The sequence below is a fragment of the Bos taurus genome, chromosome 17 (genome assembly GCF_002263795.3).
Source record: "Bos taurus isolate L1 Dominette 01449 registration number 42190680 breed Hereford chromosome 17, ARS-UCD2.0, whole genome shotgun sequence".
Classification (NCBI taxonomy): domain Eukaryota; kingdom Metazoa; phylum Chordata; class Mammalia; order Artiodactyla; family Bovidae; genus Bos; species Bos taurus.
Window position 1 is genome coordinate 63530304 of NC_037344.1, and position 283455 is coordinate 63813758.

General features: G+C 49.5%; 5 protein-coding genes and 1 long non-coding RNA gene across 18 annotated transcripts; 2 read left to right on the forward strand and 4 right to left on the reverse strand.

Annotated features, from left to right (window-relative positions):
* Positions 1 to 44644: 44644 nt before the first annotated feature.
* On the reverse strand, positions 44645 to 57032 carry LOC132342634 (uncharacterized). Its single transcript, XR_009491099.1, has 5 exons — positions 56266 to 57032; positions 53620 to 55022; positions 50570 to 52743; positions 46050 to 46212; positions 44645 to 45234 (listed from the first exon to the last, which is right to left on the reverse strand). It is a non-coding gene; the product is annotated as an uncharacterized lncRNA (long non-coding RNA).
* Positions 57033 to 79301: 22269 nt separating this feature from the next.
* MVK (mevalonate kinase) lies at positions 79302 to 98221 on the reverse strand. Of its 3 annotated transcripts, none has more exon segments than NM_001015528.1 (11): positions 79302 to 80029; positions 81032 to 81185; positions 84590 to 84706; positions 85070 to 85160; positions 89084 to 89129; positions 89730 to 89833; positions 92836 to 92991; positions 94004 to 94148; positions 95503 to 95650; positions 96925 to 97016; positions 98160 to 98221. In NM_001015528.1, coding segments are annotated over 10 exon segments (1191 nt in total). In that variant the 5' UTR covers positions 97003 to 97016; positions 98160 to 98221; the 3' UTR covers positions 79302 to 79877.
* Positions 98222 to 98474: 253 nt separating this feature from the next.
* On the forward strand, positions 98475 to 109036 carry MMAB (metabolism of cobalamin associated B). The gene is given in 9 exon segments (NM_001079632.1): positions 98475 to 98647; positions 100144 to 100205; positions 100842 to 100935; positions 102658 to 102715; positions 105168 to 105240; positions 105476 to 105573; positions 106137 to 106201; positions 107980 to 108039; positions 108653 to 109036. Coding segments are annotated over 9 exon segments (726 nt in total). The 5' UTR covers positions 98475 to 98531; the 3' UTR covers positions 108753 to 109036.
* Positions 109037 to 119930: 10894 nt separating this feature from the next.
* Positions 119931 to 166383, reverse strand: UBE3B (ubiquitin protein ligase E3B). Of its 9 annotated transcripts, none has more exons than XM_015475464.3 (29): positions 166248 to 166383; positions 164738 to 164881; positions 162238 to 162414; positions 160840 to 161021; positions 160205 to 160325; positions 158391 to 158450; positions 157506 to 157610; positions 155890 to 155986; positions 154180 to 154265; positions 153227 to 153309; positions 151963 to 152068; positions 151568 to 151688; positions 150408 to 150585; positions 149806 to 149969; positions 148504 to 148671; positions 143536 to 143707; positions 141868 to 141986; positions 140964 to 141078; positions 140082 to 140181; positions 138077 to 138196; positions 133897 to 134073; positions 133678 to 133788; positions 131730 to 131867; positions 131310 to 131375; positions 128100 to 128158; positions 125108 to 125290; positions 124510 to 124621; positions 122837 to 122929; positions 119931 to 122000 (listed from the first exon to the last, which is right to left on the reverse strand). In XM_015475464.3, the coding sequence occupies exons 4-29, from the start codon at positions 160998 to 161000 to the stop codon at positions 121809 to 121811; spliced, it is 3207 nt and encodes a 1068-aa protein (XP_015330950.1). In that variant the 5' UTR covers positions 161001 to 161021; positions 162238 to 162414; positions 164738 to 164881; positions 166248 to 166383; the 3' UTR covers positions 119931 to 121808. The 9 variants fall into 9 exon arrangements, with proteins under 9 accessions (XP_015330950.1, XP_005217866.1, XP_059731948.1 ...); XM_005217809.5 differs by having other exon boundaries at positions 166237 to 166383; XM_059875965.1 differs by having other exon boundaries at positions 166233 to 166383.
* Positions 166384 to 166722: 339 nt separating this feature from the next.
* KCTD10 (potassium channel tetramerization domain containing 10) lies at positions 166723 to 196072 on the forward strand. 3 transcript variants are annotated; one of them, XM_005217910.5, is made up of 8 exons: positions 166723 to 166763; positions 167672 to 167780; positions 178705 to 178918; positions 185198 to 185367; positions 188395 to 188484; positions 188810 to 188862; positions 190152 to 190347; positions 193316 to 196072. In XM_005217910.5, the coding sequence occupies exons 3-8, from the start codon at positions 178711 to 178713 to the stop codon at positions 193538 to 193540; spliced, it is 942 nt and encodes a 313-aa protein (XP_005217967.1). In that variant the 5' UTR covers positions 166723 to 166763; positions 167672 to 167780; positions 178705 to 178710; the 3' UTR covers positions 193541 to 196072.
* MYO1H (myosin IH) lies at positions 195677 to 237828 on the reverse strand. Its single transcript, XM_059876209.1, has 31 exons — positions 237808 to 237828; positions 236902 to 237063; positions 236011 to 236126; positions 233562 to 233760; positions 231584 to 231664; positions 229147 to 229326; positions 228011 to 228109; positions 226979 to 227092; positions 226582 to 226653; positions 225444 to 225563; positions 224379 to 224446; positions 223925 to 224030; positions 223555 to 223635; positions 222226 to 222317; positions 218375 to 218469; positions 214407 to 214453; positions 213907 to 213987; positions 213054 to 213159; positions 211556 to 211673; positions 209180 to 209293; positions 206054 to 206130; positions 205510 to 205578; positions 204183 to 204267; positions 203336 to 203495; positions 202461 to 202544; positions 201557 to 201650; positions 201291 to 201346; positions 200393 to 200528; positions 199772 to 199842; positions 199312 to 199409; positions 195677 to 198117 (listed from the first exon to the last, which is right to left on the reverse strand). Exons 1-31 carry the CDS (start codon positions 237826 to 237828, stop codon positions 197985 to 197987), a joined length of 3135 nt encoding a protein of 1044 aa, XP_059732192.1. The 3' UTR covers positions 195677 to 197984.
* Positions 237829 to 283455: the final 45627 nt, after the last annotated feature.

Consider the following 283455-nt stretch of genomic DNA (forward strand, 5'->3'; position numbering starts at 1 on the left):
AAAGCATTTAGACCAGTGCTAATGCTAAGGCTAATCCATAGCTAACACTCGGTGAGTGCTAACCTTTGCTATTAGTGATCTGATGGATTGAGTCTATGAAGACAGTGATAGTGTAATAGGTGAATACTGACCTAGTGCTAGTGGAGGGCTTGTAGATGCTCTAAACCCAGTCTGTGCCTGTATGCCAACTCTGGCTTCCCCACGGGAAATGCCTGGAGTACAGGCTTGGATTAGTTTTGCTACCCCATCCAGGTTCGACAAAAACCGTGCTGAGATTGATTAGCAATGCCTGCCTTGGGCATAGGAGGGAAGAGCTGTAGGAAGCATGCCATCTATTAACCATTCCCGGTGCTGGCCCAAGCCCTCCCCTTGCGCACATGGAAAAATGAAGACTCAGAGAGGGAAACAAGACGTACTCAGGGCCACACAGGCAGTCGCAGTCCGGGCTCTTGCTCCTGCCTCCCTGATGCCTCACTGAGCCCTGGTCTATGTCATTTCATCCCGTGGAGAAAAGTCATTATTTCTCCATTACATTTCCCAGCCTGTTTTCTGGAAGGGAGTTAATTGATTTAAACTTTTCCAGGATGATTCGCCCTCCTCCTCTGCTCCCCTGGGCCCCCGATTCTATTACGGCTCTGCCTCTCGGAAATGAGTCGGTGGCATCTGCCAGGACAGACACGGGAGTCTCTAGGAGGGGGCTGTCTGAGCAGGTGTGGAGAGTGCAGACCATGCCTGGGGCTGGCTCTTCCAGAGATCTCCACGTTTCATGACAGCGACGTCCCAAGACTCAAGTGTATTGTATCTCTTATCCTCACAGCGCCTGGGCTTCCCTGGTGGCTCAGGTAGTAACGCATCCATCTCCCATGCAGGAGACCCGGGTTCGATCCCTGGGTTGGGAAGATCCCCAGGAGGAGGAAATGGCAACCCACTTCAGCATTCTTGCTTGGAGAATTCCGTGGACAGAGGAGACTGGTGGGCACAGGTCTTGGGGTCGCAAAGAGTTGAACCCGACTGAGCGACTAACACAGACATATATCCTCCCAGGGGCTACGTTTGCGCTATGTGCCGGGCGCAGCACCCAGAGCACCCACCGGCCCTTCAGGTTCACCCAACATACAGAAGGGGAAACTGAGGCAAAGGGCTGGTCCCAGAGCTGAGATTCCAACTCAAGACCACCAAGCCCTGAATTCTTTATTCTTTTCTGTTAATGTCACTCCTCCCTGGCTCTGTGACACCCAGTCACCCCAAATGCCCTTTCAGATTCTCCCTCCAGACCTTTGAACTTGGCTGATGGGTGATCACTGATACTTATCTGACGGATGAGGAAACTGAGGCCAAGACTGGGGAGAGTGATTGACCCTGAGTCCCACAGCAAGGGAGGCCACGGCTCTGTCCTTTGTCTCCTCCTACGGGGAAGAAGCAGGATGAGAGAGGCTCAGAGCGGGCCTGGCCACGGCGGTCCTCTTGGTCGATTCATCTTCCAAGCTGAAATATTTATTTACGCACCCCATTTAATCAGGATATGCCGTAATTAGCGGCAGATTTGTGCCTCCTGCCTGTGGCGTTATTTATTTCAGGTTCTGGGCGGCCACTTCCCTGGGCTGTGTGCGCACTGGGCTTGGATTTCAATCAGATGGGGCCCGGCAGAGCTGTCCCCAGGGAACTCACAGCAGCGATGCCCCCCTCGGAATGATAAATGAGCCCGCAGACAGCAGAAATGCTGCCCAGCTGCTCTGGGGGGTCGGCGTGCATGGGGTGGCGAAGGGGGTGTTCTCACCAATCCCAGGATCCAGTCACCGAGGAACTCCCCTTGCCCCCTGTGCCAGACAATAGCCTGGCATTTCCTAGCCCCCGGAAGAAGCATACATGGGAGATGGCACTGTGCGGGCCCGCTGCAGCCCTGCTTCTAGGATCCTAAGGCAGAAGGAACTTGGAAGGGTTATCTGCCCTTCTTGCTGTCTTGGGAAAGGTTTTTGAGTTATCTCAGCATCTCTCAGCCTTGACTATGGGCAACACATATTTTTCTGCTCACAGCCCGCGCGGCTGGGAAGTTCCTTCTGCTGTCTATAACTTTACTTTTTTATTTTTTAGTATTTATTTCTTTGGCTGCACCAGGTCTTAGTGGTGGCATGCGAGCTCTAGTTCCCTGACCAGGGATCGAACCCATACACCCTGCATTGGGAGTGGAGAGTCTTAGCCACTGGACCACCAGGGGAAGTCCCCTTTGCTGTCTAACTCTGCTGCTGCTGCTGCTGCTAAGTCACTTCAGTCGTGTCCGACTCTGTGTGACCCCATAGATGGCAGCTCACCAGGCTCCCCTGTCCCTGGGATTCTCCAGGCACGAACACTGGAGTGGGTTGCCATTTCCTTCTCCAATGCATGAAAGTGAAAAGTGAAAGTGAAGTTGCTCAGTCGTGTCCGAATCTTAGCGACCCCATGGATTGTAGCCTACCAGGCTCCTCCGTCCATGGGAGTGGGGTGCCATTGCCTTCTCCAGTCTAACTCTAGTCGAGGTAAAAAACATTTGCAACTCTGTCCCTTAGATGATCCCACAAAAGGCACCCTCTGTCACTGTCTAGAAGGAGGCGGAAGATACGGGAAGTGCAGGGAGCGTGGGCAGGTTCAATCCCTGGATCAGGAAGATCCCTTGGAGAAGATAATGACAACCCACTCCAGTATTCCTGCCTGGAGAATTCCATGGACAGAGGAGCCTGGCTACAGTCCATGGGGTCACAAAGACGGACACAACTGAGCAACGAACACTTTCACTTTTCACTGCTATTATTTGGTGGCTAATCCTCATGTGAACCTGGGAAGTCAGATCCCCAGCTGAGGACATGGAGGCCATTCCTTGCCCACAAGAGGGGCCTCATTACTCTCATTTTCTAGACGAGAGAACCGAGGCTTGGGACACCAGGGAGCCCTCCAGGGCTGCCCCCCGCATGGCGAGGGCTCTGTGGGTGGTGCTCTCAACCCCAAAACTTCCTCTGGAAAGTAGGAATGCAGGTACTGACCTCACCGGGCACTTCAGGAATTGAGTGATGGCATCTGTGGGAGGTGCCCAGCATGGGCTTGGCAGAGGGAGAGGCCCGGTCTGGTGTTTGAAGCCTGTCCTCCTGCCACAGAGGAGCTGGGTCCTGGGGTTGGCTCAGGGGCACTCGAGACCAGTGTTTCAGGAGTCATGAAATGATCACAGTGAAGCAGGCACAGCTCCCGGGGGTCTCTTGTCAACTAGGCCAGATGCCTGCAGGGGGTCCTGTTGTCCCTGGCCTAGTTGGGACAGGGTTTGTAGCTGAGCCTCCCCTAGGGACCACAGTTTCCAGGCCAGCTGCCCTACCCAGGTCAGTGGGAGACATGGCTCTAACAGGGTTAGGGGAGGCACTTCACTTGAGTCTTATTTTACAGACAAGGAAACTGAGATCCAGCAGGGAGAGGTGACTTGTTGAGGGTGCAGACTGTAAACCCTGGAGGTTCTGGGAGGGTGCCCTGTAAACATCTCCCTGGCCTACCAAGCTGGTCCAGATCCAAAGTGTCTGCTGTGTGACCGTCATTGAGTTACTCAACCTCTCTGAGCCTCCCTTGCCTCGGGTGCTGTGATGGGAATATCTAACTGGGGCTAAGGGTGAGGGGCACAGTGGATATGAGGATCACATGGTGCTGGACACACCCGCCCCTCCAAAGATTCTGATCTTGAAACAAAAGAGCATTGTGGATGGGCCCCTTCTGTGTCTACACTCTGCCTTCTCACCTTTCCCAGGCTGTCCCCTCTGCCTGAAAGGTCCTTCCTGACCCCCTTTTCCAGGCTGACGTCTACTCATACTTGCCTCCCAGCTCAACTGTCCACCTCCACCCCAAATCTCTCACTGACCCTCCTCCACACATAGGTTCCACTTCTGTGCTCCCAGCCCTGCCCTGATCACTTTGGACTGTTTCTGCCTCCTCAGCTAGGCAGGGCAGGGCCCCTGAGATTAGCTGGTATGTGCTGTAGCCCTGGCATCCAGCCTGGGCCCTGGCACATGGCAGGGACCAGTTCATGTCTGTTTAATGACTGAGTCATTCACTGAGTGATGGAACCAGTGAGTGAAATTCACTGGCATGCTGCTATGGCCTGAATGCACCTGTCCCCCCCAAATTCATATTAGTTGAAAACTAAATTCCAACCTTAGTTGAAAACTAATGCCCAAGATGATGGTATTTGGAGGTGGGGTCTTTGGGAGGTGATTAGGTCATGAGGGTGGAGCCCTCATGTATGGGATTAGTGCCCATATTTATTTAAAAAACTATTTATTTATTTATTTGGCTGTGCCAAGCCCTAGTTGCAGCATGCAGGATCTTTGATCTTGTGGCATGCGGAACCTTTAGTTGCAGCATGGAAACTCTTAGTTTTGGCATGTGGGATTTAGTTCCCTAAGCAGGGATCAAACCCTGGCTCCCTGCAATGGGAGTGCAGAGTCTTAGCCACTGGACCACCAGCGAAGTCCCAAGATTAGTGCCCTTATAAAAGAGGCCTCAGGAGATCCCTCACCCCATCAAGTGGCCCCTGAAAGCCACCTGAGAACACAGTGAGAGATCTGCAACTAGAAGAGGACCCTCACCTGACCTTGTGGGCACCCTGAGACTTCCAGCTTCCAGAACTGTGAGAAATAAATTTCTGTTATTATAAACTGCTTGGTCTCTAGTATCTTGTTACAGCAGCCCAAACAGACTAAGACATATGCCCGCCTCCCTCGGCTCCCCAGCCTTCCTCTCAGAGAATCCGGAAGCTGGCAGCTTGGGTGGCAGCAGCTGAATTTGAATCCCATGTAATAGGAGCTGCACAGATGTAAAACCAGGTTCTCAGTTCTGGGAGCTCATTTGCTTTGTCCGGACGAGGAGCTGGTCAGGTGGATGCTGCTGGGGTGCCTCCAGGAGCAATAGAAAAGGCTGACCTGGAACCAGCCAGGCCTGGGCTCCAGTCTTGGCACAATCTAGCTGGGTGACCATAGGCGAATGCCTTCAGCACCCTGGGCCATGGTCTTCTCATCCATGAAATGGACTTGCTGCCATCCTGAAGCTGCCATGAGCACTTAGGGGAGGCCCTTCGATGGGCCAGGGGGTTCATACAAACTGTGTACACCAGTGTGCTGGGTTTTAGGGACCCTCATCATCTGCCAATCCTGTCCCTCCTTCCCTCTGGGAATTTCCACTGTAAGAAGGGCCAAAAGCACCTACTGAGCCCTCACACCAAAACTAGAGAGAAGCCTGCGAGCCTTGCCACAGTGAAGATCCTGGGTGCCGCAACGAAGACCTGATGCAGCAAAAATAAATGAATATATGTTTTTAAAGTCTTAAAATAATAACTAATAATTATTATTAATCTGCCCAATTATTAATAATAATCACCCAGAGAGTTTTTACCAGTCTTTTGAGCTTTGACCACATGCCATGACCACAGAGGACTCTTAATGACTCTTCTAGAACGTGTTCAAAATGAATCCCCATTCGATAGATGAGGAAACTGAGGCTCAGAGAGGTGAGGTGATTTTTCTAGAAACTGCCCAACTTGGAAGCAGCAGTGCTGTGATTTGAAGCCCAGTAATGCCAATGCCTTGGCCAGGGGCCTTGCTCAGGGATAACATCAGGAAATATTTGTTGACTTACTGAAAGAATTAATGAGAGAAGAAACGATTTAATGAATGAAAGGCCCACTCTAGGATGCCTATGGGGGTTTCGGGGAGAGGGCTGGAGAGGAGGATGCCAAGTCCAGCCCAGCCCTCCAGGCCTGCCTCCTGACCTCCCACTGGGCCTTCAATCTTTGGTCTCATGGGGGATGGGGGTCATCCGGTGCAGCAGATTTGGGGTGGGGGGGCTGGACTCCCCCAGCCTCTGTCCTGCCCCTGAAAGCTCACACTCTTTGTGGCTTCTTGTTTAACTTTACAAGCCCCTTGGTTTTTATGAGGGTTATTTATAAAGGTTTTGCGCTTTGATCCACAGCATAAAAAAGCAAACTCCTGTGTCTGAAATGTCACCAAGGATTAGGGGAGCCTTTGAAGTTCCCCTCCCTGCAGGCAGCACCCGCCCAGCTTCCCTGGCAAAGGGCCTCCACGCCTGGGAGCCTTGGCCAGGCCCTGGGGGCCCTCCGCGGTGGAGGAGACCCCTGTCCAGATGACTGACAGGTAGGGGGCCCCCCTCCCCTTGGAGCACTCCATCCCGCCGGGCCCTCTTCCCAGTTGCAGGCAGGACCCAGCCTCCCTGGTCTCCAGATGTTGGCAACATCTGTCTCTCCTGTATACGGACAGCTAGAGGCAGCTATCTCACTACGAGCCCAGTAGTAGGGTTTTAAGAAATGGATTATTATTACTGGTTTGTCGGGAGGGAGCGGGGACAGGGAAGGGAACTAAGCAGGTAGGGGAGAAAGAAGAAGTCCTAGGGATGCAGGTGACTCTTCCTTTCCTCCTAGCCCTGGGGTCTAACCTTCCCCCCTGCCTGGTAGGGAGGGAACCCCTCCTGGGCTTCTTCCCTTTTATCAGCCAGCTGACAGCTAGAAGGGTTTAGGCTTAGCTCACAGGGGTGGTGGGAACAGGGACCTGGGAAGACGGTCCAGAGAAGCAGTGACTTTTCTGCTCCCCACATGCTCCCCCAGTGAAGAGAGGCCAGGCGGATGCAGAGGATGGCCTAGCCTGGCTCCTCTCAGACATTCACAGAGGGCTGACTGCTTCTAGGAAGGTTCTCTCTCTCCCTCTCTGGATCTTGCGGGACCTCCAAGCAACTCAGTAGCCAATAGGAGGTAAGGAGGTGAAATCCCAGTTTGCCCGGCCTCTGAGCTGTGTGATCTTGAGCAACCCTTGCCCTCTCTGGGCAGCTCTTTTCCTATTTCTGAAACAGGAAACCTCATACCTCACAAGGCTGTGTGGGGATTGAAGGAGGTCATTCCTGGGAGCCCGTGGGATGCTTGGTGGCCCTGGAAGGAACCAGTGGTCCCTTCTGCCTCCTTCTCCAGACTCAGCTTCCTTTCTTAAGGCTCAGAGGAGGCAAAGCTAGGGCCCTGGGGGAAAGGGGCCTTGGTCAAGGCTCCCCGGCCTGGCCCTCTTCCCAACTTTTTCCCAGATGAAAGGCTTGGCCTCAGCTGGTGGAGGAGACAGCCACTGTGACCATCCACAGTGCTGGAGTTCACTGCCACTTCCTTAACCTGCACCTTTTAAGGTCCCAAGGGATGTGGCTTTTTGGAAGATGGCATCACAGACTCAATGGACGTGAGTTTGAGCAAAATCCGGGAGACAGGGAAGGACAGGGAAGCCCAGCGTGCTGCAGTGCATGGGGTTGCAGAGTCGGACATGACTTAGCAACTTAACAACAACAGAGTGGCAGGAAGGGTACGCAGGGCAGGGGGCTGGCGTGCAAGGGTGAAGGGGTGGGGCGGGGACAGCGGGGAAAAGGCCGGGTGGAGGAGGGCCGTGCGACCTGTGGTGCAGACAGCTAAGCCAGGGAGTGACAAGGTGAGCGAATAAATAGATCTGGCCTGCTCACACCATGGAGTACTACTCAGCGATAGAAAGGAACGAACTCTCGGTACAAGCTACAACATATGTGAATCTCAAAACAAAACAAAATTTATACAGTTGCACCTGCTCTGCCATCTGTCTGGAAAGCTGCTTCTTTGCTGCCTCCCCCTGCCCCTTTATCTGGCTAAACTCCCCCCATCCTTCAGAGCCAAACTCAGAAGACTGCGGCACCGTGTGATTTCATGTGTGTGAAATTTTAGAAGAGGCCACACTAGAGTGGCAGAGAGCAGATTGGTGGTGGCTGGGGGCCAACGTGTGGGGGGTGGGGACTGGCCACAAAGGGATTCAGAGGGAGACGGGGGCAGAGTGGTGGTGAGGGAGATGGTTTATAGCTGAATCGGGTGTCATTTATCTGATTGCATGTATTTTTTAAAAAAACAAATTGCATGCATTTGAAATCAGAGTATTGACACCACAGAAATTGGCAAGTGGTACAAATACAAGGTTTAACTTATTGTGCTGTTGATTATTGAAACTGAAAGTAATGGAGAAAACGTTAATAACACAGATCAGACTTGAAAGTGTGTTGTGTTTATAGCCCTTAAATGTGACTAGCACACAGAATTGAGGAAATCTTCTTCCAGTATGCAAAGAGCCATCGTGCAATTCACATCACTGACAAATGAGTGAAGTTCTGACATTGAATCCCATTGTTCCACGCTCAGTTTACCCATTACCACTTAAATGAAAATATCAACCAGCATTCATGCCTGAACTACCCTTGTTCATCAAGTCCAACCGTAGGCTGGCTATGGGTACCAGAGCTTGGCAAATTTCAGTGAAAGCATTTTAGGAGAATTAATTGGCTCTATGGAATTTACGAGAAAGACTACTGTATGTTTCACTATTATTTTTGAGTGCTGCACATCAGTATCAATACAATATATATCATAAAGGTTATAATTATCCACAAAGGCACATGTAACACATACACTCCCCCTCCCACCGCCCAAGAGGGCTGGGACTAAGCCAGTGATTGGGCGGGTTGGATGGAGTGGAAGGGACAGGGTACCTGAGGGGCTAAGGTTGGAGATGAGGCCCAGTTCAGATAGCCCAGGAGCCTGAACGTCAGGCTCAGAGAGCGAGATGACCTGTTCTAAGCCAGGAAGTGGCAGAGCTGAGTCAAGCAGGGGCTGGTGGGGGGCCTGCCCTTCTGTCCTGGCTCCTCTCCTCCCCTCTCCTCCCCAAGGCTCCCGCTCACAGATCTTAGGGGCAAACCTGGGGTCATTCGGGTCTGGGAAGTTAACCCAGCCCAGCCCCTGAGTCCCATGAGCAGAGGCATTTATCATCTCTGAGTGCCAATTAGGGGAGCGCCGCCCTGATTAATCACTGTGGCATGGCAGATTTGGGAGAATTAATCAGACAGAAGGTAGTGGCAGGAAGAGGGCAGAGGAGAAGGTTGGAGAGAGAAGGGAGCCTGGGTGTTGAGCCCTGAGGACCCGAGTGATCAGTCCTTACGAGTGGCCATCAGGTCACCTGGGGTGGAGCAGCCATTGCTCCTGGCAAATGCTGTTGATTGGGGAGAAGACATTCTTGCCCTTCCCTAAGAAGACACTTGTTATTATTATTGTTGTGTAGTTGCTAAGTTGTGTTTGCCTCTTTGCAACCCCGTGGACTTGTAGCCCTTCAGGCTCCTCTGTCCATGGGATTTCCCCAGGCGGGAATACTGGAGTGGATTGCCATTTTCTTCTCCAGGGGAACTTCCTGACCCAGAGATCGAACCTGTGTCTCTTGCCTTGGCAGGTGGATTCTTTACCACTGAGTCACCAGGGAAGCCCAAAGACAGTACCAGCTTTTAAAGGTGGCTCAGGAAATGACCACAGACGGGGTCCTGACCCCCAGGCCTGAATTTCGGAGGTTAGAGGGGGGTGGGAGGAGGGTCTAGGTGGGATGGGAGGGGGTGCTCTAGGACAACTGAGCAGGGTGGATGGTCCCATCCCCCTTCCTTGTCGCCTGCTTGCCTGGGGAAAATGTTAGAAACTGTCTCCCACCTGCTGAGGCTGGCTGGATCTCCCGGGCAGGGAGCCCCCGTGGGAGCCCCGGCTCCAGGGCCATCTTAGAAGCTGGGCAGTGTTCCCCCGCTCCAGAGGGTGCACTTGCCTTTTAAACTGTGTTTCTGCTGCTGTTACAGGGAGCCCATCTGGGGGCTTTGTTGAAATTAGAGGAAAGTATCCCCTTCTGGGCAGACCCACGAGGAAAAAGCACCATTCTGGGTGCAATCATGACCAAAAAAAGGCTGCACTTTCTCCAGCCTATTGAAGGCTCTTGGCATAGCCCCAGCTAGCGGAACTCTGACTGAATTTCGGATGCATTTCACCCCCAACCCCACTCCCTGGGCGAGGTGCAACCTGAAAACCTGTATCCCGCAGCCCTGTTCCCATCTTCAGACCCCCAGGGCCTGCCTTGCTTCCCCAGTCACACCATGGAAAGAGCACGGGCTCCAGATTCAGTGAGCACTGGATCCAAATCCCACTACCTCTAGCTCTGTGTGTGCCCTCCCCTTCCCTCTCCAGGTCTCAGTTTTCTCATCTCTAAAATGGGGGTGATGGGAATTCCCTGGGACTCCATTGGTTAGGATTCTGAGAAATCACTGCCAAGGGCACAGGGCTCAATCCCCGGTTGGGAAACTTAAGATTCCACCAGCTGCAAGCTGGGGCCAAAAGTAATATAAAATAAAACAGGGATGATAGCAGCCCTTTCAACCCAGGGCTCAGGGATGACAGAAGGAAATGACGCATGCAGCTATGTGTGGCCCCCTCCTACGTGCTCAATACACGCTGGGGCCTTGATACCCTGGCACCAGCCCAGGTCCCCGACTGCTCCCTCCTAAGAACCTTCCTTCTCCCTTCCCCCAGCAGGGGAAGAAGCCAGCTGGGGTTCAATGACTAGCAAGGCTGGCAGAAGACCTGGGGACTGGGTCTGAGATCTGGAGCTGGGGGGCACATGCCAGGAAACACGATCCAGCTCTCAGAGCAGCGGTCCTTGGTTTTTAGGGGTCATGAGCCCCTTTGGGCATTTGATAGAAACTATGGCCTCTCTTCTGCGTGCAGGCTTAGCTCCTCAGTCGTGTCTGACTCTTTGCGACCCCATGGACTGTAGCCCACCAGGCTCCTCTGTTCACGGGATCCTCCAGGCAAGAATACTGGAATGGGTGGCCATTTCCTTCTCCAGGGGATCCTTCCTGACCCAGGGATTGAACCCAAGTCTCTTACGTCTCCCGCATTGCAGGAGGATTCTTTACCATCTGAGCTAGCAGGGAAGCCCTTGGTGGCGCTAGCGGTAAAGAATCTGCCTGCCAATGCAGGAGACTCGGGTTCAGTCCTTGGTCTGGGTGAATTCCACATGCCGTGGGGCAATTAAGCCCATGTGCCACAACTTCTAAGCCTGCGCTCTGGAGCCCACAGGCTACAACTGCTGAAACCCACGTGCCTAGAGCCCGTGCTCCACACCAAGAGAAGCCACGGCAATGAGAATCCAGCACACTGCAACTACAGAGTATCCTCAACTTGCTGCAACTAGAAAAAGCCTGTGTGCAGCCACCAAGACTCAGCACAACCAAAAATAAATTGAAAAGAAGAAACTAAGAGACTTGCTCCAGATCACACAGCTAGTGACAGAGCCGGGACTCGAGTCTTTGTCGTCTGACTTCAAAGCTGTGCTAGACGAGGCTGAGACCTCTTACTGGAGGGCACGCGTTCTGGTTGCACTTTTGTGGGGAGAAAAGAGGACGTCAAAGGCCTGATTTTTCTGGCCTGACCCTGAGTGCTAGGGAAAGTCAACTGCCCTGTGCCCTTCTCCTCCCACCCTCCTGTTGCTCCCATGGATGCCAGAGTCCTATTTGCTGCTGCGGCCACAAAACATTCAGCCTCCACCCTTTAGGTTATCCAGGCTGTGTCCCTGAATCAAGTCAGATCAAATTAACCTTTTCCTGGGAGGACCATCCACCTGGGGTCACGAAGCGATGGAGCTCTTGGCAGTTGCTAAGGGTTTATGGGAAAAAGAATCACGTGTGGAGTGTCTCTGTGCAAAACCACTGTCAAGAAGCTGATCCATAATGTTGTCCACAGTTGTTCTGATCATAATGTTGTCCATGGTTGTTCTATGTCATATGGATTCTAGAATGGCCCAAGGGACACATCCCTCTCAGGATTCAGACCTAAGAGAAGCCTCTCTCTCTCTGGGAAAACTCAGAGTTTCACTTCTCTTAACCTTGACTTTTGGTAGACAACGAGAACTAGGAAGACAAACTTGTTTGCCTTTTTGCCATGGCTGCTAGGAAGCTCAGGACCAAGCTTAGATTTTGATTGCTATTATTTACCTTACCTTGGTTTTCTGATATACTCTATCTCCTCACATATTACCAGAGAAAAAAATACAGTCTCAAAAAAAAAAAAAAAGGATCCTTTTAAACAATAAAGGAATATGCTGACCTGTTAATTGTCTTGGACGACTGTGGAAAGCAGGGAGACGGTAGTCAGAGAACGGAGCCTTTTTTGTGCATCTCCCTTGCACTCCCATCCAATGGCACAGGCCTCCCCCCACCAGCTCATTCCCTCTAATATTAGAGCCTGGCTACCTCTCTGTTCCCAACTCTCTTCATACTTGGCTGTTGTATTTTATTTCTAGTTTTAATTGTATAATTTTAACTAGGCAAGGTTTTTTAAAACATGTCAACTATCTATATAACTTTTTGGAAGTGACACAGGTAGCTGTATAAACATTGTCCGTGGAATTCTCCAGGCAAGAATACTGGAGTGAGTAGCCACTCCTTTCTCCAGGGGAATCTTCCCAACCCAGGGATTGAACCCAGGTCACCCGCACTGTAGGCAGATTTTTTACCATCTGAGCCCAAGGGAAGCCCTATACAAAACACAACCTGTCTTTAAATGCATATATACACATACCCACAAATGCACACAGACACACACACACACACATCTGGTCTGAATGCCTCTCTACTTTTTGCTTCCTGGGACTCTGGTTGCCTATGCTCTGCCCTCTCTCACCTGGAGCATTCTGGAGCTTGGCGCTGATAAAAAGATTTCTGCAGTGTTAGTTCTGTCTTCCTCAGGTCCCGGAAGATCTCTCTTTTTCCCACTGGCCTGGTGGGGCCCAGGAAAGGGAAACAGAGAGGTCTATGGGCCTGGAAGCTCAGGGCCATCATGGGAAACTCAAGGATTAGAGACACTTAGATCTTAGCTCCGATTCCAGCTCCATCCTTTTTTCCTGTTAGAGGACTTTGTCCAAGTTTCTGGACTTCTCTGATCTTCAGTTTCTTTCTTTGAAAAATGAGGAGAAATAATCGCACAGAATGTTATAAGGATGAAAGAGCATGTAAAATGCCTGGCATACAGTCAGGGCATAATAAATGAGTATTACTTTTGCTGCCTTCTGTCAGTCATGAGCAATTATCTCAAGCCCTAAGTCTGGAAGTTTGTGGGTGACTCAGAGATGAGGAGTACTTTTGATCTTAACAAAGGGAACTATTGAGACCGGAAATCAACACCTACCAGTTTGTTTACTTCCTAGCCTGTCCATCCGTCCACCCATCCATCCATCCATCTACCAGCTAAAACAGCTATTCATTTATCCATCCACCCAACTACCAACCCACCCATTCACTCATCCACCTACCACTCTTCTCATCCATCTCCGCCCAACTACCAAGCTGCCTATTATCCATCCGTCTCCCAACCACAAGTCCTTCTGTCTGTCTGTCTATCCATGTATCCATCTCACCCACCCATCCGTCCATCTGTCCATTCTTTCATCATTCCTCCTTTCATCTATCCCATTTTCCTTAACACCGTCGCAGAGCTAAGTTCTAGAGGTTAAAAAGAAGAATAAAGCATAATTTTTGCTCTTAAGAACTTCTGGCCTCCAGGGGAATATAAGATATATAATTTAGATTATTTTCGCACATGTATCTTACCCACCCCACCCTAGGGTACAGGGAAAGAAATGTGGGAAATGTCACCTATTATATCCCCCACTGGGTGGTTCACTCGTCACACTACAAGCACATGCAAATACCTGACAAGTGCTCTAGTCAAGATCTCTTTTCAGTCACTGTTACCCCAAATGACTTGCTTCTGGAACCTATTTTAAGAGGATTGCCTGTTAAAATCCCATGGCATGAGATTGTCTCAGAATAGATTTGGGGAAATGCTGATAAACCAAGGAAGAAAGAACCAAGTGTCATTGTAAAAGCACTGAGTAGTATTGGATTATAACCCAAAGAATAAAATGAATACCCATGAGTCCGTACCGACATAAATAAATGGCTGAATCAAGAAACAAAAGAGAGAATATGCCTATCTCCTGTGCAGAATGGCAAATAATTTTTCTAGGTACTGTGTCATCAAGAAGGGGCACCATGGGGCTTCCTCAGTGGCCCAGTGGTTGAGAGTCCACCTGCCAATGCCGGGGACACAGGGACAACCCCTGTCCCGAGAAGATTCCACTAAGCCTGTGCGCCAAAACCACTGACATCCAGGTGCTCTAGGGCCCCCAAGCCCCAACTACTGAGCCCACGTTCCTAGAAGCCACCGCAATAAGCCCAAGCATCGTAATGAAGAGTAGCTTCTGCTCGCAGCAACTAGGGAAAGCCCACACAGCAAAGCAAGACTCTGCTGCTGCTGCTGCTAAATCACTTCAGTCACGTCCGACTCTTAGTGACCCCGTGGACTGCAGCCACCAGGCTCCTCCGTCCATGGGATTTTCCAGGCAAGAGTACTGGAGTGGGGTGCCATTGCCTTCTCCGAAAGGAAGACTCAGCGCAGCCCTAAATAAATAAATAGTAACTGAGTGTCGATCATACAAATAAAACAAAACAAAATGTGGAGCCTACCTTAAGTGGGGGTTACACACAATGCCTTCCTTCTAAAGAGGACAATCTGGAAAGGAGGGAAGAAGTAACTTGACAGTGAAGAAGCCTAACAAATGTTACCCCAGCCACGTGACCAAGGTTAAGCTCAAGAGTGATATGTCAGATTCAGAGTATGTAAACCTGATGGGATGTGATGAGAGCCTTCCTCCCCCAAACACATAACCTCAGTCTAGTTATGGGAAAAATATATCAGACAAATCCCAAGTGAAGTACATTCGACAAAACACCTGACCAGTGTTCCTCAAAATTCTCAAGGTTGTCATCAAATCAAGGAAAGTCTGCAGCCAAGAGGAACCCAAGGAGGAAGTGATGATTAAATAGAATGTGGTCTCTTGGGTGGGATCCTGGTACAATAGGTTAAAAAACAAAAGAAATCTGAACAAAGGATAGACTTTGTTTCATAACGTTGTTCAGTTGCTGAGTTCTGTCCGACTCTTTGCGACTTCATGGACTGCAGCACGCCAGGCTTCCCTGTCCTTCACCATCTCCAGGAGTTTGCCCAGACCTGTGTTCACTGAGTCGGTGATGCCATCCAACCATCTCATCCACTGTTGTCCCCTTCTCCTCCTGCCCTCAATCTTTAATGTGTTAATATTGTCACACTCATTAATTGTGACAAATGGACCATACAAATGTAGGATGTTAATAATAGGGGAAACTGGGTGCCAGGCATATGCGAACTCTCTGCACTACGTCATTTTTCTGTAAATCTAAAATGGTTCCAAGACCAATAATAATTATTATTATTGGTCACACTGCAAGGCATGTGAGATCTTAGTTCCCTGACTGGGAATCAAACTGGTGCCCCTGCAGTGGAAGCACAGAGTCTTAACCACTGGTCCACCAGGGAAGTCCCCTAAAAATTACTTTAAAAATAAATAGATAAATGAGTAAACAAGGCTTCAAACAAGCAACGTAAAAGGTTTGGGGGAACAGACTCGGAGGACATTGGCACCAAGGCTCGGAGAACTGGTAGGATATGTATGGGGGTGGGAGTGGGCCATCAGTTTTTCCCAAAGCAGAGAGGTCCTTCCTTCTATCCTTAACCCCAGTGCTTTGGGTCCAGAGCAGGGCTAAGCAGCCTGGGAGGAGATAGAGACTTCACTGTCAGATCCCTGGCTTCCCACTCCAGCTATCGCCCTGGCTTGCTCTCTGTCTGCCAGGGTCTCTGGGCTAAGTAATCACTAATTCCTCCCTGATGAAGCACCTGTATCTGTAAGCAAATGAGCTGGCAGGTGGCGCCCTGGATAAAATATGACCTGCTCAGCAGGGGATTTGCTTACCAGTCGAGAGGCAGCCCATCCTGCAGCCTGGAGGCCTCCCGGATAAAGCGTGAATTGCTGGTACCCACGGGGAGGGCAGGAAGCACCCAGAAGAGTGAAGGACCCTCTGCTTAGTCCCCAGCCTGCAGGTTTATGGACATTTTCTCAGTGGTTTGCAGAAAAGAACCAGGACTGGGAATCAGGAGACAAGGGGAGTTCATTCTATGCCTTACCACCAGACTTGCCGAGGGGCCTTGGGCAAATCACTTTCCCTCTCTGGGCCTTGGTTCTCAACGCTCTCAAACATGAATTGTTCTCTTCTCCCTATTGGTCTGCTACTAAGATCATAGGAGAAACTGTATGGAAAGACAATATTTATTATTGTCTTGATTATTACTGTGTTGTTACTGTGTTGCTCGCGTGGAAGGCCTAGTGAGCAAAGCTGGGGTGAGGGGTGGGCGTGGGGGGTGGAGTGCTGGTAACTTTCTGGTGGGCTGGTAGCTTCAGGAAGTACTTTCAAGGCTGTAGTATCAATACCTATTGGTATAAAACTGATCAAAGACTTCTCCGAGGAGGCAACATGATATTAAAAAGCACAGGGGGGACTTCCTTGGCAGTCCAGTGGCTGAGATTTTGCCTTCCAATGCAGGGAAATGCAAGCTCAATCCCTGGTTGGGGAGCTGAGACCCTACATGCCTCCTGTCCAAGAAAAACAAAACAAAACATAAAACAGAAGCAATATTGTAACAAATTCAAAAAAGGCTTTAAAAGAGGTCTACATCAAAAAAATTCTTTAAAAAAACACAGGTATTGGAGACATCAGAACTTGGTTCAAATACTACAACGGCCACACTCATTATCTGAAGGTACTTGGGCAAGTAACGTTTCCCCCTCTGAGCCTCAGTGACCTCATTTATAAAGCAGAGCAAAGGATATAGTCTTTGGGGTTGTGGTTATGAGGTTTAAATGAGATTACACTCCAGAGTATCTGGCTCATAAGTCGCTGCCTGACAAAGGTTAGTTCTTGGAGGCTGAATCAGGTTTACGAATGAGATTTCCTGACTTTCTACTCAGCTCTCTTCTGGGATCTCAGAAAGCCTTAGTGAGGAAGATCCCCCAGGCCTCTGTGAGCTGAATCACCGCCCCCCGCCCCCAATCCTCCTCCAGGAGGTTTCTGCGGCCTGGACCTGGATAAGACCCCTTGGGAAGTGCTCCAGCCCAGGGGCTGTGGGGACTGCATGATGAAGACAGAGCCGTTTGCTAATACCATGTGGCTGCCGTGACAGTCTGTTAATGCCATTTACAACGTGCTGTAATTATATCTCACACATGCTGGAGGCCCAGCCAGCAAGAACGTTCCCAGGGATGGGCTTCGGGAAGATTCCTTCAGCGGGTGGGAGACTGGGCTTTCTCAAGGGGCTGGGGACTAGGGGTTTCCAAGCCTTGTGAAGGAAGAAGAATTCTTTGCACAGCCCTGGACACCAAAGAGAGAGGTCACCCCTGCCTGGACCAGCGGTTCCCACTCTGAATTGCTGTGGAATTTGGGGCAAGTCATGGCTCCTTTCTGGGCCTCCGTGTGCCCTTCTGTAACTGAAGGATGTGGGGAGAGATGCGAGAAGTATACAAGAGCAGTAGGTTCTTAACATCTTCCCGAGCATCTCCCTAGAAAAATGCCCATACTCACAGCTAATGGCAATGCAGCTTGTATTTCAGGGAGTTCGTCAGCCACTAAAGTCCATCATAAAGCTCTAAGGGTCCTTATATTAGCCCAGAGGCACACAGCTGCAGCTTGAGAGAGTCGAGATTTGAACCCAAGTCAGTCCAAGTATGGCTGAGCCTGTTTCTTCACCTGGGTTCTGAGGTTGCTGTCTGCTGGGTGTTGCTCCCGCGTTGTTCGGGACACGGATGTTCATGACAGTTAGGTATTCACTCTGGATTGGGTTTCTTTTTTTTTTTTTTTACTTATTTATTTATTTGACTGCCTGGGTCTTAGTTGCAGCATGTGGAATCTTTGTTGCCCCACTCGGGCTTAATTGCCTCATGGCATGTGGGATCTTAGTTCTCCGACCAGGGATCTAACCAGTGTCCCCTGCATCACAAGGTGGATTTTTAACCACTGGACCACCAGGGAAGTTGCTGGACTGGGTTTCTTATCATAAAGTGCCCAGAGTTGTCTCTTAAGGCATTTTTGCCTTGAATTTAATGGGCCGGCTAATTTCTACAATGCTGCCCAAACTCTGACATTGTAGGATCCTTGCTAGTTGGGAAGGTTCATTCTCCTTGAGGTTTGATATTAAAAAAAAAAAAAAAGGTCTCAGCTTTGGAGTCAGACAGGTCTGAGTTAGAATCTATCCAAACTTCCCTGCTGGCAAACCACCAGCCTCCCTTGCAGCACTCCAGTGGTTTTGAGGGTTAAAAGGACCAGTGCCCCTCAGGTGCCTAGCAGGGAGCGAGCACCCGATACATGCTGGTTTTTCTGTGCCCCTCACCCCCCACCACACTGAACTCGGGGCCCCCTCTCCCTTTCCTGGAGGGAGCTGAGGAGTCCTGGGGGAAAGCTCTCTGGAATGGAGAAGCCTATTTCCAAGTCATTAGTCCCCCAGTGTCGGGCTGCAGGATGGATTTTGATCAAGAGCGGGGTGACATTTGGCAAAAGTTGCTGATGAGGGATTGAATGATTAATCGTCATGACAACCAGGCTGGAGTAATGACAGGGATGCGATGGTGCCCGAGTTAACACAAAGCGGCCCTGCGAGCCGGGGCGGTGAATTACTAGGCATGTCACTGCTGCGCTTTTGGAGAAAGCGGCCGTGCGTTCCTAATGAGAGGTTAACTGTGTCCCCAAAGTAATTACAGCCGATTGAAGAGGTGGCTGGTAATTAGAGGATTAGCAGTGATGAGGCTCACCTGCATGGTTGCCATGGTGATGGAGGGTGGGTGGGGTTAGCCAAGGAGGGTCCAGACTCCTCCTCCAGGCAGGTGCCAAAAGCCTCTCTAGCAGCCTTGATGCCCACTATGGATGGGACAGGCCCCAAGGCTCTGTCTCCGGTGGCTGGGCCTCAGTCTTCCCATCTGTAAAGTGAGGGCTTGAACCCATTTGGCACCCTGTGGACTGTAGCCTGCCAGGCTGCTCTGTCCATGGGGATTCTCAGGCAAGAATACTGGAGTGGGTTGCCATGCCCTCCTCCAGGGGAGTCTTCCCAACCCAGGGGTCGAATCTGGGTGTCCTGCATGGCGGGTATATTCTTTATCATCTGAGCCACCAGGGAAGTCCCATTTGAGAATACAGAATATTAAAACTGGAATTCTGGAACATGTCAAGTGATATTTCTTTAATAATTCAAATAGTCTTTAATTTGCCACTCTCCCCCCAAGCCTGGCATTGCCCAGACCCAGGAAATCAGACACAAATTCCAACTTCTTGACTGAGTGACTCAAGTCAGGGGGCTGACTGCAGTTCTCAGTTTCCTCACCTCTGAAACGAGAAGGGTAATAATGGCTTCTACCTCGGAGGGTTGTCTGGAGAATGAAGAGAAATCGTAACTCCAGAGCATCTGGAACAGGGCCTGGGCAGCAAGACAACAGTGCCCCTCTGTACGTTAGTGGTGGCAATCACCTGTCCAATCACCTCTCCCCTCCACTCACCTGGGGAAATTGGGGCAGGGGCCTCGACCTTTTGTTGGGGAATGGGCTGAACCCACCCACAAGTGACAGGTGACAGGAACTCCAGGGGAAGGAAGTAGGTGCCCACTTTCTGCTCACTTGCTGTGCATCACTGGTCAAGTCTTGTTGCCTCTCTGAGCCTCTGATTCCAGCCTGCCCAAGTCCTCTGTTGGGAAAAGCCATGAAATGCTGGATTTGTGGAGCATTTACTCTAAGCCAGACCCTCACGATGCACTTCACAACTCTGGTTTAATTTGATCTACCATGCAATCCATAACAATATTATTTTGCCCATTTTTGAGAGGAGAAATCTAAGGTTCAGAGAGGTGACGTGACTAGCCTAGAGACACACAGCAGGAGCATGAGAAAGTCAAGATTTGAGTGCAGATCAGTCCAAGATTCTCGGCGCCATAGGAAGAGGCCAGCCTGCCTCCCAAGAAGGAGCCAGGCCCGCTACCTCCATTTAAGAGGGTTGGGCAGCAATTCCCCCATGGCGGGGCTTCAAGAGAAATCTCCCTGGGATTGGCTAGGGCTGGTATGAGGGTGGGGCCATCGCTATTTAAATGTGGGCTTGCATTTGCCTTGATGCTGATGGAGTCTGCTCCTCCAGGGGTAGAGCTGAGGTGCTGCGGGGCGGGGGGAGGATCGCGGGGCGGGGGGAGACACGGAGACCGACAATGAACACCCCAAGCCAGTTCAGCTGCTGGTGACGCCTGGCATCAGGGCACAGGCCTTGGCGAGCCGCCGAGCACAGTGCCTTAATTATTCCATCCATAAATGATAAGCCTCGTTCATTTCCAGGCCTTCATGACAAATTTATGGCCTTAATGTGCTCGCTGCCTGACCTTCCCTGGGATCGCAGGGAAACCGGGGGCCCTTTCTGGAGGGCGCAGCGGGCGCGGCTTGCTGCTGTAGCCCCTGGGCCTGGCACCCCCTCCTATGGCTTCCAGGTGCTGTGCTCAGGTCAGCCCGCCTGTTGCAGCTTGCAAACCCATTGCTCTCTGCTTTGCTTCTGGGACATGCAGCAGTTTAAGCTAAGGGCCACGACTCTTGTGGCAGCAAAGACCCAGGTTCAAGTCCCATTTCTGCTACCTGTGCGACCTTAAGTATGTGTGGGTCTCTAACTTGGTTTCCTGGTTATGAGGGTGAAATGAGATAAAACAGATAGGAAATGTTTAGTGCATAGTAAATACTCAGGGTAGGGTAGTGGGTATTGCAGCTTTGGGGTTTTCGCATACAGTTATCTGTTCATGCTATGTCGCTTTAGTCATGTCCGACTCTCAGAGACACTACGGACTGTAGACCACCAGGCCCCTCTGTCCATGGGCTTCTCCAGGCAAGAATACTGGAATGGATTACCATGCCCTTCTCCAGGGGATCTTTCCCACCCAGGGATCGAACCTGCATCTCTTATGTCTCCTGCATTGGCAGGCAGGTTCTTTACCACCACGGCCACCCGGATTCAGAGCCTATTATGTCACAAGCACATAAACAATAACACCACCACAAATATGTATCTACTGCTTAAAGTACACCAAGCAAGTGACTTCCATTAACATAGTTAATCCTCACAATGACCCTGTGACATAGTAACATGATCATTCCCATTTTACATATGGGGAAACAGAAGCACAGAGAGGTAAAGTAAGCTGCTCAAGGTCACACAGCTGGTAAGTGGCAGAGCTGGGATTCACACCCAGGCCATCTGGGCCCATGGTTCATAGACCCCTCCCTCTCAAGGTGGGAGACCTTGCCAAGTTGCTGTGCCATTCCCAGCGTGATTAGACACATGAGAAAGTGTGTGTGTGTGTGTGTGTGTGTCTTAGCTCAGGCTGCCATAAAAATACTAAGGACTGGGTGACTTAAACAACAGAAATGCAGTTTCTCATAGTTCGGAGGGCAAGAAGTCCAAGTTCAAGCCTGTTCAGTTCCTGGCTGGTAGACAGTTACCTTTTTTCTGTGTGCTCACATGTCTTTCCTTGTTTCACGTGCGTGGAGAAAAAATTGATTTCTCTCTTTGGTGTCTCTTGTAATAAGGGCACCAATCCCATCATGAGGGCTCCACCCTCATGACCTCGTTTAACCCTAATTACTTCCCAGAGACATCATCTCCAAATACCATCATCACATGGAGTGTTAGAGCTTCAGCATATAAATTTAGGGGGCAGGGGGACTCAGACATTCAGTAGTAACAGTATGTATGCTGTACACTTGAGCACATGTACGTGCATGAGTGTGCCTGTACACACAAGTGTGTTAGCATGTCCATGCATGCATTTCATGTATATGCGTGTTTGTGTAAATTCCATGTATATGCCTATGGATATATAGGGATGTGTATGTATGCATATGTACAAGCGTGTGCATGTAAGCATGTACTGTGTGCATATGTATAGTACATCTGAGTGTGTACACTCAGGTAAGAGGCTGGGAAACCCCATCCCAGGTCAGCTCCTCTGCCACTCAGTCCAAGAGCCCTGTGAAAGTCAGGGTCACACAAAGTGAGCTACGGAGGGGCTTTGGGGAGCTAGGGCCTACTCCCTAGCCTGGGGGAGAGGACTCCCCAGCTGCTCGCGCCTGTCACCCTGGCCTCCAGGAGACATTAATAATAGATCAGCAAATTCCAAATGTAAATAGGGCAATCAGGCCCGAAAACACAGACATTCATCACCCAGATACAAATTATGCTGCCGGCCCTGATGTAATTACCGGAGTTCAGCTAGATGCGTGAGCCACCCCCACGCTGCCGTGCACACTGCTTTGTGCTGGTGTTCCGCCCTGAAAACGCCCCCCAACCCGACTCCACAGGGTCTCTCTGGCCACAGCCAAAGGTCCCCAGCTGTCTCAAGCAGCCGTGAAGACAGAAGCACATGAGATCCTTGTGCTTTGATGGCAGAGCCCCGAAGTTCACGGGAGCAGACACCAGACAACAAATCGGCCCCGGTTCTGGCTCCAGTTTTGAAATGACTTGCTGTGTGGCTCTGGGTAGGTCACTAACCCCTCTGAGTCTGTTTCCTCTTCTAGCCAAGGGAACTAACAGCACAGTGTGGTGTTAGAGCTGCAGGTTTATAGAAGGGCCTGGGTTTGAATCCCAACTTTATCCACTCTTGACTTTGGAAACCCTGGGCAAGTTTCTTCCCCACTCTGAGCCAACTCCTTCATCTGTAGATTTGGTATAATAATGCCTATCTTATGTGGTTATTTGGAGGAAAGAATGAATTAATATTTTTTCTTTTAATTGGTGAATCTAACTCATTCACATTTATTGTGATTATATTATCATATAGAGAATGTATCCCATTAATATATAAATAGATTTTTAAAATATATATCCGTATATAGTCATTATATAATTATGAGATTATATGGCTGGACTCGAGTTTTCCTGGTGGCTCAGTGGTAAAGAACCTGTCTGCAATGCAGGAGATATGGGTTTGATCCCTGGGTCAGGAAGATCCCTGGAGAAGGCAATGACAACCCACTCCAGTATTCTTCCCTGGGAAATCCCATGGACAGAGGAGCCTGGCGGGTTACAGACCATGTGGGTGCAAGAGAGTTGGACATAGGCTTCTCAGGTGGCGCTAGTGGTAAAGAGCCTGCCTGCCAATGCAGGAGATGTAAGAGATGCAGGTTTGATCCCTGGGTCGGGAAGGTCCCCTGGAGGAGGAAATGACAATCCACTCCAGTATTTTTGCCTGGAGAATCCAACGGACCGAGGAGCCTGGCAAGCGATAGTCCATAGGGTGGCAAAGAGTCAGACACGACTGAGGCAACTTAACACACACAGCACATGGCTGGACTCATTCTTGCTGTACTTGTTGTGTTTCCTGTTTATCAGTTTTCCTTTGGTTCTCTTCCTTCCCATGGCTGTTATATCAGTTATCTATTGGCTCAGAAGGTAAAGAATCTGCCTGCAATGTGGGAGACCCAGGTTCAGTCCCTGGGTTGGGAAGATGCCCTGGAGAAGGGCGTGGCAACCCACTCCAGGATTCTTGCCTGGAGAATTCCATGGACAGAGGAGCCTGGTGGGCTACAATCCATGGGGTCACAGAGAGTCGGACATGACTGAGTGACTAACACTCCAAAACTTGACGGCTTACCACAATAACCACTTTGTATCTCATAGTTTCTGTGGGTTCGGGAACTTGGGAGCTACTTAGCTGGGTGGTCCTGGCTCAGGGTCTCTCATGAGGTTGCAGCTCTCCCATCAGCAGGGGCTACACTCTCATTTGAAGGCATGTATGGACTGGAGGTTCCCATCCCCACAGTGGCTCCTCAGCTCCTCCCCGGATGGAGCTCCCCAAAGCTGCTTGAGTGTCCTCATGATACGGCTACCAGCCTTCCCCAGTGATTCAAGAGAGCAAGGCGGAGGCTACAGCGTCTTTAATGACAGAGCCTTGGAAGTCACAAGCTGTCACTTCTACAGTGTTGGTTCTGCAGGTCCATCTCTCCGTGTGGGAGAGGACTCCATAGCAAGGTAAATACCAGGAGGCAGGGCTCACTGAGGGCCCACTTGGAGCCTGGCTACCTCACCGGTCTTGTGTTAGGCTGAATGACAACGTGTGTAAAGCTCTTAATCCAGGCACTGGGAGAAATTCACTGATCCATGTCACCCCAATAACTGGCACAGACCGGGCCTCCACAGTAACAGGATGGCAAGAAAAGGACAGTAGCAGAAATGGGTCTCCTCTCCCCCAGAGCCATTTCCCAGAAACCAGTGGGCCTATAGCCCACTGTAAGCCCACATCCTCCTTCCTGGTCACTGGCCAATCCTTGGTTTGGGATGGGCTGAAACACGGAGGGCCAGGGCCTCCTGCTGTCTCTGAAAAGGAGAGAGTCTAGACCAAAGGCGGTTTCCAGGCCTGTCTCATCCCAACTTTACATTGATCAGTAATTAAACACAGCCTCCAATTACTATAACGTTTGGCGAGGCACCAAGCTTGTGTGAAACCTTGCAATAAACATCTGCTTTATAAATTGCTTCTCCGTGCAGCGCTGCACCAGCAGGGTTCTGGGGGGAGCTGGGGAGAGAGAAAATCAGAGAGCTGGGAAAGGAAGGAGAGGTGAGGGAGGGAGGGAGACAAAAGGAGAGATGAGAGGAGAGAGGGAGAGGCTGTCCTTTCAGGATGTGAAGAGCCCCGATTATTCCTGTGACCCTCACCACCCTCTGAGGTGGAGGCCCAGGATTTAATCGAGAGCACAGCAACACTTGTCTCTTGAGATTTTGTCACATATCTAATGCAAATTACTTTTCTGTTGCTTTTTATTTTACCAAATCCCACAACATGCCACTCGTCTGCCATTTATATTTAGAGGAAGAAACATAAAGATGTATTTGCTACACCTGCAGCAAATACAGGTGAGATATTCCCCAGGCTGCAGAGAAAGAGGCGGGTTGATAGTTTCCAAGCACTGGCCTGCAGCCCACTCCACACAATTACACACACTTCGCCCTGAGCAAGAAAAGGGCCTGTGTACCCACTCTGTCTATGCAAGGTCTTGCTCTAGGAGGCCACAGGGAATGGGGAACCCCAGGGTGAGAAATTAGATGGAACTGGGCTGAGTTTTGGCTCAGCTCACATGAAACTTTGGGCAGGTGACTTACCTCCCTGGGCCTCTACTTTCGCACCTGTTAAATGGGCATAAAACCACCCTTGGAGGTTTGGGGAGGATTATGGTGTTGCGGAGGCAAGCCTCCAGGCCCCATCTGAAAATGGGACAATTTGATCTTGGTCCCCAGCCTGCCTGTTTGTTCACTCAGCGCTGGAGAAAGTTGAGGACTTCCTGGTGGATGGGGACGGGCAGAAATGGGAGGGCTGTCTGAGGCCAAACTGCCTGCCTAGGGGACCCCACAGTCCCCAGGGGCGGCTGAGATGAAATGGGATAGCACACGTGTTGTATATTCAGCTGGTCACGCTTATACCACTGTTGTGGTATCTGCAACCCCGCCTGGGAGGTGTGGGGTGTGTCCCTCTCCCTTATTCTGTCCACCGGTCAAGTGAGATGCCAGACCACCTCCCCTCTCTATACCCAAGCACCTGAGTCCACCATTAGAAACCCATTCTTTAACCACTGACACCTGGTCCTCTTTAAAATGAAAACGGCCCCCAGAAGGCTGGCAGAGAAGTCCTCCTATCTGAGCAAGAAATCATTTATGAAATGACCTAATCTGAGAGTGAATGGGGATGCAGCCGAGTGCCTGGGTCACGGTGAATATTTGATGAAAGAATAAGTGAAGCCTTCCTTCCCATTCTTATTAAAGACACACTCACTGCATGGGAGCCCAGCCTCACTGTGAACCCTTTCCTGTTGCAGGGGGCTCATTGCCTGAAGGGCAGCCTGGTCCATCCTTAGACAATGCTGTGCACTGTGCCTCGGAGCTCAAGCTCACGTCCCTCAAACTCCTCTGGGAATCTCTCTGACCCTGGAGCCCAGCACTGAGGTCACTCTCCAGAAAATCCTAAGCCACAGATAAGCAGCTGCCAATAAGTTTTGTAAAAAGCCATCTCAGGGTGTTTGCCAATGAAACCAGCGTAGCAGCATAGTTTTATTCAGAGTTGTCAGTCTGAGGAAGGGTTTCCCAGGTGGCTTGGTGGTAAAGACCCTGCCTGCCAATGCAGAAGATGCAGGATCAATCCCTGGGTCGGGAAGATCCCCTGGAGACGGAAATGGCAATGCACCCCAGTATTCTTGCCTAGTAAATTCCATGGACAGAGGAGCCTGGCAGGCTACAGTCTGTGGGGTTGCAAAGAGTTGGACATGACAGAACACGAACGCGTGTCAGTCTGAGGCAGCACACAGGCACTCTGATGAGTGGGAATGTGGCAGAATCATCTTAATAATAAGGGCTCACCCAGACCAGGTGTCAGGCACTATTCAAATGCTTTCACGTGGAGCAACTCATCTAGTACTTCCAACCCTTCAGTGAGGCAGGTGCTAGGAAATGGAGACTTAGAGAGGTCAAGTGACTTGCCCCAGGTCCCACAGCTGCTGAGGATTAGGGCAGGGATTTGAATCCAGGCTGCCTTTCTTGTTTAAAATTTTTGTATTACATTTTTATGTTTACAGACATAGTACTTTGTTGTTGTAAAAACTCAAACCATGGAGAAGATTATCAAGGAAACAACTAAAATATGCCTCTGGAGCTGAACATTTTAAAAGCGTTAAAACTTTAAAAATATACAAGCCCTACTGCACATAGTAAAAAGTAAATTAAATGAGGGACCTCCCTGGTGGTCTGGTGGCTAAGACTCCATGCTCCCAATGCAGGGGTGTGGGTTTGATCCCTGGTCAGGAGACTAGGTCCCACATGCTGCAACTAAAGATCCTGTGTGCCACGACTGAGACCTGGCGCAGCCAAATCCATAAATGAACAAATGAGTAAATAAACGACGATTTTTTAAAAAGGAAATTAAACCAGCACAAAAGTGGATGAAATGAAAACCAAAAACTGTCCCCATCCTGGGTTCTTGGGTTTCACTTGCCAGAGAAAAAAACCATGAAGAGATTCGTGTGAGATTGTTTCCACATCCTTTTCATGTACGTCAGGCACATATATGCCTACATTTATGTAAATGAGAGCACATTATAAAATGCCCTATAGCCTGTTCTTTCCACTCAGTAACATCTCATATGCTTTCTTCTCTCTTAGTCCACACAGGATGAGCTCGTCCTTTTTCTTAGCTTCATAGTATTCCACTCAAAGGGCTGTATTATAATGTACACGGACCTGGTGCCCTGTTTTGGGATGCTTAGACTGTTTCCAGTTTTATGCTTTTCTTAAAGGTTGCCATGAGCATCTCTGTTCTTTTCTCTTGGCCCATTTGGGTGCACAGACTTGGCTTCCATGCTGTAACCACCTGCGCCATAGCCCTCGGCTCTGTGGCCACACGTCCCTGCCAGTTCTGCTTTGGGAACCTCTGCTAAGCCAGCCTTGACTGCTTATGGGGCGTGAAGGAGCCTCCCCTCCTGGCATCCCAGCCAGACTCTCCTCTCTGTCTCCTCTGAAGGAGAGACCCAGCTCGCAGCTCTCAGCGTCTCTGTGATGAGATAATTTACATTTTCTGTTCTTTTTCTTTTTCAGTGAAAAGGGGGCACTTAAAGTGAAATATCTCTTGCCACACTGTTAACAAGGATTCATAAAAGCGAACTGCTCACCTTGTCTGTCGGCAGGCAGTTACGACAAATCAATAGCGCACAGAGAAACCCTGCTCCTCGTGTCTGGCGCTGTCTGTTCGGTGGTGTGGGAGGGTGGAAGCACCTGCCCTCCCCAAACACACTACTGGAGCCTGGTGCATTTGCAAACATGGGACCCTGCAGCTGGGTGACATCCCAGATCAAAGGTCAATGCAGAGAGCTGTTATGCAGTGCCAAAAAAGCTGCCTGGCCCTACAACCCAGGCCAGTATGGGTTCTGTGACCAGCATGGGTCACAGGCCACATCTAGGAAACCTTTCCAGACAGATGCATTCACCTATTCACTCAACAAACACATATGGAAGCAGGTTCTGGGCACACGGAGATGACTCGACACAGTCCCCGCTTCCTATGATGGAGGAGAAACACGGTCAAATGGAGAGGGGTGAGGTCTGCTTCTGCAGGGAATACCTAGGCACTGCTGGGGACTGACAGGGACCCCTGACCCGTCTAAGGGGCAGCGTGCTCAGCGGGGCTCCCTGGAGGATCTGTGTCTCTGCTCAGAGCCTAGGAAGCACGGGGGTCAGCCAGCCAGAGGACAGGAGGAAGGCCATAAGCACAAGGAACAGCCCATGCAAGGGCCCAGAGGCGAGGGGAGGGAGGGCAGGTGGGTCTGGGGGCATTAGCGTTTTGGTCTGACTGGAGCACATGGTCAGAGAGAAGATGGGGTGGTTAGGTGGGCAGCAGCTGGCTATGGGGCCTTGCAGACCCCACTGAGGAAGGGGACCTACCAGGGGCTGACGCCTCCAGATGGTGGTATGTGGGGGTGAGTTTTCATTTGTCTTTGAAATTACCTCTAAAATTTCTTAATTTTTCTGTCATGAACATGCATTACCTTTGTTGTAATTTAAAAGTAACAATAACAATTATAGCAGAGGGGGAAAAGGAGGAAGGAGGAGGAGGAGTAATCGTGATCATGTTAGCAATAGTAAGAGTAGTATTGGTTAGCAGTGGTAACAGCAGCGATACTAGTAGTAATAGCAGATAGTGCTATCTACTATAGATAGGTAGTTACAGGAAGAGTAGTAACAGTGGAAGTAATAGTAGTAGCAACAGTAACGGAAGCAATATCGGGGATGGTGGCGGCACCAGTACCAGTGGCAGGAAGAGTAGTAACAGTGGAAGTAATAGTAGTAGCAACAGTAACGGAAGCAATATCGGGGATGGTGGCGGCACCAGTACCAGTGGCAGGAAGAGTAGTAACAGTGGAAGTAATAGTAGTAGCAACAGTAACGGAAGCAATAGTGGGGATGGTGGCGGCACCAGTACCAGTGGCAGGAAGAGTAGTAACAGTGGTGGTAGCGATCGTGGTCTAGTACTAGGAATAGCAGCCATAGCGGTGGCGATAGTAATAGTGCTGACGGGACTGATAACAGCGGTATTGGTGGCAGTACTAGCAACAGTAGCAACAGTGGTAATAGTGACGCTGTCCTTGCACACTTAGTGCCTCAGTTGTGTCCTGCTCTTTGGGACCCTAATGGACGGTAGCCCTCCAGGCTCCCCTGTCCATGGGATTTCCCAGGCAAGGATACTAGAGTGGGTAGCCATGCCCTTCTCCAGGGGATCTTCCCAACCCAGGGATTGAACCTGGGTCTCCTGAATTGCAGGCGGATTCTTCACCATCTGAGTCACCAGGGATTAGTGTAATATCACTAGCAATAGTGGTAGTAATAGTAGTGTTAATAGTGGGAATGGTGGCAGTGATAGTAACAGTAGTAATTGCTATGGAGCGACAGGCCTCTCACCACCACTTTCCGACCACCCAGAACCTTCATTGTCCTTATTCTCAGCTCTAAGTATCCTTAACAGTAAGAATTTTCTTCTTTTGTTTTCTCCATCTACTCACCCACCCACCCATCTATCCATCCACCTGTTGCTCCCTCATCTATCCATCCATACATTATCCTATTTTTGGTTTTGGTTGTAAATTTTTCCTCGATTAAAGTTCACCAAAATATTAATTTCTGGGTAGTGGAATTTAGAGTGTTTTTTTCCCCCTCTAATCTTTGTACTTTTCCATAGTGTTTGAATTTTTATGCCACACATTCATCATGAAAGTGAAAGTGTTTAGTGGCTCCGTCATGTCCAACTCTTTGTGAACCTGTGGACTGTAGCCTACCAGGTTCCTCTGTCCATGGGATTCTCCAGGCAAGAATACTGGAACAGGTAGACATTCCCTTCTCCAAGAGATGTTCCTGACCCAGGGATTGAACTCATGCCTCCTGCATTGCAGGCAGATTCTTTACCATCTGAACCACCAGAGAAGCCCATAATATATGTGTGTGTATAAAAATGATATATTCATAAAAACAAACAAGCATACCAAAATAAAAAACACACTCAAGATTTCACAGTGCTTTCTCCAGTAGAAGTCAGCTGCCATGAAAGACTCCTCACTACTCTGAGACCACCATGCTGTAAGGAAACCCAAGCTAACTGAGGGGAGGTTGCTGCTGAGTCACTTCAGTCGTGTCCGACTCTGTGCGATCCCATAGACAGCAGCCCACCAAAGAACACTGGAGTGGGTTGCCATTTCCTTCTCCAATGCATGAAAGTGAAAAGTGAAAGTGAAGTCACTCAGTCGTGTCCGACCCTCAGCGACCCCATGAACTGCAGCCTACGAGGCTCCTCCGTCCATGGGATTTTCCAGGCAAGAGTACTGGAGTGGGGTGCCATTGCCTTCTCCGAACTGAGGGGAAGAGCTGCATGCAAAGAAGGGAGATAATAAGGCAGCTCCAGCCGTTCCAGACATTGAGCCCGGGCATCAGATATGCGAGTGAAAGAGCCATGCTGGGCACGTCAGCCCCAGCACATGCAACTCGCTGAAGAACCCAGGAGTCCATTTGGCAGAACTGGGGCCCCAGATGTATTTCTAGTCTTTCAAACCACTCCAAATTAGAACCCAGTCATCTGCAAGCAAACAAACGCTATCCCTTTGGTGGCCTGCATAGGCCAACATATTAAAACAGTTTTTTTTTTTTTTTTAAATACACACACACACAATTAAGATCTGGGTTTGAATTCTGGCTCTGACATGGTTTGGGTAAGACCACTGGCAAGTGCCTTTATTTTTCTGGCCTCAGTTTCTCTATCAGTGGAACAGGAACTGGATGGGGGTAGGTGATCCCACTGCTGGTTTTTCCAGATCTCTTATTCATCATGTCAGTCAGCATCACAGGATGATACTAACTTGGACTTTGTGGTCAGAGTCCCAAGTTCAAGCTTCAGCTCTGGTATTTATGAACGTGTGACCTTGATTCTCCACACAAGGCTTAGCCTTTTTTTTTTTTTCCTGTTTGGCTTTTCCATCCTGATGAAAAATATGTGATGTTGGATGTTGTTGCCAACAGAACTGTAGCTAACGCTGCACTATTTATATTGCTGGTACTTTTGACAGTTCAAACATGCTTTGGCAATATTAGAAAGAAAGGTTCTCCCTGCAAAGTGGCTGAGGGGTGCAATTGCCTCCACCTCCCATACCTCAGGCCTGGATTCTCAAACTGAGTGTGCTGAGGTCAGGAGAACCTCTTAGGCAACCTGCTCCCCCCAAAATCAGCCCCAACCAGGCTGGGATGAAGATCTTGGCAGGGGTGTGAGTGTGCAGCCTGTGAGAGTGCAGGGCGCGCACACACACACACAGAGCCATGCACAGACCTGGCCTGATTAGAGTCAAAAGGGTGAAGAGCCAGATTAAATATATGTTGATTATGCGAGCTTGTGCTCCTGTTTATTTCTCATAAATAAGACATGAGCCCTGTGTACCATCCCCAACACACACACACACACACACACACACACACACACACACACACACACTGTTCCACAGGGGGTGTGTGTGTGTGTGATATTTATTGTATGCAAATCAGAAACTGAACTGGGAGGAGAAGTAATCACCTGTTTATCAGATGGCAAGTGGATCAGGCAGAAAATAATGACCCTGCCTAATGGTGCCCCATCAATTTGAAAACATGATATTGACCTGCGTCTGGACTTGCTGTGCCCTGAACCAGACAAGGGCTAGACCTGGAACCCACTGCCCCCAGACCTGCTCCGGTCAGCCAGGCCCCCTCTGCTCCGCCCAGTGGCTTTCCCACGTAATGGGGGTGGGGGCAGGGCAGCGCGGTATTCACAAAGCAGCAGGAGGAAGACAGCAGTTACCTGCCGCACCCTGCGCGAAACTGGGCAGCTGTTTGCAGGAAGGACGGCGCGGCAGGCAGACCAAGTTCAAGTGCAGGATCTGCTGCTGCTTGCTGTGTGACCATGAGCAAGTGGCTGCACTTGCTGGGCCCCCATTTCTCCACCTGGGAAATGAAGGTGATCCTGACTCCAGTCTCGTGGATGCTGGAAGCACGCGAAGACCCGGGTGTGTGTGGAGCAAGGCCCCCGGAGTGACCCTAGACCCCCCTTTTCCCTCGCCCCCCATTTCTGTTTCCTAATATTTCCTGCATATGAACACTGCCCAGCACCCTGTGAGTGTTCAGTCAGAGCTAAGGGTTCGCTGTCTCTTCCAGACTGACCACCCTGTGGGCTTCCCTCCCTCCCCTCTAATCCGTTCCTCAGCCTCCAGGTCAGAGAGGGAAGGCTCTTTCTCATATTAAAATCGCATCATCACACCGCTCCCCTGCTCAAGAGTCTGCTCTCACTCCTTGGTGACCTCAACATGAGAAATCCTCACTGCTCTCTGCACCCTGCCAGGACCCGTGGTCCCAGCCCAGCCAACCTCAGCAGGCTGGGTGGTGCCTCTTGGATCTTTTTTCAGATCCTTGAGTGGAGTCAGTTCTGTCCCAGGGCCCTTGCCCTAGTTGTGCCCTTTGCCTGGAATCTTCTGCCCCTGGCTCCTTTTCCATGAGGCTACTTAAATGTCACCTCCCCAGGGAGACCGCTCCATCTAAATTAGGTCCCCTGCCGGCTGTTTGCCAGCTCTGAAAACCTTGTCAGTTTCCTTCATGACAGCCCTCACAATTTGTCATTGTGTTATTTATTTGGGTTCACTGGAATGTGGCTGTCTCACCAGCTGACTGTGAGCTCCAGAGAGGAGGGACTGGGTCTGGTTTGTTTCACCACAGTGGCCCTGTGAGCCAGTGCCCAAGTAGCCACTTCAAATGAGCCAAATGGCCAGTGTGGATGCGACCACGGAGGCACGGGGTGGGGGAGGTGGGTAGCCAGGGAGGAGGGGTGCTCTGGGCCGGGGACCATGCTTCTTGTACCCCTCCCCGGCTCCCTGCCAACTCCAGGGCCCCCCAAGGGATGTTTTCTTGCCTCTCCCTAATGACCTGACATACAGGGTGCCTGTGATAAACCTCCCTCTGATAAAAGATGCAAAACTAACATCTGGCGGTTAATTAATAAAGAGCAGCGGTGTCTGGCTGGGGCACGCGGTGTGCTGATGCTGGCATTTTCTTCTCCCACCCCAAGAGATGCTGACACTGTGAGTGAAAACGAGGGGGAAAGATCGATTTCGAGCGGGCACTGCTGACGAGGCTCCCCAGGGGCAGGACACCCCCCCATCCCCTCTTTAGGGGACTGACGCTCACTCCTCCACTGAAGGGGCATGAGTGGTGGGTGGTGGGGCGTGGGGTGGTATCATTTATTGAGAACCTACTATGTGCCAGCACCTAGTCTCATGCATCCCTGCAGGAAGCCCTGAGAGGCCAATGTCTCTGTTCCTATTTTCGTACAAGGAGTCCGAGGCACCAATACTTTGGCTGCCTGATACGAAGAGCTGACTCATTGGAAAAGACCCCGATGCTGGGGAAGATTGAAGGCAAGAGGAGAAGTGGGTGACAGAGGATGAGATGGTTGGATGGCATCACCGACTCAATGGACATGCTGCTGCTACTGCTGCTAAGTCGCTTCAGTCATGTCCGACTCTGTGCAACCCCATAGACGGCAGCCCACCAGGCTCCCCTGTCCCTGGGACTCTTCAGGCAAGAACACTGGAGTGGGTTGCCATTTCCTTCTCCAGTGCTTGAAAGTGAAAAGTGAAAGTGAAGTCGCTCAGTCGTGTCCGACTCCTAGCGACCCCATAGACCGCAGCCTACCTTTAGTCCATGGGATTTTCCAGGCAAGAGTACTGGAGTGGGGTGCCATTGCCTTCTCCCAATGGACATGAGTTTGAGCGAACTTCGAGAGATGGTGAAGGACAGGGAAGCTTGGCGTGCAGCAATTCATGGGGTTGCAAAGAGTCAGACATGACTCAACAACAACAACAAATCCGAGGCTCAGCTGCTTGTCCGGGGGCCTAGGCTCCTCCTCACACACTAGGAAGCAGGGCCCCTGGGGAGTCACAGGGGGCAACTGTCACAAAGGCAGACTCCAGGGCCCCAGCACAAAGGCTCTACCGGTCCAGGAGGAGCCCAGGAGTCTTTACTTGTAATGAGTGTCCCATGGGATTCTGGAGCAGGCAGAATGTGCAGCTCAACCTGGAAAACACAGGTCTTGGGAATACTACCATTTACCAAGCACCTGTTATATGCCAGGCCCCAGGTTAATCCCAGTAACACTATAAGCAGGTAAGAGTGATGTCTCCATTTGACAGACATGGCCCAGGAGAGGAAGGGTCTTGATCAAGGCCATGCAGGAATGCAGGCAGGCTCCAATCCTCTGACTGTCCCCGGCCCCAAGGCTTCCCAGATATCTCCACCTGGCCTCTTGGGAAAAGACCCAGCTTCCCAGATACAGCAGTCGCCTGCCAGGACTGGCCACTGAAATAATAATTGGGCTAATGTTCCAGTGACTACTTGAGGCACTTTGGCAGTCCTGGCCCCTAACCTCCACTGAGTGTGACCACCACGGTGACCTTAAGCAAGCAGGTGGGGGGCCCTCTTGTTTCCCCAGGCTTCTGGGGTGGGTATGTGGCTGCTGGATGTTCCTATTTGAAGGGATAGAGGGAGGGTGGCAGCTGGGCTGCTCTCTGCATTGACCATGGAGGCCATGGAGGAAGAGGAGGGTGGAGAGAGGCCAGCAGGATGGGCCAGAACATGGGAGGGTTTGAGGCTCCCGAGAGGGACAGACAGAGGGCTGTGTGAGACTGAGAACAGAACAACCCCGTCTGGGGACTTCCCTGGTGGTCCAGTTGTTATGAATCCGCCTTCCAGTGCAGGGGACGCGGGTTCGATCCCTGGTCGGGAAGCTAAGATCCCACGTGCTTTGGGGCAACTAGGCCTGTGCACAACTTGAGGCCCTGGGTGCTGCAGTTACTGAGCCTGCACACTGCAACTAAAGAAGCCCGTGGATAACGAAGACCCAGCGCAGCCAAAATTAAAAAGCCCACATCTGAGTCCCAGTTCCTTCTCGAACTCTCCGTGGAGCTACGAAGAGTCTCACTTGAGAACAGCACCCAAGGGATCCCCCAGAGCCACGGTGAGGAGCCAAGTCAGGCGCTGGCTGTGGACTGAGCCTGGGGGTGCAGCTCAGAGATACTGAGAGGCTTGGGCTTCAGGCCGACATGTTCAAACCTTAGCCTCACAGCCTCTGAGCTGCGTGAACAAGTCACCTCACCTCTCCAGGCTTCAGCTCCCCCATCGTCTCTGCCCACAGGGTTCTAATGAGAGTTCAGTGATATAAAATGCTTAGCACAGGGCCTGGCACAGAATAAAAGCCGACACACTACTGCACGACAGGCGTGCAGTTGCCTTAACACCACCATTCAGAGCGTTACCCTGGGAGCATGCTGCTCACCTTTTGGGGTTTTCCTGTCCCAGCTGAGCCCAGCCAGTGCTCCTTGTGGTGCCCCTGCTCCAGGACCCTCACTTGGTTGCTCGTCTAGGAGGGGCGGCGTGGTCAGCCACCATGGTGGGGGGCGCCAGCCAGCCCTGAACCTCTCAGCATAATTGAATTGTTACCGACTTGTCCTTATGACTCTGGTCCACAGACATGATAACACTCCAGGGGACTGAGCTGGCTCCCACCTTGGAGACCTCCTGGCACCCGGGAGGGTGTCCAGATCGGGCTGGGTGTTGGGGGCTTGTGGAGATTATAAGATGTGTGTGTGCGTGGGGTCCCTGGCTCTGGGTCATCCTGGCAAAGCCCCTAACCCTTACCCACTCTGCGGCTCAGTCTCTACCTCTCAAGTCAGCTTTGACTAGGGTGGGAGACAAGAGAGCACTGGGGAGGAGAAAGGAGTCTGGCTTAGGGCTTGCTTGAGGCTTCGCCTCTAGCCCTAGTCCATTCCCCATTCTGACCCCTCTCCATTAATCATAGCAGCTAACATTCACTGCCTGCAAAGTACATCTTAGCATCAAACCCATTTTCCAGATGGGCAAACTGAGGCTCAGAGGAGTAACAAAGGAGACCCACAGTCACAGAGTATCAGATCCTGGCTTTGAACCCACGTCTTTCTTTCCACCCCGTGTTCCTTCCTTCCCTACCATCCTGCCATCCTTTCTACCCCACCTTCTGCTTGACCTGAACCAGAAGTTGGGGAGACTCCCCCCTCATTTCCTGCTTTTCCAGCCACCTCCTCTTCCTCCCCGCTGCCCCCCTCTCATTCCTGCCCTGGGCAATCAGTTTCTTCAGATATGATTTGGGATTCTAATGAACAGAATGATTTGGCATTTAAATAATTATCCACTCTCTAACTGTTAGCGGTGCTGAGTCGGGAGAAATTTCCGCGTCTTGTTTATGAATATGGCTTTTCTCTCTCGTGGGGGGAGGCTGCCCACCCCACCCCTTCCAGAGCCTCCTCCCTCAGATGCCTGTTCAGTGCACGCTTCCAGGGGAGCTCCCCTCACTGCACGAGTCCCTAAGTGCCTATTAACAACTTGCCTCTTCCGCCACCCCCCCTCCGTTCACGCCCCTTTTTATCTTTACATTTCAATATCATTACAAATCCTAGTGTTATTTAAATTACATCAATTATTCAATTTCTCCTCCCTGAGTAGAGGCAGCAGCTTCCGAGTGGTTGAGCAGGAAAAAGCAGAGGCCTTTCAAGGAGGGTTTGAAATTCATGGGGGATTGGGCTGTGTTCCATTAACCTGGGCTTTTTGGCTCCCACAAACCACAGAATTGATTAAAACACACACAGGCTGTTTCAGTTTGGTTTGGGGAGAAAGCCTGCTGCTCAGAAGCACTGAAGAGACAGTTTGGGAGGGGAAATGCTTTTGCTGCCCAATGATACTCATTCAGTGACCATTTATTGAGTCCCTGCTGTAAAAGTGGCCACCATTTATGGAGCACTTCTGTGTGCAAGACGCCACTTGAAGATCTTCATGGAAGATACAGCCGTTACCCAGCAAGGGCTGGCGGCCTGAGGCATGTAAGGAGCCAGTGACACTATGGCACTGGTGTTTGAGGAAAGAACGAATTTTGTTGCGGAGGTCGACCTGCAAGGAGACAGGAAGTGGGGGTTCCAATCTGTCTCCTCCATCCAGGGTTCTGGGTGAAATTTACAGGATTAGGGGAACTTCAAACCTGGAAGCTACCTGGCTAGGCTTGATCAGTCCAACTAGGCTACTACTGCTGGAAGTCAGAGTATCCTTATTGAAGGACTTCTGTAAAGGGTTCCAGTGGCAACATTTCTATTCTTGAGGTTCCACCGGCTGAAGGTTCCTGGTTCCAGGATCATCTTGGAGACGTGGGGGCAGGGGGGAGGCAGGGTGTGTGTGTGTGTGTGTGTGTGTGTGTGTGTGTGTGTGTGTGCCCATTTTGCACATGCGCAGTGCTGTCTGAAAAAATAACTGAAGGTTTTAAGGAAGCAAAACCAATTTAAGCTGGTCAGTGTTTTACACACTGTTTTGCCACCTCTAATGATCAAGAACCCGGAGTTAGTTATCATTATAACCTTCCATTTTACAGATGAGGAAACTGAGGCTGAGAGGGGCGGTCTCTAGCCCAAGGCTGCACAGTGGTAGAAATGGTGTTTTTCTTCAGGGTCAGGCCTTTTAACCAAGAGGTTTATAGGGTTTGGGTGACCCCCAGGAATAGCTAGGAAAAGAAGTGAGGGAGTGGAAAGGTAAGATAATTACTTCCTCCTGAAGGGCCTGTTTTTGAAGACTCACATGAGAAATTGCTCACATCTCATTACCAAGAAAAGTTCATTTTTTTCCCCTAAGCAAGTGGTAGTTTCTCAGCTTATGGACCCCAAGAGTCAAATAAGGCTCACATTTCTCTCTTTGCTTGGCTGCCAGGAAACTCTGATCCAGACATGCGGCCCACTGCTCAAAACCATATGAGACCTTACCCTACCATTCCATCATCCTGTTTTCTCATCTAGGTCTTTCCTACAATGGCACTGCGGTATATATTCGTAAGCTACTTCTAAGCCTTTTTTGAAATGAGCTATATATATCCGTCTGCAATATAGGAGACCTGGGTTCGATCCCTGGGTCAGGAAAATCCTCTGGAGAAGGGAATGGCTACCCACTCCAGTATTCTTGCCCTTAGAATTCCATGGACAGAGAAGCCTGACAGGCTACAGTCCTTGGGGTCATAAAGAGTCAGACACGACTGAGCAACTAACACTTAGCACTTTATAAGTGCCTTTAAAAAAGGACTTTCCAGCATCCATTATGAACCAGGCATTTTACACAAGTTCTCATTTTAGCTTTGGCAAAGGGTTCATTCTCACTTGATAGATGATGAAACTGGTGATCAGAGGGGATATGGGAGTTGCCCAAGGACATGCAGGAAGTGGCAGAACCAGGATGGAAACAGTCTGCAGGCCTCCTCTTGCCACGACGCAGGGGATACAAAGACCAGGGAGTGTGGTTCCCTCCTCAAGCTCTGACATCCCTGCTCTAGTCTGGCAGGAAGATGTTACAGAAAGAGCATTCAATCGTGAGTCAGCAGACATGTGGCCTTCCTCTCTCTAAGCCTTGGTTTCACTGTTGGGCTGTGCTCCAAGGCCCCACGAGGCTCTGACCTGACATCACTCCCTTTCTGCCAGTTTTACTGATGCATCTCCCAGCATCCGAGTCTGGCTGCACCTCTGAGTCACAGCCGCCACTCTCTGAGGCAGGCACACTCCCTGGGGAGTAGTGTCACCTAGTTCCCAGAGTTTCCCGATGCCACAGACAGGAGGAGGGAACAACCGTGGTGGTGATGGGGCTGTGACGCCGGCCTCCCACAGCAGCTGCCTGTGTGCTTTGTGACCCTGGGTCCCCAAGGCAGCCAGGCAGCACCTTCTGAGTAAGACAGGGCCTCCTGGGATGGGGACAAAGGAGGGGTGAGGGTGGCCAGGGGCTTCGATCTGGGTAGGACTCGGCCCCTTCCTGAATTTGAGGGTTCTAGGAAGGTCTGAGCTCCAAGTAGGCAGGTAGTGGCATAGAGACGGAGGAGGGAGGGGCACTGGAGATGGGGGGCAGGGGGGCAAAGAGGGACTGCTCAAGAGAAAGGGGCCTCATTTACTTAGCACCTACTCAGAGTGCCACCTTCCACCAGCGGCTGCACTCTGGCAGTCCACCGATCAAATCTGGGCCACAAACACAGTAGCTTTGACCCACCTTGTGTTCTTAAAAAACTTGAACTCATTTCTAACACTGACAAATAGGGACGACCTACATAAAATCAGGATTTAGGGGTCTCTTGAGAAGGAGGGCTACGTTGGGAAGTCCCCTTTACATTGTCTGCCTGGTCCCTGTGGGCATCCAAGTGTCTGACCCCCTTTGAAAGTCAAAAATGCCTTCTGGGTAACTGTGTTGTTGTTCAGGTTGCTAAGTCTAACTCTTCACGATCCCATGGACTCCTCTGTCCATCACTATCTCCTGGAGTTTGCTCAAATTCATGTCCATTGAGTCAGTGATGCTATCTAACCACCTCATCCTCTGCTGCCCCCTTCTCCTTTTGCCTTCAGTCTTTCCCAGCATCAGGGTAAGTGTTATTATCCCCTTCTTACAGATGAGAAAACAGTGCCTAAAGACATCCATCCCACCAAGTCTTACAACAGGTTAGCACTGGAGTCAGGATTTAACCCCACCTCTCCGTTCCCAAGGCCCTACTCTCCACACTCTCTCCCACCCACGGAGGCCAGAACACACAGCCCCTGCAGACTCCCTTTCTGGATCACTGTAAAGTTCTCTGTGCTCCTATTGTTCAATGAATGGCCTCTGACATCCTTTCCAGCTTTCATGTTGGGTGTGGCAAATTGAACGTGGTCTCCCTGGGGTTGGAACCAGGAAGCCAACCAATCACCATGCGTGCTCAGGCTTTGTGCTGGGAACTTGAAGCACACCATCTCATTTAACCCTCATAGCTTTGCAGAAGGTAGGCTCTACTATTATGCCCATTTAACAGATTAAGAAACTGAGGCTCAGGGCTGCCCTGGTGGTCCAGTGGCTAACACTCCTCGATCCCAAAGTGGAGGGGCCAGGATTCAACCCCTGGTCAGGGAACTAGATCCCACCTGCCACAACTAAAGATCCTACATGCTGCAACAAAGATTGAAGATCCTACGTGCCACAATTAATACCCAGTGCAGCCAAATAAGTAAATAAATATTAAAAAAAAGAAACTGAGGCTCTTCCATCGCTGTCTGCGGTCCAGCCCCTCTGGCTTCTTTTTAGCTCTTTGGTGGTGTCCTGCACCCTTCCTACCTCAGGGACTTTGCCCATGCCGTTCACCCTTCCGCATGCAAGCCTTCATCATCGTTCAGGTCTTCCCTGATTCTCTAAACAAAGTATGGCTCCCCCGTTATTGCCTCTGAGAGCTCCTGGCCCACTTTATAGTATAAATAATGACAACAACACGAACTAAGACTTACTGAGCACTTTCCACCAGCCAGACTCTGTTCTAAGCACTTTAATTACATCACAGGAATCCTCCCACAATCCTCTGAAGTGTTTATGATTATCACCCTCATTTTACAGATGAGCCCATCAAGGCACAGAGAGGCTGAGTAACTTGCCTAAGGTCACACAGCTAGTGTCGACATTTTTCCCTTAGGTTGTATGACTGGTTGACATCTTCAGGGATTATCTCATGAGGAACCTGTTCTTGATCACTAAATATCCTTTAAATGAGTGAACACACTGGGATTATGGCTCCAAATTTCATGTCCATAACCATGAGGATATATGACTGTCACTTTCTGTCCCTGTCAGTGTTTCACCACTGCAGCCATCCCCAGCTCCCATCTGACTCCAGGGTAGCACTGAGTTCCAAATACTGTCCCACCTCTGCCCACACTGTCCCCAGGGAGAAAGAGAAAGGGGCCAGTGTGGTTCAGGACCACGGACAGCACCACCTCCCTGCCTATACCCACTCCCCTCCAGGGCTGGGGCTGTATGTGAACTGGCCTCTGGGAAATTCCCAAGGAGACCCCGCCCCCAGCCCCCTTCCTCACTGCCCTCCCCCGCGCCAGTTTACTGCCAATGACATTCAGATAAATGGCTGCTGTCAGCCAGGCTGGTCCCACGGAAAGGCGTGTCGGGTGATGTATGACACCATCTTCTAAAACCACAGGACTCACTGCTCAGGAGCTCCGAGGGGGGCCGCTCCCCTACCCCCATCAGCCTCTGACCCTGGGCCACACCTGGGGTTTTTGGGTCCCCCTCCTTTCCAGCCCTGGGGATGAGTCTGCCGTCAGACACAATTACTAGAATCTTTAATCACACGCTGTTAAGACTCTGGCCCACTCTCCTACTCTCTCTGGGCTGCCGTGGTGGTTGTTTGGGTGATAAGTTGTGTCTGACTCTTTGCAACCTCATGGACTATAGTCTGCCAGGCTCTGTCCATGGGATTTCCTGGGGTAGTTTGCCCTTTCCTTCTCCCGGGGATCCTCCAGACTCAGCGATCAAACCCATGTCTCCTGCGTCTCCTGCACTGCATGTGGATTTACTGCTGAGCCACCAGGGAAGCCCCTCACTCTCTCTGGGCTGCTATGTGACCCCAAACCTAACCTCCATTCCTGTCTGCCCTAGGTATGCCCTCTTGGATTATTCAGGGGCTCAGGGTGCTGTGTGGGTGATGGTCATCAGGTTCTGAGCTTCTGGGTTCCAAGAGAGGAAACCCAGCTCAGACCAGCCACAGCACCAATAGGACAGCTAATACCACCCTGGTTTATGATCCCTTGACATGACTCAGATGATGTGGAGAGAACAGGTATAAAACTGCTGCCTCTGAGGACCCTTGCCCTTTGCCTTTGAAAAGGATGGAGGTATGAAGCCACCTTGGTCTCACATATTGGGGGGCGGGCACCAATCTGCCCTCTCCTGCCCTTGGCCTTCTGCCAGCTGCCAGCTTTGGCTCCAGGTCTGTCATCTTTAAAATGGGATTAGCAATAATAATAACTAACACACAGTACTGTTCAACTGTTTTCTAAGCCATAAAACCCCTGCCATAATATTTAAAAGTAGAAGCCAAAGTATTCAGCTGCATACAGTTCAAAGTCATGTGTGATGTTAACCAGATGACTGGAGCCAAACAACAGAAACATATTTTCTCACGGTTCCAGAAGCTGGAAGTCCAAGATCAAGGTGTTGGCAGGTTTGATTTCTCAGAGCCTCTCTCCTTGGTTTGTGGACGGCCATCTTCTCCTTCCTGGGTCTCCACGTGGCTTCCCCGCTGTGTGTGTCTGTGTCCTGATCACTTGTGATAAGGACACCAGTCTCACTGGGGTGGGTGTGGCCCAGATGACCTCACTTTACCTTAGCTCCCTGTGTCAAGGGCCCATCTCCAAATGCACTCACATTGTGAGGAACTGGGGGTTAGGACTTGAACATACAGATTTTGGGGGAGACGCAGTTCAGCCCAGAGCAGTGCCCCACCCTCTTACCACCTGGGCGCACCTTAGTCCTCTTCGTTTTTTTGGCCACATCATGTGGCATGAGGAACTTCCCCAACCAAGGATCAAACCTGTGCCCCCTGCAGGGGAAGTGCAGAGTCTTAACCACTGGACCACCAAGCAAGTTCCTTAGTCCTCTCCTTAAGCCCACTCACAGGTCTCTGTGAAGCAAGTACTATGCTGAGCCCCTTCTTACTGAAGGGAAAATGAGACTCAGAGAAGCTGAGCTACTTCCCTGCAGATGCAGAGCCAGGCTCTCAACCAACACTGTATCTATCGTGCTGTAAGGCTGTGACCTCTGTCCCAGCCGCACACAGGGGCAGGTGCCCCGGCTACCCTTGGTGCTCGCCCGGGCAGTGACAACTCCCCACCCAGGGCCCCCCCACGCAGCTGGGACCCGTTATCTGTTTTGTGCACGGCCTGTGCCCGTCAGGGTAATGGACTGTGCTTGTCCTAGCGGAGGTGGCCTCTGCCAGGGATGATGTATGAGGCGCTATTGTTTGATATGAATGCATTAGGCGACATTCCCGATAAAGACTTTACCAGCAGAGCCGCACTCGCTGGCAGCAGCCCCCGAGGAGGGAGAGGGCGGAGGCAGAAGCCTGAGTCCCCATCAAGCAGGGCTCCAGGGGACCAGCCACCTTCAGGGAGGCAGGGACCGGGTCACTCTTGCTTTCAAACTTCTGGTTCCTGAGCCACACGTCTCACCCCCTTCAAGCAGCAGAGTGTAGACCGTGGGTTTCACACTTCAGAAAGCATCAGAGTTGGCTCGGGAGCGGGCCGAAGATGCAGAGTCCTGGGTCCCAATTCAGATCCACTGAAGCAGAGTCTCCAGAGTGAAGCCTGGGATTCCCACTTTGCAAACCAGTTCCCTCGGTGAATCTAATAGTGCTGGTGTGTGTGCGTGTGTGCTCAGTCCCTCAGTCGTGTGCGACTCTTTGAGACCTCATGCACTGTAACCCACCAGGCTCCCCTGTCCATGGGATTTCCCAGGCAAGAATACTGGAGTGGGTTGCTGTTTCCTCCTCCAGGGGATCTTCCCGACCCAGGGATCAAACCTGCATCTCCTGCTTGGCAGGCAGATTCTTTACCACTGTGCCACCTGGGGGCCAGAGCCCAAATGTGGTCCAAATATGGCGGGATGAAGGGATTCCCCCGCTTTATCCCATCTAGCGGAGGGATAAAGGGAATGGGGTATAAAGTCAGAAAGCCTTGGATCTGAATCTGGGCTCCTCTGAGAAGCAGCAGGGAAATCTTGGGCAGGTCACTCAGGCTCTCAGTTGTGACCCTCCTCATCAAATAAGCCTCAGTTTCCCAATCTGTAACACGGGCACTGCAGTGATACCCCCTGTGTCTGCCCCAACCCCAAGGGCTCAAGGGGACAAGACCCCACCTGTGCTCTGTCTACACACTCATGAATCCCAGGGCCTGGCAACATAGACCCTCTACACCTTCCTGGGGTCAGTGGGTGGTGGTGGGGCTTCCTGAGGATACCACTCTATGTCCAGACTGATGCTCCAGGGCATTCCAGGCCCACTACAAGGACCAGGGAGCCCTCTGGGGGCTAGAAGGTCCTTCAAAGCCTGGACTCCATGAGTCCTTTATTTTGAGTGGGGTTGGAGCAGGGAGGGGCATTGGCCGTTTGCACATTCAGTATGAATAGAATCCAGATGCTGCCCCAGAGGATGCTTACCAGGGGGAGAGGTGTCCTCCCTGGGATGGAACCCCTGGGGACAATCTGGAGGGTCCCCACAGAGACAACATGATCCCATGAGCTGCGAGGCCCAAGGAGACAGAGGTCATTGTCAGGAGGCAGATTACGTGTGTTCCCTCCCTGGAGAGGACAATGCAGGAGACGTAAGAGATGCTAGTTTGAACCCTGGGTGGGGAAGATTCCCTGGCATAGGAAATGGCCACCCACTCCAGTGTTCTTGCCTGGAGAATCCCATGGACAGAGGCGCCTGGAAGGCTACAGTCCATGCAGTAGCAAAGAGTCAGGCGTCACTGAGCTACTAACACACACTTACTGGAGAAAGAAATGGCAGGGTCTGGGGAGGGTCTCACTCGAAATGGTCTGATCATTGTGTTTATGGAAAGAAGACCCTGCAGGGTGAGGGGAGGCACCCTGTCCCAGGGGCACTGAGGGATCACGGGAGGACTTTGGGCAGGGGATGAGCAGGGTCAGCTCTGAGTATAGAAAGACCCCTCTGAGGCCCAGTGGGGAATGACCTCATGTTTGAGTCTAAAGTGGAAGCTGGTGAGAGGATCTAGGAGAACAGAACTCAGGAGGGGAAGGTGCAAGGAGAATGCACCAGAGAAGGAGGCAGGCTTTAGGATTTGAAGCAAGAGTGGCTTCAGCCATACGGGGCGGGGGTGGGGGGGCTGTCCCACATCAAAGTCAAGTCTCTCCAACCCCATTTTTCATTCATTCAGTAAACATGGATTGAGCCCCTACTCTGTCAGGCAGTATTGGGTTCTGGGAGTACGAGGGTTATTTTCATGTGTCAACTTGCCTGGGACTGATGGTGTCCAGACGTTTTGGTTAAACATCATTCTGGGTGCATCTGTGAAGGTGTTTCTGGACGAGATGAACATTTGAATCGCGGTCTGAGGACAGCACACTGCCCTCCCCACTGTCTGTGCCCCAACCAATCCACTGAGGGCCCGAACAGAACAAAAAACTGAGTAAGACAGAATTTGCTCTCTCCCCACCGACTGTCCTTGAGCTGGGACATCCATCGTCTCCTGCCTTCCAACCCGGACTTGGACTGGAACTTACCCCATTGGTTCTCCTCAGCCTCCAACTTACTGACTGCAGGTCTTGGGACTTGCAGCCTCCATAACTGCATTAGTCAATATCGTCTATTGGGACTTCCCTGGTGGTCCAGTGGCTAAGACTCTGTGTCCCCCTGCTGGAGGCCTGGGTTCGATCCCTGGTCAGAGAGCAAGGTCCGGCATTCTGCAACTAAGACCCAGCACAGCCAAATAAATACTTTTTTTTGAGTTTCCATACTAAAAAGGAAAACAACCCCCTCCCCTGCCAAATAATAGCCCTGCAAATACATGAGTATCTATTTTGGAGATGAGAACGCAGAGGATCAGAAAGGTTAAGAAACCTGCCTAGGGCCTCCCTGGTGGCTCAGTGGTTAAGAATCCGCCTGCCAATGCAGGAGACACAGGTTCGATCTCTGATCCAGGAAGATCCCACATAGTGTGGAGCCACTAAGTCTGAGGGCCACAACTCCTGAGCCTGTGTCCTACAGCCCATTCTCCGCAACAAGAAAAGCCACCGCAATGAGAAGCCCACACACCAGACCTAGAGAGCAGCCCCCGATCTCTGCAACTAAAGGAAAGGCCGTGCAGCAACGAAGAACCAGCACAGCCAAACACAAATAAATAATACTGTTTCTTAAAAAAGAAAAGAAGCCTGCCTTCGACTCACCCAGCTAGAGCCTACGAGTGGGGGCCAGGTTTCCCTCACACCTGATTCTTGGGGACAGGTTTTTCCTTGTCAAGTTTTCCCCAAACCATTGTTCTTCCAACAGTCTCAGTGCTCCCCCTCCTCTGCACCTCAGGGTCATCAGCCAGGATGACCAGCCCCACCTGACTCTGCATGCTGAGAACCTGCCCATCTTTCAATCAATAGTCATTCAGCAAACAAATACAGGCTCAATCGCGTGTCTGGCATTGCGCTGGGAGCTGGGATTCAGCATGAACCAGACAGACATGGTCCCTGTACTCCGGGAGCAAATTCCCAAATGCCACCCTCTGGAAACTTACCTCCTTAATCTCTTAGGATGCCAACCACAGTCTGCTGCCAAGTTCAGCTGTTCCACGGCTGTTCTTCACTGGAGAGCGAGCACCTTAGGGTCAGGGGTGGTGTTCCACTCACATAGGGTCCCCAGTGTAAGGCCTGGCATGTGGTAGGTGCTCACGAAATGGCCTGTGAAATTGAATGAATGAGTAGGTGGGTGAGAGGCTGAGCCTGAAAGCGCTGGTCCTGTATACAGTAGGTGCTTAAGACTGGATGGTGACAATCATCATGCTGATTGGTTCAGGACGGGGAGAGAGGTTCTGGTTTCTGTACTTTGATCTTGGGTTTCAAGGAGAGACTGCCTCCCCCCAACATTCACACACACACACACGCTGACATTCATGTACACACATGTGCTTATGCCCTTACACACTCAAGCACACGCACATGCAACATGCTTTCTCCATCAGGTGCAGGGTGAGACAATGAAGATGAGGAAGAGTAGAAGTACGAGGTTTGGGTCCTGGTGTAGATGCCTCTTAAGGGTCACCTCAGCCTCTCAGTTTCTTCATCTGTAAAATGGGGATGAAACAAACAACCTTACAAGCACAGGGTCAAAGTTAGGTAAAGTGGAATCACCTAACTTATGTCAAGGTCTGGTCCATGGTGGCCTCTTGCTCCCCTCCCCTCCTCTGACTGGCTCTGGGACCCCCAAGGCAGGGTGGGGGAGGGAGGGAGGGAGGGAGCATGGAGAAGGCTGTGGAGCTGGCCCTGGAGCCTCATTGGCTCTTGCCTGTGCCCTGCCCCCGAATGCCCCCATAACCACTTGGTCCTGCCTCACTCTCCTTCATCCCCCAGAGATGTCCCATCCCTCCTCTTCCATCTTTCAAAGTTCTTCCTGTCTATGTCCACATGTCTCTCTTCTTTTGGCTGTGCCGTGCGGGATGTGGGACCTTCGGTCCTCCACTAAGGATTGAATCTGTGTCCCCTACAGTGGAAACTTGGGAGTCTTAACCACTGGACTTCCAGGGAGTCCCATACATCCCCATCTCTTAACACCCCCATTCCACCCTCTACAAAGAAACTCCCGGGTCCTGAGTGTCCTGGGCATGAACACGTTGCGACAGAAGCTTCTAAACACGATGATGCTAGCCGTGGGGGCCCCGCTAACGTTCTGGACCCGCTTTTGCCCTCCTGCCCATGCCAAGCCCACCCAGGGTTAGGTGGGAAACAGTCTGCAGCGTGGCGGCTGCAGATGTGATGGTTGGAGCTGATTTATGTTCCGTTTACACGGGCTCCAGATGTCGGGAGCTCCTCTGTGGGTTTATCCAAATGCCAGGGGAGAAGGGGAAGGGCTGGGGGCCGAGGCTGCAGCCCCTTCCCCCCAGCCTGCCTCCTCTCCTAGTCCAGCTCTGAGGACAGTATTCTAACATGTGGTCCCGGCACAGACCCACCCTGCTGAGCCCCCATCCCTGGCCCCCCAAGCTTCTGCCCCACGTTGTGGTCATAGACTCTAAACTTTGTGAGACCAGGAGCCCTGTATCTGGGCCAGCTCCTGGGCCCATGAAGAACTTATTAAATGCCTCTAGTAATGAGCTGACAGTGTGCCAATGGCTGTAGTGGGAAGAATGGTGTCCCTGCCCGCAAATATGTTGAGGCCCTAATGCCTAGTACCCGTGAATGTGACCCTATTTGGAAACTGGGTCTTTGCAAGTGTCATCAAGATAAGATGAGAGCTTTCATCAAGTTAAGATGAGAGTTCAGGGACTTCCTTGGTGGTCCAGTAGTTAAGAACCTGCCTGCCGATGCAGGCGACATGGGTTAGATCCCTGGTCTGGGAAGATTCCCTATGTTGTGGGTCGACTAAGCCCGTGCGCTGCAACTACTAAGCCCGTGAGCCTAAAGCCCATGCTCTGCAATAAGCGAAGCCACCGCAATGAGAAGCCTGCACACTGCAATGAAGAGTAGCCCCTGCTTGCGGCAACTAGAGAAAGCCTGCACGCAGCAACGAAGACCCAGTGCGGCCGCAAATAAATAAATAAAATCAGGTGTCTCTAGTGGTAAAGAATCTGCCCGCCAACACCGGAGACGCAGGTTCAGTCCCTGGGTTGGGAAGATGCCCTGGAGGAGGGCATGGCAACCCACTCCAGTTTTCTTGCCTGGAGAGTCCCATGGGTGGAGGATACTGAATCGGGGTGGGTCCTAAATCCAGTGACAGGTGTCGGAAGTTCTGCTATCAAATGTTTGCCTTTGGTTCCTCTTACCTTGTTGGTTTTTCTGTCTGTCCCTCCCTTTCTCCACTCTTTCTTATGCCCTTTAGGCATTTACTGAGTGCCACGCCTGGTCAAGGAACTGAAGGCACAGGGACAGAGGTGGCACCTGTGGCCTCTGTCTTGGAGAAGCTCCTTGTCCAGAGCTGAGCGGTGAGGCTGCACACGAAGCTGCCCACACAGCCTCGAGAGGACTCTGACGGGGGCACTCAGGGGGGGCTGAGGGCACAGCTGAGGCACCCAGCCGGCCTGACCTTGGTCCCCTGACCTGCAGGGCCATCTTATCTCCCGCCCTCCTCCACTGCTCAGACACCCACCTGGTCCATCCCCTTGGGCCAACGAAGGTGTCCAGGGGGGATGTGCACCCCCTCCCACGCCCGCGCATCTCCCACCCTCCCACTCCCTCTGAGCATTTCTCATTAAAGGCTGCAGATTGCCTGGCCTGTCTCTGGGCTTTGCGCTGAAAGGGCTAAATGATATGCTGACACCTTAATTACGGCCAATTGTCACGGAGCGCTGCGGAAATTGTCTGAGTGATCCCCGGAGAATGGGCGCTAACAGGCCCGTCAGAGCCTTTGATTCCTTGTGGCAGATTGGAAAATGACACGACCGGTGGCCGCTCCAACCGCAGCCTCTGGGTGACATGGTCAGACCACCCCCTCACACAGCTACCTGTGCAGTTGCCACAGGCAAGGGGTCAGGGGTCTCCCTATGGTCTCATTCCTACAATGCCTCCTGCCCCCCAGTTCAGTCCAATGCCTGACGATCGCTGTGTCAGGGTATTGCACGTGTAACCCCGACCGAGATCCTCCCTGTGGCCCAGCTGGGTGAGAACTCTTCTGCTCCCTCTTTACAGATGAGGAAGCGGAGATCCTGAGTGTTGAAATCACCTGCCCCAGCTCACTGGCTTTTGCAGAGCAGAGCAGAGCAGAGCATGTAGCCCAGCTCCCTGCCCAGGTCTCGGCCACTGCGAGACGCTGCCACTGTAGGGACGGTGGCTCCAGGCCCAGGGAGGTGGTGTTTGCCGAGTTCACTGGGACCACAGCAGACAGGGGCCAGGCCCCAGGCCCCTCAATCCCACCCCATGACTTTTTTCACCAAGGCAGCCATTTGCCAAGTGTATCCGGGGGAGTGATGTTGACAATAATAATAACAACACCATAACAGCACTGGCCTGTCACCGAGGTTGACAAAGTGCGGGCTCTGGGCCTGGCAGCCTTTGGGGAATTTCAGCTCTACAGTCAGCGGTGCTGCCTTTGTGAGCCGGTTCAGGGAAAGGCGGGGAGGCCTCGAGCTCACTCTAATACCCCTCTTCCTCACCAGACCACAGTCCACAGAGGGCAGGGGCCGATTCCTTGGGGGATCAGTGCTTGCGAATGGAGGTCTCTGACCACCCCCACCTCGGGAACACCCATCCCGCTGGGTTTCTGGGGTGAGCAAGAGGTAGGGCTGGGCATCTGATAATCTGGACTAAAATTCTGGCCGCTATGTTGGAATCACAGGGGAGAGGCCTCTTGACATCACTATCCATTATCCAGCGTGCTCAGTCATGTCTGACTCTGTGCGGCCCCATGGACTGTAGCCCCCCAGGCTCCTCTGACCACGGGATTTTTTCCAGGCAAGAATACTGGAGTGGGTTGCCATTTCCTCCTCCAGGGGATCTTTCCCACCCAGGGATCAAACCCATATCTACTGCGTCTCCTGAACTGGCAGGCAGGTTTTTTTACCTCTGAACCACCACTATCTGGCTCCATTAGCTGGAAAAGGAGCCAGGGCACCTCTGTGCAGAAGACACACTCATTTGACCCCTCCAGGACAGGCAGAAGTTGAGGCTGGGGCCCCACAAATGTGTGCAAGAGCTGACTGATGGTATACCCAGCCTGGGAGGAGGGATGGAGCAGCAGGAGCCAGGTGCCCTCACAAGCTCCAGGGTGGGACTAGCCATGGACTCTGTCATCCCATTCTCCTCCCAGAGGAGTGACCCCCAGGTGAGGGCTGCTCTCCCACCCACCCCCACAACACCACTGGGGGACGACAAAGAGGCGGGAATGCCATCTGAAAAGCTCAGCTCTGTGCCAAGTGCTTTCTCAAGCTCTGGGCGGGGCCGAGGGGGCCGTCAGATGTCATACCCATTTCAAAGATGGGGAAACTGAGTCTCCAAATCACACATCTTTTCAGCAAAATCGCCAAGTGCCCGCTTTGTGCCAAGGGCTGTTCTGGGCACTGGGGCCACATCGGGGGACAAGACAAACAATCCCAGCCATCCAGGGACTCACAGCCACAAATGGAGCCTGGTTTCTCGTTGCTTCTCATAGCCGCCAGGAGGAAGCAGAGCCAGGCTGGGAGCGGGCTGAGGAAAAGACGTCATCCGGAAGACTGCGGACTGGATCTGTGACCTCAGCAAGTGATTTTGATTCCTGAAGCCTCATCTGCAAAATGGGGGCTGTAATGACACCTTCCTCCCAGGGCAACATAATCAAATACCATCAAGTGTGGTTCTTCCACTACATTCCCTGCTGACAGGGACGGGGGTACTGGATAGTCAACTGAGCATCTCCAGGGCCCTTTCCACATCCGGCAAAGGAGGATGCTTCCTGTGAGCCTTCTTCCTGCAGCCTTGTCATTTCCCAGGGCCCGCACCAACTCTGGGAGGCGCCTTGGTTGTCCCCACTTGGCAGATAGGGAGGTCGAGGCTCAGAGACTTGCCAGATACCACAGCAGCTAACTAGAAACTGCTATGGTCCTCTCCACCTGGCACCCCCTCCCTCCCACCGTCTCTCAGCACAACCTCCCCTCGCCACCCAGGAGGCCAGCAGAAAGTTTCAGAGCTGCCAAAATGCCATCACGAAACCCAAGCGTATCCTCCTTCTCTACTTCTTTTTTTAAAAAATTTTGGCCACAACACGTAGCTTGCAGGATCTCAGTTCCCCGACCAGGGGTGGAACTCAGGTCATGGCAGTGAAAGCGCCAAGTCCTAACCACTGGACCGCCAGGGAACTCCGTCTCCTTCCCAGTTTCTACCCCCGAGAAATGAAAACACGTGTCCACACCAAGAACTTGTGCCTGGATGCACAAAGCGGCATTATTCATAACAGACAAAAGGCAGAAACAACTCAGATGTCCATCGGCTGAGGGAGGGACAAACAAAACACGGTCCGTCCAAATGGGGAACAGTATTCAGCCTTGAAAAAGGAACGACGCCCCAACACATGCTACAGTGTGGACGAACCTTGAAAACGTGACGCCGAGTGAAGGAGGCCGGTCACAGAGACCACGTGCTGTATGACCCCATTTACGTGGAACGCCCAGAAGAGGCAAATTCACGAGTCAGAAAGAGCAGCGGTCGCCAGGGGCGGTGTGTCTGTGTGCGTGTGTGTGCACATATGTGTGTGTCTGTTAACAATCGAGGAGTTCCCTTTTGGGGAAATGATGAAAATGTTCTAAAATGGTTGTACTGTTTGCAAAACTCTGTGCAGATACTGCTGCTGCTGCTGCTGCTAAGTCGCTTCAGTCGTGTCCGACTCTGTGCAACCCCATAGACGGCAGCCCACTAGGCTCCTCTGTCCCCGGGATTCTCCAGGCAAGAACACTGGAGTGGGTTGCCATTTCCTTCTCCAATGCATGAAAGTGAAAAGTGAAAGTGAAGTCGCTCAGTTATGCCCGACTCTTAGCGACTCCATGGACTGCAGCCCACCAGGCTCCTCTGTCCATGGGATTTTCCAGGCAAGAGTACTGGAGTGGGGTGCCATTGCCTTCTCCGTGTGCAGATACTGCAAACCATCAAATGATACACTTTGAATGTATGATTTATCTCTCACAGAAGCTGTTCCCCCAAAACCCTGGTGAGCGGACCCCTGCCCACGGTCTCTGTGATTCAGCCCCCGCACCTGGGCTGGAAGGAGGGCCCAGCTGGCGTACCCTCAGGCCTTCAGACCTCCCCCCAGAGCTGGGTAGGGCCATAAGGTCCAGCCCAGGAGGTAACACAAGGAGCCTCCAGTGGGGATGCTCTGGGCCCGTCCCCGAACCCATGCAGCCACTTAATCTTCATTCCACATTCCAGGCTCGGTGCTGGAGCTGGGGGCTTGGTGGAGAACAAGAAACTCTCCCTTCCTCCAGGAAGCTGATAGAGTGGGGCTGACAAGCACGCAGGAACAAAAGTCTGGTGTGACACTGCTACAACCCCAGCAAACACAGAGAGGAGGGCCCCTCCCCTAGCCTGGTACCGGGACCATCTCCCAAGGAGCGGACAGAGATGGGAAGAAACTCCAGGTGGAAAAGTATTCCAGTCAGAGGGAATAGCAGATGTGAAGGCCTAGAGGCTCAAGAGAGTGTGGCAAAGAAAAACAGGCCTTCCCTGGCAGTCCAGTGGTTAGGGCTCCAGATTTCCACTGCAGGGAGCGTGGGTTCAATCCCTGTTGGGGAACTAAGATTCCACATGGTGCGCAGAGTGCTGCCAAAAGAAAAAAAGGGAAAAAAAGAGAGAGAAAGAGCATGTATTCAGAAGAAGAAAGGGAGATGTGAGGGGGGACCCCTGCCTCTGTGAGGCCCTGCCTCTGTGAGGAGGGGGCTGGGAGGGTAGAGATGGAGCAGTCCACAGACCAGCCCTGAGAAGCCCCTTCCCAGAGGCAGAACGAGCTCCCAACCGCATCCCCTGCCTGTCGAACCTTCCGGGCTAGGGTGCTTGAGACCCCACGGGGGGAGGATATCAGGCCCGCATAGCTAGAATCCCCTAACCCCCTCCCCTCTCAACTTCTATGTCCCCGTCCCCAGCCGCCTCTCCCATGCCCTGAGTGTTAATTACAGCAGATGGAAAAGGCAAGACTAAATTTTAATGAGACAGCTCCAGGATGTCTTAAGTTGCATTTAAAAGCCCCAAAGTTTCCGTGACAGGGGAACCCATGTTTGGCAGGGTAAATATTTACAGCTCCACCTGAAAAGCTGGGCATGTTTTTCATGCAGGATTTTAACAATATAGATCACGCCAAGAGTGAGATGCATATAAAGGGGAATGAAACCATGGGTGGTCACAGCCCCAGGCCCTGAATTATGGATATGAACCTGTCCCCAACTTTTTGTTTTTAATTAAAAAACCCTTTTGGGTAATTCCAAAGAGGTGGCTGTGGCTCAAGAGTCTCTTGCTTGTTCTCTTTAAGTATGAAATGTCTTTTTGGCTCCTTCCTATTTCAGGGATCAGAGAACAGGAGATGGGACCATTGGGATTAAGGAGGGGACGGGTCAGAGCTGGTGGGGCACTGAGTCCTGAGTCTCCTCACTGCCATCTGCTTCTCCCCTGCCCTACCTCTCAGCCAGACTGGTGACTGCCCACCTGCTATGTGCTGGAAGCTTCCCTCTCCATCATCTCTTGTTCAGTAGCTCAGGACTGTAGCACACCTGGCTCCTCGGTCTTCCACTGTCTCCTGGAGTTTGCTCAAATTCATGTCCACTGAGTCGTTGATGCCATCCAACCATCTCATCCTCTGTTGCTCCCTTCTCCTCCTGCCCTCAATCTTTCCCAGCGTCAGAGTCTTTTTCAGTGAGTTCGCTCTTCGCATCAGGTGGCTGAGGTATTGGAGCTTCATCTTTGTCATCAGTCCTTCTAATGAATATTCAGGGTTGAGTTAATTTAGGACTGACTGGTTTGATCTCCTTGCAGTCCAAGGGACTCTCAAGAGTCTTCTCCAACACCACAGTTTGAAAGCATCAATTCTTCAGTGCTCAGCCTTCTTTATGGTCCAACTCTCACATCTGTACATAACTACTAAAAAAACCATAGGTTTGACAAGACGGACCTTTGTCAGCAAAGTGATATCTCTGCTTTTTAATAAGCTTAATAGGTTTGTCATAGCTTTCCTTCCAAGGAGCAAGCGTCTTTTAAGTTCATGGTTGCAGTCACCATCTGCAGTGAAAACAAAACGTGTCACTGTTTCCACTTTCTCCCCTTCTATTTGCCATGAACTGATAGGACCAGATGCCACTATCTTAGTTTTTGGTATGTTGAGTTTCAAGCCAGCCTTTCACTCTCCTTTTCACCTTCATCAAGAGGCTCTTTAGTTCCTATTCACTTTCTGCCATTGGAGTGGTGTCATCTGCATATCTGAGGTTATTGATATTTCTTCTGGCAATCTTGACTCCAGCTTGTGCTTCATCCAGCCCAGCATTTCGAATGATGTACTTTGAAGATAAGTTAAATAAGCAAAGTGATAAAATACTTTGTCATACTCTTTTCCCAATTTTGAGCCAGTCCATTGTTCCATGTCTGGTTCTAACTATTGCTTCTTGACCTGCATGCAGGTTTCTTAGGAGACAGGTAAGGTGGTCTGGTATTCCCACCTCTTTAAGAAGTTTCCACAGTTTGCTGTGATCCACACAGTCAAAGGTTATAGCATAGTCAATGAAGCAGAAATAGATGTTCTTCTGGAATTCTCTTGCTTTGTCTATGAGCCAACGAATGTTGGCAATTTGATCTCTGGTTCCTCTACCTTTTCTAAACTCAGCTTGTACATCTGGAAGTTCTAAGTTCACATACTGCTGAAGCCTAGCTTGAAGGATTTTGAGCATAATCTTACTAGCATGTGAAATGAGTGCAATTGTTCTATAGTTTGAGCATTCTTTGGCATTGCCCTTCTTTGGGATTGGAATGAAAACTGACCTTTTCCAGTCCTGGGGCCACTGTTGAGTGTTCCATCTCTCTTGCTGCCCACAATACCAGTGAGGTTGTGATCAGGATGCCTAGTGGACAAAGAAGAGGCTGAGTCTCAGAGACGGGAAGGGACAGGCCTAAAGTCACACAGCAAGCAGGAGGTAGAGCTGGAACTTGGACCAGGTCCAACTGACTCCAAGTTTCCTGCCTTGGTCACCTCCAGCAATGATGGAAAGGGGCTTGGAGTCTTCATCCCAGCCGCTGGAAGGGCCTGGTGAGAGATAGGACTCTCTGGGACCTTGATCAGCACAGACTCGAGATCCAGGGAGACAGGATCTCTGAGCATCTGTTCTTGGGGTGGGGGTGGGGAGGTGGGGGGAGAGCAGGCCAGGAGATGCAGGCTGGGAGATGCACATAGCTTGCCCTTGAGGAACACACAGCACCCTCCTCTCTGTTACTCTCACTTTCCCAGCCATCATCCCTCCTTCCATCTGCCATTCCTCCATGCACCTGCTACCTGGACCCTCATCTGATATTCACCCATCCATCCTTCCACTCATCTATTGTCTTCTTCATCCATCCATCTACCCATCTACCCTTCCATCCATCCACCTGTCCTTGCACTGATCTAATCTCCCATCCATTCATCCATCCATCTACTCATTCACCCTTCCATCCATCACCCATCCTCCATTCCTCCCATCCTTCCACTCATCTAAGCTCTTATCCATCCATCCACTCATCCACTGATCCATCCATGTATCCAGCCAGCCAGCCAGCCATCATCCCACTCATCAATCTCCCACCCATCTACCCACTCATCCACCGATCCATCTGTCTATCCATCCAGCCAGCCAGCCATCCTCCCACTCATCTAATCTCCCACCCATCTATCCATCCACCCACCCATCTATCTGTTCTTCCTTCTATCCATCCAGCCAGGCTTCCACTCATCTCCTCTCCATTCATTCATTCATCCATCCACCCCCTCACCCATCCTATCCACCCATCTTACTACCCACCAACCATCCATCCTTTCACCCATCATGAAAAGGAACTGACACATCTCAAGCCAGTACTATGTGTCATTCAGTATGCCTCCCTCATCTAATACTAACAGCATCTCTGCCGAGTGAAATCTATCCCCTTCATTTTACAGATGGAGAAACGTTGCTTGCCTAGAGGGAATGGAAAGCTACTAATACACTTTCAGGCAAGGTAAGAGCACATTGACGGTGGAGTGTTTAAGCCAGGAAAGAGAGACCTTCCAGCTCCTGCCATGTGTGTGGGCTGCCCACTCTCCTCTCCCACCACCACCATGTATGAGCTCACCAGTCTCTTGCCCCTTGCTCCTAGGCCAGGCGGTGGCTGCCAGGGCCATCTCTCATCCCCAGAGTGGTGCAGCGACAGGCAGGCCACTGAACACAGGGTGTCTATTGTGCCCCCAGGAGCACAGGCTTCTCATTGTCTGGAGGGAGCTGCAGGTGGGCTCCAGGCTGCTCCTGAAGCCCAGTGTCTGTCATCCGGCTTGGATTGTCACCATTGTGTGGCCACAGCAGTGCTTTGTCTCTGACAGCATTTCTCTCTTTGCCTCCCAGCCCTCCCCCACCCCACCATGGGGATTTGCACTCAGGAGGGTAGAGAGATTGAGGAGGGTGGGAGAGAGCACTGGCTTGGGAGTTCAGAGACCTCAAAATGTCACATCCTCTCTCTGAGCCTCAGTTTCCCCATCTGTAAAAGGGATAATCATGGGACTTCCTTGGTGACCCAGAGGGTAAGACTCCATGTTCCCGATGCAGGGGGCTTGGGTTTGATCCCTGGTCCACCAACCTAGACACCATATTAAAAAGCAGAGATATTACTTACCAACAAAGGTCCATCTAGTCAAAGCTGTGGTTTTTCCAGTAGTCGTGTATGGATGTGAGAGTTGGAATATAAAGAAAGCTGAGTGCCGAAGAATTGATGCCTTTGAACTGTGGTGTTGGAGAAGACTCTTGAGAGTCCCTTGGACTGCAAGGAGATCCAACCAGTCCATCCTAAAGGAAATAAGTCCTGAATATTCATTGGAAGGACTGATACTAAAGCTGAAACTCCAATACTTTGGCCACCTGATGCAAAGAACTGACTCATCAGAAAAGACCCTGATGTTGGGAAAGATTGAAGGCAGGAGGAGAAGGGGATGATAGAGGATGAGATGGTTGGATGCCATCACCGACTCAATGGTCATGAGTTTGAGCAAACTCCGGGAGTTGGGATGGACAAGGAAGCCTGGTGTGCTGCAGTCCATGGGGTCACAAAGAGTCAGACACAAGTGAGCAACTGAACTGAACTGAACCAGAAACCAGATCGCACATACCACAACTAAGAGTTCAGGTGTTGCGACTAAAGATCTCGCGTGCCGCAAGGATGATCAAAGACCCTGCATGCCGCTACTAAGACCCGGTGCAGCCAAATGAAGAAAATGAATAAATAACAAGATAAATACTAAAAAATAAAATAAAAGATACATTTTTTAAAAGGGATAATCATTCCTGCCATGATCCATCCATATTGGAGACAACGGTAGGCTTCACAGAGGTTTTTCTGAGTACAGATTTGGTCTAACTCAGATTTGGTCTTTGCTGTGTGGCTGTGAGCAAGTTACTTGCTCTCTCTGAATCTGTTTCTACATCTGCAAAGTCAAAAATAAAAGAGGGCCTGCCCTCGAGGAGACCCAGTACACTAGGAGCTTGGCCCCGGGCCTGCACTGAGACAGAATCTGACATCTCCATCAGTATGGAGGCGGCGGCAGCAGCCCTCTGAACACCATAGAGCTCTCTGCCACACAGGGCAGGCCACTGTTTCTGCTGCCCTTCCAAACCGTCAAGCCCTTTCTTAGGTCATCTCATGGCTCAGACCAGAGAAGTTAAGCAATCTACCTAGGGACACACAGCAAGGGGACAACGGGCAGGCTCATGGATCCTGTCCTGAGTTCCTTATCCTCCAACTCAGGAGGCTTCTGCTGTGCTGTGGGCACCGTGGGGGCAGAAGGTAGGCAGGGGCTCAGCATCTGAGGGTGCTCGAATGGGGGCGCTCCTGGCCTGGGCACATTTATTCATTGTGCTTGGTGAGGGCAGGCAATTGACTGAATCCCTAGTGTCGAACGGGCTTGGCTCATGGGAGCCAGATAAGTGGATGGGGGGAGTATCCTGTGGGGGTGCCACAGAGGGGCTGGCATGGAGGGCTCTGCCGCCGTTGCTGCTGAGGACACAGTTGCTGGTGAGAGGTGCCGCCTGGTATGGAGGGATGACAAGATGCCATGGGGTCAGCCCTGCCCAGTAGCAGGCACTCTGCTCGGTGTGGCCAAGGACCACAGCCTCTGTGATCACTTCCCCCACTCGGGGGCCCAGGCCTCAGAGTCCATGCCTGGCTGGGTAGGGGGGTGGAGTGGCCGGGGCTGCACCTATGGGTGCAGCAACCACCAGGCTCTGCCAGCACCCAGAGCCCAGCACGGGCTTTCAAGCCTGGGAATTACCCAGTTACAGTTCCTCATAGAGATGGCAGCACGCAGACACAACGAGGTCACCCGACAGAGTCATGAGCCATGGATAAATGGTGCCACACAAACAGCTTGGGTCATGTGGCCAGTGCAACAGGGCCAGTGTCACCACAGTCAAGGCAGTGCCCACAGCATCCACGGGCGTCTCCTACCAGGCACAGAATCACACTCGGCATGGGACACACCCCATCTGTCACACAGGGACTCGAGTGGGTGCAGTGTCTGCAGGGTGCCTGCGCATGGATGCCCCTCAGGGATCCCCTGGCCTGGGGTGGGAAGCAGTACAGAGGGGAGGAGCCTGGCCACCCATACTCACACCCCCACCCCTCTGTGATCAAGGCTGGCTGGGTGGCCGCACCACCTTGGACGGGGACACCTGTATCTTACAGGGCTGACCATGCCCTTTCCCACTGGGTGAAATCTCTACAGGCCCAGGAGACAAGCCCACCGGAGACTGTGCCTCTGCAGACCACACTCAGGAAGGAGGCATCATGAAATCCAAGCCTGGAGGGCCTCTCCCGAGGTCCATCTGAGGACCATCCTCCCAACACGATCCTGCCACCGATGTGAGCACCCCTAGGCCCGGGGGTGGTCAAGGGGAGGCTGTTTGAGCAGGCCATGTGGACCTGGGCAGGCTGGTGTCCCCCATGGAGGGAATGAGGCCCCTCCAGTTCCAGACATGGCCCATGATGGGAAGAGAAGCCTGAAGGGACTGGCGCTGGGCATCCGTATGTACCCAATCCAGACCCCTGCGAGCGTCACAGGCAGGCCTGGTGGGAGCTTCACCCAACCCTCAAACCACTCTGCTCCCAAAGACAGCAAGAAGCCTTCTTGTTGCAAGGAGCCTTCCCCTCCCCAACAACTGAGATTCTGGGTGTGGGACTCTGTAGCCCCCCATCCTATCAGGCTCACGGCACTCCAGCCCTGCCATGGGACCTGCCATATGACCAAGGGATTATAAACTGGAGCCCGGGAGCCTGCTTGTCGACCCAAACACGGGTGCATAGAGGATGCAAGTGTACAGTTCACCCAGCAGACCTGAGCAGACGATCCCACCCAGCCCAGGGCTCAAGCTGGTAGAATCCAGGTCACCAGGAACAGCTCAAGACTTAGACATTCCATCAGGCTTGGGTTTAAATCAGGGCTCCAGGTGGTGTCCGCTGTGTGACATCTGGAAAACAAACGAGCCTCTCTGAGTCTTAGTTTCCATTCTTTTGGAGACTGGAGATAAGACCTGCCTCCCAGGGATGCTGTCAGGATGAAAGGCAATCACAGCTTTGCATCCTCCCTGTACCCATCTATATAGATGTCCTTGACCAGTCCCAGTTGAACGTCTGTTGAACGGACGATTTTAAAAGACTATCTGAAAAGTGGGGCCCAGAGGAAGCTGAAGACCTCCGCCCAGCCCCCAGCTCCCAAATCCCTCCCTCTGTGCAGCTGCAGCCCCTTCCCGGGGCGGGGACCCCCGGCACCCCCGCTCCGGGCCCCTCCCCAAGCCACAGGAGGCTCAGACACATGTTGGAGGGGGCATTATCTGTGCTCAGTTGACTGTAAACGTTTAAGCGGAATTGACTGTGTACTCAGCCACTTTCAAACACAACTAATCTTCATCGAGGCGACGGGAAGTGAAATATGTTATTGTCGGCAGCAGTAAATTACCCGTGCCAGAGCTGGCTCGTGAGGCATTACGGGCCATGGCCGGCGCACTCCTTCACCCAGCCGCCACCCGCCCGCAATTCATTACCGCAAACGGCCCTGGTCACCTCCTCACCAACTCGAGGGACATGGAGCCAGTTGCCAGCTGCCTGGGCCTGGGCCCCCACCCACCTTGGGCAGCAGGGTGACTAGCAGGCTGGAGGAGGGATGGGAGCAGGGTGGGGAGGGTCTGACTTAGCATTGCTCTGCCTCACCTCCCTGAGGCTGGGGCAGGAGCCCTGGGAGGACTCTTGGCCTTGGATTCTTAGAGGATTTTTGGAGGTCGTTGACCAGATGGGGCGACAGAGGCCCAGACAGGGACAGAGATTTGGTCCAAGGCTTGGCTCCATTGCCTTCTGAGCCTCAGTTTCTGCATCTGTAAAATGGAATGGTTCGTTCATTGTTTCACAGTGTTGCAGATCCCTTTAACATCTAGCCAACCGAAACAGCTGGGTTCCTGCATGGGCCTCTGTGTTTCAGTGTCACGATGTTTGGCTTTGGTTGAGGCAGAGGAAGAACATCTGACCTGTCACAGGTGTGTGCTAGAAAAACGAGTATTCTAACAGCCATCTCAGATGATTATGGATATTCTTCTTTGATATTAAACCAAAAGCCCTTCTGTGACTGTTCGCTAAAGGTTAGCTGTAACATGACATCTGAAACGACATCCATTAATTCTCCAGTTCCATTCAGGGTGCTCAGGACTGGTGCACTGGGATGACCCAGAGCGATGGGATGGGGAGGGAGGTGGGAGGGGGGTTCAGGATGGGGAACACATGTACACCCATGGCAGATTCATGTCAATGTATGGCAAAACCACTACAATATTGTAAAGTAATTAGCCTCCAATTAAAATAAATAAATTTATATTAAAAATAAATAACACAAATTCTGAATATGAGAAAAAAAAAAACCCATTGGTTTATTCTGCACTTTGAATGGATCTTTTTACTTGCTTTGTAACATTCTGCATTGGTCATCAGGAATGTACTGGTTTACTAAATTATGTAGCTCTTCCAAATGTTGACATATTTCATTATACAATATCCAAAAAAAAAAAAAGTCACATTCACTATTACCACCCAGCTCTTCGAGAAGTCTTTTCCGTAGGAAGCTGTCAAACCCAGAGTGGCAGGTACAAGTTCTCCAAAATTCAGATTTTTTGCTTGAAAGTCAAATTTCATCATTGGCAACAAGTACTGTCAGCTGACAGGCAACTTTGTACATTTTCGAGAAAATGTCTGCCAAATCGTCGAGCCTGCAAGGCTATAGTTTGGTCCGTGAGTCATTATTTAGAGTGAAAATGATGTTCCATGAAACATGTGGCTAGTGCAGCTCACGACTCTGACAGTCACATGGCATTTTTCCGGGCCCTTCCTGGTGTGTTTCCTATTTTGTCACATGGAGTGTTCAAACAATGTGTACTCAAAAGTTGAGATTTTTAAAAATTAATAATTTTTATTTTTCATGAAGAATATTCGTAAGTGAAACTGGCTTTTGTATTTTTAGCAAAGGGAGTGTTCGGGATAAAGAATGTACTGTCGCTGTTCCACACTGGTGTCACTGCCATGCTTCTTCATGCTATGAAGCAGCGGGTTACCTGCCCAGCACGTTTACAATCAACACGGTGAAAAGGGGCAAGGAAGGATCTAGGATTATTATGAAAATGGTCTTGATCTCCCAGGCTCCCTGAAAGGTGTCCCAGGAGGTCTGTGGAGCACATTTTGAGAACCACTGATCTAGGATGATTATCCCAGGGCCACCAGGGCTGTTGGAAAATGCAGATGAAGTAGGGTGGGCAAATGGTCCTTAATGAGCAGCTATTCATCAATCAGGTACCACCATCCCTGCCTTCATCATCAGGGGCCACGTCTGCATTCAGGGCGGAAGGTGTCCCCCCTTAATCCCAAGTCTAAATGAAGCTGCTAAAGGAAACCTTTTGGGTCTTTCGAGACTTTGTTCAAAGTCAAGTTCTTCCTGAAACAAGCCCTCAGTGGGGATCATGTCTCCCTCCTCTGAACCTTCAGTCCTCTCAGCATCTCCCTTTCAGCCTCACCTCACTCTCAGCATCTGCACTGGACACAATAAGCTCTCAACAGAAAGAAGTTGATCCAAAGAAATGAGGAGATGGCAATGTGACCTGGCCAGTGGCTGGGGCTAATCAGTGATCCAGTTAAAAGCAGCCAGAGGACCCCAGGAAGCTCTGCTATGGATCCCAGAACACGGGTGTAACCCCAAGAGCTGAGCACCAGGGAGCAGAGCCCCCCTGCACCCTGGGGGAGAGTGGGATGGGTGGGGCTTGGAAGAGATGAAGGGGTTACAAGTTCTCTGATGGCTGAGACAGAGACAACTGAGACCTTACACTGAAACTTACACTTGGGGTCCTTCTCGCTATGTGACCTTTGGCGAATCACTTAACCTCTCTGGGCCACAGTGTCCTCATCTGTCAAATGAAGAGTATGGATCAGTCTCTAAGAGTCCTACAGCTCCCAAATTCTCTGAGTCCATGATGCTTCAGTGCTAACACTCCATGATGTTGATTGACACTCCAACTTCCCATGAGAGGTGAGTCAAGCTTTCTGGGCACTGACATTTGAACATAGCGTGGCAATGACATTCAAATGTTCTGTGACATCACCCAGTGAGATCGACATCAAACAGTCTATAATGCTAACACAGTAAAAGACAGTACTCTGACATTCACACAGGTGGTGGCTGACATTGAATGCTCTATGACATCAGTGTGAATTGAGTGCCAGCTGTGTGCTGGTCTCGCCAACAGCCTGAGGAAAGCTGTGAATCCATAAACTGTCACTTCTCAGAACTTTCCTTTCCAGGAATCTAGACCCTCAAGATGGCACCAGAGAATGGCTTCCAGAGATATTGGCTGTCCCCATCTCTCATGGTCCATCCACTTATACAAAGGATTGATTTATCTAAACATAACACAAAAGCTATGACAAACCAAGCAGCGTATTCAAAAGCAGAGACAAAGGCCATGTAGTCAAAGCTGTGGTTTTTCCAATAGTCATGTACGGAAGTGAGAGCTGGACCATAAAAAAGACTGAGCGCTGAAGAATTGATGCCTTCGAACTGTGGTGCCGGAGAAGACTCTTGAGAGTCCCTTGAACTGCAGGGAGATCAAACCAGTCAATCCAAAAGGATATCAACCCTGAATATTCATTGGAAGGACTGATGCTAAAGCTGAAGCTATGATACTTTGGCCACCTGATGCAGAGTCGACTCACTGGAAAAGATCGTGATGTCAGGAAAGATCGAAGGCAAAAGGAGAAGGGAGCAGCAGAAGATGAGATGGTTGGATGGCATCACTGACTCAATGGACATGAATGTGAGCAAACTCCAGGAGATAGTGAAGGACAGAGGCTCTTGGTATGCTGCAGTCAATGGGGTCACAAAGAGTGGGACACAATTTAGCAACTAAACAACAATGCAAAGCAACTTCCATACAAGTCCTATGGCCTCTTCCAACAAGATTCTGTTCCCCCCGGAACCTGGAGCCATCAGTGCTGTGGCCAAAATCCCCTAAGATTTCCCTGCTCCCTGATCTCTACCCAGGGCCTTGCCAGCTGGACCATGCTGGTGGGCATCGAGGAGAAACCAAGGTTCGGGGGGAGGGGACCCTCAAAGAGCTGTTCCAGGAGGAATGTTCCGGGGCAGTGGCTCAGCCCCTTCATCTCTCTGGCTGGAGTTGGGGCTCCTGGGGGGCCTCTAGGGGCAGAAAAGACAGTCACCACGGGGATGCCCGCCCCCTCACCCCAGGCCACTGCCCAAACAAAGATTCCAAGCCCTGATTGGCTTTGCCTCTCCTGCCTCTCTTATTTAAAAAAAAAAAAAAAGAAAGAAAGAAAAGAAATTCCTGCAAGTTGAACAATCCTTGTGTTGGATTTGGGAGATGTTATTCCTAGTGACAGACAAGGGCAATTATCTGCAATCCGCCAGCAGTTTTAGCCTAATTTCATTACTGCTGTGCAATTCTCCCTGAGCTGCTAGTCTATCAATGTCTTGCAGAACGGATTAGCGGGCACTTTCTTCATCTTCAAATGAATTTTAGCTGTCATGCCCTTGATGAATAGAGCAGGGACAGGCGGCTGACCTGGGCCTGGGAGTGGCCAGGGGGCGGCAGGCAGGCCGGCGGCCTCGGCTGGGGCCTGGCGGGAGGTGAGGTGGAGGGGAGACACCAGAGCCATCCAGCCTTCCAGGGCCCTCCAGGCACAGGATTTAGGGCTGTTTGGACCCACCAACTGGGGCTCTGCACATGAGCGACCCCCGGGCCCCAGGCTGAGGACCCGGGTGGCGGATGGGGGGTCGCCTAGAAGCATGTTGCCACCTGACCTCCGGTGCTCCGCCCCCCAGCCCTCTGGGGGCCCCCTGCCACAGCAGCTCAGACTTTAGAAACTCTGGCTTTGAGTCTGCTTCCTCGGGACGCCGTGGACCTCACGGGAGCTGAGTCCAGTGCTGCTCTGTCCCTACTGTGTCCCCAGAGTCCAGCTCGGAGGGCAAGTGTTCACCATGGGACAAATGGCTCTCGCTTCGCTGCAGCCTGGGCCGAGAGTCTGGCATAGGCCCAGCTCATGGCAGGAGTCCAGCTGCTCTCGATGAGTGGGTGAGGCCACGGCAGCTGATTAGGAAGAGGGTGCTGAGCGAAGGAAGGGGATGCTGTGGGGACCACCCGCTGTGTGTCAGGCGCTGTGCAAGGTGCTCTGGCTGATGCGGCCTCAGTTAATTTCAGGGAGATGGAGGCCCTACGCCCGGGGCACAAGCCCATGGGGAACTGGAGGACCCAGGGCTGTCCAGCCATCCTCTCTGACTCCCCAGGGAGCACTGATTGGGAGCACTGGTGCGAAGTGAGACTGATGGGCGAGATGAGGCTGAATGGGGAGAGGGGAGAACCCCTGGCAGAGGTCACGTGGAACTCATTGTTGGAAACATGGGTGAACACCATGCCTGCTTGTGGATCCCCTTGTCCCAACTCCCTTCCAAAACCTCCCCTCCCCACAATACTTATCCAAAGTCCTGGGAAGAGGGGCTGTGGTGTGGTGGTTTCTTTCCTTCTACCACCTGTCCATTCTCGACTTTCCTGGCCCAGCTCTGTGCCCTGGGAAGCTCCATGGGCTTCCCCACCCCCTGGCTTCCAGGAAGGATCAGAAGCTCGGGGTCGGGGGAGAGGGCGAATTCAGGGTACATCTGCCTCACTCTGCCTGCCTCGGGGCAGCATTCTGTGTCCCTTTGAGTCTGGGGCCTCGTTCCCTGGCTGGCTTGCACCTCTACGTACATAAATCCATGCACTGAACTCTCCTCATTGGTACACCCAAGTGAGATGGCAGGTCCCACCGCCGGATGCTGTGGGATGCTGCAGGATGCGGATGGGAATCCTGCCCACGGCTGCTCTGTGCTGACACTGGGCTGGGCCTTGGGCATCCCCTGGCCCATTGGAAACTCCCAATGGGCTCAGTGGGGTGTGTCATTTTCAGAGGGGAGTGCTGGGGCTTAGAGGGGTCAGGAGACTGGCTGGGGCACCCGGCAGGGAGGCGGGGGAGTAGGGACCTGAGCCATCCTTCAACCAACCTGTCACCTTCTCCCCAGGGCTGCACATACTCACCTTTTCACGTGACCAGAACCTGGGGCAGCAGAGGCCTCTTGGAGCCCTTTGCTGATGATTTCTCGGAAACACCAGATGTTCAACTTTGTTCTTAAAAGGCCATTTTGGGGAACGTTTTCTGTTTCCTTGGCCCCCGCGGGCCGCCACGTCAGCAGAGGGAACCTGAGGCCGTGAGAAGAGGGGTCCCTCCACAGCTGCTGCCTCACTAGCCTCTACACCGCTTTTCCCCGACACCTCCCAAAGCTTACAGGAGAAGAAGGAAAGTCCCTGACTGGGGGCAGCCCAGACCCCCATTTTACAGGTGGAGAAACTGAGGTTCAGAGAGGTAAAGGGACTTGCTCAAAGCCACCAGGAAGTCACACAGAGCTCGGCCCCCACCCAGGAAGTTGAGCAGCAAGCCCCACCCCTCCCAGGGCTGGAAAGCGAGGCTCAGACCTGGCCTTCCTCCCTGCTTTCAAGTTCTGGTTCTTCCTCCAGGCGCCCAGGAGTCAGCCCCAAGTGTATCGATTGCCAGGGCAGCCTCGAGTCAATGCAGTGCACTTCGCTAATTAATCTTTTCCAGATAATTGCAGGAAATTATTGGTCGGTGTGAAGTGGGGGTGGAGAGGCAGACTCTTTCCCCACCTGCCCAGAGTGGCCCCTGGGCAGAGGCCAGGATGCCCTCCTGGACCCTCTGCCCAGCCTCCCGGCCCTTGCCTGCTTCTCTCTGCCTCAGATTTGGGGCAAATGAATCCTGCTCCCTCCTGCCCAGACCCCTTCCGAATCCTCAGCCCCGCCTCCCTCCAGTCAGCTCTGCTAGCACTTACACCGCTCTGGGATGCCGCAGGAAACTCTGGAAGCAGTGATGGTCCCAGATTCAAATCCTGACTCTGGCAATTCCTAGCTGTGCAACTTCCGGTGAGTTGCTTAACCTCTCTGAGCCTCAGCTGAAAAGCAAAAGAGTACGATTTGCATCACAGGCTGCTCTCAAAGATGAAGCCAAAGAAGGCATTTTTATACTGATGGATTGTGACCTCTCTGAACAATAATAACTCCAACAACAACAGTCAATGCAAAGCAGGGGCTTTGCCATGTTCTGAGTGTCTGAGAGGTGCTATTATTATGCCCATTTTCTAGAACGGGAAACTGAGGTCTTGAACTAATATCACACTGACAGTGAGAGGCAGAATCCGGCCTGGGACGCCCCTCACTGCCCCACACGGTGTCACCAAACCCAGCAAGTTTCCCGCCACAGAGCAGTGTCACTGGGAGCAAGCCCTCCACATGCTCATCTCAGAAGCCGGGGACACCGGCCATGGGTGGTAGGGAGATGGGGTGGGATCCCAGGGGTGGCACAGGCCTTAGAGGCACCCATGGCTCCCCACTCCAAGTTCCTTGCCCTAAAACTCTAGCCCACCTCAAGGAGCCTGAGAGATCCATCGGAGCCCCCCACAACCCAGGGGCCTTCCCCAGGCCCCACAGTAATTAATCATAACTGGACACTTCAGAATAAAACTTCCCATCTCTTTGGGGTCTCTTTCTCCCAGATATCATTTAATACATCATCTCGCCAGGCTGTATATACCTGCTCCTAATAAACCTCTAAGACTTTAATGAACTAAATAGCAAATTACTTTTTTATTCAAGAATGAAATTTCATCATATTCATAATTCATATTTTATTTCAGACATCTGCTGCTGATTACATTACATTTAACTAAAATTAGATGATGCTCAGAATGCAATTAAGGCTCTGCCAAATTCTTCGGCCCACCGATGCCGGCGCAGCACAGCGGGGGCCGCTAGGAACCTAATATGTAATTAGGAGCTATTTTCTAGCTGTTTTTAAAGTCTGAAAATTAGCTGCCTTTATTAATCACACAGACAAATATAAAGTGGAACCAACGCTCGCTGAAATTTCTAAAAGGGATTTTTTGTTTAATTATACACCGCAGAGGGCCGCCACTCGTTCTGCATGTTGATTTGTTGTGCGCTGACATTTTGACAACTGGTTTTCAATTTGTCTGTCGTAGTTAGGCAACAACAAAGCTGACGGTAATACTTTAACTTTCAAAACCTTCCGTGTGCCAGGGAGAGGGAGAATGGCGTGCCTCGCTGCGGGGCCTGCGGCTCGGGCTCTCGAAGCCACGGGAGACGGAGACGCAGGGAGAAGGATGGGCGGGGACCTGAGGGCTGAGTGGAGTCGTGGCGGAGCACTGAATGGGAGTCCAGTGGCCAAGGCGCAAGCCCTGCTCTGGAGACCAGCTATACGAGGAAACCCTTTCCTCTCTGGGCTTCTGATTCTTCTTCGTGGAGGGGTTGACAGCCTGAGATCCTTTAAGAAGCTCTTAGGTGCAAGATTTCCCTAGTGGTCCAGTGGCTAAGGGGCTTCCCAGGTGGACGAGTGGTAAAGACCTGCTTGCCAATGCAAGAGTCCTAAGAGACGCTAGTTCAATCTCTGGGTGGGGAAGATCCCCTGGAGAAGGGCACGGCAACCCAATTCAGTATTCTTGCCTGGAGAATCCCAGGGACAGAGGAGCCTGGCAGGCTACAGTCCGTGGGGTCACAAAGAGTTGGACACGACTAAAGTGACTTAGCAGCACCAGTGGCTAAGACTCCATGCTCCCAATGCAGGGGGCCTGGGTCCAATCCCTGGTGAGGAGACTAAGATCCCTCATGCCACAACTAAGACCCAAAGCAGTCAGATCAGTAAATTAAAATAAATATTAAAAAAATGAAGCCTGTAGGTTATAAAATTCTGTCTTCTTTTCACTGTGTGCCAGACCCTGTGTTAAGTGTACTCCGTGAGCGTTATTTAGCCCCTGGACCTCACGAGGGAGACCTTTTATTATCTCATCCTACAGAGGATGAAATGTAGACTCAGTGACATTCGGCAACTTTTGCTGGCCAGCAGGTGGCCACCAGAAACTCATGCACTCCAGGACGTGTTTTAACTGGAGCACCCACCTGCCTCACCGGGTGGTCCTGAGCAGGGGTGGCTGTCCAGCCCTTGTTCCCCATCTGTGAGGCTGGACTTGGGGAAGCAGCCTTTTAAGGTCTCAGGCTGATGCTGTGGGCAGCTGACCTTGCCCTTTCCCACCAGGTAACTGACAGCCCTGCCTGGAGCCCTGCTGGGGGTCAGGAAAGGGGAGCGCAGAGGAGCCATGGCATGGAGGAGAACAGGACCCCTTGATCGGACCCTCAGCCTCTGAGTTCACTCTGTGGCCTGAGCTCACCTCGCCATGTGGCCAATGCCTCCCAGCGACGTCAAGAAAGTCCTGGGGGCAGAGTGGCTGCTGATGGGCCCATTCCACCCTACGCAAACAACAACCATGGTAATAGCAGCCAGCTTTCCCAGCGTGCAGGCATCATGACACTTTTGACGCCTGCACCGTCCCACTGACCCGAAGAGGAGGTCCACAGTCAGGCTTGGCACCTCAGCCTGGGTTCAGACGCAGCCTCCAACACGTCCCAGCCGTGGAGGCACGGCCAGGCTTCCCCCCTCTGAGTCTCAGGCCCACACCATGACGGTGAGGCTCCTGACGGCACCAGATGACGCCTCGGACGTTGAGGCCGCATGTTACTACCCCATTGGACAGACGGGGCTGTTGAGCCTTTGCAGGGTGAAGGACTTGCCCTCAAGCGCAAGGCTGGGCTGAGAACCACATCCCAGTGGGCTTGATTGCATAGCCTGGCCCATCGGGTAGGACTGGAGGAGGGCGCAAGGACCTGCCATGGGGTCTGGGCTACCCATTTGGCCACTGTGGCTATTTCCAGGGGCCCTCAGGGTGCCTCCCTCTCCTTCCCTCTGGCCGCCTAGATGAGGGATGCCATGCAGGCCTGAAGCCCAGGCAAGGCAGATCACACAACAGAAATCTGCCACTGCTGTCCCCAGCCCAGCGGAACCAGCGCCCACTGCCTGACAAAACCAGTTTTGGGGAACCAGCCCTGACTCCCCTTCTGCCCCCAGGCTCTGCTGATGAAAACGCAACCAGAGAAAAGGAGGTTTTTCTTTTTTTTTTTTTTTGGATGACAATGAAACTGTCAATAAAATCTCAAACGCAAAGCTAAGCGACGACTGTTTCACTTCCTCTGACAGCTGAGACTGCTGGGGAGGGAACGGTGATAGGCATCTGCTGACATCGACAGGGCTTCCCGGGAGAGGCCGTCCCCGGAGATCTGCCCGGCCCGGGGGGCCGTTCAGCCTGGGGTGGCTGCGGTTGCCAGAGGAGCCGGGGTCAACCACGGAGGAGAGGCTGGACGTCCGGACTCCGTCCGCTCTTGTGTTCACCCCACGACTCCCCTGCAAGCTACGACGTAACATCAGGCTCTGTGCCAGGGACCACAGACGCAGAAGGAAACCAGGAAGACTGCTGCCCTGAAGCATATCATGAGTTCATGCATCCCCCCCACCACCAGATAGATGAAGTCCTGACCCCTGGTACCTCTGAAGATGAGACCTTATTTGCAAATGGGGTTTTTGCAGGTGTCATCAAGTAAGAGGAGGTCATGAGGGTGGGCCCGAATCCAGTGTGACTGGTGCCTTTATGAGAAGAGGAAACGTTGTGTGCTTTGCAGAGTGATTTTTGGGGTTTTGTGGCCACACTGCACGGCATGTGGGGGTCTCAGTTCCCCAACCAGGGACTGAGCCCATGCTCCCTGCACTGGAAAGCAGAGTCTTAACCAGCGCACCACCAGGGAAGTCCCTGGAAATGTCTGAGAAGACAGAGACACACAGAGAGGAGACGGCCAAGGGAATGACAGAGGCAGAGATCCGAGGCAGGCGGCTGTGATCACGCCCAGGAATGCCAAGGACTGCTGGCCACCACCAGAAGCTGGAAGAGGCGAGGAGTCTCTACCTAGAGTCTCAGAGGGAGCGTGGCCCTGCTGACACTTTTTTCTGACTGTGCCGGGGCTTAGCTGTGGCACATAGATCTCTGATCTTCCTTGTAACACGTGGGATTTTCAGTTGCAGGATGTGGGATCTAGCTCCCTGACCAGGGATCAAACCTGGGCCCGCTGGTAGGGAGTGTGAAGTCTTAGCCACCAGACCACCAGGGAAGTCCCCATTCATTCACCCTTCGCTCCTATCAGGTACCGTGCTAACTTGGGGAGGAGGTGGCAGCTGAGAAGACAGCTAAGGTGACTGCCCTTGGAGAGCTGGCAATTGCCTGGGGAGATGGCAATCGACTCAGGTGATGTCACGGCAAGTGATAGCAGTTTGGAGAGAAAACAAAGGGAGACATGGTGAGGGGGGCGTCGTTCCAGGCAGAGGACACAGCAGAAGCAGAGGCAGAGGCAGAGGCCCTACAGCGGGACTCACTCCATCACCATCACATCCCATTCTCCTTCTCACCTGTCTGGTCCTCCCATGTCACACTGGGGGGGAATCCTCGTTTATTTGGCTTCCTGAAGGCAGGCCCAGGGCCTTATGTCCTCAGTGATACAGACCAGCACCTGGCACAGAGCTGTCCGTCCCTCCATCATATTTGTTGGGACTTCTCTGGCAGTCCAGTGGTTAAGACTCTGCGCCTCTACCACAGGGGGCACAGGTTGGATCCCTGGTTGAGAAACTAAGATCCTGTAGCCAAAAAAAAAAAAAAATAGTCGTATTTGTTGAGTGATACGCCAAGGGAGGTGGGCTTCCCAGGTGGCTCACAATGGTAAAGAATCCGCCTGCAATTGCAGGAGGTAAAGGAGACATGGGTTCAATCCCTGGGTTGGGAAGATCCCCTGGAGTAGGAAACAGCAACCCACTCCATATCTTTGCCGGGATAATCCCATGAACGGTGGAGCCTAGTGTGCTAGCCCACGGGGTCACTGAGTCAGACATGACTGAGCATGACTGAGCATGCACGCATGCATGCCAAGGGAATGCACAGGTACTGGGTTAAATGGCCCACACCTGTCCCCGCAGTTCATCCCTCCTCCCCACCTTCATGAAGACGATGGAGTCGCTTGTCTCCCATTTGCCAGATGACTAAACTGAGGCTTGCACGTGGCAGAGCTGGATTTAAACTCAGTTCTCCCTGGGCCCTTTTGCTCCCCTGCGCAGGCCCGGCGAGGGCGTGAGAGGGGCATGGGGAGTGTGGCAGGGTAGCAGGCCCCTATCCCCCCCTCCCCACCGCCCCCGTCCACCCCCCCCCCACCCCACCGTCCCCGCAAAGGCAGCAGGTCATGAAGAACAGTGCTGCAGGCTCCATAAATAACCCGGGTCCCTGGGCCCTGCCTGTGGTTTAGCCGCGGAGAGTGTGTGTGTGTGTATTACAAACAGCTCTAATCCCCTGTCAGTTAAACTGGATATCAGAGGAGACAAGCTTCCGAGCGGGGAGGCCTAATTGAATCGAATTGAAAAGGCGGAATGGGCGGCCGCGATGCTGGGAGGGAGCGGCGCGCGCAGCTGCCGGGGGCCTCCCCTGCCCGGGCCGGGCGGCACCGCAGCCCCCGCCGTAGGGAGCGGGGCTTGGAGGGCATCGCGGTGGCGGGGGCGGGGGGGCCGCGCCCCAGCCGCGGTACCCCGCCCCCTCCGGCCTCCCCTTTATCTGCTGGCTCTGCCATTTTCTCTCCATCGCTGACCCTTTTTCTGTTCCCTCTGTTATCTCGAATAATGTCACTGCCTCTTTAGAATCTATTCATCAGAGCAGAAAGAAGCCAATGCTGACACTGATAAAAAAAAAAAAAAAATACCATCTGTGCCTGATGGGGAAGCGCTCTCAGCCCAACCTCTGGCGCCCGCGCCCGCCCCCGCCACCCGCCCGACTGCCATTCGAGGGGGCGCCCGGGGTAATCAGATTCCGCGGGGGCGGGGTGCCCGCCCACAGGTGGGCCCCCTGCTCCCCAGCTCACTCTCCGGAGCTCAGCCGAGCTGGGGAGACGGGCTCTGAAAGAGGTCTCAACCCCGGCAGTTTTCCAGCTGCAAAAGAGTCGGATTTGACCCTTGGGGGTTTTAAAAATTGATTTGCAGTCTTTATTATTTTATTATTATACCCTCCAAAATTTCCAGATTTCTGAATTCTCTTTAAAAACTAAATAGAAAGGTTGGGTGACTGTGGACCGGCCACCCCGCAGGGCAACAACTGTCTGGAGCTTTGGGGGGGGGGTGCTGCCCCCTCCCCGGGGCCTGGCTGGTTGGTGTCGCCTGGCTGGCCCCTGGAGGCTGTGAACTTGAGACCCCTGGGTGGGTAGGGTCCCTCAGAGTGGGGCTGAGGGGCACATGGAAGACCCCAGGGCACTTTTCATGGGACTGAAAACAATATCCTTAGAAATACTCAACCAAAGCCCAGAGAGGGAAAGCCACAGGGTTAAGTCACACAGCATTTCAGAAATCTCCCAGGTCGCGGGTAGCACTCTTCTCAACCACATGAGGCAGCTGGGGAGATGGAGGGTCTTGATTCTGCCCCCCATCCTTCCCTGTCCCTGCTCCCCAGCAAAGCAGTAAAGACGCCTGCATCTGTGTGCTGTCCCATCACCCCTCCTGGGAGCAGGCTCTGCTCCAAGCCCCCTAAGGCATCAGAGGATGTACCAGCATCCAGTCTTCTCTCTCCTGGAGCAGGACGTCCCGTCGGCAAAACCCAGCCACGCCAGGCAAGGAAAGTGGAAGAAACCCCAGGCTTTGGAGTCAGATGCTTCCGGGCCCCAGTCCCAGCTTGGCCACCTCAGAGCTGTCCCGTCACCTCTCTGAGCCTCAGTTTCCCCACCTCTAATAACAACAAGAGCTGATGCATCTTGGATGCTCACTCCAGGTACTAGGCTCCAGGCCAAGTGTTTGATGTACACTGTGACCTAGCATCCCCACTTTACAGACGAGGAATCGGATGCCCAGACAGGTGACGTGGCCACTGCAAGCCCCACAGCTGGAGGTGATCCAGCCACAGAACAAGGCCAGACCTGTCTGAGCTCAGAGACCACAAAACGGTAATCACTGGGAAGATGAAACCAGGGCATGAGGGCAAGCTCCTGGCAGAGTGAACGAGCCCTGTGATTTCTATGGATGGAAAAACTCAGGCCCAGAGAAGGCAAGAAACTGCCTCAGTTCACACCGTAAGCTGCCTTTTGGTTTTCTCTTCACAGCCAGAACATCTTAGGAAGATCACAGTCCTTGGTGTCTAGAGACCCATCTCAAGGCCTAGCTTCTGCACTTGTTGACTTCATGGCCTGGAGCAGGGACTCCCTCTGGGGGCCTCAGTTTCTTCATCTGTAAAGTGGGGCTCACCCTACTTTCCTCATAGGCTTCTTATGCCTCACGGATACAGGTGGAGAGAATGAACGTGAAAGTATCCAGAACCACAGACCAGCGAGCCGACAAGAGGAGGAGCAGCCCGTATCGATCACCCAGCTTCCCCAGGCTCTCTGCCCAGTTCCTGGCATATATATACACATGTGTACGTGTGTGCGTGCTCAGTCGTGTCTGAATCTTTTGAGACCCCATGGACTGTAGCTGTCCATGGGATTCTCCAGGTAAGAACGCTGGAGTGGGCTGCCATTTCCTTCTCCAGGGGATCTTCCCGACCCGGGGATCAATCCCGTGTCTCCTGCCTTGGCAGACAGGTTCTTTCCACTGAGCCACCTGGGAGCCCCCTTGGCATGTGTAGGTGCATATTTGATATCTGCTGGATGAACAGCGTCCAGGAGCTCAGGGGCCAGAATTCGCCGACAGCCCTGGGCAGCCATGGGGAGGAGGGCAGCCCCATTCTCTCTGGGCAGGGAGGATGCCCTCATCCCAGGAAAGCATCTGCGGCGGGGGACACCTCCTCAGCCAATGCATTATGCAAATGCGTCGAAATGGATGTTTTCCCTATCAGATTTAAAACATTGTGCGAGAACAGACCCAGTTAATCTCCTGTGCCAGGGGGGTTTGGCAGAGCAGCCTGCCAAAGAGGCCCAGTTCCCATCTCTTCCCATGTGTGTGTGATTAGGCAGCCTCCCGCTCGGTGAGCTCAAGAGGGTGGGTGAATGCATGCGTTCAGGCCTCCCCATCCCTTTCTGCTGCTTGGAGGGAGGTGGGGGTGGCCCAGGAGCCGGTGTTGGCAGGACCACGGGTGGGGGGTGGGGGGGTGGGGGGCCCAAGGTGTGTGGGCAGCACCGAGGGCCAAGGGGGCTGGCGGGGTGGGCTGAGCCGGCGTTTCTGGGGCAAGTGTGACAACAGCAGAGCAGGGGCTGGAGGGGGACTTGGGGGGGTCACCTCCCGGAGAAACAGTCCGCCACAGCAGCTAAGAGCAGGGCCCGGGGGTCACGCAGACCTGAGTTCAACTTCCACTCTGCCACTTGCTTGCCTCGGAGCCTCAGGCAACTCACTTCCCTCTGCTGGGCCTCAGTTTACTCATCAATGGATGGGAACCTCCCTGTCTCACCTCCCCGAGGGGATTCACAGGGAGAAGTCACCTCAAGTGCTAGGCTCCGTGCTAGGCATGGAGCAGGTGCTTGGGACAGCTGCTTTTGGCCTCTTGGGAGCTGACAGAGCCACGGGGAGGGGTGTAACTCGCAATGACCAGTGCAGAAGATGGGACGTTCCGCAGGATGGCCGGCCAGGTAAGGCACGTGATGAAGAGAAAAGGGGTGTGTGTGTGTGTGTGTGTGTGTGTGTGTGTGTGTGTGTGTGTGTGCAGGACAGCAGTGCTAGCTTAAGAGAGAATTCAGGGCTGTAACAGTCAGATGCATGGTCCTGGACAGGATTCTGGACATTTAGGAGACAATTAGGAGGAAATGTGCCTATGCTCTGGGCATTGGAGATGAAAATGTATTGTAAGCATGTTGCTATGCCCCTCTGGGCCTCACCTTCCTCACCTAAGCTGATGATTGAGCTTGGCACAGAGTAGGTGCTAAGAGACAGCCCAGGAGTGGTCCAAAATGAGCTGGAAAGGCAGGCAGCACTGCAGAAGGGGCTGTGTGCTAGCTTTCTTTTTTTAAAAAAGAAAAAGCTTTGGCCAGAGAACAAGGATGAAAAGAGGGACCTTGAGAGGCAAAGGGGCGGGGCCGAGACCACTCAGACGGGCAGCGTGGCGGCCAGTGGTCCGCAGGAGCCAGTCTCAGAGAGAAGACATCCTCACTGACAGGAAGAACCAGGGTGCAACCGCAGCAGCTGCTCTGTCAGCAGGGATCACAGTGTCTGCTGCCCGTCTCCCACGGTGAGACCTCTGGCAGAGTGGAGAAATTTCCTGTGAACTTCAGGCTGTGAGGGTGGGTGTGAAATCGGCTGCAGAGGCTGGGAGCTGCTCCAGATGCTGACTTGAGAAATTGCTGTCCTCGGGCTGGTGGACAGGGCACGGGGCTGTGCCACCGCATCTTTGAGGAGGAAGCCAGGAGGCTGGAAAGCCAGTTGGCATTCTCTAGGGTTTCCCGAACAGCAATCCTGGGTCTCCACCTAGGGGGTTTGAATCAACAGGACTGGGCGCTTCTTATTAGCTCTGTGCACCATTCTGAAACTTCTGGACCCTGAGAGACACCCTTGTTTCTCAGTTCAGGACAGTTATAATAAGGTGCGTTGGACTTCCTGGGGGTCCGGTGGTTAAGACTCCTAGCTTCTACTGTGGGAGGTGCAGGTTTGATCCCTGGTTGGGGAAGTTCTGTGTGCCACGTGGTGCAGCCAACAATTATACTAATCATAATAGTGAGTGTTTTCTGAGTGCTTACAATGTGCTAGGCACCGTGCCAAGGGTGTACGTGCGTTTTCTCATTCAATCTTCATGGAACTCTATAAGGTGGGCGTTACTGTGATTTCCATCTTCCCGATGGGGAGCCCGCAGCCCCGAGAGTAGAGGTCAAGTGGCGAGTGGCTGACAGAGCGAAATGGGGACCCAGGTAGAGGTGAGCTCTTGGCAGCCTTAGGCAACATCTAGTTCAGTGACGTCAGTCCTGGCTGCACATTAAAATCACCTGGGAACTTGTGAAGACCACTCACGATTGAGCCCTTCTAGATGTGTTAAATCAGAAGAGCTGGGGGTGGGGGGAGGCATTTGGGGGTGGTTTCTAGGCGTGGCTGGGAGTGAGAATGCCATACCAGGCAAAACGAGAAGGGCAAGGCTACAAATGCAAATCGCCTGCAAATGTGACATCAAAGACAGGTGGCCAGGAGTGGGGGCCCCCAGGCCCATATGGTGGCCAGTGATGGTGGTGGCTGGGGTGAGGCTGCAGGCCAAGGCGTGCCAGGTGGCAGCTTCAGTGGGGCAAGGGTAACGGGTTGGCTCATGCTCCAGGAGAGACACCTGGTCCCCAGGGAGGAAGAGGGAGGGTCTCAAGGAGCAGATAGGTTCTGGGGCCTCGGCCTCTGGACACCCTCCTCACAGGCCCACGTCCCGCAGTGCGGGGATGCTGTCAACCAGCATCAGCCCTGAGAACGCATCGTGTAGCCCTGACTGCTCACTCAAATCGTGTGGGGAGCTTGTGGAAAACACCCAGGCCCAGGTCCACTCTGACCAAGTACATCAGCGTTCACAGGAAATCAGGAGCCCGAGCGTGGAAAACAGCAAGAATCACAACAAACCTGTGTTCAGGCAGAAGCACAGAGGGGCAGAGGGCTGGTGTTGGAGTCAGACCGTCTGACGTGGAATCCTGCTTTGGATGCTGCTTAGCTGTGTGGCCTTGGACGAGTTTCTCGACCTCTCTGAGCTTCAGTTTCCCGATCTGTAAAATGGGACTAGCAATTAATTATTCTCCAAGATTGGGAGTAGATAAAAAGAGATGACTGAGGAACAGTACTTAGGACAGTGCCCCACACGTAGTAAAACCCGGTACTGATATCATTTTATGTATTGTTTTGAAGGCCGGAGACAGGTCAGTGATGCCGGGGTCATTTTCACACGTTAAGCTGAGGCAGACGTTCTTCCCAGTGCCGATTCCTGGCAGTGACCCCAGGCAGAACCTAGAGAGACAGAACCCTGATATGTGTGGGAGGGTAGAGAGACTGCTCTAAGACCGCTCTTACCCACCCTCCCCTGAAAGTCAAAGTGATGTCCCTCAGTCGTGTCCGACTCTTTGCGATCCCATGGACTGTAGTCTACCAGGCTTCTCTGTCCATGGGATTTTCCAGGCAAGTGTATTGGAGTGGGTTGCCATTTCCTTCTCCAGGGGATCTTCCTGACCCTCCCCTGAAGACACTGGGAAAGAAGCCAGCTGCCCCCTAGTGGCCAAGGGCAGAAGCGCAGAGCCATTTAAACCAAATCTGCACTTTGCCCCAGCACCCCCACCTTCTTGTCGACTAGGGGCTCCCAGAGCTGCGGGTGGCAATGTGCTGGCTACTAGAGGTTTTGGGTGGATTCTGACATTTCATAAAGAGCCTTGACTTGCAATATAAAGTTCCAATAGGGCTCGGTGGGTGCCAGACACTGGCTACCGGCACTCAAGTCTCTTTTCCCCACCCAGTCAATTTTAGACAGGAAGGAATATTCCACAACCCAAAGCCAGCAGGTTTTGTTTCCATTTCTTTTTTTTTCTTTCTTAATTTAACCATTAGTTTATTTATTTTTTTCAATATAAATTTTTTTAATTGGAGGCTACTTTACAATATTGTAGTGGTTTTGCCCTACATTGACATGAATCCGCCACGGGTGTACATGTGTTCCCCATCCTGAACCCCCCTCCCACCTCCCTCCCCATGTTTCCATTTCTTACAAAAGTCTGCGAATTAGTGTGTGCTCATGATTTGAGAAGTTAGGAAGTTTATTTTTTTATTTTTTACTTTTTCAGTTCAGTTCAGTCGCTTAGTCATGTCCGACTTTTTGTGACCCCATGGACTGCAGCATACCAGGCTTCCCTGTCCATCACCAACTCCTGGAGCCTATTCAAACTCATGTCCATCACATCGGTGAAGCCATCCAACCATCTCATCCTCTGTCGTCCCCTTCTCCTCCCACCTTCAATCTTTCCCAGCATCAGGGTCTTTTCAAATAAGTCAGTTCTTCGCATCAGGTGGCCAAAGTATTGGAGTTTCAGCTTCAGCATCAGTCCTTCCAATGAATATTCAGGACTGATCTCCTTTAGGATGAACTGGTTGGATCTCCTTGCAGTCCAAAGGACTCTCAAGAGTCTTCTCCAACACCACAGTTCAAAAGCATCAATTCTTTGGTGCTCAGTTTTCTTTATACTCCAACTCTCACAAACATACATGACTACTGGAAAAACCACAGCTTTGACTAGATGGACCTTTGTTGGTAAAGTAATGTCTCTGCTTTTTAATTGGAGTATAATTGCTTTACCATGTTGTTAGTTTCTGCCATACAACAACATGAATCAGCTGTAAGTATATATGAGTTAGGAAGTTCCTCCTGAGCTAGGAAGTTTAAAATCCCCCTTTCTGGAAAAGCGGGCTGAAGCTGTGCTGACGGGCTGAGTTTGATGTTCGGACATCCATCCTGTCCACTAGGGCCATCTGGAGAAACCCTGCCCTATCCCATGGACACAGACAACCAAATGACCCAAAGTCCTTTCCACTAAGAAAGTGGCTGAAGAAGGGACAGGAGAGAGGGGGCAGGTATGGGCAATGGAGACTACCAGACCCTCCCATCTTTCTAGACATGGAAAGAAGTGAGTGAAGCACTGTTTACTCAAGATCTTTTTATTTCCCCTTTGCCATCTTTTCTGCAACCCCTTCAGACACAGACCAGAAGGTATTGCACATCGACCCTGCCTTCGGCCAACCCTCAGGCCAGATGGAAGGCAGAAGGCAAAGACCATCACTGGAACACCCCAGGAAGGCTTCCTGGGGGAGGTGGGACAGACAGGCAGGAGTACAGAAGTGGAGGGAAGGAGAAGGTCCACTGCTCTGGGAACCAGACCCCTGCATGTGGCATCCAAGCAGCTCGGCCAGGGAGTCTATGGGTCCGTGGAAGCTTCCGGGAGGGCGGGAAAGAGGCCCTCTTGTCTCAGACAACCACACACACTCCACTGATGGCCTGGCTCAAGAGAATGTTGTAGAACACAGACCATGGCTTCCGGGCAGCCTGGCTCACGGTGCAGAACGTGGGGCACGGCCAGCAGGAGGGGTGTCACAGAGGGGCTGGGGGCCTCCCGTCAGCGTCAGGTGCTGGGTGCCCACTGGCCAGCACAGAAGCCAACTCCAGCGCCTGGAATAATCTGGGAGAGGGCTTCGTGGTGGGGCTACAGCTGCATGGGCTCCTCTCAGAGGCTGTCCAGGCCTTGCTGGACAGAGGCATCCAGGGAGGCGGCCGTGTGGACAGAGACACCGGGGGCACCAACGCTGGTTTCCCAGCAGTCAAAGCCACAGCCGCTCAGCGCCCGCTTCGTGGCCTCTACCGCCGGCCGCTCCACATCTGCAGGGAGAAAGGGCAGCAGGTCACTCCAACCATCGGCTCTCTTGAGGAACATTCTCCCTTGGAGAGCGTTCAGCCCTGCTTGTGGCACAGGCAGGGGACCAGTCTTCCTGTTGGAACGCCAAGCCTGGCATCCTCCATGGGAAGGTTATGGACCCCCGAGTCATGTGGAACCTGGCCATGGGTCCTCAAATGATGTCCCCTCTCTGAGCCTCATCTCCTCACCTGGGGGTAGGGCTGACAATGAGACCTGTCCCTCAAGGCTTATGGAGAGGCTGACACAGGCTATTATAGCTGGAGGGCCTGGCCCAGTGCACCGCACACTCTCCAGGAATGTTCTCCCGCCAACGTCACTGCCCCAAACTAGGCCCCCACAGTGGTGGTTGGCCAAAGTTGGGATGCAGCAACTCCTTGAGGCCTGGGAGTCCTACCGAGGGTAAGGGGACCGCTGTGGGCTTACAGCAAAGGAAGGGGGAGAGCAGGACGAGAAAAGAAAGGAGGAGATGGAGAGGAAGCCGACCGAAAGCAGCGGTGATTCAACGCCCCAGCACAGGGCATGCTGCTGTAAGCCCGCTCCTCGGCCCTGCTCTTTCCCCAAAGACCAAAGAGGGGAGAGACACATTTCTCTTGTAGCAAGGTCAGTCCCGGTCCTGGCCACATCAGGAGGTGACAGCAGGGATGCAAGGCTGGTAGTGGTGGCGGTGATGGTAGATGGTGACAATGCCTTGGTTATTTCTCAAGCTTGTGCTTAGCTTGGCAGGTAAGGAGATGGGAGGAACAAGCCCTGTGCCAGGCTCTCTGCATACGTTTCGCCTCCTTGAATCTAGGCAACAGTTTTACATAAACTAGATGTTATGTAGGCCCAGAGCAGTTAATTCCCTTGACTGAGGCCACACAGCAGAGGTGAGACTGTTCACAGGCTTCTTCCTCCTCCCCCAGGAACTGCCTGTGTGGACGCTTTGTGTGAGCCCAGGCTGGCAACCCTGCCCGCCCCCTGGGTACCTGGCCTGAGGAGCGTGATGCCACAGCCCCCGCCGCCCGCGCCAGTGAGCTTGCTGTGCAGTCCGTGGGCTGTGGTCACCTGGCACAGCTGGTCCAGCGAGGCATGGCCCACACCGAGGGCATTCAGATGGTGCTGGTTCATGTCGATGAGCTCCTGGGGAGAAAGTTCTCTGTTCCAGCTTGGCCTGCCTGAGGCTGAGGTCCTGGGCTCGCCCCATCCATCTGACAACCGCTGGTTTGGGACCTCAAAAGGCTTTGACTGCCCAGCACACTGTCCTTCTCCACTGATAAAAGAGACCCTCTCCTTCCTGCAGGACTCCCAGTGGGGCTGGGATGGAGCTGGTGGTGAGCACACGTCAGGTCTGGCCACAGAAGGCTCTGGCCATGGGAACTGGACAGACAATGAGAGCCCTCCCAGGGTTTACTCTGCCTCTTTCCACTGGAGCTGCTAAAACTGGCCAACCTCAGAGAAATGCCATTGGAGTTATGTTCCCTGCATATGTTCTCAGAGATTACACTGAAGACAGAGAGACATTTCAAACTAGGTTGTCTTGGCCCCTGGATCCAGCTATGCCTGAAGCTGTCTCCTCTGGTCGTCTCATTTAGAAGCCAATAAATTCCTTTGCTGAGAAAGCCTGGTTGAGATGGATTTGGGGCATTTGTGGAAGAAGTCTCAAGTAATATGCTATCCTACTGCTTCCTGGAACCGACTTTCAGAAGAAGAATGGGTGTGTGTAGTTCTAACTAGGTCACGAGTTGGGGGAATTGCTAAGTTTGTTCATATTTCTCTGATTATGGATAATAAAATTCCTGCTCTCCTGCAGATCAAACAAGAGGCAGGTTGATGGAATAAAAAAGCTTACAGTCTCCACTGCCCAGGCATTCCCTATTTATATTTCACTTACTCCAGTGGTGTCAGCAAATCCCATCAAAATGCCAGGCAACTTGCTAGATGCTGGGGCTCTAAGAATGAGCTCCAGTCCCTGCTGTCGGGCAGTTATGAACATGGGATCTGAAAGCAGGCGAGCCTGGGTTTGAATTCTGGCTAGGACACTTCTTGATTGCGTGTCTTGGAATGAGGTCTTTCAGCCGAGCTTCAGTTTGTGTGCTGAGTGCTGAGTCGTATCTGACTCCTTGCGACCCCGTGGATTGCAGCCCTCCAGGCTCCTCTCTCCATGGGATTCCCCAGGCAAGAATACTGGAGCGGACTGCCATTTCCTCCTCTAGGGGATCTTCCTGGGATCGAACCTGAGTTTCTTTGAGTCTCCTGCATTGGCATGTGGATTCTTTATCACTGTGCTACCTGGAAAGCCCCCAGGCTCCCCCTTGAAAAACAGGGATTCTAAGAGTATCTGCCTTGTTGCCAGGAGGATGGAATTAGGCGTCTTTCCCATGAAGCCTGGCAAAAGGTAAGTGCTCAGCAAACGTCAGCTGCTATTAGTACTTTTATGCTGCATTTCCAGTATCCCCATTTTTCAAAGGGGAAAACTGAGGCTCAGAGGGGAGAGGGATGTGCTTAAGGCTGCTGAGCTTGTTAGGGCTGAGCCAGCACCAGAAGCTGGCTCTGCCTGATGTGAAGCGCATCTCTCGCCTCTGAGAGCACCCCTGGCCCTCTCCTTGCTCTGTGCAGCTGTACAACGCGCAGCTCTACCCCAGGGTCCCGGGAGAACCTGTGTGCCGGGAGGATGCCCGTCACAGGGCTGTGTGCCGAGGCCCACCTGGTTCTCCTGCCCGGGGCCGCCGGGCAGGGTTGTGTCTGCCTCTCCCCGGCAGCCTGCCTCCCACACCCCAGCACTTGTGACAAACAAGCAGACATGCGTGATGGCCCTGTGGCAGCCCTGGGTGTCTTTCACCGGTCCTGGGGGCTGGAGGGGAGGGGAAACTTCTGGGGCCTCTCGGTGCCTGAGCACCAGGTGTCATGTTGCGAAGGCAGGTTCCAGACACCTGTCACATTCTGATCCAAAATCTGTCAAGGATCGGATGACAGGCTGTGACACAGGAGAACAGCTCACTGGTGTGAGTGCAGAGCTGTCCGGGAGGCGAGCTGCACATTTCAGCGGCTGCCGCAGCCAAAAATATACACACTGTATAATCGACGTGCTGTTCTGAGGCATTCTCCAGGGGCTCAACGGGGTGTATTTTAGGCAGCACTCCATCATTATTAATTTCCTCCTCGGGAGGACTGTGTTCCCTTCCTTTCTACGTGAAACAAATCGAGAACCAGCGGGAAAAGGCTGGAGGGATGGAAGGAGATGGCTGGGGGATCGAGGGCAAAAGCCTGGAAATGAATTAGATGGAGTCCGTGCACCGAGCCTGGAGTACACACTTCTTAAAAAATTTTTGGGGGGGATTCCCTGGTGGTCCCATGGTTAGGACTTGGTGCTTTCAGTGCCCTGGACGAGGTTCAATCCCTGGTCAGGGAACTAAGATCCTGCAAGCTGTGCAGTGAGACCAAAAAAAAAAAAAAAAGAAAAGTTGACTAAAGGAATAAACAAGTCAGTGACTCCCAGCTCAGCCACTCACTTGATGAAACACCTCAGAGAAAGTCACTTTCTTTAGGTCTTGGTGTTTATATCTGTAACAGGGTGGCAACGTACCCACTTCACAGGTAGGTTGCTGGAGGATTAAGTGAGGGATCATCTGTGAAGAGGCTTGCAGGGTACCAGCGCCCACTCACGACAGGGGCTGCAGACTCAAGCGCCTACAGCAGGACGGGAGGCCCTAGGCCCAGGGCACGGCGGCTGTGGGCGGTGATCAGGCAGTGGCGGGGAATGCGGAGAAACGGAGACCCCAGGGCCTCACTTGAGGTGCTCCCTGGGCACCTCCGGCTGACCCACTGCTGCACAGCCATGTTGGCTGGGCCTGCCGGATCCTCTGGTTCTTCCATGGAAGCCAGGTGGCTTTCTAATGCTAGTGCACACTCACTGGGCCAGATGGGCCAGTTCTGGGAATGAGCCCATGCCCTCTGGCTAAGCTGGTGGCTCATCAGGCACTGTGCTCCGTGTCGCCCATGGGATCTCACTTCATTCTTAAGACACTCCAGTGAGGCCAGGATTCAGACGTGGGCCTGATGAAATCCCAAGCGTGAGGTCTCAACTGCTAAGCTAGAATTAGGCAAAGGGTGGGGGCTGGAGGATTGATGAAAGATTTCAGCCCATGTCTGATCCACGGCACACGAGTGAGAGATAGCTCCTGTGTGAACTTGATGTATTTAGTACTAACTGATGGATTAGCAAACAGAGCAGGAAAGAAGTGGCCAGGGGAGAAATCGCTCCTGGAATTATGGAGGACTGTGTCTTTACACGCACGACCCAAACCTGGCCCACTGCACTTATCACACACTAGACACCACGCTCAGGGCTGTCTGTGTTCCCTTGATTGCTCCCAATCACTTGGGAAGAGGCTTCAAGAGAAGACCCACTTGTTCATGGGTGCGCACACAGGCTCCAGGCCCAGCCTCTGTGCTTTAGCTCCCGGGGATTCCGAGCGCAGATGGGGAGGCCCTGCCCAGGACAGCGCTGTGGGTGGGGGACCCCGAGCCTGCAGGTAGGCTCTTACCTCCAGCGTGAGGTAGTGCTCTGGAGTGGGGGCCGCCGCCATCTCCCCCAGCACCCGCTCGCACTCCAGGGAGATGGCGTCTATGGAGGTCAGGAGAGGGGCCACGATCTCAGGGAACTGCAGGGAAAGGAAGTGAGGGCCCGTGAGGCCTAGGGGTCAGCAGACACCTGGTGGAGGGGAAAGGTGTCCCCATGGCCCACACCCATCCTCTGAGTGAACCCCTCTCCTTTGGGCCTGGTCCCTGCCTTGCCCGGCCACTACGGACCCAAGCAGAGAGGAGGTTCTCACTGCAAAGGCAGCGTGTTTAAGGATTCCTGTTCTGCCTCCTTGCTGGGCTGTGGATGCACAGAGCCTCCCCAAGTCCCTGCTCCCCCCGCCTCCTCCCCCCACTAACCCAGGAGGCAGAGGGAGGGCTCTGACACCCAAACAGGAGTGTTGTGGCCCCGCCGGGAACACTCCTGGGAGTGGAACCAGCAGCACCTTCAGTAGCCGGCTCCTGACATTGGCCACCAGGACCTTGGTGCTGCGAGGCACTTTGGTGTTGATCAGCAGGATCTTCAGAACCGGTGGCCTGCGGGGCAAAGAGGGGCCAAGGTGAGCCCAGGACGGTGCAGCTGGGCCAGGGCTGGGGGCCCACCTGGACTCCACCCCACGCTGACTCAGGGCAGGAAGCAGAGGCCTGGGGAAGTGAGCTGGAGACAGGTCTGGGAAGCAAGGTTCTTGATGCCCAGTTGCGGGTGCCCACAGCCGCATCCCTGCTTTGGCCCCTGGGCAGACAATTGTTTTCCTTTGGCTTGTGACTCACTCCTCCATTCAGTTGTTTCAACCTCGAGTGAATGTGCAGACAAAGGGCCCGGCACGCGCGGAGTTAGTTCAAAGGCGCCACCACCAAGGGTACAAGAAGGGGCTGAGGCTCTGTCCTATGGGCTGCCCCAGGGGGCTGGAGGGGAGGGTGCTAGAGAATCAAAAAGCCCCGGGACCAGGGGTGAGTCACGGATGGGGAGAGTCAGGTCCCAGTGTTCTGAGCCCGTTCGTGCCCTGCCTCATTGGTGCCCAGACCTGGCAGGACCCCAGATGTGGTCAGAGGGAGTCAGTCATGCCCAGGTAGGAGAGCGGATGCCCCAGGGCAGCCACGCCCAGCTGGCCCGCCAGCACCCCCACGTGGTCCTCACCTGCCCTCTGGGCTCTATGAAAGTGAAAGTGAAGTCACTCAGTTGTGTCCTGACTCTTTGCGACCCCACAGACGGTAGCCTACCAGGTTCCGCCGTCCATGGGATTTTCCAGGCAAGAATACTGGAGTGGGCTGCCATTTCCTTCTCCAGCGGACCTTCCCAACCCAAGGATCGAACCCGGGTCTCCTGCATTGCAGACGGATGCTTTACCATCTGAGCCACCATCCCTCCTAAAACCACAGCCCCAGTGGTCCTTATGGTTGGCTGTCTTTGGGGACTTAAGCCACTGTTTCTTGTCATCTCGTCTGCCTTTCAGAGCACTGCCCCAAGGCTGGGGACAGGGGTGGAGGACCTGAATGAGCTTTGGCCGGAGACATCTGCAGACAGACAGGCCCCGATACCTTTATTTGCTTTTCTTTTCACTGATCGAGACTGTAAAATCCAGCAGGGCTGGGAAAGGCTGCCAGAAACCTACTTGATCTCACCGCCCATAAGCCCATGAAATTAATATCGATTCTCAGCCTTGGAGGCTGGCTTTTTTTTTTTTTTCCACTTTACTAAAGATGAACATTCTATTTGGCTTTTCTCTTCCCTTTAAAGAGAAGCCGTTCCTCAAAAGGGCAGCGCTCTGGGAGGCTGCGTCTTGATCCACTTGGCAAACAATGCATTTTTTTTTCTTAATTGTGAAGCACCATGCGTGGTTTGGGGGTAAAGGGCTTCTCCTTAAGCCACGGGCGGGATTAATGTGGAGTCTGGCCTCCCGGCTTCTCAGAGAACCTGCCATCTGCTCACCGCAGCGCCCTGAAGCCAGCGACGAAGGTTGATCACTGGCTCTGTGTCCCCATCTATCGGGGTAGGAGGAGTCTGGGTATCATGTCTTCATCTCTCTCAAATAAAGTCCTTTGTAAACGGGCCTGCTGCCAGCCCTGCCAGCCCCACAAAACTCAGGACTCCTGTGACATCCAGTGACCACCTCCCAGGGCCACATCCTCTAAGTGCTGTGTGATCTCGGCCGGGTGACATCACCAAGCTCATCTCATCTCCCCCCTCCCTGGAGCTCACTCCACTCAGCCACCCTGGCTCCTGGCTGCTGTTCAACACTTCAGCCCCCACTCCTGCCTCAGGGCCCTTGCACATGCATCTCTGCTGCCAGGGACCTGCCCCCCAGCCTTGGCACTCTGCTCAAATGCCATCCAGGCAGAGGGCTCCAGTTCCCTCCTTCACATCCCAGCCCTCATTCTCCTTTCGTGTACTAAGGCCGTGGGGATGGCCTGCCGTGCCCTTACAGAGACGAATGTCCAGGGATCGTCTCCTCCCACAAAGTAGGGGCTCTGTGAAGGTGGGACTTTGGGTTCCCTGCTGAGACCCCAGCACCCGGTGGTTGTTCAGAGATACTTATGGACTGGATGGATGAACTCCGTCAGCAAAGAATAAAAAGCACTTGGCAGATACCGTTTCTGCCATGGATTCCCATGTCTAGGAGTCCCATTCTATAAATGAGAAGACAGAGGCCCCAGGGGAAATGACTCGCCTAAGGGCCCACAGCAGGCAAATGGCAGAGCCAGGCTCCAAGTGGACCCTGGGACCCCAGAGCACCCGCTGCCCCCTGCCCCCTGCAACTGCACACACTTTTGGGCCTCTCCCCTACCTCCCGTGCCTGGGAGACCCTCCATTGCTCACTCTTAATCACCTGCCCAGCCACATCTGCACTGGCCTTCTGTGCCCAGGGCCCAGCTCAGGGCTTAGGATACAACAGGCTCACAGGAAAGAGACCTGCCCCTGCCCCGTGAAGGACTCCCCAGATCTGCAGCCCGATGGTGACCTCCCTGCTGTCAGCTCCAACAACTTAGAGCCCTAAGAACACCTTTGTTTCAGATCGACATCATGACTGTCTCCTCTGAGAGACCGTGGGCTGCAGGTGGACCGGGCCCAGACACTCAGCCTCCCACCCTTGCTCCTGATCTCACTATATGCGGGTTCAGGCCACCCGGCAGAGCCACCGACCCCTGGGGGCCAGACTTCCCATTTCCTCCCCGCCATCGCTTCCATAAGCAGCCAGAAGAAGCTACTCCACCCTCCTGAATGGCCCTGCTCCCTCCTCTCTGTGGTGCAGGGGTTGTCACTTGGGGGGCTTGCCCTCCAGGGGCCGTGTGACAACATCTGGAGCTATCTTTGATTGTTGCACTGGAGATGGGGAGGGGCTACAGGCCTCTCGTGGGCAGAGCCCAGGGAAGCTACTAAACATCCCACGCTGCCCAGGACCGGTCCACCCACAAGGAATTTTCCAGCCCCAAATGTCCACAGTGCTGAGGCTAAAGGAATGCTGACCTGGAGCCCTCAGAAAGGCAGATCTGGCTTCTGGAAGCCGACAGAGCAGGCGTGAGAAGAAGCTACAGGTGTAGAGAGAAGGGGTCCACACCACGGCCTGCCAGGCCCCTGAGCCCCGAATGCAGCACCCTGACTGGAGGCAGCAGAGGTCTGGGACCTGCTGTCTGGCCGCCAAGAAGGCCACCCTGGCTGCAGAAGGAGAGAGCAGGCCCCGGGACCCTCAGAGTGCGGAAAGGCCCCTGCAAGGCAGCAGAGGGCCCTGGGACAACCATCATTCCCCCGCCTCCATTCGATGGGGGAGGGCTCAGGGGACAGCCAGGAGGCACCTGCGCCCCTGGCCGCAGGCCCACGCCTTACCCCTGACGGTCCCACACTGCAAGCCAACAGAACAGAGGATACTGGAATTGAATACACACATCTGTAATTCCAGTGCGTCTGGAAGGAGGAAGGAAGGAAACCTACAACAGGCTGAAAGTTGCCAAACGTCCCTCCGCTCGGCCTGCCATGAGCCTCCTGTGGGCTCCAGTCCTGCTCAGACGTGGTGCCATCACTGTGGCAACCGCCACGGAGTCTTTTGGTGGCTCACGTGTGCACGTCTGTCTCTAACCACCCAGAACTATGTCTGAAATCCATGTTTATACCAAGGGTCCGAGGGGAGGGTCAGCTGGAACACAAGAAGGGATCACTCCTTGTTTACTAAATAGATTGGCAGATGAGCTGGTAACTGAAGGCGGGTCTGGGGGACAGCCGCATTCTGGAAGGGGGGTGGCCCAGCCTCACCTGACCACCCGCTCTGATCTCTCGCCAACTTCAGAGCTAAAGTGGAGAGGAAAGAGCAGGCTTCCTCATGCCCATGGCCTGTGGGGCCACATGCGGGAGGGGAATGCCCAGGGGCACCTGCCCCGGGTTCCTTTACAAAGAAATGGGGCTCCCCCTTTTCACAAAGAAATGCATCCCCCACCAGATGCAGAAGCTGCAGCTCCCCCAGAATTACCTCTTTAAAGATGAAATCTTCCCTTGCTGGTATCGGAGTGCTCCTCCTAAAAAGAAGAACCCTGGGTGGGTTAGTCACAGGAAAAGCTCTGTATCTGGGCCTCCTGGGAAAGGGGTGGGATTGGGGTGGGGCAGAGTGTCACCATAACAGACTCAGCCCCGTAACGAGGCATCTCAGCTTCAAGGACCAAAGGTCCAGGAGGGTGTGGAGGTGCTCCGTGCCCAGGGCCGGGGGTCCCTTCCTTCCATCCAGGCTTCCCTGGACAGGCCGCAGGGTGATGCGGTGGAGGTGGGGCCAGAGGGCATCCAGCTGCAGTGAGCAGGCGTCCTCCCCAGAGGGGAGCCTGACTCGTGTGGTCTGCAGCCCCCATGGCAGTGGTTCCGCAGCTGCACCCTCTGGATCCAAGGGGGTGGGGGTCTCACTGAAACCACAGCTTCCCAGGCCCTGGCCCACCCCCAGAGATTTGGATCGGGAAGGTGGGAAACCCTGAGGTTCCCCCTGTCCCCCTCCTATCAGGAAAATTCTATCTTCCTCAGAACGCATGGACTCTATGTTCATCCCAAAACCACAGTCTGGGCAGCTACGCCTGTCACGAGAATTCCTAAACGAATAAAAGCTGAGCACGTGGGCCCTAGGCAGCACCTACCCCAGGTGCTGACGGCGTTGTCCACTCCGGACGGGTTCCCGTGAATCACCCTCTCCCCCTGGAAGGCCCACTTGTTAATTAACTCCAAGTTCTCCTCGGTCCACCTGAAGGAGACACAGAGATTCGTCTTTACCGTCCACGGTGGTGAATGGGGAGCTGGGGGTCACTGAGGGCAGCAGAGGGCCGGGGTCACAGGCGGGGCTCGCTGGAGACCAAAAGGCGAAGTGGTTTGGGCCCCCAAACTCAGAAAGAAGACAGATAGACAGCTCTGAGCCTCCCTGGCTACAGAGCAGGTCCTGCAGAGCGCTCCTGCCCAGTGCAGCAGGAGACCCGAGGCTTGGAGTTCACGGGGCTCTGCTTTGTCTCTCATGAGCTGAAGGACTCTGGGCCCCTTGCCTGCCCTCTCTGAGCCCCACTCTCCCACTCTGGAGGAACGTAACTCCTGCCTCCGCACAGGCTCAGCAGGCATGTGGGCCCGTTGGAATCCAGCCCTCTCTGGATTCCTCCCCAGAAGGGGTGTGGACTCACTATGACAGTGAGTGAGTATCACTTGAAAGCCTGTGAGGACCACACGAGGACACGTGCTCAGCCCCACCGCCCCACCCTCTCTCTCAGCTCGTTTCCCTTCTGTCTAGTCCCTGCCCCGAGACCCAACAGAAGCTGCTGGGGGTTGAGCCATGGACTAAGCAGGGAGCTGGTCTGAACCCATTCTGCCGCCGACTCACTGGGCATCCCTGAGCAGCCGCATCACCTCTGACCCTCAGTGTCCTCCTTCAGCAAACAGGGATAAAGGTGTCAAATCACAGAGGACGTTGTGGGATGGAAAAGCACACCAGTGCTCTGCAAAACGCCCAGGGAACGGTGTGTATTCCACCTGGGGTCTCTGTCCTGAAGTCACCCCAAGCCCGGTCCACCCACTCCTTTGCTGTGGCGCCTTGGGCAAGTCAGTCACTCTCTCTGAGCCCCTTTCCTCAAGGGTCAGAGGAGGATCTTATGGACCTGAAACTCACCCAGTGGTTGTGAAGCTATGATTAATAGTCAACACTGTTCAGAGCTACTAATTACCCAGGGCCAAGCACTGTGCTGCAGGCTTCCCCTAATCCCCACAATAACCTCTCAGGGAGGGTACCACAGTCACCACTCCCTTTCTTACAGAAGAGGACACTGAGGCTCTGACGGGTGAAACAGTATCCCCAAGACCATGGTGCCACTCACGGTGACGTCAGAACCACATACGCTCACTGGAGCCTGAGCTCATAACTGCTGACCTTTGGGGTGCCAACGAGACTCACTCACTCACTTGTTCAGTATACACTGAGCATCTACTATGCGCCTGTGACTAAGAGCACAGACGTGGTCCCTGACTGCTTGCAGCCTTGGAGTCTAATGCAGAATGGATGTCAGGAAGTCACCAATATTTAACTATAGCCTCCAAGAAGTACAATGCCGACTGGACAAAGTGTACCCCATTCTGAAAGGGGTGGGCGGTCTGAGGGACAAGGTGGGGTGGTCAGGGAGGCAGGAGGTGGGGGCAAAGAAGTCCAGCCTGAGGCTGTGCAGCCTGTGCCGTGACTGGGACTGGACAAGAGCTGGCCCTTTCCAGGGCCACAGATGAGCCAGAGTGGGGTGCGGAAGGGGCACCTGAATGCGGCCCAGGGTCCAGTCCGCTCAGCAAAATTGACTCTTTCTTCTGATTGGGAGACGCTGGGGGCATGGTGGGTGGGGGCCAGGTCTGCTCTCCCTACAGGTTCTCAGCAGTGATGGGTCTTCACAGGAGGTGGGGGAACCAGGTGGAAAAAAGCAGGACAGGAAAGACCACACGCATACCTGGACACCCACAGGCGTGCACATGCGCGCACATACCCACACCACCTTTATCTTTTGAAAGGTGGAGCCGGTCCGCCGGTTCGTGGGCAGATGTCTGTTTGGGGGGCCCAGGCCACCTGGCCTTCACTGCTCTGCGCTACAATCAGTGATCAGCATGTGGTACTGAGCGGAGGTCCTGTCGCCTCTGTCCTGCATCACCCTCTTACCCTGAAGTCAGCACATCAAGGCTGGAAGCTCCCCCACCCCAGAGTTCATCAGGTGTAGCCACTCCTTTTCAGATGAAGAAACAGAGCCCCAGAGAGAAGCGAGTTAACAGGCGAACGTGACTGCGATTCCTGAAAAACGGCCCCCCTGCAGCTGCAATCGCTCATTACCTGTCAGATGCTTCCCAAGGCTGTCTCCGCCGGCCCCCATCCCCCGACATGTGAGCCCTTCAGAGCAGCCTTGGAGAATTCAGACTGGGAATCCTATCAACAGCCCCCGGACCCACTGTGGCCACAGGGACCAAACTGAGCTTTGGGCCTTGGCAAGCAGCATACCCTCCCTGACACAGCACAGCTGGGCCCACACGGCTGGACTGGAAGCCCCCCAGCAAGAGGGCTCCCTGAAGCCATGAGGACAGGCCTCAGCAAGAAGCTGCCAGGCTGGATGCTGCGGCCTCATTCCCGACTCCCAGGACAAACTGCATTATCCATGCTTGGGCCAGTTTCTCAAGTTTCCCCAAGTAACAGAAACGGCCCGCCCACAGCCCTGTCAGGATAAGCCTCAGTGACTCACAGTGAGAACCGCAGAGGAGATGCTACGACCTTGTGGGCATGAAGATCAACAGGAAGGGAGACGTCCTGACCAGACAGACGCTCCTGTGTTTCCTTCTCAGCACGCTGTTTGTCATAACCATTTGGTACGACCTGGCAATGTCCCCCTGGGTATGAGTGAGGCTCCCAGTGGGGGGAGTGGGCTGGTCAGGGTCCCACAGTGAGCTGATGACAAGCATGATGGCTCATCTGATCCACTGCCCTACATGTGGGCTCAGGTTCCTTCTAAAAAACCACAGCATCTGAACTTAAAGGAGGCAAGGTCGGGATGAGGTGGCGGGGGGCAGTGGTAAAGAGCTCAAGTTCTAGATTCAGACCACCAGGTCCAGATCCCACTCTACCACCACAAGCTGTGTGGCCACCCTGTGCCTCAGCATGCCCAGCTGTAAGGGGCCCATGGGACAGATCTCAGCTTGGGGTGTGGTGCCCAGGAGGGACAAGGAGCAGGGGGAGGGCCTGATTACCTGCCGGCAGCCTCCCCATCCTTCAGCGGGTTTGGGATCTCCTCGCACGCGGTCAGGAGGGCAGCTGCCAAACACACGGAGTAGGCGGCACTGGAGCCCAGCCCGGCCCCAGTGGGCAGCTCCGACCATACAGTGATGTCCAGGCTGGGCAGGGCTCTGAAACACACCAGGCGGCAGAGCTCTGACTTTCCACAGGACCCCTTGGAGGTAGGTGAGGTCACCACCCCCATTTTACAGATGAGGAAACTGAGGCTCGGGAAGGCTAAGAACCTCATACAAGCTAGAAAGTGACACGGGGTTTGAACCCACACTGTCTGACCCTTAGCCACATGCAGCCTGTGCCCTGTATCACCCCGTGACACCACCTCAACCAGGAATGTCCCCTCTAGGAGCTGGCTTCCCCAAGGGCAGACAACCCAGATCTTATCAAAACACAGGCTTCACTCTGCTAATCACAGAGCTCCCTTGGAGCCCGTGAGACATGGCACAAGCATGCTTCCCTGGCCATGGCACAGAGAAGCCACCCAGCAGATCCGAGAATGGACTCTGGCTTTGGTTCGGCTGAACTGAAAGGCCAAAGGAGGCAGCATGAGTTAAAAAGGCAGGTGTTGAACTGAAGAGAACGGAATTGATTTCCCAGCTCTCAACACTTACTAACTAGCTATGTGGCCCAGAGAGTCTCTAACTCTCTGGGTCCCAGTTTCTCCCTGTGCAAAATGGAGAGGGTGTCCTCATGAGGTTGCTGTGAATATGAAAGCAGACCATATATGTATACACACACACATATAGGGTCTAGTATGGTGGACTTCCCTTGTAACTCAGCCAGTAAAGAATCTGCCTACAATGCAGGAGATCTGGGTTCGACTCCTGGGTCAGGAAGATCCCCTGGAGAAGAAAATGGCAACCCACTCCAGTATTCTTGCCTGGAGCATCCCATGCACAGAGGAGCCTGGAGGGCTACAGTCCTCGGGGTCACAAGAGTCGGACAAAACTAAGCGACTAAACCACCAACTAAACAACCACCAGTATGGTGCCTGGAACGCAGCAAGGACAGCTGATGGGTATTCAGAGCCTGGAAGGGAGCCCATGTGCTGTCTAGCAGCCAAAACTTTGGCTCAATCTTGGGGGCAGGCTGCACCTGCGCTCCCTGCCCCAGCGGCGCACATACCTCTGACTCTGGCAGATAGACAGGTACAAGTAGAGGAAGGCCAGCACGGCCAGGTGCTCAGGATCCACACAGTCCTTGGGGAAGCCCGCCACCTCCTTCAGCTTCTCCACGTGCTTCGCAGTGAGCGCTGCGCTGTCACCGTGCCCTGTCACACAGGCAAACAAGTGTACGCGGGTGGATGAGAAGGCCTCAGTGGTTTTACAGACACCAGAATACAAAAAAACTGAGACATTCCAGGTGTCAGAATCTGGAGAGACATGGGCTCAGGGCCCGAGCTCCACAGCCAAGGCTGTCGGTGAACTGCAGGCTTGGGAGGCAGGCAGGCCTGGGTTTGGGTGGGTCCTGACTGTGCCAAAGACTGGTTTTCTGACCTTGAGTAGGGGACTTAATCTGTCTGCACCTAAGATTCCCTGAGGGGTAAACAGGTAACAGGGGTATCTCCTCCCAGGATTGTTGCAGAGTAATAAAAAAAGGTACAGAAAACCCTTAGCACTGCTCCTGGCATGTAGTAAGGGCTTAATTGCTAGTAGTTTTCAAACACACACACATATCACTCAGAGGCCTGGGTTTGACCTCCGTGGTACAATATCAAAACTAAAGGCCACGAGGCTTTCCTGGTGGTCTAATGGCTAAGATTCCAGGGTCCCAGGGCAGGCGGCCCAGATTTGATCCTTGGTCAGGGAACTAGATCCCACAGGCTGCAAGTAAGAGTTCACGTGTCACAACTAAATGACCCTGCACGCGGCAAACTAGATATCCTGTGCACTGCAACTGAGAACCCAGCGCAGCCAAATAAGTATGTAGATACATTTTCAAAAGATTGCCCAGTAATTTAAAAATTGCTACAAAATATTAAAAACACACACACACAAACTAAAGGCCATATTGCTGCTGCTGCTGCTGCTGCTAAGTTGCTTCAGTCGTGTCCGACTCTATGCGACCCCATAGACGGCAGCCCACCAGGCTCCACCGTCCCTGGGATTCTCCAGGCAAGAACACTGGAATGGGTTGCCATTTCCTTCTCCAATGCATGAAAGTGAAAAGTGAAAGTGAAGTCACTCAGTCATGTCCGACTCTCAGCGACCTCATGGACTGCAGCCTACCAGGCTCCTCCGTCCATGGGATTTTCCAGGCAAGAGTACTGGAGTGGGGTGCCATTGCCTTCTCCGAAAGGCCATATTACTTCCCCAATATTGCCCTCTCCCAAAACATAATTAGTGAGAATAGGACAAGTACATCAAGCGAATATGAAAGGTGGAGATTTGCTTGGGTGGAAGGGAAAGGCCGGTGAGTGTAGAAGGCTTTTAAATTTTAAATAAATTAATATATTAGTAAATAAGTAAAGCTATTCTTAGGGGGGACAGGAGAGAAGACACCTCCAGGGTGATGTGTCTTGGGTCCCTCGGGGACAGCCTGGGATGACAGCCCAGCTGTCTTCCTTCCCCTTCTCCTCAGGGCCCAGCCTCTTCCCACAGCTGGTTCCTGCTCCCTGTACTTACCCAGAAAGCTGGTGTCCAGCAGCTGAAGGCTGGCCACGTCCCAGGCCCTCCTGACGCCAATGTTTGGTAAGTTGAGGCCCACTCTCCCATTGCTGTGGGGCTGAAGCCGGAGAAATGTTCTCAAGTTCAAGGCCACTGCTAGTGCTACCTATAGAACAAAGCGCACGATACCAGCAGTTAGCCTGGGGGTCGCTGGCAACGTGCATGGTTTCTGATTTAGATACTAGCACGTGGGCCACTCTGAACTATGCCCTTGGCAGACACTTCTCATCAACCTTGGCACCTTCTTCACAGGCACAACCGCTGCCAATCAGTTAGGAGTTAATACCTACGTGTCTTTTCCCTTCCCATGTAAAACTTCAGAATTTCTCAACACCAAAGGACGGCTTCCCTAATCACTGTGTTTTCAAAGATTAATATAAGAACATGAAAAATGACAGCAGGGAGGAACAGAGTAAGCATGGCTTCAGGTTCAAGCAGACAGGGTCACTCCTAACTCTACCGAGGTGTGCGGGACCTTGAACAAGTTGCCAATGCTCTCCTAAGCCTCAGCTTCCACAACCGTAAAATAGGACAATAGAAGTGTAACCTCTGAGGACAGTTGTAAGAGTTAAACGAGATATGCGTGTCTCAGACTCCTCTGCAGGATCCTATTCATTTTCCCCAAGAGTTTAGTCCTTAAACTTCATCTCTTCTCCACTGAAACTTACTTCCTAAGTAACTTCATTCCGCCCACATGGCTTTCCGTGTCATTTTCTTGCTATCTTACTGGGTGGGCCAGAGAAGTCCTTAAGAGAGCCTAACACCTGCCTTTTCTTTGCCCAGCTGGGAAGAAACTGACCTCCTCTCTGATCTCCCAGGCTACACCTCAAGACTTTCTTTCAGCTTCTTTTAAGATTAGCATCAGAGGACTTCCCTGCTGCCAGTGGCTAAGACTCCATGCTCCCAATGCACGGGGTCTGGGTTTGGTTCCTGGTCAGGAAACTAGATCCCACGTGCCGCAACTGCAACCCAGCACAGTCAAATAAACAAATAAAATATTTTAAAAAATATATTAGCATCAGGGGACTTCCCTGGTGGTCCAGTGGTTAAGAATCTGTCTGCCAGTGCAGGAGACACAAGTTTGATCCCTGGTCCAGGAAGATCTCACACGCTGTGGAGCAACAAAGCCTCTGCTCCAGGCCCCTGAGAGCTGCAGCTACTGAGCCCACGAACCACGACGACTGTAGCCATCTTGTCTACAGCCTGTGCTCCACAACGAGAGAAGCCACTGCAACGAGAAGCCTGCACTTGCTACAGCTAGAGAAAGCCCTCATGCAGCAACGAAGACCCAGAGCAGCCAGAAGTAAACTTAAGAAAAAGAAAAGATTGGCGTCCAGGAGCAGCAGCTCCCAGCCCTCAGAGGCTCAGGGGGCCCTGTACCTTGCCATGGACCACGGCATGCTCTCCATGCAGAATGACTTTCCCTGGAGCGGACACCAGCAGGACTTCTGACAACATGGCTCCTGGGAGTCCTGAAAAGGAAAGACAAAGAGAGGATGGAAGGTCCCCAGACCTCAGAGAACGCCTAATTCAAGCACCCCATTATAACAAAAAAGGCAGCTACCATTCAGCACTTGCTGTGTGCCCCAAAGGCAGTGCGGGGCAGCAGTCAGCCTGACACACCAAAAAATCTGGGTTTGAACCCACTGCTCCCCAGTGATGTCATCTTAGCTAGCCACATAGCCATCAAATAGCCACGAACCTTAAAAGTTACACGGGACAGTAACTATTCACCTTAATGGGTTTTGAGAAAGTTAAACTAAATAACACAAGCAAAACACTTAGTAGTGTCTGGCATACCACAGTCAGTTACTGATAGCTCTGTATTACTGACTCTCTTTTTGGTTCCAGCTTTTATTATTACTACTATTAAAGGTAGAAATTTAAATGAAATCATGGACTGGAAAGAAATTTTTTCCTGGGCATTTCCAGGCTGTTTCTAACGTTTCACAATTAGAAACAAGCTGCAGAAAAACAACTGTTACACCTCCCCACCCCACCCCGCCTTTTTTTGCACACTTAAGTCAGGATCTCTGCAAGACAGTCCTAGAAAGTGACTTGCTGGGTGTGCGTGTGCACATTTTAGATTTTTATGAATAATGCAAAGCTACTCTGATGGCTCAGACGGTAAGGAATCCGCCTGAATGCAAGAGACCTGGGTTCGATCCCTGGGTCAGGAAGATCCCCCAGAGAAGGGACTGGCTACCCACTCCAGTATTCTTCCCTGGAGAATCCCATGGATAGAGGAGCCTGGCAGGCTACAGTCCATGGGGTCGCAAAGGGTCGGACACGACTGAGCGACTTACAAAACAGAAAGGAAAAAAACTATCTATTTAAGGCTTTACTTCAATAGCGTGAGACCTGAACCGAACTATGAGCTAAGTGCTATTATGACCCCAGTTCCTCAGGGAGGGAAACTCATACTCCGAGCGAGGAGACCTACTGCTTGTCCGAAATTCAAAATCCTGTCAGTTTCCAGGTCGCCGGCTCCTGAGGAAGCCGGATTCTCAGAGCTGAGGAAACTGAGCCTGAGAGGCCGGGAGCCCAGTCCAGGGTCGTTCTGGGTCTCGGCCTCGAACTTCGCTCCACCCCGCCTCGCAACCCCAACCTCTCACCTGTCGCCTCAGGTGCTCTGTTTCCGAAGCCGAGCCGCTCCAAGACTCCATACCCGAGCTCGCGGGTACGGAGGAGAGGCGGCTTCTTCCTTCGCCAAGCCAATCAGAGCGCGCGAGCCGGGAGTTCCCTTCACCAATTGGCTTGAGCATTGGCCAATAGCTGCCGTTCACCAAGACCTCACGGATTTCCCCGCCCAACTCCTTCCCTGGACCAATAGGAAGCAAGTCCCTGGGAGTGTCCCGCCCTGGGGAGAGAGCCCCGGACCAATAGAAGACGATGGCTGAGCGGTGGCGCGGCCGGCGGTAGGTGGAGTCACCTCGGAACCTGGACGGGAAGCTGGCGGGGTCAGCCCTCGACTAGAGCCCTGGGGCATGGCTGTGTGGGGCCCGGGAGGTCGCCTTGGCTTGCGCGGGTGCCTTGGAGCCCGCAAGCTATTGTGTCCCCGTTTCCAGAGCCGCGGCCCCCAGGGCGTGGAAGACGGGGACAGGTGAGTACCTGGCTGAGAAGTTAACTCAGACACCTGACCTGAGTTGTGTTGTCGTCGCCGTGTTTCCGTCACACCGATGGGAGGTCACCGCAGCAATCGCCAGGTGACGTCCTCTTTAATCCTGACGTCACCATGGCAACGTGGGCTCGGGGAAAACCAGAGACCAAGATTTCTTAGCACGAGGCAAGTCCAAACGGAACCCAGCATCCATCAGGACTGGGCATAGCCCACGTGAACCAGGAGGGTCATCTTGCTTGACCTCACAATCAGTAGGGGTCCTCAATTCGGATCTTAACCTGTCTGCAAAGCAGTCAAGACACAGAGAGACACCAGCGCGTTGTAAAGATGGCTCTCATCACATACCTTGAAACTAGCACCCCATCCCGGACCTCAGAATCTGACTTAGTACTGAATTAATATGTTTTATAGATCCAGTAATTCAACCTCTGAATAACCTTTTAATGTCACATTTTAATGTTGAAGTCTGTATTAAAGGTGTTGCTATTTGAAAATGCCTCTTTTTGAACCCTATTTTGGCAATTCTCCATTTCAGAGTATACTTGAAGCTTCATAGTATGAAGTGGTTTTTTCCCTTTCAAGAGCCCTTGGCTTGGGACTTCCCTGGTTTTCCAGTGAAAGTGAAAGTCACTCAGTCGTGTCTGACTCTCTGCGACCCCATGGACTATGCAGTCTGTGGAATTCTCCAGGCCAGACTACTGGAGTGGGTAGCCTTTCCCTTCTCCAAGGGACCTTCCCAACCCCAGGATTGAACCCAGGTCTCCAGCATTGCAGGAGGATTCTTTACCAGTAGCTGACCAATCTCCCAATGCAGTTGGGTTCCATCCCTAGATCCCACATGCTGCAACCAAAGATTCCACATGCTACAGTGAAGATGAAAGAAACCATGTGCCCAACTAAAGATCCAGTGCATGCAAATAATAAAAGTAAATACTTTTTAAAAAGAGAGTCCCTGGCTTGGTAGAACAGGAGTGGTGGTTTGGGGTTGCAGAATAAGTCCTGGGCCAAAATCCAGCCCTACTGCTTCTTCCCTGAGTGACCTAGAAAGGTGAGTCTCATCCTGTGAGCTACAGATTCGTTAAACATAAAATGAACGTCATAGATAGTGCCTCCCTTTGGGGCTTGGGAATATTCCAGGGATAATACCAAGAGATAATGCCAATAATTCACTTAGCACAGTGCAGAGACTAGGAAAGTGATCAGTAAATTCTTTCAGCAAATATTTATTGAGTGTCTTCATTGAGCAATGTAATACATCAGCTACTCTGCAGGTACAGGTGTCACAAGACACAAAACTGGCCTACAAAGGGCTTAAAACTAAGAGGAACAGAGGGGAAAGATTTCAAGAGATCCAAGCTAAAGGGGTAAGTTCTGACACTAAGGGTACAGGTAGCAAGCTGTGACCCACTGAAGAAGGTGTCTCCCTGGATATTTCGTATATCCTCACTCACCAGCTCTTGATGTGTATTTCTCCTTAGGCCACAGCCTTCCTCGAAGACTCCCAAGGTCCCCAAGATCTACACCAAAACAGGAGACAAAGGTAGGGTGGGGACAGGTGAAAAATGCAAAGGAAGAGATGGCAGATTCCATCTTAAAGTTCTTCCATATTCTTTGCAGACATTAAAAAGTATGTGACAGATCTCAGTAGGCATCACCCAAGTGTGATGCGAAACGAAAGATGCCCCAGATAAATTAAATGACAAAAGCAAGTTGCAGAACAATCCAGACTTGGGATCCATTGGATAAAAGTGTGTGTGTGTGTGTGTGTGTGTGTGTGTTTATATGTGTGTTCAGAAAGGCAATGTGAAAGGTTACACCTTGGACTGTTACCTGAGAGAGAGATTGAATAGTGAGAGAGAGGAATGAACAGGCAGGCTTTCATTGTTTCCTGTACATATTTTTATCCTATCCTGTTATCTTTTGTAACAAGCATATATTGTTTTGATAATTTAAAATCTGTCAGAACAGGGGACTTCCCTGGTGGTCCAGTGGCTAAGACTCTGCACTCTCAATGCAGGGGGCCTGGGTCCAATCCCTGATCAGGGAACTAGATCCCACATGCTGCAACTAAGACTCAGTGCAGTCAAATAAATCAATAAATATTGAGGGGAAAAAAAGTGTATCAAGATTAAAAAAAAACAACTCTTTAATTTGGGAAGCAAAATATTTCTCACAGGGTTTTCTAGCACCTTCACTGGAGAAAGAAGATCCAAAGACGACCAGGTGTTTGAAGCCGTGGGAACTACAGATGAATTAAGTTCAGCCATCGGGTAAGGAGGACAGGATTGACCTTGAGGTCGGGTATGAGTGGGTCATTAGCAGGTGTGACTGAGGTGCGGCCCTCCAGAGCCAGTCCTGGAGGCTGCTTGCCCTCAATGAACCTGGAGGTGCAGGGGCAGCCGGTCAGCTCCACTAGGCTGCGGGCTGCGGACCCCCTTCACCCTTCCCGTCTGCTCGTGTGCCACCTTCTGTCCCTGGCTGTGTGCCTCACCCTTCCCTCCCTGCTCCCTCACTGTGCTCATGACTTAGAAGGTGGACTTGGGGAAGTCATCAGGATTGGCCAGGCCTTGCTGGGGTAACAGTACCCACATCTCATGACTTGCACCACCAAAGAGATATTTCATCCTCTTACTTCAAGCCTGTCCTGGGTTGGGTGTGTTTCTCTGCATGGGCTTCGCTCTGGGACTCAGGCTCGTGGGACAGCTTCTGTCTGGAACACGATTACTGGCATTGGCCAGTAATCACGACAGAGGGGAAGAGAGATCAAGGCAATGCCCATGCTGGTTCTTAAGGCTTCCACGAAGTGACACGCCATCTCTGCTCATGTTTCATTGGCCAGAGTCAGGCACGTGGACACACCTGCCAGCGGTGGGGTGGGAGGGGCAGCAAATATTAGAGAACAAAGTACAAGCCACTCAGGAGGCTGTTGGCAGTGTGAGCTGCAGTTACTGTCAGTGCTTCTTCGTAAGCTCTGCTGTGGCCTTGCGGGTGAAGGTCATGGTAATCAGGTGGACCTGGGTTCAAATTCTCACACACTTCTGACTGGCTGTATGACTTCAGGCAGATCACCTGGCCTCTCTGAGCCTCAGTTTCCCGTTCTGTCAAATGATCATAGTAAAAGTATCCAATCTCATTGGGTTCTTGTGAGGATGGAGTGAGAGAATTCCATGTTCCCCCCTTAGTGCTAGGTAGCTAGCACTAATCACAATGCTAGCTATTATCATTATTATTAATTATTAAGACCTACTTGTTCAGGGCTGCCAGTTCTCAATGACAGGCCTGACTAAATAAGGTTTTCAGGATGGATAATGGGAGGTGGAGCTAGACCGCCCACAGAGTAGAGGGCAGACCCCTTGGTGTGTGTGGGAAAAGTGCGGAAAAGGAGACACAAGATGAAGCAGGCAGAGGGCCGGGAAGGTGGGTTCTGGCATCATTGGCTGTTCAGAATTAGCCAGTCAGCAGCCCATCATCCCTCAGGTGATGTGGGGCCCGGGCCTGGCCAAAACTCAGCTGTGGATTCTTCTGCCTGTGTCAGCTCTGTTCATATGAATCACCTGGACCCGGTCAGTGGAGGCACTGAAAGAGTTGTTGGCTGGATGAGTGATATGAAAAACAAATACCCCCAATCATACGTAAGGTTATGATGTTATAAAAACATTGTCAACAAAAAAATAACCCCTTTCCTGTGATAGCTCAGTTAGCAAAATGGTCTGTCACCTGAGAAGATATTACCTTCCAGCAAGACAGGGCTTCCCTGGTGGCTCAGATGATAAAGAATCTGCCTGCAGTGTGAGAGACCTGGGTTTGATCCCTAGATGGGGAAGCTCCCCTGGAGAAGGGAATCTCTACCCACTCCAGTATTCTTGCCTGGAGAATTCCATGGACAGAGCAGCCTGGTAGGCTACAGAGCTCAAATACTGAGTGACTAACACTCAAGACGGGGCCTAGGGATGTTATATTCGAGGCAAATTCTTTTTCCTTTTTCCTTGTAGGTTTGTTATGGAATTAATTGCAGAAAAGGGCCACCCGTTTGTGGAAGAGCTTCAGAAAGTGAGTAACATTGTCTTACCGGGAGCTGGGATTTTTTTCAACCCTGAGGCCTGGTGGCCATAACTGGAATTGCCATCTGACCATCACTTCCTCTCTGTGTCACCTGGGACTAGTCACTTTCCCTCTGTGAGCCTCAGTTTCTTCATCTGTAAGATGGGAACACACAGAGATCACTCTCCCTCACAGGTGAGTGAGGAGGCTTGCTCTCAGAGGGAAATGTGAGGTCAGTGGTCTCAGCCCAGTTCTGCCCCTCAGGGGACATGGGGCAATTTCCAGTGATGTTTTCGGTCGTCACGACTGGAGGTGGAAGTGCTGTTGGGGTTTGGTGGGTGGAGGCAGGGAAGCAGCTAAACATCGTACAACGCACAGGACACCCCCCAATCCCCACCCCAGAGGATGACCTGGGCCAAAGTGTCAGTGGCTGTGAGGTTGAGAAATGCGGGAGGCCCAGCCACGGGGAGCCCTGGGTGGGGGGTTAGTAGGGTTCTTAGAATGACTGCTCTGTTCCTTAAGAGGCAGCCAGGCTTTGGCCCTCAGAGAGGACTTCAGAAATGGAGGCAGGGCTGCACCCCTAGAGGACGAAGGACACCCCAGGTTTCAGTCTTCGTGCTGACCTGAGTCTGCTGCCCCCTGGAGGGTCAGCCCTCGGCCAGCTTCAGTCCTCCAGGCCAGACTGGAGCACAAGGGGGCCCCTGGGAGCAGACGCAGGGCAGTGAGGAGCTGCCCAAGGTTGGGAGGCCTAAAAGCTGGAGCGCTCTATGAACACGGCACCTCCTGTGTGAGGGAGGCTGGTCTTCAGCCTCATTGTGAGGAACTGTTGGCACCCACAGCAGTCGTTTCTGGTCTGCTGTGCCCACCTCTGAGCAGGGTTTGCCTGGGGGCAGGGGGGTGCAATGACACGATGAGCCCCCCTTACTTTAGGCCACATACTTTGAGTGACACTTTCGACATCATCTTCTCCAGCGCTGCTCAGGTCACCCACCCCAGCCTCCAGCTGGTGCCTCTCCCAGGCTCCCACAGCTCCTGCGCTTCTGCCTCTGAAGTGAAAGTGAAAGTGTTAGTCGCTCAGTCGTGTTCAACTCTTTGCGACCCCATTGACTGTAGCCCGCCAACCTCCACTATCCATGGGATCTTCCAGGCAAGAATGCTGGAATGGATTGCCAGTTCCTTCTCCAGAGGATCTTCCCGACTCAGGGATCTTCCCAACCCAGGGATCGAACCCAGGCCTCCCACATTGCAGGCAGACGCTTTACCATCTGAGCTACCACAGATACGAATCACCAGGCGTATGGCCTGGGGGCCCCAAGGGTATGGACTGTGGCTTGTTCTCCTAGGCTGCCCCAGGGCCTACAGAAGGCCAGGCAGCCTGTTCCCAGCGTTCCCTGCAGAAGCCCGTGGGGTGGAGGCCAGCTTTCACATCTTACAGAGGACGAAAGCAAGGCTCAGGCCGAGGCCCTGCAGCCAGGAATCCCAGCGGGGCTGGGGTCTGATTCCCAGGCAGCGGTCGCCTCTCTCCAGCCCCAGCATGAACGCTGCATGTGGCCAGCGGCAGGGTGGGACTGTGAAGTCACTTTTCACCAGAAGCTGGAAGCCATGGAGATACCACATGGTCATATAACTGAAGCACAGTCTGCGGCCTGGTGGCCCAAGAAGCTCTGTCCTGCTTCCAGCACTCTGCCATGGTGGCCTTCTCATCAGAGGGCAGATCTGTCCTGTCCAGTTTAAAAAGCACTGTCAGGCTTTCCTGGCGGCTCAGTGGTAAAGAATCTGCCTGCTGATGCCGGAGACACAGGTTCGATCCCTGATCTGGGAAGATGCCACATGCCACAGAGCAACTAAGCCCGTGCACCACAACTTATTGAGCCTGCGTTCTAGAGCCTGCGCACCGCAACTACTGAAACCGGAGCCCTGGTAGCCGTGCTCCGCAACAAGAGAAGCCACGGCAATGAGAAGCCCAGACTCGCCACTAGAGAGTAGCCCCACTCGCCACAGCTCGAGGAAAGCCCACGCAGCAGCAAAGACCCAGCGCAGCCAAAAATAAATTATTGAAAAAGAAGAAGAATAAAGATCAAAATAAAAAGCACTGCCACCTTGGGTCTCTCAGCCCAGGCGTTTTAGGTTAGAAAACCAAGGCCGGCAGGTTAGAGAAAAGAAAAAGACCTCACCGGGCCCCTGCCCATGGGAGAGCAGGGTCGGGCGAGAGGGTTCTTCCTAACCACCCCGGGCCTTTGATGCTCACTGTCTGTGTCACCCAGATGTCCCCAAGGGAGCCAGGTCCCTTGCCAACCAGGGCAGATGTTCTGCAGGTTCAGACAGTTTGCTAATAGCCTTTAAATGCTGGCTCCTTAGCGACCTGCCAGCCCTAGCCCAGCAGCTTCTGCGTGTGGACGCAGGGGACCTCGCGTGACCAGCATGACGAGGTTCTCATCTGCGCCTTCCTTTCCTCCCCCAGATCCAGTGCTCCCTGCAGGACGTTGGCTCTGCCCTGGCGACTCCGCGCTCCTCAGCCAGGGAGGCTCACTTAAGTAAATCTCTCCCTGAATGCACCGGGTGTGTGCTCAGAGGGCCCTGTGGGAGCCCAGGGAGCCCTCTCCTGGGATGCACCTGGGACCCCTGTCCGCCTGGCCTTGCAGCCTGAGAGGGAAGGTGCCTCTGAGCCAGTGGAGTGGTTTGTGGGGCACCTGGATGGAAAGGAACAGGCAGGCTCCTGTGATACTGGGGCTGTGGCCTCACACAGTGCCGGTCTCCTTGGCTCCACAGAACACGCCACGTTCGAGGCGGGGCCCATCCTGGAGCTGGAGCAGTGGATCGACAAATACTCTCGCCAGCTGCCCCCGCTCACCGCTTTCATCCTGCCTGTAGGTACCCGGCTGCCTCAGCCTGCAGGGTGGCTGTGGGCGCATGTGTTGACCCCAACATACCAGCAGTGACGAAGTCCCCCCCTTTAATGTGTAACGGTGACAGAAGCTGTCCCCCAGCCCCCGAATCCCCTCCAGACCTTCACTGGTCCCATTCCCACCCCTGCCCGCCTTAGAGAGGGGTACCCAGAGGCTTCCCTTGAGGTTCAGACAGTAAGAATCTGCCTGCAGTGCCGGAGACCTGGGTTCAATCCCTGGGTCGGGAAGATCACCTGGAGAAAAGCATGGCAACCCACTTCAGTATTCTTGCCTAGAGAATCCCATGGACAGAGGAGCCTGGCGGGCTGCAGTCCATAGGGTCACAAAGAGTCGGACACGACTAAGTGACAACACCCAGAGACTACGCCCCGGTAGGGCCCCTGGAGGCAGAATACTACCCTGGGTTGGGGGCAGGGTGAGCCTGCATGTCCGTCAGTCCGTCCGAGCTCCCTGTCTGCAGTGGGCACCCCCCAGCCCCCTCAACCCCATCCCCACTCCAGCCAACACCCGCTTCCTTCTTTCAGTCAGGAGGCAAGAGCAGCTCCGCACTGCACTTCTGTCGGGCCGTGTGTCGCCGAGCCGAGAGACGGTACGGGGCCCCCGGGAGTGGGGGGCACAGTGGTCCCTGGTGGGATCAGAGCTGGTGCTGAAGCGGACAGCTCCAGCACCTAGGGAGCAGGGGAGGCCCAGCGGTCTAGTTGATTAATCATAATCATAATACCACTCAGGTGGTGTGAAATTCAGCCTTCAGTGAAGGCTCCCCATTCTTCAGGTTAATTTAAACAGGAGGGGGCCTCTGCTGAGCAGAAAGATCAAAACGCTCCACAGCATGATGAAAGCTGTGATGGACGGTGCTTGGCCCCAGAGTGACCCAGCCTGGGACTGGGCTTGGGGGGCCAATAGTTAGTGGGGAGAATGGTGGACAGAGTGCCCAGGGCAAGGGGACAGCAAGGGCAGAGGCAGCAGCCTGAGCTGAACGCACAGAAAGGAGGCTGAAGGTCTGGTCCAGAGTGAGGGGCATGGGGCACAGCGAGGCCGGAGGCTGAGCCGAGGCCAGGCCGAGCAGGGCCTCCTGCACCCAAGGGCTCTGCCTTTATCCTGAAAGCTGATGACTGGCTCTAGGCCATGGGGTGACTTCTGGGTGCTGGGTGGAGAAGGGCCCAGACCAGCCAGCCACCTGCTGCCCCCGTCCCCAAATTCAGAGTCAGAGGGGAAGGAACCTCCCAGAACCTGCTGACAGCCTTATCAAGGAAACATTAAAAGAGCAATTGCAGGGACTTCCCTGAGGGTCCAGTGGCTAAGACTCACGTTCCCAATGCAGGGGGCCCAGGTTTGATTCCAGGTCAGGGAACTAGATACCACGTGCCGCAACTAAGAGTTCACATGCCACCACTAAAAAGATCCCACCTGCCGCAAGTTAAGACCCAGAGCAGCAAAATAAATAAATATTAAAAAAAAAAAAATACTGCATGCCACAACAAAGATTGAAGATCGCATCTAAAACCCAGCATAGTCAAATAAATATTGAAATAAACAAAAGAGTGATTGTGCAAAATCTCCATTTAACACGATTCATAGACCAGGCTGCCACCCAGCTTTACAGATAAACGACAATAAAGACAATAAAATGTCTGTATACAGCAGACGAGGCTGTGCTGGGAGCTTCGTATTCATTATTTCATTGATTCCTTGTGGTAAGCTTGGAAGAGAGGTGGTGGCAGTCCCCACTCTGCCGGGGTCAGGAAATTGGGGCTCAGAGGTGACACCATGGCCAGGGTCCCCTGGGTGGTCCATGGCAGAGTCCAGATTGGAGCCCAGGTGTGTCTGCTCCAAACCTGAGCTCTGTCCATGGCCCCATGTCATGAAAGTTTCACTTTTCATGAAAGGCTCTTGGACCCAAGTGGTTTGTAAAGGGACGCTGGGTCACAGAAGAGCTTCAGCTTCAGGAGGAAAGTCATTTGCCCAGAGCCGTCCACGTCAGCAGTGCTCATAGTAGCAAAAATGTGGAGACGGTCCAAAGAAAGGTCTGACAGCAGGAACTGGCCAAGCAGAGGAGGGTCCTCAGGACACCAGACCTGTGTCCAGGTGACAAAGCCCCTGGGGGAGGGGACATAAACCTGGGACCTCGGTTTGGGGTGAGTGCCTCCCAGCAGGGGTTATGCAGCAGAGATGATGGGCCCCGGAGGGGCTGCCACGTCATTGGCCCTCATCTCCAGTGAGCACCCTTTAGAACGTCTGCACACAGACTGGCGAGGACGCCCAGTCAGACTGCAGCGGGAGGCAGATGCTGGCTCGGGACTCAGCCCCGGGCCCTGAGTGTGTTGAGCCCCTAACAACAGTGTAATGCTGTGTCTCCTCCTCTTCTAGCGTGGTGCCTCTTGTCCAGACGGGTGAAACCGATGCAAACGTGGTCAAGTTCTTAAACAGGTACTCAGATGGGATCTGAAGAGCCTGCCAGAAAACGCAGGCACATTGTGGGGAGTGACGACCACACATTAGCCTCCCTCATTCATTCGCTTCAGTTGTGCTGAGGTTGAGAAGCCAGCCCTAGGCCCCCTCAGCTCAAAGTGAGTTCCTCAGTCAGCAGTGCCAGCATCGCCTGGGTGTCACTTACACTTGCCAAATCCAGGCCTGGCCCAGCCGGTCCTCTGCAATCAGAATCTGATCTGAGTATCACCAGGATCCCCGAGGGACTTGTACACATGCCCCAGTTTGGGAGGCACCAGGCCTGGTCGTCGGAAGGTGCAGAAAGCAGGGACGGGGCCCAAAGTCGCCAGCCCCGTGAGGCCAGGCAGGCCAGCGGCCTCTTCCTGCGGAAACCGCCCCAGCCCTGGCGCCAGAGCTGGGTGCCAGGCTCACATGGAACCTGGCCTCGTGTGCCATCCATCAAGCCTGGGTTGGCTGAGCACCCGCTGTCCTGCCCAATGCTCCTGGGGGCGTGTGATTGATATTTCCTCCTTGAAGGCTCGTTTAGGGAGGACCTGGTTAGCATTGATCTCTCATTTCAGTCCATTCTGTTTGCCTGCTTCTGCCCCTCCAGACTCAGCGACTATCTCTTCACATTAGCCAGATACACAGCCATGAAGGAAGGGAATCCAGAAAAGATATACAAGAAAAATGACCTATCGGACCGCACCTGAGGCTCTGGGAAAGAATGGAAGTGACAACGGTGAAGGGAAGACTTCGCCCTCGCATCCTGATCCCTGAAGATCTCACCCACAGGGGCCAGAAGCTGGTCTTCTGTCCAGACCCGGCTTCCTTCACAGCCCTGTCACTTCCTTTGGGAGCTGTGGCTGGTGGAGAATCCTCCCCTCCTCCCCTGGGCTCTCCTCGGTCTTTGAGGAAGTGAGAATGAAGTCGGTGTTGCAGGAAAGAAAGTGATTGCTTCATCGAGGAACCAAGCAGAAAAAAAGAATAAAAGAATAAAAAAAGGAAAGGCTTGCACCGTGTGTGTGTGTGTGTGTGTGTGTGTGTGTGTGTGTGTGTGTTTGAGAGAGAGAGAGAGAGAGCGCGCGCGAGGCCTTCCACTGGCAACTCTGGCTGTCTGAGGATTTGGAATGGTACCAGAGGCCCTTGGAAATGTAACTGTGATTTACCTGTGCCAAAGGGGCTTTAAATGTCACATTTATAAAGGGGAAGGCAGACAGGATTTGGAGTTTAGTCACCTCTGAGCCACTCATCACAGGCAGAGGATGGCTGCAGACTGGCAGGCGAGGCCTCGGAAACACTTGGACTTGAAGTGTGTGCGTGGTGGGGGTGTGACCTGGGGAATCTTCTCTCAAAGGGAGTCTCCCTGCATCAGGGGCCAGAGACCCCCGCAAGAGAGGGAGACTGCCGCTTTGAGGGGGGCATGTCCTGCTTGGGGCGGCAGCATCCAGGGCCAGAGGTGGAGTGCCTTCAGCTTCAGAGAATAAGCTCTTACGGTTCCAGCGAGGCTGACACAGACCAGACCGACTTCTCTGATGTTGCACTTGGCTGGTTTATCCCTCTGAGATCCAGACCATGGCTGTATTTTATTTCAGTTGTCACCGCGGCTCCCTCCCGCTATGAAGCGACACTGCCCGCGCCAGCTGTGTCCTTGGGAAGGGAGATATTTATGAAGAGCGAGGCGGCAGCCCTGAGATCCTGAAGGTTCCACACCGCTAATTGCAGGAAACGAGTTGGGAGGGGCAGGCTCGCACAGCCAGGGCAGAAAGGTCCAGTGAACTCCATCAGGCCATCGGTCATTAGCATGAAGGGGGAAGGCGGGTCCCTCCGGCCATCCTTGCCAGCAAGTCAGCAAACAGTAAAATGGTGAGTTTTGTGCTTGTCCCTGCTTTCATTTTTAACCAACTTGCCTACTCATTTCGCTGGAGGGAACATCATATCTCCTCCCCTCTGGGTCCTATTGTTCCTGGACTTGGGCAAAGGGTAAGGTGCAGGTGACCGTTAGTGACAGCGAAAACGCTCCAGAAAGTGGCCCCGACCATCAGTTGGCACCAGGTCTGGTGCACAGCACGTGGCTTGGCTGGTGTGAACAGAGCTGAGAATAGCACAGAATAGGCTAAAGGCAGTTTGTGGCTGAGCAGGTGGGCACTCAGGCTGGGCTGGGGAGGGGGTATGTTCCAGGAGCTCCTAGAATCCGTCAAGTCACTCGATCTTTCCTGCAGCATCATCCTAGAAGGAGCAGTTTGTACATAATAAACAGTCCTGCACTCCCTACCATGGTAGACCATCCTACAAAGGACAAGAGAAGTGGTTTGAGTAGATAGCGTCCTCAAGGGCTAATCTTTGAAATAAGGCCTTTTGCCTGTAGCCAAATCCACGCCCCACCAGCCCTTGCTGGGAAGGGCTGTCACAGGCCAGATGGTAGCCCCAGGTTCCCAAGTCCCGACCACTCCACACCATCCCTTCCATTGTGAACATCTCTGAGAAACAAACACTCGAAGAGACAAACATCCCCGAGAAACGTTCAGATGCAGGCATGTCCTGTGCCTGACACAGCCACGTGGGAGCCAGAAGCAAAAGGAAAAATGTGTTCATCCCCCAGACACTCCTCAAAAGATCCTCCTGGGTCTGGAACCCAGTGGGAAAAGTTAACAAAACTCCACAATCAAAACATGATTGTAAACAGAGCCCATTTACAGCCACTGTCAACCCTCGTAAATGATTGTTTCCATCACACAGTAACAAGGGTCGGGGGAGAAAGGGCAGGCAGTTTTTATTTATAATTGTGATACCTTATCAATCAGATTTTTTTGCATAATTTTGGTTTTTAAAAAATTATGGCATGAAAGCATTATTTCTCTTGCTTCCTGGATTTGGAGGTATTTCCATACAGTTTGCACCCAAGAAAGTGCTCTACCTGCCTCCTGCTGGTCCTGGTCTGGCTCTCAGGAATGTATTTAGTGCCACAGCCGGAGGTGGTTGGATATACCAGCAGCGAGAAGCCCACTGGGTGACATCACTGAAGGGTTGACATGCCAGGCCCCGGGCCGGGGGCTCCACCGACATTATCTTGTTGAAATCACCCAGCAGCCCCAAGGGAGGCACCGTCCGTGTCCTCCTAGCAGTGGGGGGAACAGACTTGAGAACGAACTCGTGTCAGGGAGTCAACGCCAGGATGTGGGCCCAGGACGTGGCCCTGTGACTCCTGGCCGGGTGCCCCTCCCCCTGCCACCATTTGACAGTCATTTTAATCATGACCTGGGCCGCCGAGAACAATGTCAGGCGCTAATAGATTCTGCTGTCTCATTTCTCAACCTAGTTTCCCTTAACTGATATTTCATGGCTATTGTTAATGTGCATTTTTTTCACCGAGTAATTTTCACAGCCCAAACTTGTAACACATCCCAATGACAAACGTCCCCGGTACTGAATCCCCCCCGTCAGCTGCAATGTCACCCTCATCTCCTCCCTACCCCGCCCTGACACCTTTCTCCGACAACCCATCCAGTTTTATGATCCCTCTGTCCCAGTTATCACTACTGAACCTTTAAGAACCCAGACGCATTTCAAGTTTAATTGAATAAAATCCTTTGTGTAATAAATTCCACATGAACGCTACATAAATCAGTGCCTGGGAGGCTTTGTGCCTCATCCCTCCCTTCAGGCCGGTCTGATCTTGCTTACAGAGGGGACCGAGGCCTCCTTTGCAGCCCAGCTGGGGTGCGGGGTTCATTTGCCTTGACCTGTCGCTTTTCTTCTCTGGGAGTCCATCATGGGAGACAGTGCTTGGATGCGAGCTGAAGCAGGAGACGTGCTGGTTGGGGGGGGACCCAGGAACTTTGGGGGGTGTCCTGGTGTTTACCCATCCACAGATTCGGAAGTTTCTTTTAAACATTTATTTATTTGGCTGCGCTGGGTCTCAGTGGCAGCACACAGGATCTCTGATCTTCACTGTGGCATGTGAGATCTAGTTCCCTGAGCAGGGATTGAACCTGGGTCCCCCGCATTGGGGAGCGACGAGTCTTAACCACTGGACCACCCGGGAAGTCCCCAGATTCAGAGACTTGGGATGAAGGCTCTGTGCACCTTCTCCCTGGATAGACACAGACACACAGGTGTTCACAGTCTGTGTACAACCTGAAGAGCTCTGTGGAAGCCCCAGTGAAGAACCCTTGCTCTTAGCTCTCCAGTATAGCACCCGCTGCAGGAGCGAATCCATGCATGGGGCTGCCTGCTTCATCAGCCTCGCTGCCAGCGATGTGGAGCCACAGAGGTGTGACAAGGAGCACAGGGGTGAGAGCAACAGTCAAATGCTCAGCGCAGGCATTGGCTTCAGGCAGACCGGGGTTCAAGACCAGCTCTGTCACTTCCTAGCGTCATGACTTCAGGCCAGTCGTTCCATCTTCCTGAGACTTACTTCTTTGTCTGTAAAATGGGAATGTGAAGCATATCTACCCCACAGGGCCACTGGGAGAGATTAATGAGGCAATGTTTAAAAGGCTCAGGGTGCCCCTGTCACATGTTAGCTGCTATTATTATAGTTGATTGTTACTATTTGAATTCAAGTTCCAGCTCTGCCACTTCCTAGCTGAGGCACTTTGAGAAAATCCTGCAACCACTCTGAGCCTCCATTGCCTACTTTAATCTTTGGGAATAATGATACCAGCTTCCAAGAGTTCAGGAAATATGCCCATGGGCCTACATGGGCGTGGCACATGGCTGTAGCTCAAAAAAAAGAAAATGTAGCTGTTGTTGAATCAAGGGTTTATCCTTTTTCAAAGCACTTTCAATAGCTCAGGCCCAGATGATGCACAGAGAACCAACTGAGCAGCATGTCTGGTTTGCTTAGATGTCCTGAGGCTGCGGGAGACAGGGTCCCCCCTCGCGGGGCCGGGTCAGCCAGGGGGACGTGGCTCCAGGAGCACCAGGGCCAAAGTGAAAGGGAAGGTGACCTGGTCACAGGCCAGCGAGAGCTTTAAGGGGTCGCTGCCCGTGGACTCCCTGTGGGCAGTAGCAGAGCTAGACAAGAAGACTGGTCTTCAGATTCCCGTGAGAGTTTCCTCTTGGGACAGAGAGTGTGACAACTTGGGCAGAGGAGGAGGAGAAGTTGTTGAGCCACTAAGTCACATCTGACTCTTAGGACCTCATGGACTGTAGCCTGCCAGGCTCTTCTGTTCAAGGGATTTCCCAGGTGAGAATACTGGAGTGGGTTGCCATTTCCTCCTCCAGGGGATCTTCCCGATCCAGGGATCGAACCTGTGTCTCCTGCCTTGACAGGCAGCTTCTTTACCACTGAACTACCAGGGAAGCCTTGAGGAGGAGAAGAGGGGACCATAAACCCAGGAGGACCCTGCTTCAAGTGACCTCTCCGAGGAAGGGTGAGACGCAGGCCAGCTCCCGGTACACCAGGGCAAAGGCAGCCTGCGGAAGAGATTGAATAAATGGCAGAAAGGTGTTCAGTCCACCCAGGACCAGGGTGTGGGGGGTCCTCCCCCACCAGATGCTCCCAAGGCAGAGACCCTCTGGCCCTTGACTCTGGCCATCTGCGGTGCCCACGCCCCTCCCCGGCAAGCAGGTGCCTTTATTTACGATCACCTTGGAAGGGTCGAGCAGACATATGTTGCTGAGGGTCGTTTATTCTTGTTTATAAAATTTATGGCTTTACCTCGATTACACACTGTCAAAACGGGAAGGATTGGCCCCAAAGTCTCTTACCGCATGACTGCCTCAGACGTGCGTACATCTGTTAACTCTGTAGGAGCTGTAGAGGGAAATAAGGCTGCCGATAACTCAGAAGCTCGCTGTCCCGTCAAGAGGTGGGGGCTGCGGGCCTCGAGAAGAGGTATTCAGGCGCCCACGTGGAAGGGGAGCGGGGTTGGAGTCTGCTGGTGGCCACGCCAGGTGGCATTGGGACCCTGGATCTGCCTGGTGACTGGTTCTCTCGGGTACTTTGGGGTGGGGATTGGGAGAAGAGGAACTGGAGTCCTGGGGCCTTCGGGGATATGGTTGCAGGACCAGCAGCTGGAGAGAGTTCCGAGCCTGTGGATCTCCACCTGCAGACGTCAGCGGGGAGAGAGAAACGCTGACTCCGCGCTGTTGGGGGGGTGGCGTCAGGTTCGACCTCTCAGAAGGGCGCTCTGGCAACGCCTATCCGAGTCATGGAAATGTGCGTCCTTCTGGCCCCATAACTCCAAGTCTGAGAATTTCACCGAAGGAAAGAGATTCATCAGTGAAATCATAGGGTTATTGTTCTTGCTTTTCAGTGCCTGCTGCTCATTAAAGAGAAAAATTGGAAACAAATGTCCAAAAATAGGGAGCTCATTATTCAAGAATGGATATTTAACAATAAAGGACTGTAAGAAATATCATAAAGCTACTGAAAAGGATGGTATCTATACTTTTATTACTATGGAAAAGTGTTGATAATCTATAAAGTGAAAAAAAAACCCAAGTTATAAAATGAGAGGTATAGAATGATAGAAATCCTGTTAGAGAGATAAACAAGTGTAAATATACTAGAGTGTAAAAAAATGCAAGGATCTGTTCCATATGTTAATAATGTGTGTGTGTATCTGTGTGTGAGTCGCTCAGTTGTGTCTGACTCTTTGTGACCCCACAGACTGTATGTAGCTCACCAGGCTCCTCTGTCCTTGAAATTCTTCACGCAAGAATACTCGAGTGGGTTGCCATTCCCTCCTCCAGGGGATCTTCCCGACCAGGAATGCAACCTAGGTCTCCTGCATCGCAGGCAGATTCTTTACAGTCTGAGCCACCAGGGAAGCCCTGCGTTAACAATACTTACCTCTAAATCACAGGATTACTGGGTGGTTTAAACTTTCATTTTTGTTTTAATTTTCTAGTTTTTTTAATGATGAATTTGGGTTACTTGTGTGATAAACATAATATGACAGAGGCTTACTTGTGTGATAAACATAATTTTAAAAGCGTAAGGAAACTGACAACTGCTTTCCCTGCAAGAGCACAGCCCCAGGAGAGGGTGGCCACCAGTAGCCAAAGCCACAGGGCCTCTCCAAAGACTAGAAGCCCAGGGACCGTGCCCTGAGTTTGTTCTGTTGGAGACAGCCGTCTGTCTGGAGAGCAGCCCCCCAGGCAGCCTGCGTGTGGACGCTTGGCTTCCATTCTAGGACGACAGTGGAGGGAAGAGATATGATCACAGCCCCGCTGAAGGGCCCCCGGCAGGGCCTCACGCCAGCTTTTCACAGGACGCTGGCATCCTTCTTTCTCCTCTGTTGCTTGCTGCATCTTTGACTTGTACAGAATTTGAGAGGAGACAGCAGACTTCCACATTTAATCATCTCGTGTGGGTTTTCATCCTGCATTATCACCCTGCGTTCACCTGGACAAGCTGGTGCCCTGACCCGTAGAGGAATGACTCCTAGGTGCTGCAGTCAGCAAGTGGAAAAACCACCACTTGACTTCGGGCCTTCCAGGGCAGAATCCAGCTTCCTTTTTTCAACTTTGTTCTGCTGAGACAGGGCTTATCTCAGAGACAGCAAGAAACAACGCCAAGTCTGACTGATCAGCAGTGGCTGCCTGAGGGGCTGCGGGAAGAAGGAACTTGAAGCTGGATCCAGATTCCGCAGGAACGAGTTTGGTAATCCATTAGTAATGTCTGCCATGACTTGCTATGGAGGTAATGGAATAAATCGTGTGTGTTTGACATTTCTGAATCTTGGGCCAAAGCCCTCACAGATTTCCAAAGGGTGGGAACTTCAGAGGTGGGCATGGATCTTCAGGCTGCCTTTTAGGGTTCTCTCAACCCTACGGCCCCCCCACAAGAGCAAAAGGGCAGGAAAGGGATTTCTCAGGGCCTTGAGACAACACATCAAGGGTCATAGAATATCTGAGAACGAAATCCTTATAAATCTATCTGACTAATTGATTAGTCAGCCCTGACGGGCACGTCACTGTAATTTAGAATCTGTAATTACATTTCACATTAAAACATGCAAAGTTAAGATTAAAGCTGGTGAGAAATGGCTTGACACCTCCCACCCCAGCCCACCTCCAACCTCCTGCCTCCATCACGTAGCAGGCAGATCTCTTGGGGGCAGAGGCTGTGGTTCCAGAAGCCATGGTTCTAGAAGCCACTTCCTTGGGCTGGTTTGTCTCAGTTCCCTCGAGGGCTGTTTCCCCACTGTTTTAGGAGCAGGTCCTGCTCCCCTCCCTGCCAGGCTGCATTTAGTTGAGACAAAAGCTTTGTTCGGGGGGCACTTTTGGGTTTTTGATTTACAGTGCCCTCCTGCCAAAGACTAAGATTGCGCCCACAGTTGGGCAAATTGTCTTGTGTCAGCAAGTTAGCACATGATGCAGGAAGCGGGTGTCTCAAAGAACTTAGAGGACTTGGGCTCCTGTTGGGTGCTTTGGGGAGGGTTCAAGGAAGCAGAGGTAGGATTGGATGTCTCACTAAACCCCTTTAGGGAGGGAGGAGCAACGAGCCTAAAGCTGTAACAGAGAGGCAGGAGGGTCAGGCAGGCACAGCCACCAATCTGTGCGAGGTCTCCTCGGATAGTCACACTTCTTTCACAACCCCACCGCGAGCGCTGCAGGGCAGGGTGGGATCCACGTTCTTCCACCTGAACCGCCAGCGCCTAGCCCAGCCTGGAGCCTAGTAGGTCCTGGGTATCTATTAATATTTGCTGGATGAATGGACTTGGCCTGAACTCCCTGGCAGTCTGGTTTCCCGGGCCACCTCCTGGGCTGGGACACCTGCCAGCTTGCCAGGCCCATCTGGCACCCTCTGTAATGGGGACCACACCACCCAGGCTGCAGGGCCAACTTCACGTGGCCCTGCACTGCTCCATGTGGGTGGCGCCCCCTTTCCCTGGACTCTGGGTGGGCCACGGGCAGGGCAGGATGTCAGTGGGGCCAGGGCCAGGGGGAGGGGGAAAGTGCCGGAGCCAGCCGGCAAAGTCGATCAGGTCCCGAGAACGTGCACGGCGGGGCTACGAAAGAAACTAAAGCAAGAGACTACAAAGATGGGGTCGAGAGGTTCAGACACGTCACCACGAAGGGACGCAGTCTGACACCAACTTTATTCAACATCTCATATTTATACAGAAAAGCGTGAGAGAGACAAAACAGTTGACATTTTTTCTTGGTTAGCCTATACATCTTACAAACAGTCACAAGAAATCTTGAGAGCATGGGAATGGCTCCCTGTTATTATTTCTTACACCAGATAACATTTCTCTGTGCGTGAGAAGTTTGCACAGAACTCCAGGTGCCTGCAGTAAATAAGCGCCTAATCTCTGGGGTGGCGGGACAGAGAGCTATGTTTGCAAGCAAACCCTCAAGGACTGAGGCAGCTCCCAGAGCTGTGTCCTTCGGACAAAGGACCCCGTTCTCACGGGCAGCTCCCCGCAGAAAGGACCATGGAGGACAAAGCGTCCCTGCGCCTCCTGACTTGTCTCTTCCTGCCTCCTTCAGGCTCCCCTGCCTGCCGCTGGAGGGTCCGTCTCCTGAAGCTCCCCCGGGTCTGTTTGCACCCCACGATTTCCAGCCCCCTTGGCTTTCCCACCCCCGGAAGCCCCCACCGCATGGGGTGTCCGTCAGGGACACTTCCCTATGGCCGCAGGGCCCGTGGAGGTGGAAGGGTGACCTCCCTGGCCACGCTGACGCAGGGCTAAATCCCACTTCCCGTGCTTTTGAGCTGTGTGGCTTCAGGCAAGTGAATCCACCTCTCTGAAGCTGTGTCCTCCTCATCTGCAGAACCGAGCAGTGACCCTCGGGGCCCAGGGTCCTCAGGTGGATGCAACGTGACTGCTCGTGCAGAGGGCTGAGCACAGAGCTGGGCCTGGGCGAAGGCCGGGGGGAGACAGCTACCATCATCACCATTCATGGCATGACGCCCCCACTCCTGTCCTTGCTGACAGATGTGTTCTAACCACCCCCCCCCACCTCCACCCCTCTGGTCTGGATGCTTCCTCTGCCCCAGATGCCTCCCTTCCCATCTCCAAAAAAAGGGGGAAACCCTCTTTCCAAGTGAAAATGAAAAAACGCCTCTTTTATCGGCCCTTTCCTACTTAAACCCCTCTTTTTGACCCGTGCACTATTTGCTACCAGGAAGATGCTCTTCAAGTGCCTCACTCCACCCAGTTCTCAGAGAAGGAACCAGAGGTTCGTAGAGGTGGTCAAGTCGGTCACAGCCAGTGGGCGGCCGGGCTGGGCCCAGCACCCATCCTGTGGGCCCACAGCCCGTTTCCTGACTGTGAGGTTCTCGGGACAGAGACAGCTATTACTGAGGCGATTTTGCTGCTGAGGCAAGAAGGTTCAGGGAGTTAGAAACTTACCCGGGGTCACTCAGCTGATCTGTGCTCGTTTCTGATGCCAAGGCCAGGGTCTTCGCCTGATGGCTGGGCCGTGGAAGACAGCACCCTGACCCTTGCTCCCAGTGTGGTCTGTGGCGTGGTGGATCAGCCAGACATGCGGAAGTAGGACCTCCCCGGGGACTCAGTGTGCAGGTGAGTGTCCATGACACTCTGATTCAGCTCCTCTGTGGGGTCCTCTGGGTCCGTCTTCAGCAGGACTGCTTCTGCTGTCCCTGAGTGGATGCCAGCCATTTGGCTTCTTGGTGGAAGATCTGTAATCCCACAGACTCACCCCAGTACCCCCAAATTCCCAAGAGCTAAGTGCAAAGGGAATGTGGCCGTGAGTCCTGGGTTGGGGAGACGCCTGGCCTGAGTGCACATGGAAGCTCGAAGCTCAGTCGGGGCTTGGGCAGAGAAGGAGCCATGCCCCTGGGGCCAGGCCTGGAGCCCAGCAGATCAGCAGAAAACAGCTCTGGAGAGAAAGCCCTTCTCATTCCCCTTCTCAGTGGAGGGTGCCTTGCTCCTTATTCAGTGGAAGCCCAGAGAAGCAAGGGGCCCTGCCCCCGGCCTCCCACCTGGTGGGAGGCAGAGCTGGACACGAACCCAGGTCCAGATGCTCTGAAGCCCCAGGTCTCTCCAGCGCCCTCAGAGCTGCACTCAGCCGGACTCGGGGAGTCAGCTGTGGCCTGTTAAGAGCGTGCTTGCAACAAATGTCAACCATTATGAGGGTTATAATGAGGAGGCTGCTTCATTCTGACTCCACGCTCCGAAGGCTGGAGAGAACCACGGTTCCCGTCTGGGCCTGAGAGCAGCCCCTTCTCAGAGTTACTCTCGATTCCTCTCGGGAGGCGGTGCCCCAGCTGTCAGGCTTTTAAGACCTCTCCTGATGCTCAGATGCTCCCAGGCCAGAGGAGTCAGCGAGAATTCCCAGGAGGAGCTGGAAAGATGGGCAGGGTTAGATGGGTTTTCTGCCAAGTGTAAACCTGGGCTTGTGTGACAGGATGAGACAGGGCTGGCGTGGCCTGCAACTGCAACCTTTGGTAAGGGAGGAAAGCTGAACACACCCAGAGGAGCTGGAAAATCTCAGTTTGAGCATTTTCGAATTATCTGGATTCAGCAGACACCTGTCACCGTATTATGTTACCGGGTGAGACGTGTGATCCAGGGAGGGGCTGCCTCTGGAGAGTGCGTGAGAAGGATGGGTCGGGGTGGGGGACATGGAGTGTGCCTAAGGGACTTGAACTTTATCTGAAAGGTGACTAGCGCTGACCCTGGGGAGGCAGTGGCCTCGGCTGTCTGCTGTCTCGTCCTGAGTCCTCTTCCCACCACGGGAGCCTCGGAGCTCTTTAAGCCCCAGATGCCCCATCGTCAGCTCTCCAGAAGCTTGGTCGAAAGCGCTCCTTCCTGACATGAGAAACAGAACAGAGGGACTTCCCTGGTGGTCCAGTGGTTTCAGACTCTCGAGCTTCCATTGCAGGGGGTGTAGGTTCAATCCCTGGTCGGGGAACTAAGATCCCACATGCCACCAGGCATGGACCAAGAAAATAAAAAAGCTGCCACTGTGTGCTGAAATACAAATTTAATAAAGTCTTTGATCATGTTTTAATCCATAAGTTATCTATGAAAACAATCCCATCCCCCACAACTTTTCAGAGCCATCAAGAGCCATCACGGTGTCTGTGAACACCAGCTAGAGAAGTACAGGTTGGGGGCTTCATTAGTGCAATTCTGCCAGCCGGAAGTTAAATGAATTACAGACTACCCCTCTTCATCAAAAGAGCGAGCTGACAGTGGTGCACAGAACCACCTTCTGCGATCCCGCCCAGCGGCCTCCTAGGGAACGCACAGCAGACCTCTTCCTGTGGCTGACAGTCCTTCAGGCCCCGGCATAAATGTACCCACCTGCCCGGAGCACGACACACACGTGTAGAAGAGACTTTCAAAGGAACTGAGTGTTTAGACAGGGGCAAGTCCACAGAATCTGAGGTTACTAATGTATCTTAAATAACAATAACAAATTCCTGTCTGTCCTTAGATTTCTTGCCGTCTTCCCATCAGGGAAAACACGCGCTCTGGTTTTTAGAACCGGGGCTCTAACAGGGCCAGCCTGGGCCTGGGCAGGATGCCACTACCTGGCTGAGACCCCCTGCCAGAGGCCACAGAGATAAGTCCTGCCTGCTTTGCCACCAACATGAAGGTTCTTTCTGGAAGGGTTTTTTTTTTTTTTTCTCTCTCTGCTTGGAGGAGAGTTATATGGCGCACCCTCCACTGGCTCTGCAGGGCTGAGGGACCGGGCACTCCTGACCTCTCGTCTGGCTTCAGTCTGGGTGGCAGGGACACACGGGTGCGGCGGGCGAGGGAGCGTGGCTGTCTACACAGACACTAACAGGGCCTCTGCCTCGATTCCCTGGATCTGGAGCACAGTCCTCGTGACAGAGGTGAAGGTGACGGCAGATGAGTCCAACGGGTTGGAGAAGAAAACGAAGCGCAACACCAAACACCAGCCTGGAGCACCCTCACGGTTCCTCGGCCTCGTGAGCCCCCGTCAGCGTCAAGGGCTCCCGGTGCCGAGGAAGGATGGGGCGCAAGACCCACGTTTCTGAGGACTTCTACCATCTACGGAGCGAAGCCACTGCCAGACGGGACAGGGACCTTCAGCTGGTGTGTGTCCCTCACTGGACTATAAGGGTGGCCAACAAGCAGCCAGCGCCTGCTGGAAGCAGCTGCTCTTCAGGACTGACGGGTTCTCTCTCCCAAGCTCAGGATGCTGATGTGAGTGCCCAAGATGGGAGCGGGCCGCCGAGGACTCGGGAGCCCCTGAGGGGAGAGTGGGCAGGGGACCGCTGCCGTGGGAACACGGGGCTCCCAGGTGGGAACAGCACCCCCAGCCCCCGGTGCCCCATGGTCTCCCTGGCAGGTGCCTCTGCTGCCCTGGGAGCCAGCGGGCCTGGCTGGCTGCAGAGAGGCCGCTGCGGAAGGGCCGGAGGTCGAGACTGTCGGGTGCATAGAGGCGTGGCGAGGCCTTACCTGAGAGTTTTCAGAAACGGAAGGGAAGCATCTCCCGCCTGGTTGGCTTGGTGGGTTCAGGCCCACGCCCTGAAAACCACTCTGGAGCCTGGGGGTTCCTGGGACTTGTTCATGCACGGCTTGCTCAGGAAGTTAAGGACCAGAAAGACTCACAAAAAGACCAGACTATCAAAAAGAGAAGCCCGGCTGCCGTCACAGGCCCGGGCGCGAGGCCCTTGGAAAGCGGGAAAGAGGGACCGATGATGGCCGAGTCTGGAGGTTTATTTCCAACACCCGCTTCCCGTTAGTGTCACCTGGAGAGCGCTGGGTCGTGTCCTCATGTGCATCCAAGCTCTTGAGGCCACAGGGGCATCTCATGGCTATAGAGAAGGGCTGAGGCTGCCTGGGAGCCTCAAGTCGGCAGGGCAGGGGCTAGGAGAGCTCGAAGCCCGTGTTCATGCTGATGGCATAGCGTAGCTTCTCCCGCAGGACGCTCTTCTTGCTGTAGTTGGGCAGCTTGAGCAGGTTGAAGCAGGTGGAGGAGGTGGGCAGGCGGCCGCCCGGCTCCCGCTTGCGGATGGTGAAGAAGCCCCGGAGGACGCTGCCCAGGGTGTCCCCCGTGTCCTGCAAGCAAGCACAGCCCACAGCCTCGGGTTGAGGGGGGCACCCTGGGAGAGGGCCAGGCTGGTCCCCCCGAGGAGGATAACTGGAGAGATGGGTGCCCGGGAAGCGAGCCTGACTCCTCAGGTGCCCCACAGAGAGAGGGGCCTGCATGAAGCAGCTCTGAGAAACAGGGCCTTCTGGTCAACTGCTAACTATCAGTCAACCAATTCTCAAAGAGCCGGAGCGCTCACCGTCCACATGTTTTGGTAACATTTCTGAAACAGCCTAGCATTTTCTCCCTGATCTTGGCAGCACGGACTGTAACTAGGGTGGCCTTCCTTCAATAAGGGGGTGAGAGTCATTTGGTGTCACCTAAGAGGAGGGTGCAGTGTGCAGACAGGGCACCTTGGAGAGCAGCGACTGCTCAGAGACCCCTGGGTTTTCATGGGGGTGAGAAACGTCTAACGACGGCCACCACCCAAGCACCCACTGTGGGTCAGGCAGCGGCACACGGGACGCGGTCACCCCAAGGGCGTCCACTGTCCCTCTGCAGAGGAGGAAGTTGGCCGCTGGCCCAGGTGTGCAGAGCTGGAAGGTAGAGAAGCTGGACTTGAGGCCTGAGCTTGTCCCATTCCTGAGCCCACATCCCAACCCCTCTCCCACGCTGCAGTTCAGACCTGGAAAGTTCAGGGAGGCACGAGCAGCTACGAGAATACCCCACAGGTATTCTTTCCCAAGGGAGTCATGAGAAAGGGACCGCCTGGGGCACCAAGGCGCAGAGCGGCCCGCCCTGTAGACACAACCGGTGAGCACCCTGCCTGGTCGGTGGGGCTGGCCCTACCCCAGCAGTGGTATACCTGATCATCCGACACTTCAACACAGCGGATGGAGAAAGGAGGCTTGAGGTAGGCGAATCCCAGGAGTGGGGGCCGGGAACAGCTCGTCACAAACTGCAACACAAGGCAGGGCCGGAGTCAGAGTGGGGAGATGCTGTCCATGGGGGGTGACCAAAGGACAGCACCGGAGAGGGAGGAGGCAGGGGGCCCGCTAAGCATGGCAGGGAGAGGCCTGTGCCGAGGGCTGAGGCTCCAGAACGTGCATCACGCCACCAACAGCTCGCTCGCTTGGCACCTGCCTGCCCACTTGGCAGCTCAGGCACACTGGCATGATGACTGCAGGTGGCAGGGCTGTCCCTGTGAGCTTGGCCCCTGACCAGCTCTCAACAGGCTGACCAATACCTGGCCTTGGGAGCCAGCAAGGCTGAGGGTAGACCAAGGCACTGGACGCCCCCAGTGGGCGCTGTGGGGCCAGCCTCGTGTCCTTGCTTCCGCCCTGGAATTCTTGGCATCTTTCAGACAGCAGTTCCCGAGTCATTTCCATGAAGGACTAGCCCTACCTGGACAGAGGCATCGACCCGCCCGGAAATCCAAGTGCTACCCTGCCCAGGGAAGTCCTAAGAATCCCTTCGCTTTCTTCAGTTCGACATCAGCGCAACACTTTCCCTTCTCGAGGGGATCCAGGGGCCTGCTACTGACAGCACTGAGCTGGCGTCAAGATTTCCTGGCAAGATGAGTGCTTGGGTCTTAAAAATAAAGATTCCCATTTAAACAATGTTATAAATGGTAGTGAGATTCCTGAGACCGTCCAAGAAGTTTGTGTGTCGTGCTTCAAAAGCCGTTTTTACAAAAACTATTGACAAGATATATTACTAGCCTAATATCCTGTGTTTTCCACCAGAAAGACTGTAGCAACAGACCTGGTTTAGAAGCATTTCCACCCTGAGCTGAGTCCACTGTGAACCCGATCCCCTCTAACCAGGCCTCGGGCATTGCATGACTCCAACCATCTGAAGGATGTGGAGACAGACACGGGAAGAGTCTGTGCTCCTCCCAGTTCGGGCTGCTGGGGCCCGCTGCCTGCGGCCGTCCAGGGCTGCTCCAGGGAGGGAGGCGCGGTCAGCCTCCTGGGATGGGAGGAGGGTCAGAGGGCAGGGGCAGCTGTGGGGCTCTGCCATCGTTACGTCTCAAGAAGGCACATCCCCTCCTGTCGGAAGGTTCTGGGGCCGCCCCCAACCCCTCCTCAGTGTCTGCAGCCACAGAAAAGTGCAAGCCCAGGACGAGGGACTGCAGGTACGGGGACAGGCCACCGAGAGACACAAACTCACCCGCAGTGAGGGGCGTGAGTGCATGCTTAGTAGAGACCTGCTTTCCTCTTCCTAGGAGGCGGGGGAGCCATGCTATAGGTTGGCAGAGACTGATGCTTACAAGAGGCCCTGTTAGAAAAACTGATTCTCTCTTTTTTTCCAATAGGTGTGATTTTTAAAAATTTTTATTTACTTGGCTGCAGCAGCTCTTAGTTGTGGCATGTGGGATCTAGCTCTCTGACCAGGGATTGAACCCAGGCCCCCTGCATTGGGAGGACAGGGTCTTAGCCACTGGGTCATGAGGGAAGTCCCTGGAAAAACTGATTCTCCTGATAATTAGCTTCTGGGACGATGGCCCCATGAACACAGAGGTAACGTATAAACTACCTTCAGAAACATGGCTCTCTCTTCGGGCGTGAAGTCAGAGGCAAGGATATCCCAGAGCCAGATGATGACCCTGTGGCTCCCATGGAAACCTCCGTAGTACACCGTGTGCTTCCTGAAAACAACACAGACAAGGGCTCAGCCACACACGCTGCCGGGCGCGTGCAGACACAGGCAGGCATGGAATTCAGACAAGCGGCACAGTGAACTCTGCCCGGCCTGGATGACGACCAACTGCTCTTATGTCAGAAGTTCATGCCTTCATAACCCCTGGTCCCGAAAGCCCAATGGGCAGAGTGTTGCGTGGCAGGCCCTGGTGCTCCCCAGCAGAAGCTGACAGGAGACCCTGAATCTGTCTCCCAGGACTTCGGAGAGCCCCCCCACCACAGCCTCAGACTCTGCTTCCCCTTCTTAGTCTCCAGAGAGACAAGGGTTTTGAGCTTTTCTTCCAAAGCAGTTCACAGGGAAGGCAAGATCAGGGAGGCGGAGTCTCTCTGGAAGCAGGACCCTGAGAACCCTCCAAAAGGAGCCCGGTGAAGGAGCAGCGTGCTTTCTGGGAGGCCTAAGAATCTCACTCTTGCCCCCCGCACTCGCTCCTTACTTCAGATCTTCCAGATCGATCTCAGCATTGTCCCCAGAGATGAGTCGCTGCAGCTCAGGAGTCGAGAACATCCGGATCCACTCAGGCTTGATGATGGAACGGAAGCCGCTAATGAGGGCAGCTGTCTGGTTCTTGATTTGCGTGTGCATTCGAAAGTGGGCCATCAGATGGATGTAGCTAATTCTGTCACCAACAGGGGAAAACAACGGAAATTAACGGGGCAGGGCGGGAGGCTGACCATGGGCTGGAAGACGAGTCGGTCAGCTCTGAAGCGTCTCTTACACAAACACAAGGAGCGCCAGGGCATTTCACCAGGACAACAGCGACGAGGACGACAGCTCTCCTGGACAGGCCATGGCCGGCCACCGGGACAGCCTCGGTGTCAAGGGCATCACCTCCTGCGCGCCTCCCCAAGCCAGCAGGTCAGACAAGGGGGTACCACTCCACCATCAAGCATCACAGTGAGCCGTGCTCCAGCTAAGGAGAGGGCCCTTCTCAGTACAAAGGGACTTTTATTTCATTTCATCCTTTTGGACATAAACCATTTAAGATACTATTCAGTTCTCCAGAGAAAAACTGTTTCATGCTGAAACTTTAGGGGATGTCCATGGTGGTCCAGTGGCCAAGACTCCAAGCTCCCAGTGCAGGGGGCCAGGATTCAATCCCTGGTCAGGGAACTAGATACCGTATCTGCAACAGAAGATCCCGCGTGCCACAACTAAGACCTGGTGGAGCCAAATAAATAAAATAAGAAAAGAAAAGAAACTTCGGTCAAAATCTTCCTAGACTGGACAGAGTCCAGGCCATGAGAAGGCAGGGCTGCGGAAAGTTTTAACCACATGCAGCTGGCTGACGATTAGGCTTAGGGAGAAGTCAGAGCACCAGCAAGGGTTCCTAGCGGCAGGTGCAGCTCACGACACAACGCAACGCCTCAGGCCAGGGGACAGCGCTCCTACAGGCTTGCCAGCACGGCCGATTTCTTAGCAAACCATATACTCAGAGACGGAAGACCGTGAGCCCAGCCCAGGGGCAACTCTCAACATTCCAAATCTGTACAGTCCAAATAAATCTGTTTACCCCATGATGCACAGATCTGAGTTACTGACCTTGGAAATGTTCCTGTTTTAAAAAAGCTTCCAGGGGCTTCCCTGGTGGCTCAGTGGTAAAGAATACACCGGCCAATGTAGGAGACGTGGGTTCGATCCCTGATCTGGGAGGATCCCACATGCCTCGGGGCAACTAAGCCCCCGCGCCACAACTGCTGAGCCCATGTGCCGCCACTACTAAAGCCAGCGCGCCTAAAGCCTGTGCTCTGTAACAGGAGAAGCCACCGCAATGAGAAGTGCGTATACTGCAACTAGAGAGCAGTTCCCAGGCGCCACAACTAGAGAAAAGCCTACACAGCAACCCAAATAAACATTAAGGAAAAAAGCTTCCATTGGCAAGCCTGCACGTGATACACTTAAACATGACTTTTTCTATCACTGCTACTCCTTTCATGGGCTCGTTGAAGCTGGTGATTGACAGTTTTCCTTTTTCCAAAAGAGAGGCAGGGAGCCTGCGAGACTTTCCTGGCGAACACCCAGGAAGTGCAAGATCAGGCCTCCCCCTGAAGAAGTGGGTCCTGGTGATGCCAGGCCTTTTAAAGAGCCTGCAAAACGGAATGCCCTTGCCCTCATAAAACCTACTGAGGTTTTATGCTAAGAACAGGGAAGAGTTTGTGAAATGACCTTCCACGTAGGTTTCTAGGCAGGACAGGAACCTCACTCTGACTGCATCAACCCACCTCCACTGGCTGCTGGACATACAGCTCTGACCATCACCCCCGTGCCACGCCTGGCAAAACAGGGCCCTCCTGAGGGGGGATACACGTGACGATGGTGGGGTCACTGCTCTCATTTATTAAGGCCCTCTGTGGCAAGAGACATCCCAGAAGATACTCTGCGTGTGCTCTTCTGTGAAATCCTCTGGAGGGATGGTTGCAGGCACATGGCAGGCAGGCTCAGGACCCACCCTGCTCTCTGACACCCCCAGGTATCTTCCTCCCACCCTGTGGTCCCTGATCTTTCTCAGCTTTTGTCACACGAAGGCCCTGAGGCCAAGAGCCAAAACTGCATGACGAGAATCAATCAATCGTGATGATAATTCAGTCTGCTGTACTGACAGTCTAAATAAATAAAAGCTACCCGAGCGCGGGGACTAACCGATCCGACCCGAGAGGGACGTGATGCTTGGGACAGCAGCTGTGACGCGCATCTGATCCCCGTGACTTACCGGGCAGGGCTAAGCTCTCACCCGTCACCGAAGACAGCAAAGCTCAGATGAGCAGTTCAGACGCTCAGCTAAGCCTGCTGACAGGAGGAGAGTGGCGGACTGACAGAAGGGCCAACAGCGACTCCCTGTGCCGGGCCCTGCGATCAATTAGGCGAGGACGGGCTGGGTGCACACATGCCTGGAGGGGCTTTGCTCTGAGGGACCACTGCTGACAGACTCATAAAAGGCTGCTTTCTGGGCCAAGGCTGCCTCGCCCTGGGTCTCCCCAGGATGAGGCCCTGCCTGCTGCATCTGAGTTCATCGCTGCTGTCTTTGAGAATAGCGTTCTATACCATGGCCACACACCCTTGTTCCAAAATGATCTCCTCCTTCGAGGAGTCTTTCCACCTCTGCGCCCTCTGGGTTCAGGACCACACACCCAAACGGCTCAGAACCCATCTGTCTGCACCTACAGCCGTCATTAAATTCCTAGCAACACCGCTGCCTGGGTGCCTCTGACCTTAGAAGTGCTACTGCAAAAAAATAAATTGTCAATTCTTATTCTGCAAATCGAATTTAATACGACTTCGGCCTATGAACTGTAACCAGTAAATTCCATTATGATATTTATGGCCTCTTTCTACTTCGATCTATCTTAATAAATTATCAAAGTAAGCCTGGAGAGCCAGAATGAAGTCCTTTCAAGTGGTGACCTTAAAAACTTAATTGCCATACTCACTTATTTTCATTTGTAACAGGAATGGTCTTCCCTCCAGGAACCAGTTCATGGCAAACAAGCTGGAGGAGAGGAAGGGGAGCAATTACTCAAGAGATTTCTAATGAGGAAATACGACTTCCCGAAGACGAAAGGCGCGACGCTGACATCCATAATAATCCCAGGAGGAAGATGAGTCATGTGTGGGAACAATAATTTCCACAGAAAGCCAGGGCTCAAATATCAACAAGCAGGCCCTGCCTGATCAATAGGAAAGGCTCCTTCTCATCTCATCCTCGTTCACCCGTGTGGATTAAGGCTCCGGGGTGTCGTGGAGGGGAACGTGTTAGTGAAGAGCATAAGAAGATGGGTAAATAAATGGAGGCATGCTGGCCATGCCCTGGAATACAGCGGCGCTATTAGGAGATACGATGGCATGACGCTGGTCCCAGCAACGACTCATTTGACAAGTGGCACTTGTGAGCTAAGCAAAGTGTGCCCAGGGAGACGCAGTGACCCTGCTAAGGCCCTGGGAAGCTGGCCTCGTACTACGAGCTCCAGGGCAGCTCTCGGACCACATGCACACTGGGGCTCGTGCAGGGGTCCAGGGATCCAACTGGAGGGGCCGGGAGCCCTGTGGGGGAAAGCAAGACAGAGCGAGTCTACGGGGAGCTCCTCTGCCACCGTAACTTCAAGGGTCTTTTTTTCCCTGCTCTGCTGTCCATGCCGAGAAGGAACAAGGACAGGATTCTGTTAGAGGTCCCTCCTGTTGGGTGGCTTCGGCCCCGTCCCAGTCCAGATCCTTCGTTTGGAACAGCTAATCCTCACCATGGTAACAAAAAGCGGGAGTCACTGTTCCCTCGAGAATAACCCCAAAACGCACTGGAAGTAGAGCAGGGTCTCTGTGGAGGACCAGCAGGTCTAGGCTGGGTCATGGCAAGGGGAGGCGAGTGCCCTCCCACCTGACAGTGTAGGAGAGGGGTTTGGGCAGGCAGAGGAGAAGGACGCACAGACAGACAGAGCCCCAGTCTGTGGGTCTCCAGAGTAGGGCAGGTCTCAAGACCGAGAGCTAACTGTGGCTCAGATCATGAACTCCTTATTGCCAAATTCAGACTTAAATTGAACAAACTAGGGAAAACACTAGACCATTCACGTATGACCTAAATTAAATTCCTTTCAATTATACAGTAGAAGTGAGAAATAGATTTAAGGGACTAGATCTGATAGACAGAGTGCCTGATGAACTATAGACGGAGGTTCGTGACACTGTACAGGAGACGTGGATCAAGACCATCCCCAAAAAAAAGAAATGCAAAAAAGCAAAATGGCTGTCTGAGGAGGCCTTATAAATAGCTGAGAAAAGAAAAGCTAAAGGCAAAGGAGAAAAAGATATACCCATTCGAATGCAGAGTTCCAAAGAATAGCAAGCAGAGATAAGGCCTTCCTCAGGGATCAATGCAAAGAAATAGAGGAAAATAATAGAATGGGAAAGACTATAGAGATCTCTTCAAGAAAATTAGAGATACCAAGGAACATTTCATACAAAGATGGGCACAATAAAGACAGAAATGGTATGGACCTAACAAAAGTAGAAGATATTAAGAAGAGGTGACAAGAATACACAGAAGAACTGTACAAAAAAGTCTTCACAACCCAGATAATCACAATGGTGTGATCACTCACCTAGAGCCAGACATCCTGGAATGCGAAGTCAAGTGGGCCTTAGAAAGCATCACTATGAACAGAGCTAGTGGAGGTGATGGAATTCCAGTTGAGCTATTTCAAATCCTGAAAGATGATGCTCTGAAAGTGCTGCACTCAATATGCCAGCAAATTTGGAAAACTCAGCAGTGGCCACAGGACTGGAAAAGGTTAGTTGTCATTCCAATCCCAAAGAAAGGCAATGCCAAAGAATGCTGAAACTACTGCACAATTGTACTTATCTCACACACTAGCAAAGTAATGCTCGCAATTCTCCAAGCCAGGCTTCAACAGTATGTGAACCGAGAACTTCCAAATGTTCAAGCTGGATTTAGAAAAGGCAGAGGAACCAGAGATTAAATTGCCAACATCCCCTGGATCATCGAAAAAGCAAGAGAGTTCCAGAAAAACATCTACTTCTACTTTACTGACTACACAAAAGCCTCTGAATATGCAGATCACAACAAACTGTGGAAAATTCTTCAAGAGATGGGAATACCAGATCACCTGACCTGCCTCCTGAAAAATCTGTATGCAGGTCAAGAAGCAACAGTTAGAACATGGAACAACAGACTGGTTCCAAATAGGGAAAGGAGTATGTAAAGGCTGTATACTGTCACCCTGCTTATTTAACTTCTTTGCAGAGTATATCATGCAAAATGCCAGGCTGGATGAAGCACAAGCTGGAATCAAGATTGCCAGGAGAAATACCAATAACCTCAGATAATGCAGATGACACCAACTACCCTTATGGCAGAAAGTGAAGAGGAACTAAAGAGCCTCTTGATGAAAGTGAAAGAGGAAAGCGAAAAAGCTGGCTTAAAACTCAACATTCAGAAGACTAAGATCATGGCATCCGGTCCCATCACTTCATGGCAAATAGATGGGGGAAACAATGGAAATAGTGAGAAACTTTATTTTCTTGGGCTCCAAAATCACTGCAGATGGTGACTGCAGCCTTGCTCCTTAGAAGAAAAGCTATGACCAACCTAGACAGCATATTAAAAAGCAGAGACATTACTTGGCCAACAAAGGTCCGTCTAGTCAAAGCGATGGTTTTCCCAGTAGTCATGTATGGAAGTGACAGTTGGACTATAAAGAAAGCTGAGCACCGAAGAGTTGATGCTTTTGAACTGTAGTGCTGAAGAAGACTCTTGAGAGTCCCTTGGACAGAAAAGAAATCCAAACAGTCAAAACTAAAGGAAATCAGTCCTGAATATTCATTGGAAGGACTGATGCTGAAACTGAAACTCCAATACTTTGGCCACCTGATACGAATGATGCTGGGAAAGATTGAAGGAAGGAGGAGAAGGGGATGACAAGAGGATGAGATGGTTGGATGGCATCACCGACTCAACGGACATGAGTTTGAGTAAACTCCGGGAGTTGGTGATGATCAGGGAAGCCTGGTGTGCTGCAGTCCGTGGGGTCGCAGAGTCGGACACGACTGAGTGACTGAACTGAACTGAGGGCAGGTCTCAGGGAGCCAGAGGAGGAAGGGAGCAGAAAGCCCGGCCAGAGAAGCCCACGTACCTGACCCATGACATCCTCATCATACGACAGCGTCAGGCCCAAGTCAGCGATGTCCCCATCGTACCGCTAAAGCAACAGAGAAAGGGACAACGTAGGGGCTGGTGAGTCCTACATCCCTGACGGCTTTAACACTCTCCTCTGACGACGTCTGCTTGGACGGCTACCACTGTGGCTGCCATGAGACTTGAAGCAGAGGAAGGGGCCCCTCATCCCCTGCAGGAAAGAGGCTGTGAGTGTCAGTCTCGGGAGAAAGTGCTCAGGACACAGGGGCCTGCCACGACTAGGGAGTGGGCCACTTCCCCATGGCAGGTGATCCCATGCCTCCCATGACAGCTGGGCAGAGCTGGAGCCTGCCTGTGGGCATCCCTTCCCTGAGTCCCTACGGGTACTCAGCCAGGCCATTCTGCCTTCCACACTGACCTTGATGGATGTGAGGTTTTTGTAGAACTCTGAGTCCAGAGAGGGCAGCTCATCCACAGAGCTGTAGAAGACGCTGTGGTGGTGCCCGAGCAGCTGGCTCAGGAAGAAGGACGCGAAGGGCACGTCGACCACGATTCCCTGCCAGAGAGGAGGCGGGAGCTGCCACCTGCTGCCCGGGACCCCATCTTATGACCTCATCAGGGCTGCTCGGGCTGCAGAGGGGGCTCCGAGGGCCCCAGTGACACCTCTAAACACTGCCGAGATGTTTGCTCTGGACGACGATGCCCCCTAGCACTTACAACACCGCCGAGTGCCTCCTGGGGACCTCATGGCACAGTGGTTGAGGGCCTCGGCTCTGCAACCGCACAGCTCAGGCATCAAACCCCAGCTGCCAGGTCACGGGGCACCAGCTTGCTCATCTGTAAATGCGTGCCAGCAGAGCCTCAGCTTCAAGGGTTAACCAAGCCGGGTGGGGGAATGCTTCCAGAAGGAAGGGTAGCTGAGTGTGAGGCCCTGAGTACAAGGCCCGCAGGTGTGCTCCAGGGCTGCGATGAGGTCTGGCCACAGGAGGGTGTGTGAGGGAGGGGGTGAGCGGGGAGGCCAGGGAGGCAGGAGGGCCCGACGGGGAAGTGCTCACGAGCCTCCCGGAGCCTGGATTCTCTCCCGAGGCCTGGGAGGGCTCCCGGCAGGGACGTTCGGATCTGTACTTCCTGTGGGGAACGGTTGGGAGGCCCCTGCAGACACTGGGAGTGTGCGGACCAGGGAGACGGAGAGGGGAGAGGCAGGCTGACTTTGCGACACCCTGTCCTGAGGATCACGAGGGGCAAGTGAGTGAATGCAGGCCGCTCCTCACTGGGCCTGGGGTGTCCTTGCTGCTGGAGAGGGAGGAGGCAGAGACTAGGCCTGGGAAGTGGGGGAGGACGTTTACAAAGCCAGGAAGTCGTGCCTTCAGCTGGCCCAGATGCTTCTGGGTCTCGTCAAAGCTACACATTTGAAGGAAAAAAACACGGCAAACGACCAGGAGGGGCCTTCGGATTTTGCTTGCTTGTTTTGTAAAAAAAAGAAAAAGAGGGGGATCAACTGAGAAGTGTTACCATTTTGCAGATGTGGAAAGGGAAGCACAGAGAAGGCCACCTAACCGGGTCAGGCAGGAGGAGGACTGGAGGGGACTTGGACTCAGACGGGGCCCCTGACATCATCATAGCAGGGACTGAGACCATGGATGGGGCTGTTTACACAGGGGGAATGATGTATTATTCGAGACTCAAAGCATTTTTGGCCCACGTGGCCTCCTTTCTCAGCCGGGCCTGCAGCGGGCTATGCCTCTGGAGGGTGTCCTGGCCTCCCTGGCCTCTGTGAGGGGTAGGATGTGAGTGTGGCTCAGGGGTCAGCCCCTGGGGTGAGAAGGGAATGGTCCCCTGCCCCTCTGGAGTCCACTGACAAGGCCACGAGGACAGGCGGTGATGGGCTGGAGCGGGAGCTTTACTTCCTTCCTGGGGAGCAGGACCAGAAGGGCTGGGGACCCAGCACCACCTGGAGGCAGTTCCGATGGCTGGGGGGAGGAGGGTCTCAGGAGAGGGGGACCAGGAGCCAGGTGGGCTCCCAGGGTGGCTGGGAAGTCCACACCACCCCAAATCCATGACATCGAGGAGCCAAAGCTCAGACACCCTCCCTTCTGGTAACAGTGACGCTGGCAGCCCTGACCTGCCAGAGGAGGCGTTCACCTGTATCAGCTCATTTCCTACCTACAGCGACCGACAACCAGCTCTTATCCACTACCTCACTGCTAAGAACATGGCTGGTGCTGGTCCCTGTCCCTGTCCTTGACTTGATCTTCATGACGGGTAATCGCCATTACGTGCGTCTGGTCACCTCCACATATACGAAGCTCTCCGTACTTACAACATTTTATTTTCCATTTCAGCTCAATGGTCCTTAAGATGTTTACCTCGTACACCGCCTTCCCCAGCATCTTGCCCACAAACTCAAAGAGCTGTAGGTAATTCTCATGGATGTAGGACGTGGGCGAAGGGTAGAGTCTCTCGTCTCCACTGGTCGTCTGCAAGGCAGAAGGATGGGGAGGGGCAGGGAGGTGAAATGCCTCCACTTTTCATCTGTCACCTTGAATCTGGCTGCCGTCCATTGCGTGCTCATGCCCTTTAAATACCTTGAATAGATTGAGCGCTGGGTCGAACACTCTCTTGATTATCTCTTCCAAGAACTCCTTGAAAACACCGTCTTGATCAATCCCGGCCTCGTCCACCCCGAGGTCGTTGACAAACTTGACGCGGATGACGCCCTTCATGGCGTGCTGCGAGAGCTGCCGGAGCTGCTCGTAGCCGTCCTGCAGGGGCAGAATTACAGTCCATCAGGAACCAAGGCCCCCTGCGTAATTCAGGGCTCACTCCTCAAAGCTCCGTCTCCCCCGAGTGCAGCCCTCCAGGCGTCATTACTAAACGTGTCAAGAAGCACAGGGGCATGAGGAGAGCCTGGTAGAAGAGGAATTCACTTTGGGGGATGTGGCTTTCCCACTCCTGGGCAAGGGGAGACTGCCCTCGGGAGGGTGCCTAGCAGTGAGATGGACAAACTGGACCAGACGCGTGACGACAAGCTCTCGGTCATCAGGATGAGAGAGACAAAGACAAGGTGAATTCTGGGAGGTGAATAAAAGTCCCTCACCGCTCAACTCCTGGTACCTCTGCCCAGATCAGGAGAGGCTGTGAGTCCTGCTGAGAAGTTTAGGTTAGAACCCGAGGGCACTGCGGAGCCACAGAAGGGTTGAGGCAGAGAGTGACACGGCTGGCTTTCTGTCTTAGGAAGATTTTCTTTTGGAAGCAAAGCCGAGGGCTGGTGGGAAGTGGGGAGATGGGTGCAGGGGTGATGCTGGGCCTAGGGGAGGGCAGGGGCAGTGGGAAGAGAAACCTCAGCACCTCCGGCTTGCAGTCCACGCCCGAGACGGAGCCATCGGGCACGTATCCCTGTTCGGAACCTAGGATGTGACGTCAGTGTTCTGCTAGATAAATCACCACGCTCAGTTTCTCTCTTGGTTCTGATCTGCTGAGGTCTTCCTGCTGCCTGATCCTGTCATTGAATGGATTCCGTGCATGTGGGTACTGACGGGCAAGTTGCTTAGGCTTTCACTTCAGAGCGGTGACTCTAAAAAACAGTGCTTGGGACAGGACAGGGCCCAGGGGTAGTCCTTTGGCCTGGCGTGAGAAGCCCCACAGCTTAACCAGGGACAAACCCGTGTCTTCAGAACTGTCCCAGAACAGGTTACAAATCAGCTGCCACGTCTGTCCTCTCATGCATGGCACCCCCAAGGACAGGGTCACGAGGGCCCCCCGTCTTACTCAGGAGGTAGGCTCCAAAGTGAGTGAGCAAGGAAGAAAAATTACCTCTGAAGTCCCCTGAAGGAACAAGAACTCGATTTTGAGTGCATGGTCCTGAAAAGGACTTTTTATGCCTATGAAATGTGAAAACCATTAAGTTGGATGAAAAGAAGAGAAAAACAGGAAGTCATCATGCAGCTGCCAGGGCTTTTAAGTCACTCTGCCTAAATGTAAGATAATGATCTTGGCGCTGAGTAGGGGATGGGGAGAGAATCCTAACAGGTCCTGCAGGAAATGCAGGTTCTCCACCCTGCACCAAACAATGCCTGCCTAACTCAGAGAGACTTAGGAGCTATGTTAGTGTCACACAGACGGAACAAGAGGGTCCATGTGAAAGCCCTTAGCACAGGGTCAAGCTCACGGCCGGCGCGCCAGGAATGTTTGCTGGACTCAAATCTCAATTTTGAGGGACCAGCCCCACATGAGCCTCCTTCTGAAATACTGCAGAGAGGCATTCACTGCCTCCTCTGCCACACCTCCTACTGCCCCCACTGCCCTCTCTCGAGAGTCCATCTGTGCCCGGAGCGGGGAGGCGAGGCGGGCGGGGAGGTGAGGCAGGGGCCAGGAGCACAGCTTCCACGCCCAGAGCTGTCACCGACGGCCAGCGCTGTCACTGGGCTCCTCCGGCCTCAGTCTGGCCTCTGATGGGGTGAGGCGGACGAGGGTGTGTCTAAGGTTCCTTCTAGTTCTGAAACGCTGGCACCTGGCCCCTGTTCACCCCTGTGAGGGGAGGCCTTCCTGCAGGACTTCAGACCATTAACTGGAAACCTCCTACACAAGCCCCACCTTCAGTACAAACCGTAAAAAAGGGGACAGAATAAAAGCCCAGGAGATCAGCGGTTGAGTATCAGCTTGCTGATGCCCTCTTGTGTCCAAACCAAGCAAAGGTCACTGGGCTCCGGAGTTCTACTGACCCAAACCACTGAGTCTTGAGAACTGAGATAACTGAGTCAATGACCCTTTCCCCTTCCTAGTTCAATACGAACACCAGGGTTCAACTTAATGACATGATCTATCCCAGAGGAGCTTAAAAGACGAAAATGGACTTTGCCTAAAATCCTGACGGACCTCCCTTCTTTGATGCCCCTGGAGAATGTGCTGAGACGAGCAGGCTTGGGGTAAGCGGGCGACTCTCCCAGGACATCTGAGGCGGGTGGCGGGGAGTCTGTCACCCTCGGGAGACACCAGCTTCCACCACCCAGACGCCCTGTCATGCTGGCCACGTCAGAGTGGGCATGATGGGCGGCAGGATGGAGGAGTCTGACAGGAGAGGTGCATCCAGGCCCAAAGAAGAAAGTGCTGAAGAATCGAGTTCCTACAACACTATCGGGCTTTCTCTCCCTTGAGCTGAAGCAGAGGCTGAACTCTCTGGTGGCCCGCAGGTTGAGTTTAGTGGGTAGAAAGGTCCCTGGAGAATCGAGTTCCTACAACACTATCAGGCTTTTTCTCCCCTGAGTTGAAGCAGAGGCTGAACACTGGTGGCTCACAGGTTGAGTTTAGTGGGCAGAAAGGTCCCCGGAAGACTGCCAACCTTCCAGATGGTTTACAAAGACCGACTAGTTCACAACACAAGATCTGTGGGCTTCAAAACCCTAAATTTTGAGTCTTCTCTTAAAAAGTCAGAGCGTTATGGAGCCCGAACCTCCGCAAGGCAACGTGCAGGCGGCCTCCTTCAGGGGTGCGTGTTCTCTCCCTGCCAACCCTTTCTTGCGCCCCAACGCTGAGGCTGGTTGTCAGCTGTCACTCATCCAGGCACTCGTGGGGTCGGTCCAAGAAAGAGCAGGCGAAGGGGATAATATTTCTATCTGTTTAGCAAAAAACCAAAATGTCTCTGCACTGAGACACTGTCAGCCAGTGTGACTCGTCCCTGTGACTGGCAGGGCCCCTGAGGGGACTTATACTTCTTATCCCTGCTTTTGAGACTGTCAAAATCGTCTTTTTACCACAGCTGTCTCTCCCCATCAGACGTCAGTGTCCATCACCAGTGGTAAGAAAACTCAAGCAAGTTCCCTAGGAGGGGCAAACAAGGTGCACACGGCCTGAGGCAGGGGTGCAAACACGAGGGGAGAAGGGCGGCCGCGGACGCCTGGCGCGGGCGGCTGGCACCGTGGCCCCGTGCTGACCTGGGGTCCCGTGACTGTACTACTGTCCTGCAGAACGTGCTGACGAGGAACTGTGGCCGGAGTGCAGTGGGTGGAAGTCCAAAGAGCAAGCGTGGGCAAGTCAACAGGCCGAGTCGCTCCTGGGAGCGGGGACACGGGGCTCAGTCACCACCCGCGCAGCAGCACAGATGGGCAGGCTGTGCACTGCACAACCCGGGGGAGCGGCTGGCAGGCGCGATGCAGACACTGCAGGTGCCTGCATCCGTGATGGTCACGTTCCAGGGTCTTGTTCCAACAAAACATACAAGGACAACTTCCTGATGTAGGGAGGCGAGTCTTCCGAGGACAGGCACCTATTTTTGAGTCACATTAAGTTGCTGTGTGGTGGGAACCCTGGACGCTAGGTCTGGCGAAGGTGGGCCACTTCACGTGCACTTCCTAAGTTTATGTCCACAAAGAACTTGTGGTCCTGTGATGGGTTTCCCAGGATAGCTCAGCAACTTAACGCCCAGCACTCCAGCTTCCACACTCATGGCTTGGTGTTGGGACAGAGTGCCTGCTGGGACAATGGAATCAGCACAGACCTGAGCCTGTCTGTCCTCGCTGTAGAGGTGAGGCTGTTCTCACTTCCTGGGGGAAAGGGAGGGAATCGCTGTGCAGGGGTCTCCAGCACGGAGGCCATGTCTAATTAAGCAGTCCTCAGGCTATCTGGCAGGACGAATGGGCGTCTCCTGCTCCCAGAGCCTCGGCTTCAGGGTCATCAGGTCAAGCAGCGGTCATTCTGTGAGCCGTTCAGGGGTCATCCACTGGAAATAGAAACCCCGCGGCTGAGCACACTCAGCGACAAGCTCCTCACCTCCAGCATCCGGGACCGGCGGATGGTGATGTGGGTGACGTGAGGGGAGGCCGAGCTGGTTTCCACAAGCCCCAGTTTCTCCTTCTCCTTGGTCACCATGTTTCGGAACAGGAGAACTCTCTGAAATGAGCAAAGGTGAGACCGGAAATGGGGTCAACAGTGGAGGATCCCAGAAAACACGCTGTGCAAAATGAACGAAAGTTAAGCGTGGGAGAGGCCCCCAGAACGGGACGCTCTGATGTGCGCTAAGGGAGGGAAGTGCCTTTTGAGAAGAGTGAACAGTCCTCTGCTCGCTCCTGGGGATTACAGAGATAGCTGAATCCGTGCCAGGGGAGAAAGGGTCCCGAAGGAGTGGTCCGGCTGCAGCCAGCGCCTGGCTAAGAATACTCTGGGCGAAAATCATTCTCCATGTTCAGCCAATAATTCACCGTAAAAACCCAACGGCAGCACGAGTTACAGAGGCTGCTTTATATAACCGTGCCTGCTCTAGAGGAAATCAATAGCGTGAATTTAAAAACACATTTCACGGAATTTTTTTCACCAGCAGAAAAAATTTTCAATGATCCTACTGTATAAAAGCCCCTGACCTTTCTATCTGCCTTCTCTGTGTCCTCAAGCACACTGCAGTCCCAGAGTAATATTTCTCAAGCATCATTTAAAAAAGAACCCTCTGGGGACAATGTATACGTGGATAGGTATGGCTAAGTCCCTTTGCTGTCCACCTGAAACTCTCACAACGTGGTTAGTCAGCTATATTCCAACAGAAAATAAAAAGTTAAAAAAATTAAAAATAAATAAAAAGAAGCCTCTTGCATTCTCAAGATTCTGACAGGCTCCCTTAGGAGCACATAACCTTTGACCCCACCCTATAATAGCACACTCAAATCATGTCAGCAGAATGTATAAATAGCAGCTCCAACCATAGCTGTTTTTTTGAAAAATGGAAATCTCCCCAAAGTCAAGAGCATGGTTAAATAAAAACATTGTAAGAACAACAACATTAGTGGTAATAATGGATAACTAGACACGAGGGGAGGCTAACACACTTTACTTGATCATTCTGTGAGCTCTCGGAAGTAAATAAGTACGGTTGTGACAGAAAAAGGAGCGGCCAAAACCACCTCCTGGGAAGGGGGGCTGCTCTTCACCCCCGGGCTTCAGGGCCCTCTGGCTCCCTGACCACCTTATCCTCGTCCACGAATGCAGTGAGGAGCTGTGCATGTCATCCGTGTGTTGAGCCCACCTCCAGCCCAGTCCTCTTCTAGCTCCAGAGCCCCATGTCTGCTGGCACTGAGGAGTCGCAGACCCGTCCCCTGCTCCCCAATCCCCCAGCCCCACCCTCGTCTGTACACCACCTCCGAGAACAGCTCCCTCTCACCCAAGCCAGAAGCCTGAGCATCCTCTGAATTCCTCCACTCGTCCCCCCGAATGTCATCATTCTCCAGGGCCTCCTTCAAAATCTCTTGACATCCTTGTCTTTCTATTCCCAGGGCCCCAGCCTGAGTCCAGGCCAGGCTACCATGACATCTGCCTCTCGCCAGTCCTCCACGCTACGGGCAGAAGGAAGCTTCCTAAGAAGAACTTTGACCAGGTGCCTCCAGAGCTAAAAACTCTCCAATGGCTCTTTGCTGCTCTTGGTTCCCCAGGCTCTTCCTGCTCCAGCTCCTACAGACCTCCTTGGCTCCAGCTCTGGATTCCACCTGGCCCTCCACTGGCCCCGAAGTCTCCCTTACCCTGGGCCTGTGAGCACTGTCCACTTCTGCCCGTGGCGCCCCCTCCCGAGACCCTGCCCTGGGCTCCTGCAGCATCCACACCATAAGACCTGAATGGCCAGTTCACACTGTATCTCCCAGCACTTGGCATGGTGCCTGGCACACAGTGAATACCCACTGGCACCTGCGTTGACGGAACGATTGCTTTTATTCATGTCTGACCATTGCTGGGACGAAAATGAACAGCCAGGACCTACGGTGGTGGGAGGAGCCTGGCTTCGAGGGCAACTTACGTTTTTGTGAGGAATGACGTGTGGGATGTACTGCAGGATCAGCTGGGCCCGCTTTCTGTCCTTGTCAAGTTCCTGGAAGAGCACGCTGGGTTTGAGATCCCTGAAGAGCAAAGACACGGGTTTGGGATAAAGAGCATGAATACCATCCTCCAGACAAGGTTGGCCAGCTACGGCCAATGGGCCAAATCCAGCCTGCTGCCCACTTTTTATAAATCAAGCTTTCACGGAACGTGGTCATGCCCAGGCTTCATGTACTCTCTCCGGCTGCTTCTGAACTACGATGGCAGCATTCAGTAGGGGCAACAGACATTGGCGTGCAAAGCCTAAATTACCTACTGTGTGGCCCTTTACAGAAAAGTCTACCAGTTACTACTCTAGTGGTACAACTTATAGAATTATGTGAGAGCTGATCTGCTCGATTAAAAAAAAAAAAAAAAGGTAGACATGATCTTACTTTTAGTTGTTGCAAGAGGATTTCCTCCACCCCACCCCCTAACGAACCCAGCTATGGGTTTTTTTATCCCACTAATCCTGCCAGAAAAAAATTGCCCTTTAATGATCATAACCTGTTGCTTAATTGGGCTGAAAAGAACCCGTTTCTTTCCAGTTTGCATATGAAGTATCTGCTAAACGTGATCTGGCTCTGCGGCCATAAATGAGCTCTCATCACGCTGAGTGTAACGGGTCCTAACAGAAGCGACTGGGCGGTGGCCTGTCCTGACAGGTGCTTTACAGGGACATATGCAGATGAAAGGACGGGATAAAGATGAAGGACCAAGTTCTCTTGGCCCTAAAACACGGTGTGCTGAGCACTCAGGTGACCAGTGTAATGGAGGGACCCCGGCCTCCGTAACCTGCCCCCACCACAAACCCGGCGCTCACTTTCGCAGCCAGTGGTCCTCAGGTGCGAAGCGCCGCCGGCAGTCCCGCTCGTACAGCACCATCAGCCACCCATGGACGGACTGGAACAACTCCAGGGTCTCGCCCTTGGCGTTCTCTGTGGGGTGAATAATGGGGAGAGCTACGGTCTGAGAGCTGCTCAGGACTGGAGTGGGTGGGAAGACAGCTCTGTCTCCTTCCGTCTCCTTGAGTCCCAGCAAGGACGTCATCTCCCTCAAGCTGAACGTGACATGGAACCAAGAGGATTAAGAGGCTCCATGCGTACACTCTAAGGAACTGTGGGGACCCGGGAATCGCTCAGACACAATCACGCATGCTGTTTCCCCACTTGGATGTCATCTAAAGGACCTTTTAATCAAAGTACACTCTAACTTAAGTGTGAGCAGGCGCATGTTTTATCTTCATGGAGATCAACTCAAAGAATCAAAAGGAGATTCAGGGCAAAATTAATCATGAATAATGGTGGCACAGTGGTAAAGAATTGGCCTGCAACGCAGCAGACGTGGGTTCAATCCTTCGGTTGGGAAGATCCTCTGGAGAAGAGAATGGCTACCCACTTCAGTATCCTTGTCTGGGACGGAGGAGCCTGGCAGGCTAGTCTATGGGGGTCACAAAGAGCTGGACACAACTTGGTGACTAAACAACAACAATAATCCTACATACACATGTAAATCCTGAAGGCTTCCTGGTAGGCTAAGACTTCCACAACCACACTGCTATGTTAAGGGATCACAGAGACTGGAGAAATAAAACTTCTAATTACATGAATGGAGGTGTATTTTTTAAATTAACTCTGATGGACAAGGCTAGGAATCAACTGTGGTTCTAGACTCTGGACTCCCCGGGTGGAGCGTCAAGTGAAAGAGGGCTGACATCTTTACTTTACCTACGATTCCATCCCAGATCATCTTAAACACAAAGGAGTTCAGAAAAGAGGAGATGGTGACCAGCTCTTCCAGTTTGAATGAAATCTGTTCTTCATAAACTTCAATGTCATCGAGGATCCTAAATTAGACAGAAAGTTACTCACAGTTCCCCACTGAAAAAGGAGAGATCTATACCTTACATTGGACAAAACAATGTTAAGAAATAGGCTCTAACTTGTCAATAAACTTTACAGATAAGATGGTCTGTGGGAGACTGGCTTGGGGGTAGAGACGAAGCAAGAGTGGCCGTGAGTTGGTAACTGTTGAAGTTGGTGACTGATATGGTACATGAAGGTTCATACTATTCTTTCCACTTTCGATTGATTTGAAATTGTCTGTAGTAGAAAGTTGAAGATACAACTGAGAAAGGAAAGATACAACACGCTCTACTCCATACTTTCCATATTCCTAAGGACCTGACTGTGACACTTGATCACGACTCATGTTTGAATTACCAAGGAATCCTGACTACGAGTCTATGGACGGAAGTAGTAGACTCTTACTCTGCGTCTGTGGCAAACACTAGGGGCGCTTAGTAGGTACCTGGCAAGTATCTGAAGGTGAATGAATAAATGTTTGAAAGACCATATGAATAAATGAGCCTTATGATGCAGTTCTAGCTAAAAATGTCCTGGGAGTTGCTCTAGTCTCACTTAACGGTTTGGCTCACTCCTGGGTCACCCTTGGCCTGGCAATTAAGGGTCTCTCACCGGCAGCCGCAGACCCCTGCTCTCACCTCTAACTGCTCTCTGAGCCCTCCCTACGTGACTCTTACCCAACCCGCCACCTACGTGTCCCTAATACCCATCTGCCAACGCCTCCTAGACCTGTGTGCAATTGCCTGAGGTCCATTCCATCTTTACAATTCTTTACTAATCTTTTGTGGAAAAAGTGAAATTAAAAAAAAATACCAAATACTCAAGTAGACACATACGCTTAAAGAAAAAGGAAGGGCAGGGGGCTCACATTTGTTAATTTCCTGCCGTGCCAGGCACCGTACTAACTCCTTGACATTCCTTGCCTCATTCACTCCCTATCCGATTGGTAATACTGTTTTCCATTCTACTGTTGAGGAACCCGAGGCTCAGAGAGGTTGAGCAACTTGCCCAGGGTGAGCTTGACAAGAACCGCCAGCACATCCTGACCTCTTCCTGTGCCGAGACTATGCTGAACACTGATCTCCCTTGCCTTGCCACACAGCCAAGAGGCGCTACGAGTTCCCAACTAGAGCTCAGGAAACGGGCCCAGAGAGGCGGAGGCCCTTCCTCCCTGGCCCAGGGTGTCTCAGCCAGTGGCTGGGCCACCTTCTGCACCCTGGCTCTGGAATTTTTCCGAGTAACTACTTAGCCCAGTGAGTAAGTAGCCAAGGTGTGGCCTGAACCCAGCTCCAGGGCCCCCAAAGCCCACATCGAGCGGTAGTGGCCTGGCTCTCCTGTAGAGGATGGGAGCTAACAAATGCTGTCTACTACAAGCCCCCCACTTTGTTAAACGTCTTGTCTGCCCCTTTTAACGATGGGTCCAAATGCTCGAGGTAATCCCTCAGCAATGGCTTCCTTGCTGACACTGTAGTTGGGTCTCTCCACTCCACGTTCGGGGAAAGGAACTCAGCCCCACAGTGGTCAACCTACGTGATGAGGTGCCGGGAACAGTCACAGAACAGCATCAGCATGGCCAGAAGCTGCTTAGACTCCTCCGTGTCATTGTTGAGGCACTCCAAGAAGAGCTTCAGCCCTCCGTGGGGCCCCAGCTCACAGATAAATGCCCACAGTTTGGGCAGCAGGTCATCGAGGTAAGTGAGACCTGAAAAAGGAGACAGAAACCGAAGCTTCAGGTGGGGCTCCACCTGGTCCCTTATTTCTCCTCCACTCCAGGAAAGCAAAACGCTTAAACTTATCAATCCGTGTGACAGAAAGAAAATGCCATTACAAAGAAAAGCATCATGAGAACAATGTTGCCCATGAGAACAATGATAAGAGCAGCTAAGAGTCAATGGGTGCTTAGTTACTATGTATCAGATACCATTCTGAATACTCAGGCACTACTTCCTTTTACCTTGTGAAACCCATATTGCCCTTTTATAAGGCAGGGAACTGAAGCCCAGAGAGATTGAGTTAATTGGCCCCAAATCACACAGCCAGTAAGTGTCAGACCCAAGAATAGAACCCAGATCTACCTGACTCAAAGTTTATGTTTTTCTTTTTTAAGATTTTTTGATGTGGACCATTTGAAAAGTAACGAATTTATTACAACACTGCTTCCATTGTATGTTTCGGTTTTTTGGCCATGAGGCACTTGGGATCTTAGCTGCCCAACCAGGACTGAGCCCACACCCCTGCACTGCGAGGTGAAGTCTTAACCACTGGACCACCAGGGACGCCCCCTCAGTGTTTATGTTTTATTTCAGGGATTAGCAATTTTTTTGTGGAAAAGGCCAGAGAGCAGTTTTAGATTTTTAGTCTGGACCAGTCTCCGTCAAAACTACTCAACGCTACTATCGCAGAACAGAAGCAGCCACAGGCAATAGGTAAAGAAACGGATGTAGCTGTGTTCCAACAAAACTTTACTTACAAAAGTGTGAGCTGATTTGGCCCACGCGCCATAGTTTGCTGATCCTTGTTTTAAAATATCTTGTAGGCTTATCCACATTGAGCAGCGCTTTGTCTCATCCACTTCTATTATTCTATCTCTTAGAAATGGGAAAGCAGTGAACGACCACTGCAGAGATACTTTGAAGCATCATACAAAAATTCACCATGGGTGAAAGAATGAAACTAGACTACGATCTTATACCGTACACAAAAATAAACTCAAAATGGATTAAAGAATTGAATATAAGATCTGAAACCATGAAACTTCTAGAAGAAATCATTTAAGTTGCTTGACAAGGGTCTCAGAAAAAACAAAGCCAATGAAAATAAAAATCAGCAGGTGGGACTAGAGCAAACTAAAAAGCTTCTGCACAGCAAAAGAATCGTCCACAAAATGAAAAGGCAATCTAAGGGATGGAAGAAAATACTTGTAATCATATACCTGATCAGGGGTTAATATCCAAATTATATGAAGAACTCATGAAACACACCAAAAAAACCCCCAAGCCATCTGCTTAAAAAGCGGTCAGAGGATCTGAGCACATTTTTCCGGAAAAGACATACAAACAGGTACACGTAAAGGTGCTCAACGTTACTCGTCATCAGGGAAATGCAAACCAAACCACGGTAAGAGATCACCTTACACCTGTCAGCACGGCTATCTTCAAAAAGACAAGAACTAACTAGTGCTGGTGAGGATGTGGAGAAAAGAGAACCCTTGTGCACCGTTGGTGGGACTGTAAATTGGTGCAGTCATCATGGAAATCAGTATGGAGATTCCTCAAAAAAAAAAAGAAAATACAATTACCGTATGATTCCAACAATTCTACTTCTGCATATTCATTCATTGGAAGAAAACAAAAACACTGATTTGGAAAGACACATGCATCCCCATGTTCACAGGAGCATTGTTTACAATAGCCAAGGTAAGGACACAACCTAAGTATCCATCAGTGTGTACACACACACACACACAGGAATACTATTCAGTCATAAAAAAAGGACGGTCATCTTGCCACCTGTAACAACAAGGATGGACCCTGAGGACAACTGTACTGTATGATCTCATTTATATGTGAGAACTAAAAACAAACAGACACAGAACAGATGAGTGGTTGCTGGGGAAGGGGGAGGGCGGTCGGGGGAAGGTAAGCAAAATGGGGGAAGAGGATCAAAAACGACAAACTTCCCTGGGGGTCCATGGCTAGGACTCCGTGCTCCCAGTGCAGGCGCCCTGGGTCAATGCCTGGTCAGGGAACTAGATCCCACGTGTCACAACTAAAGATCCTGCATGCCACAGCTAAGGCCTGGCACAGCCAAATAAGTAAATAAAACATATTTTTAAAGAAGGACATACTCCAAGTTCTAAAATAAATAAACCATGGGGATGTAAAGCACAGCATGGGGACCACAGTTAACAATATATATACTGCAGTTTTGAAAGCTGCCAAGAGGGTGGATCTTGAAAGTCCTTATCACAGGAAAAAAAAAAGAAAAAAAATTTTTTTAACAATGTATGGTGACAAATGTTAACTAGCCTGTGTGGATCATTTCGCAACGTGTACAAATACCAAACGATTATGCTGCGCACCTGAAACGAAGATAATGCTGCATGTCAACTATTAAAACTCAGCTTAAAAAAAAGAAAGAAACGGGATAAGTAGTTAACACTGCAGAGATGACAGGTGTACTTCTACAGGGCAAACATACTCATTTACAGCATGATGTACCAATTCACTGCGGCTGCCTCCTGAGCAGCTTGGACAGAAACAGGGACGCCGTGGTCTGGAAGCCGTGTCAGAGGGGCAGCATGTGGCTCTAGGACCAATACACGAACGTGAGGGGCACAAACAGAGACCTTCTGTAGACTGAGAGCAGGAAAACTGCAGCATTTTTAAAACCACTATGTAACTTTCTATCATTCGTGTACAGTGTTGTGTACAGCCAAACTGACAGAATGAATACTACACAGACTTTAGTTTATCTTTTTTAAATTAGCCATGTGGCACAACCTGTGGGATTTGTAGTTCCTCATCCAGGGACTGGACCCGGTTCCCAGCAATGAAAGCACTGAGTTCTAACCACTGGACTGCCAGGGAATTCCCTAAAATCATGTATTCTCTGCTTGCCCAGGAAACTTCTTTTGGATGCTCTCACTGGGACAATGGGGTCTGTTTACTCTGGTTATCTTAAAAAATTGGACACAGGCTACAACCTCAAAATCTGACTCAGTATGCTTCCCGGACTCTCCCACTGGGTGCTGGGATGCCAGTTCATCTGTGCCCCCTCCTTTGCACTCAGGAAAGCGGCCCTCAGCCCCAGGCCTTTCACCCGCCCCTCTGCTCAACCCCCGAGCAGCACATTCGCATGCTGGCTTGGCATCTCCACTGCGGGTCCAGCAGGCACCCTAAACTCATCACAGCCCAAGAGAACTCTAGATGCCCCTTGATCTCACCTCACTTCCCCAGATCCAATCTACCCGTGAGACCTGTCGATTCCACCTCTAAAACACACCATAATCCTCCCACTTTCATCCCCAATGGCCCAATGATTCTCAACCAGGAATGATTTGCCCCAGAAGGGGCACTGGACAATGCTGGGAGACACGTATGGTTGTCATGAGTGGGGAAGAGGGGCTACTGGACCCTGTAGGTAAGGTGCCAGGGGCAGCTGAACATCCTCCAATGGATAGGACCACCTTCACAACACACAACTGTCTGGCCCCAAATGTGCTCTGGTCCAAGTCAACAACGTCTCTCATCACTCTGACTGTCACAGCGCCCTTCATTATAGCAAATGTATTTACCTCTTGCTTATTATTGTCTTCACACTACTAGAATGCAACACTTTTGGGAACACAGATCTTGGCTGTCTTATTCCCTCTTGTGTCTTCAATGCCCAACACTCACAGGCTCTATAAATATTTGAAGATGAGTAAGTAAGTGATGACAGAAGATGAGATGGTTGGATGGCATCACCGACTCAATGGACACGAGTCTGAGCAAACTCTGGGAAAGAGTGAAGGACAGGGAAGCCTGTCCATGAGGTCACAGAGTCAGACACGACTGAGCGACTGAACAACAACACAAGGTAAGAGTGAAAGACAGAAGCAGCAGCAATTTGATTCAAAAAAATGTAAAAAGCAACAGAGAAATTCTTGACCCTTTATGCAGTCAGCAGCTTCAAGGCTTACATTTTGTCCTCACAATACCAACCATACGAACAATTCTCGCACTGCAACTTCCAAGCCCTGATGCCCAATTCTCTGCTCACAGTGAGGACTTTCTTCCCTGCTCAGCTAAAAAGGAAAATGTCGGGCACACCCATGAAATGAGGTCTCCTGCAGCCAATAAAAATGAGAGTTTAACAACAAGGACCTACGGTAGAGCACAGGGAACTCTGCTCAATGTTTAGTGGCAGCCTGGATGGGAGGGGAGTCCGGGGAGAATGGATACATGTACATGTATGGCTGAGTCCCTTTTATTGTCCACCTGAAGCTAACACAACATTGTTAATTGGCTATACCCCAATACAAAATTAAAAGTTTAAAAAAAGTGAGGTTTTAAAGAATTCTGAGACAAAATGCTTATAATGTGATTAACAGAAAGGGGAAAAAAACTATACATTTCAATCTAAATACATATATATGTAACACACTCAGGACCAAATGGTTACCTACAGACTGTGGGATTAAGAGTGGTTTAAATTTTCTTTTCTCTGTTTCTTGTCTTTTCTAGTTTTCTCTTCATTAAAAAAAAATTAACTTTTTTAGAAAGCCAGTTGTACTTCATAATGGAAATAAAAGCCAGGTCTCAGGAACAAACTAGAAGTGCTAGGCCTAGGATGAACTCGAGCTATAGCTGAGGTGGGCCAATCTCTAAGAAGAACAGCAAAGACACCCTTCTTCAACATGATTTCTGAGTCAAGGAAGCCAGGAGAGAATCAACATCTTAGAGAACTGGTCTGGCAGATGTGAGCGAGGGCAAAGGCCGCCCTGGGACCCCGGACCTGTGAGGACCTGCAGCCGGATCTGGGTGAGAGTCGCCAGCGAAGTCTGGTAGAGGACGCAGACCCTGCAGACCTTCTGCGCCTCCGTGGAGTCCACACGCTTGCCCCCGACGGGCCTCAGTATGTTGCGGACTGACGCTGACTTCTGAAACGCTCGCTTTAGGAGAGCTGCCGGCGAGAGGAGAGGGAGCATGTGAGTAGGAGCTCAGCCATCTGCCCAACGCCTCCCCAGAAAAGGGAAGGGCGTTTCAGTAGAGCTCCAAACTTCCAGCCGGAGCCAGACAGGGAGGCTCTCCTGTGATTCGAATCCTCTCTTTGGGGTAAATCAGAAAAGCAGTGACAACAGGTTTTTGGGAGAACACAAAGACCTCTTCAGAATAGGAGACTCTTCAGAACAAGCAGAACGTATCGATTCAGTTTGTGGATTCCTTTACTGTAACCACTTAACTTTAGAACCCACAAAGGTAAAATCTGAGGACTCTACTAGGGGAAGGGGGGAGAAGTGTGGGGCCTGGCTGATTCCCAACGTGCTGTGCTTTCAGAGGCAAGTAGCAGCATCAACTTCAAGTACACATATTCAGTTTGGGGTTGCACTCGTTTACACCTTCCCATTTATATCCTGCTGAAGGTACAAGCCCGTGCTCACTGATGGCTACAACATGGAACTCTGCAATACGCTGGGCGGCAGGAGAAAAGCCACACTGAACCCCACAATCTGCCACAGGCAGGTAAGCCCTCCAAATTATGTGCCAGAAGCACTGCCTTCATTTTACCAGCATGGGCTATGAGAAACCTTTCCATGGGACCCGCTTCCATGGATCCTGCAAGGGGGACACTGAGGTGGCAGCCTGCCCAGTGACCACTGTCCCTATATTAGGAATTCCACAGGGGAGGTTATCTTTTATGACTAGAAACTCAGAAAAGCTCTACCTCCCTTAAGAAATCAGTCCTCCTCCTTCTTTCTACTAATGAGAATAAGAAAAGGTCCATAAATTCCTTCTCATTTCTGGCTATTAGAAATTCAAAGCCAAAAATAGAAACTTCCAGCCGAATGGAAGCTCAGAAATGAGTGCAGCCACCCTCATGGACCATCTATGGATGCTCAGGACACTCGACCTTGATTTTGTTCACAGTTATTCCCTAGCCCTTGTTTTCTCTCCCTAAGGATTTTCTCTCACTGTTCTGTTAGACTTAAGCCATCTCAAATCTTCAAGAGAGAGGACAGAGGTCATGTGACAGAGGGGACTCCCAGGCACCCAGGGCCATTGAGGAGCTGGACTTGGGGCAGGCGGAGCCACTCACTCTTCACGGGCAGCACGTTCTGCGGGGAGGCCGGCGGCGCGTGGGCCGGCTCCTGGGTCTCCAGCAGCTTCTTGCTCAGGATGTCGCTGAAGAAGACCCGGATAAGAGGCACCCCCCACAGGAACTGCAGCTGCTTGGTGATCAAGGGCATGGACTCATTGAGGCTGGGCGAGAGCAGGAGAGGGGGCATGTCAACCCCACCTGATAGGAGGCCATCTGGAGGGGTGGCTGGGAACTGCCCCTCGGCACGGCAAATAGGACCCTAAGAGAGGTGTGGGGTCCCCAAACTGCCGCCGAGGCCCGGGTGCAGTGGCACCGATCTCCTCCTCAGCTTGTGCTCCACCCAGGCTTCCTTTGCTGGGGCAGCCCCACGGCTCTCCCCAGGCCCCATGGGTCTCAGTCACCTCCCAGCCACCCTCGACCTGTTCGCTCTTCATCCTGATTCCATCCTGTTCACCACCCCGTCGACGAAAGCTGCCTGATGCCTAGTGCGCCGTCGTCTTCATAGCTGGCCCACCAATCTCGACGAGAGGCGGGGGCAGTGGTGGGAGGCAGGCAGGAGAAAGAGACAAGACAGGCAGGGCTCTGCCTCCAGGACTCACCCGTAGTCCACGGACTGGGAGAACCAGCCGAGGACGGGGTGCCAGTGGGTCAGGTTGGACTTCTTCTGGGACACGTACTTCTGACAGTAGCAGAGCATCTGGGTGAGCAGACTCACGAAGCCGTCTGTCTCCTCCTCTAACACCCTGGGGCTGAGGGAGCCCAACTGTAGGAGGTTGCCTGCAAAGAGAGAAGGTGGAGTGCGATGGGCCGGGGCCAACATGCTTCCTCGCCTCCCAGCCCTGCTCCCTGCCCCGGGCCCAGGCACCCATGTCCATGGGCAGGAATAAAGTCCCTGGAGAGGGACCTGTGGTGCTGGGGCTGCAGCACAGGTCAGGGCTCAGAAACAGGCCGATCCGGCCTCCAGTCCAGGCTCTGCTGCAGGCAAGCTGGCCGACCCTCAACCCACCTCTCGAGTCTGCTTCCTCCTCTGCAACATTGGAACAAGGATCCCCTATCTTGATGTGAGGATTATTTGAAGTAACAAGCAAAAGGCCAGATTTTTAAGTGAGCATAACACTTCATTATACTAGTATTCTAAAATCAAGGGTCAACACAAAGAATGATCTTCTGAAGAAGATCTGAAAGTCCTGGAAAACCACTGTTATTTAGTGTTCACTGAAGTTACTTAATGTCTTACTCTTACCATCGACTCCTTTAAAATGTAGCCCTAAGAACCTTTTTATATTTCCTCTAACCCTTTTTTCCCCCTCTAATTTCTAATTCCTCTATTTCCTCTAATGAGGCAAACAGAATTCTGCTGTTTTAAACTCTCCTATCCACAAACCCTTTCCTCATCTAAATGAAAATGTAAAATAAATGCTAGACTCCATTCTGGTCTAAGCCCCACCCATTGTGCTCTCTGCTCTCCTGAGCTGAGAATTCTCCAGGAACTCACACGTTTCCATTTTTCTCTGGCTGCCAGGAAGCAAAAGGGCTGAAATGTAACATTCACTTACGGTCACTCGCCTGGTCTGCCATGCTGATACATTTTCCATGTGACTTTCAATTTTATGTATCTAGTTTAACTATTCACCTTTTACTGCAAGCACTTCCAGCTTGTACTAAAAACAGCTCGTGGTCTCCAGAATGGTGGAAAGCAAAACCCCTGGGCTTTTGCCCATGCCCAGGACACCATCAAATTCTGACCGTGGGTACTCACCCATGAGACAAAGCGTATGGCATCCTTCCAAGCTTTCACACACATCACGGCATCGATCTTCATCTCTTAAAAATGCGATGAATTTACGGAGCATGTCATGAGATTCTAAAACAGTGAGGCGCTGCGAACAATCGCAGACTGTTAAAGTGGAGGCTGACAGGAGGAATTTCCCACCAGAGTGTGAACCCCGTCACCTGCAGACCACCCCCTGGCTGCCAAACATGTTCTCCATCACCAGGGAGAAAACAAAGATGAGACCCCTTTTCTTTGGGCTTCCAGCCTGAGTATGTCTACGGTGGCTACTGATTTTGGAGAAACGTCAGGAGAAGAGGCTAAAATTTCTATTCTAAGGACAAAGGCAAAAATGGGATTGCGGGAGTGCAGAGCCCACTGACCTCGGGGGTCACAGTGCTGAGATGAGTCACGAGGGCGGGCACGGACACGATGTGGATGAGGAACGGCCGGATTAGATTGTCTGAAAATTGTGCAGCAAGCACGGGGCTAGACACAGACAGATCACCTCACTCAAGAGGACTGTACTGCAAACCTGGAACAGAAGAACAATCCCACCAACACCCCCAAATCCCCTGAAGGTATGCTTCACAGGACTTCAAGGAAGACTGGATGTGAAATGGGCCCATCCCCTGGGGGAAGGGCTGAATCAGTGATGGCTTATGATGAAGCTATGAAAAAATCAATTCACTGAAGTTTTACTGACATCAGAGAATCCTCACTCTTTAACTGACTTAAAAAGAGCAGGATAAGAAACTATATACATGGGAGAGGAGGAGGGAGTAGTGACAGGAAAGGAAACAGAGAGGGGCTCCTGGGCTGCCAGCGCTGTGATGCTGACATGGGTGTGTTTGCTGCTAAGTCACCAACAGGGCTTCCCGTGGCTCAGGGGTAAAGAACTCGTCTGCCATCGCAGGAGAGGTAGGTTCAATCCCTGGGTCGGGAAGATTCCCTGGAGAAGGAAATGGCAACCTACTCCAGTTATTCCTGCCTGGGAAATCCCACGGACAGAGGAGCCTGGCGGGTTACAATCTGTGGGGTCACAAAGAGTTGGATACAACTTACGTGACAGAGCATGCAAACAATTTTAATGAGAATAAATAAAAGTATTGATTCCATGCAAAGATGGCAATTTTAGATACAGTGGTTTAAATAAAATATATCATTAATCTCCCCTTTCTTTTGACTTTTTACATAGAGTTCTCATCAGATAGAGCAGGCTTGTCCAACCAAACCTCCTGTGATGATGGAAATATTCCTTAAGTTGTACTGTCAATATGGTTTTCACTAGTCACCTGTGGTCTCTGAGCCACCTGAAATGTGGCTAATGAAATCAAGGAACTGAATTCTTAATTGTATTTAATTTTAATACATTTCCATTTGAAAGAGTCCCATGTGGCTAATGGTTTCTAGACCAGCTTGGCAAACTGTTGCCCACAGGTCAAAATCTGCCCACTGCTGATTTTTGTAAATAGAGTTTCTTGGGAACACACAGCCATCTCCATCTGTGGCTGCCTGGCTACAGTGGCAGAGCAGCTGTGACAGAAGATCTGAAAACACTCGCTAGCTGGCCTTCTTCAAAAGGAGTCTGCAAGAGAAGGTGCCTTCAGAAGCACACCAGCCCCTCAGCTACAGCTCCCTACTTACCGCATCGCTAGGGAAAAGGCGGCCGTTAAAGTGCCTTTGGATAGACAAGGCCGGGGTCTCGCCAGGCCACGGGTTAGCAGGATCTGAAAAGAACATCGTAACTGGTCGGGGTGATGCCAACTTTATATTCACGTGTACGTAAAAAAGGTACAACGAGTGCTTCAGATTAAAAAAAAAACGTATTAGGATGTTTCTAAAAAAATGAAAGAAAACTAATGGGTATGGAGGTCCGTTGTCCCACTCTACTTTAAGTATTACACCTAAGTTTTTAATAATAATAGCTAAAAAAAATTAACAGCTGATAGAAAGAATACCAGATTTAAGATCGCAACTATTTTAGAAGCATTTCGGAGTTAGGGTGTGAAGCAGAAGCTGCCACTGAGAGGAGCTGTGGAGAATCCACCCTGGGCCGCCATGGCGCTTCGCAGGGCTGTCATGAGGAGAAAAGGAAACCCAACTAGATGAGAGCCCACCGCAGCCCCAGGTGGAAGGATGGACTCAATCCACGTCACTTCTCAAACTCCGGAATTCCAAAGTACTTTTAAACACTGATGAGACAGATTTCTGACAATTCCCTGGATATGCGAACTGGCCTGATAACACGCAGGGTGGACCAAAGGCTGCTGGAGGACGTGGGACGAGAAAGACAGTCCTAGGCGCTGACCAAGAAGGAGCCTGACGGGGCGCGTCCTGAGGCCTCCTGCCCGAGCTCAAGCTTCAAGTGACTGGACTGTCCTTACAACTAACAGGTAAACACAACAAAGGGATCCCAGCCACTGTCCCCTTTTTACACAAACCCTGAGGCGGGGGAGGGCGGAGAGGGCGCTGGGCTGTAAGCCCTTCCTGCACAAACTACTGCTCTGAGGCGGGCGGCAGATATGCCAAAACCAGAGGTAAAACCCAAGTTGAGGTATTGGAGAATGAAGCCACACGTCAAGAATGAAGTCACAGACCTGCAGAACAGGGTAGAATCCACGCTGGTTGAGATGGCCCATTATGTTTGCACAGATGTGGTTCAGGGCTGGTCGAAGACTCTCACCTGAATGAAGGAAAAAAGTCTGAGAAAGAAAAAAAAAAAAAAACTAACCTCTGACCGTCACGTGAACTGTTTATGTCCCCAGGCTCCGGGCCGTAAGGAAACCAGAGCTCCTCTGGCTTGCCTTTCTGCTCCCCTTGGGCCTGGTATCAGAAGAGATGCGGTATTTTCAGGATTCTCCCTCCTGCAAAGCCTGGTTCAAGGGTCACCTCTTAAGAGAAGGGTCCTATCGGTTTCCAGAAGCACCGTCCTCGGCCTCCAAGCTCCTGCAGCACCTTTTCTACGTCCCTCCGAGGGCCTGGCACTTTGTACCCACTGCGGCAACCTCCGCTTCCCACTGGGACACAAGGTCCCTGGCAGGGCCCAAAACACAACACGTTTTAAATGCTTCTTCCCCGACCGCCCCCCCACCCAGAGTCCAGGATCAGGCCCCAGAGAATCCCTCCTTCCTGGCCTGCAGCCTTGGCACAACAGTTTCCTCTGCTTCAAAGTTCTGTCCGTCCTCTGCGCACCCTACCTCTCCCTCCAGCTCTCAGCTCAGACACCGCTTCTTCAGGAAAGCCTGAGCCCCACACAAGGCAGGGCCTCTCACCCCACTGTACCTCGCTTCTCCTGGGCTCCTCCTTCCAAGCGCCACCTGCCACACTGGTGTCGTGACCTGTACATACTCACATACATCACTCATACAGTCACACATATTCATATAAATATATATATATGTACACATTGTCGTTCACTCACTAAGTCACGTCTGACTCTTATAGCCTCATGGACTGCAGTCCACAGGGCTCCTCTGTCCATGGGATTCTCCAGGCAAGAATACTGGAGTGGGTTGCCACTTCCTTCTCCAAGAGATCTTCCCGACCCAGGGATCAAACTCAGATCTCCTGCACCGGCAGGTGGATTCTTTACTACTGAGCCACCAGGGAAGCCCCATACTCTCTCTAACATCTGTCTCCTCTCCGGCCCCCAGACTCAAGTGTGTTGAGGAGGGGTGGGCGCACAGAGTTCAGCCCTAAAGCCCCTGGAGGACAGTGACCTTTCCCACAACTCTGGTGCCTGCTCAGCACCTTGCACAGAGTACGCTATGATGAATGGATGAACGACATGAATGTATAAAACACGTGAGGCTGAGTTTAGGATTCAGGGACAGAGGCAGTTTTATGGGCAAAGCAGAATTATCTTATGAGCTTTTAGTGTTTTTAGGCTGCGTTGTACAGCATGCAGGATCTTAGTTCTCCAGAGAACCCACGACCCCAGCATTGGAAGCATGGAGTCTTAACCACTGGACCACCAGAGAAGTCCCTAAAATAGAATTATTTGCTGCTGAACATCCTCCATGTGAAGCGACGAGGCTTAAGTGAATATGATTGCCTGGAGGCTGTGATGCTCTGGGCGCTGTTAACAAGTGAGCTCAGAGGGACCGTGCCTTCTCTCGATACTGAGCGTGTTCTAGACACCGTGGGGCAGCGGGATGGGACACGCCAAGGCCATCTCCATGCGTGTGGTTCCAGGCCCCTCCCTGAGGCTCATGGCGGCAAAAACACTTCTTGAAAAGGTCCCCCAAACTCCCAAACTCTCTATGGAAATGCGACTTGGGGAAGACTTTGAAGTGAGTCTCACCGACCTTTTCCCCGGAGAATTTTCCACGTTGACGTGTCCGTGAAGGTGACAAGCATCGTGAGGTACAGGGTGATGAGTTTGGAGTCTTGCAAAATTTCCGGCTATAAACAACAGAGTGAGACTGAGACATGCGCCCTCCAGCCCAAGGCAGCAAAATAATCCATTTACAACGTTTCTGACTGCAGACAAACGAGTCGGGATTCTAAGCTTTTATTCTTTTTCTCTCGAGGAGTCACTGCTTCAGGAGTTAAATGATGGGGATTTTGGCACATGAGGGCTTGACCACAGAACCTGAAAGACTCTTAAGACTGGTGAATTGAGAATTCTTAGAAAACAAGATGAGCAGCGCTGGCTTGCTTACATGTACGCGTTTAGTACTTAACACGTGTGTGCGTGTACACTGCAGCCACAGAGAAGAAATGCAATCGAACAGAACAAGGACAGTGAGCGCAGACTTCTGGCTTTACCACTTACTAGCTGTGTGATCTTGGGCAAGTTTCCTAACCTCTCTGTACTTCCTCCCCTGTTGACTGGAGACAGTAACGCTGCTTCTTCCATTGGGTTGTTATGAGACACAAATGGATTAATGTATATAAAGCACTAGGAAGAGCACCTGGCACACAGATCACACTAGGTAATACTGGCTATTCCTATGATGATGACTATAATTTATGCTTTCTCCTGGGTCAAGGCTGAGAGAGCCATTCGCGAGCGCCTTCAGAGAGACGTCTGGGAATGGATCACTGGGGGCTCTGGCAACATTTGCTCCATAACTCAGTCACCAGCAGGGTCCACGCCAAGCCTCTGCCCCTGAAACGTCTAGCCTCCACACGAGCGAAGTGGAAATGGCCGCTGTTGGCACACACACACACCCTGCCCGCCTTCCTGAAACACAAGGGAGGGCACTGGACCAGGCGGGGCTGAGGGCGGCACTCCATCTGTCTTGCCACCGTGCCCAGGGCAGGGTTGAGGGCAGGATCCCACTGGACCTTTACGAGTCCGGCCAGATCTCTGAACTGGTGTGTGGAGGGGAGCCCTCCCTTTTCCCTTTGGTCAGGACACAGTAAGGACGTAAGGCCCAGAACCACTGGCCACCGTGATTACAGCAGGAGAGGCCGAGGGGATTCCCAAAGGGAGCACAGAGGACAGCAGTGAAGAGATGGCAACTCCAGCAGCCCCTGGCTCGTCATCCCCAGCTGCCTCTTACAGAAAGACTCTACAACAAGATGTCCTCTTCCTTCCGTAGCTCGTGTGTATTACCAGCTGCACTCATGTCGGATGTCTGCACTGGTCACAGGGGCCTGACTCACATGACAATGTCAACTCTAGAGTATCCACTACATCAAAAGGACAGAAGGGAAAACAACAGATTCCTGGCATCAAGACTGTGGTGAGACCAGGTCAATATTCAAAACTTTGTGCATGAAAAAGGCGCTCAGGCTGATAACAGCATCTCACTCACTCTCTCCAGGGACAGGGCTCCAGTAATTCATTACTAGACTCCAGCTGGGAGATCACACAGGTAGTAACATCTATGAGTGAGTCACGAGGACTCCGAAAGCACACCCTGCAGCCCGCACGTGCAAAGGACAGGCTTACAGTCTTGTTTTTATTTTTTACCTTGAGCTGCTCAAGAAACTCACAGCAATACCACAGGATGTCTTTGATCTGTTTAATCCATAGGAGAGTGAGATCCTTGGAAAGAGCCAGGGACACGTACCACACCTGCAGGCAGGAAAAAAAGAGGAACGTAATGGCCAGTTACACGATTAAATGACATATATTTCAGAGACTGGAATGGGATCAAACAGCCAGGTCTAGAGTCAGACGAGGTGGGGGATGAATGGATAAATAAGCAGCGAGTAGGATTTCTTCTGGGCTTCCCTGGTGGCTCAACAGTAAAGAATCCACCCGCCCATACAGGAGACACTGGTTCAATTGCTGGGTTGGAAGATGCCCTGGAGAAGGCAATGGCAACCCACTGCAGTATTCTTGCCTGGGAAATCCCATGGACAGAAGAGCCTGGCAGACTACAGTCCATAGGGTTGCAAAAGAGTCAGACACGACTGAGGGACTAAACAACAACAGGACTCATTTTAACACTAAACTCAAAGGTAAACAGCCTGGTAAGGGGATTTGCCGTCCTGAGTAAGAGGCAAGGGCTAAACACAGCTTCTTGGATAACGCAGAGACTGAGGAAATCAACTGTACTTTGTTAGTATTTCTGATCCATTACTTATTTGCGTGTGGATGTGAACATATGCCAACCCACTCCAGTATTCTTGCCTGGAGAATCCCATGGACAGAGGAGCCTGGTGGGCTACAGTCCATAGGATCGCAGAGTCAAACACGACCGAAGCAACTTAGCACATGCGCACACCCACATGAACATAAGCAGACCCATACACAATAGTCAGAACATTCAAGGGGAACTTTCAGAGCCAAGCAGGCCGGCTTGTGGGGTGGTGGGAGACTTTTTGGCACCCCCCTACCAACCCCACTCACCTTGGGTTCATTCTCAGCTTCCATGCTGCTCAGGATACAGCGACACAACTTCTCAAATCTCTGCAGAGAGGCATAATGGGGGTTATACATTCCCACAATGAACAGAGACATCAGGCAGCCTCACATGTTCCCTTGGTGTGGCATGCCAAATGACTCACGTGGGGACCCTATTTAATTCCAACTGGCAGATGTGGAGACCCTATTTAATTCCAACTGGTAGATGTGGAGACCGAGGATATCAGAAAGATTGAGGAAAGGTTCTCCAACGGGTGGCCTGCAGGCAGGAGGAGCCCTGGGTGTGTTCTAGAGTAGGGGTCCTTTTGGAAAACAAGATCAGCCTGGCAAACTGGGCCTGGAGTCCCGCAGACCAGCAGCTGTTTCTCCTCAACCGCGCTCAGCCATTTGCCGTTTTGTAAGCGCCATGCATGCGGACTTTTGCCTCACAAGCTGTCATATCATCACTTGTATCTTGAAACGCAAAAGCAAGAAAAGTGGAAACTGGAGCCCGGGTCACACTCTGGCTCTGCCAACCCTGGGTCCACCCTTAGAAGCGGTGCGGCCCCGGCGGCCCCCGGCCACGCTAAGTTGCGGTCTCCTCCTCTGTTCACTGGGGAGCCCTTTCCTCCCCACCGACTGTCCCCACCTGAGTGACTGGGCTCAGTGCCAGCGTCCTCCTCTCCCCTCTGCTGGGCTATGGCACCCATTCTGTTTCTTTCGGGAACCCCAGTACCCAGAAGAGGGTCTGGTGCAACGAGACGCTTAGCTGCGATGGATGCCTGACCCTGGGAACACAGAGGACTCCCCAGTGGGATCCTTACAACTGTCACAGATAACTAGCTCCTTCCTTGGAACCCTACTTTCTAGGCTGATGGTTCTAACTCCAAAGGTACAACTAGCATGGTTTGTTTGGTGTGCAGGATTTTAGAAGAAATTTCAAATTAGCTGCCAACCAGGCTTCCCTGGTGGCTCAGACAGTAAAGAATCCATCTGCCAAGGCAGGAGACTTGGGTTTGATTCCTGGGGTCAGGAAAAGCCCCTGGAGAAGGGAATGGCAACCCACTCCAGTATTCTTGCCTGGGAAATCCCATGGGCAGAGGAGCTTTGTGGCCTATAGTCCATGGGGTCGCAAAGAGTTGGACATGAGTGAGTTTCACTTTTTTTCAAATTAGAAAACAGTAGCAAAGATCTCTAGCATCTCTTTAAAAAATACCAGAGTATCAGTCTCCCAACGGCTGGAGCCAAGGGATGGCTGCTCCTTTGGTTGGTCATGGCACAGCCTACCTCTCCCTCCGATGCCCTCACCACCATCTGTCAGTTACCATGAATTATGATCTGTACTGTGCTGTAACTCATGAACAGCTTCTCTCACTCATCTGCTGACCTGTCTGGCTTCTATACACATCTGAGGACAACTGCTTACAGGAGTTACCATGAAATCAATCGTGATGAGGGCCTTCCCTGGCCATCCTGTGGTTGAGACTCTGTGCTTTCACTGCAGGGGGCACAGGTTTGATCCCTGGTCAGGGAAATAAGATCCCACATGCCACATGGCCAAATAAATAAATGGTAAAAAATAAACAAACAAGCAAAAAAAATCCCCCAAATTTCTTTATTGAAAAAAAAAATGATGATGATTCTCAGCACTGGGTATAATCCCTACAAAACAGCTTCCAAGAAAACAAAAGGGGCAGGACCTGGGGGTAACACAACCTGACTCACAGAGCTGCTGTAAGGAACACGAGTTAATATTTATCAAATACTTATAAAAGGATCTGACGCATAGGAAGCATGACGTGTGTTTGCTGTTATTTTACCTCATTATCCTCTTTAATTCTGAACAAGAACAGCAGTTTCCTGGCAATCTTAAAAATACAAAGTGCGCTTCTTTTACTGGACCCAGAGTCTTCTGCTTTAAAAAACTCATCAATCTCTCTCCTAGGGAGGGAAGGGTAAAAAACAAAGATTTTTTTAGTTAGGAGCTCATAGCAGCTAGAAGGCTATTCAAGAACTCTAAGAAAATACCAACTGGTTCTTTTCCCCCCTATTTATTGGGAATAAAAGTGAACGTGCTGGGACTTCCCTGGTGGCCCAGTGGTTAGCAATCTGCCTGCCAACACAGGGGACACGGGTTCAGTCGCTGGTGTAAGACGACCCCACATGCCCCAGAGTAACTAAGCCCCTGTGCCCTAAGTACTGAGCCCACACTCTGGAGGCTGCAAGCTGCACCACTGAAGCCCATGTGCCTGCAGTCCGTCCTCTGTAACAGGAGAAGGCACCACCAGAAGAGGCCGTCTCATCACAATGGGAGGGCAGCTCCCGCTCGCCACAACCAGAGAAAAGCTGGCGTGCAGCAACAAAGACCGGCATGGCCAAAACGAATATATTTTTTTAAGCTGCAGAAAACAACATTAAAAAACAAAAAAATGTGCTGAGGATTCCTGCCCCCCACCTGATTTCTCTTTGCAGCCGACGCCGACAGAGAAAGCTCCGTATGTGGGCCTGAATCTCCACAGCCGCCCGTTCTCGTTCCTTCTGCACCAGCCTTTCCTCTCGAGCCTGACGGGCTCTGTCGATGAACCAAGCTCTTGAGGTCTGAGAAACGGTGAACATGTTTGCAAACTTGCGCAAAGTCTGCAAGGAAAACAGCCAGTGGCTGATGTCAGTCATGATACAAAAAACACTCATGGAAAGGGGCTTAGGAGCAAAGGGCAGAAAGCCCTGGCACCCTCCCCAGGGGCTAATAGCTCTCCTGGCACGAGTCCCAACTTCCTATCGGCTCCTTTCATGCAACTCCCCAGACCAGCGACGCTTTCTCCTATACTAAATAATTACATTTTCTTAAGAGAAGGAACACAGAGCCTGGCATAGGGTTCAGGCTCAGTAATCGTTTAATGAATAAACAAAGCATGAATCGATTCCATCTATAAAGCTCTAATTCAAACCAGGCATCCTCTAAGTCAAAGGTCCCTGGATATTTCACTGAACAGTCAGCTTTTATTTTGCCGAGTAAAGACTGGAGGGCAAAACATTAAACATAATTATTTACTGTTACCATCATTTTATTCATTTATTCACTCAACAAATACTTACTGATACCTACTTTGTGCCCAGCACAAAAGAAGCCTTTCATTTTTTTTAAAGGCCAATTAAACATAAAGAAAGCCAAAGGTACATGATTCCAGAGTGTGAGATGATCCATTACATTGAATGTGTTTGGTTCTAAGCACAACTTATCCTGCTGTCCTTACTATTCCCATTCGGCCAAGGGCTTATGAAGATGTTAGAGCAGAGATGCCCGCATCCATAGACTGGCATTCTTGGACAGAGGCTCTCAATTAGCCATTATAGTGTCATCTAAATCACCAGTAACTGTCTTTTCCCAAAAGGATGGTTGTGGCTATCAGCCTAGAGCACACAGTACTGGTCCATGGAGCCTCTCACACTGAGATAATGGCTTTACATGCTTCAAAACTTTGTCCTTTTATGCAAAATAATCAGCCTAGCTGACACAGGCACTGAAATGAATTATTCAGAAATTCAGACTTCTAGAAAACCATCTTTTTACCAAGTTACCTCACTCGAAGCCATGCTCACGTGAAAACATCCAGGATAAAAAGGGTCACGTGAGGCTCCTCCCCAAGGGACCTGTGTGACCCCTGTTCAACGCTGATCCACAGCTGGTAAACAAGGCTTTGCCAACATGCCGGTCTCTCATCAGTAATTCTCAAGACAAACATGGAGACAGTCCCTCCTGGAGTGTGTGTGGCGGGGGGTGCCGGGGGAGCAGTAGAGGGAGCCTCTAACCAATATTAAGACAGGAGGTTGCATGCAGACTGTGACTAAGTACCTGTAATTCGATCTTGAAACTTTCACCTGATGCCAGGAGGGAGTGTGAGAAGACAGGCAATAGAGTCTTCTCACCTGAGGACCTGCTGGTGACGCAGAAATGTCAGGTAATCATTAGTGATCTTACACAGGACTCACGGCTAAGGGCGGCTTCTCACTTCAGAGGAGCTTGTCTTTTCTGGCAAAAGAAAAAAAATCCAGATTTCGGATTGAGTTTTATAGGCAGGGCATCATCTTATCTTCGTCACGGGAAAAAAAGTAATAAAAACAGGGCCTCTGGTTTAAAAAAAAAAAAAAAACCACCCATGTCCTCTTTAATTAATTAATATCAGATCTAAATGGCACACGTATCTCCCCAGCCCTCAGTTTCAAGGAAGCAGGTTGAGAATAAGCCCAAAGAAGTTGCTGAATTAGAGCTGTAGGCTTTATGATGGCAACCAAGAAAGAATAACACAGGGAATGGAATGTTTAAAAGCCATTGCAAATTATGTTTAGCATTTTTAGCAAACTGGAAAAATGTTTATGCTTAAGAAATGAAAAAGGGGCTGGCCGTGAACCAATACCCTCATTGAGTTCAGGCTCACACTGCTTGTCACACAATAGTCCAATAAGTCAAGAGACCACTGCTGGGGCAGGGAACAGCGACTTTATTTGAGAAGACAGCAAACCGAGATGATGGTGGACTCATGTCCCAAAGAACCATCTTGCCTGAGTTAGAATTCAGGCTTCTTTTATACTAAAAAGGGAGGCAATAAAGTCAAACATTTCTTGGTTCCGGTCAGCCTCCAGAGGGGATGTGTTCATGTCTTCCTCCCTGCAGTCATTCATGGGTAGGCCTGGTCAGGATATTTCCTGTGAGCTAAACAAAGGTATTTTAGCTTAAGGCTCATTAGCTGGGAGGCAGAGTTCCCAAAGAGGGGCCACTGAGTATAATTTAGGCTTATATGCGACATCCCTTTAGGGATTAACTTGTAATAGAATACAAAAGATTCTTCCCTATGACCCCAATTCCATCAAGAAAAAGTCCTGTGGACAGGTAGATACAAAACTGGGGAAAAAACAGGAATGCTTGTTTTAACCAGTGAATATAACAAAAAAGAAGCACGCTCACAGACATAAAGAACAAGTGGTTGCCCGTGGGGCCAGGGAAGGAGAAAAGGGTAAGGCACTAAGAGGTACGAACTGGAAGGTTTGAAATAAGCTGCAGGAGCTTTCCTGGTGGTCTGGTGGTTAAGAATCAGCCTCGCAATGCAGGGGACAGGGGTTCGATCCCTGGTCTGGGAAGATCCCACATGCCGAGGGACAACTAAGCCCGTGTTCCACAGCTACTGAGCCTGCATTCTAGAACCTGAGCTCTGCAACAAGAGAACCCACAGCAATGAGAAGCCCGCACGCCACTAGAGAGTAGCTGTTACTCGCCCCAACTAAAGAAAGCCCACATGCAGCAACAAAGCCTAGTGCAACAACAGAAAACAAAACAAGCTGCAGGGATATTTTGTACAACATGGGGGAATGTAGCCAATATTTTACAACTGCAAATGGAGGACAACCTTGAAAACCTGAGTCACCATATACTGCACCCCTGTAACCTACATGTATTATACATCACCTATATTTCAATTAAAGAAGAATGGTTGCTTTGAGGTAGTGGGACTGTGCGACACTTTGCTTCCCTAACTGGTCTGTTTTCTTGAATTCTCCACAGAAGGCATGTGGTCAGGCGACATGGCACTGTGAGAGGCACGAGTGTTTTGGAGTCAGGCAGAGCAGGAGCGAGCCATAGCTGTGCCGTGTACTGCGGGGATACAGCTCTGAGCCATCCTGTCTTGTCCGTTAATCAGCTTAGAGGCTGATCATAAGGACTGAGATGATGACATCAAGCACCCGTCGAAGTGGCTGACAGGGCGCATAGTCAATAAGTCTGACGTATTATTTTTATACACACAGATCTGCCTTTTAAAAACTCTTTACTAGAGGCCCTTAACTGTACAGGCACTCTGGGTCTGTGGATAGGAAAGAATGGTCACCTGTTAAAAGAGTTTTTTCTATCACCAGTCCTGTCACCTGGGCTATGAACCCTTGGGCTTGGGCCCTGTTTAGACTGGGTGACAGCCTCAAGCCTCTCAGAGCTGCAAACAAACCTGCCCAAGCCATGAGCACGTGGTATACTCTTCCCTTAACATGGAGACAGTCTCTCTCGGGGGGCAGGGGAAAGATGGGGAGGGAGAAGAAGAGAGAGCTTTTCCCGACAGAAAAATGGGAGGCTGCATGTAAACTGTGACTAAGCACCCGTGAGGCTATCTCAAAACTTCCCTTCTCCCGGGGGCTCTTCTTGAGCTCACCAACCCCTGGGCAACGCTGTATGCTGGTTTGTTTACACCACGTAATGGTCCATACTTTGCAGTTTTTCAAATCCTTTCTTCTTCACTTCTTCTAGCTGCATAATATCTATTACAGTTCATCAATCAAATAAAAACACATCAGAAGTATTTGTGAGGTACTCTGCTAAATGCCCTGGATGATCAAAGAAAAGGCTGTGTATAGCAGAGAAAGACCTGGATCAAAGCAGCCTTTGGGTTTTTTCAGTTCTGATTCTTTCTCATTTGGTCAAGTTCCTTATCCTCTGTACGCCTCAATTTCCTTTTCTGTAAATTGAAGTTTGGGATTTTCCTGGAGCTCAGATGGTAAAGAATCTGCCTGCAACGCAGGAGACCCGAGTTCGATCCCTGGGTCAGAAAGATCCCCTGAGAAAGAAATGGCTATCCATTCCAGTATTCTTGCCTGCAGAATTCCATGGACAGAGGAGTCTGGTGGGCTACAGTCCACGGGGTCACAAAGAGTCGGACATGACTGAGCAACTGACATACACACAGGTAGCCCAGGTTAGACCACTAGTAAGGGACAGAGCCAAGGTTTTAATAGAGTTAGGACCCTACTTCTACAGTTCCATAAGAGATTCAGTCTTTTCTGGATGAGGTCAACGTCATGGAGAACTATGAAAGAGCCTGACAGTCCAGGGAGGGTCATCCCAAAGTGAAGCACCATAAATACCAACTGCTGTCTGAGGCCCACAGAATTCTCCACTCATGGTGGGAACAGCTGGGCAGCCAGGTTGAACGACCATCACCATTGGTTAAGTATGGACCATGGGTCAAATACTATACAGATATTTAATCACCTCTGACTTTTCAACAGCTCTATCAGGTCTCAATAGCCTAATTTTCTTAAGAATAAGCAATAGGACTTAGATTATTAACGATAACAGCTATCACTATCATTTATTGAAGGCTATAACCTATATAGGTGCATGCTACCACCTTCCCACAGAGAAAACGATATTCAGAGAGGGACATTACTTGTCATAGTTCACAAGGCTCCTGATTTTGAACTCATCTCCAACTCCAAAACAATTACTTATTTCAAGTGAAACAGAGAAGACCCAGGGACGCCCCCATTCACAGAAGGCAAAGTCAAGAATGCTAGACTGCCCGTGGGGCCAAGATAGAGTCAGATTACTACCAGCTTTTTCTTTACTGTTATTATTCACTTCAGCTGTTTTTATTGAGAGCCGTCAGGCATCGTACTAAAACTTGAGTCACACGAGATCCTCCATTTGACAGGAGCTAGTTACTCCATTTTACAGAGTTGGAAACTGAGGCACAGAGAAGGGAGGGAATTCATTCAAGGTTATAAAGAATCGGTTGGAACTCCGGTACGGATGACTTCTGAGGCCCGGCGTCTGTCCTCGGCATCAATCACAATAACAATTTTTTTTCATCCAGCACAAGTCTGTTTATAAAGGCCTATTGCCTCTTTTTATCTCAGTAGCTCCGGAAATAAAAAGGCCACGGAGAAACGTCCCCTGAAGCCCAAAAACCAGCCCCCAGCACCTGCAACCCCGACCAGGCGAAGCAGGGACCCGGCCCTAGGGCTAACTCCCTCCCAGACCCCGATCCCACCACCCGGAGAACCCACAACCCTGTTCCCACTCGCTACCCACAGGCCGTAGACCTTTATCTGCTCGAGGCCCCGGCGCTCGGGATCGAGGCCGCAGTTATCACCGCTTCAGCCCAATACCCCCGAGTTCTGCCAGACCCGGGGCAGCGGCCGAGGCCCGACCGTCATCTTGCCCCGGGGTGTTCACTCTGAGAGTTCCGTCGGAAAACAACAACCAGTTCCGGAAACGACACTTCCGAAGAGCTTATTCGTCCGGATGGGAAAACCTCCCTGCATCTTGTAATTTATGGGAGCTGCAAAAGCGGAGCATTCAGGAGAGGGATAAACGTCTGGCCCAGCCGAGAAGAGACGCAACCCATTCTAACTAGGGAGCTTGGAAGAAAATTGGTCTCTATCTAGTAGTAGTACGACGGACCCTTTAGGAAGGTGTCCTCTGCGGGGCGGAAGTGAGGTGCAGACAGCGGAAGTCCCCGCCCCGGCCCCGCCTCCGCCCGCGGCTCACGCGAGCTGGGTGTTTCCTGTCTCTTTCAGTCCGGGTTTGGAGACTCCGGCTTCCTCCGGCTTTTCATGGTAAGGAGGGCGTTGCCCGCGGACTAGGGGCTGCAGAGCCGCTTGAGAGAGCCGGTCAGAGGCAGAATAGAGAGGGCAGAGACCGAGAGGAAGGGGTGCGACGATGGACTGTCGCGATAGGGGAGAGGAGGTTGGGAGGTTGGATGGGGGGCGAGGTTGGGGGTGGGGGAAGGGCTCTGGGCGGAGAATTGTGCCTCTGTTGTAGGGTGGGGGGCTTATCCCTGGCTCTTGGGGACGCGGGAAAGGGTATTTGGGCTTGGGGAGTAGATATGTACTTGAGTAAGTTGTGGGGGGTGGGTGGTAGTGGTGAGCCGGGCCACCTCTTAAGACTTGAGTGCTGGTTAGAAATGAGAATTGGTGATTGCAAAGAGAACAAAGAGATGTCATTGAAAGTGGACTTTTGGGGTGGAAAATGAGGAAAATAGGAAGGATTGTGAAGGTGGATGTGTAGGTGACCAGAGAGCCAAGTGAGATTGCTTGGAGCGGGGCGTTTGGGGTTTTTGGAAGTTGTGCTAGAGTCTCTGGGTTTCGGGGAAGTGGGCAAGGTGCGTCTGAGTATTCGGGCCAGTGGCGTGGAGAAAAGAAACGAGAAGGAGCATGTGGGAGGGCGTGGATTAGATGCTGGGAACTCCGCGGAGGGATGCCAGGGGCCTCAGGTCAGGATACTTTAGCCACGGAGTTCAGCACCTTAACTGGTGCCCGGGTACGTATCTGGTCAACTTCCGTCGAGACCGGGGTGGCCACACCTAAGAAGCTCGGGGTGTCTCACCCTCTCATCACCTATCTGTGGGAATGTTTCTCTGTGCTTGGAATCCTTCAGGGCTTTGCTGTTTGGCTTTGTCCCTGAGTGGGAATGACCAAACTTCAGCCCAGACCCTTTTTTTTTTTCTTCACTTGTTTGCCCGGAGTCTCTTCCCTGAAAAGTGCAGTCTTAGGGAACACCAGTCCCAAGGCCAATATGGAAGAAGAAATGACTCTACCTGTATCTGACTTTGAACTACTCCATTTCTGTGCCAAGTAAGTTCCACCCTAAGGGAAGGCGGCACTGAAGCAGTGGTTCTCAAACTGTGGTCCCCAGACCCGCAGCATCACCTGGGAACTTGTTAGAAATGGCCAAGTTTTCAAACCCTACCGGACTACTGAGTTAATCTGGGGGTAAGGCCCAGCAAGCCCTGCAAACGATTAAAGTCATGATTTCTTGATTTGGGCTGTTACGAGAAGTGCATGAGAGTGGGAGTCAGAGGACCCTAATAGTTGTGATACTTAAATTTTCCCTTTGAAAATGGGATTAATGATGACGTTTTTCTCACTAGACTGTTGAAAGAAATAGGACAATGGTCTGTGTGCTCAACACTGGAAGAGTAAGTAATTTGACAGAACACTTGGAAGTAGCAGTGGCTGTCCTGTAGGTTTTAGATACCAGATAATGCTACAGTTTTGTGGCTGGTTGAATTTAGTTGATTTGAAATGGAACAGACTTTTTTGAATTGCAGAAGTGCCCAGAGTTGGGAAGTTTTATAATTAGCCTCAAGGCAATGAACCCTTAGATCTAGTTAGTTAAAGGAACACCTGAGCTTTGTGGCTGCACATTAGAATCACCCTGAAGAGCTTTGTAAACACTAGTTTCTGAGTTTCCACACCTTTCTTTCCACACCTTTCCACAATTTGATTAATTGTTTTGGGCTGAAGCCAACTCTCAGCACATCTAAGAGCACCCAGGTGATTCCAGTACTGCCAGGGCTAGGACCCTCTGGTCTTAAGGATAGCTTGAGGAGCAGAAGGAAAAGGACACTCTTTTTTTTTTTAAACATTTATTCCTTGAGCATTATTCTGAAGATTTTGACTTTAACTTCATGTTACGAGTAAGGAAACTGAGAGGCTTCCCTGGTGATCCATTGGCTAAGACTCCGTGCTCCCAATGCATGAGGCCTGGGTTTGATCCCTGGTCTCGGGAACTAGATCCCACATGCCGCAACTAGAGATTCTGTATGCCACAGTGGTCAAAGATCCCACGTATCACAGCTAAGACCCGGCTCAGCCGAATAAATCAATAAATACCCTTATCAGATCCTCCCAGGTAGAACCCATAGTTTAAAAAAAAAAGTTAAGAAACTGAGACTTGGTGTGTCTAAGCGTCACACAGAACTGCAGTCCAAGTTTGCTAAACTCACGTCCAAACCTTCCACGTACACGTCTCCTCCAACACACAACAAGGAACATAGTTCTGCAGAGAGATGGTAGAGAACACTTCGGAGGTTGAGGGATTCAGTATCTTTTTCCTATTGTACTTACTTGCCTGGATTTCTTTTCAAGTCAAGGGCTTTCCCCCACGGCTGATATGTTTTTTATTTTTTTTAAGCTAGTGTACAGTTATTTCCTCTCTGTGTGTGGCCTGAAGCTGTGAATCAGAGGCCTGCTTTTGTTTCTGATTTGGCTTGTTTTTATGTATGGTCTAGAATTCATAGGGCCCATGGAGCCAGAGGAGGGGCAGCTTCTGCAAGACCAGGAAGTTAAATGTAGCCTGCTTGACCCGGGGGTGACACAGATCTTTTAGAACTGAGGGTTGCAATCTTGGCTGCACGCTAGAATCACCCAGGGAGTTGGAATTTTAAATTTCTATTTCCAGGCTACATCCCCAGACCAGTTACATCAGAATTTCCCTGGGTTGAGCCCAGGCATCAGTATTTTTTTCCCTTTTTTTTTTGGTAAGTGGAGAGCCACCATTGAGAATCAGCAACAGTGTGCTGATTCTGAGTTGGGAAAGAGAAAGCCAGACTTACTGATATAATTAGAGTAAACTTTTGATTGAATAAAATTGGTAACTAGTATGTCAAGTATTGATTACCTGTGTTTCTTATAGCCAGTTTTGCTCTCTCCTGCCTCACCTCCCCAACCTCATTGATAATGAACTCAAGCCTTTGGAACAAAGCAGGACCCCAGCGGGGATGGCTGGGGAGTCCTCCGAAGAGAGGTTTGGCTGTGAGAGCCTCCTTGTCTGCTGCTCTGTGTCCCCGCTCCATCTGACTCGGGCTTAGGGACAGACAACAGCCAGAACCGTATTTCCCAAGGTCCTCTCCTAGTATTGAAGTGTGCTCCAAAAAGGTGCAAGGCTTGCTTTGTCTATTCAGAGTTCTCAGGCTAGACCAAGATATTTTCCACCTTCGTCTTCTTAGTAATTCAGCCAGATGTCAGAAGAGCTGGAAATGATCTCTGAAGAGAAGAGAATTTGAGACTTGGAGCGCATCCTCAGATGATCATGCTTTGGGTGCTTCATGTTGCTCTGAGCCAGGGGCTGGGCCCAGCACCCTCTGGGGCTTCTGTCACCACAGCCCTGGGAGGGAGGTGTGGCTCCTGTCCCGCTTGCTAGATCAGACTAGGTTCCAGACGGCCTTCCTTGATGGCCCAGCAGGTAAAGAATCTGCGTGTAATGCAGGAGACCCAAGAGATGCAGGTTCGATCCCTGGGTCAGAAAGATCCCCTGGAGGAGGAAATGACAACCCACTCCAGTATTCTTGCTTGAAAATTCCCACGGATATAGAAGCCTGGCGGGGTGCAGCCCGAAGGGTAGAGAAGAATTGGACATGACTGAGTGGCTAAGCACAGGCTCGAATGGCTCCTTCAGGCTCCTACAGCTGGTCAGTTACAGGGCCAGGGGCTTAAACTCAGGTCTGATTTGCAAACCCAAGCCCTCAGCCACACATGGCTTCCTGTCTTTATTTTGGAGCTTTTCTGAAGACGACTGAGGTGAGGTCTCCTTTCTCAATTTCTGTGTCATAGCTCTGTATGTACCAAGTGTGACCATTGATAAAATCGTGGGCTTGAGGCCAGGCAGGACTTGCCCACGTTCTTCTCTCGCTTTGTTATCAGGCCGCCTCTGTCACCATGCACTTCAGGAAGTGACTGAATATGGGCTCAAGGTATCCAAATTCACAAAAGGGAAATAATGATAGCTGGCTTCCACCACTGTTTAGATTTTATTTATTTAAATATTTATTTATTTGGCTACGCCAGGCCTTCGTTGCCGCATGCAGGATCTAGTTCCCTGACCAGGGATCGAACCTGGGCCCCCTGTGTTGGGAACACAAAGTCTCAGCCACTGGGCCACCAGGGAAGTCCCTATTTGGATTTTAAATGGTTGTTTGTGATGATACACATTAGAACAGTGGCATCTTCAGGAAAGGGGCTCTCTGGAGTGATGGAAATGTTCTCTATCTTGAGTAGGGGCTACATATATGGGCTTCCCTGGTGGCTCAAACAGTGAAGAATCTAACTGCAGTGAGGGAGACCAGGCTTCCATCCCTGGGTCGGGAAGATCCCCTGGAGAAGGGAATGCCCACCCACTCCAGTACTCTTGCCTGGGAAATCACATAAACAGAGGAGCCTGGTGGGCTACAGTCCTTGGGGTTGCAAAGAGTCAGACCTGACTGAGCAGTTAAAGTATACATAGATGCATCCATTGATCAAAGCTCATCCAACTCTACACTTAAAATACACTTTTTTGGGACTTCCCTGATGGTCCAGTGGTTAAGAACCTGCCTTGCGGTGTAGGGAACACATGTTCGATCCCTGGTCCGGGAAGAGCCCACATGCCTCAAGCCAGAGGCCATGCCGCAACCACTGAACCCTCCAGCTCTGAAGCCTTCATGCCACAACTCGAGAGCCTGTGCGCCTCAACGAAGACCCCACGTGCTGCAGCTCAGACCCAATGTGACCAAAACAGATATGAAAAAACATTTATTGTATATACATTATCTTTAAAAAGGTATTGGAAAGCAAAGCAAGTACAGTACACAAAATTATCTGTTACGACTTTTATTTACCTGTTTCATGTTAGGTGCCTTATAAAATGCTACATCATTTCCCCAAAACATTTATTTTTGTGTAAATTTTGATCTGACAAGGGTACTTAAAAAAATATTTACATTTTGGGGCAGATTTCCTTAATGAACTCCCATCCCACCCAAGACCCCCCCAAAATCCATAAATACAAGCTTTTTTCCTCTAATATTTGTATTTTATGGAAGTGTGGTTGACACAATGTTTCAGGTACACAGAAATGTGAGATATACATATATATTATTTTTGAAATTATTTTCCTTTATAGGTTATTATAAGATATTGACCATAGTTGCCTGTGCTATACACTAAACCTTTGTTGCTTGTTGCATATCTATTTTTTTAAATTAGAAATTTAACATTCTATTCAGGCTAAGTCAAACAAGTGGAATCAAAATGTCATAAATTTTTTAGTTAGGCAAAAATTCATATTTTCTAAAATATATGTTACACATTATTTTTATATGTGTATACAAGAGCTTTACTACACTTGATAAAGGCTTGAGAAAGAACATCAAAAAAAGAGAGATGGAGAAATTGGAAAACAAGCTAAATTAAATGGGAGCGCTGAATATGAAATAGAAAAAGTGAAACAAACTAGATAAAAGTAAAAGATCCTTATATAGTCCAGTTTTTAAACATGGCTGCTCATTGGAAACATATTGAGCTCTGGCAGAAAGAAAAAAAATAGCAATGTCTGGCCTTTTGTATTTTTCAAAAAATTCCAAGATAATTCTGATATGCATCTGGATTTTAAAAAGTGATTACAGGTTTTCTGTTAAATGATAATTTTGGTGATATAAAACTCTATTATTTTCCTGTTGACCAATCATACAATGCTATTAAGTGAGTAATAGTTACATAATCACAATAATGAAAGATGCTTATTGGTTTTCACAATCAGTAGCCAGATAAAAAAATAAAAGGTCATTACAGTTGCAGGCCACAGGGTAATGTGCTAACAATATAAAATAAATACATACAGTTTGAAGGACCAAGCAGAGCGATGTGATAAGCGGAAGTGCACATATGCACATATTTTCATCTCCTCAGCCAGTCTGTGTCTTTTGGTTGGTGTATTTAATCCATTTACATATAAGGTAATTATCAATATGTGTGATCCTATTACTGTTTTCTTAATTGTTTTGGGTTTATTTTCTGTAGATAGGTATTCTCCTTCTCTTGTTTCCTGCCTAGAGAAGTTCCTTTAGCATTTGTTGTAAAGATGGTTTGGTGGTGCTGAATTTTCTTTAACTTTTGCTTGTCTGGAAAGCTTTTGAAGGAAAGTCTTGCTGGGTGGAGTATTCTCGGTTGTAGGGTCTTCCTTTTCATCACTTTAAATGTATCATGCCATTCTCTTCTGGTTTGTAGAGTTTCTGTTGAGAAATCAGCTGATAGCCTGATGGGAGTTCCCTTGAATGTTATTTGTAGTTTTTCTCTTGTTGCTTTTAGTATTTTATCTCTCTTTAATTTTTGTCAATTTGATTACTGTGTGTCTCAGTGTGTTCCTCCTTGGGTTTATCCTTCCTAGGATTCTCTATGGTTCCTGAACTTGATTGACTATGTCCTTTCCCATATTCGGGAAGTTTTCAGCTCTTATCTCTTCAGATATTTTCTCAGGTCCTTTCTCTCTCTCTCCTCCTCCTGGGGCCCCTACAATTCAGATGTTGGTGCATTTAATGTTGTCCCAGAGGTCTCTTAGGCTGTCTTCATTTCTTTTTTCTGTATTCTGTTCCGTGGCTTTGATTTCCCCCATTCTGTCCTCCGTGTCATTTATGTGTTCTTCTGGCTCAGTTTTCCACCATTGATTCCTTCTACTGTATTCATCTTTGTTCTTTTGTTCTTCTAGGTCTTAGTTAAACATTTCGTGCATCTTCTCAATCTTTGCCTGCATTCTTTTTCTGAGATCCTGAATCATCTTCACTATCATTATTCTGAATTCTTTTTCTGGAAAATTGCCTACTTCCACTTAGTGGTTTTTCTGGGGTTTTATCTTGTCTCTTCATCTGGGACATAACTTTCTGCTTTTTCATGCTGATTAATGTGGTTTTTGTTTTATTTGCTGTGGGACTGTGGTTCTTCTTGCTTCTTCTGTCCACCCTCTGACAGAGGAGGCTGCAGCTTGTGTAAGCTTCCTGATGGGAGAGACTGGAGGTGGGGAAAACTGGGTCTTGCTCTGGTGGGCAGGGCCTTGCTCAGTAAAGCTTTAATCCAATTGTCTGCTGATAGGTGGGATTGCACTCCCTTCCTGGTAGTTGTTTGGCTTGAGACCACCCAGCCCTGGGCTCTGTGGTAGAGTTAGTGAACTCCGAGAGGGTTCATGCCAAGGGGGACTCCTGGACTGCTGCTGCCAGTGCCCCCGTCTGTGTGGTGAGCCCCTGCTGACCCACAGCTCCACAGGGGGCCCTCCAACACTGGCAGGTAGTTCTGGCTCAGTCTCCTGGGGGGTCACTGCTCCTCTCCTCTGGGTCTTGGTGTGGGCAAGATTTCATTTGTGCCCTTTAAGACTGGAGTCTGTTTCCCCCAGTCTTGTGGGAGTCCTATAATCAAATGCTGCTGGCCTTCAGGGTCGGATTCCCAGTCCCTTTGTTGGATCCCCACGCTGAGAAGCCTGACTTGGGGTTCAGAACCTTCACAGCAGTGCGAGAACTTCTTTGGTATTACCGTTCTCCAGTCTGTGGGTCACCCACCCGGCGGGTGTAGGACTTGATTTTTTTCGTGATTGCGCCCCTCCTACCGTTTTGCTGCAGCTTCTTTGTCGGCTCTCTTATTTTGGTGAGTTACAGTTCCTCCTGTTGATGGCTGTTCGACACCTAGTGGCAATTTTGGTGCTCTTGCAGGGGGAGATGAGCGCAAGTCCTTCTCCACCATCCTGAACCGGAAGACCCTAACTACAAGCTTTTTAACCACCCTGCTACAGGTCTTCAAAGTTTTCCAAAATTCCTTATTCCTATAAGCTGTTTCTGTCATCCCATGGATGATGTGTCTTTCTGGGGTAAGTGGTTGGTGATGACTGTTAGTGTCACCAACTGGTTTTGGCTGGAGGGCATAAAACTATACCCTGATATTGCAAAATATTTTTTTAAAATATTCTTTATTCCTTTCTTTTTCAGCCTTCCCACAATGAACATGTATTATGTTGATAACTGATAAATAAACAAAAGTGTATTTTTTCTGCTGCAACACCTGGCATGTGGGATCTCTAACCAGGGATCGAATTTCAATTGAAATCCCGGGACTGGTTTCAGAAGGAAGCTGGGAGGTGAGGGCCCTGCTTCCTCTTGGCCTCTGTCTTTTGCGTTTGGCATCAGGCCACAGAGACCCCAGGTGAGCTCAGCCTGCACTTTTCAAACCTTAATTGCTTGTGACGTTTTTGCGTGATGGAGCAGGAACAGTTTCTTTAGAAAACACTTTACTCTTCAGGAGGCCATTCATCATCTTTTCCCGCAGCAGGCCCTGACACCAGTTCCCCAGGCCACTCTTGAGGGGATGGAGGTCGAGCAAATTTGCCATTGTCTCTGCTACCACCGATGGATGGCAGGTTGCTATCAGTTAGTCCCTTAGCCCATTTAAAAATTAACATTTGTGGAGCTTCCCTGGTGGTCCAGTGGTTAAGAATCCACATTTCCACTGCAGGGACGTGGGTTTCATCCCTGGTTAGAGATCCCACATACCAGGTGTTGCAGCAGAAAAAAGACACTTTTTTTTGTTTGTTTTTATCAGTTATCAATATAATACATGTTCATGTTCATTGTGGGAAGGCTGACAAAGGAATAAAGAATATTTTTAAAAAATCCTTTTGCAGTTATCAGAGTATAGTTTTATGCCCTCCAGCTAAAACCAGGAGCATGTTTGCAGTCAAAGTTGAGTTTGTTTCCTTGATACATTGAAGGAGAAGTGTGAGGTGGCTCAGGAGACTCTGGCTGGCGGTGGGTGAGTTTGGGGAGAAATCAGGGAAGTGGGGCTTCACTTTGTGTTGAATGCTGTCAGGAAATAGGGCTAATTCTGTGGTTGGGTCTCCGTAATTCCTCCCTTTAAGGTGCGAAGGATGGAATGGGGCTTGGGCTCTAATTGGGAAAGAAGCAGCCCTGGCTTCTACTGGTCATTTTTTGGGACAGTGTTTTTGTCCGTGTTCGGACATAATCACGGAGAGGACTTGCTTGGATCTTGATCCATCTGCCACCAGGTGGCCTTGTCTGGTGGTGATGGGCTGCAGGCAGCCCAGAGCCTCAGCGTGCAGGCCAGGCAGCTGCTGGCCGTCAGGGGCTGCCTTCTCAGCCCCGAACCACAGGTTCAGTAAAGACTCAGCCATTCTCGGACACTTCTCCAGCTGTAGAATTTTACCTACCCAAGAAAGTTTTCTACTGGGAGTTGGGATTAGCTGATGTAAACTATTACATCAGTTCAGTTGTTCATTTGTGTCCGACTCTTTGCGACCCCATGGACTGCAGCAAACCAGGCTTCCCTGTCCATCACCAACTCCCGGAGTTTGCTCAAACTCATGTCCATCGAGTCAGTGATGCCATCCAACCATCTCACCCTCTGTCATCCCCTTCTCCTTCTGTAGTATTTCTCAGCATCAGGGTCTTTTCCAGTGAGTCAGCTCTTCGCATCAGGTGGCCAAAGTATTGGAGTTTCAGCATCAGTCCTTCCAATGAATGTTCAGGACTGATTTCCTTTAGGATGGACTGGTTGGATCTCCTTGCAGGCCAAGGGACTCTCAAGAGTCTTCTCCAGCACCGCAGTTCAAAAGCATCAGTTCGGCATTCAGCTTTCTTTATGGTCCACCTCTCAACATTCATATGTGATTACTGGAAAAACCATGGCTTTGACTATGTAGACCTTTGTCAGCAACGTGTCTCTGCTTTTTAATATGCTGTCCAGGTTTGTCATAGCTTTTCTTTCCAAGGAGCAAGCATCTCTTAATTTCGTGGCTGCAGTCACCATCTGCAGTGATTTTGGAGCCCAAGAAAATAAAGTCTGTCACGGTTTCCATTGTTTTCCCCATCTGTTTACCACGAACTGATGGGACTGGATGCCACGATCTTCGTTTTTTGAATGTTGAGTTTTAAGCCAGCTTTTTCGCTCTCTTTCACTTTCATCAAGAGGCTGTTTAGTTCTCTTTATTTTCTGCCATAAGGGTGGTGTTATCTGTATATCTGAGGTTATTGATATTTCTCCTGGCAATCTTGAATCCAGCCCAGCATTTCGCATGATGTACTCTGCATATAAGTTAAATAAGCAGGGTTACAGTATACAGCCTTGACGTACTCCTTTCCCGATTTGGAACCAGACTGTTGTTCGATGTCTGGTTCTAACTGTAGCTTCTTGACCTGCGTACGGATTTCTCAGGAGGCAGGTCAGGTATTCCCATCTCTTCAAGAATTTTTCCGTTTGTTGTGATCCACACAGTCACAGTTTTTAGCGTAATCAGTGAAGCAGAAGTAGATGTTTTTCTGAAATTTCTCCTGCCAGCAGATGTTGGCAATTTGATCTCTGGTTCCTCTGCTTTTTCTAAATCCAGCTTGAACATCTGGAAGTTCTCGGTTCACGTACTGTTGAAGCCTGGTTTGGAGAATTTTGAGCATTACTTTGCTAGTGTGTGAGATGAGTGCAGTTGTGCAGTAGTTTGAGCGTTCTTTGGCATTGCCTTTCTTTGGGATTGGAACGAAAACTGGCCTTTTCCAGTCCTGTGGCCCCTGCTGACTTCTCCAAATTTGCTGGCATATTGAGTGCAGCTCTTTCACAATATCTTCTTTTAGGATTTGAAATAGCTCAGCTGAAATTCCATCACCTCCATGAGCTCTGTTTGTAGTGATGCTTCATAAGGCCACTTGACTTATATAGAGGCTGGATAAGCAACATGGTCTTACTGTAGCGCACAGGGAACCGCAGTGAAGAGAGTATTAAAATGTGTGTGTGTGTAACTGAGTCAGTGCTGTGCCACAGAGACTGGCACAACGTTGCAAATCAACCGTAGTTCAATAGAAATGCAATTAAATTTTATAAACAGTTTGGCGTACACGCGCGCCAGGTTCCAGTCTCCCGTCGTCCGTCTGCTTCGATCAGAAGCGGCATCCGCTTCTACGACTTGAGATGCCCATGGTCACCAGCAGGGCTCTTAGAGGGACTCGGTGAATCTTGCGCTGTGGGGCGACGCTAGTGCAGGAAGCCTCTAATTTTGCAGTAACTGGGTTCACCGCATCTTTATGTCTTTCATTGAGTCCTGGGAAACACTGTTTCCCTGGAGGGGAATGGTAGTTGAGATCACACTCAATTTCTTCCAAGCTTGTTTCATGGGTAATTCAGCTGAAAGGCGTCACTTTCATCTGTTGCGTGGTGAGTGGCAACAAGGGGACAGAGACCCAGGTAGCGCTCTTAGCCGCTTTAGGACACAGCCAGGGTGTCCCTTTAGTTATATCAGCAGTAGACACAAAGGAACTCCTTGTAATGCAGGACTCGGTGGTAAATGCAGATCTGCAGGGTCAACAGGTGAAGCCGCTGTGTGAGCCCAGCTGTCTGCGTGGAGTTTGGGGCCAGTTGGGGTTGCATACGCATGCCTACGGGGTGGCCGGTGCCCCAGCTCACACCATGCGTTCCCCTGCTGGCCTAGTTGGTCTCTGATTTTTGTTGTTGTTGTTACGCTGGGTCTTTGTTGCTGTGCAGGCTGTTCTCTAGTTGTGGCAAGCAGGGCCTACTCTAGTTGCTGTGTGCAGCCTTCTCACTGCGGTGGCTTCTCTTTGCAGAGCACAGGCTCTAGGCTTGCGGGCTCAGTCAGTGCTGCTCCCAGGCTTAGTTGCTCCATGGCATGTGGGATCCTCCTGGCTCAGAGATCAAACCTGCGTCTCTTGCGTTGACAGGCCGATTCTTTACCCCGGAGCCACCAGGGAAGGCCTGGCCTCTGATTTAAGAGAAGCCAGAAATCCAGGTTTTCCTCTGAACTCTTCCTGAGCTGTGAAGACCGGGAGTGAACTTTGTTCTCAGTGCAGGACACACTAGGACTAAGTAGGACTCATCTGGAGGCCAGCCGCAGCCCACTGGTTGAGGAAAGGAAATCAGGCCTGGTGCCCTGACCCTGCTGACCCTGCGTCTTGTCCCCGGGCAGGAAGAGATGTCAGGAGAAAGTGTGGTGAGCTCAGCGGTGCCAGCGGCTGCGACCCGCACCACTTCCTTCAAGGGCACGAGCCCCAGCTCCAAGTACGTGAAGCTGAACGTGGGTGGAGCCCTCTACTACACCACCATGCAGACGCTGACCAAGCAGGACACCATGCTGAAGGCCATGTTCAGCGGGCGCATGGAGGTGCTCACGGACAGTGAAGGTAAGCCCAGGGTCCCGGGCTGGGGCTGTGCTTCTGGTCGAGGGCTTCCTTCCAGTTCAGAAAAGCAACATAAAACCGGCTCGGGTTTCCTGTTATGCTCAGTGTTACCAGATGTGGAGGGAGCCTTGAGTGTGAGTAATGGAGACCACATCTATTCAGGGTGTGGTCAAGGAGGGCTTCCCTAAGGAGGTGACACCTAAGCTGAGACCTGGGGGGAAGTGGGTGGGGTCATAGTCTCCACTTAGCTGTTGGCTTGCGTTGTGACTTTGAGAATGTCACTTCCCCGCCCCCAGGCCTCAGCTCTGTGCAGCAGACACTGGACTGGCTCCCCTGGTTGGCTCCCTTCCCATTCTCTTTGTGAAGATCCTGTGATCTGAGTGAGACTCAAGTGTGACCGAGGCAGGACCGTCTGCTCGGGACCCTTGCCCTCCTAGGCTGGGGCCTGTTGAGGACTCACCGACCTGAACTGGGGTTGCAGCTCCCGTTCTCGTGTCTGGTGACCCTCCTCAAGTTGTCTAATCTGCTGACATCTCGTTTCTCCATCTGCTAAATGGGCACGGTGGCACCTACTTCCTGGGGCTGTTGGTCCATAGGAAGCGTTCAGTATATGTGCATTCAGTGTGTGGTTTTTTTGTTTTCGTGGAAAGTCCTGTTAATACAAGATGAAGAATTGCTTCCAGTGGTCCTGCTTCCAACCCACCGGGAACGCTCAGAACCCTGAAAGAGAGAGCATCCTTCTCTGACCGGGTTTACGGAGGAAGGTGGCATTTGGTTGAAAGATGGCCCCATCTTTCATTGCTTGTCCTGAGCTTGCTTGAGACCAGGCCACAGCCTGGCTTGGCCTTACCTTCCCTGTTTCTGAGGCTGGCATCTGTGCTGACGCCCTGCCTCTCTGGGGATGGTAGTGCCTGGGAGAGGGGCGAGTTTTGACCCCTGGTGGGATTGGGGGCCCTGGGCCCGGTGTGCACATCATGTTCTCAGATCCTAAGAGAGCGCACCCTTGAGCTGTCCACCAGTGGATGCGTCTCCCTGTGTCCTGGAGAAGCCAGTCTGTGGGGCCCGAAGTCCTGCTTCCCTGGGCTCCCAGTGACCTTGGGTTTCTGGCCCAGCAGCAGCAGGCGAGTGAGGCCAGAGCCCCAGAGCTGCCTCCACGCCATGCCCAGAAGTCCGCGCCGAGCTGCTTAGGAGTGGGAGGGTCCCCTCTGCTGGGCCACACCCAGCATCGCGGGAGTGTTTGTGGAAATCAAGACAATAGCGCCCCAGCTGCCGAAGGAAACAGACCTTATCTGAGAGCCCAGGATCACTGTGGCTTTACTTCCGCCCTGCCCAGTCCTTGGCAGGGCTCAGGAAAAGCGCCCAAGTTGCTTCAGAAGCAAAGTGGGAGCCTCATCTCCCTGAAGGGCCCTCGCCTGTGGTGGCCTGATGCCATGTCACAAAGGAGACGCAGTCCGGGGCTTTCCCGCCCCCAGCTGGGAGGCTCCCGGGAGTGGCAGCAGCAGGCCTGCGTGGGCTTCTCAACAGCTGCCGGACCATGTGCTTGCCTGGGGCTTCCTGGAAAGCCCAGCGTCCCCAGGGAAGGAGTGTGGTTTTTGGATATGCCAAACCACAGCTGTTTTCACTTCAGGGGAGCACCAGCCCCCTTCGAGCCATTAGGAAAAGCTCACAGTATGGCCTTTTGGGGGCTTTGTTACATTTAAGAGTCACCCTAACCCTTTGAGGGGTGGCTGCTGCTATTACGGATCAGTGAGAAATCCACTCCCTAATGGCTCAGATGGTAAAGAATCTGTCTGCAGTGCGGGGAACCTGGGTTTGATCCCTGGGTCGGGAAGATCTCCTGGAGAAAGGCATGGCAACCCACTCCAGTGTTCTTGCTTGGAGAATCCCATGGACAGAGGAGCCTGGGGGCACAGTCCATGGGGTTGCAAAGAGTCAGACATGACTGAGCAGCTGACACTCAGGCACATCTCAGAGAGGTGAAAGGCTTTTTCAAAATATACAGAGCTGGAAACGAGGACGCTACTGAAGGCAGAACTGGCTAGCTCTTACTATCTGCTTTGTGTAGTTTGGTGTGGGCTCAGCCCTCAGGCTGGGGCGCCCGAGTGTGGCAGCCTTGTGGCCCAACCACCAGCTTAGAACTGAAGCCCTTTCAGGCCTGGACGTCAGGCTGGGTGTCTGGTCCTCCAGCCAGCACTGTGCTGGCAGAGCAATCCTGTTGGCCCCTGGGGAAACACTGCACAGCCCCACCCATGGCCTGAGCATGCCTTCAAATCTGCAAAACGGGGTAGACTTTCTGCATCTCACAGCGTCATCCTGGCCTTTAGGTGGGAAGGCTGTCGGTGACAGTGAAGTGTGCCACAAACAGGTGGGCGAAGCCAGCAGGACGGCTTTCTGGTTACGGAACAAGGGCCCTGAAGGCCCCAAACTGTGTGCATTGCGTTGGTAGAAATCTCCACAGGATACCTGAGAAGCTGGTGGCTTCTGGAGAGGGGACCCGGGGTCCTGGGTGGTGGCAGACTCTCTTGCACTCCACGCCCTTCTGCCTGTCTGAATTGTATATCGTATGGATTGGGAAGATCCCCTGGAGGAGGGTATGGCAACCCATTCTAGTTTTCTTGCCTGGAGAAGCCCATGGGCAGAGGAGCCTGGAAGGCTACGGTCCATACGGTTGCACCAAGTCGGACACAAATGTGACTGAGCACAGCACAAAGTGTCAGTAGGGACTTCCTTGGTGGTCTGCTTGTTAAAGGTCCACCTTCCAGTGCTGGGGACAGGGGTTCAACGTCCTGATCAGGGAGCTAAGATCCTACATGCCACAGGGCAGCTAAGACCACGCCGCAATAGGAGAAGCCCGCAAGCCACAACTAGAGAGAAAGCTTGTGTGCTGCAATGAAGGCCCATTGCAGCCAAAAAAACCCCAAAGTGTCAGGAGTGCCGAGGCAGAGAAACCCTGCCCTGGAGATCCCGATTCAGGAAGGAGGCTGCTTCCAAGAGTCTGAGTTTGTAACAGGGACTCAAGTACCTAGGCAAGTTTGGGGCCATAAAGATCTACCTTAGTATGGCAAAGGAGAGGTCGGTGAAAGCTTCCTGGAGGAGGTGGGGGAAGGAAGGAGAGAGGAGGAATGTGGTCTGCTGCTCCCGACCCTAAGTGGAGCCTTCTCCCAGGTTCCCCGGAAGCCATGCAGACCACTGTCCCCGGGGCTGGAACACGCCGTCTCCAGTCACGAGGACCTGTATACAGGGCTCAGCGTCAGAGACCTGGTTTGAGTGCTGCCGATAGACCCGGCATTGTGCTCTGTGGCTCCAGTACATTCTCTCGCCTTTATGCCAGCGCAGGGAGGCACCATTTTAGAACGGGAAACTGCCGGACCGAGAGGTTCAGTGGAATGCCGATGTCATCCAGCAGGCAAGCGCGGAGCTGGGTTTCCAGCAGAGGCCCACGCTGGGTGCGTCTTTCAGCCCGTCCGTCCAAGAGCCTCTGGGTCTGCACCCCTCACCCTTCTTTCAGCCCTGCCCAAGGGGCTGGGGGACTCCAGGTCATCCTGATGTGGCTTGGCCTCTCTCAGCTTGTCTACACGCTAGTAACCAGAGCTGACTGTTTGAAAGGGATCGATTCCTGCTATGAAAGCAGCAAAAATATTTTTGAAGTCACAGTGCTAATTGAAACCTCATGGAGAGCGCGCCTGGCTCTCCTTTTTTTTTTCCCCTTATTTGTCCAAAGTATGATTCCTTCGCCACAAGCATTTCCTGGCAGCATTCTTGAGCCAGAGCCCAGTGTCACGGTCCGCCTGTTGGTTTATGGAGACTCTGGAGTGTCACTCGGGTAATTGATTTCAGGGGCCCTTGCCCTTAGCTGCCGAGTCGTCCACTCAGTGAAGGCAGGGGAAGAGGTTTTCTTCCCGGAGCAGCTGAGTGGAGCTGGTTGCCATTTCTCCCAAAGACCGAGGTTCCCCGTGGCTCCTCAGTTCTGTACGATGAAAGGAGTCTTCCAACGAGTTTCTCGCTTGTTCTCTGTGGCTTACTGCTGCCTCCCCAAATAGGGGATGTCCCTGAGCCTCTCTGAGCCTCTCTTTTATCTATGGAAAATGTAAGAGAGTGAGCATCTCTCATCAAGAACTGGTGGGAAGGTAATCCGGCCTTACCGTACCACGTCAGCTCATTGGAAGGGGGCACTTGATCCACAGTTGCAGAGGTCACAAGGCAGTGGCCTGCAGGCCCGGCTCTGGCTGCCCTGTGGGGGGTTAATGACAGGTTTACAGCTAGTTTTGTTGTTCAGTCACTGAGTCATGTCCGAACTCTTTGAGACCCAGGGATTGCAGCACACCAGGTTCCTTGTCCTTCAGTATCTCCCAGAGTTTGCTCTAACTCACGTCCATTGAGTCACTCGTGTCGTCTGACCATCTCATCCTCTGCTGCCCGCTTCTGCTCTTGTCCTCAGTCTTTCCCAGCATCAGGATCTTTTCCAGTTCTTCAGTTTACTGAAAAATCAGGAGATTTCACAGGGAAGTCTGCATTTTTGGCTTCTCCTGGAGTATTGGGCCTCTCAGCCACACTTTGGCTAGAGTGGGAGGAGCTTCCTTTGGGGAGCGGGGCCTGTACTCTGATTGGCCCCGCCCGTACACACTCAGTGGTCCTGTTTGCTCAAGGATCTGAGCTGCGGGACAGACGCTGAGCCTGTACTGTGTTGTCTCCACTGGAGAAAGGAGCGATAGCATCAGCGGGCACCGTCAAGATGACAGGACTCGCCACCCCGTGAAGACCTCATCCTTCCTCGGATCCAGGCCCCCATCTTTGATTTGCATTTGCCGAGACTGCAGATAAACTTCTCACTGTGCTCAGGAATCCAGAGCCTGTGACCAACCTGTAACCAAAGGCCCAGGAGCTGTGGACTGAGGAGTAGTTGGCTCGGGAAGCATGGAAATGGCCTTGTCAGCATTCCTGGTGATGGTGATAGGCACCACCCAATTCGTGTGCTAGAGCACCTGCGCACCCTTGGTGGCGCTGGGTTAGGGGCAGGTGGGCCGACTTGCCACTCCGGGTGTGAAAAGGTGCCTTGGCTGATCTTGGCCTTTGTTGACTTCTGCTGATCCAGGGCCTAGGTCTGAGGAGGACTCGGGGAGGACATAGTGGTCTCAGGAGTGGAAACCTGGCGCTTTTCCCAGACTGAGCAAGCAGAGGCAGAGTGTGACTGATTGCTGTGTAAACCTCCCAACTGCCCTTCCCCTGCAGCATGCAACAGGAGACGGGGGGGCCCCCTTCCTGGGGTGATGCCACGGGTCGGGAAGGCCCAGACCCCTCCATCTGTCTGGCTTCACATTTTCTCTTGAGGCGTGCTTGGTCTTACTTCCTTTTCTGGTACCTCCTCTCCTCTTCCCAGGCTCTAGTCCACTTTCCCCCTCCCAATAGCATGTATGTTTCAGCCGAGGAATCCTGAGAAGCATGGCTTTCTAGTGGCGGAGAAGCGGGCAACACAGGCCAGTGTGGGATTGGAGATTGGAGAGGATGCTGATAAGTGAGAGGGCTTGCCTTGTCCTGCCCCCACCACCAAGGCACAGTTTTGCACCATGCCCACTTCCTGTCAGCAGCTGGGAGCCGTTTCCATTTCTCATAAATGCCAGCGCCGTCTCCCCAGTTCAGGCTGAACCACTCGAGGGCAGGGTCTGTCTGGTCACCACTGTATCTCAGGTCCGTAAATGCCTTGTGTGGGGTCACGGATGGGATTTCTTCTGGTGGTGCTGGTGAGTGCCTGGGGGGCACCCTTGGGAGCCAGATGTCACAGCCTGTGGGCAGCGAGCCTTCTGCTTCCTTAGAAATGGCTCTGCTGTGTGGGAGTCTGAAAAAAGTATTGTTGAAAAAGGAGGAGTGGATGTTTTCACCCCAGAAGCCTTCCCACCATCCATGGGTTGTGGTCGTTGGGACCCTATTTTTATCCAGATGTGGGGCATTAGGCCCTCTTGGGATGCACTTGACAAAGGGATTTTTGAGGCAACTTAGAAACACACTTTCAGGACGCAGGGACCCTGAACCTGGAAGAGCCTGAGACCAGTGAGTCCGGATGTGGTGTCTGCAGCCAGCAGGGCTGGGAGGCCATGGCGGTGCTGCCAGGCAGGACCTCCATCAGCCCTTTGCTGGGAGCCAGGCAGGTGAGGCCGCTGCCTTCTTCGTGGTCCTGCTGACCCCGGGAGGTGGACGGAACCAAGAGCCACCTCATTCCCCTCAGGACCTTCCAGGAAAGGCACACCCAGCTGACGAACCCCTCTTTCCCGCCTCCTCCCACCGCAGGCTGGATCCTCATTGACCGGTGTGGCAAGCACTTCGGTACGATACTCAACTACCTTCGCGACGGGGCGGTCCCCTTGCCCGAGAGCCGTCGGGAGATCGAAGAGTTGCTGGCAGAAGCCAAGTACTACCTGGTCCAGGGCCTGGTGGAAGAGTGCCAGGCCGCCCTGCAAGTAGGTGTCCCCCGGCCGGGCCACCCGCCTCCGGTTCCCCTCTCTGCGGAGGAGGGCACTTCCTCCCTCACTGAGCTGCTGTGCGAGTTAATGAGTTGACCTCGGGGCTGCTCCCCTCTGGCCAGCTTGACCCCTGAGAGGCTTACCTGGGACGCCCGGGCCACCTGATTGCTCTCCAGCGTATTTCAGCCCCCATGGTTTCGGGTCCTCTCCTGTGTACATTGCAGCCCTTCAGTACCCAGCTATGGGGTATACAACTTGTTCTGTTTTCTGGACCCTTCTGGGGACTTACCCATGAGTCATTGTTGAGAGTCCACCATAATCTTAGACAGATACCCCTCACTCCTCAGCTGGACCTGGGGCAAGACCACTGGGATCAAGTCTGCTGCTACTGCTGCTGCTAAGTCGCTTCGGTCGTGTCCGACTCTGTGCGACCTCGTAGACGGCAGCCCACCAGGCTCCCCCATCCCTGGGATTCTCCAGGCAAGAACACTGGAGTGGGTTGCCATTTCCTTCTCCAATGCATGAAAGCGAAAAGTGAAAGTGAAGTCGCTCGGTCGTGTCCTACCCTCGGTGACCCCATGGACTGCAGCCTTCCAGGCAAGAGTACTGGAGTGTGGTACCATCAAGTCTAGGGAGAGTAAAATCCCTGCAGAACCAGAGTGCCTCTTGATGGGGCCAGCAACTGTGAAGACGTGGCAGAGAATCAGAAGAGTCCCTGTAGGTTGTCAGAGGCATCGATCTGTATTCGTGAGGCTCACGTTTGCGCCTCTCCCAGCCGCCTGTCCGCGTGACTCCCCGTGGAGGCAGCCCCGTCACGCCTATCTGCCTGAGGAACTGTTAGCTTACACATACCACCTCCCCTGAGAGTCTGTGAACTCACTGTACGTCTAATGGAACGTTGAAGTCTACTTTTTTCTTTTCATTTCGTGTTTATGTTTATTAAAGTAATGCAGGTAAAGCATTTACAAAGGCAAGTCAGTACTGTAGGTAAGGTTGATGTCTAAACCACTACCATACGCCCTCTACCCCCTCCCACCCTGAAGCAGCCTCTTCTGATTCTTACAGCAGTTGTTTCTTCCCATATTTCTTACATTGCTATTTATTGATTGTCCATTTTCGGCATTATCTACTGACATTTCTATAGAAAGTGGAAAGTTAGCTCATGCACCACCCCAAACCACTACCAAACTTGCATGCATGTATTCCTTCTCTCAATATCGTTCTCAAAGTTCTGATTAAACCGGTACTCAGAGCTCACAGTGAGTCATATGAATATTGTTAACAGTTGAGCCATAGAGTATACAGCGATTATTTCCTTTCTCTCATAACTTTTCAGTTTGCCAGAATTAGTCGTTGCTTCATTGTTTTTTGTTGGCTTGGTTTTCTAAGCACACAATCCGAATGTAGCCCCAAGTTCTCAGAAACCACAGTCTCCTTTTGGTCTGCTCAGACGCATCAGGGAATCTGTTTCACCTTCGTCTTAGAGACGCCCTCTGGCTCCTTTTTGTGGTTTCTGTTAGTCTGAGATTAAACCTCAGGGACCTGGCCGCCTAGTTTCTGTCACTTTTATTGTTCTCAGACAGTTGTATCTTTTCAAGGCTTCTGTTGAGTTTTTCGTTTCTGCTCTCATATTTCTGACTCCCAAGAGCCCTTTCTTGTTCTCCACGTGCTCTTAATGTGGCACGCCAGCCTTGTTTCATAGGATGTGATACTCTTGTCATTCCCGTCTCACTGTTGGAAGTTTCCTTTGTGCTGCCTTCATCGTGTGGCTCCTCCTCTTACTTGTTCTCTTTGTCTTGGTTTCAGTCTCATATTTCAGAGGCTTTCTGAATCTAATCTGATGGTCCTCGGTCTGTTGAAATTTAAGCTCTGAAAAAACTGTAGGTATTGGTCTTTGTTGTTCTGTGGGCTTCAGTGGCGATTGATAAGACTGACTTCTTCAGTGGGAACTCTCAACGTCAGAATCTATAAACGCTTCTTCTGGACAGGTGGTTCTCGTAGAGGAGTCCTCCCCTCTCTAGCCTGGTTGGTATGAGCCTGACTGGCTGTCTTTTGGGATCTGAGCAGAAGGGGTAGGTATCACCATTGAGCGTGTAGATAATTCACTGAATCCCCCCTTTTCAGAATAGCAAGTCAGCCTTGTCCTCTCCTGTACAAACTTCTCCAGGAAAGTGGGCTTTTCTCCTGCCAGGCTGGGGCAGGACATCCATCTGGGGTCTCACCAGTGTTTCTGCCAACAAGCAGGCAGTCCTCAAGTCCTGCTCTCAGCCCCCCAGCCTTCAGAGCTGTTCTGGGAAGATCTCCCAGACTCTTTCAGCCGGCTTGGATTTCAGCTTTCCCCTTCTGCTTGGTCATCACTCACCGGAGGCCTGCTTTCCAGCCTCGAATCCGTGACATCTCTTGCCTGCTGACCGTACTTCTCCTGTCCTTTTCTTCTTATGGGTTATACCTTTTCATTTCTCTACAGTCGTTGCAGTGGACTTTGTAGGAGTTTTGATGCAATCATATTTCATCTGCCTTGTTTAGGGTTTGAGTGGCTTCCTGGGCCATAAGAAGACTTCCTTGGTGGCACGGACGCTAAAGCGTCTGCCTACAATGCAGGAGACCCAGGTTCGATCCCTGGGTCGGGAAATCCCCTGGAGAAGGAAATGGCACCCCACTCCAGTACTATTGCCTGGGAAATCCCATGGATGGAGGATCCTGGTAGGCTACAGTCCATGGGGTCGCAAAGAGTTGGACACAACTGAGCAGCTTCACTTTCTTTTCACTTTCACTGAGCTATGAAAAAATGTTATCATAGTTAGTATTTACGGAACACTCTGGCATGTAAGACTCCTGGCCAAAGAGCAGGTTCATTGGAGAACTCCACTCTTGATCGTTGCCCAGCTTATAAGATCGTCCTCCTCTCTTCGCAGCCGTGGCTGCCCCATCTCCTCTCACCAGAACCTGTCTTTGCCTGGCAGGCCAGCTTAAATAATCCAATGCTGGGCAGGCCTCCCAGGCTGAAAGTATGTTTTGTTCCAGCAGAACAAAGATACTTACGAGCCATTCTGCAAAGTTCCCGTCATTACGTCATCCAAGGAAGAACAGAAACTTATAGCGACGTCAAATAAGGTATGTTGGAGGCACCCTTGTGGCATTTCTTTTGCTACTGAAATGGTGGGGATTCTTCTGAATAGGTTTTGAAATATGTCTAAAATTGCTTGCACAAGGTCTGAGATGGGGTCAAGAATGGGAGCCTGCGGCTCACCTTGTGTTGCCCCTGGTATTGGGGTCATGCCGTCTCCATCTCAGCCCCTCCCCACCCCGCAGGCTACGCTTACCTGCCTCTTCAGGCTGGTGGCAGGGCCCCAACTCCGAGGGAAGCCAGTGGTTCTCTGTACCTGCACTCCCAAGTAACTCTCTTCTTTCTGTTTTTTTTCCCTAAAACAACCCACAGCCAGCTGTGAAGTTGCTCTACAACAGAAGTAACAACAAATACTCGTATACCAGGTAACGTGTTGGCCAGAAAAGACCTCTGTATTCATGCCTGCCAGGCCCAGCTCCCTGCCCCCACATTCCCTTCAGTTGAAAACACACGTTCCCTTTCTGCACCTCTAGAGTGCCCTGCTGGATAGATAGTTATGAAATCTAATTCCCACACACTGTAAAATTCACCCTTTTAAAAATACACAGCTCAGTGCTTCTTACTATGTTCACAGAGTTGTGTACCCATCACCACTTACCTCATTTTAAGCCGTTATCATCATCCCAGAAGGAAACCTGGACCCGTTATCAGTCACTCCCCGTACTGCTCCTCCCTCCTACCTCCCCCAGCCCTAGGCAGCCACTGCTGTGTTTTCTATTTCTGTGGATCTGCCTACACTGGACATTTCATGTAGATAGAATCATGCAGTACGTTGTTTTTTGTGTCTGGCTTCTTTGACTCAGCATAATGTTTTCAAGGTTCATCCATGTTGTAGCATGATTAGTACTTCATTCCTCTTTATGGCTGAATAATATTCCACCATCCAGACAGACCACATTGTTTCTCCATCCACCAGTTGTGGTTGGGCAGTTAGGGTTGTTTCCACCTTTTGGCTGTTAGGAATAACGCTGCTGTGGACGTGTGTGTGCGCACACACATTTCCATTTCTCCTGGGTAGATACCTAGGAGTGGAATTGCTGGGTCACGCAGGAACTCCAGGTTTAATCATTTGAGGATCTGCCGGACTGTTCTCCACAGTGACTACTACACCATTTTATGTTCCCACTAGCAATATATATGGGTTTCTAGAGTGCCGTTTGCCTCTTGGGAACATGTGGCTCCAAATCAAGAATTACAGGAAGTAGGGTTGATGAAGTCAGTCGAGACCAGTACATGGACCCAGGATAAGCAGTCTCTTTTGGGCTGGTTGCTCAGCCTTTCACGGGGCTCCATGGAGCGTGCCTCTGTGTCCCCCACCTGCCGCCTGTGCCTGCAGAGCCCTGTGTTTTCAGCGTTTCGTCCCTGTCTTTGGCACAGCAGGGCAGCCACTCGAGCACAGCCTTGGGGGCCAGAGCTGTCTTTTTGAGACTCAGCTCTGCCATTTATTAGTTTTTGACCTTGGGCAGCTCCCTGATTTGTCTGATCCTTGCTTTCCTTTGAGCGGTAGGGACTACCCTGCCGCCTTCTTGGGCTTTTTGTGAGGTTGGTAAGGGTTGGTGGCGATAAGGGGTCTGCATGTGGAAACACTGCCCCACCGGTGGTGGCCCGTAGCACCTGCTGGTGATCAGTTGCCTTATCACCTGCTCTTTTGCAGCAATTCTGACGACAATATGTTGAAAAACATCGAACTGTTTGATAAGCTGTCTCTGCGCTTTAACGGAAGGGTCCTGTTCATAAAGGACGTCATTGGGGACGAAATCTGCTGCTGGTCCTTCTACGGCCAGGGCCGCAAGATCGCCGAGGTCTGCTGCACCTCCATCGTCTACGCCACTGAGAAGAAGCAGACAAAGGTAAGGGCCTGCAGAGGGCGGTGCCAGGTGGCTGGGCTGAAATCCATGTTCGTCCAACTTCCCTTTCCCTTCAGCCAAATCCACTGCAAGAGGCAAAGGCTCTAAAGATGTTTTCTGGACTCAACTCCTCACTGGTGCTTACTATCTCTAGGGCCCTGGAAAGGTCCCAGTGTCGGCTTGGAAAAACAGCATGGCATTTCGTTTCGGACACCCAGCAAGGAGAGGCAGTCGCACTGCTGCTGGGTTCCTTTTCTGTGACTGGGATTCACACGGATCCTTGTCCCCACATGTACCCTGCCACCCGTGTTTTCTCCTCTGCCGTCAGTGATCTGACACCACCTTGCCATCCTCCACACGACATGTATTCCCACCAGCCTGGCTGCATCCATCTCGCTCATCAGGAGCAGTGCTCCCTCCAAGGTCTTGACCTTGAGCGTCTGGCTGTGACCTACTCCTTCCTTGTCGTCTGTCCTCCCCACTGACCTGGGCAGCCCTCCGCCCTCACGGGGCTCACTGGGCACTCCTCCTGAACCCCGGGGGCTTCCTTCCCAGTGCGCGATTCCCTGACTGATCTGGACGCTGTGGACCCATTTTTATGTCATCCTCCGCAAGCCAGTGGGCCTGACCTTTCCGTTGGCCTCTGTCCCTGTGTTCTGCAGAGCCCCATCATGCTGCAGTGTGGTTAGAGATCAGGTCCCACGCTCACTGAATTCACTCCCTTTACGTCTCTGCTTGCCTCCCTCCCTTATGTGCCCTTTCTTTTTTCTTCCCCCTTCCTTTTTTTTTTTTTGAAGTATAGTTGATCATACACTGTGGTATTAAATTATTCCTGTGAGAGTGACTCGGTTACACATGCATATATTCTTTTTCATGTTCTTTCCCATTACAGTTTACCACAGGATACTGAATCTAGTTCTCTGTGCTTTCCAGTAGGACCCTGTTGTTTATCCGTCCTGTATGTAATAGTTTCCATCTGCTTATCCCAAACTCCTGATCCACCTGCCCATCTCCCACATGGCAACCACCAGTCTGTGCTTCAAGTCTGTGTTTCTGTTTCATAGATAGGTTCCCTTCTGCCGTATTTTAGATTCTACATATAAGTGATATCGGGCTTCCCTGGTAGCTCAACTGGTAAAGAATTACAATGCAGGAGACCCTGGTTAGATACCTGAGTTGGGAAGCTCCCTGGAGAAGGGATAAGCTCCCCACTTCAGTATTTTTGGGCTTCCCTGGTAGCTCAGACAGTAAAGAATCCACCTGCAATGTGGAAGACCTGGGTTCAATCCCTGCTTTGGGAAGATCCACTGGAGGAAGGAGAGCACGGTAACCCATCCAGTATTCTTGCCTGGAGAATCGCCGTGGACAGAGGTGCCTGGTGGGCTACAGTCCATGGCGTCGCAAAGAGTCAGACACGACTGAGTGACTAATTACAGCCCAGCATAAGTGATACCATACTGTATTTGTTTTGCTCTTTCTGACTTTGCATAATATGATAATCTCTACTTGTTCAGTTGCTAAGTTGGGTCCGACTCTTTGAACCCCATGAACTGCAGCACACCAGGCTTCCCTGTGTTTCACTGTCTCCTGGAGTTTGCTTAAACTCCTGTCCATTGAGTCAGTGATGCCATCCAGCCATGTCATCCTCTGTCTCCCCCTCCTCCTCCTGCACTCAGTCTTGCCCAGCATCAAGGTCTTCTTTAGGAAGTCAGTTCTTTGTGTTGGGGGGCCAAAGTATTGGAGCTTCTGCTTCAGCATCAGTCCTTCCAATGAATATTCAGGGTTGATTTTCTTTAGGATTGACTGGTTTGATCTTGCTGTCCAAGGGACTCTCAAGAATCTTCTCCAGCACCACAGTTCAAAGGCCTAGTTGCCTTGCTGCATGTGAGATCTTAGTTCCCAGGCCAGGGATCGAACCTGAGTCCACTGCATTTTCTTAACTACTGGAAAACCGGGAAAGTGCTCCTAGTTTGTTTTTTTGTGTGTCTGTATGTGAATTGAATCTTCCCTTGAATATTCAAAGTCTAGTCATCATATTGATTGAACTTTAAAATAGTTACTTTATGTTTTTGGAGTTTAAGGGGCAGGAGAGGTCCTGAGAGACCTCACGGTCGGATCCCAACTGTGTATAGATTCTTGGATGGGCTCTGGAGTGAGCCTGAGCTCTTGTTTGGGCAGCTGGTTCATGGTGGAACCAGGACGGAGGCCAGGACTCCCTTCCCGGCTTCCTTCACTCTGCGTCCTATCCCGTCAGGCTCCTGTCTCCAGGGGGATGGTGTTGGAATGGCCACCCCTTCATAGGGACTGTTTCCTCCTCCTCCTTTCAGCCCAAATCTCCAGAAGCTGAGCTTTGGCACCAACACTCGGATTCTGTTGCCCCAGGTCACTGTACTGATGTCCCAATTGGGTTTCTGCATCATTGCCATCTTCCTTGGTGCAGCATCGCAAGTGCTTTGCCAACTCTCACTGATTCATTCTGTTGCCTGAGACAGGTGCCTGGGACCTGCCTCTTATTAGTGGCGCCTGACCCTGAAGGGCGGTGAAAAGACGTGGTGCTTTACCGAGCGGGGAGGGATTGTAATTGTCTGTTTCATGAGGGCCCCCTGCTGGTGGCCCCTGTTTGGACAGAATGCTGCCTTAAGGTGTGGAATGACAGATGTGCAAGGATGCAGCCCTGTTTGTTAGAAGCACCATGTTGGGAGGGATGCCAGTGTCCAAGGAAGGGCAACGAGGGGCAGAGAGACGCATTGCACGCATCCGCTTTGTCTCCTGTGAATCCAGCGCCGTGTGTGGGTGTTGCCCATTGAAAACAGTAACCACCTGGGACGTGATCATGACCATCTTGCAGATTGTTGGGGGCCTGCTGGGGCCAGACGGCGCTGCTCTCAAGTCCTCAGCAGCAGCAGCAGAGGCGGGCGGTGGGGGAGCTGTGAAATGCTAACTTTCTGCCTTGTGTTTCGTGGGGCTGCAGGTGGAGTTCCCCGAAGCCCGGATCTACGAGGAGACCCTGAACATTTTGCTGTACGAGGCCCAGGATGGCCGGGGACCTGACAACGCACTCCTGGAGGCCACGGGTGGGGCGGCCGGGCGCTCCCACCACCTGGACGAGGACGAGGAGCGGGAACGGGAGCGGATCGAGCGCGTGCGGCGGATCCACATCAAGCGCCCGGACGACCGGGCCCACCTCCACCAGTGAGCGGGTGGGGGCCCCTGCCGCCCCCCACCTGCCGCCCGCCCCCCCGCTGCTGTGCACCGAGCACCCCCACTGGCTCCCAGCCTGCCACTTCCCCCAGAGTCTGAAGAGACTTCCCTACAAACCAAACGATTTTAGTGTTTCTCGACAAGGTGAATTGATGTCTTTACCCAGGTGAATGCACCCCAGCTGGTGAACAAGCCGGGTCCACAGTCTCTGTTTCCCAGAGAATCCGAGCAGCGCGGGAGCCAGGCTTTCCCTGCTTCCAGAGGAGGGGGTGGGTGAACGGGTGGACATGCATGTGAGAAGCGCCTGTGCAGTATTTATTTTGGTGGGTGTTGACTGCCTCTGATCTCGGGGGCCTTCCCTCCAGGGTTCAGTTTGCCAGCTGGGAGCGGGGCCCTGTGGTTGGTGGTCACCAGCGGAGTCCCCACGTTTCCCCACCTTGCAGCCCAGCGCCCTGGCCCCGCTCCTGTGTGCGGGGCCTGGCACAGGCTCCAGGGCTTTGCAAGCTGCCCATCCGGCCATGGGCACCGCTCCAAGCTTGTGGGTGGAGACCCACAGCTCCTGGCAGCGGGAGGTGTGCCCTGGAGGTTCATGCCTCTCTGCTGCGGTTCCCAGCGTGGCCCTGGCTGCCCAGCTCTGCCGAAGGGCAGACCTGTTGCCCCTTCGGGCGATCTGTGGTCTGGCTGCGGGCAATGCCGCCCCCCCCCCCCCAGCCTTGGGGACCCACTCCATTCCAGGCCGGCCACCTGGCCTGCTCACTGGCACAGCACACAGACCGCTGCCAGGTGGGCTCCATTCCTTCCTCCCCGGCCTTCTGCCCTGTCAAGCGGGGCTTGCTGCCCCAAGCAGATGCTCTCCCCTTTGCTTAGAAGAAAGGAAATCTGGCCCCAGACTCTGTCCTGGCGTCCAGGCAGGACCAGTGCTTACTACAGTGGCCTCAGGATGGCTGTTACCCGGAGATGCCCTCCGGGTCTCTGCCTCGGAGTCTTACACAGTGTGACATGGCCGTCAGCAGACCGAGCGGTTGTGCAGGTTTCTGGGGTCCGGTCGGTTTCCGTGTTCATGTTTGTTTAAGGGACGTGCGTGACTGGATGCGGATGTGTGCCTGGGGGCCCGGGGGGCCCACGCTGGAGCCCTGCTGCCCGCACGGCGCTCGTGGGGGGCGGACGTTCTCGGTGACCTACCTCCCCGCCGCTCCACGCCCGTGTCGGCCCAGAGGGAGTTGTGACGAATGTGGCTGGCTGAGACTAGGCTGGTAGAGTAGTTCCAGGAAGTGAGGGTGTGTGTACGGTCTGGATGGGTTTTGTTGGCTATTCAAGTGACTGTTTTATACCAAAGGTATTAATACGGGCAGCCTTTGACAGTGTATTCCCCAAGAAACGAGTTTATATTTTGAAATGGTTTTTACTGCTTAGACTTTGTACATCCGGCCCTACTTGGGACAGTTGTATGCCTTTATTTTGTATCCAGCAGCAAAGCCTACAGTAAAACTTGTCAACAATCATGATCAAACCTAAAAATCACATACAGGGGTAGATGCTTTTTAAACTGTTGCGCGGGCAACTTTCGTATATAGGCCACCTGGATTTTATTAAGTGCTGAGGATGGGAGGGAGGGGGCTTAATTAAATATGGTTTGTAAATATTTTCTACTGTGGAAGTTTTAAACACCAACCCTGCTGTTGGGGTTATCCTTTTCTAGAACGGTAAAGTGAATGTCAGTTCTGATGTTTTCTGTAGGAATGGAAAAGCCATCACGTAAGTTCTCTTTTGTGTTTAAATGTTTATGTGAAGAGTGAGTTTGTGGATCAGTCTGAGCTGTCGGGGGCTTCTACACCTTATGACTTAATGATGTTTCTGGCCATGTCTATTTTCACATCTCCTCCAACTTTGCACTTGGAGTCTGGACTCTCTGCTTCCCTGGGATATGAACAAGTTCATTAAAGCATTCCACAGAGAGTGATACTGTTAGCTGCCTATAGCCGTGAGCTGATGATGACGAAGCGTTGGCTGGCCCAAGGCTCTGTTATCAGACACATTCTTCAAGGAACTGATCTCTTACGTGAGCACGAAGGGTCAGCAAAAGTCAATACCTGTATTTAAGAACCATCCAAGCAAATCACTGGCCCTAAGATTTGTTAGAGTGTAGTTTTTATTACACTGTAATAACTTACAGTGGGAAGAACCAATACGGCTTTAGGTCCCTCATAATCAGGTTTTCTGTCCAAATAAGTCATTGATTGCGGTGACTGGGGGGGCCTCTGCCCATGACAATTCCTGGCCAGGCCTCACAGCCGCCCCCCTGCAGTGATTTCAGCGGGGTGGTCGCCGTGCAGGTACCCCAGCCCTCCGTCTGGAATGTGTGCTCCCTACCACCCAGAGTCACCGTAACACGTGTGTGTCACTAACCTTTCTGTCTTTGTGCCACGGGAAAAAGTACACTCTGAGCTTCAGAAGCAGTCGCTGTATGTTGTACCAGCCTCTGTGGACGTATGTAAAATAAAAGTTACATGTGATGCTTCTACTTAAATCTTGTTTTTGTGGGTCTTTTCAGAAACGCTCAGCACAGTCCGGCCACTGCACTGAGGTGTGGTTCAGAGCAGAGATCCACCTCCAGGTTGCTCAGGATGGGAAAAGCAGAGTCATTTTTTGGAGTGTTGGAACTCGCAACACTGGCAGGAAGTGTCGGGTGGAGAGGCTTCAGGACTGATGGAAACGTGAATGGTCGGTCAGCGGCTCTCGCCCTGAGCGCAGGTTTGGGGTGGGGAGAGCTTCACCTCACCCCCGCGGAGCCTAAAGCCGTGAAGGATTGGGGATTTTCCTGAGTTCCACTTACTGAAAGCAGAATTCACATTTTGCAGCCATAGGCGCTCAGATCACGATTTCATTCTGCCTCAGGGGCAGTCTGACAGACCTTGTCGCCCCCTCCGTAATGACATACTCAAGTGCCCATTGAGCGCAGGTCCTACTGGCGACGTTTAAAAGCACCCCTTTGGGCGATTTGAGGTTGGCTCCCTAGAAGGCACTTTTAGTGCCACAGGACATCTGAGGGTTTGGCGTAAGATGCCTTTCCCATCCCTCAAGGGTGATCCTTTTCCCAGAACTGCTGGAACCTTTGCTTGAAGGTGTTGCTCACAGCCCCAGATTCGAGCTTCCTGGGCGTTCTCCTCAGTGGCAGCAACAATGGCGATGGGCGAGGTCAGACGCCATCTTCCATCAGGACTTGGGGCAGACCGACACCTGGCAAAGGGGTGCACGCGGGGCTGAGGTCTCGCCTCCCTGGAAGGATGCCGTTAGCGCCCCAGCTGCCCACGTGGCCAAGGCGGACGCGGCCAGGCTGTGAGCAGCCGGCCCCGCCACCCGTACCATCCCCACAGCCTGACCCCTGCCGTGAGCCGAGCCACATCTAGAAATGGGCTCCCTGAGGCCTGCTAGCTTCAGCCTGAGCCAGCCAGGGAGGAATACGGGGCGAAGGCTTTAAGACAGCATGTAAACCGAAAAGTCACCTGATTCGTTAGGTTAAAAATCACGCTTAAATATTTTGTCCTGTTGACAGAATACATTTCATCATTCAATGTGTATGAGATGCTCTATGTTGTTAGACCATTTTCAAATTGGTTTATAGCAAACTATGAATCCTTGGTACATATTATACAACATAATCTTAAAGATTCAAACCTCCTGGGGTGGAATAGTTGTCATTTCCCAGCCAAGTTGGATCAGACTTGCTAGGGAGGAGCACTAGGCTTGATTTTTTTTTAACATGGACCTGTTTCCCAAACCTCTGCTGCTTGGTCCCAGGAGCCTCCTCCCATTCCAGAGCCCAGGCCTCACCCTCCGCCGGTAGCATCATGGTGTCTCGGGGGTGGTGATGGGGGAGACACGAACACTGGGTATTTTTCAAAGCTCGCTGGGAGTTTCCCACATGGAGACTCGCTTGAGAACCACGTGGTAAGGCATCAGGCCTTCGCCACCCAGTAAAGAGTGGGGCTTGGATATTTAATACTGAGAAGAATGGACTGTCAGCTTCTGGTCCACTGACAACTAAATGTAGTGAGTAAACTGTTTCCTTTTTCATTCAGTGTTTGCATCTGTCCCTCCAGTACCCATTCCTGACTTGTTCAGTGTGGCTTCAGACAGAGGAAGAAACAAACTAGATGGTGATTGCGGTCAGTCTATGAAAGTGTTTGTCACTCGGTCATGTCTGACTCTCTGTGACCCCATGGACTGTAGCCCACCAAGCTCCTCTGTCCATGGGATTTCCCGGGCAGGAATCCTGGAGTGGGTTCCTGTTCCCTTCTCCAGGGGATCTTCCCAACCCAGGGACTGAACCCAGGTCTCCTGCTTTGTAGGTAGATTCTTTACTGTCTGAGCCACCAAAGAAGCCCAAGGAAGACTGAAATTAGGAGGATTTTAACCTGTAGTCTCATTTAAATAACAGCTTACGCCTCCGTCCCCCAGACCCAGCCACTCACCACTGTTAACTGTCCGTTTTTATCTTTATAGATTTGTTCCTCTGGTCCGGTGTCAAAAACTATTGTGCCTTCTTTTCCAGGACTAATACAAAACTGTAAACTTAAAATATTAATACACAAAGTGATAAATTACCGATGTGCTCCATTATTTTTCTCCCCCACCTTTGGTTCTGCAAAAGAAATTCACTTGTGATGCTTACTGGTTTCAAGATCAAATTCCTGTTTCATTACAGACTTTAATTGTATATTTGAGTGATCAGAAGAAAACCATTTCTGCAGCTAGGTCATGCATTCTTGTAGTGACTCTGAAATCAATTTGGCACAGCTCTTCCGCAGGCATCAGCAGCAGGGGCGTGGCTGTCACCTGCTCTGGCTCAGGGGTACCCCTTTCACCTGGTGACAGCTTCCCTTAAGACCATAAGCACCTCTTTGGAAAACTAGATGGTAAGACCCCTGTTGGTTCCCTTAGGAAAACGAGTGATCACTGACTTCATTTCTCTGGAGCCCTTGTCCTAGGAGCTGAGGAGGGAAGAAAGTTGTTGCAGGTAGGCAGTGCTTCCTTTTCGGGGAGGGGCAGGCATGGTGAATCAATGAACATTTGCATCTTCCTTGATCTGTTAATACATTATTGACCAGAGACATATTAATATGTCTTTTGTTACCCAAATGTTATTGACTGGAGTTGTATCAATACATTTTTAGAGAGAGATGCAATTAACATCACTGTACCTAGTTGTTAGGGCTTAAAATTGATCAAAGGTTCAGTATACAACTTACGGTTGTCATTATCATTCACGTTTTGCCCCATCAGATTTTTGTTCCAACCTTGTGTGTATCACAAATGCCAAGTTTATTACTGTAGTTTTCAAAATTGACGCATCGTGAAATTCTGAATGGAGAAGGATGTTTTGGTGAATCTTACGCAGATACTTTCTCTGATTGCCCGAGCAACATAGATACTAGTGTCTCAGAAGACGATAGTTCTTCAGAATATAGTTCTGATTCAGACGGTGTGCATGTTAGACCAACAAAAAGACAAAAAACCTGAGTGGTTGGTTCTGATCTGGAAAGTGAAAATGAGGCGGTGCTGGGGAAGACTTTACAGGTGTCAGGTGTAACTTGAATATATTAGTGTTATATTCAATAGTTAGTGAATTAACAATTATATTTTTGGCCAGCCAAAATAAAAATCACTGGCCACAGATGTTTGTTTCTGTAAAATTCCCCCAGTCAATAATGAGATAATAGACATTTAACACTGAGGGACTTACTGAGTCCAGATGCAACCACCTACCTTCCCTGAACAACATTTACGAGGTTCTCCTTCTTAACCAGCATGGCGAGCTTAGTAACTGCTTCAAATATGTGTTCGCACTGTAAGATGACATCTCCCTGTGGCAGAGAGGAGAGGACACAGCCGTTTCAGCGGCGTGTGCTCGGTCACTCGGTTGTGTCCGACTCTTTGTCAGTCTATGGACTGTAGCCCGCCAGGCTCTTCTGTCCATGGGGATTCACTAGGCAAGAATCCTGGAGTGGCTTGCCATTTCCTCCTCCACGGGATCTTCCCGACCCAGGGATCAAACCCGCACCTCTCTAAGTCTGCATTGGTGGGCAGGTTCTTTACCACTAGCACCACCTGGGAAGCCCTTCAGCCGTAGTGGCTTCAAGGAAAAATACCATTGAGGTTTCACTGGGGGCAGCTAAAGATATCGGCAGTGTTTCTCCCTGTTAATAGCCCCGTGGCCAGCAGTTACCTTTTGCTTGATGTCTGCTTGCAAAATGTGAATGACTAAGATCCCGTCGCTGAGGCTGCTGGTGGAGACACCTTAGGACAGATGCAAAGTCAGGGGCCAGGAACTGGACAAGTTGACGCGAATACCAAGAAAAGAGGCCCGCTTGGGGGCTCCCAACCCCATGCTTTTTCCCTCCTGGCTGGGCTTTATGGGGTGGCGGGCACATACTCCAGCAGTCAGCATCTGTGCTTGGAATAAGAAGCTGTCACAGGTCTGGCATCCTACCTGGATGCTGGAGTGAGATGCCATGGGCCTTTATGCCAGAATCAGAGGCACAGGCCAGGCCTGGGGCTGCCCTGGGTTTTGTGGGCACCCTTCACTTAGGTCATTTTTAAAATATTGGTTTATTTGGCGGTGCTGGGTCTTAGTTGTGCCATGTGGGAATCTGGTTCCCTGTCCAGGACCCCCTGAACAGGGAACCTGGGCCCTCTGGGCCCCCTGCGTTGGGAGCGCAGAGTCTTAGCCACTGGACCACCAGGGAAGTCCCTCACTTGGTCTTTCAGTGAAGGAGCTGCTTCCTTGCTGGTGCTCCTGGGAGCTGAGTCCACCCAGTGAGTCAGCTTAAGATTGCCTGCTTCTTACCTTTGAGGGCGGGGTACTCTATTTTCTGCTTGATTTTGGCAAGTTCCACCACGTAGGCTGCTTTCTGAGTGAGGATGAGCTGCCGCTGCCGCGTCTTGAAGCCTTTCCTGTCATATTTAATGACCGGAACGCCGTACTGCAAGGAGGTGGCCGTCACTGCGAGGGATGCTCGAATCATGGGCGAGGGGCAGACTACTGAGTTCCCTGTTCCTCGGACTCGAGCATCGTGGCTTCAGGCACTCAGATGGTGCACAGATGGGTTTTCTCTGAACCCTGGCTCTCTGTGAGATAGACATGATTCCTGGCTCTGCCTATGGTGCTGACCTGAGGAATTCAAGGCCCTGGCGTCGGCCTCACCAGGCTGCTCTGAAAACTCAGCAGAGATGACCCAGTCACAGGTCTCTGGTGCCCAGGAGACCAAGTGATCCAGCAGCCCCTGAGCCGCCACAGTCACTGGGTGCTGCGTGCCTGCACCCCTCACACCCCCCGACCCCTCCGTCCTCCCCATTCACAGAAACACGAAGGCACCGAGACCGTAAGTCACCTGCCCAGGGGTTGCACAGCTCAGTTACGAAGCCCACATGGGTTCCCGGGCACCCCCGCCACACTGCTTCTAACAGGATGTTTAATGATTACGTGCATGGCCGCATTCCACTCAGCTTCACAGGACATCAGACACAGTGGCGTGACAGATAAGGACCGTAAGAACAGCAGCGGGTACCCAAGATTATGGGTCCCCATCATCTCAGCCTCTGGAGCAGCACAGCTGAAAGCTGGGGCCACACACATGCACCCCTGCTTTTAGATACTGCTTCCAGCCCCGCTTTGTGTAGAAGACACCCTATTTGCAGACCCTGTGGGGAAGTCCCGTCTCAGGCAAGGACACACAGCTCCCTACCTGGATTTTCTCGCTGCTGAGGAGTTGAAGCACTTTGGGATTAATGTCTCCTTCATCTAAGGAGGCAACCAGAACACAGCGAGTCATCACTGGGTACCAGCCCTGGGCAGAAGCCAGAGGCATCGGCTGGTTTTACATCCCCCTGTGACCTAGACCTCAAGCTGGGAGATAGCTGTCAGGAAATGCTAGGTGTCAAACATCGTCCTTTGACTTTTTTTTTTCTTCAAATAGGGCAAATGAGCATGTAGATGGAAAAAGGGACTTACCTACTCGGCTGTTGGCAAAGGGTTGATGTAGGCTTTCTGTGTAGCCTTCTTTCTTTCCCTCGAATATTTCACTCATGACCACCTTTTCCTGCATCTGGTAGAGTTAAAAGTACAGAACGGTAGCCATGAGGCTTTGGGGATCCAAAGAGGACCATGTTAGCACTGACTTCCTGAACAAGTCAGGCTCCCTGGTGAGCCTTGCCACACCTCTGCTGAGGAGTCAGAGCACGCAGAAGTCAAACACATCTGGCTTGGGCCAAAGCTCCAAACACTCTACTGCTTAGAGACTGCGGTTGATGCTTGGGCTTGTCTCTACTTGCACTGACTTCTTGGAAGTAGAATGTTCACTGTTTCAGAGAGCACTTTCTTCTAGGTCAGAGATGACACACTACAGCCTGCGGGCCAAATCCAGTAAAGTGTTGTGAGTGGTGTATATTTTGGAGCATGGCTGTGCCCTTTATTTACAGGTTGTCTCCGGCAGCTTGCGTGCTGCCGTGGCACAGTAATTTCAACAGAAATGGTGTGGCCCACAAAGCCTAGAATACTGCCCTCTAGCTCTTTATAGAAAAATAAAATCTGCTGACTGGCAGATGAACATAAAACCACACCTCCAGAGAGGGGGCTGTCTGGATGGTGTTTCCATGGTAACAGTGCTAGCAAGAGCGTGGTGGTGTTTCCATGGTAACAGTGCTAGCAAGAGCGTGGTGGTGCTTATGCCACTTGCCAGTTCAGGAGGGCTCTGTGCTAAGTGGCCACATGCATCTTATCCTCAAGGCGTGTATGAGGCATGAGCCTTATGTGAGCCTCGGCTTACAGGTGAGACGTGAATGAGGACCAATGGCCCTCACGGGGCTCCACCCACCCCTCTCTGGTCCTACCACCTGCCCGCATGCCGTGTGCCTACCAGGGCTCTCCTCTCGGCGGTGATCCCATGGCAGTACTTCCGGACCAGGTTCCTGGTGCACATCTTCCTGAGCAGATCGGATGCCTGTGTGGGGAACACGCCGTTTTCCACCTGCCTCCCTCACCTGCCCCCACTTTTAGGCTTCAGCCACCAAAACAGAAGCTTTGAAAGTAGGGCTGAATTCAGTGTGATGTAAAAGCACAGCGTTAATATTTTCTGATCAAAGAGAGCTGCTCATCTTCCAGTCTTTCTGCTAAACTGTCTTATGGCTGAACTGGTGGTTTTTAACCTTGAATGAGTTTTGAGTCCCCTGGATTGCTGGCTAGGATGTTCCAAGAGACACCGACTCAGGGGCCCCGGTGGGAGGGGGCCCAGGAATCTTACAATCGCCCCTACTCTGCGCTCCAGACACACAGGGTCCCCGGAGCATCTTCTGAGAAACACTATTCTAGGCGACCGTCCCTGAACCCATGTGAAAGGTTCCAATAAAGACAGAAGCCATTCAGAAGTGCTGTGTGTAAACAGAGCTCCTCTGGTGTCATACTTCGAGAGAGAATATGACAGATTCTGAGTTCAGTTTCTCAGGCATCACCCTCACGGGGAAATGCTTTATCTGGTGAGGCAGCACAAAGCAACAGTCTTCCCTAGAGGCTCAGCTGGTAAAGAATCCGCATGCAATGCGGGAGACCTGAGTTCGATCCCTAAGTCGGGAAGATCCCCTGGAGAAGGGCATGGCTACCCACTCCAGTGTTCTGGCCTGGAGAATTTCATGGACTGTACAGTCCATGGGGTCGCAAAGAGTCGGACACAACTGAGCAACTTTCACTAAGCTCCACCCACGCCATCTGCCACATGTGTTCTGGAATGGTCCTTACAGTTTCCAAGATGCCAGGAGGCCTCAGCCAGCTCTTGTCCAAGACATTCTTCGGGACGTGATGCCGAAGGTTCAAGATGTAATTCTTGCGCACGAACACGATGAACTCCTCGTTGTCAGGACAGAGGGGCTTGTTGCGATTGATGAACCCCTTTATGAACCTACACGGGAGAGAGAGTTGTTAGTTGCCTCTTTCCTCACTTCCTGTTTCTTCACTGAGTTCTCTCCCACACTGGTTTGATTCAGCGTCAGCCAAAACGATGGGAGATTAAATTTGCTCACCACATAGGGCCACGAGGGTCAAACCTGCCCCCAGAGACATGTTCTATTTCACCCACACCATGTTTTGGTTTTGTTTTGAGTAACCTGAATCTGTTGCCAAAAGCAACAATTTGGAGGTATTGCGTGAAAGCCAGATTTCCAGCTTTCCTTGAAAGAAAGCCAAAGGTCTGGCCAGACTGGCCTGAGAGCTGTGGGCTGAAGCGGGGTGATGACCGCCCCTCTGAGGTGCACCGAGGGTTTCTTTTGGCCTCGGTACCCACCCTACCGTTCTTCTTCATCCCAGCTTATGAGACCTGCTGCACCAGCCTGGCCTCAGAAGGCATTTGACTTTGTGACTTGAGAACTAGGCTAAGAGAAACGTCAAATGTTGTGAGCTGTGATCACTGTCCAGTGAGGGTACTCAGAGAAAGGAGATGGAATGGAAGTCCTCAGGGCTGACGTCCTGCAGGAAAGACGGGTTTTCTGCCCAAAGCCAAAAATCTCAGCCAAGTCCACGACCACCCTCTGCAGTACGGCGGCAGCACTCAGAAACCTCCACGCCTTACCAAAGCTGATGGAGAACTTACTTTCTTACAGTCTGCACCGCCCACTTCCTCCTCTTGGCCTCCTTCCGAGCCAGGGCTCCACGCCAGTGGGCTTCGAGTGTAATGGCTGAAAGAGGTCACTGCTGGCATTAGAAGGTAAGAGCAATCCCTTAAATACAAGAGCCTCTTCAAGAATGACGCACCCCCTCCACAAATGCCTGGACGCCGCTGCAGCACTCCGCCAGCCCCCGAGATGGAAAGTGGGGTGAGAGTCTTCAGTCTCTACCCAGAGGGACCCCTGAACCAGGGGGACAGAGGAACAGAGGGAACTGGGGCGTGTAAAGGGAAGGCCTGCAATCGTGCTGGGGGCCGGGTTCCCCAGGCCTTTCTGAGGGAGCAGAGTGGCCCTTGGTGGCATGGGTTGGTCTCGCCCCTGCATTTGCCCTGTCTCTAGCTCATGTATAATTTTAGTCATCTACGTTAAAAATCGGGACATACAAAAATTAGACTTCTGGCTCGCGTCCCAATTTTTAAAAGCTTTTCAGATTTTTTTCCAGTTAATTATGAAACTCAAAGTGCTTTGCTTGTGTTCCTCATGGCAACACTGTTACAAACAACCGGAAGCAATCCAAATGTCTGTCAACAGAACAGCTAAATTGTGGTATGCTCATAGAGCACCAGGGGTCAGCAAACTGTGGCCCCCTGGACCAACTGCCCCATTTGTAAATAAAGTTTTATTGCAACAATAATGTCGCAAAAAAAAAAATAGAAATGGTATAATTTTATGGAGTTCAAAACCGTCCCACAAGTGTAGTATTTCATGATGCATCCAGAGATGATAAAATTGTAAAGAAAAACAAGGATATAATAATGCAAAGTTCAGAAGAGTGGTGTGTGTGGAGGGAGGGGGTGATGCTGAGAAGTGATTTGGGAGGGACAGAGCACAGGGGCTCCAAGAACAGTCATGGTGTTAATAACCTTAAAAGAAAATTGCTCTTTAAACACACATATATGTTGTGGATCAAATAAAACATGTCCACAAAACAAGTAGAGGCTGCAGTGTTATAATCTCTACTCAATCTAGACAGCATATTAAAAAGCAGAGACGTTACTTTGCCAACAAAGGTCCGTATAGTCAGAGATATGGTTTTTCTAGTAGTCATGTACAGATATGAGAGTCAGACCATAAAAAAGACCGAGCGCCGAAGAATTGATGCTTTTGAACTGTGGTGCTAGAGAAGACTCTTGAGAGTCCCTTGGACTGCAAGGAGATCAAACCAGTCAGTCCTAAAGGAAATCAGTCCTGGGTGTTCACTGTGGATGACATGGTGGGCCATGGGAAACTGGAGAGGTCCTGTCCAGCTCTTACCTGCTTGTCTTTTTCTCACATACGCTCTCCTTTCTAGGCAGCGTTTGTACGTGGCTTGGATTCTCGCAACTTAAAAGAAAACAAAGCTTTTGGTGAAGCGGCTTTCAATTGGGCATCTTAGCAGTTATGACCTTCAGAAGCGGGTATCAGCAGTGGCCCTGGGGGCACGCAGGGTAGAGGTGACCGAAGAAGCCTTGGGATGTGACAGGAAGGACCCTATTAAAATCAGGGCAGGGACTTCCCTGGTGGTCCAGTGGTTAAGAATCCACCCGCCAATGCAGGGGACACAGGTTCAATCCCTGGTCAGGGAAGATTCCACGTGCCACGGGGCAGCTAAGCTCCTATGCAAATAGTGAAGCCCACACACCCTGGAGCCCATGCCCTCCACAACAAAAGTCACCACAGTGAGAAGTCCGAGCACCGCAACGAGGAGGAGCCCCCACTCGCCGCAACTAGAGAAAGCCCACATGCAGCAATGAAGACCCAGCACAGCCAAACGTTATAAATAAATTTTAAAAAATCAAGGCAGAGGAAAAAACCATACCTAATTGATGTTTACTAAATTCAAAGGCATCTTCAGTAGCAAACAGAGTTCTGGGGAAGCGAATGAATATTTTGGTTCTAGAAAGGAAAAAAAAATCATTTCATTATTCACCGGTCGTCACTGTCTGTAGTGGGTTGACTAGTATCCCCTCCTCTAAATTCACAGCCATTTAGATCCTCAGAATGTGATTCTTATCAGAAATAGGGTCTTTGGAGATGTCATCAAGGTAAAGATTGAGGAAAAAACCACACTGAATTAGGGTGGACCCTAAATCCAATGAGAGTGTTCTTAGAGAAAGACACACAGAGGAACACAGGGAGAAGGCAGCTGGAAATGGCATGGGAGAAGCCTCCCAGCAAGACTGCGGAGGGAACATACCCTGCTGACACCTGGGTTTTGGCCTTCTGTCCTCCAGAACTGTGAGACAATAAATTTCCCTTGTTTTAAGCCAGCCAGCCTACAGTTAATTTGTAATGCAGCCCTAGGAAACTAATTCACCATCCAAACCCCAAGTTACTTCCCTGAGCTTTAAAAGGTGATGACACAGAATATGGGTCCAAGTTTAAGAGAAGATCCCACCAAGCAGCAAAGATAAATTAGAAATGTGTGTGTGTGTTGTTGCCAAGTTGTGTCCGACTCTTTATTGCGACCCCATGGACTGAAGCCCACCAGGGTCCTCTGTCCATGGGATTCTTCAGGCAAGAACACTGGAGTGGGTTGTTATTTTCTTCTCCAGGGGATCTTCCTGACCCAGGGATCCAACCCACGTCTCCGGCTTGGCGGTGGATTCTTTACCAGTGAGCCACTCACGGATCTCATATTGTCAGCCCACCCCCCTCCCCCAGCCCCAACACTTCAAGGGAAACTTCCCAAGGCAGCCACTGGGGGGGGGGCAGCACTGCGTGGTGTCACAGGAACCCACTTTCTCATTGGAGGTTATGGATGGGGAGCAGATACAATCTCTGACCCCCATGACCCACCTCCCTTCAAATGTGCTACGCCCAATTCTCCTCAGAAATCCGGTTTGGAAAGGCCACTGCCTCTTGGAGCAGGGCCCAGAATACAAGAGTAAAGGATGGGATATACATGTTGGCAGGGAAAGCCCATTGGCAGATTCAAAGGCAGAGATCCCTAAGGCCGCAATCTCTGCGGCCTGAGAATGGAGCCTCTTCATGCCTGTACCCTGTCCTATGCAATCAAATTAATGCTGACCAGAATGACCAACTGGAGAAGGTGATGGCACCCCACTCCAGTACTCTTGCCTGGAAAATCCCATGGACGGAGGAGCCTGTAGGCTGCAGTCCATGGGGTCACTTAGAGTCAGACACGACTGAGCGACTTCACTTTCACTTTTCACTTTCATGCATTGGAGAAGGAAATGGCAGCCCACTCCAGTGTTCTTGCCTGGAGAATCCCAGGGACGGGAGAGCCTGGTGGGCTGCCGTCTATGGGGTCATGCAGAGTCGGACATGACTGAAGCGACTTAGCAGGAGCAGCAGCAGCAGAATGACCAACAGAGCGGATGAAAATCATCCTGGTTGGCCCCATTGAGTTCTGCCTCAAGCCTTCAACATGTATGAGAGTCCTTCTGCTCGCCGACAATGACAGGTCTACAGTAATGATACCCCGAGTTCCAGAACACCACCTTCTGGGGAGCTGGAGGAGCTTTCACATCACAGAGGTCCTACTACCCCTTGAGGAGTCGGGCCCACAGTTGGAAAAGGAAGGAATCCAGGCACATAGAGGTGAGGGGCTCACGTGGCTCCCGTCCTCCCGTTGACACCAAGTTCTTCCCAGTTCCTGATGCAGGTTAAGAACCCAGGGCTCTTTTATACTTAATCTCCAGTAGGCAGCGATGTAGCCTTTCTTTCTTGCCATTTAGAGTTTGCGATACTGGGTTTTATTATAAAAGAGATCTGTCTGGTCTTTGTCCCATTGCAGTGTCTCAGCTCCCCAAACCTGTGTGATTTCCCAAGTGATTAGAGCGACGGGGGCCTCTTTTGTTGACGCTCTTGGTTTTTGCTCCTGAAATAGCTTCCAAGCGATACAGGTGAAATGGATGTCTTTTTAAAAATTTCTTTCCATTATGGTTTATTGCAGGATGTTGAATATAGTTCCCTGTGCTATACAGTAGGACCTTGCTGCTTATCGATTTTAAATACAGTTTTATATGCCGATCCCACACTTCTATTTTATCCCCCAAACTCCTTTTCCCTGGGTATCGTTTATTATTCATAACAAACCCCTTTCAACCACACTATCACCTAACAAGTGATATTTGGAAAGCCCCTCAATAACCTAAGGCTGGGAACTGGTCGCCAGGGAAACCAGTCTTGAAATTAGAGAGTTGGAAGTTACAGCCCCACTGCTTTGGAGGGGAGAGGGGCTGGAGGTGGAATGAATGACCCTTGGCCAATGATTTTATCAATCATGTCTGCGTAATGAAGCCTCCAGAAAACCCCCCAAAGAATGCAATTTGGAGATCTTCTGGGGACACCTGGAAGAGTGTCCCCCCTCCCACATACCTTGCCCTGTGCATCTCTGCTACCCTTGTTCCTGAGTTATATCCTTTTGTAATAAACTGGTAATCCAGTGAGTAAAATATTGGGTTGGTGAAACATTCAGGGTTTTCCATAAGAAGTTACGGAAGAATCCTAATGAACTTTTTGACCAACCCTCTATTTTTCTTCATTCTTTGAACTGCTCTAGAATAATGAATCAAACCCAAGACAGGGGTCATGAGAACCTCCAGCGTATAGCTCGTTGGTCAGAAACTCAGGTGACAAACAGCTCTTGTGATTGGCTTCTGAGGGGAGGACAGTCTTGGGGGACTGAGCCCCCCACCTGTGGGACCTGACACCCCCTCCAGGGAGCTGACAGACGTGAGTTTCATCGCAGGACACCCAGCTAGCTGGTGTGTGTGTTGGAGGGTTCTGAGTGTGAGTGAAGTGTTGAGAGTGGAGGAGACACACAGAGGAGCGTTTTCTTTACAAAACTGCATTTAAATTGAGTGGACAAAAGTATCTGCTTATAAATCTACGTAAACTCCTGAAGGTTGAACCTCCAGGCTCAAGATGGAGACGAACCGATGCGTAAAACACTGTGACAGCGATTTCCAGGACTCACCTCCCTAACTTGTACTCCTCGGGTTTGTAGCCAATGTACTTGATCAGCCGCTCTACGCCCTCTTCTGGAGGCCCGTGCCAGTGCGGCCAGGTGTCTGGGCACAAGGACTTATACCTGGGGAGAGGACAGGCACATTTAGAAAGCTCCCAGGTCAGGAAGATCCCCTGGAGGAGGAAATGGCAACCCACTCCACTATTCTTGGCTGGGAAATCCCATGGGCAGAGGAGCCTGGTGGTCTACAGTCCCTGGGGCTACAAAGAGTAGGACACAACTGAGCAACTGAGCATGCACATGCACACACCTTCCACGGGCTCCCCTGGAGATCTGCTTTGCTCTTCTGGGCATGCCAACCACTCAGAGGAGACTTCACACCAAAGTCTCCTAGAAGCATCACTCCAGTCTCTGCCCCTGTCCTCACATGGCCTTCTCCCCTGTGTCCCTCTGTGAGTCTCTCTGTTGTAAGAACACTCTCATTGGACTGTGAAAGTGAAAGTGAAGTCCCTCAGTCGTGTCTGACTCTTTGCGACCCCATGGACTGTAGCCTACTAGGCTCCTCCCTCCATGGGTTTCTCCAGGCAAGAGTACTGGAGTGGGGTGCCATTTCCTTCTCCAGGAGATCTTCCCGACCCTGGGATCGAACCCGGGTCTCCCGCATTCCAGGCAGACGCTTTAACCTCTGAGCCACCAGGGAAGCCCCAATTCAGTGTGATTTCATCTCAGTCTTTACCTTGACAACATCGCAAAGACCCTATTTCTGATAAGAATCACATTCTGAGGATCTAAGTGGATGTCAGTTTGGGAAGGAGGACACTACTCATCAGAGGTTTATATTAGCAGGTAGATAAATTATTAAAATAGCAGTGGGGGAAGAGATTGTTACTTAATAAATGCATATAAACAGACATCAAGACACAAGGCTTCTGGGAGAAAATTAAGCAAGATCCTCGGTAGAGAAAGGGCTTCCCAGGTGGCACTGCTGCTGCTAAGTCGCCTCAGTCGTGTCCGACTCTGTGCGATCCCATAGGCGGCAGCCCACCAGGCTCGCCCGTCCCTGGGATTCTCCAGCCAAGAACACTGGAGTGGGTTGCCAGTGCCTTCTCCGCCAGGTGGCACTAGCGATAAAGAATCCGCCTGCCAGAGCAGGATATGCAAGAAAGGCGGGTTCCATCCCTGGGTCAGGAAGATCCCCTAGAGTAGGAAGTGGCAACCCACTCCAATGTTCTTGCCAGGAGAATCCTATGGACAGAGGTGCCTGGTGGGCTACAGTCCCTGGGGCTACAAAGAGCTGGACATGACTGAGCAACTGAGCACCACCATTGGCAGAGAAAAATCTGATATTAAATGAAGACTGAAAATAAACACCCCAAAATGCTGAAATTTCAGAGTGCAGTATCTTGACCTAAGTGGCATAATGCAAAGAATTAGATTTAAAGTGTAACCTATGCCTGTGCTTTTTATAATTATAAAGAAGTTGTACTTCAGAGACTTCCCTGGCGGTCCAGTGGCTAAGACTCTGCACTTCCAGTGCAGGGGGTCGCGTATTCTATTCCTGATCAGGGAACTAAGATCCCACCTGCTGTGAGGCATGCCCCCCCCCAAAAAAAAGTTCAAAAGAAGTCGAATGTTAAGTTAAAATATGGAATTAACAATATTCAACCATGTTAACCTACAAAAACAACCATTTTATTATGCTTTTCTTGAAAGGGTAAAAATGTGTTGTTTGCACACACAAGCAGCCCAACTGATGCACAAGCAATTTGGGCTGTGGTGGTGGGGGTGGATATATCATTAAATCCTTACCAAATCCTTGAGAGCAGCTTAATCCCCGTGTTGCACGTGAGCAATTAGGTCACGGGGGAAGAGGAAGATTGGGGATTCCTACCCAAGAATCTGTGGCTCCAATGCCCACCTTCTTACCACTACCCCTGCATCTTAATTTTTTTTTAACACTTGCGTCTCTTGACAGCCCATGAGGCCAAGGGGATTGCTCCCAGACTGACCCACAATAAACCAGCAGCCATGGAAACAGACTTATCCAGCCAACTTCAGACTCCAGGGATGTGTGGCCCACGTCTGCCTTCTGGTGGCAAGTCTGTGCATTGGCCCTTGTACTTTCGAGATTCCAATGAAGTACTGGGTTGGCCAAAAAGCTCATTCAGGTTTTGGGAAACCCAAATGAACTTTTTGGCCAAGCCAATACATTAGTGGTTTAGTGAAATGAAGGGAAGGTGGTAAACCAAGTCAGCTTCCTATTCTCTGGAATGCCATCACTGTCACAGCTTCAGCAGGTAAGAAGCAAATGAGTTCCCTGGGGGGATGACCTTTTATTCATCGCCGCTCACTTCATCCGCTTAAGATCCACAAAACCAACTTTACCTTTGCAAGAAATGCTCGTACTTCCGTCGGTAGGCGAAGCCGGCCCGTCTCACCCGCAGGTGCTCCATCAGCCCCAGGTACTTGACCTGATGCCTGATAAGGAAGTCATCGAACTTGCCTTTGGAAACACAGAAGGAAGAGTGACGGTAAAGGACCCCATGGGCATGCTTCATCTAAGACCAGAACAGAGGCTACACCCTGACGATCTCTGGACTAGGTCTGCTGCTGCTGCTGCTGCTAAGTCGCTTCAGTCGTGTCCGACTCTGTGGGACCCCATAGACGGCAGCTCACCAGGTTCCCCCTTCCCTGGGATTCTCCAGGTAAGAACACCGGCGTGGGTTGCCATTAGCCACAGATATGTCCTGTTAGGTTCTAAGTGTGTTTCTTTTAGTGGGGGATGGGGGTGGGGTTTAACAGGAAAATCTGAACTTCTGGTTTCTCTTGAAAAACCACGATGGGACTTCCCTGGTGATCCAGGGGTTAGGATGTCACCTTCCAGGGCAGAGGGTGCAGATTCCATCCCTGATCAGGGTCTTAAGATCCCACATGCCTTGTGGCCAAAAGAGCCAATACAGAAACAAACCATTTTGTAACAAATCCAATGAAGACTTAAAAAAAAAAAATGGCCCACATCCAAAAAAAAAAAAAAAATATCTTAAGAAAAGCCATAAGATCTGGTCATTCTGGACCTAGACTCTCATATGGCAATAAGTGCCCTGTAGACAGGGTGTGCCTGCTGCAATTTGCCGCAGTCCCCTCCATTCCCTACTGCCTCACAGCCAGCCTGCTTCCCTCATTTGCTCTTCCCGCCTGGCTGCTGTAAGCCTTTGACTGCATGACCTTATTGTGAAAGCATGGCACAGGTTCAGCAAATACCTGAGGCCTAGACCATCTCGAAAACTGTGCACTGGCTGGAAAGAAGCAGGTGGCTTCCCCTCACCGCTGAGCTCTGCCAGGCCAGCTGCGTTGGCCTTAAACTGGCCAGGCTCTGAGCCATGCTCACACGGGCCCACAAGTCACCTTCCTCCCTATTCATTTACTTTCTATTTCTTTATGTTTTTTTAAAGTATTCTTTTTTAAAAATGTTATTTTTGGCTGTGCAAGGTCTTCATTGCCGGGTGGGCTTTTTCTTTAATTGTAGCTAGTTGTGGTGCGCAGGCTTTGTGCTGCAGTGGTTTCTCTTGTTGCGGAGGACAGGCTCCAGGGCTCAGAGCTCCCTGGCTCCAGAGCGCAGGCTCAGTGGACGTGCTGCACAGCCATGTTGCTCTGCAGCATGTGGGATCTTCCCGGATCCAGGACCAAACCTGTGTCTCCTGCATCGGCAGGCAGATTCTTTACCACTGAGCCACCAGGGAAGCCCAGTTTACCTTCTATTATTAAATACTGATGACAAGCAGCAAACCTGTGCTGAGTTTTAGCATTTTACCCCGCTACCATCTTGGTTTTCCTCCCGGCCTCCCTTCCCGTAGCTTGGGGTTCCAAACGATTCTCAACTCACTGGGTTCTTTGCTCTCGTTGGGCTTGATGCAACGGATGTACGAAGGTTCCTTGGAGATGAGAATTTCCAGAAGGCTGCTCAGACTGTTTTTAAACTGAGTCCCCACCTGCAGGGAGACAGAATGAGCTGACCACACAGCATTGCTCCCTATTTATACAGAGAAGACTGGCTCAAGGTGGTGACTGATCTTTCAGACCCAAACTCTTAACAGACCAGTTCTAGTGGGCTGGCCAAAAAGTTCATTCAGGCATGGTACTGCCAAACCAGAATGAACTTTCTTGGCCAACCCAATACTTACTACCTGTCACGAGCTGTTTTGCCAGTGAAGAGAAGGGTTTGGATGTCCTGGCCTGAGAAGCCCGAACTCCGTTTGGTGCAGCGGAGTCTGGGCAAGCATTGTCTCAGGATGGTTTTATCACCCAGTAAATATGAAGCGAGCGCCTTGCAGGAGCCAGCATTACCGCTGAGCCAGTCTCCTTGTTACCAAGCTTCCTTTATGAGAGGCTCGTTATAGTAGTTTCTTTCTTTGATGGGTAATATCCTCCTATAGATGGTGAACCCCACAAGGAGAGGAGGACCCCTATCTGTTTGGTTGTTCCTGGATTCCCCTGTGCCCAGAACAGCACCTGACACACAGTAGGTGTTCAATGAACGTCTGCCAATGAGCACACTGGTTGCTAACTTTGGAAAATATATGTTTAGTAAAACTTGTTAGAGGAGGATATTTCCAGAAAAAGGAGTGGACAGCTTACAAAATACAGTTAAGTGATTGCATGTTGGTGCAAATTGAGTGGTTTCTGCTGCCTTTCCAATTTTGCACAGCACCTTCACCCCCAACCACACACACACTCACTGTCGGTGCCCTTCTCCGGTTCTCTAACTCAGCCACCAGGAAGCATTCCTTCAGGATTCTGTTTTTGGACCTGCACAGCACCTGTAGGCAGAGAGAGATGACCACCACACTGGCTGCCTCAGAAATCACAAAGGGCTCTTCAGGAAAGTTCACATCAGTGTGTACATGACAGACCAGAGCTGTTTGCCTAGGGAGCACTTGAAAAAGAGGACGGAAAAGGGGCTTCCCTGGTGGTCCAGTGGTTAAGACTCAGTACCTCCACTGCAGAGGGCGAGGGTTCGAACCCTGGGTGGGGAGCTAGGATCCCCTCATGCCGTGTGTGGTACGGCCAAAAAATGAAAACAGAGATGATCTTGAATTGTCTGTTCTGGCCATGACGTACTGGAATTCTAATGCAATACATTAACGAGAAAAATCCAGAAGGCCAAACCTCCCAAATCAGTATTCTGAGTGATATCTCATAACCTTCAAAAATACATAGAGTTAAGTTTCAGACTTACTTCTTTCAGATGTCTGTAGAGAAGATCATTGTTCTTTTCCAAGAATCCTGTAAAACATTGAAAAAAAACCCTCTTGAATCAATGGCTTTGATTAAAAATATAATTCCAAAGTGGTTGCAAAGGGAAATCCTAAAAATGATCTCTTAATTAAGAGTTTCACAGACTGGGCAATACTGACATTTGGGGCTGGGTCATTCTTGTTCTTGGGTGGCTGTCCTGGGCACTGTTAAGATACACAATATAAAATTTACTATTTAAACTATTTGTAAGTGTGCGGTTCAGGAGCATTTCGTGAATTTACATTGTTGCACAACCATCACCACCATCCATCTCTAAAACTCCTTTCCTTTTCCCCTGGTGGAAATTCTATACGGGTTAAACACTAATTCCCCATTCCTCGCTTCCTGAAACCCTCGATAACCACTGTTCTACTTTTTGTCTTTATGGATTGGACTGCATACCTCACATAAGTGGAATTCTTTCATATTTCTTTTTCTGTCTGGCTTATTTCACTTAGCATCATGTTTTCAAGGTTCATCCACATTGTAGCAGGTGTCAGAATTTCTTGCCTTTTTAAGCCTGAAATATGTCCCATTGTAAGGACAGAGCACATTTCGTGTGTCCATTCATCCATCGATGGACACTTGGGTGCGTCCACCTTTTGGCTACTGTGAATAAAGCTCCTGTGTACACGGGTGTTCAGATACCTGTTCACATTCCTACTCTCAGTTCTTTTGGATATCTACCCAGAAGTAGTCAAAATAAACTTTTGATGACCTTAGCAAAGCCACTTCTGAAAAACTTATCCTAGGCATATAAGACGGAGAAGGCAATGGCACCCCACTCCAGTACTCTTGCCTGGAAGATCCCATGGATGGAGAAGCCTGGTAGGCTGCAGTCCATGGGGTCTCTAGGAGTCGGACATGACTGAGCGACTTCGCTTTCACTTTCATGCATTGGAGAGGGAAATGGCAACCCACTCCAGTATTCTTGCCTGGAGAATCCCAGGGATAGGGGAGCCTGGTGGGCTGCTGTCTATGGGGTCACACAGAGTCGGAAAGTGACTTAGCAACAGCAGCAGCAGCAGGCATATAAGGAGCACAGACTGGCTAACTGAAATATACAAAGATGTAAAACACAGCATTGTTTACAAGAGACAAAGCTGGAAACAATCAGAGGCCTTCAGACAGGTGACGGGACACGGCCCCATGGGGCGTGCGTGTAGCTTTTCAGAAGAAACGTGGAGGAATCTGCCACTTTGGAGAGTGAATGCAGGTCTGGAGGTAAAAGGCCTGGGTCTGACCTCCAGCTCTGCCGCTTAATAGCTGAGTGACCGCGGGCAAGTGCCTTAACATCTCTGAGCTCAGTGCCTCAAAGATTAAAAGGGGACCAATAAGGCTGCCCAGCTCCCTGCGTTCCGTGAGGTTTAAACAAGCAACAGAGGTAAAGCATTTGGGGCAGGACCTGGTCCACAGAAAGTGCTCAGTGGATGTTAGCTGGAGTCCAAATCACCACCAATATCTATTAAATGAAAAATGCAAAGGAGATAACACAAAATAACAATCCCTATTGTTTAGATGTGTATTTGTGTTCTTTAGATGCGTGGGCATACGTGTCCCCACGTATGTAATTATATGCATAAGATATTTTTATTTTCCAGTTGATTCTTGTGGTTACCTCAGGGAGAGACTAGGAGGTAAAGGGGTTTTTAGTTTTCCTTCTGTACCTTTCTGTATTGTGAGCAATTTCTAGCCTTATATGTGTATTGTTGAGTCACTAAGTCGTGTCCAACTCATTTTGACCCCTTGGCACCCACCAGGCGTCTCTGTTCATGGGATCTCCCAGGCAAAAACACTGGAGTGGATTGCCATTTCCTTCTTTAGGAGATTTTCCTAACCCAGGGACTGAACCCTCATCTCCTGCATTGGCAGGTGGATTTTTTTTTTTTTTCCCACTGAGCCACCAAGGAAACCCTACATGTCTATTACTTTATTCTTTTTTTTAATTACTTTATTCTTTAAGCAAAAATCAGTAGGTTATCTACTTAAAGAGATTTGTCCTGTTTAACATTTTTTTTTTTCCTTCTTGGGCTCCCTTGTGGCTCAGGTGGCAAAGAATCTGCCTGAAATGCAGGAGACCTGGGTTCAATCCTTGGGTTGGGAAGATCCCCTGGAGAAGGGAAAGGCTACCCACTCCAGTATTCTGGCCTGGAGAGTTCCATGGACTGTATAGTCCATGGGATCACAAAGAGTCGCACACGACTGAGTGACTTTCACTTTTATTTTTTATACCTCTACATATTTAAGGGAAAAAAACCCCTAATACATGGTATTTTATTTTTTAAAGCTTTTTGGTGAAATGAATTTATATAGAAGTAAAAATTATCTAGAACCTAAAGCAGAGGTGACAAAAGAAAATGTATGAAAAATGTGTTGCAAAAATGTTCACAGCAGCATTATTCATGAAAGCGAAAAAGTAGAAACCACCCCCATGCACATAACCGATGAAGGGATAAGCAACATGTGCTGTAACCGCGCAGTGGGAGCTTATTTGGCAATTAAAAAATAGTAACAGCAGGGATGAACCATGAAAACATTACTCTAAGTAATAGAGAACAAAGTGGCCTTTATCAAAGTTAAGAACTTCTGGGCTTTGAAGGATGCCATCAAGACAGTGAAAAAGATAACTCACAGATTGGAGAAAATACTTGCAAACTATCTATCTGATAAGGGACTTGTAGCTAGAACATAACGAACCATACGACTCAATACTAGTAACAAAAACAATTTAAAAAGTGGGTAAAGGATCTCAACAAACATTTCTCCAAGGAACAAATGCTCATGGCCAATAAGCACAAGGAAAAATGCTCCACTTCACTAAGCATTAGGAAAATACAAATCCAAACCACCACTTCACACCCGCTAGGATGGCTGGAATCAGAAGACAGACAATGCCAAGTGTTGGTGAGGAAATAGGGAAACCGAGACCCTCCACACTGCTGGTGGGAAAGCAAAATGATGTAGCCACTTTGGAAAACCAGTATGGCAGGTACTCAAGAAATTAAGAATAGAGTTACCACAGGACCCAGCAACGCCACACCCAGGTATTTACCCAAGAGAAAGGGTAACATACGGCCACACAAAAACACAGTCATGTGGACAGCAGCATCATTCATAACAGCCCCAAAGTGCAAAGAGCCCAATGCCCACCCGCTGATGAGTGAACTGACAAGGGCAGCAGAGTCGCACAGGGGAACGCTATTTGGCGATTAGACAGGAAAGAGGATACGGGTGGACCTTGGGAACGTTATTCTGAGGGAAGGAAGCCAGACACAAAACCCCACACGCTGTGTAAGTCCATTTTTAGGAAATGTCCAGAATAGGCAAATATCCACAGAAAGCTGACTGGTTTGTTGCCCAGGGCTCTGGAAGACGGGCTAGGGGAAAATGGAGAGTGCCTGCTGCCGTGTATAGGGGTTCTTTTTGGGGTGATGGGGTGATTCTAAAATAGAATTGGTGACAGTTGCACAAGTGCACAGTGAATACCCTAAACACTCATCAATTGTACACATTAAATGAGTGAAACAGGGGCTATGTGAATTCTCTCAAGAAAGTAGTTATATATACAATTACTACATTTTATAATACTTTTTAAAATATTTTTTGATATGGAACATTTTAAAAGTATTGAATTTGTTACAGTATTGCTTCTTTTTTTCTCCTATATTGCTTCTGTTTTACATTTTGGTTGTTTGGCTGCGATTCGTGAGGGATCTTAGCGCCCAACCGTGCTTGCGTTTAAGGCATGGTTAACCACTGGATCACCAGGGAAGTCCCTAAAATCCTTCTGAAATGCCGTGATTGCGGTGGGGCTAGGGAACATTTGAGATGGATATGCAGCATGTTTAGAGTGGACTCGGGGGCACCTGCGTGGCCGTGACCTATGACCTTTACCCCACAGACACTCACCCCTGGCGCAGTACGTGACCTCTCCCGCGTAGTGGAAGAGCCGAAACTCCATCCAGCCGATCTTCTTTCTGCCCCTCGGACCCGCCAGCTTCCGGCTGTAGCAGAAGAGAAACAGACAGGAGCTGAACCTTCCTACCTCACTGCAGCAAAGTGCAGCAGCGTATAAAGCAGAAGAGCTGTTTAGGAGTGTGACGATCAGCTGCAGGTCAGCGCTGAAGTCTGTTTCAACTATTTCTTCCAGCCACAGACCAAGGTCTCACTAAAATTAGACCCTTCCTTCTCACGAGCTCTGAGGGATGAAAAACCTACATGAGCCACACAAACACATTTATTTGTACAATGAAATAATGTTCATTTTCCTTGGTGATGACTAAAACCCGATTTTACTACTTTACATTTTTATGACATGGAGAGACTAAATAGTCACGAAACATTGTTTTTCAGATTCAGGTGATTAACAGTTTTTTACAATTGTTCTTGAAAAGCATACACAAGTGTATTGATAGCACTCATCTCTGAAGTGCACAGCTCAATGAATTTTTGCAAACCGAATTCTCCTGCGTAAATAATACCAGATCAAAAGACAGAACATGTCTAGGCCCTGAGAACCCCCCACCTCGAGCCCTCTCCAGGCACAGCCTGACATCTAACAGAATAGGTTGTTTGTACCTGGTTTTGTTCTCTAGGGAAATGGAACCATATAGTGTGCTCTTGTGTGTCTCATTTCTCTTGTTTTTGCGGTTTATTTACATCACTGCATGTATTCAGATTGTTCATTCTCCCGGCCATATATTATCCCAATCTGTAAAGATGTCACAATTTATTTTTCCAATCTTTTTTAAAAAATTTATTTATTTATTCTTGGCTGTGCTGGGTCTTTGTTGCTGCTCAGACCTCTCTCTAGCTGCGGAGAACGGGGACTACTCTCTTGCTGCAGAGCAGGGGCTCCAGGGCTCAGCAGTTGCTGTTCCCAGGCTCTAGACCACAGGCTCAATAGTTGTGGTGCATGAGGTTAGTTGCTGCCAGGCATGTGGGATCTTCCCCGACGAGGGATCAAACCTGTGTCTCCTGAATTGGGAGGCAGATTCCTTACCACTGAGCCACCAGGGAAGTCCTATTTTTCCAATCTGGATTCATACATTTATCCAATTCCGCTCACTTATCCTTTCAATATTCTATAGGTTTGATAAAGCTTCTGCTGCTGCTGCTGCTGCTAAGTCACTTAAGTCGTGTCCGACTCTGTGTGACCCCATAGACGGCAGCCCACCAGGCTCCCCTTTGCCATGACCAGAAATTACACTATGTGATTTAAATGATCATTTACAATGCTATATGGTAGGCATATTAATTATCTACACACATCACTGCGTGTGTTTTACACCTGCATTTTTTGACTATTTCATGCATGTGGACATGCCCAAAATGAAATGATGATAAATAAAGATACAAAATCTTAAAAAAATAATTCTACTTGGAATTCACATGAGCTTGACTACTACCAATGAAAGCTGTGCAGCTGGTGTATCATCATGCTATTTCTGTGTATGAATTAGTAGCTGGGCCTTCCCTGGCAGTCCAGTGGTCAGGACTCTGAGCTCCCAATGCGGAGCATGTGGACTTGATCTCTGGTTGAGGAACTAAGATGCTGGACAGCACAGCCAAAACCAAATTCAGTTCAGTTCAGTTCCGTAGCTCAGTCATGTCCGACTCTTTGCGACCCCATGAATCACAGCACGCCAGGCCTCCCTGTCCATCACCAACTCCCGGAGTTCACCCAGACTCACGTCCAGTGAGTCAGTGATGCCATCCAGCCATCTCATCCTCTGTCGTCCCCTTTTCCTCTTGCCCCCAATCCCTCCCAGCATCAGAGTCTTCCAATGAGTCAACTCTTCGCATGAGGTGGCCAAAGTACTGAAGTTTCAGCTTCAGCATCATTCCCTCCAAAGAAATTCCAGGGCTGATCTCCTTCAGAATGGACTGGTTGGATCTCCTTGCAGTCCAAGGGACTCTCAAGAGTCTTCTCCAACACCACAGTTCAAAAACATCAATTCTTCGGCACTCAGCTTTCTTCACAGTCCAACTCTCACATCCATACATGACCACTGGAAAAACCATAGCCTTGACTAGATGGACCTTTGTTGGCAAAGTAATGTCTCTGCTTTTGAATATGCTATCTAGGTTGGTCATAACTTTTCTTCCAAGGAGTAAGCATCTTTTAATTTCATGGCTGCAGTCACCATCTGCAGTGATTTTGGAGCCCCCAAAAATAAAGTCTGACACTGTTTCCACTGTTTCCCCATCTATGTCCCATGAAGTGATGGGACCAGATGCCATGATCTTCATTTTCTGAATGTTGAGCTTTAAGCCAACTTTTTCACTCTCCTCTTTCACTTTCATCAAGAGGCGTTTTAGTTCCTCTTCACTTTCTGCCATAAGGGTGGTGTCATCTGCATATCTGAGGTTATTGATATTTCTCCCGGCAATCTTGATTCCAGCTTGTGCTTCTTCCAGCCCAGTGTTTCTCATGATGTACTCTGCATATAAGTTAAATAAGCAGGGTGACAATATACAGCCTTGACGTACTCCTTTTCCTATTTGGAACCAGTCTGTTGTTCCATGTCCAGTTCTAACTGTTGCTTCCTGACCTGCATATAGATTTCTCAAGAGGCAGGTCAGGTGGTCTGGTATTCCCATCTCTTTCAGAATTTTCCACAGTTTATTGTGATCCACACAGTCAAAGGCTTTGGCGTAGTCAATAAAGCAGAAATAGATGTTTTTCTGAAACTCTCTTGCTTTTTCAATGATCCAGTGGATGCTGGCAATTTGATCTCTGGTTCCTCTGCCTTTTCTAAATCCAGCTTGAACATCTGGAAGTTCACAGTTCACGTATTGCTGAAGCCTGGCTTGGAGAATTTTGAGCATTACTTTACTAGCCTGTGAGATGAGTGCAATTGTGCGGTAGTTTGAGCATTCTTTGGCATTGCCTTTCTTTGGGATTGGAATGAAAACTGACCTTTTCCAGTCCTGTGGCCACTGCTGAGTTTTCCAAATTTGCTGACATATTGAGTGCAGCACTTGCACAGCATCGTCTTTCAGGACTTGAAACAGCTCAGCTGGAATTTGTAGTAGCTATACTACTGGGGAGCTATACTAAGGGGGCTACCCTTGTGACTTAGCTGGTAAAGAATCTTCCTGCAATGCAGAAGACCTGGGTTTGATCCCTGGGTTGGGAAGATCCCCTGGAGAAGTGAAAGAAAGAATACCCACTCCAGTATTCTGGCCCGGAGAATTCCATGGACTGTATAGTCCATGTGGTTGCAGAGAGTCAGACACGACTGAGCGACTTTCACTTTCACTTTCGTACTACTGGGGAGAACTGTCCACAGACCTAAGAAAATGGATGTACAGTTGACCCTTGAACAACATGGGGCTTAGGGATTCCACACAGTCAACAAATTGTGTGTAACTCATAGTTGGCCTTCTGTATCCATGGATTCAGCCAACAGGGGATGGGGGTCATGTAGTACTATAGCATTTACTATTGAGACAAAAAACCCATGTATAAGTGGATCTGCACAGTTCAAACCAGTATTGTTCAAAGGTTAGCTTTACAGGAGACTTCCCTGATGGTCCAGTGGCTCAGACTCCATGCTTCTAATGGAGGAGATCCAGGCTCAGTCCCTGGTCCAGGAACAAGATCCCACAGGCCATAATGAAAGAGTTTGCATGCTGCAACTAAAGACCCTGTATGCCATGACTAAGACCCAGCACAGCCATATACACACACTAGAAGTCAACTCCACAACGCATGACCTTCCCCTGTGCAACAGCCTGGCAGATGAGACACCTACGTTTCAAAGTGTGCGTGCTTTCCCACTTTCTCCTCCAACCTCTCCAGGAAACTCAAGTCTGTAGCAGGACCAGGACGAACACATTCTTCATCCTTCAAAACAGAAGCAGAAGTTTCCGGTCACTGCACCACACTCCATCAATTCCAAGTTTAAATGGAATTTCCAGCAGCTATGGCAAAATGCAGTGGATTGAAATATATCATCTTGTGCACAAGTCTGGGTCAACATTACCAGGAGGAGGAAGGGGTAATCATCGTGTCAAATCTGATTAAGGAACCATGGAACCAGAGGGACTAGAAACTCCATGAAAAGTCAGCTCTCCCACCTATCTGATGTCTATTTCCAAAGACTTCCCAGGGACACTTCGCAGCTTCCATAACTAGCTGAGACACTCAACTTCGGTGTCTCTTAACCAGTTTTAGCCAGCTGGCCAACAACAAACCCTCTTTAATGAGGAGCAAAGCCTTCAGAAAAAGCAAGTCATAAAACTAGTTAAGTCTAACCTTCCCCAGTTCACAAACTGTTTTTACTTTCTATTTTGGGTCCTCAACAGTGATAACATTTAAATGACCATCTTAAAGAAAAAAATGAATCAAAAGAATTCCATGGTGGTCCAGCGGCTAGAACTCTGTGCTTCCACTGCAGGGGGAGTGGGTTCAATCCCTGGTCAGGGAACTAAGATCCTCCATGCCAAGCAGTATGGCCAAAAGACAGAAGCAGAGAACGTCTTCTACACCCACCACTTACAGACCCATAATATGTAACATAACTGAGAAATAAAGCTTAAAAAATAATGAATCAAAATTGACATAGACACGCTACTATATTTAAAACAGATAACCAACAAAGACCTACTGTGTAGTACAGGGAACTCTGCTCAGTATTCTATAATAACCTAAATGGGAAAAGAATTTGAAAAAGAATATATATATGTGTATATATATATATATATATATATGTAACTGAATCACTTTCTGTGTACCTGAAACTAGTACTGAAGTCTAATATAAAATATTTTTTTAAATGAATCAACCCTGTAGCTTTTATTAAAACAACAACAAGAAAACTGGGTTCAGGTTGGTGAGACAATTCTTACAAAGCAACATTTCTATGCTCTCTGAATCCATCTGTGGCAAACCATAGATGAATTTGAATAAGACGGGAAAGCTCAGTCTAAAACTTGGAGCAAAAATTCAGCAAAAGAGTTCAACTTGCATCCTTCAATAATACAGTGGATTTCACTCTTAACTCTCTGTAAGCCCAGGGAAAGATCTTCTGAGTATTGAGGATACCATGGAATGAGCCCCAAGTCAACGTTAATTTTCTCACCAGAATGGAAATGATTCCTTTGTGTCTCTCTTCTACCAAATCACAGATGATCTTGTTGTTGAAATATTGAATTGGTTCCCACTAAAATGACAATGAGGAAAGAATTCTCCAGGAAGGATTAAGGTTGAGCATCAAATATATTTCTTTTAAATTGACTGTCCAGCTTTTCTTTTCTGATTTTTATCTCTAACATTTCAAAAAGAATACTTGCTGAATATCAACATAATTTCCCAGGAAACAAGCAGAGAAGGAGTGAAAAAATAATTCTTAGTACTCATCAGGAAAAACCTCCAATGAAATTATATTTCTCACGGAAATGTCTTTTGCTTGGTTAAGAAATCAGATGAGGAGAAAACATTGAAACATTTACCTCTATACCTTCCATTTCATATTCTGCCTGTTCCGCTTTTAGGGTTCTCTCAATTAACAGTTGCTGGAGTTTCTCATTGCAGTAATTTATACAGAACTGTTCAAAACTGGAGGTGCAAAAGATTTAAGTAACTAAAGCTACATGAGTAGACCAAGTTTTTCCAAAAAATTATATTTACTTATTTTTAAGGATGCTTTTTCCATACAGAAAACTGAAGTCCTTATTAAACAAATAATTTAATAAACTGATAAGAAGAGTCAAAGTAAAAGACATTTGCATTTTTAATGGCTATTCTGGTTCTAGAAAAGTTTATGAGGCAGGGGCTATGCAAACCTGGAGAATTTCTAGGAACAGGAAAATGAGTTTCAATAACATCAGAAATGCCATAAACCAGACTAAGACCTCAAAGGAAAATGAAGAACCAGTGGATCACAATGAAATCAAACAAACTCACCCATTCTTGTCAAAGACTTCAAACCCATAGATATCCAGCAATCCAATCACAGTTTTCCCAGTAAAGTCCTAGTCAAAGTAACACACACCATTAATCATTGAGGTTATTTACTTTGGCAACTGCCCCTGAATCTGGGATGTGGCTATAAATCTCATCTCTCCAACAAGGCTTTCAGAAGAAACAGGGTGCAGATAATTTTCCCAGCCTGCCTCCTCCTGCCTGCAGCCTCCCTAGGTCCCATCCTGGCTTTCATATTCATCATCAAAGTAGAGAGACTGACCTTCCCCTTCTGATTCACTTCCTTGCTTCAGCCCTCCTCAGCCCCCCAAACCCACATTCAGTCCAAAAAAAGCAGAGCAAGATAGAAAGAGGAAGAGAAGAGGAAGGGAAAGAAAAAGAAAGATGGAGAGAGGAAGGGAGGGAAGGAGGAAGGAAGGAAGCTACTGACATCAGGAAGAAGATGTTCACCCTGGAGAGAAAGCAGATATTTTGGATCATTTTCAACAGAGGGCCAAGTGCTGTCAGGCAAGGATGGCTATTGAAGGAGAATATGACTTTTCTTCTTAAGGGACGCAATGTAGCATTCTGTATGATGCGCTGAGTCAATGTATCCAAATCCATCCTTTGCACATTTCCTCCATGAGTCTCACCATATCCATGCACCCCGTTGCCCTCATATCATTGCCTCAGCTTCCAGCTTTGCGTCAGCTCCCTTTTTAATTTAAATAATTCTGCTTAAAAAGGAAATATGCCTTTAGGGTTAGTTCAAAGGAGCTGTCTTTTTTTTTTCTTATACACATTAAAATATATTACTGTTAAAATGAAAAGGTTCTGTGTACACTTCAAATGCTGTGCATCCCAGACTTGGGGACACATTGACAAGATCATTTGTCAGTGCATTTTTGTGAGCCTACTGTGTGCTAGAGACTGGAAATGTAGACGTGAAAAGACAGTATCTCTGCCCACCAGGAGCTTACGTTCAATTCTCACAAATTCTTCAAAGGTGTTGGTTATAAAACACGGCCATGTTAAAGAGCACAGGGCACACAATATGCATGAACCAACCTTGTTCACTAAGGAGGAATTGATTTTGTTCACCAGCCAAGTAAATGTTCGCCCATAAACTGCCTTTGCCATTGCGTCTCTAGCATAGGCAGAGAGCTCTAGTGTCAATGGGCATATCACCTGAGAAGAAAAACAGGTACATCATTACAGAGGTTAAAATTTTTTTAAAGCCCTCAGAGTTTTCAACCCAGGTTTAAAGATGACTGGGGGAGAGGGGTGGTCTTCCCTGATGGTCGAGGGGCTAAGACTGTGCTCCCAAGGCAGGGGACCCAGGTTCGATCCCTGGTCAGGGAACTAAATCCCACATGCTGCAATGAAGACCTGGCACAGCCAAATAAATAAATAAAGATGACTAGAGAAGGATACTTGATGGGGGAGGAACCTCCCGCCTGTGCTGTTCCTTGAGTGCCAGGCACTGTGCTGAGATACAGCCTCAACCAAGACAAAGAGTTTCAGCCTCTGTGGGCTCATATCTGGCAGAGGGCATTCAACAAGTCAGGGCTTCCCGGGTGACACTACTGGTAAAGAACCCGCCTGCCAGTGCTGTAGACATAAGGGACGCAGGTTCGACCCCTGGGTGGGGAAGATCCCCTGGAGGAGGGCATGGCAGCCCACTCCAGTATTCTTGCTTGGAGAATCCCATGGACAGAGGAGCCTGGCGGGCTACAGGCCATGGGGTCACAAAGACTGAGTGACTGAGCACAGCACAACATTTAACAACTCACACAGAGAAGCATCACAGTCCTGAAGCTGAAAGTGACAAGCGCTATTCGGAGATACACATGGTGCTTTAGGGCAGGGATGGGATGAGCAGGGGAGGGTCTTTGAGGAAGTGATCCCTGGGAACTGAAGGATGGGAAGGATTTAACTGGGTGAAGGACAGGGAAGGGTGTTGCAGCAGAGGGAACAGTATATGCAAAGACCCCATGGAGGGAAGGCAGGGCGAGCGTGAAGCACCAAGAGCCCGTGATGGTGGAATGTCGGGAGATGGGGGAGGTTAAGGCTGGAGATGCTGACAAGCTGGACCACACAGGACCTGGTGGGCAGGATCCAGGAGTCTGGCCTCCCCTGGGGCCACCATCCTACTGGCAGCAGCAGTGGGGAGGGTGGGCACATTCCCCACTAGAGCCATTTTTACCTCCTCTGTTTTGGCTTCAATCTTTCTGTGGGTGAGAGCTTCCAGAAGGACCCATGGGTCGACCCCTAGGAGCTGAATAAATGGAAAACAAAATGCCATTCAGCAACCCAATTTGACCCCCTAGTAAAAAGTCGGTGGTGTCTCCGGGCTCAGGTTCCCTTTCCCACCTGCTAATCGTGTTCTGGTGCAACACAGAGCATGTCTGGTCTTTCAGCCAACTGGCTTTCACTCGCTCCCTTGCCCACCTCCTAACCAGCGTCAAGTGGGAGAACGAGATGGTAGCTACCTGGGACATTGGCACCCAGCTGTCTTGCTCTCCTCCCCTACCCCTCCATCCCTGACAGGGTCTGGGGCCTCTCCTGCCTGCCACCCCCACTCTCCCAAAGTGGACCATCACCTTGGCGATCCATTTGATCTCATGAGTGTCTGGTACAGAGGCACAACCTTGCTGGTTCTCTTCAAAACCAATGTTCCCCAGGTGCAGGACACTGGCAATAATGCCAAAGAGATTCTAGGAACGTGGGAAGTGGTGAGGAGGGCAGGGAGAGAAGACGGCGGCCGCCTGATTGATAAACGTCATCAGAGGTGGTACCCGGGGGAGACCTGCCCACCCCCGCACCCCTAATTCCAGACTGGAGATCACAGATCCTCCCCTAGAAATTGGCCCTGTGGGCTCTTATCCACTTCTGATATTAAGGGAAGAGGGAAGGCACTTCAGTGGGGGGCAGGATGCTCCCTCACTATGTCCAGCATGGAACACCACTATGCCGGTATCTCCCTTTGTCCCTGCCAATAAGCCATCCATGGCCCCAGATACACACATACACACGTAAATTTTTCTTAAATTGTATTCTGGTCCTCAAAAAGTCAATAGTTTCACAATCCCCCTCACCCCCCAAATAAGACAAAAGATGTAAAAACAAAATGTTTATAAAGCCTACAATTTGGTCCAACTTGTTCCAATATAAAAGCATAAATAAATGATGTTCCTAGAATTCTAGGGGATTCAATATTTGAGACTGGGTTTGAGAGGAAGAAGAAACATGACTACCTGCTGACACCCCACACTGGGGAAATATGGGGCTGCTGGATAAAATGCAGAATGCCCAGCTAACATTTGAATTTCAAATAAGCAATGTCTAATGTCTAATTCTTTTTAGTTAAAAAAATTGTATTGGAGTAAAGATGCTTTACAATGTTGTGTTAGTAAGCAGTGTCTAATTTTTTTAGCATGAAGCTTGTCCCACGCAATGTTGGGACATACTTCTACTAAAAACCCAGCCAGTGTTTATCTGAAATTCAATGTACCTAGTTATCCTGTATCTTTATTTGCTCCCTCTGGCAACTCTGTGTCATCACCAAGAAACCAGGATGGTTTCCTCAACCCCAAGTCTGACCACAGGGAGCTCCACCCTTGAGGGGCTCATACCTCAAGATCATCTTTAGTAAAATCGATGACAGAAAAGGCATTGGAAACAGTTTTCCAGTCATTCTTGTCGTTAACGGATGACTCTTTGGCACAGCGACCCTGTTGACACAGAATTGGGCTGCTTAACAGCATTTTCATGACAGTTAGGTGTCAAAATTTTTCTCTGCGAGCATTAAAAAGCTAGTTCTATAATGTTCTGAGCTGTGAAAAAACAGGTTTTATTCTACTTGTCTAGCACCTGATGATTTGCCAACTGCAGCTTTTTTCAAATTTGGAATTTTGTTTAAAAAAATCTGCTATATCTTTCTGTGTGTATGTTTTTTAAAGTAGGCTTTCTTGCCATTTTTGCTGAACAAATTGAAGACATTTATGTCATTAGGTATCTACCAAAACATACAGTAAATGACAGTGTTTAAATTCAAGAAAACAATCTTGATACACTTAGTAACCAGCATCAAAAACTTCAAGGCAGGATTAGATAGAAGGAGATCTTCCCTGAAGGAAATAAAAGCTTGTATCTAGAGAAATACAGATGATACAGGAGGTGTGAAAACACTTTTCCCACTAAGTCTAGAAGTTGTCTTTTAAATAAGTAACAGACTACCAGTGTCACAATTTAAAGGGAAAATCTTCTACATGAGGGTTGTTTTTTTTTTTTTTACTATTATTTTGCTTTTGTAGTACAGATTTTTCCTGATTACCTGAAGATTCATCATTTTAAAAGAGTTTCTTGTTGCACAGCAAAAACAAAGGTGTCATACCATGAAAATATTCACCGGTGAACTGGAATGTTAAATCTGCAACCTCCCAAATATCCCTCCCGCACAATCAGCACCGTGCACTCCCTCCCCTTCAAGGACAGGGCTAGTTTAAGTCAGACCTTAAAGAACACCTAGAGGTTTGGAAACAGTGCGAATATACTGCAAAGCACAGGCACCAAGTTTGCCAAAGTCACAGAAGATCGTGAAATCAATCAAAATAGTATTGGTGAAATGCTTGAGCCATTTTCAAAGGCACTGTGGCATCAGGATCCGGTAACGTGGCCCTGAGAAAGTTACTGAACATCCCACAGAACTAACACCAGCCCACCCCTCACCGCCAAAGGGGCACCAGAGACAGGTTATGGTCCTTCTAACCTGTGAGAGGTATTTATACAGCTGGGGGTCTCGCTCCAGTCCCAGGTAAGCAAGGAGCTCCTCTTCTCCACCCTCTAGCAGCTGGTAGAAGATATGGAAATTCCGCTCGCCTTGATTCTGATAGACAACTCGAGACTTTTCTATCAGGTAACTGATGATATGCCCGCCTACGGGAATGCCCTTCAAAAGAGAACAAAAAATCCAGCCAAGACAACAATCAAGGCCACTCTCTTACTGGTGTCTCCTGATGAACTGAAATTGTGAGTCTGAATCAACCTGATCTATCCATCTTCTAAGATTCACGTTTTCTGGGTTCCATTCCTAACCCCCCAAGGTGATGAAGATATTTTCTGTTTTCATTTAGAATCAACTGTTTAACCATCCATGTTTAAGACTATGATACATCATGATTTAATTTTTGTTTATGGAGTGAAACAGAAGCCAAAGTTCTCTTTATCCATATGGATTTCCAGTTGACCACCATTTAATTGGAAAGACAATTTGATCGATATTGAATCTCAGTGGTGCTTTGGTCATAAGTCTGGTGACATATAGGTAAGGAGAGCTGGGCTGCTTCTAGCCTCTGTTCTGGGTCATCAGCCTCTTAATGTCAATATATTCTTATGCCAATATTAATTATTATTGTCTTAATTATTGTCTTAAATAATATATTCAATGAAGGATTTGTATTCCATGACATATATTGAACACTTGCCAATCAATGAGAAAAAATTACCTAATTAAAAATGAGCAAAAGACTTTAATACACAAGAAGGTCTTTAAGGGACCAATGAGCAAAACTTCATTAAAATTGCTGCTGCTGCTGCTGCTAAGTCGCTTCAGTTGTGTCTGACTCTGTGCGACCCCGTAGGCGGCAGCCTACCAGAGAAACCACTATATGCCACCAGAATGCCTAAGATGTAAAGGACTGACAATACCAAATGTTGGCAAGGGCGTGGAGAAACTGGAACTCAGTGATATCATTGCTGGTAAGAATCCAGCAGTGCAACTTCTGGGACTACACCCGGCATAAATGAGTGTTTACATCATTGTTTTACAATGATGTGTTTATAAACAGTGATAAAAGTCGAGCAATCAAAAAACGAACAACTCCATGCAGCAACACAGTCGAATCTTACAAGACACGCTGATTCAGAGAGGCCAAACATGAAATAGAACAACTATATAATTCCATTTTTTCTGAAGCTCAAGAACCAGCAAAATGAATCTGTGATTATAGATGCCAGACAGTGATAACTTTTGGGAAGCGGGGGGGCAGATATTTGTCAGAGATGGGTAGGAGAAATTTCGAGGTGTTGGAAATGTTAATATCTTGAGATGAGTGGTGGTTACACAAGTAGATTCAAATGGAAAAATTTATTGAGCTGTGGCCATGAGCTGTGTCCTTTTTAGTATGTGTTGGATTCTAAAAAAAACCTTAAAAATATGTATGCTATTAAAATGTTTTCCAAGTCTGTGCATGCATGACCAGAAACCCGTGTTCCAGCCTCTGGGAAATCCTTGGTCGGTCTGTCTTCCTCACTATACTAAACGCCCAGCCAGCTACTGTTCTCTAGCCTAAGGTGTCACTTGGAATTACATGTCCCTGAGAGCTCTGCCTACTCCTCCTACTTGCGTGAGCCCCCATTTAAACTCTGTATACAATACGTTATGTATCTTCTCTGGCTCCTTTCATACTACAGCAGTGGAGCTGAGTAGTTGGGACAGAGGCTGTACGGTCCACAAAGCCCAAGACCCTATCCATGTAAGTCTGCCAACTTATGGCATAAAGTCATGTACGCCTAAGCAATAGATTGTTTACTCTGGAATCTTTTCAAGCTTTGTAAGAAATGGCATCTCGCTGACATGTAGTACATTCTCATGACCTGTCCAGGTTGCATGCAGCTGGCATTCACATGCTCTCACTGCCATAAAACATCTCATCGTGTGAGCACCCCACAGTTGGGCCCTTCTCCTGTTGATGGGCATCCAATCCTGGCCAGATATGTTGGTTCTTTCCAGTCCCTTTACTTTCATGAGCAGCGCTGCTGAGGCCATGCTTACCCATCCGTAGGAATATTTCCAGGAGTGGAATGGCCCCACCTTAGATTGTGTGATTTCAGCACCCCAAGATGATACACTGTTTTCCAAATGGGTTTGACCAACGTACACCCCTGCCACCAGCCGTGTGTTGGAACTCATGATCCACGTCTTTGCCAACATCTGGTCTCACCAGACTTCTTCATTTCTGCCCATATACTCATATGATCTGTCATCATGGTCTTCATTGGCATTTCCTAAAACTATTGCAAACCCTAAATTTTTCAACTATTTGAGCCAAGAAGAAACCCTTCCTCTCTTAGATGCCTTGAGTTGACTTTCTGTTGCTCTCAAGTTAAGGGGTCCCCGGGAAGCAGTAATAGGAACGTCAGTGTACCTTAAAGTCGAATTGTATGTCCATGTATTTTCCAAATCTGCTGGAGTTGTCATTCCGGAGTGTTTTGGCATTTCCAAAAGCCTTGGAATACAAAGGGAGGGGACACTGAACCCATCTGTCATTCTCTGACACTGAAGCTCTCCTGTTCATAGAATTCCTGACCCTGAATGACAAGCTCATTGGAGGAGAGAAGGGGGAGCCAGGAATGGAAGCCACTTTATCTGCTAAGAAGAAATCACTATTTACAGAGTATTTGATGCCAAATATTGGGGTTGGACACAGAGAAAAGAAGGGGAAAATATCTTCTCTCTAGAATCCATTCTAGGAATATATTAGAAATGGCCTAAGGAGAAGTTGGGGCTTCCCTAGTGGCTCAGTTGTAAAGAATCTGCCTGCAATGCAGGAGTCACAGGAGATGCAGTTTCGGTCCCTGAGTCTGGAAGATCTTTTGGAGGAGGGAATGGCAACCCACTCCAGTATTCTTGCCTGGAGAATCCCATGGACAGAGGAGACTGGTGGGTCGAAAAGAGTTGGACACGACTGTAGCAACTGTAGTGACTTAACACGCATGCAAGGAGAGCTAAATAGGACCCTAGGCCCTGGCTGTTCTAGAAGGCATCACTGCTGGCCCCCATCAGCAGACATCTTCCTATAGTATAGATGTAAACTGTTCAGCCCAAAGGTCTACTGGGAAAATCCCTTCAACCATAAATGCCTTTTACACAAAAAGCAACAAAAACACAGGAGAAAATAACATATTCAAAATCATCCAACAAGTCAGAGAATTATAGTAGTAAAAATAATAATCAAGATGATTTTAATTAATAAAAATATTAATGAATAATAGAGTATTATTTTAGTGCTTACTAATTCTGCTGTGTGCTCTTTATGCATGGTGGTTTAGTTACTAAGTTGTGTCCGACTCTTGCGACCCCATGGACTGTAGCCTGCCAGGCTCCTCTGTCCATGGGATTCTCCAGGCAACAATACTGGAGTGGTTGCCATTTCCTTCTCCATTGGAGCTTCCCAACCCAGGGATTGAGCCTGGGTCTCCTGCACTGCAGGCAGATTCTTTACCCACTGAGCTACAAATCACATTTTTTTTTCCTGCATTCGTCTTGCTTAATCCTCAAAACCTCCTAAGAGGCAGGTACTATGAGTAGGCCCACTTTCCAGATGGGGAACTGGCTCCAGGATATGAATGATATGAAGAAGCTTGCTGGTACGTGATAACCCTGGGCTTAGTCTCCATGCCTGCTGGACTTCAGGGTCACACCTTTCACCACGATACAGTAAGTCCCCTACATACAAACAAGCTCTGTTCTGAAAGCATGTTTGTAAGCCCAACGAAGTTAGCCTAGGTACCCAAGCAACACAATTAACTATATACTAATAGTATAGTAAGTCCCCTATGTACGAACCTTCGAGGTGTGAGCTTTCAAAGATGCAAACACGTGTTTGCTGTCCAGTCTCGTGAGTTAATGCGCGTCTCACCTGCAGCCTGCCCTCCATCTCCTGTTGCTGATGATCCTTCAGCTCTACCATGTCCCACCTCCTCTCCCCCCACCAGTCGGTACCTCTTCCTGCCTGTTTACTTGATGCCAGCCCCTGGATGCCAGCTGCTGTACTACTGTCCTTTTCAAGGTACTGTACTATAAGCCTAAAAATGTTTATTTATTTTTTTATGTATTATTTGTGTGAAAAGCATTATAAGCCTATTACAGCACAGTGCTGTACAGCTGACTGTGTTAGTTGGGTACCTAGGCTAACTTTGTTGGACTTATAAACAAATTGGACTTACGAACACTCTATCAGAATGCAATTTGTTCGTATATAAGGGACCGATTGTACTACCTTGTGATCTGTTCTCTTCTTAACTCCCAGACCTGCCCATTTTAACTGATCCACCCAAGCAGAGGCTCTTCTTACTTACTGACTTCCCTGGAACTCCCCTTTCTGGTCCTTAAAGATCACTTACCTCCAGCACTGGGTTGGAGAACAGCAGTCTGTCACGGGCTATCTGCAGTGACTCAGTCATCGGGCAGGTCACTGCAAAATACTGGAGGATCTTCTTGGAGGCCTCTGTTTTCCCTGCCCCGCTCTCTCCAGAAATGAGGATGAAGTGGTTATTTAGTTCAGAGCACATCATGCGGTAAGCGTTGTCAGCTATGGCATAGCTGGAGAAGGAGTGAGACAGAAACGGAAGGAGTAGGGCCTTCCCTGGCGGTCTAGTGGCTGAGACTCTGAGCTCCCAATGCAGGGAGCCCGGGTTGGATCCCTGGCCAGGGAACTAGATCCCACATGCCGCAACTAACGGTTCAGGCTGCAACTAAAGATCCCACGTTGCTGCAATAAAGACCAGGCAATTCTTTAAAAGACGGAGTGGAAGTGACTATAACACTACTTCCCTTGGCTCTGATGCCCATCAGAGCAGAAGGACAAACTACCCGGACTCTCAGAAGCCACATCCAGACTGTGGCTCCAGGCACTTAGCTCAGAGAGCCAGCAATCTTCACCATTACCCACTAGATGGCAAGCCTCTAGTGTGTATTAGTCACTCAATCGTGTCCGACTCTTTGCAACCCCATGGACCGTAGCCCTCCAGGCTCCTCTGTCCATGGGATTCTCCAGGCAAGAACACTGGAGTGGGGTGCCATTGCCTTCTCCAGGGGGATCTTCCTGACCCAGGGATGGAATCTGGGTCTCGTGCATTGCAGGTGGATTCTTTACCATCTGAGCCACCAGGGAAGCCCCCAAACTCTCATAGTAGAAAAGTTAAAGTGAAGACTTGGGGCAGGAATAAAAAATTTTTTCAGAATTTACCAATTAAAAAAATCAATATTTCTTATTAGAATAATCTACATACTAAATTACATCTCCAAGAGATGTTCTATTAAATGTAGGTGGAAATAATGTAACAGATAAAAGAGCTCATTTTTTTTCCTTCAAAACCTAAAATACTAAATATATAGAGATAGGAAACAAAAAATTATTTAAAACTTCTGTTTTAAAAACAGAAGTTTAGGGCACTATTATAGAGGCTTTATATACAAGATCAGATACTATGATAAAGGCTTTATCTACAAGATCAGAAACTGAAGCATGAAGGTTTCCCCGGGGTATACTTTTAGGATGTGGCCGTTTGAAAGCTGAGTATTTCTGTAACGCTGATGGTGGTGAGGCAGAAAGATTTATAAATGCCTTGGGAGTGGAATAGGTGAATCATCAAGAAAAAGGAAGCAAGACCCTAAATAATAGCCCAAAAGTCAACCAAGGAGGAGAAGAGGGAAATTCAGCAAAGCCCGAGAGTCACATGCAGACCAGGCAGAATATTTTTTTTCTTAACGGATCACCAGTCCTGGTAAGTTCCTGCTGCTGCTGCTGCTACTAAGTCGCTTCAGTCGTGTCCGACTCTGTGCAACCCCATAGACGGCAGCCCACCAGGCTCCCCTGTCCCTGGGATTCTCCAGGCAAGAACACTGGAGTGGATCGCCATTTCCTTCTCCAATGCATGAAAGTGAAAAGTGAAAGTGAAGTCACTGAGTCTTGTCCGACTCTTAGCAACCCCATGGACTGCGGCCCACCAGGCTCCTGCATCCATGGGAGTTTCCAGGCTAGAGTGCTGGAGTGGTGTGCCATTGCCTTCTCCGGGTAAGTTCCTAGTCACCGGCATTCTTCTCAGCTGCCATGATATTCAAGCACCAGTAGGTGGCACTATAGCAATCCACTTCCCAGAGAAGGAAACTCGAGCTACAGCTGTTACACAAAGATTCTACTTTTCTTCATAATTAAAATGAGATTTGATAATCATCTGCTGATGTTTTCTATTGTGTTGAAAGACTTAATTCAGAAGAAGGGAGTAATTTAAATGAGGTTACAGAACCTAATGAGCATGCATCAAGAATGTAGATGGATGGGTATATGAATGGATGGATGAGTGGGTGGATGGATGGATGGGTAGGTGGGTGGCTGGGTAGATACGTAGATGGATGGATGAATGGAGTGGATGACGGATGGGTGGATGGGTGTGTGGGTGAATGGATGGATGAGTAGACAAGTGGATGATTAGGATCGGTAGATGGATGGATGAATGGGGTGGATGATGGATGGATGGATGGGTAGATGGATGGATGAATGGGTAGATGGGTGGATGTGTAGGTGGATGGGTGGATGCATAGACTAGTGGATGGATGGATGGATAGGTGGGTGGGTATGTGGGTGAGTGTGTGGGTGGATGGATGGATGAGTAGACAAGTGGATGGGTGGATAGTGGATGGATGGATGGATGAATGGGGTGGATGATGGATGGGTGGATGGATGGGTAGGTGGGTGGGTAATAGATGGACATATGTGGTGAAGGTGGGGGGAGGAAAGAGAGGCAGAAAGAGAAAAATACTTCTATTGCTGATTCCATGGGTGCTACTTACACATGTGGTGGCAGTTCAAAGAAGTTGACCCCTTGATAAAGTTCCATCTGGCTCAGAGTATAGATTCCCAGCTCTTGGTATGGGTTCACAGACACAAGGAGGGTCCCAATATACGTCTAGAGGAACAGACCAAAGCACTAGTAAGGAATTCCAGGGTGCAAATGGCTCTGGCAAAAGACCATCATGTGCTATGATCCCCATGTGCCCCTTCACTACTGGGGATACAACACAATAAATAAGTCAGCTTGTGTGTGTTGGGGGGGGGGATGTCTCCACTGTTATGGAACCTAGCTGGCACGGGCAGACAAACAACCAAGTGATCGAGACTGCCCCACTTAGTGTGTTAAGAAAGGCCTGGTTCTGCTGACAGCCGCCTTGCCACCATGCAGAGAGGCTGCTGCAGAAGGAAACCGATGCAAAAGAAAGCAGAGTATGGGAAAGAGTCCTCAAGACATCATCCTAGACCCTGGAGATCTGCTTCTGGACCCTGAAGTACGTAGGTTGACAGATTCTCTCTCAGGGCTTAGGCTGACTTTAGTTGGGTCTCCAGCACTGGCAGCCGGAAAGGTCTTAATACAGAAGATCACAGTACACCTGCCGGTGGTTCCTGGACATGCCCCCTCTGATGGTTAGCCTAGAGTGATACTGTTCACAGCCATCAAGACTACAGACCGGGGGACTTCCCTGGCTGTCTGGTGGCTACAACTCCACCCTCCCCATGCAGGGGGCCCAGGTTTGATCCCTGGTCGGGGAACTAGATCCTACATGCCGTAACTAATATCCAGTGCAGCTAAACAAATTAAATAAATTAAAAAAATATTTTTTTTAAGGCCAACGACCAGAAGGGAACCACCACACTAGGAAAAACAGCTGGGAAATGAGTTACGCTACATAGATGAGGTTCTCGCTGAAACGCTTGCGGAGGTTGTCCAGAAAAGCAGATTCACTGGTGTACGCGTCCAGCAGCACAAAATCCTGTACCCCAACCTTGTCCCGGGCGGTCAGCGCGCCCTCCACGTGCAGACGGATGTGCTTGCGTCTCACTTCTTCTTTCTACGGAAAACACAACCTTCCTCAGCAACTCACTTATCATGTCATTTTTATCGCATGTCTAGTATGGAAATAGCAAGATCCAAGACCCTGGGGATAGCTGAGAGCAGAGATTACATTCTGCTTTCTTCATTAAGCATTTATGATCTGGTTAGGGATCCAAGTGATGATAGGAAAAGCAGTGGCTATAGCACCAGAAGCGCTGCCAGGGACTCAGCATCCACTGCTTCAGCATGACACTAACCGTTTGACAAGTATTATCTCTATTGATCCTCATTCCGACCCTATGACGTGCTATTGTCATGCCCATTAGACGTCATCAAACATAAACCTTCTCATCAGAAGACGCTGTTAAGAAATAAATCAGCCAGCCACAGGCTGGCAAAAAATATTCATGAGTTATATACCTGCAACGAACTTGTATCTAGAATAAAATACTCAGCTTGGTTAAAAGAAAAAATAAAAACTCAGACCTAACAGAAACTGGGCAAAAGACTTCACAAATGAAGACGGACAGATGGTCAATAAGCACACAGAAAAGCCCTCAACATCATTAGTCATCAGAGAAATGTACCCTTAGAATCACAATGAGGTGCCACCAGAAGAGTTCAAATGAAAAACACAACATCGGACATTCTCGAGGATGTAAAACGATAGAACTTTCACACGTTGCTGGCAGGAAGATCAACTGGACGAATCACTGGGGAAACGTCTGGCAGTTTCTAATGAAGTTAACCAAGCCCGTACCCTTTGATGCAGCAGTTCCATTCCGAAGTATTTACACAAGAGAAATGTAGACATAGGTCCACAAAAAGACTGGAACATGAAGGTTTACATCAAGTTTATTCACGATGGCCCCAAACTGGAAACAATCCAAGTTCCTATCAACCAGAGCGCATAAGTGGAGCATCTACACAATAGAATGGGTACAGCAGCAACAGAGAAACGACAGGTGTGCACGGTGACACAGACATTGTGCCGAGCAAAAGAGCGCACACACAAAAGACTGCATGCTGCATGATTCCATTTATATGGCGTTCTAGGACAAGCAAAGCTAATCTACAGTGAAAATCACAACTGTTGCCTGGTTATGGGGGGATGGGGACATTTCTGGAGTGATAGAAACATTCTCTAACTTGGTGCAGCTACGAGTTACCAGGGTGTATCTATTTGTCAAGATAAATGGCTACAGTGTTGTGCATTTTGATACATGTAAATTCTGTTTTGAAAAGAACCATAAAAATAATCAAAGGGGGGGGGGGGGAGTGGAGGATCCAGAGTGGATGGAGGTGAAGATGATAACAGAATGGCAGAATGCTCTTAATTGTTGAAGCTGGGTGATGGCTATAGAAGGGATTTATTATTCTCTCCTGTTTATGTTGTTGTTGTCCAGTCGTGTCCCTGACTCTCTGTGACCCCATGGCCTGCAGCACGCCAGTGTGTATGTGTGAAATTTTCCATAATGAGAAGTTTTAAAAAACTGGATCACCACCAGGTGTCTCCCTACACTAGCCAAATGAAGCTAGAAGGAGTAATCATGATAATGAGTAATCAAAGGATAAAAATGAAGCATTTAGATCAAATAATTTCGGGAGGATCCCCTGGAGGAAATGGTAACCTGCTCCCGTATTCTTGCCTGGGAAATCCCATGGACACAGAAGCCTGGTGGGCTACAGTCCATGGGGCCACAGAGAGTCAGACATGGCTAAGAGACTGAGTACACACACATTCTAGTAGATTACAAATATTCCCATTAAAAAAATTTGTTTTTATAACAGAGGCATAGTGATAAGTATAGAAGGAGGAAAGATAATAAAGAAATTCAAGGGTTTCAGCTTGACCAAAAAAAAAGATGATAAAGAGACTTATCAGTTCAGTTCAGTTGTTCAGATTAAGAGACATATCAGTTCAGGTTAGTCGCTCAGTCATGTTCAACTCTTTGCGATCCCATGGACTCCAGCACACCAACTCCCAGAGCTTGCTCAAACTTATGTCCATCGAGTTGGCGATGCCATCCAACCATCTCATCCTCTGTCGTCCCCTTCTGTCTTATAAGAGACTTATATTTTATAAGTATAACATAGTGATGAAAGATGCAAAGACTTTGGAACATGAGTCTGTCAGGTTCAAATCTCATCTCTGTTGCCCCCCGAATAGTATAATCTTGGGAAAGTCTTAGGCTTTCCAAGCCCCTGTCTGTTTCCTGTCTGTAAAATGGAATCATAAGTGTAGCTACTTCATAGGATTATTGGTTTGAACAGGACCGTGGAAAGCTCTTGGAACAGTGCCAGAAACAATATCAGCTCTGTGAATTCTTGCTTCCGTCCCCATGACTATTAATAATTAGATTGTTAGAAACAAAATCATAACAAAGCAAAAAAGAAATCTGCTGGTGAGTAGTCAACAAGCCCCATATGAAACTGGGAGTGGGCTGGAGTCTGAAGATCCCCTGAAGGAGGAAATGGCAACCCACTCCAGTATTCTTGTCTGGAGAATCCCATGGACAGAGGAGACTGGGGGGCTACAGTCCAGGGGGTCACAAAGAGTCGGACATGACTGAGCGTGCACACTCTTCATTCTGCATTGGAGTCTGAAGTAATCTCTAGAGTTGCACCCACAAATATTACAGCAGTCCGATCTCTGTATGTGGAGAGTTGCAGAGATTAACAAAGCTTCTTTCTTATTCCAGTCCTGGAGAGGGGAGTGGCAACATGCTTACTGGAGTGAGTCCAGCCCTCAGCCCCTGGGCTTTATGTGGCTCAAAGAGATTTGATAAAACCTCATAGATTAAAGAATGTGACAATGATTTTAACTTGCAATGGCCAAAGCACAGTGCATCCATGTCAGCCTGGAGTTCTGTTTGTTGCAGTATTTCAGTACTAAAATCTGGATTTCTCTTATCTAGTTTATTTCAAAATATCTTTAGAAGGACATGGACAAGCTAGAGGGTCCTAATGATATTGACAATAATGGTCAGAGAGATGAATATTGGAGCAGGAGAAAGGGTAATGAAGAAATTGAAGGGTTTCATCTTGACCAAAGAGACTTTGTCATTAAGAATGCATTAATACCATAAACAACCAGACAAGGGGGAAATTAAAGAGTAAGAGATCTTTGCTATACCTAAGAAAGAATTCCATCTCTGGAGTGATAAGACTAGGAGATACTATTATGCAAACACAAAGAGCAGGGATCACAAACTCTGCTACCTAAAGGGCAGGTACTGGGACTGAGTCAAGCTGTAGGTAGCAGGGACTCATTCAGACTAGCGAGTGAATGGCCATCTACATGCAGCCACTGCTCGGAGTGAGCTGGTTGACACCAGGCAGGGATGTCCAGCTTGTGTTGCCAAACCCTCCAATTCTTCAAGAAAAGTTTTAAACACAGAATTTTATGGACAATTTGCCCTGTAGAATCCCCCACATTCTGGATTTTATGGATTGCATTCTTATGGAGTCATGTAACATGTTTCTCTCTCTCTCATGCATTTTCTGAAAACTGCTAGTTTGAGCTAGAAGACTTATCAGATGCAGGACTGAGTCATTCAGGCAAAAAGATTTTACAGGCAGTACAGTGGACTTCCAACAGAAGTACATAAGGTCTGGCTGATGTTTTAAGATGTCAGTGCTCTGATACACATGCCTAAATCCAGATTTTCTTAAGAGACTGCAAAGAATGGTAATATTCTAACTCTTCCACTTCTTTATTTATTAGCTGGAATCTTTCTATAAAGAGAAACTTTATCAACTATTTGGTTGCCCCAAGGTTCAGTTTGGGGGAAAAAAAAAAGGCAGGATAAATGCTTGCTTTGCCTGTTTTCAGAATGAGTTGGTTCCATAGCATTTTTCAAAGGGGACGATGAGTTTTTAATATTATGAGGTTGCAGGTTTAACTGTATTTGATATATTTCATTCCATGGCAATTATTTATTCTTATTGATGCTAAAATTGGCTTGTTCAGTTGGTAAAGAATCCTGATAGTTCAGTTGGTAAAGAATCCACCTGCAATGTGGGAGACCTGGGTTCAATTCCTGGGTTGGGAATATCCCCTGAAGAAGGGAAAGGCTACCCACTCCAATATTCTGGCCAGGAGAATTCCAGGGACTGTATAGTCCATGGGGTCGCAAAGAGTCAGACACAACTGAGCAACTTTCACTTCACATGCTAAAATTATCCCACCTTTTAAAGTGGGGGAACCTTTTAAGTGGGCTCTTGAGTCCTTTGACATGACCTTAACAGTCTTTGATAGCTTTCCTTGCTTATCAAAATGCCAAGTTGCTTTTAGGTTTATTTTATGTGTTCTCAACCTGGACCTTGAATCTGCCGCAGGAGCTCTGATTTCTTTCAATGGGGAGGTGGTAGATACCACAATCAGACACTAGGGGTGCTCACTGTTTCTAAACCTTTTCATTAGAGACACCAAAAAAGTATTTTTTTAAAAATAAAATACATGAGTTTATTCTATCAATTTAAATACACAACTAAGGGGTTTGTACTTAAACTTACTTTACGTGTATCTCTTCCCCTTTCTCCTATGTAAAATTCCAGTTCAGCGACATAATTATTCACTGGCTTTATTCCACAAGTCACACAACAGTCTCAACACAGCAATACTAACACGATCATCAATATGATTACCAGAGAGCGTTTGAAATATTTTTTAAAGAGATACTTCTCTATTTTTTGTTTTGTTTTTTTGGTTGTGCTACGGCATGTGGGATCTTACTCCCCTGATCAAGGATTAAACCCTTGCTTCCTGCATTGGAAGTGCAGAGTCTTGGACAGCCAGGGAAGTCCAAAAGTTATTCGTCTTCAGGACACCCCCGGGTGGCACAGTGGATAAGATTCTGCCTGCCAATGCAGGGAGCACAGATTTGATCCCTGGCCTGAGAAGATTCTACAGCCATGGAGCAACTAAGTCCATGCATCGCAACTACTGAAGCCTGTGCGGCTAGAGCCTGTGCTCTGTGAAAAGAGAAGCCACTGCAATGAGAAGCCTGTGCACCGCAACGAGGAGTAGCTCCCACGCGCCGCAACCAGAGAAAACCCACGCAGAGCAGCAAAGACCCAGAGCAGCCAAAAACAAATAAATAAATAAAATAATTTTAAAAAGTATTTGTCTTCAGAGTACTTCACTGGGTTTGTATAGGCACATTACTGTGCTTTAAGCTCCCTTTAAATAGTTGATTTCCATGTGACTATCTATACCAGCCATGAGATACATATTTTGGTTCACTTTTTTTTTTTTATGGTTCACTTTTATTGTTTTATTTGGGGAGACTGATTTTGAAATTTTATTTTACCATTATATAAAATATACCTAATGATGCCAAAAACAAAATAAGTCATATTCAAAGATCTATCATACTTGTCCTTTCTACCCTATTACCTTTTTCCTGCTGTAAACAATCATTTCAAAAGCTTTAGAATACTAAAACTTGTTCCTTTTCTTAACTAGAAGCAAATACACACGAAGATTTGCTTTCCTCCTTTTTTAGGCATATGCTTGCAAACTCAAAATGCTGTTTTTCCACCAGTGTTTTCACTGGGACAGGAGATACCTTCAGAGCTGTTTATAATGCCATTCCTCATTCCTTTTCAGGGTTGCAAAGTACTCCATTGTATGTACACACTATAGAGTTGACCCTTGAACAACACAGGTTTGAACTTTGTGGGTCCACTTATATGCAGTTTTTTTTTTTAATAGTAAATGCTTTTCAGCAGGACTACAGACTCTGTGATTGGTTGACTCTGCAGAGGATCAACCCTAAGTTATAAATGGATTTTTGACTACACAGAAGGTCAGTACCCCAACCCCCCATGCTTTTCAAAGGTCAACGGTACTACAGTTTATTCAGGAAGTCCAACAGTAAAAGATCTTAACTAACCTCTGTCAGAAATTAACAGAAAACCATGGCAGAAAAATCAGTAGGACAGAGAAAATCTAGGTAGAAAAATTAGCTAACACAAGTGTAATATGGCACCCAACAATCACACAGTATACGCTTTGCACACAGAGCATTTATAAAAATTGACCACAACCTAGGTCATAAAGCAAATCTCAGATTTCAATGGATTCAAATCACACAAAGCCTAATCTTGATTAAGCCTCACTGATTCTGATCAGGGTCAACACTTCAACGGAATAGAACCTTCTGAGATGACGAAAATGTACTGTAGCTTCACTGTTCAACACAACAGCTATGAGCTATATGTGGCCTCTGAGCATCTGAAATATGATGGGATGGAGAAACTTAATTTTTAATTTAAATTAACTTAGATTTAAATAGCCACAGGTGGCTAGTGACTAGTGTTTAGGCTGCACAGGTCTGGAATCTAATTTCCAGTTCAAAGGAAAACAAAGAATGAGAAACACTTCAATAAAAAAAGCACTTCCATCAGGAGTCACCTAAATTCAAACTAGGAAACGCTATGGGACAGACTATCTAGTTTCTTCATCATTTATTGAAGAACACTGCAAGAGAATCTACATATTAAAAGACGTGAAACAGAAGATGCAAATCAAAATCACGATAAGCCGTCACTTCATACCCACTAGGATGGCTACAATCAAAATGTCAGGCAATAGCAAGTGTTGGGGAGGAAACAGAAAAATTGGAATCTTCAGATATTGTTGATAGAGTAGAAAATGGTGCAGTCACTTTGGAAAACAGCCTGGCAGTTCCTCAACAGGTTAAATATAGACTTCCTCTATGACCCAGCAGTTCTTCTCTTAGGTATATACGCAAGAGAAATGGAAATGTGTCCACGCAAAAACTCGAATAGACATGTTCACAGCCGTGTTATTCATAATGTTCCCAAAGTGGAAACTCAAATGTCCATCAACTGATGAATGAATAACAAAATGCAGTGCACCTATACAGTGGAATACTAGTTGGCAATAACAAGGAAGAAGTGGGACTTGCCTGGTCCAGTGGTGGAGAATCTGCCTTCCGATGCAGGAGATGCATCCTTGATCCTTGGTCAGGGAATCGAGAACTCACATGCCATGGGGCTACAAAGTCTGCACACCTCAGTGAAAGATCCTGCGTGTCAAACTAAGACGTGACACAGCCAAAAATAAATAAATATTTTTAAAAACAATATCAAAAAAAGAGAGAAAGGAATGAAGTACTGATGCATATATGGGTCAACTTTGAAAACACTATGCTAAATGGAAGAAGCCAGTCACAGCAGATCATGTATATGATTCCATTTATACGAAATGTCCAGAATAGGCAAATCTATAGTGATGGAAATGTAGTTAGTGGTTACCAAGGGCAGTGGGGTTGAGAGAAAGTGAGAAGTAACTGCTATAGGATAAAATGTTTCTTTGTTTAAAATATGTATTTTATTTCTTTGTTTTTGGCTGCTCAGCATGTGGGATCTTAGTTCCTGGACTAGGATGGAACCCATGCCCTCTGTAGTGAAAGTATGGAGTCTTAACCACTGGACTGCCAGGGAAGCCCCATTAAGGTCTCTTTTTAACAAGATGACAGTGTTTTAAAATTGATTTTGGTGATGGTTGCACAACTCTGAATATACTAACAAACTTGAGTTGTGTACTTCAGAGGGTGAATTTCCTGAATAGTATGTGAATTAGATTTCAAAACTGTCACAAAATCAAGATCTAAATGTGAAAGGCAAACCTATAAAGTTTTAGAAACAAATGTAAAAGTTATCTTCATGACCATGGGATAGGGAAAAGTTTCTTCATAATTTATACAAAAGGATATCAATCATAAAGAGAAGTGACGTGTTTGCTCGCCAAGATCTTCTGTCCATGGGATTCTCCAGGCAAGCATACTGGAGTGGGTTGCCATTTCTTTCTCCAGGAGATCTTCCTGACTCAGGGATCAAACCTGGGTTTCCTGCATTTCAGGCAGACTCTTTACCATCTGAGCCACCAGGGAAACTCAACCATAAAGGGAATAACATGCAATCTTGGCTGTATGAAAAATGAGCTTTTGTTTATCAAAAGATATTTAGAAAGTGAAAAGAAAAAGTACAGAGTGAAAAAATAAAGCATAAAGAGAATTTGGGGCTTCCATAGTGGGCTCAGACGGTACAGAATCTGCCTGCAATGCAGGTGACCTGCATTTGACACCTGGGTTGGGAAGATGCCCTGGAGGAGGGCATGACAACCCACTCCAGTATTCTTGCCTGGAGAATTTCATGGACAGAGGAGCCTTACAGGTCCATGGGATTGCAAAGAGTCGGACATGACTGACTAACACACATACACAAAGAGAATTTAGGGATGAATAAAAAAGAAACCCAACTGACTCAATGACTAACAGGCATTTTGCTGAAGAATAAAATGGCCGATAAAAATGTTTTAAATGCAAAGTTTTACCCCAGTGGAATACAACTGCATACTTAACACATTGGTAAAAATTTTTAAACCTTATCAGATCAGATCAGTCGCTCAGTCGTGTCCGACTCTTTGCGACCCCATGAATCGCAGCACTCCAGGCCTCCCTGTCCATCACCAACTCCCGGAGTTCACTCAGACTCATGTCCATCGAGTCAGTGATGGCATCCAGCCATCTCATCCTCTGTTGTCCCCTTCTCCTCTTGCCCCCAATCCCTCCCAGCATCAGAGTCTTTTCCAATGAGTCAACTCTTCACATGAGGTGGCCAAAGTACTGGAGTTTCAGCTTTAGCATCATTCCTTCCAAAGAAATCCCAGGCCTGATCTCCTTCAGAATGGACTGGTTGGATCTCCTTGCAGTCCAAGGGACTCTCAAGAGTCTTCTCCAACACCACAGTTCAAAAGCATCAATTCTTCGGCGCTCAGCCTTCTTCACAGTCCAACTCTCACATCCATACATGACCACAGGAAAAACCATAGCCTTGACTAGACGAACCTTTGTTGGCAAAGTAATGTCTCTGCTTTTGAATATGCTATCTAGGTTGGTCATAACTTTCCTTCCAAGGAGTAAGCGTCTTTTAATTTCATGGCTGCAGTCACCATCTGCAGTGATTTTGGAGCCCAGAAAAACAAAGTCTGATACTGTTTCCATTGTTTCCCCATCTATTTCCCATGAAGTAATGGGACCAGATGCCATGATCTTCGTTTTCTGAATGTTGAGCTTTAAACCAACTTTTTCACTCTCCACTATCACTTTCATCAAGAGGCTTTTTAGTTCCCTCTTCACTTTCTGCCATAAGGGTGGTGTCATCTGCATATCTGAGGTTATTGATATTTCTCCTGGCAATCTTGATTCCAGCTCAACATGTCAAGCGAGAGAAATTCTCAAACTCTGTGGGTAGGAGTGTAAATTGGTATAGCTGCTTTGGAAAACAATTCAGCACAGCCTAATAAATGTTGAGGACACATGCCCTGTAGCCAAGCATCTTCATTCTTCTTGTTTAAGTGCAGCGAGGGACAAACATGAGAAGCATGAAGCAGCATTATTTGTAACAAGCTACAACAGGTTTAGTTGCTCAGTCATGTCCAACTCTTTTTGAACCCATTGACTGCAGCCCACCAGGCTCCTCTGTCCATGGAGTTCTCCAGGCAAGAATACTGGAGTGGGTTGCCTTTTTCTTCTCCAGGGGATCTTCCCAACCCAGGGATCGAACCCAAGTCTCTCGCATTACAGGTGGATTCTTTGCCATATGAGCCACCAGGGAAAGCCTCAAAACAGGAAAAAACCTCAAGTTCTAACAATAATAAAATACATGGCTATCACTACCACATAATGCTATAATCACATCAAACAGTTATTCAGAGCTTTACAGAGCACCATGCACTGCCTTAAGTACTTTTCATATATGGATTCATTTGAAACCTTTCAACAACCCTATAAGGTAACAGATATTTTACTCCCATTTCTCAGATGTGAAAACTGAGGCTCAGAGAGGTTAAATAGCTTGCCACAAGGATGGCAGAGTTGACAGAGATTCAAATCTAAACCATTTATATTTAAATCTAAACCATCCACGCTCTTTTTTACACATTCCAGAAGGACACAAAACAAGATTTCAAGAAATGGAAATACATGTCAGATCCTGGAAAAGGAGATTGAGAGATGTTTAATTTAACTACTATGTTGTACGCAGTTGTGAAAGTGAATGAAGGACAATTAGGCTCATCAACATGACTTGATTTCAAATAAACAACATTGTTCAAAGAAAAGCAAATCACATTAGAATATACACATACGTATGTAGTTTCTATTTTAACCAAGGTCCCAAACAAGCAAAATTAAGCAATATGCTGCTTGAGGATACATTCACAAGTGATCCAACTAACAGGAAAGCAAAGGTCTGTACTTATCTAACACTGGGTAAAAACATATAGTTATTATTCTTTGGGTTATACATATATGTTCTTCTTCATGTATGTTATTCTGCAATAAAAGTACTAAAAAAATCTAGGCCAACCTCATTTAGGTATAGCAATACCAAATTCCTCAATAAGTGATTAGTAAACAGAATTCAATATAACAATAAAGGGATAGTAAAATGTGATCAGGAGAAGGCAATGGCACCCCCACTCCAGTACTCTTGCCTGGAAAATCCCATGGATGGAGGAGCCTAGTGGGCTGCAATCCATGGGGTCGCTGAGGGTCGGATACGACTGAGCGACTTCACTTTCACTTTTCACTTTCATGCATTGGAGAAGGAAATGGCAACCCACTCCAGTATTCTTGCCTGGAGAATCCCAGGACGGGGAGCCTGGTGGGCTGCCGTCTATGGGGTCGCACAGAGTCGGACACTACTGAAGCGACTTAGCAGCAGCAGCAGCAAAATGTGACCAAGGATTTATTCCAGGAAGGCATATTAGAAAATCTATTAATCATAGACTTATCATATCAGTTGATCAAGAGTGGAAAACTACACATTTCATAGATTCTGAAATGGCACTTGATAAAGTTCAACTGTCTTGATAATTACACTTACCAAAAACAACAGAAACCAAAACAAATTCCAGAAGGATCAAAGGTTGAAACATCAAAAAAGAAAATTATAAAATATTAGAAGAAAATACAGGTGAAGAGAGGAATGCCTTTTTAAGTATGATACAAAATTCAGAAGCCAGAGAAGAAAACACTGATCAATCCAACTACAAAGAAAAATTTCAGGCTAGGAAGAGCATCATAAGTAGAGTCAAAAGATAAAAACATTTTGGGGGGAAAAAAGTGCAATTCACATCTCAGACAAATGACTCATTTTCCTTAATATATAAAGAGCTTCCATAAATCAATAAGAAAAAGTTCAACACCCCTCAACATGCATCACATCAAAAGTGGGCAAGGGATATGAACAATTCACAGAAATGAATATGAAAATTTTTCTTTTAAACAGTAGAAAAAGATACTCAACCTCACTCCGAAGAAAAATGCTATTAAAATACATTGAGATGCCACTAAAATACCGTTTCTCATTTTTGGCAATCTGATAGGTAGTTTGAGAACACAGTCCTCATGAGAGTGTGGCAAACGATTACTTGCATCTATTACAGGTGATGGAGAAGGAAATGGCAACCCACTCCAGTGTTCTTGCCTGGAGAATCCCAAGGGCAGGGGAGCCTGGTAGGCTGCCGTCTATGGGATTGCACAGAGTTGGACATGACTGAAGTGACTTAGCAGCAGCAGCAGCAGTATTACAGGTGAGAGGACATGTATATTGTAGAACATCTATGAAATGTAATTTGATAATATATCTTAAAAATCAAGTACATGTTCTTTCATGTAATAATTTCACTTATAGATATTTAATCTATTATATATGATCTCACAAAGCTAAAATTCAAATATTCACCAATAAGGAAACAGGTAACGCAGCACAATGGAACTCTACAGAGGTACAGATTCTTCTCAATAGATCGCTACCATATAATGTGAGGTCATAATATTTCTTTAACAGATTTTTTGTGAGGATATGAGGTAGCACCAAATAAATAGTAGTTTGTCCTCCAGAAGTAGTAGATGAAAAAAATAACAATGAATGTAGTAATATTGGGTTGGCCAGAAAGGTCACTGGGGGTTTTTCTGTAACATCTTATGGAAAAACCCAGATAAATCTTTTGGCCAACCCAATAATAGTGAGGACTAAGTTTACAGCCAGTTAGGGACCCAGCTGGGATTCAACACACACCTGTCTCTTTTCTGCTGTTGCTGCTGCTAAGTCACTTCAGTTGTGTCCGACTCTGTGCGACCCCATAGACAGCAGCCCACCAGGCTCCCCCGTCCCTGGGATTCTCCAGGCAAGAACACTGGAGTGGGTTGCCATTTCCTTCTCCAATGCATGAAAGTGAAGTCGCTCAGTCGTGTCTGACTCTTAGCGACCCCATGGACTGCAGCCTACCAGGCTCCTCCGTCCATGGGATTCTCCAGGCAAGAGTACTGGAGTAGGGTGCCATTGCCTTCTCCGGTCTCTCTTCTAACTCTACTCAATTTAGCCTCTTGCATAGCAAATAAGCGCTTCTCCATGTTCGTTTCAATGCTCCACCATGGTACTTCATCTCTTTTGTATATAACAGGTTAGAAGAGGTTTACTGCATCTGAGTGAGAACCACAGATTTGTCCTGCATTTGGAACTTCTGATTCTGTGGCAATGAAATTGGAACCTTGAATAGATTTGCTTATCCTACTTCAACCACAAAATAAACCCATTAGCTACAATGGTCTCAAAGTCAGTTCTAGGGCTGCTTCAAAGATCCCTATGCAGTTAGACTTGATAGGTACAGAAAGGGACCCCCAGACTTCTCCAAACCTGTCCCGATCTTGGACAGATTATACTTTGGCTAAAAACTCGCTATGGATCCCTTTGCTCTGGGTTCACTTGTTGTGTCTAAAGTTGATGGGCACAGGTTTAAGAAGTTTTGGTGAAAAGAAATGAACTGACAAGACCTGGCTTATGTGGACAGTTGCAAAAAACAAAGGATTTCTACACTGAGAAGTTTGCAACAACTAAGCATGCCCCCCACCACTTGCCTTTATAACTGCTTTTTTGAAACCCTTCAAGGACTCTGGGGGGCACGAGCCACCTGTCTTCTTGTATACCCCTGCAATAAACCTTTCTCTGCTCCGAACTCCAAGGTTTCTGGTTTGTTTGGCTTCACTCTGCATTACCTAGGTTTGATAACAGTAACATAATGGATAGAATTTTAATAAATCCAGAAGAAAAAAGATGATCTTTTGACTCAAACTGGAGCTCACATTGTAAACTGCATGGTTTTTGAGCAAGCTCCGGGAAATGGTGAAGCTCAGGGAAACCTGCTGTGCTACAGTCCGGCAGTCACAGAGAGTCAGACACGACCGGGCGACCTAACAACAACAAGCCCTTTCAACAAGTCTCATGATCACTAGGTCCCTTCCCTCCATCAACTAAATAACAAGGCCACACCTGCAGGTTCCCGAACAATTGCTTGGTGACTTGTAGCTCGTGGGTAAAAGCTCTCATTTTTTGCTGACAGGATTACAACGCCTTTGGTGGCCAAAGAGTAAAGGACGTTGGGTCTGTTTTCTCTTTCCAAACTTAAACCGGAAGCAATCGGCTCCATGCAAAAGACAATCATGAATGAATCTGGTCACTCCATGTTTCAGCTGTGACTTTTGCCGTGTCCAAGTCCCGCCTTTTTCAAGATGCACGACAAGGCCTTTTGGCTTGTTCTCAGGTGTAGGATCTGAAGAGTGATGTATCAGGTTTGCTAGTTTTTTCTCCAATTCACATGAACACACAACTATGCCATCTCTGTACCACTTAAAATCATCTAGATGCTTCCACTTTGTGAAACTAGTCTGATTTTTTTGAAAAGTATAATTTTTATTTGCGCAAATGATTTTTTTTTAAAGTCATTAAAATCCGGGGCGGGGGAGGGGGGCGCTCCCAGGTGGTGAAGTGGTAAAGAATCCACCTGCCGATGCAGGACATGCAAGAGAGGTGGGTTCCATCCCTGGGTCGAGAAGATCACCTGGAAAGGAAAATGGCAACCCACTCCAGTATTCTTGCCTGGAGAATTTCACGGACAGAGGAGCCTGGCCGGCTACAGTCCATGGGGTCACAGAGAGTCAAACCTGACTGAGTGACTAACGCTTTCACTTTCACACTTTGGTGAGTATGAAGGGAGTTGAATGAAAGAGGCAACCAAGATGGTGGTTGCATGGGTGTGAGCTTTATGATAATTCATCAAACCGCACATTTATTTGGGCTTCCCTGTGGGCACGGTGGTAAAGAACCCACCTGCCAATGCAGGAGATGTGGGTTCAATCCCTGGCTCAGGAAGATCCCCCGGAGAAGGGAATGGCAGCCCACTCCAGTATTCTTGCCTGAGAAATCCCATGGACAGAAGAGCCTAGTGGGCTACAGTCCACGGGGTCACAAAGAGTCCAACATGACTGAGTGACTGAGCGTGCATGCACACACTTTTATTTATACATTTTTCAGTGTGTGGGTTATAGCCCACAATTAAAAACCTTTTGAAAACATCATATCTTAATTGTTTCCTCTCAAGATAAAGACTGTAGGGTGCAGTGGCTCTGAGGAAGTCCACGTTTATTTTTCACTTATTCGCTATAAAATCAGAGCTCAGGAAGCTGAGTCATTGAAAGCTTTGCTTCAGTGAAAATTAGGTAGACTTGTGGAGACAGCAGGTAAACAGGATAAACCAAGAGAAAGACTGGGAGGATGGAAGTTATGTTCACATGTCGGAAGGAAGATCAACATTCTGTCGCAGCTTTTAAAAGTATTGATTCTTGCATCTATTTCTCCTCTAACACAGAATCCTGTGGTGGCTTCTCATGCCTAAAGCTTAAAAACCAATGAGGATTTCAGGCAGAGTCTTGTAAGCAAGACCCACTTCTGCCAACATTTTTAATTCACAGATGAGAAATGCTTAGCTTTTTTTTTTTTTCTTAGTACAATACTTCCATACATTAATCTCATGGAAAAAAGTTGAGACTGTGGATGTTTTTGGCTACATCCATGAGGACCAAAGAGACTTTTTCCAGGGAACAAACACATTCACCCTCCACTCCATGAAGGTAGATGACCCAAGAGTTTGGAATGTTCCACCTTCCAGGAACATTTTACCTATGAGCATCAGACATCACAGCTATTTTTGCCTTTGTCTCCCTAACATTCGTATTAGGAAAATTCCAAGGAGAGAGAGAGAAGACCCTGGGTACAGCGGTTGTCTCATTGGCAACAAAACAGTATTGAAACTCTGAAGTTGACATCTCCACACCGATTCAAGCAGCACAGAAACTCCTGTTAGCTTTGTCATAAACCGATTAGAGCTGGTACACAGACCTAAGGATCTCAATGCTTCGACACTGAATAGCCACTCAGACCCCAACAGTTTCCTCAGTAAAAACCCACTGGGAGATTCTCAGTAAGTTCACCACAATGCGCCATCTGAGATACTCTTCAGTCTCATAATCATGCCCACGCACACTCAGGAAAAAATAAAATGGTATTTAGTCCAGAGAAAGTGGCAACCACCCATGCCTGGGACCTCCTGCTTGTCTATATGAAACACGCTCCGAGAGTCTGGTAAAGGCAGAGCGACCGGCTGCTGCTGGAGCAGGACGAGGGGGTGGGGGTGGGGAGAGCCTCTGCCCTTTCCCAAATCAAAAGGGGGAAAGTAAGTGAGAAAATCTCCAGAGTTCAAACATTCCTTTAAACCCCACAACTTTAAATACTAAATGTGTTTCATGGCTGCCATCTTGAAAAACATTAGTTTGCCAAAGGCGGCCTTTGATTCCCATTTGGGATAGAAACGCTGGCAGATAATCCATTGAAACAGGTCCTGCACAAAGGCCCTTTTGCAACAATTGTGGTGCTTGTGAAGGACAACATTTTTGTGCCCAAAATAAAACATTTTAATGCGCTACAATCCATTACACATATAGTCCTCCATTTCCTTTCAGTAATTATTCATTAGAAAACATTTAACGTCACTGTGGATTTCACACCGGGCAGTCTGGACACAAAGAACAAGAGATGGCCCATTTATAAGGGGCTGGGGTCTTCTTTTCTAATCTGAGAAACTCCGGGGAGGTGGGGCCTGCAGGACACAACAGGCCGGCTAAATTGTGCGGTTAACGGTCAAAGCCCCCCTGCCTACTTTGACACTCATTTAAAGATGACGGGGAACAAAAGAGATTTGTTCTGTGCAAACCTTTCTTGTTACGCAGTCTACATCGGGCTCCGTGCATGAAACCCGCCCGAGATTTTATTCCACCTGCCAGCTCCCTGCCGCCTTCCTCGACTCTCTCCTCTGCTACTTGGCTTTCTCCCACTTTAACACAAAGAGACAGGTAAAGAATATCTGTAAAAGCGGCCCATTCAGCATGTCAGCTTTCATAATACAATTGCCTGTCAGGTCCCCGAGGAGCTATGAGGCGCTCAAACGTCTGGGTTCAGGCCAGAAATCCAGCCCGCACTTCTGTTGGTTTAGCCAGGCAGCTCCCGGTCAGCTCCCACCCTCCCGTAGTGGAGGGCCATCTCCCGGGGCACAGACACCGAAAACCGTCTTGAATAACAACAGTCTGAAACATTTGCTCCATCAGCGAGAGACCACATGCCCACTCCCAATGGGCTGCATGTATATTCCTTTCGTGCCTATGTTAAAAAAAATGTTAACCGAAAACTCAGACCCAGGGATCTAGAGTCATTGGGAAAGTTGGGGAATATTTATCCTATAGCCATTTTTTAAAAAAAGATATGCGACAGAATAAAATAGTTTAATAGCAGAGGATTCTTCCCTAAGGTAGTGGGGAAAGATCCTATCTTGAGAGTCTAAGCAGATTAAGATGTATGGGCATATGTACAAATCTAAAACCTCTAGTTCCATTTCGACTCTGCAAACTGCATGAAGACTATATATCACCTAGTGATGCTTCCAGAATATACTGATGAGAAACCAGTGAGGACAAATAGGCTTGGCTTTTCTAGAGTCTCAAAAATGATTTCATGTCACTGTATGGCTCTTTTTATTGCTGTTTGCATGTTATACCTGCTTTTTATCATTCTCCTGATGGGTTAGAGGAAACTGCCTCTGGTTGCAGAGTCAAACGGCGAGAATATGCCAGAGAAAATCAGTGGGTACTTCAAAGAGAAAGCAAGATTCATATTGAAGCCAGTCACAGCAGCTCAGTCAGCGGTCAACAAAATTCTAAAAAAATGAAACAGTTATGATGGTCTGTGTCAGAGAATAGCAAACTAGGGCTTGTGGATCAAACCCAGACAGCTGCCTGCTTTTGACGCAACAAAAGAATAATTTTTTTTTTAAGTTGTGAGAAAATTGTATGAAATTCCAATGTCCGTGTCCATTAGCATTTATTGGGCTACAGCCATGATTATCGTGTATCTGTCTGTGACTACTTTCCTGCTATGACAGACTTAAGTAGTTGCCAAGGAGGCTGAATGGCCCACAAAATCTAAAATATTTACTATCTGGCCCTTTATAAAAAAAATCTCTGATCCCTACTCTATGTCCAGTATAGCATACATGTCTCTAGTCCTTAAGATCCAGGCTTCCAAATCATATACATATTTGAAAATTATAGGCACCAAGAGGAAAAAAAAAAAGGGGAATTTCAAGTATAACCCTTTCCAAACAAATGTTTGATGGTTTATGATGAATCCCTCAAACTTATGGCTAGGCTACTTCTTAATTAAGATCTTTATATCCAGCATTGTTAAATGTTGAAAAATAGGGTCGTTGAGAATGCGAGGTGAGATGGTACCTTTCCAGACCCACTGCTGTTTCTTAGCTGCCCAAACACACACAGCAAATTAACTGTGCAAGCAGCAGGCAGCAGTATCTCCAGTAGAACTTAATGAGTGTTTGCTCCATAAACAAACAATGCTTCTAGCTCTCAAGAAAACCATCTGAAGGATGGTACTCAGTGGCAGCCAAAATTTGAATCAAACATACATTAAGAAAGAAAACAAGGTCTGATACTTTGATTCAAGGGGAGAGTCTCAGCTGTGGAAAGGATAAGGATCAAACTTGAATGATAAGAGCATTATCATATTGTACATTTTTGTGCATCCGATTTGCTCAACGGCTGAAATGCGGGACTATCTTTTCATGTAACGACAAGAAGACTGTCAGCTTTTGATTATTCAACTGCAGCCTCTTAATCACTACTGAATGTGTATAATTATGAATATCAGTAAACAGAGTAACGCTTCTAAATTACCTTAGGGATTAGATGGTCTCCTAGTAAGAATTAGAACAGTTCACAGAGTCTTAATTGCCTCATGGGAGTTCCAGGTGGAGAAAGAAATGGCCATGCAACTGCATACATTTTTTTCAGCATAAAGTAGAAGATTAAAAAAATCAATGCAAGGGCTAGATTTCTCTTACTACTTCCCAACAATAAGTAAATAAATTAGACCAATAAATACAGCAAAAAGATCTTGAATGCTTACTGCATTTTTTTCCCTTTATACACATTCTTTTTTTTTTTAATTGAGGTGCAACTGACATATAGAATTATATTAGTTTCAGGGGTACAAGGTAATGATTTTTTAATACATTGTGAAATGGTCACCATAAAGTCTAGCTAACAGCCATCAACTTACATAGTTATAAAAATTTTTTCTTTGATGAGAACTTTTAAGATCTCTTTTAGCAACTTTCAAATATAACTACAATATTATTAACTATAGTTACCATACTATATAGGACAGCCCCATAACTTACTTATTTTATAACTGAAAGTTTGTATCTTTTGATCACTTTCAACCATTTCTCCCAATCTCCAACTCTGGCAACCACCAGTCTCTTCTCTGTATCTATGAGCTTGGGTTTTTGCTTGGTTTTGTTTTTAAGATTCAACATGGAAGCAGGGGATAAATTAGGAGTATGGGATTAACAGATTCATACTACTATATACATACACACACACACACATATACATACACACACAATAAACAACAAGGATTTTACCATATAGCATAGGGAACTATATTCAGTATCTTATAATAACCTATAATGAAAAGAATCTGAAAAAAGAATATATATATATATAACTGAATCACTTTACTGTATACTTGAAACAAACACAATATTGTAAATCAACTATAGTTCAAGAATAAAAAGATTCAACACGTAAGTAATATCAGACAGTATCTGTCTTTCTTTGTCTGACTTATTTCACTTGGCAAAATTCCCTCAAGGTCCGTCTATGCTGTCACGAGTGGTAAGAGTTCTTTCTTTTTTGTGGCTGAATACTATTCCATTGTGTATTTATACCACACTCTCTTTACCCACCAATCTATAGATGGACACTGGGGTTGCTTCCATGTCTTAGCCATTACAAATAATGCTGCAGGTGACTTCCCTTATGGCCCAGTGGCTAAGACTCTGTTCTCCCAATGCAGGGGGCCTGGGTTTGATCCCTGGTCAGAGAACTAGATCCCATAGACTGCAATGAAAAAGATCCTGAGTATCACAGCTGAAACCTGGCACAGCCAAATAAATATATAAAAATAAATTTTATTCATTCTCCCCCAAACCCCACATGTATATGTATGGCTGAGTCCCTTTGCTGTTCACCTGAAACTACCATGACACAAAATAAGAGGCTTAAAGTTAGAAAAAAATTTTTTGATATGAAAGTATTAGTATTGAGAACTAGAATTATTTTCATCATACATGTCATCTTTGAAAGACTCCATTAAAAGTAGAATTCTGAACAGAGCCAGAGTTCTGTGATAACAAAGAATCTAGCACTGAAAACAGAGAAAATCCTACATCTTCTCAACTGTATTGAAAGCCTCTTCTTGTTCTGCTAGTAAAACTTAAATTCTGAAACAAGGAAAGAGAGCAAGTGTCATCTGACAGAATCCTGAATATCTAGAAAAGCATACAGGAGAAGAAACAGCTTTATTTTATCTAAATGACTGTGATGGAAAAACAGTGTAATTGGAACCAACTTTTCTGACCAGCATAGACTCATGTGTTCTAGATTCAAGCAGAGACAATTTTACAGAACCTGCTGAAACTATTGGAAACATTGGTCCTAGAATCTGTATTGTCAATTTAAGAAGCAAACTATCACATTGCCAATTTGAGTGATCCTATTAAATAGGAATATGAGCACAATCAAAATAATCATAATCATGGAGTTTTCTTATTTTTTTGATTTTTAAAAGTTTATTTTTTTGGCCATGCCATGCAGCATGCAGGATCTTAGTTCCCTGTCCAGGGATTGAACTTGTACGCCCTGCAGCAGAAGCGCAGAGTCTTAACCACTGGACTACTAGAGAAGTCTCTTATTTTTCAAAAGAGCACAGCAGTTGATTAACTAGCAAATATTTTCTGAACATCTACTGTGTGCAAAGCACTATGAGAGGTATCTGGCCCCCAGGAACTCACGGCCCCTAGAGAAATAAGACACAATTACAGGAACAGGGAACAAGACGACAGATCTGGACTTAGCGGCTAACCTTTCCGATGACTTTTCTCTGATTCTAGTCAAAAATGGTTAACTAGAAAGTTATTTAAAATAGTGTCATTAAGTTTCTGCTGTCAAACTCTGATATTGTTTTTCTTCAAGATTTCAGGATAAAATATTTATTTTGTTAGTCAAAAGATAAGATAATGGGAGTTGACTGGAGGAAAGGCATCCATAAGAGTTTTTCATAGTAGTGATGTGAAAACACACAGCCTGGCTTGGATGCAGCTTCGCTTTAAAAATAAGTCATACAATACACATACCTATGGCTGATTCATGTTGAGGCTTGACAGAAAACAACAAAATTCTGTAAAGCAATTATCCTTCAATTAAAAAATAAATTAATTTAAAAAATAAGTCATACCAAAATTAGTGGGCAAAATGAAATTACTTGAAATGAGATCTAAGAGGCGGCTTATGTTCCCCCATCGAGGATGGAACCTGCGTGGAGTTCAGGGAACCCGTAGGAAACCCTGCGGAGGAAAATGCAGAGTCTTAACCTCTGGACCTCCTGGGAAGTCCCCAAAATAAATATGCTTGATTGTGAAGGTTGGTCCATGGATCAACAGGTGTGATAAAATGGCATAGAACCACCCCTGCACATCATACAATGTCATTTGTCCTGGTTTAAATATTGTACTATGTAAGACGTAACCACAGAGCGACACTGGGTGAATGGTCCAGGGGACCCTCTCTGTAAAATTTCTGCAACTTTTTATAAGCTTATGCTTTAAAGAGTTTAAAAATTACCTATTGCATTTCGACTCTTTGATGTGTCATAAAGACCCTTACTCCTTGGAAGAGCTATGACAAACCTAGACAGCTTATTAAAAAGTAGAGACATCACTTTGCCAGCAAAGGTCTGTCTAGTCAAAGCTATGGTTTTTCTAATAGTCATGTATGCTCATCAGAGTTGGACCATAAAGAAGGCTGAGTGCCAAGAACTAATGCCTTTGAACTGCGGTGTTACAGAAGACTCTTGAGAGTCCCTTGGTCTGCAAGGAGATCAAACCAGTCCATCCTAAAGGAAACCAACCCTGAATATTCACTGGAAGGATTGATGCTGAAGCTGAAGCTCCAATACTTTGACAACTGGATGCAAAGAGCCGATTCATTGGAAAAGACCCTGATGCTGGGAAAGACAGGGCAGGAGAAGAGGGCGCCAGAGGATGAGATGGTAGGATGGTATCACTGACACTCAGTGGACATGAGTTTGAGCAAACTCCAGGAGACAGTGAAGGACAGAGAAGCTGGGCATGCTGCAGTCCATGGGGTCGCAAAGAGTTGGACTTAGCGACTAAACAACAACAACAACAAAGGCAGGAAAATATATAAAGTCACAAAATACATTTGAACTCATGGCAAGGTGCTTATCTGAAACATGGTGAAAGCCATCCTCTATAAACATGAATGTAAATCATGAGTCTCTTCCTTATTATCTGACGGGAGAGCTTTCTGATCTGACCAAGTTCCCTACAATTCAATTAACTTGGAGAAAGAGGCAACTGACCAGATGATTTGCATAAAGTGAGCAGCATATGGAAATAGCCGTACACGAATGATGCCCAATCAAGTGGCAGGAAGTGAGTGCTCAGTTATCATGAGCGTCATTATTCAAGTAGTTCTTCACTGTGCTTCGCTCATCAAACCCAGCTCCCCCGAGGTCATTTCTAAATGGCTCCATCTCTAACATTTCCAAAAAGGCTTTAACTTTTCATTTTGAAATAATTACAGACTCATCAGAAGTTACAAGAGTAATACAGAGATATCCCATGTAACCTTTACCCAAGTCCGCCCAAAGTAATATAACTTCAGTACCAGAAAATTGACACTGGGACAATCTTCAGGTTTTATTTGGGGCTTTTACATGCACTCATGTGTGTGTAGTTCTGTGTAATTTTATCACATGTATGTAACCACAACAATCTAGACACAGAATTGCTCCATTATCCCTAAAGATATGCTACCCTGTACAGTCATACCAAACATCCTCTCTCTAACTCCTGGCAACGAGGAGTCTATTTTCCATCTCTGTAATCATATCATTTCAAAAATTATATGAAGACATGCAGTTTATAACCTTTTGACGTCTTTTTTCACTCAGCATGATGCCTTTGAAATCTATCCAACAACTTGGATGGATCCATAGTTTGCTCTTTTTTTTTTTAATTTTTATTATGGAGCAGTATTCCATTCCAATAGTGGTTTACCAAGGGAATCTGAGAATCATTTCAGCATTTAAGGAAGGAAAGCTTCCTTCATGAAAAAAAAATATATATTTATATATAAAAAAAATATATATATATATATAACCATAGGTTGGCTAAAAAGTTCATTTGGGTTCTCTATAAGATGTTATGGAAAAGCTCAAATGAGCTTTTTGGCCAACTCAATACATGTAGATACATCTGTGTGAATTTCTATGTAAATTTCATATGGCCACGACAATAGCCACACATGACCTTGCTTGAGGACAGTCTGCCTGTGTCCTTTCCTCTGCAGGACCCTGAACATTCCTCTCCACCAATCAACCAAATTATTTCACCCAGCGAATCATGCTTCCTAGAGCTCCTGTTTTGAGATATAATGCACGAATGGCAGGCGAAACTAGGACCTCTGGGCATTCAAATGCGTTTTCGGTAAAGGACTGTGCCATTTGGAGTTCTCAGTTGCCAAGGCGACAGTATTAGGTGCTATAGAAATGGACCACGGCCTGAATGGCTCGATGACAGGCTGTATCTAGAGTTTCTTCATTGTGCCCGAGAGCTCTGTGGCCAGCTACTGAATTATTCTAACTCATATATAAGCATTTCTGTAACCTTTGTGGCTGTATAGAGAAGGAGAAATAATCTTTAGACAAATAATTTTTTTTGAATAGACAATATATAAGATGGTTGTACCAAAAAAAAAAAAAAGTGAAGGAACCAGGGAAAAAATTGTCTTTCTAGATCTTACACCTTTAATTAATTCCTAGGAAAAGGCAATAGGTCTGACACTCAAATTCTGTCTTCCACTACCCCCAGAGAATTTTTTCACAGTATACAGGCCAATGAAAATAGTTCAGTTTTCGTTTTCTGAAGGTGATTTTTACCTGAGATAATTTGACGTTACTACATCTAAAAGTAAACACAATACATAAAAAAGAAAATTTACAAGTAGTCTTACACCTAAGGGCCAAAATTACCTATGATTTTCTTCACTATTAGGTCACCATCTATTATTTAAGGCTCTACCTGGGCTGCTTCACAGTAGCCACTGGCCGCATATAGCTTTTAGGATAAAGTCAAATTTAAAATTTAGTTCTTCAGTCACCCTGGCCACATCGCAAGCATTGAACCGATAACCCATTGGACATGGAGAATATAGACCATTTCATCATGACAGTACATCAGATTGACAGCTCTGCTCTGAACCAATTTGAAAGGAATTTGTAACATTAACAACCTCCACTACAGTCCTCAATGGTCACGTCTTCCCCAGCCAGCAAAAGTGGGCATCCAATTGGGTCACGTTAAGTGAAATTTTCACCAATTATCCATGAGCCTCTTCCCATGCCTATCAGAAGCCCAGGTATTATTGCATTTCAGCCGCTCCAGGTAGAGGATGCCACCTCCGAGTCCCATTACCTTGGATCCCATCCTGCTTGGAAGAGACCGGATTGTTTGCAATTATTCCACTTGAGCCATTCAAAGCCTGCTTCCCCGTGGTGTATGCTCCCTTGGCGTGTGATGCTGGACAGCAAAGTATGAGGTGTTTCTACCTCGATGGGCGGAGCAGTATTCATAATTTATCACTGCATCCTATGGCCACCCACCTGCGGGTACACAGGGCTGCCGGGGAGTGATAAGAACTGGAAACTGGACCTCCTTCGAGATTACGTTACAGCTATTGCTGATCTCTGATTAGTCACTTATATTCCTGACAGGTCACTGTCAGGTCCCAGATGAGCTCCGCTTAAAAACAGAAAAAAAGTAAAAATTCTCTCAACTTGATCCAGCTCAGCAGCTTGGAACCCCGTCTTGACTCCCTTTGCAAAACTTTATATCCTCCAACTTGAGGGAAGCAAGGCGACAGGGTGACTTCAAGATCCAGAATACGGAGATGCTAGCTATCCCAAGATTTCTTCTATTTTCATTTTATTAATTTTCAGAAGTAAATAGAATGCACGTGTGCCTCATTTTAAAAAATTATAATGTTCAGATAGCTATGAAACAGAAACAGGCTCAAGGGCACAGAGAACAGACTTCCGGTTGCCAAGGGGGAGGGAGTGGGGAAGGGAAGGATTGGGAGTTTGGGGTTAGCAGATGCAAACTGTTACATATGGTTTGCTCACAGTGAAACGTGTCTCATGGGTGCACAATTTAAGAGGATGTCAAAAAAACTCAGTAATTGCTTCAATCAGCTTGGGCCATCATAACAAAATACCACAGGCTAGGTGGCTTCAACAGCAGAAATTCAACTTCACTGTCTCTCCACCTTTTTACTCTATGAGTGCGCATGCTAAGTCACTTCAGTCATGTCCAACTCTTTGCGACTCTATGGACTGTATCCTGCCAGGCTCCTCTGTCCATGGGATTTCCCAGGCAAAAATACAGGAGTGGGTTGCCATGCTCTCCTCCAAGGGATCTTCCCGACCCAGGGATCGGATCCACATGTCTGTGTCTCCTGCATTGGTAGGTGGGTTCTTTATCACTAGCAGCGCCTGGGAAGTCCCCTTGTCACTGTTTAACTCTATCCAGGCCCTCAAAGGATTGGGTGATGCCATCCACGTTACTGAGGGCTCAGTGGTAAAGAATCTGTCTGTCAATGTAGAAAAGGCAAGTTCGATCCCTGGGTCAGGAAGATCCCTTGGAGGAGGAAATGGCAACCCACTCCAGTGTTCTTGCCTGGAGAATCCCATGGACAGAGGAGCCTGGCGGGTTACAGTCCATGAGATCTCAAAGAGTCAGACATGACCTAGCAACTAAACAACCACCACCAATTAAAATACTAATCTCTTCTGGGAACACTCGAACAGCAGACCCAGGAATTACACTTACCACATACCTGGGCATCCCTGAGCCCTGGCAAGTTGACACATAAAATTAACCATCACGCCTGATGAGAATTTTCTCAGTCAAATATGAATAACCTAATTTTTCAGAGTAATAAAATATATATTTGAGAATCCAAGTAACTCACCAAGGTCAAGGTCACACAGCTGGTGACATAGGTAGGCCTGGCAAGCCAGTATTCTTAACCACTGTGGCCGATGCTGGGAAAGGTACCCAGTTCTCATTTAGCAGGTTCTGGCATAATCAGAGCAAAAACCCTCTCATCATTTCTTTTTCTTTTCTATTCTGGTGCCCTTGGGCTACATTTAAGGGGTGGCATCCACATTTTACAGCCATCTTAGTAAACATAGTCGGAGAAGGCAATGGCACCCCACTCCAGTACTCTTGCCTGGAAAATCCCATGGATGGAGGAGCCTGGTAGGCTGCAGTCCATGGGGTCGCTAAGAGTCGGACACGACTGAGCAACTTCACTTTCACTTTTCACTCTCATGCATTGGAGAAGGAAATGGCAACCCACTCCAGTGTTCTTGCCTGGAGAGTCCCAGGGACGGGGGAACCTGGTGGGCTGCCGTCTATGGGGTCGCACAGAGTCGGACACGACTGAAGTGACTTAGCAGCAGCAGCAGTAAACACGGAATCAAGCTAGAATCCCTGGTGGGCCCTGAATCCAGGGGGAAATTTTGATGAGGTACGGAATATCTTTCAAAAGAATGCATATTGACAGAAAGGAGGAAAACTGTATTGCAAAAGCCGAACGTTCACTCACGTTTTCCCATAAGATGTTATGGAAAGGAACTTTTGGGCCAACTCAGTAATTATACAGTGGAGAAATCAGACCAGCACCTCTGCTGGGTGCAAAAGTTAGCATCATCAGCAAGGAGCAAACGAACATGGTGAACCTTCAGATTTGATTCCCTGAGAAAGCATCACCTCTGCAATAACGTGGACAGAACATATAACTGGAATCGAATTGCCAGGAAACGTCAGCCAAACACACCAGATGAACAAGGTTCTATTAATCAAATGGGGTGAGAGGGACTGTATTCTTCCTAAACGTCAATGTTAACCAAACCCAGGCAAGGCTGTGAAAAAGTTCCAGATTAAAGAAAGCTAAAGAGCCCTGACAACTAAACACGAAATCTGACCCTCGATTCAATCCTGCACTGAAGAGGAAAAGATGATAGAAAGAAGTCATTTCAGGACTTCCCTGGTGGGCCAGCGGCTGAGATTCTGAGCTCCCAACGCAGGGGGCCCAGGTTCACTCGCTGGTCAGGGAACTAAGATCCCGCATGCTTTGCAACTAAGAGTTTGCTTGAAAGTGAAAGTGAAAAGTGAAAACCACTCAGTCATGTCTGACTCTTTGCAACCCCATGGACTGTATAGTCCATGGAATTCTCCAGGCCAGATACTGGAGTGGGTAGCCTTTCCCTTCTACAGGGGATCTTCCCAACCCAGGGATTGAACCCAGGTCTCCCACATTGTAGGCAGATTTTTTTACCCACTGAGCTACCAGGAAGACCCAAGAGTTCCCACACACTACAACGATTATGGAAGATCCTGCATGCTACAATTAAGACCCAGCGTAGCCGAATAAATAAATATTTAAAAAGAAAAGAAAATGACTTTGAGGTAAAGGGAGCGCCAAGGATAAAGCAAATGGGATGAACTTCTCCCAATAAGGGAATCTGGGTGAAGGGTGTAAGGGTCTTCTTTGCACTGTTCTTGTTCTTGTATGTAAGCTTCAACATTAAGAAAAAAAGAAAAAAGCAACATAAAACCATTCTTCCTTTTGACTCTAGGTTTGGTTTTAGTATGTTTCTGATAATTATAAGGCTGATTATATTGGTCATATTCCTAAAGAAATTCCTCAATACCCTTTTAGTGTTCTGGCCACTGAATTCCATTGTGGGGAATGAAATTCAGTTCCATATATTGAGTTGCCTACATACACCTTGAGCAATTCTTGGGACACCAGTTGTGTGTCCTGTGATTCGACTCCATGCTGACACTATCTACCCACAGGTAACGTCAAATCCCATAGGTTAGGGGTTCAGTCCTATAAGACTGCCCACCCCAGCCACCAGTGCTGATGCCAGTCCAAGTCCAGGCTGTTACCTGTACTTCTAGCCAACTAGCTATAAACCGGAGATTCCCACAACCCCCTCCTGAGGTTCAGTTAACTTGCTAGAGTGGCTCACAGAATTCAGAGAAACCTGTTATGGACTAGATCACTGGTTCATTATAAAAGAATATAACTCAGGGAACAGCCAGATAAAAGGCATGGTATGTGGGAAGGCAGCATGGCGTTCCACACCCTCTCTCTCCAAATCTCCATGTGTTTGCTGATCCTGAAGTTCTCTGATCCCTGTCCTTTTGGGGTTTTTATCAAGGCTTCATTACACAGGCATGATCGTGCCAATTAATCTCACCACGCAGTTCTACAATAATTAAATCACCAGTCTCTGTAGTCATTGCCTTTCAACACACCCTGAAAGGAATTCAGGGTGGAGATCAGGAACGAGGCATTCTGTGCTCTGGGAAAACTGGCAAAGCACACCTTCAGTTAGATATTTTCAGGAGAAAGTTCATATGTACCTGAATTTCATACTTAGAAAAGCACTAAAACCATTAATCAAAATATCTATTCCTTGTGACCAGCAGCAACTTTCCACTGAGACGTGGGCTTGAGTTCAGTATCCTTAGCTAAAATCACACATATGTTGATGTCCCCTTATACCTCTTTGGAATAGCTTCTCAGAGTCTCTGAAAGGCTGTCTCCCAGACTAGAGTCTTCATTCAGTAAAGACACTGAATACACTCCACTCACAGCTTTTACATTGTACATTTTCTCCTTAAGTTGACAATTGATTAAATCATTGGCCAATGGAGACTGATTCAGCTTCAGCTCAGTTCAGTCACTCAGTTGTGTCCAACTCTTTGCAACCCCATGGACTGCAGCACAGTAAGCTTCCCTGTCCATCACCACCTACTGGAGCTTATTTAAATTCAGATCCACTGAGTCGGTGATGCCATCCAACCATCTCGTCCTCTGTCGTACCATTCTCCTCCCGCCTTCAATCTTTCCCAGCATCAGGATCATTTCAAATGAATCAGTTCTTTGCATCAGGTGGCCAAAGTATTGGAGTTTCAGCTTCAGCATCAGTTCTTCCAAAGAATATTCAGGACTGATTTCCTTTAGGTTTGACTGGTTGGATCTCCTTATGGTCCAAGGGACTCTCAAGAGTCTTCTCCAACACCACAGTTCAAAAGCATCAATTCTTCGGTGCTCAGCCTTCTTCACAGTCCAACTCTCACATCCATACATGACCACAGGAAAAACCATAGCCTTGACTAGACAGACCTTTGTTGGCAAAGTAATGTCTCTGCTTTTGAATATGCTATCTAGGTTCTTCTATATTCCACATTTTCTTCAAAATGTTTGCTTTATGAAGCATGATTAAGCAAAAATATCATAGCAACTTGGGTTAGTAACAGCTTGAAATGATCTTTTAAGAGTCATGTAATTATCATGACTGATTTTTCAAACATGCTATGAAAATGAAGTTGAAAAGATGTCAAGCACACACTAACCTGGGAGTGACCTCTGTTGGGGAATCAGACCCTGGGGCTCTCATATGGGGGCAGCAAGCCTGGCATGCCTTCCATCGAGCTTTTTGGGGGAATGGTGAATAGGACTTCTTTTCAGGGAGAAATACGGCCAAACACCTCATATATAATCTTCTAAAAGGTGAATTGAGGGACTTCCCTGCTGGCCCACTGTCTACGACACCACGCTCCCAATGCAGGGGGCCCAGGTTTGATCCCTGATCAGAAAATCAGATCCCACATTTCACAACTAAGACCTAGAATAGCCAGTTTTTTTAAAGTGAATTGAGAAGTTCAGTCAGTTCAGTCGCTCAGTCGTGTCCGCCTCTTTGCGACCCCATGAATTGCAGCACGCCAGGCCTCCCTGTCCATCACCAATTCGCGGAATTGAGAAGTGCTAGGACCAAAGCCAGGAGATTAAGGTCCAGGGAAGGTTTTCAATGAATAATTCTTATCAGGGGCACAGTTCTTGAGGCTCTAGCCTACCGTGTTTCCCCTTCACTTGGCTAAGAAATAAAGCCACTTTTTCTTTTTCTTCCATAAAAAACAAAAGCCAAAAAAATAGTTTTATCATGATTTGAGCAAAGTGTTTTCCCATAAATTAGAGACCATGGGTTATGTTTTTTCTGTCTTGCGAGGGGGCAATTTTCCCCAGTCAACAGACACATGGGGGCTGATTCTGGAGTCATCAACACGTTCTAAGGTCTTCCCTTGTGGCTCAGCTGCTAAAGAATCTGCCTGCAATGCGGGAGACCTGGGTTTGATCCCTGGATTGGGAAGATCCCCTGGAGAAGGGGAAGGCTACCCACTCCAGTGTTCTGGCCTGGAGAATCCTGTGGACTGTCCAGTCCATGGGGTCGCAGAGTCAGACACGACTGAGTGACTTTGACTAACAGCTTCTACATATGCTGAGGGCGAACAGAGCCTACACTCGAAGACAGTAACTGCCAGTCTGCAGCTACTTCATTTTCTTCTTCATCAGTAAATATTCATTGAGTGTCCACAGAACAAAAACTCAGGAAGAGCTATGACAAGTCCCTGTACTTTATATGGTGAATCTGCCATCAAAAGACATAGTGCCGATTCTGACATGTCTCTGGATGACAAAAGATTTCAGAAGAAGTTTCAAACACCAGAGGGTGGCAGAAAATCCTTATCAGGTTAAGTGGTGTGTCTGCTATAGAACCACAGCTTCTTTTTTTTTTTTAGTTTTTCCTCCAAATATGAAAATGTTTTGTTTCAAAAACACAGCAACTGACAGAACAGCACAGCGACTACCCACATACACACTACCCGGGTTCAACCCTGACGCTTCACTCTGTTTCATCATCCACAAATCCATTTGGGGTGTTCGGTAGTCGCTCAGTCATATCCAACTCTTTGCAACCCCATGGACTATAGTCTGCCAGGCTCCTCTGTTCATGGAATTCTCCAGGCAAGAATACTGGAGTAGGTAGCCATTCCCTTCTCCAGGGGCTCTTCCCAATCCAGGAATTGAACCAGGTCTTTGGGGTGTTTGGTGGTACCTTTAAAAATAAATTGCAAACTTCAGTATGCTTCCCCCTGAATATTCTAGCAAGTACGTCATATCCTAGAGCTCAAGCTTCGTTAAGAGTTCCTTTCTTTTCTTTTGTGTTAAAATGTGCATTCAATGAAATGAAATGGACACATTTAAATGTACTAGGAGCTATGTTTTGACAATTAGATACCCAAACTACTAGAAGTGATAAAATACAGTTGTTGTCCCTGAAGAATGGTGGGCCCAGGGGCTGGGGGAGGCGATGGGGAACTGGTGTTCAGTAGGAACAGAGTTTCAGCAGAGCTATACTATTGAACAAAAGCAACGTATCTTCAGCTTTGAAATGGAAGCTACACTCTACACTCGAGAGCAGAAGGGAGAAGTCATTGCAGGGGGACTGAAGGAAATGACCCCTGCCATGTCCATCCATTCCCATCGCGTGAAATTCTATCCTGACTCTTTTCTAAAAGATGTAGAATGTTCTTCTGAGGAGGCGAAGCACATAGAACTTCTAACAATTTTCCTTCCAGGGTGGTCTGCCTTTTCCCCAAGAAGCTCTTGGCTCTGAGGAGGGCCCAGACTTTGTGTCTGGATGTTGGGCCAGGTGTCTGGGGATTTCAGAGATTCCCACCCCGCATGGGCATGCACTCTCTCAAGAGTGATGACCCAGGCTGCCACTCAGAACTTCTGCCTCCCATGGAAACTGGTCCTCAAGGCCTTCTGAAGTCAACTGAGCTCAAGAAGGAATTATTTGCCATGTTGGATTGTTAAAATATTATAAAAGGTATTATCTGCCATCTTGAATCATTAAGATATGACAGCTGGGATAGCTGAAAACTCTAAAAATCAACAGGAGACAGATTCTCCTGCAAATTTTCTAAAATGGATTTCCTACCTCAGATACCGACTGACGGACGGTTTAACAATATAGGAATAATAATGAAGAAACACTGAAGTGTATGATAGTGAAGGATTATTTCATAGTAAGTTAGAATAATAAACAAAAAAAAAGGGGGCCCTTTCAACCAGGAAAATCTATCCATGGCCTAACATCATGACCAAAGCAATATTTAAATGATACTTAAGTGAGCAGTCTGTCAAATTATGTCCAGTTTTATAATATTCATTAATTTTGAAAGAAAAACTTGTCCTACATTAAACAAACAAACAAACAACACTCTGACATACACAGAGACCGTCCCAATCCAGTGATTATTTTTGGTTTAACAACCCAAGATGACAACTCTAAAGCTAGGTGAAACAAAGGGATAAAAATAGTGTGATTTCCTGGAAATCCCACAATGCAATTTCACTTTGAACTTGCAAGCAAATATCCAGGCATGATCTGCATGCAAGTGGGTGGCGCTTTGTTCTAGAACGATGGGTCCCAATTAAAAATAATGAGGCTTGTCTCCAGCCGCCAGACCCAATTAGAGATAATAAGGAGTGATAGCTGCAGAAATAGATTCATTTTTCTCTGATAGACGAATTGGGACAGGGGTCTTGCTAGGGGTCACTGGGATAGTCCTGGCAACAAAGCATGGGTCACTCAGGCTTAAGAAGCCCATACGAATCCAGTTATTAAATAAGGAAGTAGGAATAACCCCGTACATCGCTCATTCATCAGCCACTTACAACCCAGCACATTCAGATCTACGTTGTTAGCCAAACAGGGTGACTACTGACATTAAAACCTTTTTAATAACGACCATATCATTTATGTGATTGCTTTAAAAAAATAATGAAACAGAACATATGTGCTTAATTTCACATATGTCTGTGTATTTTTATGCGCAAGTGTGTATGAGCGCAAAGAGTAGTGAACGAACAACAACAAATACAGGTGCACACATTTGCACTTTTGGAAAAATTGTAGACTTGCAGAAAAGTTGCAAAGATGATACAGAGAGTTCTTGTATAACCTTCACCTAGTCTCTCTCTTCTCTAGCTCCTTGGATAGCAAGGATATCAACTAGCCAATCCTAAAGGAAATCGACCCTGAATATTGAAATCAACACTCCAATATTCTATCGTTGGGAGGACTGATGCTGAAGCTCCAATACTTTGGCCACCTGATGCAAAGAGCCAACTCATTGGAAAAGACCCTGATCCTGGGAAAGAGTGAAGGCAGGAGGAAAAGGGGGCAACAGAGGATCAGATGGCTGGATGGCATCCCTGACTCAATGGATGTGAGTTTGAGCTGACTCCATTAGACAGCAAAGGACAAGGAAACCTGGAATGCTGCAGTCCATGGGTCACAAAGAGTCAGACCTGACTTAGTCACTGAATAACAAGAAGTCTCTCTCAGTGTTAATAGCTTATGTAACCTGGCACGTCTATCACAACTAAGAAATGAAGCTAACCTTACCATCAACTAGACTTACTAGCCTGGGACTGGAAGAAGAGAGATTAAGACGGTGTGATTGGGGTCGAAGGAGGGGGACAGGGCTGCAGCAGGAAGTGAGGTAGGAGCATACAAACTGCTGGGCCCCCGGGGAGCTGGGGCAATGATGAAACTGCTCACCAGATGGAAGAGCTCACCTGGACAGGTACAGGCAGGCAAGCTGTTTGTGCCCATGGTGTCTGATTACCCTCTTCCAGCAAAGGCTGACTCAAGCTGACAGGTACTCAGCAGAGAAATGCTTTCCAGACAGAGTCCTTGCCCTGTAATGAAGAACAGTCATCAAGGATACAGAGGTCTTGTGTAAGCCTTCAAGAAGAGAACTAAGACATTCTCAGGATGATACATTTGAAACAATCCAGTGAGAATCCATCATCTTCACCCCTGGTTCCCTGAGCAAGATTTACAACTCTAATGAAATGACAGCTTAAACGTGTTGAAAGGGGTTGGGGACTTCCTTGGTGGTGCAGTGGTTAAGCATCTGCCTGTCAATGCAGAGGACCACGGGTTTGATCCCTGGTCTGGGAAGTTTCCACGTGTCAAAGACAGTTTAGCCTGTGCACCACAAATACTGAAGTCCACACCCTACTGCCTGGGCTCTGCAACGAGAGGGGCCCCGCAGTGAGAAGCCTGCTCGCCGCAGCTAGAGAATAGCCCCGACTCACTGCAATTGGAGAAAGCCCACACTCAGCAACAAAAACCCAGTACAGCCAAAAATAAATAAACTTTTTGTCTGGCAGAACAACACAATATTGTAAAGCCATTATGCTGCAACTAAAAAGAAATACATTTAAAATAACATTTTAAAAAGAAAAGGGGTTGGGTTTTGCAAACATATCTTAATCATGAAGGGGGGGGTAGTTTTTAAAATGTTTGGTAGGTGGGGTTTTCCAAAGATGATCACAATAGTATCTCCTATTCCACCTGCTCTTCTAGATTGCTCCATTCCCCTATCGAAAGGTGGAGTCTAATTCTTGCCTTGAATCTAAGTGAGCTTGTGATTCACTTGTAACCAACAGAATGTGGCAGAAAGGACAATGTGTGGCTTCTGGGGCTAGGTCAAAGACACAGCCGCCATCGCAGCAGCTCTGCTGCCCAGTGGCTGCCATGCTGGGTGGAAGCCCAGCTACATGGAGAGGCCACCCGCAGGCTCTCTGGTCGGCAGCCCTAGCCCTGCAGTCTCCTCAGCAAGGGGCCAGATGTGAGAGTAAGCGAGTCTTTGAACAGTGCAAGCCCAGCTATCAAATCACTCCCATCTCAGCATTCCAGTGGACACCAAGGAGCCGAGACAAGCCCTCCCCACTGTTCCCTACTGGAAGTCATCATCCACAGAATTGGTGAGCATAAGGAAAGCGTGGTTGCTTTATACTACTGAATTTGGGGTGGCTTTTTATTGCCCAACAGTAACCAAAACAATGAGGCATATTCTGTCTTGATTGACCTCCATGAACCGAGTCCCAAAACTAGCCACTGCATTCCATCACCTGCTGAACACAGTGATGACACCCAGGCCTGCGGAACTCTCAAAAGCAGCAGGAGACCTTCAAGAACCTTGCTACCCAAGGTCCAGGAACCAGCAGCCTCAGCACCATCTGGGAGCACTTAGAATTGTACCATCTTAGGCCCCATTCCCAGACTTACTGAATCAGCATCTGTCTTTTGATAAGATTCCCAGGTTAAAATATGAATATAGCAGAATGCACGGCAGACAGTATGCCCAAAGACCAATCAGAGTTCCTTCCTCCCTTGCTTCCTATAAAGGATGGAAATGTCAAATACTGGGTGTTCCAGGCTCCCTTGCAGCCAAGGGAGGCCTCACAGGCCATGCTGAGCCAAAGAGCTACAAGTGGGAGTGCATGGGAGAGGCTTCCAGGAAATCGTTCTAAAGAAGAAAGATGCAATTTACACGCAGGCCTTCCAAGACATCACTAAACCTTTAAAAAACATATCTGGTTCTCTGCTTTTAATTGTTGTACAGTGTTTCAACCATAGACTCACCTTGTTCAACCCCTCCATTTCCCTAGTGATGGATACTCCCATCAACTCCAGCTCACAATTGCCTCAAACACCAGCATGATGAACATTTCCAGACATGTTCTCTTTTGAACATACACACAAGTCCTCACAGGAGTGTATTCCTTGGAGTGAGACTAGTGGGTCATCAGACACGCAAGTATGTAATTTCACTGCATTCTGCAAAACCTTGTTCAAGAATGATCACAGAAGTCAGTTTGTCCTTCCTTCAGTAGTGCCTGATGGCTCCTGTTTCTCTATATCATTGCCATTCCTGGGTACTTTCGGGTTCTACAATCTTTGCCAGTCTCGTGGGTATAAAGTGGTATTCCATTGCTGTTTACTTTTGTGTTATTGACTATCTGTGAAGTTAGATAGAATGATTAACCAGAAATGTTGATTAGCTAGTCAGAGAGACTTTTTTCATATGCATGAGTGCATTTCTGGCTCTCTGATCTATTCTGTTTCACTGTTCATTTGTGCTTTCATTATGCCTTAAGAGTGTGAATTAATAATTCAGATTGGAATTTTATCAAAAGGTGTAATTAAGGAGAACTGACATATTTGCAGTGTCAAATTATCACATCCAAATCATTAGGGAAATGCAAATCAAAACTACAATGAGATATCAATTCATATTCAGTAGGATGACAATTTTATATATGTGTATACACACACACACCGGAGAAGGCAATGGCACCCCACTCCAGTACTCTTGCTTGGAAAATCCCATGGATGGAGGCGCCTATTAGGCTGCAGTCCATGGGGTCGCTAAGAGTCGGACACGACTGAGCGACTTCCCTTTCACTTTTCCTTTCATGCATTGGAGAAGGAAATGGCAACCCACTCCAGTGTTCTTGCCTGGAGAATCCCAGGGACGGGGGAGCCTGGTGGGCTGCCGTCTATGGGGTCACACAGAGTCGGACACGACTGAAGTGACTTAGCATAGCATAGCATACACACACACACATATATAAAACAATAACAAGTGTTGGTGAAGACACAGAGAAAGTGGAACCCCTGTACTGCTGCTGGGACTGTAAAGGGGTACAACTGTTACGGCAAAGAGTATGGAAGTCCCCAAAGTGTTAAAAATAGAATTACCATACAATCCAGCAGGTCCACTTCTGGGTATGTCCAAAAGGCTTCAAAGCAGGGATTCAAACAGATATTTGTACATTCATGTTCTTAGCAGCATTATTCAAAATAGCCAAAAGGTGGAAGCAATCTAAATGTCCATTTATGAGTGAATGGAGAAACAAAAAAATGTGGTTACACACACACACACACAGATTATTATTCAGCCTTAAAAAGGAAGAAAATGCTGACATAGGCTACAACATGGCCAGACCTTTCACACATTACACTGAGTGAAATAAGCCAAATTCAGCTGGGAGTACAACAAACGAAAACGCTTCTGCACAGCAAAGGAAACTAACAACAAGATGAAAAGGCAACTAACAGATGGGAGAAAATATTTGCAAATCTCATTTGGAGAAGGGAATGGCTACCCACTACAGTATTGTTGCCTGGAATTCTCAGAGACAGAGGAGCCTGGTGGGTTACAGTCCACGGGATTGCAAAGAGTCAGACACAACTGAGTGACTAACATTAACAACTAACATATCTGATAAGCATTTAATATCCAAAATATACCAGGAACTCATTCAACTCACAGCGAAAACAAAACAAAACAACACCAGAAAAACTCAATTAGGAAGTGGGCAAAAGACCTGAATAAGCATTTTCCCAAAGAAGATATACAGATGGCCAACAGGCATGTGAAAAGACACTCGGCATCATTAATCAGCAGGGAAACGGAAATCCAAACTACAGTGAGTAATTATCTCACACTTGTTAGAATGGCTATCATGAAAGATTGCTATTGTTGTTTAGCTGCTAAATTGTGTCTGAGTCTTTGCAATCCCATGGACTGTAGCTGCCAGGCTCCTCAGTCCATGGGATTGCCCAGGCAAGAATGCTGGAGTGGGTTGCCATTTTCTCCTCCAGGGGGTCTTCCGGACCCAGGGATTGAACCTGCATCTTCTGCACTGTAGGTTCTTGTACTACTGAGCCACCAGGGACACCCTAGATAAGAGATAACAAATGCTAGCAAGAGAAAATGGAACCCTTGTGCCCTGATTGTACGTACAAAGGAATCTAAACTTGTACAGCCACTATGGGAAACACTGTGGAGATTCTGCAAGAAACTAAAACTAGACCCACTGTGTGAACCAACAGAAGTAGGATCAATAGAAACTGGTTGGTTCTAGGAATAGAGCCAATCCCACTTCTGGTTATACATCTGAAGGAAACAAAATCCTTTTTCTGTAGAGATATCTGTACGCCCTGTTCACTGCAGCATTATTCACAGAGGCCAAGGTATGGAGACAACCCAAATGTCTACTGACAGATGAATGGATAAACTCAGCACGGTGTGTATACACAATGGAATAGTATTCAGCTTTGGGAAAGAGGAAATCCTGCCATTTTTGACTATATGGATAAGGTTAGAGGACATTATGCAAAGTGAAGTAAGTCAAAGACAAATTCTGCACAGTATCACTTACATGTGAAAAAATAAAAAGAAATTAAAAAAGAAAGCCAAACTCAAAGAAACTAAAAAGTGGTTGGCAGGAGTTGGGGACTGGAGTTAATAGGGCAAGGTTGGTAAAGGGTACACATTTGCAGCTACATTATGAATAAAGTCTGAAGAGCTAATAAAAAACATGGTGACTATGGCTGATAACACTGTCTCGAATAATTAAAGATTGCTGAAAGTAGATCTTAAATGAACCTGATGGGGGAATCACAATGTGAAAGTCACAATGTATATACGTTTATCAAATCATCAACATTGTATACTTTAAATCTTACGATTGTCAATTATATCTCAAAAAAAAACCAAGTCTTGGATTCATTGTTTTAGTGGTATATAACGTTTGCTTATTGATTGAGGTAAGAACACTTAGCGGGAGATCTACCCTCTTAAATGTTTAACTGTGTAGCACAGCTTTGTTCAGTGGGTTTTACTGGCAATGTCCTACAGACACCTTACCCCATCCTCCACCTTTATAGGCTCCTCTCCCACCAGGAGCCCAGTTCTTTCTTGCTGTTTCCCAGACCCGAGAAGATCAGGTGGATAAACAAAGCATTAGTGATTTAACATCTGAATTTTAAAACACCAAAAAGAAATGAGATACAGTATAACAAAATGGCTTCATACCACCCTGAACAAGCAGAAGAGACATTTCGAGAGAAAAACAGGCAAGTAACTGGACTGCCCTTGTACACAGGGTCTCTCCAAGTGTCAGATCCCAGGGAGTGATCCACTCACCAGAAGACCTTGCTGATACTACCATGCCATAACTTGAATGTCTTGGAAAAGAGGAGAAGGAAGTCTGCATTTTCTGATTCTGAAAGCTAAAGGCATGTTTGAATTATAACAGCTAGTTTTTATCTGTCTGTGGTGCCTGCCAATGCAAGAGACAAGGGTTTGATCCCTGGGTTGGGAAATCTCCTGGAGTAGGAAATGGCACACCACTCCAGTATTCTTGCTTGGAAAATTCCACGGACAGAGAAGCCTGGTGGGCTACAGTCCTTGGGGTCTCAGAGAGTCAGACATGACTGAGTACACATGCATTTTACTTTACACTAGGTATCTCATGTAAGTGGAAAGATACAATTGTCTTTTTGTGATGGCTTATTTCATTTAATATATAGTCCTCAAGGTTCATGTTGCAGCAGGTGTCAGAACCTTTTTTAAATTAATTTAATTGGAGGGTAATTACTTTACAATATTGTAGTGGGTTTCTGCCATACATTGACATGAGTCAGCCATGGTGTACATGTGTTCCCCATCCTGAATTCGCCCCCCACCTTCCTCCCCATCCCATCCCTCAGGGTCATCCCAGTGCACCAGCCCTGAGCACCCTGTCTCATGCATTGAACCTGGACCGGCAATCTATTTCACATATGGTAATATACATGTTTCAATGCTATTCTCTCAAATCATCCCACCCTTGCCTTCTCCCACAGAGTCCAAAAGTCTGTTCTTTACATTTGTGTCTCTTTTTCTGTCTCACATATAGGGTCATCATTACCATCTTTCTAAATTCCATATATATGCATTAATATACTGTATTGGTGTTTTTCTTTCTGACTTACCTCACTCTGTGTAATAGGTTCCAGTTTCATCCACCTCAATAGAACTGATTCAAATGCATTCTTTTTAATAGCTGAGTAATATTCCACTGTGTATATGTACCACAGTTTTCTTACCCATTCGTCTGCCAATGGGCATCTAGGTTGCTTCCATGTCCCAGCTATTGTAAACAGTGCTGCGAAGAACATTGGGGTACACGTGTCTCTTTCAATACTGGTTTCCTTGGTGTGTATGCCCAGCAGTGGGATTGCTGGGTCGTATGGCAGTTCTATTCCCAGTTTTTTAAGGCATCTCCACACTGTTCTCCATAGTGGCTGTACTAGTTTGCATTCCCACCAACAGTGTAAGAGGGTTCCCTTTTCTCCACACCCTCTCCAGCATTTATTGTTTGTAGACTTTTTGACAGCAGCCATTCTGACCGGCATGAGATGGTACCTCATTGTGGTTTGGATTTGCATTTCTCTGATAATGAGTGATGTTGAGCATCTTTTCGTGTGTTTGTTAGCCATCTGTGTGTCTTCTTTGGAGAAATGTCTGTTTAAGAACTTCCTTCTTTTTTAAGCCTGGATCCTATTGAGTTCTGTTTATCCATTCATCCATCGGTGGACACATGGGTTGCTTCCACCTCTGGGCTATTTTCAAGAAGGCTGTGAACATGGGCGTGACATTTACTTGATTTAAAATAAACGGGGGGTGACTTTAGGTTACCAGATAAGTTGTAACGATTACACAGAGCGCTCTTATCTACCCTTCACCCAGTTTCCTCACACTCTTTCATAGTCTCATGGTGCGTTTATCACAGCTAAGAAACTGAAGGTGGGACATTTCTATTAACCGTGCTCCAGACTTGATTCAGATTCTGCCAGTATTTTCTACTAAGCCCCTTTCTTCTTCCAGGATCCAGCCCCGGAAGCTCACCACACTGCCTTGAGTTATCATGCCCACACAGTCCCCTCTGATCTGGAACACTTTCTCATTCTTTATTTTTCATGATCTTGCCAGTTTTAAAGGGCACGGGTAAGGTACTCTGTAGAATGGTCTCCTCATCAGTAGACTGACATTAGAGATTTTATAAAGAATACCACAGAGGTAAAGATCCTGTGTGTCTCCTCACCCCGTCCCATCAGGGTTCGTGGGATCCACATGTCATCGTTGATGTTAACCTTCATCTCTTTGTTAAGGTGGTATGTACCAGGGTGCTCCCCTGTGACAGCCCTATTTCCCCCCATCTATACACTATTATTTGGAGGCAAATCCCTAAGACCAGCCCCACAGGGAAGCGGGAGGAAAGAAGAAAGAATCATTAACAATATTCACCTCCTGGAGGACAGAGGATGTATTGGGTTGGCCAAAATGTCTGTTTGGGTTTTTCTGTAAAATGTTCTAGAAAACTCCAAATGAACTTTTTGGCCAACCCAATACACACTTATTTGAGATCTTCCATTAAGCATATTTCTCGTGCTCCCCCATTGATCTATTTTTCTCCAACCATTTATGTCAGTATGTACTCATGGACATTTAAAGGGTCAGTTACAATCCATTTTTTTGGGCCATCCCTTGCTTTTCCAAACAGTGTATCAATAACTATACATTTTGAACTTGATACTTTAACATGTTTCAAACTTGACAGGCTTTTTCCAAGGAGTGACTCTTGCTTCAGTCGGTGTTACTAATATCACTGATATTTATGACCACAAAGGCCACATTAATCATTTTGAACAAGCGACTATCCAACCCAGCACCTGAGAATCAGAGCTAAACTGAGGGCCAGTTGCCAAGCATCTCTAGAATAATCCGGAGAAGCTTACAAGCGTCCCCTCAAGATGGGGCTGCCAAACCCTTCTGGGCGGGTAATTAACTGGTCCAGAGGACACGGTCATTATCACTCAGCTGACTCACGGCTGTCACAAATCCCTGGGTTCAGAAAAAGCAATAAAACGTGTGTGGGATGCATATGCTTAAAAGCAAGACAGTTCCTGGAGTCAGACGTAACAGTGTTCACTTGTACTTTTGTTCTGAGCTCTGTAACAATAGAGTTTGGGAACAGAATATTTAAACAATTCATTTGGATAAAGCTTTTCCTTCGGTTTTGAAAAACAAATTCTAAAAAGCTAAGACAATGATGCTAAGCTCTTTAAAGCATTCAGGCTCTTGGGTTTTCTCCTGCTTGGAAAATTATTCCTTACCTTTACATCTGAAATCAAACAGAGATCTGGGGGGAGAACTAACGTGGTTTTATGTAGATGTTGCATATGCATCTTAACTACCACTGAAATGGCTATGATCTTTTTTTTGAAATTTTATAAAGAGTTGTTTAAAAATATAAATAAAAAGAAAACAGCCTTACTTAGTTCAGAGTCCCAAGAATACACTTCTCTCTGCTGCTCTGCTCAATAGCTCAGTTGCGTCTGACTCTGCAATCCTATGGACCGTAGCCCACCAGGCTCCTCTGTCCATGGGATTTCCCAGGCAAGAATACTGGAGTGGGCTGTCATTTTTTCCTTCAGGGGATCTTCCCAACCCAGGGATCGAACCCACGTCTTTGCATCTCCTGCATTGGCAGACAGATTCTTTACCACTATGCCACCTGGGACATGTTACAGTAAGTGACCAGCCAAGAGCACACTGGCTGGTCACTTACTGTAACATGGTCTGTATTCAAGGATGTGTGCATGAGGGTGCTGTTTTCACTCTCAACAGTAAGCATGTCATGAGGTTTGCAGTCTGAGCTCTACAGACTGACAGTTTCAAAATCAGAGGCGCTGTATCAAGAGCGCTTTTCATTTCTCACACAGATTAATTTCTGAAGCAGAGAAGCCTCCCCAGCCCCTAGTCCACACAGCAATTAGTGAATAGCAAGTATTGGGTTTTGACAACGAGTTCTCTGGGTTGGGCACCTCTGCCAAATTCCCACTGCGTGCCCCACTGTGAAGTTGCTCTTTATGCAAATTCTAATGGAATTTACAAGAGTTAGAGCTAAGCACACTGAGAGGACGCTTCTCACATGCGCTTGGTAGGTTTCAGAGCACACAGAAGGCACTGTAGGATCTGGTGCAGGCTAGGTGCTGAGACGCAGGCATCCCTAGAGGCTGAGCATCCCAAACAAGTCAGGCACTAGGACCTCCACCGCATTCTCCAGGCTGAAGTTGTGGAGGTCTTTTTGTCCGTTACATCCATGCATGTAATCAGCGATTGTTCCTATTGTAAATCCCAGATTCACCATCTGTATGCTCCAAAGGGCTGGGTGATTGTTAATACCCTGTCCCTATGGGATTAATCTGCAATTTCACACTAAATGATTTTTAAGTATAATTTGTTACAATGGTACAACATTACCATTTCTAAAACAAACAGCCCGGATTGTTACCTTGCAATGAAAAGCAAAAAGTTTGCATGCTACTGTTTTACATTCACTTCGTTTTAGACACAAATAGAGATATGGGGGGAAAAAACCCAGTCCAGAACCTTGAGAAGGGGTTTTATGAAGGGAACGCACTGCTTTTTATTCCTGGGGAACAGTATCTGAACCTGTAGTAGTTATAAAAGGGAGCAAGTTATCTGAACAGTCTTTTAAAACCACTTAGATTTCTTTGGTGTTTGCAGAATAAAGGAGTTTACAGTAAAAACAAAACAAAACTCTGTTGAGCAAAGGACTGTTAAAAGTTTTTGTAGACAAATGAGGAGCCTCCAAAATCAGTCTTTGATACTAAAAAGAGCTGGCTCCAAATGCACAGAGAATATTTTTTTCCATGTCTTGGTTTGTTACACAGAACATGTTACTCCAAAAGTTTTAATGCTATGAATTTCAAACTATGTCATCTAGAAGAGAATATTATTCAAAAGCAAGTCTAATGGCAGCCAGGATACCAAATATGGAGACATTTGTGTGCCTTTTACAAAGAATGAAGCCTTTCCACTAGATTGAAACAAATACAACAATTCCCTCCCCTCACCACCCCGCCCTGCCGCCCAGGAACATTTTAGGGTGAGTTCAAATGTTCCTTTTATGCCTCAGATGGTTGAGATGTTGGAAGCAGTTCAAGTTACAAACTTTGCTCAGTTTTTATTATAATCCGCCCCGTAAACTAAATGCATGACATCTATGGGACCTTTGTGGGGGCCAACAATTCCCTGGGATGGAGCGTCATCCATCTCAGTGGGATGTGCCTTGCCCCAAGCTATGCATCATTTACAAAGCTGCCTCAAAGGGCTTGCCCATCAGAAACCATTGGCTGCAGAAGAGTTGGAGGGCAGGGCCCCCCATACCACTTCTTTCCATCCTCTGACACCATCAGGTAGAACAGACAACATGAGCCAAGTCTGAATTATTTCCTCATCTCTCACATGGGTGCAATCACACCCACCTCACAGCATTGTGAGGACCAAGAGAGATGCTCAAAGCACTTAGCATATCATCCAACAGAGTAAGTTTTCCACAAAGGGTAACTTACTATTTTTATTAGCTGTTGACAATCTTTCTGAGGTTCTGACGGCATCACGGGCACAAAATCCATTTCACTTTTGTCCTCATTATTACAAGAAAAACGGCAAAGACCCATAAACACATGGTCAGAGGCCAGTGGCGAGGACCTTGGCCTGGGGTTGGGCATAAGGAGTGGTAGAGCCTGTGGCAACCTGGAGAGCACGTGACCCTCCCTCTAAGGGGTGGGCAAGGGGGCAGCGGCATTCCATCTCAGCTGAGGGCTCCCTCCTGGGATCATGGGCCTACTGCAGCCAACTTGTCAGGTTTTTCAGGAAAAGCTGGAAATCCCAGCTTGAAGGATTTTCCAATGCTGGCTTCTGATTCGAAAGTTTTTAGAAAGAAAGTCCATGAGCCAAACAAAGCCTGCTTGTGGCTGCATGCGGCTGCGTGGGGCCTGCATCCCCTGGCTGAGGACGCCTGCTAGAAGCCAATAGAAAAAGACATACAAAGAAATCAGAATATAGAATGGAGTAACCACCACAGGGATGTCTTATAATGTAGACTCAGATCAGATGTGCATTGCACATTAACTGTACCCAGAACACAGCTCTAGAGGCTGCAGCCATATCCTCTGTACAAAATGAGAAAATATATACACACGCATGACAAAGTGTGCAGAGGGGCCAGATTAAATCATTGATAGAATTCCATGGCGAGAGCTTTCCCCTGCATGGCGACTGCTGAATGGATTTCCTGGTGGGTAAATGCATGATTTGGGGCAGAAGATAAGCATCTTAGGCATTTTTTCATACCTAAAATGGCATTATTTTGAGGGAGCCTAATTTCTCCTGAGATGCCAGGAAAAGGTGGTACAACCTTTCTGATTATGAGAGAACCGTGGTAAACAGACTCTATTGATTTTTTTTTTAACTTTTTATTTTGTATTGGGATATAGCTGATTAACAATGTCATGATAGCTTCAGGTAGACAGCAAAGGGACTCAGTCATACCTATACATGTATCCATTCTCCCCCAGACTCCCCTCCTATCCAGGCTGCCATGTAGCACTGAGCAGAGTTCCTTGTGCTCTACGGTAGGTCCTCCCTGGTTATCCATTTTAAATACAGCACAGACTCGACTGATTTTAAAGGTTGAAGAGTTTCCCAGAGTAACTCAGTTGATTCCTTATTTGCTCCAGGAGAATCTAGCTGCAGAATAAGAACTTAACGAATATACACTCAATCTGGAAACACAGCCATCATTGGTTGAGCATCTCCTATACATCAGGTGCGGGCTCAAAGGCTCACTGAGCCCTGAAAGGTGAGTGTTGTTTTCTAGAAACAGGGAGACAAAGTTACGGGAATAACTCACCTCAAAGCTACTGAAAAGGGAGGGGCAGCACTGAGCCTTGAACCCTGGTTGGCCTCACAGCTGTGCCATTACAAAAGCCCTCCTCCTAGGGTGCTGTCCCCCCATTTACAGAGTTGGCAGGGAATGGATGGTTCTACATATTCTAACTCAGGTGGAATTGCTATGTTAAGATGCAATTTGTTAAGATGCAATTTATGTTAAGCAATTATTTGCTTTCCAAAAATAAAACATGCTTCAAGTCAAGATGATACCAATCTGATAAATCTTTTTTTTTATTCAGAAAGTCCAGTGAGCATTATAATAATGTAGATAGTCATACTTGCCAAGAGATATACCCAGCTTTTTAAAATATTTTTATTCTAGGAGCCCGTTTTAGTCTCTACTTGGATATTTAAACTTGAGCCAAATAGAAAGACAACTTCCCAATAGTTTCAGTATGGTTGTTGCCAAGATATAGACGATACAATTGATATCGAATTTTTTCTTTTCAAAGCATTTATTTTTGTACTCCTCTCCATTATCACAATTAGGTGTAATTATATTTGTTATGGGCTTCCCTGATAACTCAGTTGGTAAAGAATCCACCTGCAATGCTGGAGACCCTGGTTCAACTCCTGGGTCAGGAAGATCCCCTGGAGAAGGGACAGCCTACCCACTCCTATAGTCTTGGGCTTCCCTCATGGCTCAGCTGGGAAAGAATCCACCTGCAATGTGGGAGACCTGGGTTTGATTCCGGGGTTGGGAAGATCCCCTGCAGAAGGGAAATGTTACCCAGGCCAGTATTCGGGCCTGGAGAATTCCATGGACTATATACATTTGTTAAAGCAACAGAAACTTACCTGTTCCAGTTTAATAGAAAAATAGCTACTTGTGTACATGGGCTTGGCACTGACACTCAAGGATAAGGTGTGGAATTCCACAGAATTTTGGCACTGGGTGGGCCTCAGATTTAATCCCACTTGTCCCTGGTCTGTGAACCCCTTTCACCTCTTCTCAATCTCTGCATCAACAGCTGGGTGAAGGGCACTTTCTACCTTCAGAGGTGACAGGCTGGCCTGGAGCTGCTGTCACAGTTAGAAAGTTTTTCCTTATCCCGGTTAAAATAAGCCCTGGAACCTTATAACCCAGTGATGTCAATTTAGCTTTGGGGGAGTCACAGGGTTTTATTCTTTCAACACACAAATTCTCAAACAAACAAAAAAACACACTCCAAAGAAAAAAAAATTCATAAAAGGAATGCCTAGACATCGCCCAAACAACAACTAAATTAGAGTATTATAAAGGGAAAGAGAAAACTCCAGCAACCTGTTTGGAGCACATTCAAGGCTGCCAACAACCTTTCTGAGGAATAGCACAGGGCAGTGATGGGAACTGGATCTGGGTGGAGGCAATAGGATATCATCTAGATTCAAAAATCT

Bases quoted from the DNA above. Each gene is read 5' to 3' on its own strand.
- MYO1H (XM_059876209.1), bottom strand. From the start codon at position 237,828: ATGGAACTGCTGCATCAAAGG. The intron at 236,127-236,901 runs GTAGCGTAACTC...CTGTTCCTCTAG, and splicing joins TCAGCGAGAACCTCATCTAT to ACGTATATTGGGACCCTCCT. The intron at 213,988-214,406 runs GTAAGTCTGAAA...CTCTGCCTACAG, and splicing joins TCTACAGACATCTGAAAGAA to GTGCTGTGCAGGTCCAAAAA.
- MVK (XM_024977075.2), bottom strand. From the start codon at position 97,002: ATGTTGTCAGAAGTCCTGCTGGTGTCCGCTCCAGGGAAAGTCATTCTG. The intron at 84,707-85,069 runs GTGCTGCTGGTT...CTTTCCCTGCAG, and splicing joins TCAGGAGCCGGCTACTGAAG to TTCCCTGAGATCGTGGCCCC. The intron at 81,186-84,589 runs GTAAGAGCCTAC...CTTTCTCCCCAG, and splicing joins AGCACTACCTCACGCTGGAG to GAGCTCATCGACATGAACCA.
- UBE3B (XM_024977189.2), bottom strand. From the start codon at position 161,000: ATGTTCACCGTTTCTCAGACCTCAAGAGCTTGGTTCATCGACAGAGCC. The intron at 152,069-153,226 runs GTAAGTAGGGAG...GTCTGTGTCTAG, and splicing joins GCCTTTTCCCTAGCGATGCG to CCCCGTGCTTGCTGCACAAT. The intron at 124,622-125,107 runs GTAAGGAGCGAG...TGTTGTTTTCAG, and splicing joins ATCGATCTGGAAGATCTGAA to GAAGCACACGGTGTACTACG.
- KCTD10 (XM_005217909.4), top strand. The intron at 188,485-188,809 runs GTATGTTGGAGG...AACAACCCACAG, and splicing joins TTATAGCGACGTCAAATAAG to CCAGCTGTGAAGTTGCTCTA. The intron at 188,863-190,151 runs GTAACGTGTTGG...GCTCTTTTGCAG, and splicing joins AACAAATACTCGTATACCAG to CAATTCTGACGACAATATGT.